At 50.2% G+C, this 267,616-nt stretch overlaps 11 protein-coding genes across 20 annotated transcripts; 7 read left to right on the plus strand and 4 right to left on the minus strand.

The window, feature by feature from the left end:
• Positions 1 to 13,727: 13,727 nt before the first annotated feature.
• DYRK3 (dual specificity tyrosine phosphorylation regulated kinase 3) lies at positions 13,728 to 20,828 on the minus strand. The gene is made up of 3 exons (XM_062509684.1): positions 20,674 to 20,828; positions 19,927 to 20,042; positions 13,728 to 16,247 (listed from the first exon to the last, which is right to left on the minus strand). Exons 1-3 carry the CDS (start codon positions 20,711 to 20,713, stop codon positions 14,682 to 14,684), a joined length of 1,722 nt encoding a protein of 573 aa, XP_062365668.1. The 5' UTR covers positions 20,714 to 20,828; the 3' UTR covers positions 13,728 to 14,681.
• A 1,845-nt stretch (positions 20,829 to 22,673) lies between these two features.
• Positions 22,674 to 30,428, plus strand: EIF2D (eukaryotic translation initiation factor 2D). Of its 5 annotated transcripts, XM_062509602.1 has the most exons (16): positions 22,700 to 22,769; positions 23,354 to 23,701; positions 23,809 to 23,999; positions 24,230 to 24,313; positions 26,267 to 26,357; positions 26,922 to 27,029; positions 27,337 to 27,626; positions 27,723 to 27,840; positions 28,298 to 28,343; positions 28,473 to 28,576; positions 28,699 to 28,857; positions 28,971 to 29,060; positions 29,167 to 29,262; positions 29,470 to 29,590; positions 29,903 to 30,077; positions 30,178 to 30,428. In XM_062509602.1, exons 3-16 carry the CDS (start codon positions 23,945 to 23,947, stop codon positions 30,246 to 30,248), a joined length of 1,608 nt encoding a protein of 535 aa, XP_062365586.1. In that variant the 5' UTR covers positions 22,700 to 22,769; positions 23,354 to 23,701; positions 23,809 to 23,944; the 3' UTR covers positions 30,249 to 30,428. The 5 variants fall into 5 exon arrangements, with proteins under 5 accessions (XP_062365585.1, XP_062365590.1, XP_062365586.1 ...); XM_062509601.1 differs by lacking the exon at positions 23,354 to 23,701 and having other exon boundaries at positions 22,674 to 22,769; XM_062509605.1 differs by lacking the exons at positions 22,700 to 22,769; positions 23,354 to 23,701 and adding an exon at positions 22,855 to 22,934.
• Positions 30,429 to 33,515: 3,087 nt separating this feature from the next.
• Positions 33,516 to 44,541, minus strand: RASSF5 (Ras association domain family member 5). Its single transcript, XM_062509440.1, has 5 exons — positions 44,422 to 44,541; positions 36,004 to 36,117; positions 34,898 to 35,195; positions 34,491 to 34,606; positions 33,516 to 33,880 (listed from the first exon to the last, which is right to left on the minus strand). The coding sequence occupies exons 1-5, from the start codon at positions 44,539 to 44,541 to the stop codon at positions 33,728 to 33,730; spliced, it is 801 nt and encodes a 266-aa protein (XP_062365424.1). The 3' UTR covers positions 33,516 to 33,727.
• Positions 44,542 to 60,827: 16,286 nt separating this feature from the next.
• On the minus strand, positions 60,828 to 72,693 carry IKBKE (inhibitor of nuclear factor kappa B kinase subunit epsilon). Its single transcript, XM_062509480.1, has 20 exons — positions 72,607 to 72,693; positions 71,774 to 71,914; positions 71,528 to 71,657; positions 70,976 to 71,157; positions 70,363 to 70,523; positions 69,767 to 69,877; positions 69,374 to 69,553; positions 68,841 to 69,043; positions 68,205 to 68,269; positions 68,016 to 68,107; positions 67,242 to 67,343; positions 66,002 to 66,071; positions 65,812 to 65,924; positions 65,509 to 65,585; positions 65,181 to 65,220; positions 64,293 to 64,394; positions 62,473 to 62,569; positions 61,909 to 62,012; positions 61,396 to 61,467; positions 60,828 to 60,873 (listed from the first exon to the last, which is right to left on the minus strand). The coding sequence occupies exons 1-20, from the start codon at positions 72,691 to 72,693 to the stop codon at positions 60,840 to 60,842; spliced, it is 2,163 nt and encodes a 720-aa protein (XP_062365464.1). The 3' UTR covers positions 60,828 to 60,839.
• An 8,581-nt stretch (positions 72,694 to 81,274) lies between these two features.
• Positions 81,275 to 171,169, minus strand: SRGAP2 (SLIT-ROBO Rho GTPase activating protein 2). Of its 4 annotated transcripts, XM_062509737.1 has the most exons (23): positions 171,034 to 171,169; positions 140,554 to 140,746; positions 133,294 to 133,456; positions 124,464 to 124,526; positions 121,333 to 121,548; positions 120,227 to 120,355; positions 113,296 to 113,517; positions 111,577 to 111,678; positions 110,536 to 110,733; positions 105,021 to 105,105; positions 102,457 to 102,484; positions 100,743 to 100,773; positions 100,032 to 100,092; positions 98,765 to 98,842; positions 96,751 to 96,885; positions 95,420 to 95,525; positions 94,613 to 94,837; positions 91,600 to 91,696; positions 90,842 to 90,863; positions 90,111 to 90,117; positions 86,505 to 86,651; positions 84,020 to 84,347; positions 81,275 to 81,658 (listed from the first exon to the last, which is right to left on the minus strand). In XM_062509737.1, exons 1-23 carry the CDS (start codon positions 171,098 to 171,100, stop codon positions 81,275 to 81,277), a joined length of 3,087 nt encoding a protein of 1,028 aa, XP_062365721.1. In that variant the 5' UTR covers positions 171,101 to 171,169. The 4 variants fall into 4 exon arrangements, with proteins under 4 accessions (XP_062365721.1, XP_062365720.1, XP_062365719.1 ...); XM_062509736.1 differs by lacking the exons at positions 90,111 to 90,117; positions 90,842 to 90,863 and adding an exon at positions 87,241 to 87,421 and having other exon boundaries at positions 91,617 to 91,696; positions 100,743 to 100,767; XM_062509735.1 differs by lacking the exons at positions 90,111 to 90,117; positions 90,842 to 90,863 and adding an exon at positions 87,241 to 87,421 and having other exon boundaries at positions 91,617 to 91,696; positions 100,743 to 100,767; positions 113,296 to 113,520.
• Positions 171,170 to 173,152: 1,983 nt separating this feature from the next.
• Positions 173,153 to 176,813, plus strand: FAM72A (family with sequence similarity 72 member A). The gene is made up of 4 exons (XM_062509600.1): positions 173,153 to 173,304; positions 174,177 to 174,254; positions 175,408 to 175,532; positions 176,326 to 176,813. The coding sequence occupies exons 1-4, from the start codon at positions 173,153 to 173,155 to the stop codon at positions 176,415 to 176,417; spliced, it is 447 nt and encodes a 148-aa protein (XP_062365584.1). The 3' UTR covers positions 176,418 to 176,813.
• A 19,650-nt stretch (positions 176,814 to 196,463) lies between these two features.
• Positions 196,464 to 198,329, plus strand: AVPR1B (arginine vasopressin receptor 1B). The gene is made up of 2 exons (XM_062509607.1): positions 196,464 to 197,409; positions 198,031 to 198,329. The coding sequence occupies exons 1-2, from the start codon at positions 196,464 to 196,466 to the stop codon at positions 198,327 to 198,329; spliced, it is 1,245 nt and encodes a 414-aa protein (XP_062365591.1).
• A 10,022-nt stretch (positions 198,330 to 208,351) lies between these two features.
• On the plus strand, positions 208,352 to 212,537 carry CTSE (cathepsin E). 2 transcript variants are annotated; one of them, XM_062509421.1, is made up of 10 exons: positions 208,352 to 208,410; positions 209,569 to 209,617; positions 209,654 to 209,758; positions 210,338 to 210,455; positions 210,998 to 211,116; positions 211,207 to 211,406; positions 211,631 to 211,753; positions 211,834 to 211,975; positions 212,078 to 212,176; positions 212,373 to 212,537. In XM_062509421.1, the coding sequence occupies exons 1-10, from the start codon at positions 208,352 to 208,354 to the stop codon at positions 212,535 to 212,537; spliced, it is 1,179 nt and encodes a 392-aa protein (XP_062365405.1). The 2 variants fall into 2 exon arrangements, with proteins under 2 accessions (XP_062365405.1, XP_062365406.1); XM_062509422.1 differs by lacking the exon at positions 208,352 to 208,410 and adding an exon at positions 209,431 to 209,490 and having other exon boundaries at positions 209,543 to 209,617.
• Positions 212,538 to 215,810: 3,273 nt separating this feature from the next.
• RAB7B (RAB7B, member RAS oncogene family) lies at positions 215,811 to 218,960 on the plus strand. 2 transcript variants are annotated; one of them, XM_062509611.1, is made up of 7 exons: positions 215,811 to 215,896; positions 215,978 to 216,047; positions 216,941 to 217,002; positions 217,117 to 217,243; positions 217,658 to 217,873; positions 218,337 to 218,462; positions 218,880 to 218,960. In XM_062509611.1, exons 1-7 carry the CDS (start codon positions 215,811 to 215,813, stop codon positions 218,958 to 218,960), a joined length of 768 nt encoding a protein of 255 aa, XP_062365595.1. The 2 variants fall into 2 exon arrangements, with proteins under 2 accessions (XP_062365595.1, XP_062365596.1); XM_062509612.1 differs by lacking the exons at positions 215,811 to 215,896; positions 215,978 to 216,047; positions 218,337 to 218,462 and having other exon boundaries at positions 216,950 to 217,002.
• A 16,308-nt stretch (positions 218,961 to 235,268) lies between these two features.
• SLC26A9 (solute carrier family 26 member 9) lies at positions 235,269 to 246,887 on the plus strand. Its single transcript, XM_062509525.1, has 20 exons — positions 235,269 to 235,393; positions 235,963 to 236,102; positions 236,276 to 236,386; positions 236,643 to 236,818; positions 237,132 to 237,296; positions 237,827 to 237,979; positions 238,321 to 238,403; positions 238,655 to 238,802; positions 239,468 to 239,581; positions 239,993 to 240,070; positions 240,532 to 240,627; positions 242,415 to 242,521; positions 243,045 to 243,114; positions 243,203 to 243,295; positions 243,715 to 243,831; positions 244,374 to 244,661; positions 244,872 to 244,926; positions 245,304 to 245,449; positions 246,204 to 246,281; positions 246,840 to 246,887. Exons 1-20 carry the CDS (start codon positions 235,269 to 235,271, stop codon positions 246,885 to 246,887), a joined length of 2,391 nt encoding a protein of 796 aa, XP_062365509.1.
• Positions 246,888 to 249,279: 2,392 nt separating this feature from the next.
• On the plus strand, positions 249,280 to 259,805 carry PM20D1 (peptidase M20 domain containing 1). Its single transcript, XM_062509599.1, has 13 exons — positions 249,280 to 249,475; positions 251,081 to 251,167; positions 251,735 to 251,967; positions 253,472 to 253,558; positions 254,287 to 254,420; positions 254,852 to 254,971; positions 255,733 to 255,808; positions 256,039 to 256,100; positions 256,342 to 256,420; positions 257,418 to 257,489; positions 258,004 to 258,172; positions 258,856 to 258,955; positions 259,676 to 259,805. The coding sequence occupies exons 1-13, from the start codon at positions 249,280 to 249,282 to the stop codon at positions 259,803 to 259,805; spliced, it is 1,545 nt and encodes a 514-aa protein (XP_062365583.1).
• Positions 259,806 to 267,616: the final 7,811 nt, after the last annotated feature.

The following is a 267,616-nucleotide window of genomic DNA, read 5'->3' on the forward strand; positions in this document are numbered from 1 at the left end:
CAGCTGTTCTGTGATTCAACGATTCAACCAGCAGCAGTGTCCCACCCGCGCCCGGTGTCTCCTTCCTGTCCCCAGAGCATCCTGAGGTGACAAAGGGCTGCTCCGAGCACCCACTGGTGGCTGCTGGTGCCCGACCCCTCATCCAGCAGCGCTCCATCCACAGCCGCTTCCCAGGAGGACAAGGGATGTAACCAACAGCACAGCACAGAGAGCATCAGGGGATGAGGAGCCAGTCCAAAAAGAGTAAAGCCTGTCCTGATGAGAACAAATTAACTCATATGGCCACGTCCATCCCAGAATCCAACAAAGACGAGGCTAAAAGAGAAAAGATCCACACTGAGGAGCAACCTGCCCTTGAGCTGCCTGACATCCAGTAAAATCCAGTGAGCACTCCTTCTGCTAGAGCGCCACAGGAAATCAAGATAATTCATTTATGGATGTAATAAGCACACCGATAATCCCTGTTTTCTAAGCAAAGAATGTGGTTTCTTGACATCCTTCCCTCTTACCCAGCTGTCCCACAGAAGGCAGGGAGTGTGCCCTGGGGGAGGGATGAAGGAACATCACGGTACACAAGACCTACATGGTCCTCCTCAAGCAGCTGCCACCACAAGAAAGAAGAATCCAGGTCCTAAAAAGGGACAGGACAGTGAAGGGCAGGACAGGGAAGGGCACGCTGTGGCCTCTGCGTGTCCCTACGCACAGGCAAGACCACCCTGGAGCAGGAGGAATCTGCTCCACCTCTGCCACCTCAGCATCTTCTGAGATCAATAAAATCCTCTTAGGTTTTTTAATCAAACCAATTAAACTGCTCCCAGTTTTGTGCAGGTAGTTCTTACCCCGTGGCTGATCAATAGCTGGGTGAAGCAGCGGATCCAGATAATCAAAGTACGTCATTAGCAGCAAGAGACTGAACGTCTGTCAGGAGGTGGCAGTGACAGTCACCAGATGGAAGAGTGAGTAAACCTACACCAGGCGCTGGCAGGTTTATAAATAAAACTCTTGTCGAGCTCCCCATGCCTCTCACTGAGTCCTGAGTTTCCCTGAGAAACCTGGAGAGCAGCAGAGGCTTTCTCCCACTCCTGGCTAAGTGTTGGCTACAGGAAGATTTCCCACTTGGAAAAGGGATTCATTCTGGGCTTTGCAGCATCTCCCAGAATGTGATCCTGCATCCTTCACCCCAGCTGATAAGGGGCTTCGGGGGGTGGGAGTTAAACCCACCCAGACCCTGTAACCACAGATCAAAGCTGCTCCAAAGCTGCTGCTCTGTGGGGTTTTCGCAGCTCTGGTGTCCCCTTGCTTGGGCTCGTCTCAGCACATCTGGGGAAAGGAGCCTTTTAAGCCAAGTTTTTCTCTACAGAGGAATCTGGTCAAAGGAAAATGATTGACCCCTTTTGTTGCTCCGTTTCCTTTAGTTTCATTCATATTTGCTTTGTAACCCGACCCTTCAGCTATTTCAAAGATAAACACCAGTCCAGAGGAGGCACAGTTTGGGAGCCTCGGGTCCTGGGTTTCCAATGGAATCCTCCTTGGTTGCTCACCCGAGGTGAGGGCTGTGCTGGCTCCTCTGTCACAGCCTGGGCCCCCTGGAGCTGGGACAGCAGAGCCCCACTTCCCTCTGCCCTCAGGATTGGGGGGTCAGGAAACCACATCAGTTAATCACAGAATCGTGGAATGGTTTGGGTTGGAGGGGACTTTAAATCCTGTCCAGTTCCACCCCTGCCGTGGGCAGGGACACCTTCCACTGTCCCGGGTGGCTCCAGCCTGGCCTTGGGCACTGCCAGGGCTGGGGCAGCCACAGCTGCTCTGGGCCACGGCCTCCCCACCCTCACATGGAAGAATTTCTTCCCAATGTCCAATTTAAAATTCTAATTTCAATTTAAAACCATTGCCCCTTTAGTACCTTTTAACTATTTCTAAAGTAACTCTGATGCTTGCAGGGAGTTCCTCCTTGCTCTATTTCAAGTCGTGCTTGTTGATAAACCTAAGCTTTCTCTTATAAAATTCATGCCATGGGGACAGATGTTTCTTTCCATCATGACACCTTTCACAAGGTAATTGCAATGATAGTCTTCTGCTGGAGTCAGCGGGAAGCAATGAGCCCTTCCGTGTGAATTTGTTAAGAAATAAAAGATTTATTAAAGAAATAACCATGGAGGGGCAGGCAATAGAAGCCCCAGCGTGACCATAAATATTTGATTTGCAGTTCTGCGTCCCTTGCAGCAAACCTGAGCGGTGAAAACTCACTGAGCAGTGGAACCTCAGCGAGGCAGAATTAGAGAGATTTCCCCAGAAGGATCCAATCTATCCTAGAGACGGGATGGAGCGGGGCCAGGTCCCTGTTCCGGGGTGTCGGGGACTCCGTGCCCGGCTCGGGGTTGCTCGCCACGAGCCGCCACGAGGTGGCCCCCGGGCCCCGCCGAGCTCCGCTGCGCCCGTGGCCGCGGGACGGGAGCGGCGCGGAGGGTCCGGGGGGCCCAGCCCTGCTCAGGTGGGACCCTGAGGTGTCACCTCTCCTCAAAGGGAACCGGCCCGGCCCGCCCCACAACCCCGGGGAGTTGTGCCACGGGAGGGTTAGGCTGGGTATCAGGAGAAGGTTCTTCCCCCAGAGGGTGGTGGGGGCTGGCGACCCCCCTGCCCTTCCCACACACCCCACAGCTTTACAGAGCAGAGCAACAGCCACGTGTGGGGTCCAGCATGGGAACGACCCACCAGACTTTGCTCCCTTTTTATCAAAAAACAAAATAACCCCTAACAAACCAACTCAAAAACCCTTTTATGAACACCAAACCCAGCAGGAGTGACCTCCGATCTTCAGCCAGGAGAAAAATCATCCAGATGAGAACGGAAACTGATTTTTCCCTCCTTGCACTCCCATTTCCACAAGCACTGGCTGGCAGCAGGCTCGGCCTTTACGTGACAGAAGTGGCTGATCCATGAACGTGCTTTCCATGGCAAGTAATAAACCAGATTGTTATTTGATTACAGCAGAGCTACCAGGAAAAAAACAGACCACGAAGATGAGGGTATTGTTCATTAAGGCTCTGTACACCCTGTTCTTCTCCCTGGGTGGATTTGTGGGACCACAAGGCTGGTGGAAACTATCCCGCCTAAAAAATGAAAATTCCTTTAAATAATCCCACGTGCTTTTAGGAGAAGGGTAATAGAGTTGAAAAGATGTTGTTAATCACCATTACAACTATCAGTGCCACTTGTAAAGCAACGGAAGGATTGAAATAAGCACAGGAGGTAGCACTGGAAGTTGCACCGAGGTTCTTTTCCACCGTTCCCGGAGCTCCAGCTCAGCTCCCAGCAGCTGCTCCGCTCTCCCAGGAAGCGGCTGCATCCCAGTGCCTGGTAGTGATCCTTGTGCATGGTTTGCAAATCTATTTATAAAGCACCGTGGGATCCTTCGGGATGAAAGGAGCTATTCTAACTCGGGTTTATTTCCCAAAAATGCAACCACAAACTTTCTCACACTGCTCCACTCAGGACGAGCCTGAGCAATCGCGTTTTTTGTGGAGATCTTCTCTGCCAGCCCTGCCGGAGCACGGGATGGGTCTGGCTGGCAGCACCAGCCCCTTGCCAGGGATATTTGCCACGGGCACCGCCCTTCTGCGGCAGCAGGAGATGGAGCGATGCCCCTTGGCAGGCGGTGGAAGAGGCAGCAGCTCCAGGGCCGGGATTCCCGTCGGGGATTATCACCCGCGGGCTCCGGCGTTGCTGACATTCCCGAGCGGGACAGATCCCCAGACCCTTCCCGCTGGACATTCCCGAGCTGACACACAGAGCCCATGATTGTGAGACATGTCAGGAAATGCTGCTCGGGATTAGAGCTGTCTGCCTGCTGGGGGTGAGGATTTTCCTGCCCCTTTCCCTGCCAGCCGGGTGCTGGGAACAGAGCACAAGGCAGGGGACACAGCACGGTCCCTAAGGGACAAACCAACGTGTCCTGGGTGCATCCTACAAGTGTCCGCCTCAAGCAGTGCCCCCCCAATCTAGGGAGGGTTTAGCACAAGGAAGGAGAACACTTGAAGCACCCAAAAATCCCCCAGCACTGACCCCTTACTCTGCTTTTCCCAACACAAGGATTTTCCCACCTGGAAACTGGATCATCACCCACCAGATGATGCCAAATGTACTTCCCTAAATCACAGTCATAAAAACCATCACTCAGAAATACAGAAATGTGCAGGCCCTGAAATAATTGGCTTTTAAAGGGATAGAGCCAGCTGACAGGTGAAACGACAGATCCCACACTGGGAAAAACCGAAGGCACTGGTTGGGGCAAAGGGATCTGGTTTTAAGGCAAGCACTGCTGTCCCTGGGTGTCAAGTCACCCCCTGCTGCAGAGGGGGGACAAGATAAGACCCTGCAGCAGGAGCAGGATCTTCCCACCAGCCCCATCTGAGCCCAACCTGGCACGGCCCCCACGAGCCCTGAACGTGCCACCTCTCTGTGCCACCTCCAGAGCGCTTCTGTCTGCTGGCATCCAGGTATAACCCGAATCCCGGCTGCTCTGCCAGCACAGAGGAGGCATTTGTGTGACAAGATTATGGAGATTAGCCCCATTAGCATAACCAGCTCCTGGGCTGGCCCTAATCCAGAGGGACAAATGCAGCCCAGGCTGTCCCGAAGGACCTGTGGCAGCTGGGGCACACGATTGTCACCATTGTCCCTGTGCCAGGGTGGACCCACAGGTTGGGGACAGTCCCAGGGGTGACAGTGACCCCACCTCATCATCACAGCCCTGGGTTAGAGGTTGGGGACAATCCCAGGGGTGACAGTGACCCCACCTCATCAGCACAGCCCTGGGTTAGAGGTTGGGGACAATCCCAGGGGTGACAGTGACCCCACCTCATCATCACAGCCCTGGGTTAGAGGTTGGGGACAATCCCAGGGGTGACAGTGACCCCACCTCATCATCACAGCCCTGGGTTAGAGGTTGGGGACAATCCCAGGGGTGACAGTGGCAGCGCTGCCCCCCCCGCCCCTCACTGCTGCTGCTGCTGCCGGGGGCTGGCAGGGCTTTATCGGGGTTTCTACGAACGGTGGAAAAACACTTGGGCCACCGAGCGAGAGGCTAAAAGTGGCCGGGGTCAGGGCGAGCAGCTGCCGGGGCCGTGCTGGAAGGGCCGAGCTCCGCAAGGGTCGGAGCCGCCCCGGCGTGCTCAGCCCGGGCCGGGATTGCATTGCACAGCCCCGGAGCTGGCATGAGGAGCAGCCAGAAATAAATCTGTTTGTGTAGCAACTGGAAACACAGCAACGGCAGCGAGGTGAGATGGGACTCTCTTTTTTGGGGGTGTTTGTTCGGTTTTTTTGTTGGTTGGTTTGTTTGTTTGTTTGTGGGTTGTTTTTGGTTGTTTTATACTTGTGTCTTTGGGGGGAAGAGATTTGTTGTAATGAGGTTTTTGCTTGGGATGTAAGCTCCCCGGAGCATCCACAGGCTGCAAGTGGCAGCAGGATGTCTCCATGGAGGTCTGGGACTCCCAGCAGCATCTTCACTGCCCTTTCATGTACCACAGGTTTTGGGATGCTGCATGCACAGAGAAATGCTGGATACAGCACAAAGCAGAACCAGCGGGACGCGGGACAGGCTGGAACCAGGTGTATCCCGATATTTGGGAGACACTGCTGTGTTCTAGTCCCCTTCCAGCTGTTATTGCACCTTGTGGACTGGGAAAGGGAGTCAGGAATGATTTGGGCTTCCTTGGATGGACTCCTCAGGACCCAGGATTATGCCCAAAATCCCCTGCAGAAGCAGGAGCCAGGAGGACAGAGCAAGCTCCAAGGCTGACAGACAGAAAACAGGGAAGACGGCCTGATTGAAGTGTCCAGATGAGTTATATCTCAAATAACCTTCCTGCAAGCACAGGGCAAAGCACAAGGTCACCCCGTGGCTGGGACAGAGCAGTGACAAAGCTCCCACCTCCCACACCTGCCAGCCCTGCTGCTGCTGGTACTTAATCCCCTGGCAGTGCCATGTGGGAAGAGCTCTGCAAATGGCATCAGGGAGCTTGGAGAAAGCTTGGGAAAAGCTGCATTTGTTGTAGCCCTGTGGGAAGGTAAAACATGGGAAGGTAAAACATCTTTCTGTAATGCTGCCACAAAGGGCCATGGATCGGGACCAGGACCTGAGAAAGCAGCTCATAAAGGCCAATTTCTGCATTGTGTGTAACTAAAGCCAGCAGTGTGGGTGATGCATGAAGCTCTGGGTTAGTTTAATAGAGGGGGAAAAATCATCAAAGAATATTTAGAAAGGTTTGTGTCACTCTGGTGCATTTCCCATCACATGGGGATGTGTCAAAGGACCACGTTTAGTCCTGCAAGTGCTGAAGAGGGGCCTGGAAATAGTTATAGCAAAGCATGTGATCCATTAGACAGGGGAAAAAAAGAAAATCCAGCTTGGAGATTCTGGCTCTCTCTTACCTCTCCTGTCACCTTATTGCTCCTCTGGAAAGCACAGCCAGTGCCCCCTGAGTGAGGAATGAGATGGTGAGGTGGGTAAAACGCTGTCGTGTCAGCTCAGCTCCACGCAACTGGCACTGCTGAAACCTCCTGAATCAGCACCAGCTGGCTGGAAAATGAAAGCTGCTCTGTTTGCTCCCCTCTTGCACCTCCCAAAATAACCAACAGCTTCCCTCTCCTCACCCCCTGTGACCACACACACCCCCAGTTCCCCCAGCAATCAGCGAGGGGCTGGCACTGCCAGCGTGTCCTGCTCCCTGTGCCCCACAGTGCCCATGTTAATTGGGAATTTTTGAAGATCACCAGGCTGCAAATGCCTGAAAAATGTTGGAGAGCACAGTTTCCCCCTCCCAGTGCCCAGGGTCCCGTGTGGAGGTTGTGAGGTGCTGTAGGGCACGTCCAGAAAGGAGGAAAATCATCTTAAACCACCCCCACTGTTTCCACTTGTATCTCATCTAAAGAAGAAACAGAGCATAAAAAGGTGGGCAGCACGTTTCTCCAGGCTCCTTCAGAAATCCCAGGAGCTGCAGGAGCTGCAGGAGCTGCCCAGCTCTGGCCTCTTTCTGTCCAGGGTCAGACAGGAGTCGACAGCATCCAGCCCTAACCATGCCAGAGGCTGAGCTCCAGACAGGAAAACAGCAATAAGGGAATTGTGCAGGGGATCTACAGGGGATCTACAGCTCCTGTCTCAGAGTCAGCCTCAGACAAAAATAATTATCCCTCTCTGCTTGCTTGCCTGCATTTATTCGTGCTCATGGCTTTGGGAGCAGAAGAGTTCTGGTGTAAATTACTTGCACGACCTTTCCTGTTTGATGACTTTACAGCTGGCTGCATAATTCCATTTATGCCATCCATCATTAGCACCTGCTGGAGAGCCTGGCAGCTCCTGTGGTTGGTGCTGCTGTCACCGGGGGCTGTGGCAGCAGCAGGACACAGGACGGGCACACAGGGAGGTGGCAGTGCCCTGCACAGCTCTGGGCACTGCAGGACACGGCCAAGGACCTTGGGCATTCTCGGTCTGACCCAGCATAGGATTGAGTAAAATCCTTATTTTGTCTTCTCCTCACTTTTCACCCACTTTGGACGAGCTCTGAGGCTCATGCTAAGCGTGGCAGGGTGGAAATCATTTCCTCAACTCTTTTCCCTTCCCTGCAAGATCATCCTCACGTGGGTGCCCACCACAAAGCCCTTGAAGGCCAGCTGAACTCCACACTCCCAGCAGCTTCTTGGGTGTGAATTCTTGCATTTCCACATCCTCAGCAGCGGCAGCAAAAAACCACCCAGGGCAAGACCTGGGCTCGTCATTTCCCATCTGGAGAGCTCCTTGCTCACATCCCCCTGCCCAGCACACTGCAGGTGAGGTGTTCTCACACTGCAATTACAGCTGGGAAGAAATTCCTATTAAATCCAGCCGGGTTGGTGTCACTGCTCCTTCAGTCCCTTCCGTGGGCTAATCAGGCATGTGTTTCATTGCTCTCAATCCCTTCTCGGTTATGCTTAATTACACTTAATTATTGTAATCACGGTCTCTGCCTTCCTACCTCCAGCCCACTGGCCCGGCACAACAATCCTGGGCGATACTGCTGTGCTTGTAAAGCCGAATTCCAGAGCTTCCGAGCCGGTGGCAGGAATGCAAACCCTTACATGGCTCCAGTGCTCTGCCAGCGGCTGGGGCTGCCTCTGCCTCGGCTTTAGAAAGCTCCTCTCAGCGTTGAAGAATGGACAGACTTAATTCGGGCAGCTATTCCATCCCCGCAGACAAAGGAAACGAGCCGGATCACACTTAAGGAGCAATTATTTAAATCCTTCTGTCTGCAAGAGGAGAGGGGAAAGCTGCTCGTGCCAGCAATGCCCCATCCCCGAGCTCCCCACAGCCACATCCCAAACTCTCCTTATAAGTTCAGATGTCTCTGTCTGCATCTCCACCCGGGAAATCACCTTCATCGTTCCCCTATAAACTCTGGGGAGAGAAGGATGGGACCACAGGAAAAAATCCGGTCAAGAATATGTGTTTATTTGCTGGGGTTTACACCCAAAATCCAAGTGAAGGGAGCAGGCTTCAGGGGAAAAGGTGTTTCTGAGCACCTGTCCCAAAAAGTGTTTGCAAAGCCCGTCAGGGTAATTTGACAAGAGGAAAGAAAACAAACCCCGAGCTGCCACCGCTCCCTCCTCCCCTGTGCCACAGGAGCTGAGTTTACAAAAACCATCAGATGAATCATCCCAGCACCAGCACTCCCAGCTCGCTGATGCTTAAAGGAAACAAAATTAGGGGCAAAATTCTCCTCTTTGGTTCACACAGCTCCTGCCGTGGCAGGGACACCGTCCACCATTCCAGGCTGCTCCAAGCTCATCCATCCTGGCCTTGGACACTTCAGGGATCCAGGGGCAGCCACAGCTGTGCCAGGGCCTCCCCACCCTCAGTGAAGAATTCTTCCCTAATATCCAATCTAACCCTTCCAGTTTGAAGCTCTTCTCCCCCATCCTGTCACTACAACAATTAATAATAATTGGAATACACCACAGGAATAATAAACTCCAGACTTCTGCTCCCCACCTTTGTGCAGATCCAGGTTTTTACCAACATCCCTCAGCATGATTTTTGCCAGGCAGAAAGACACAGGTTCAGTTTTGGTGTTGGATTCCTCAGCCCTTCTGCTGGCACCAAACATTATTTCCCCTCACAGCACCCAGTGCAGCTCAGACAGCAGAATTGTGGAGACAATCCCTTATCATGTTACATCAACAAGCATTAGAGCAGGGCAGATAAGCTTATTTTTTAAATCTGAGGTACTTTGCTTGAGGAAACGTCACTCAGAGAGTGTCCCATGGATTCATGGCAGAGCTATACTTGTTTTTATATATATATATTTACAGTTTACAGCTTGCAAACTTTTTAACAATTGGATATTTGCCATTCACCCACATTAAAACAAAGTAAAAATTCACTGTGTTGTCTGCACACTCTGTGTGTGTAACACACATGGTTTAATCACCCAGGTTGTAGCTGGAGACCTTTTACTGGAGCATGATTTCATCTTCAAACCATCCCAATATCCACTTGTGTACAGTAAGTTACCCATTTATAGGTTTCTAATAAAAGCAAATCTTCCCTAAGTGGCTATTACTGGATTTCTCCTTTCAGCCTGGGGATAAGCAGGATTCTGGGCTTTAAAAAGCTCTCTAGTGGGCTGAATAAGAAAGTGACAACTGAAGAATGTCATGGCAAAACTCCGGTGTGTTCTAATTACAGCACTGTTAACGAGAGGAACATTTGTCAGACCAGAGCTCCATCACGTTTAGCACAGACACAGAAACCTCCCACTCACACAGTGACAGTTTTCTCTCCTCTCTAGGCAGATGCCACAGGAGGTGGTGTCTGCTAGCACAAGGTAAGTTCCACCATCTGGAAATAATTACTACTTTTTCTTTTTAATCAAGGACTTTTAGGAATTTGCACACTCGATTGCTAAAGAAAATGATGTGTTTATTTTCTTTTAAAAATGACCCAAAGTACAACGTGAAGAAATCTGCTCCTTACATTTAGATACACAGTTTGAGACTGGCTGATTTCCAGAATGTTCCTCCACAGTTAACATCCACATGCACCTCTGATGTTTTCCACATTCCCCACCCTAGCACACCTCATCACAGTATTTATAATGAAAAGGCAAAGCTGCAGATTTTAGGGATGCTGACATTTCGTTGGAACATCTGCAATGTGTAAGAACCCCTGAGCTTGTGGTGAGGCAGATGGAGGCTGGTAAAACCCTGAGTGCTGTGGGTGTGGGCTCTGGGACAGCACAGGCTGCCTGATTTGGAATTAAAAATCCAGGATAACGTTCTGAGCCACGGATTTTACCTGGTACAGAGGGAGTTACAGAGCTGGAGGCATCCGTGGCGTTTCAGAACTTGAGGGCTCTCTAGTGGGATGTAGGAGGTGTATTTATTTCCACAAACTGCTGTTAAATGAATTTTCAAAAGTAAAAATCAAGTGGTGTCCGTGACTTTCTGGCTCTGCTTAGTTCCCTGACAGGAGGGAACAGCCCGGGGGGATTTGGGATCTCATCCCAAGGAACAGGGACAGGAAGAGAGGGAACGGCCTCGGGCTGGGCCAGGGGAGCTCAGGTTGGAATTTCCTCATGGAAAGAGGGTCAGGCCCTCTCCAGGAAGGTTTGGAGTCCCCATCCCTGGAGGTGTGCAAGGACTGGGCACCGGTCTGTGTGACGAGGTGGGGATCAGGCACAGGTTGGAATTGATGATCCTGGAGGGCTTTTCCAGCCTCAGCAATTCCAGGATTCAGTGAAGCACCAAATATAAAATCACGCTGTCCAACCCCCAAAGCTGCCAGGTACCCACAGCTCTGAGCACTCAGCACATGCAGAAACCCCAGGATTTTTCAGTAAAGTCTCTGAACACAGTTTGTTTTCATTCTCAGCTGGTGCTGCACACAAGTCCCACAGATCTTTCCATATTATTTTGGCTCTCCACTTCTACAACGGAATTAAACTTTGGCAGGCAGGGGATTTTTGTATCATTTCAGCAGAGATCTCTGGGTGCAGCATCAGCCTTTTGCTTGTGTGCCTGGGATTAGCAAGACATTGCTGAGATCATCATATATATGTTTCACAGCCAGGACAGCTTTTGGTATCAAACAAGAAAAAAACCCAGGAGAGCTGCAGCATGCAGCCAGCAGCCCTTTAAAAAAGACCCCCTGTTTGTTTGAGAGGTAGTTTTGATGATGATGATCATTGCAAAGAAGTTCTACAACTGCTTAAAAAGTTTTCAACTGCATGAAAACCCTAACAGGTAAAAAAGACTGTAAGCAATCACTCACTCTTCCACAAAAGTTGTATTAAATTTGTCCAATTAATCTGCTGTGAATTCTTAAGTCACTGGTCAACCAGGACTCCCATTCCAGCTGGCTAGGAGGATAAAAACCACCAATGAGGAGTGTCTGTGGTACCCAGAAAATCTCTAGATTTAGGTTTGGGTCTTTCAGATGTGCTGCTCATACACTGTCATTGTTTTATATAAAAATATTGCTGAGCCAAACAGCTGAAACTGCAGCCAATGAACACTTGTTACTTGCACCTCTCCCAGGGTACTACAACACTGTATGGAATATTTTGAAACAAGTCTGGGTGACTTTTAGAAATGCAGTGCCTGATTTGCTGTAAACACAAGTGATTTGCATGTGGTGACTTCTGAGAACATGACAGAGGTGCCAGTGCTGGCAGCTCAACAAAGCAAAGCCACCACAAAAATAAAAACTGCTCCGTGTCTATTCAAGACATTTCTCATTTCAAGCTACTTCCAGCATTCTCAGCAGTAGCACAGTTCGTGATGTGATGGCCTCTGGTGATTTCAGACCTCACCAGGGTTTGGCTTTCCCAAAAACAAGTGTGACTTGGAGGTTTGGCCGTATCTGGTGAGCACAGACACCGAGACCAGCCCTGATAAATGACAGTGACACAGCCCAGGGTCCCCACGTGTGGCTTGGGAACTCAACAACTCCAGGGTCTGCAGGGAAAATTCCTCAGAGAATATTTATTGGCTCACCTGGAAGCTATCCCAGTTTGGGAATTCTGCATCAAACAATTCACCAAAAGCAAATGCTTTATGAAGAAACTGGAGATTGGTATTGGAAACAAGACCCCAATATTCTCAGCTGTGTTTCCTGGGTTAGGAAGAAGTTTCCAACCCAGTAAATATCTGCTGAGGTTGCTTTTCCTTCTCACCCAAATTAGCAATTCACTTAACTATATATTTGATTTTCAAATATGGCAGTGCCAAGTAGGTAAGAGCCAGTCTTAAACAAACACCTCGTGCAGTCAGGACATGCTGAACACATTTTCTACATGAAAAGCCACAGTTTTGCCAGTTAATTGCTTTATCTGCAGCTTCACAGCCCCAGCCTGAAGCAGAATTACTGAGTGTGCACCAGAGGCTGCCACAGGAAGAGTTCCCTCACAGTCACTTCTTCCCACAAGTCACAGAATTATCATTATTGTTCTAGACTTTTTATAGACAAAATGCTTTTGAACCAGGAGCCTGCTGTGTGTTCCTGAGCCCTGTTTGTGCTGCTCCCAGCACACCAGCACTGCTCCTTCTGCCAGGCTCCAGCACCATCATCACCTTGTCTTCTCTATAAAATCCTTTTCCATGCATCTTTCCTAACAAGCTATTGCTCCTGAAAGGTTCCTTTCTCCTCTCTCACCTGGTGTATTTTGTTAAAAAGAAATGTAAAGGGCAGAAAAGGAAGAAATGGATTTCTGGCTTCTGAAAATGTGCCAGATCTGTTAGAGATTCTACTAAAATGGATGGCATCTTCTGCCACTTCCCTCCAGCATCCACTTCCCTGGCTCTTCATTCAAATAAAACTTCACTCAGCTAAGCAAAATAAAAAATACCAGCCATGTGTGGTTGTAAGTGACCCGTGACAGCCCATCCATGCTGCTTGCTGCACGGATAAGGGCCAGACTGTTATTTTAATATCATTTCTAAGCTCATTCAATCGACACTTGTGAAACAAAACAACTCGGAAAAGCTCCACACAGGAGAACCTCAGTTTAAAGTCCTTTGGAGCTTTGGCTGAGTCTTGTGGAAGTTTCCTGCAGGCCTCCACCCAGTGCTGCAATGACCCAGAGGGGCCAGAGCAGCCCCATCCCCTCAGGGGAAGGGTCTCCTACTGAACATTTGTTCACCTCATCTTAAAAATCACCCTGGCGACTCCTTTCTTTGCATACCGAGAGCCTCCTTCCTTTAGCATTCAAAACCTGCTGCAGAGAAAGTCATCACATTTAAAACCTTCTGCTCATAAAAGCTCTAAATTGCATTTGAAGTCCTGTTCAGGCACCTGGCAAGGGATCAGATGGTTCTGGAGATGGACCCGGGCCATGAGGCTGCAAGAAGGAACAACCCCAACAAGCTGTGCTGTGGTTGTGGCAGGTCACACCACCCTGGCATGTTCTGGAAAGATAAAGGAAGGGGAAATACAAGCTCATGGAGTTCAAGAATGAGAAAACGTAGGCACCCAAAGGCCTGAAGGAAGGCAATTAGACACAAAGCAGCTCTTCCCATAAAATATTTCCATTTGGATCCGCCAGTCCTTGCACCTTATCAGTCTTTCCTGGTTATGTTTCCAGAGATTTTGTTGAGATTTCAGAGCACACTCCCAATTATTAATGCGTGTTTCCCCCCCACCCTCTTTTTCCAGTCACAGCCCTGGGCCTGAAAAAGTTTTACTTGTCTGACAGAGGTGGCAGTTTGCATTTTTATTAAAAGAGCTTTATGTAATTCAATGGAATTCACTCTACACAAAGAGATAATTTTTTGCAATTACCAGAATCTCAAACATGGATATAAACCAGCTCTTGAAATTCAACATTTTTGTTTCAGAAACACAGGAAAAACAAAGACACACGTCTGGCAGAACTGATGATGGAAATCTGAGCTCCCAAGAAACAGATAATTCAACCATTACCTGAACAAAATGGCTCACACTTGTGATGGACCAGGCCTGATCCCAAATTCCCTTAGATTTTTAGGGGAGATATTAGATACAGAAATTAGTAGTTTCATTTAGATATATCCTGTGTTTCATGGCATTTCTATGCTGCTTTGAAATTTTATCATCTGAGTATTTTCTTTTCCAACAACAAATTCCTTTGGTGTCTACATCCCATCACATTTTTTTAAAATCCCAGGATAGATAAGGGAAAAGCAATGCAGAGAAATAAAACTCTTCAAACTTATGTAATTTGCAAGTAAGTTCCTAATGCATTACATTAATGCATTTGTGCTTTTGACAAGAAATTTAAAAACTTTTCCCTGGAACAGAAAGAGTTTGGCTGGAGATAACTGAAAACAAAGTTTAAATCAAGTTCCTTTCCTGCCTTAAGCAAAAGAACCTGTTGAACCATGATAAGAAATGGTTCTATTTCTAAGCCAGCACTTCTAAACAGCTCATCAGCCAAACTGTCCCTGTACTCCCCAGCTGAGTGAACCCTCAGCAGTGGAATATGCACCAGGTGTGAGTGAAGCAACTGGATAAAATCAGCCCTTTAATGTGCACATTTTGGACTGATCTTCCAATATTCCAGACCGAGCCCCTAACCAAAAGTAAACCCAACCCTCTGCATTTGATTTCCTCCCACAGCATGAACAGACAGTTAACACGCACGGGGTGTATCCTGGGAACCCACCCCTCCCCACTAGCTGACCAGTTTGGGGAGCACAGTACACAGAGGGATGTTGCCACTGGGCTCAGCAGCCAGACTGGCCCTCAGCTTGCTGGGGACTGCAGCCACGGGAGGCAACTTGTTAGCAATTCCTTGGAAGGAACCTGAATAGCTGGAAATCCGTCTGCCAGAGCTTTTCTCCAAGCTGGCTGCTTTGGGCACCCGTTTGCAGATCCAGGGGTGCCGCAGGGCCTGGCTGGGAATCATTCGTGCAGAAGGATCCCAGCTGAGGCAGTCCTTCAGGAAACCAGTGAACAAGGGGTCGTCACAGCCCTTCAGAGCTGTCACCCAGTCCTTGTTCCCTGGGGCACCCCGGACCTTGCCCCGGCGCGTGCGGCTCCCGCTCAGGGTCACCTTCCCGTCCGGCTGTGTCAGCACCGTGCAGTACCGGGGCTGACCCTTGGAGTTGATGAAGTTCTTGGCTCGCTTGGATTGATCCAAAAGCTTCTGAGGTGGCATTCCAAGAAGTTCCATGATACAGGCCAGCTGGTCTGCCTCGTCCTCTCCAGGAAAAAGAGGGTAGCCAGTCAAAAGCTCCACCAGAATACAGCCAAAACTCCACATGTCTATGGGCATCCCATAGCGGCTCCCCAGGATCACCTCTGGCGCCCGATAAAACCGGGACTGGATGTACGTGTAGACTCTTTGGTGCTCAAAACAGCTGGACCCAAAATCTATAACCTTGATTCCACTCCTCCCTTGCTGTTTCAGGAGGATATTTTCTGGCTTCAAGTCGCAGTGGATGATTTTGTTTCTATAAAGGGCATCCAAACACTGCAGGATGGAGTGAGCGAACTTCCGAACCAGCTGGAGGCTGAAGCCCTGAAACTTATTCCTTTTAATCAGCTCATACAGGTTCATACTCAAGAGTTCAAAGGTCATGCAGATGTGGTTCCGAAAGGTGAAGCTTTCCAGCATGTGGATCACATTCATGCTGCCTGTTTTATCCTGCTTCTTCAGGTGCTCCAGGATCCTGATCTCCTCAGCAGCTTGGCGATGGAACCTCTTCTCATTGCGAACCATCTTTAAGGCCAGGTGTTGGTGGAGTTTGTGATCATACACTTTAGCAACTTGTCCAAAACTGCCCTTGCCAATGATTTTGAGCACCTCATACCTGTAAGCCAGGTGGTCGTGGGGCACGTGGATGTAGCTGCCTTGGTCGTCGTCGTAGCCGCTGTTGTTGGGGCCGCCGATCACCCCCTGCCTCTTCTTGGCAGACGGCCCCACAAAGTAAATCTCAGAGAAACTAAAGATCTCCTGCTGCTCGTAAGCTGATAGCTGATGTTTGAACTGCCTGACAGCTTCCTCTGGAGCTTGGGAGATGGCTTTATGTGATTTCAAGGAGCTTCCATTGCCTCTAGCACCCAGGCTCTCTAGGGTTTTCTCTTTCGTCAGGGAAGGGAGAGATCTTTCTGGAGTGAGACCTGCAGACTGAAGAGCACTGCTCCTTCTGTTGCCAGAGTCCTCAAATAACTGCTCCACTTTGACCTGATTTCCAGTCAGACAGTGATCCTTCATCATGAGTTTGCTGATAGAAACCTACAAGGGAAAAAGATGTGTAGTTTATCTTTTAAAGCACAGATTAAAAATAAAATCACTACCAACAGAAAATCAGTAACACGGATGAGTTTGGCATCTATTAGGAACAAATATAAAATGCTGGACTAAATTAGGTTACAAACATAGTTATAGAAGGGTACACGAAGAGAAAGCAACTCCCTGAAACAGCACTTGTGCTTTTAAATCCAGAAAGGGAAACCCTAGCCAGCCAAAGACTCCAACAACCACAAAATACCTATCTCCAGTCTGCAAAGGGCCAGGGAACAGCTATGTTTAGCTTCAAACGTGGGTGCAGCAGCACAACCATCAACAGATGCAACTTGCACCTGTCTGGAGCACGGAACGGAACGTGGATGTGCAGAGAAGACTGCACAGCCAGGCTGCCAAAGGAAGACAAAGCAACAGCAGCAGGTGACATATGGCTGGTGTGAGGCAGCTGCACGAGGAGCAGGAGGACAGGGCAAGGCAAGGTAAACCATCCTTTAAAGAAAATTAATTGTGGGGTTTTAATTTCAAAGGGAAAACATCATCATATCCACACCTCCCTTTGAAATCATGGTGGAATTACAGAATATCCTGAGCTGGAAGGGACCCACAAAAATCATCAAATCTGACTCCTGGCCCTGCACAGGACACCCCAAAATCCATCCCAGACCCTGAAAGTGTTGTTCTGGAGCTCTGGCAGCCTTGGGGCCATGCCCATGCCCTGGGCAGCCTCCTCTGTGCCCCACCACCCTCTGGGGGAAGAACTTTTATCCAACCTAAACCTCCCTGACACAGCCCCAGCCATTCTCTTGGGTCCTGTCACTGTCACAGAGGAAGAGAGCAGCACAAGTCTCTGAACACACACTTGAATAACCAGGATCAACTCCCACTCAACTGAGAGCAGTCTGCAAGCACTCCCTCCTACCACCATATGCTAAAATATTTACATCTGAAACTAACCCATACAAGGTGGGAAAAACACTGTGAAATATTCCAGGCTTGCCAATTTTACTATTTAGTAAATGTTGAGCACCCCAGAGGTCAGGTCCCCACTAGCACAGCAGTTATTCCCTTTCCTGCTTGCTGGCACTCCTTGCTGAGAGGCAGCACAGAGGTGTTGTCCCATCCCAGGCAGAACTGAAGAAGCCCTGACTGAAGCAGCAACATCTGTTTTCCATTTTGTCCTTTAATCTAAAAATAAAGATCTCAGACACATGCCAAACCAAATCCCTGAAAACCAAAATAACTACACAGGAATCAAACAAAAAATATAAATAAACCTGCAGCCCCACAGCAATAAAACCGAATTCCTTTTTAGTTACATCCAGTCCAACATCTCAGCAGGGTCAGCAAATAAGGGAAGTGAATGTTCTCGCCAAAGCCAACTACACACAGCTCAAAAAAGACTCTCTTGGTGCTGCCCTGAAATGTTAGTTCTTGCTCACAAGCCCCAAAAAATGGGCATTTCCCTGCAGAAGTCAGTCCTTATCAACATGGAGAGATCCTAGCAAGCTCCACTCCTCCTATCAACCCCAAAATGCAGTGTACTGGGAGGGACACGCCTTGCCAGAGTCTGAAATAAAAACAACAGAGCCCAGCCCTGGGGACTCGGAATAAATGCCTTTTTCTTGGAGCCTGGCTGAACCTCCGAGATAAGAATGACATTTTTTCAGAGCTGGCTCAAAGACTCTTCAGTCCAGCAGACCCAAACAGAAAGTTTACAAATAAACAGAAGATATAAACACGCAACTAGGGTCACACTTGTTTAAATATTCCCTACCCAAGAGCAGTAGCAGCTCTGCTGGTGCTGCTGTTCATAGCAAACATTTTGTACCTTTGAATCCCTAAATAAACCAGGAATTCATGATTCCATTTATCCTGGAACGATTTCTTAATGAAGGAATTATGGCTTTGGATTTCAAACCTGACTCAACGGTAGTAAGGTCTCAATTTTCATTCTTAGAGGACTCCCAAAATCAGTTGCCACATGATGGTGAGACACAAATATAGTTCCATCTTCCCTTGAACTCAGAAGAGCTGCACTCAAAGTCAGATGACTCCTGGGTAACACCAACTTTCTTTCAACAGCTTTCTTTTACAAATCCCAGGCTCCACAGGATTTTGGTTTTATTGCTGAAGTGCAGGCAAGAAATGAGGCTGACAACACCAGTGGCACCCTGTTGAAAAGTCTCCCTGACAAAACTTCATTTTCACTGACAAGGAAACAGTTATCACAATTCCTACACAAACTGGTTTGCAGAGATGTTTTGAACACTGAATTAAACAGACAATGTATTCTCAAAGCAGACAGACTTTGTGTTCTGTTGCAGGCTCAGATGAAGGAATGAGCAGCTGCAGTCACCAGGACTTGTCAATTCTCATGTACCATTACATCATAATAAAACATCTTGCAAGAAGAAAATTAAAATTCCAGGTATTTTCCATTAAAACAGCATCAATTTCAGCCTCAGCTCCTGCTTGCCTGATACCACTAAGGCTGGATTTTATTGATACATCACCATGCAAACTGGGCATGCTATAAATCCTTAATCTTGCCCTAAGAAGTTAACAGGGAAAAAAACAGATGAAGACAAGTCAAATAAAATATTCACGGGTTTGTATTTGTATTTCACTGGATGGTTCCACTCTACTGACTCGTATTCAGTTATGAACAAATGAAGTCACACTACAGCTTAAAACACTGCAGCTGAAATGTTTCCATACCCCTGCAAACGAAAAACCCCAACCCACTACTCTTCAAACCCTACTGCTCAACAAAACACCAAATGCCTTCTGTTCCACCTCAACATTTGCAAAAAGGGGAAAAAAACCCACACTCATGCCCTTGATTTTGCACAGACTGAATTTGTTACAACAAAATCGCACAAGGTGATGATTTTCAAATGCATCTTGCTCAGGGCAATGTCTATTTTCACTTTTCAGAGAGTGAGAGGGTTTTTTTAAGCTTAAGCTGCCTCCCTTCTGCCAGAACTCAACAAGAGCCAGAACACATTTAAAACCCATCCAAAGGATAGATCGGTGTACAAAAGTACAGATGAACATGAGCACTACTGAACCAATTAAAGGGGGAAGAAAATGTCCCAACTCCACATCAGCTGAGGGAACAGTGCTCTGATGAAAAAAACCTGGCAACACCTTGAGTTCATAACAAGTATTTCAATAGCAAAAGAAGTGCCAGACAATGCCCAAGTTTTCAGAGCAGAAAGATACTTTTGTGAGATGTTTGGCAGCCACACGGGCTCACACTGCTCCTTCTGCTGCTCCTACATACTTACCCGTTGGAATTTTCATGAGGGAAACTAAAATGGAAACGTGCAGGAGGAGGCAGAGCAAAGCGTGCGTGGATTTACTTATCAGAGTACAAGGTGACAGGGCAGAACGCTTCAACCCTTTGGAAAGTAACTTTTTTTTTTAAATTAAAACATGATCTGAGGGTAGTAAAATGGGATTCCTGAGGCTGCCAGCAAGATCTGCAGTGAACACAGCACATCATTTTTATGCTCAGGAAAAACAATAATGTTAAGAAGGCACTACAAAGCTGCAAAATCCCACTTTTAGAGTTCATTCTCTGTAGGGAGGTATCAGATCCCCGGGTAGTTCTCACTCCCACACAGCATAATGTGAAGACACAGATGATTTTAAAAATACTCACATGAGGTCTTGAAAGGGAAGGAAGTCCTGAAGGGCTCCGTTCTTCATTTGTAGGCTCTGGGTATCTACACTCATCTATCCTCATATAGGAGTCGTATAATCCATCTCCAATCCTGGCTGGAAATGTCCCACACACAAACCAGTTATTGACAACAACTCACACTGATGGAGACAGAGCCAAATGTGGCTCCGTTTTGCACATTTTACTCTGTAAAATCATTGACTCTCCTTCATTCATTACATGATCTTTGGAATTTAACTACATTTTCATACCACAAGAGTGCGATGCTTGTGGAGAATCTTAATTCGAGATACTTTTAATTCAGAGGTTCTCTTTTGTTAATCAACTTCTGCACTGCAAAAAAATACATCCCTAAGAAACATTAACCATTCTCCCCGCTTCCTCTTAATCAGGATAATCCCAAACGAGCATAAAACGAGCAAACACTTAAACACTTGATAGCACTTTATATCCTTTAAAACAGGTTACCCCTTAAACATGAGATGTGGCAATTACAGCTGCAAAAACGTGGGGAAGAAAAAAAATCAAAACAAAAAAACACACAATTAAAAAAAAAAAAAGGCGGCGTCTCTCGCTGTCGGCTGCTATAGAACTTAAAATCGCGACGCCTATCACGACAGACCCGACGGACGGCTGGGACCACGCGGGGGTCTCCGACCCAAACCGCATTCCCCCCCCCCCCCCTTTTTCCTCTCAGCCCCGCGGGACCTCCGTCCTCCTCCTCACCCGCTGCGAGGGGCCCGTCCGGCTTCCTGCCGAGCAGCATCGTGTCGGGGGGGCCCCGGCGCGGGCCCCATGCCCGGCGGGTGCCGCTGCCCAGCGCGGCCGCTCGGCCCCGGCCCGGCCCGGCCCGGCCGTTGCCCCGGGAACGGCCCCCGCCCGCCGCCCGCCCGCGCCTGCGCAGCGCTGCCGGGGCGGGCTCGGCCCCGCGGCTGCGGAGCTGCAGCGCTCGGTTCGCTGCTCCCCTCAGCCAAACCCGCCCTGTGGGACAGAATCACACCCGGGGCTGCGGAGCTCCAGCGCTCGGTTCGGTGTTTCCTTCAGCCAAACCCGCCCTGTGGGACAGAATCACACCCGGGGCTGCGGAGCTCCAGCGCTCGGTTCGGTGTTTCCTTCAGCCAAACCCGCCCTGTGGGACAGAATCGCACCCGGGGCTGCGGAGCTCCAGCGCTCGGTTCGCTGCTCCCCTCAGCCAAACCCGCCCTGTGGGACAGAATCGCACCCGGGGCTGCGGAGCTCCAGCGCTCGGTTCGGTGTTTCCTTCAGCCAAACCCGCCCTGTGGGACAGAATCACACCCGGGGCTGCGGAGCTCCAGCGCTCGGTTCGCTGCTCCCCTCAGCCAAACCCGCCCTGTGGGACAGAATCACACCCGGGGCTGCGGAGCTCCAGCGCTCGGTTCGCTGCTCCCCTCAGCCAAACCCGCCCTGTGGGACAGAATCACACCCGCGGCTGCGGAGTTCCAGGGCTCGGTTCGCTGCTCCCCTCAGCCAAACCCGCACCCCGCGGAGCGCTCGGCCTGGAGCAGAGGCGGCTCCTCACAGCGAGGTGTGGAAGGAACGCTCTGTATAACGCGGTTGCGGACAGCAGAACGCGGTTTGTGAAGGCAAAAAGCTGAGTGCTGCATGTGGGGGGCTCTGGGACAGCACAGGCTGCCCGACCCTGGCAGCCCCTCTGCATGAATTGATTTGGAGTAAAAAGTCCAAGGCAACGTTCAGCTCTCCACGGATTTCACCTGGCTCTCGGGGAGTTACAGAGCTGGAGGCATGAGATCATCAGGGCGATCTATTGGGATGTAGGGAGTGTATTTATTCCCATCATGAAATTAATAAGAAAGTAAAAATCGAGTGGTGTTTGTGACTTTCTGGCTCTGCACAACTCCCTGACAGGAGGGGGCAGCTGGGATCTCATCCCAGGAGAGGGAACGACCTCAGGCTGTGCCAGGGGAGGCTCAGGTTGGACACCAGCAGGAATTTCCTAATGGAAAAAAGAGTGGTCAGGCCTTGGAAGTGCCCAGGGAGGTTTGGAGTGCCCATCCTTGGAGGTGTCCAAGGAAGGATGGATGTGGCACTCAGTGCTCTGGGCTGGGGACAAGGTGGCACAGATTGGAGTGGATGATCCTGGAGGGATTTTCCAATCTCAGTAACTGATCCTGGGAAGGCAGCAATTACTACGATACTGCTGTAGTGCTCCTACCCATTCCACACTCCTTAACCTCCAGCTAGAAATCGATCAGGAACACTCAAATGTATAAATCACAGCAGGAATGCCCAGCTGCCAGGGCACGTTAACCAGAAAACCACCCAGAAGTTTTAAGCACAAAATAAACCCCACATTTCTGAGAACCCCTCGTGTGGAGAAGCCCGAGGAGTGCCGTGGGGGGCGACCCCAGACCCGGGTACGGAGACCGGGACCCCCTCAAGGAATCGGGGCAGGGGGATCGAGACCCCCTTAAGGAGCTGGGGCGGGGGGACCGTGGCTCCTCGGAGAGCTGGGCCGGGGGTCGCGGGGGCTCGGCACGGGGAACCGGGAGCCCCGAGGGCGGCGGGCCGGGGGTCGCGGGGGCTCGGCACGGGGAACCGGGAGCCCCGAGGGCGGCGGGCCGGGGGTCGCGGGGGCTCGGCACGGGGAACCGGGAGCCCCGAGGGCGGCGGGCCGGGGGTCGCGGGGGCTCGGCACGGCCGGGCGCCGTTTCCAGCCGGACGATTTATGGGCGCGGACAGCGCCATGGCGGCCGCCGCGGGCTGAGGCGACAGCGCGGGCCCGCCATGTTCGCCAAGGCGTTCCGCGTGAGGGCCAACACCAACATCAAGGGCTCGGACCGGTGAGTGCAGCGCCGGGACCGCCGGGGGGCCGGGGGGACGCGCGGGGCTCGGTCCCGGGGTCGCGGTCGCGGTCGGGGGCGGCGATGCCCCCGCGAGCGGCTGCTTTCTCCCCCTGCCTGTGATGCACTCCAGGCCGGAGAACGGAGTGTGCGTTTAGCTGGAAGGTACTGCCGTAATTAAGCCAGGATTAATTGAAATGTTACGCCGAGGCCTGGATGAGCATTCTGTGCTTATTTTTAGCAGCGTTCGATGCCTAAGGGGGCCGTAAGTGAGCTGAAGAGGGGTTTTGGATAAGCACATGGAGTGACAGGACTAGGGGGAATGGCTTTAAACTGGAAGAGGGTAGGTTTATATTGGATATTAGGAAGAAATTGTTCCCCGTGCGGGTGGGCACAGAGTTCACAGAGCAGTTGTGGCTGCTCCATCCCTGGCAGTGCCCAAGGCCAGGCTGGACAGGGCTTGGAGCAGCCTGGGACAGTGGAAGGTATCCCTGCCCATGGCAGGGGTGGCACTGGATTGGATTTAAAGTCCCTTTTAAACTCGAACCGTATGTAATTCTCTAATTCTTTATGTTCCTGAGCAGCAATGCTGGGCTGACCTCCTGATTGTTCAGGCTCACTGGACACTGCTGTGAATGACCACAACCCCCCCGTGCTGGTCAGTGGGGCTTCAACTTCAGTTACAACTGGGGGACAGGGAAATCTGGCTGTCCCCTGCTCCCGCTCCAGCTGTGGGTGACAGGCTGGGCAGAGCCAGTGTGGCACTCCCAGGTTGAAATCACAGCACAAAACAGAGGCATTGGCAGCAAACAAGCTGAAAGCAGATGTTTACCGAAGATAGGAGCAGGACAAGTATATTTGGCCTTTTCCTGATATTCTTACATCATTTGTAAACCCGGGCAGAGATGCCTCAAATTACCTCTTGTGAAAAGGTGAGAATTTCAGGAATAGCCAACAAAACAGTAACAGCAGATGTAGGAATTAGTTTGAGGGAAGGCCCAGACAGCTTTTTAACACATTTGGGGTTTTATCATTGCAGAAGGAAGCTACGAAGTGAGGTGGCAGCAGCTTTTCCCACCCTGAGCACTGAACAACTGGCTGAGTTGGTTCCAAACAAGGAGGAGCTCAATGTCATCAAAATATACTCTCACAAAGGGGAGGCCATCACTGTTTACATGAACCACAGGAACCCAATACTGTTTGAAGTTGAGAAGGTTCTGTATCCAACAGGTAGGGGGAAGGGACTGGAGTAATCCTCCCTCCTTACTTACCTTCCCAATTAATTATTGTGGTACTATTTTGATTCCACATTTCTTTATTATCCAGTTAAGTGTTTTATTATAAATTAAGTTTAATCTCCATGATTATCCAAGGAAAGTTTAATCTTATAGATGAAAAGAAACAAGAGCTAGAAATGTTCTTAATGATGCATCTTAAAATTTACTTCTGTTTTGGGACAGTGTACACTCTGTGGGTCTACCCAGACCTTCTCCCTGCCTTTGCAACATGGCCCCCAGTGCTACAGAAGCTTGCAGGAGGAGCAGGTAAGAGAACTTTGTCCCTTTGCACTGCAAAAAGGAATTGCCTTCAGGGCTTTTTAAGTGTTTTCCTTCACAGTGACAAAAATGTGCCTGAAACAAGTAGAAGGAATGAGTACTCAAAAGTAATTAATGGTAGTGTCCTAAGAAGGAAATAAGTCAGCTGTAAAAAGAGTTTGTGAATGAAAGAAAGTTGGTGAAGCTGTTTAAATGCAGTAACTGCTCCATGTGGGAGGCTCAGATTTGGAAATCCTTTCTCAGGGTGATGAGCAGCCCTGAAGTGGGACAAAGAATTACCCATTCCATTACTCTGTCCCTTTTGAAAGTTCCTTTGCTGTCACCCTGTTTCCTGTCAGTGCCCAGGTGAGCAAGCTCATCCTGTGGATAAAAAGGGAATTTATTTTGAAAGCTACAGTGTAATCACTGTCTGCCAAACTTGTGGATTGCGCAGCTGAGGTTGGAGCTGAATTCCTGGGTTACTGGCTCTACCACCTCATTATGGATCAAGACTAACAGGAAAGGAGTCTTGTTTTCTGGAGCCTGCTTGGGATGCAGCTCAGACTCAGGAGAATCAGCTCATTATAAACTTTAAATTGCCGAACTGCTCAAGCAGAAAAAGATAAAATTGCAGCTGCTGCAGCCTTGGTCTCTACCTGGAAGTGTTCACAAAGGAAGGGATGTCTTTTTCAGGTGTAAAGTGGAACTTGGGTCTCCCTGCTTTGCTTTTGGGGAAAATAAAGTGCTGAGTGTGTAGCTGTGATAGACATCAGAGCTAGCCTTGCTGACTGGAAATGACCCAGTTTCTGGGGAAAAAGACTTGCTAATGGAGAAGGACATTGATGAAAGAGGCCTGCGGGTTATTCATCGCCCTTGGCAACCAGGCTACCTCTGTGCAGGATCCAAAGATAAGGAGATGGCCCGGAGACAATGGCTACAAAGGCAGGGGGAGAGGTAGAGCCACTTCTCAGAAGGGAAGGGCACGAGGCTCTCCAGTGCTGCAGACTGGACCGCTGGAGGAGATCCAGTTCCTAAAAAGCAGCATGTTTTGGGGTATCTCTTCCATGATTCAAATACCTGCTGTCTGCCCTGGTAATTGACATAATTAATGCTCATATTAAGGCCTTGATGGGATTTTTGTCCCCAGCCATGTGGAGCTCTGGTGGCAGTTGCAGAATTCATTCTAAACTTGATAAAAATAGTCGTGACGATGAATAGGAGGAAGAATCTTGGCTTGTTCAACCTCCACATTAAATCAGGGATGCTGAGAAGAGTGTGAGTGAGATGCCTGCACAAGCAAGGCATGGAACAGCTCAGTTCAGGAGACTGCACAGAGCTGTGAGGGAAGGCAGCTGCAGTTCCCAGCATTTGGGGATGACATCGTGCCACACCTGCAGCATGGAAAACTCTGCTTTGCTCACATCCCAGGCTGGTCATCCCAGGTGTGGGAAGCAAAAGGAAGCAGGGGCGTCGTTTCTGTCCCAAATAGCAAGGAGGCAGCTCCCTGAGCATTCCCAGCTGGCTGTAGCTGATGTGGCACATTTGGGAGGGGTGGAGCAGCAGTGGCAACTTTGAGGCAGTTCTCTCTCCAGGGAAAAAGCTGCTGGGATAGCCTTCCCTTGGGAAGGGGGAGAGTAAATGGTAATTTCTTATGGTTCTCCCTGTTCCTTTCCCTTTCCATGCCATGAATGAGGAGTGATGCTGGGAGCTCGTTATAAACAGTCCCTCAGGTCTGACAGGGCTGAGCAAGCTTCACTCCTCTGCAGTTTTTTGGGATGTGCCCAGCACCCTTAAGGATTGGATCCCGCACTCCACGGGGGGGAAAGCGCTGCCTTAGGAAGAGAAATAGAGACTCCTGTTGTCCTGGCGTGTGCTCAGCTCGTGGTTTTGCTGAGTAACGGGAGGGAGGAGGCGGTGCCTGAGCGTTTCATTGAGAAATGCATGCGCTTCATTCTTCCCCAGATCTGATGCTGCCAGGAGTTGTGGTGCCACCTTCTGGCCTCCCTCAAGTGCAACGGGGCACGCTCTGTGCTGTCACCCTCCTGGGAAACAGGTACAGGGGATTCTCCAATCCAGAACCTGTCCAGAAACTAAAAGTGAAGTGGAGGAAGTCACAGCAGAAGTGTTCTCTTGCATTTGATGCGCTGGGAACCTCGGCAGTAGAAAATACAGCAGGAAAAATATTGTAGTTTTCTGGGTTAGGATGACTTTGAGCTGAGGTGGGAAGCTTTATAAATTGGTTCTTTTGGACCAACGTTTTAAACAAAAGATTGTATTCCTCACAGTTGTCTTTGTGTCTGTGTGGAATTTTTGAGGGAGTGAGGGAGTGCTAAAGCCATTGGTTTTCTCTCTCTGCGGGTCTCTTCTGGCAGTGCACGTGCTTCTGGTAATTTATTAAAAGCAAGACTGTGTCACTGCACAACCTTCCCTTCATACAGGCTGCACTTACGTCGGGATTCTTTGGAAAACCTTACATACCAGAAAGATAGCCAGAAAATATGTAGGTGTTTGAAAAAACCCAATTTGTAAAAAAAAAGGACACTGTAAAATAAATTCAATCTAACAACAGCACAGCATGTTTGTGTTGTCCTGCTCCAACATTTCCTTCTTTTCCCAGAGCTCCTGTGGCAGTTGGAGTTGCCACCATGTCCACGGAGGAGATGCTGGCTGCTGGAATGAAAGGGAAGGGCTTTGCTGTGCTGCACACTCACCTGGATCACCTCTGGTGGGTAACTCTAGGCCTTGGGGAAAATGTGCAACAGGTCTCATGTGTTCATGAAATCCAAATCTGTGCCCCACTAAGATTGATCTGTCAGGCCAACTTACTGAATTACTTAGGTATAGCTTAGATAGGACCTTTACTTAGAATTTATGGAGGAAGATGAGTTCAAAGTAAATTTTACAGTTCAGAGATTGCAGAAAAAAACCCCATGCAGGTGCCAGTGCCTTTATTCAGGATGACATCTGTTCACTGTCCTGTGGTTCAAAGCAGCAAAAGGAAAGCTGTCTTCTGCTTTTTCTTCCTTTTGTAGGGAATATGGTGACAAATCTTCTCCTCCTACCTTAGCTCCCTTGGTAACAGATTCTGCTGCAAAGGAGAGTGATGGAGATGAGGAGGAGCTGCAGGGGAAGGAGCCTGGCAGCAGCTGCTGCCCTGAGCCAGAGCAGCATGTGGACATCAGGGATTTGAGCCTGAAGGACAGAGACACTTGTGCAGAACTGCTGGGGAAGGAGGAGCTCCCTGAGAACAGAGCTGCACAACCAGCTGAGGATGCCAGCATAGAGGATCAGCAGGAAGCTGAGGACAGCAGGACCCCACAAGGTATTTTGGGATCCCAGTAAAACCAAAACGTGCCCCTTTGGTTTGCTGAAGCCCGCAGACAACTCACTGCCTACCTGTCCTTTTCTCTCCCTGCAGAGCAGATGGATGCATTGTTTAATCAGTGCTTTTTCCATGCCTTAAAATGCAAAGTAAAGAAGTCAGATCTCCCTCTGCTCACCAGCACATTTCTAGGCAGCCACATGGTCTCCTGCTGGTACGTGGGAAGGAGATGGAATTGGGATTTGCATGCTGAGATTTTGTCTTTAAAACGTGGAGATGGTTTGAGTAAAAAATGAAATCCAGTTCTTATCTAAAGTTATACTCACTTCTGCCATTAAGTACTTTGATTAAATACAATCCTTATATTAAATACATACAAATCCTTATATTAAACTTGGATGTAAAGATTGTCCAGACTTGGATTTGGAGCCAGCTTGACTTGGCTGACATTGGTTTCACCATGGTTTAATCACCTGAGTGGCTGCTGCCTGCCCACAAGAATATCAGCACTAATTTCACTCATCACATTCAATTTATCAGCTTTGGAGTAATTCTTTGTCTGTGTGATTTGTATTCCCACTGTTAAGAAACTTTTAGCATTAAGTAGCAAGATTTAAGAAAAAATGAAGGGTGACTTATAACTAAAGAACTTCTAAAAAATCCATTTATAGCCCTGCTGGAAAACAACTGGACATAAAGAAATCAAGCTATAAGAAGGTGAGATTTTTCTGTTGGTTTGGGTGGTTTTGCTTGAATTAATTTTAATAAGAAACAGAAGACGAGAAAAAGTTGAAAACACAAAGCAGGAGTTTAAAGTGCTTGACTCCACATTTCTGCTTCCTTCAGTTCTCTAAATTCCTGCAATGCATGCAGCACCAGAGGATCTTGCAAGTGAAGGAGCTGAGCAAAGGTGTGGAGAGCATCGTGGACGTGGACTGGAAACACCCAGAGTATGTAGAATATCCCAGTCTTTAAAAGAGCTGGGAGTCTCTGAAAGAAGGGAGTGCAATCTGCTGCTGCTTCCAGCTCTGTTCCCATCCCTTTTACTCACACCAAACAATTTTTGTGGCAGCATTAAAGCATTTGCAGTGCCTGAAGGATTTTCCTCAGCCTCTGCTGCCCAAGACAGCAGAAGTGAAGACAGAGAGCAAGTGTACCGTGCTCCTGAAATCATTCCACTCTATGGGGTCTCCACAAAAATGATCCCACTCTTTCAGGAATCTGGACACAGGTAAGCGCAAAGAAAATCAAGAGAGAGACCAACAAAGCTTCAGTTGTTGTTTCTCTCTTAGTGCCAGAACCCAACACCCAAATACTTGAGTTAAAAATTCTGTTTGTCTTCAGAAAAGGCAGCATCCTCTCAAGCAGTGAGGTGAGAAATACCATAATTAACTATGTGAAGAGTAACGAGTTGGTTGATGAAATAAACAAAAAGTGAGTACAGGTGGAAGTTTTCCTCCTCTGCTTCCACAAGAGAGGCTGAAATTAGAGGGGAAAAAAGTGACTTGGTTTGTTCCTTCTGTGTGCTTTTGTTTTGTAGCTTTGTAAAGGTGAATGCCATTCTGTGTGACTGCCTGTTGGATAAATCAGAGCAGGATGAGATCTCACACCTTAAATGGGATGAACTCTTGAGCAGGTGATTGTTCTCTCAATATCCCTTCCCAGAACTGCACAGATTTATTGCCTGCAACTCAAACCCCTTGGTGGGAGCTGCCCGAGTTGTAATTTCCTGGAGATAAATGGGAGCAAGATGAGATCTCACACCTTAAATGGGACACTCTTTTGAGCAGATGTTTGTTCCAATATCCCTTGCCAGAATGACACAGATTCTTGCATTGTCCAGGTGCCTTGAACGACTGCGGCCCTTACACCAGGTGACGTTTCCTGGACAAGAACCTGTGGTGAGGAAAGGAAACATTGAGCCCATTGACATCAGCATAGCGCAGAGATCATCAAACAAGAAGGTGAAAAAAGACAATTAAATGAGGGGGGTTGAGCAGATGAGATCCCAGATCCTGAGGGCAGCTTTGGCAATCCTCATTAAACCCTCAGCAGTGACATTTCCAATATTCATTAACCCCTCAGCAGTGATGTTTCCAATCATTATTAACCCTTAGCAGTGATGCTTCCAGTAGTTAACCTCTTCAGCAGTGATGTTTCCAATCATTAAACCCTGAGCAGTTGTTTCCAGTCATGATTAACCCATTAAGCAGTGATGTTTCCAGTTACTATTAACCCCTTGGCAGTGATGTTTCCTATCATCATTAAACCCACAGGTGACAGTTATCAAGAACCTCGAGCTGTATGGTCTGGACCCACAGTGTGTGGCCAACACTCTCCAACAGAAGGTCCAAGCCAGTGCCACCATCAGCCCAGCACCAGGAGCAAAGGACAGAGTCCAGGTCCAGATCCAAGGCAACCAAATCCATCATCTGGCCAAGATGCTGCTCGGTAAGAAGATTCTTGGAAGTGGGCTGGTTGCAGCAAAAATGAGATTTTGATTCTTATTTAACCCTTCCTTCCTTGACGTGAGCTGTTGGTTGTGTTGCAGAAGAATATGAGCTACCTCGGAAATACATCCAGGGCCTGGAGAAGGCTCCAAAGCTCGGCCGCAAGAAGTAGGAGACAAATCTACTGCAAGGATTGCTCAGCTCTCAGTGTTCATACAAGTGTTTGCTGCCAGCACATCCAGGGTCATGTACAGGCCCTGCTCATTCCACAATGACTCCTGGATGTTTACAAGGTCTGGAATTCACCCAAATAATAATATTGCTCCAAGTGTTCATTTTTCATAAAAATAAAAAGCTGAACGAACCCCTTGGTGTTATCCTTTTGTGATTTTTTTATTCTTGTGGAAATTGATACTGAAGCACTGGATGCTACAGTGGCTTTTGGTTAGTTAATATTCTTGCTTTGCATGTTTGATCAAGGAGGTGGAATAAACCACCACTGAAATACAAGGAAAATACATTCCAACACAATCCTGGGACAGTGCAGTGTGTTCTGCCATTGAGTAAAACCCACTGTGGTTTAGATTTTATCCTTTTAAACATTTCCAGGTATTGGCATTTCAGCACTGAGAATTAACTATTAGCTGGTCTGCTGTAGTTTATATTCTTTTTATATATAAATACACACTTTGATGTATGACATGAGCTGTAATCTATCACAGGTACCAGTTCTGTCAGCCCCAGCTAAAAAAATTAAATTAATGGAACGCTTTGGTCAGGTCTTAAACGATGTTCTTTAGCTCTTTAACAGTAGGGTAGGAAATTTAAATTCACTTCTAGGAAGGATTCCTGTATCTCCCTTTAACCTTAATCTTCTGTAGGAAGGCACCCGAGAAAAAAGGCCAAGAAATTTCTTTAATTACTGACAGTTTAATTATCATTGTCTCTTACACTGTCTGCATATGAACAAATAGTTCCAGAACCTTCAAAAAAAGCCGAGAGTGAGACATTTTGTAAAAATGCCATAGAATCACTAGGGAGTAGTAAAAATAAATTACAGCATTGCAAAAATGCATTTCACTTTGCCATAGAAGCTCTACTATTCCATTCTATACACATTATTTTACAGGTTTTACAGTAGCCATGGAAAATAAACTCACACAACCTAGGCAAGACAACTGCTAACCAAAGGCACTGCCAACAGGATTTTGCGCTTAAAGACGGGGCAAATACTTCTAAAAACAACTCACCTGACCCATGAGAATTTGAGTTGCAGCACCCACCAACTCTTTAAATGCCCCTCAAATTAAAAAAAAAAAAAAAAAAACAAAACGAAGAGCGAGCCCTGCTGGTGGCAGGAGGTTTTCAGCGGCATCCACAGTGACTGCATACGAAGCCATGCCTTCTACAAAGTGTCAAAGACATGCTGGGGCCAGGAAGGGAGAGGGAACACTCACCAAAACTCACCGAAAATAAAAAAAGGAAACCTGCACAACTTCTAGCCAGAAAGAAAAGGGATTTCAAGCCAAGCATGTGGCTCTTCCCTCTGGGAGCCACTGGCAGTTTTTACAGCGTTCTTCCCCACGGTGGAACTGAAGTATTTATACGGTGCTGTCAAGGCTCAAAGCACCAGATAAACAGTATTGAAATGACTCCACAAGCGAATAGTGAAGTGCTAAGCCTGCTTGTAGCTGGACAGAGAGCCCCAGAGCGTGGCAAGTGCTGCTCTGTGGCTGCCAGCAGTTGTTAAAGGTCGTTGGGTGTAGAGTACAGTACAGCTGGAGGCTCCTCTGCACCACAGCCCTGCGAGCAAACCCTCACTGCTGACCTGAACAGGAGCTGCAACAGCCTGGCAGAAAGTGGCTTTCACACCAACCGAGGGCTCCAAGTGATGCAGTTACTCTCATAAGGTTTACAAACAAACATACTCAAAATCCGGAAAACAAAAATAAAATAATATCCCAAGCAGTCACCTTCCAGCAAGAAACAAACCAGTTCCTCATCCCTCCCTGGACACAAGGGGCTCGTCACACCCGTGCTGTGGGACAGGAGGGACAAGGCCAAGCACAGCTTCCTCCTTAGCCCAAATGCAAAATTTTCACACTCAAGGGAAAAAAAAGGCACTGAGGTAAATTTGAGAGTCCTCCCCGTTCCCCAGGAACCTGCTGCCTCCCCTCACCGTGGGTGCAGGTGGGCTCACAGCAGCCACAGTGCATTCCAGGGGCTGTTGATGAGCACAGACCCCTGGCCCTGCTCCATCCCACTCCAGCAGTGACATTCCCTGTTCCCTGTGAACAGAGGGAGGGCTGGCCCTGGGTGTGTGCAGCGTGCTTGGGACCAAGCACTGAGGGTAACCATGGGGCCCATCCTCTCCCCAGGGATCCCTGGAGCATTCCCAGCCTGGCAGCGATTCCTCAGCACCAGGGACCGAGCCTGCAGCTCCAGGACTCGGCTGAGGGATGCTGAGCCTGGTGGGAGCCCTGAGACAGGCAGAGAGAAACTTGCTGTCCTCTCCTGACTCCACGGAGACAGCAAATCCTGGGAACAGCACCAGTTGAGAGTGGGGAGGGAGAACAGGGCATGGGGAGGGTGTGACAGGGCTGGGACAGCACTGCAAGGGGCAGGAGCAGGAGGAAGCACAGGGGAGGTGAGCAGAAAGTATCCAAGGACAGTAATTCCCTTACTTGGTGCCACCTCCACACCCCAGCCCTGGATGGGGCTTCTCTCCCTCGGGGCCAGGTGCTTTCACAGCTCAAAATCTGATTTGTGAAGGGTTTTGAGCTTTCCTGGGTTCCTCTGGTGGACACGTATTGCTAAACCTCCAACCCTGAACCCTCAGCCTGTGCCCCAACCTTTACACTTTTCAAACAGAATTTCTGGAAACATAAGTCCCAATTCCTACAGAGTAGAGAACTGGTGAAACACCGGCTAACTTAGCTAAGCATCAGGGACAGTTACTGTAATTCAGCTCTTTTCAAAATCAGAAGTCAAATAGAATCAAAATGAATGTTTTTCCCGGGAATTACAATTACCAAGTTGCAGTAATATTTACTAACAGACTGTTGGGGTGTTGCAGCTGCCCTGGTGTCATAACCTGGCATTTCCCTGGCTGCCTTAGCCCTGAACAAGTCCAGGGCTTGATTAGAGCTGCAACACCCACACGGTTTGCTGCAACAACCTCCTCCCCTTTTCCTGCTGTTTCCCATGCTCTCCTTATGAAACCAGAACTGGGCCACGAGGGCACTGCGGGCCACAGCACCTCCAAACAGGAACAAGCAGCTCGCTGGGAGGAGCAGGAACAGCAAGAGCTGCCCTGCTCAAAACTTCAGCCAGCAGATGGGTCCTGTTGGGTGTCACACCGAGAATTTTCCACGCAGCCTCTCCAGCGGGTGGCATGGCTGGAAAGCCAACCAGCAGCTGTGTTTGCTTTGTTGAAGCTGTTTCAAAAACAGGCTTCCCGTTCTTGGACTGGGTCTGGTCCTGGGAGAAGAGGTTTCAGAAGAAGAAAATGCAATAGGATCACTTTAGGGGTGCTGGGAGCCAGTCCTTATGGAAGGTTGAAGAGGGAGAATGACAACTAAGGTGTCCTGAGAAGTCTTTTCATTTTAAAACAGTCTCTAGCTTAGTCTGATGCCCAGTGCCTCCTGAAGGTTATCCAGGTTTGCCTCTGGCTTCTTTCAGGGTCTGTTGCAGTCTCTGTTTGAACCTCTCGTACTTCCTGTGCACTTGCTGGATTTTCTCCTTCTCTTCTTTGTCCAGGATCATCAGGAAGTTCTGCAGCTCTGGGATGGAGAAGGCGTCCCACTGCAAAACCAGCACAGAGGCAAAGTGAGCACACACCTGGTGGGTTTTGTGGGTTCTTACCTCTGCATCTGTGAGGAGGAGCAATAAAATACATCTAAATGTGTCTGATCTCCAGGGATTTTGACCTCATGTTGTGAAAGAGATGGGATAAGGGGCTACAGCATGAAGGACTGTCCCAGTTCTCCCACCCCACAGCACGGGAAGCAGAATCCTGCAGGATGCAACAGCTCCCAGCATTTGCTTCACTGTGATGGGGAGAAAGGTTTTAACCAAAAACTGTGAATTTATTGCCTGAGTGTCCCTGGCTTTTACTTAAATTAGTGGATTACTTATAACAATGCTCAGCTAATCTAATTAGTGAGGATTAACCCTGGGGCTGCACTGCTGGGTTCTATAAACAGATTATGGAGTGGCCATCAAAAGCGGCCTCAGCATTTTCACAGCTCAAGTTTGAATTATTTTAAAAACCCAGATCACTTAGGAGCAGTAAAAGACTGACCCAGCCTTCTCAGAGGGAAACAGCCCTTTTTGTGCTGCTTCTCCACTCATGTCCCAGCTCTGCCACATGCTCCACATTTGTGTGAAAACCAAGGAAAAGTCACCAACGTACCTCAACTTCCCCCGTTTCGTTTTCCTTCAGCACAAAGCTCAGCACATTCGTGTCAGGGCCCGCCAGCAGCCGCAGGTACAGGGGGTACTCGGTGAGAGGGAGCTTCTGCAAGAGCACTGCAAGGACAGCAGACACCCCCAGTGAGATCAGGGCTGCCAGGGCAGAGGGAAGCTCAGCAGCTTGGCTGGAGCATGGAACAGCATGCTCAGGATCACAGGGCTCTAGCACAGATCCATAAGGATCCGTGTAAGGTCTCAGCTGCTTTCAGCCCCTTCTGAAAACAATTCCCTGCTAACCTAAGCAGCATCACCTCCTGCCTGACACCCCAGTGAGTCCTACAGCACACCAAAGAGAAGCCAAACTCACCACCCCAGGGAGAGCTGGCAGGTGCCAGACCCTGAACTCACCTTGCCCATCTTTCCGCATCTCCTTGAAAAGTGCAAACTTCTGGGGGTTATCCACCACCATGAACTTCTTCAGCAGCCCCTGGATCACCTCGCTCACCGTGGTCGTGCTGCTGATGTGCAGCTGTTTGATGGCATCCAGGGGCAGGTAGAAGGAGGTTCTCTTGTCTGTCATCTCTGCCAGGTTCACCTCCTTGAGGGCATCGTAGATGGACTGGGGCCGGATCCCGGCTGGCACCGTCACCGGGCGCCTCAGCTTCAGGTGCACCTTGATGAACCCCGTGTACGTCCCATTGTCGTTCTGGGGCAAAGCACACAGGGATCAGGCTCCAGGCAGCTTTTCCAGCCCCTTCTTTCCACCACAAGAGGCTGGGGTGACAGCAGGAGCTGCCCCCACTCTGGGAGAGCCAGTGTTTCTCATTAATCATGTCAAAAATACCCAGTAATTTCGGGACACTCACTACTGATTTTCTCTTGGTAATGACTCATCCCTTCCCCTCGACTGTGGGATCTTGTTTTATTTCAAACCAGCCCTGCTATGAGGCAGTTATGGAAATTCCATTACATGGACTTTGTAGTTGTAGTTAATATGGATTCAAAACCCCTGGTTAAGCAGGATCTCCCAAACTTATTCCTGATGTTTTATTCCCCATTTAAGGGATTCTCACATCTCTATGTAAAAGGTCATCCCTGTACATCAGTTGATCCCACCCTCAGCTCCACAAAAATGCAGGAACCAGGAGAAAAGCTTGGATCTGCACAGTCCACCCAGGAAGCCTGGCAGTGGTGAGGGCAGAGCATCTCTCTAGAAATGTTTTGTGTTCCTAAATCCACTTCCAACAGCTGCTGAACTGCTGCTGATCTCATCCCCACTGGTGCTCACCCATCTGGGACAAGGCTTTGTGGCAACTCCTTGCCAGAGATCAGTGCCAGCAGGAAGGGATGGAGGTAGGGAAGTGCCAGTGACACCGGAAAGCCAAGCAGGAGGAAAAGCAGCTTGACAGCCACCCTCATCCCAGTGATACCTTCCCCACAGGCTGGCCTTGTTCAGAGCCCACAGAAACCACCAGCAGTCTCTGTGTGTGAGGGGAAACCAGCCCAGTACGTACCAGTTTCATCAACAGGCAGTTGGTGACCTTTGCATTGTACTTTTCAATCTTCTGTTTGATCTCCTGGATGGTTGGAGGCTCAGGTTTTTCTTCTTCTACCGTTTGTGTCACATTCTGCAATCACAAGAGTGGGGCTTTAGCTGCTTTTTGTGTTGGGTAACACTCCATCTGTTCAGCTCCACGTTTTCCTGGGAAAGCAGGAACGAATCCTGCACAGTGATGACGCAGGTGGGGATGGTCCCTGAATGTGCAGGATGCCACATCCCAACTCCAAACCACCTCTGACACCAGTGACAGGCAGTGGAGGGCAGCACAAAATGCACCAGGTGGTGGCACGGAGCAGTAAAACATCCCAGTACAAACCAGGGCAAAAAAAATCCAGCCTTTAAAAACCACTTTCAAAGCAAAGCCACCTGCACCTGTGAGTATTTATTTCCTTCTTGCAATGCAAGAAGAAAAATCCCATCCTATTTCCAGTATTCGTGGCTCTGACTCCCCAAAACTCAAGCAGCTTTCAGTGGGTTCACTCAGGCAGAACCTGGAGTTTAAATCCTTCACTGCTCTTGTCCAAAGCTTGGGAAATTATAGCTCAGAGCAATAAAAGCACACGAGGAGCAGGCTGGCAGTGTGACTGATTATAAATCAGGCACTGCAGGGCCAGTCCAGGCACTCCAGCCCGTGTCAGAAACTGCTCAGTGTCCGTGTGGGCTCACCCAGAGGGGGACAGAGGCTGCTGCTCTCCCACATTTGGGGGAATTTCCTCCAAAACCAGCAGATCTGACCTGTAAGTGGGCACTACCCATGGAAATGTCACTAATGAACAATCACAGAATCATTAAGGTCGGAAAAGATCTCTGAGATCGAGTCCAGCTGTCAACACAGCACCATTAAACCATGTCCCCAAGCGTCACATCCACGGCCCTTTGAACACTTCCAGGGATGGTGACTCCACCACTTCCCTGGGCACACTGTTCCAACACCTGACCACCCTTCCATGAAGAAATTGTCACTATTATCCAGTCCAAACGTCCCTTGGCTCCCCTCCAGCCCGGGGGGCAGATCTCTACGCACTGCCTGCTTTATCTGCTCCATCTGCAGCAAGCAAGCCTCTGTGTGTCTTGGGCAATGCTCAGCGGGCTGGATCTCCCTGCTCAGAGCTCTGCTGCCTTCCCAGAACTCTCCACCTTCCCTGGCGACAGCCTGGGAATGCATTTTGCCCAGTTTTTATGTGGGCTTGCTCAGAAGTTGGCATTATCAGGGAGCAGAAAGCATGAAGGGATGTGCCATCAAGGCTAGGGAGGCTCAGAATGAAAACTGTAACCTCTGAGAAGGAAAAAAATAAAGGGAAAGAAAAGAAAAAATAGGCAGCTTGGGGAGCGAAACTTGTATCTTCCCAGATAGCCCCAGAGCACACAGGACAAGGATGCAGCAAGCTGTAAATCAGCCAATATTGCCCAAGGCTACCCACGGTATTTCTTTCAGGAGGAGAATCAAGCAGAGGACAAACTGAAGCCCTGGCTGCAATCTGGCAAGGCAGCTGCAGTGCTGGGACTGGGGAGCTCTGGATTCACTGAGGCCATTCCCCAGTGACACTTCATGATTTCCCAATTTCCACCCCAGAGCAGCAAACAGCTCGAGATCCCCGACACCCACGTGGAGCAGGAACCCAGGGGACACCAGTGACACCGAGTGCAGCCTCCTGGGTCACTGCAAGAGAGGGAGGGGGGCTTTAGACAAAGGCATGGAGTGACAGGATATGGGGTGATGGCTTTGAACTCAAAGAGGGGAGATTTACATGAGATATTGGGGAGAAATCCAACCCTGAGAGGGTGGGCAGGCCCTGGAAGTGTCCAAGGCCAGGCTGGACACTCTGGGACAGTGGAAGGTGTCCCTGGAAGTTGGGACTGGATGAGTTTTAAGGTCCCTTCCAACCCAAAGCATTCTATGGCAATAAAAGCAAAGCTTTCCTAGGTTATTTGAGAACTGCACATAAATATTCCTTTATCAGAGCTCCTCAGTCTGTCAGAGTCCTTTGGATCACAATGCACCAAGTCTTGGCCACGCACAGGTGCTGACCTGGCAGAGAAGTCCTTAAAAATCAACTTTAGAAATCATGGTGACGGTTGAGATTTTGAAAGTGGCATGATGGAAAAGAAAAAAAAAATAAGAAAGAAAAGATAAACAACAAAAACCCCCCACCCCTTCCCTATAAGTTAACAGAAGATGAACTCTCAGAAAGCCTGCACTTCCTCATGTCACAGCACTGAGACCGGCACAGCTGTGCTGCCTCTCACCAGGGCTGGCCCCACCCCAACCACACAGTGAGGGAGGGCAGGGCACCCCCAGGACTGTCCCTCCTGCACACAGAGAGGGGCAGCTGCAGAGCTGAGGGCACCACGACATCATCCATGGCACAAACAGAGCCCAGCATAGAGAACATCCATCCATCATCCATCCATCATCCATCCATCATCCATCCATCATCCATCCATCCATCATCCATCATCCATCATCCATCCATCATCCATCATCCATCCATCCATCCATCCATCATCCATCCATCATCCATCCATCCATCATCCATCCATCCATCATCCATCCATCCATCATCCATCCATCATCCATCCATCCATCATCCATCCATCATCCATCCATCCATCCATCATCCATCCATCCATCCATCATCCATCCATCATCCATCCATCCATCCATCATCCATCCATCATCCATCCATCATCCATCCATCCATCCATCCATCCATCCATCCATCATCCATCCATCCATCCATCCATCCATCCATCCATCCCTCATCCAGACATGCACAAAGTGTGTTTTGCTTTTAGCAAGAGCAAACCCAGCAGCTCTGCCTGTCCCTGTCCCTGTAGTTTGCTTCTCTCCAGGTCCCTCCCCTCGTGTGATGTTCCCAGCTGAGGGACACAGCTCGTGGCAGCAATTAAGAGCCTGGGAGCAGCTCAGTTTCCATGGAGGGACACGGCACAGCAGGGCAGCAGGAGCCTGGAGCGGTGCCCCAGGGCCTGGCAGCAGGCACGGGCAGATGAGGAGAGCTTTGGCTTCCGAGAAACCCAAACCACTCACAGGAGGGGCCCTGGCTCAGGAGCACATCACCGCTGTCACACGGTGTCACCTCACTGCACACTCTGTCACAAACCACTGCCCAGCTGTGGTGTCCTGCCTTCCCCACACCTGCCTTCCTCAGGGTACCTGCAGCCTGCTCAGCCCCCTGCCAGCTCCCCTCTCTCCCACACCCTCCCACTCCAGGGAAAAAAAAGTTTTGATAATTTCTTTCATGCATCCATCCCACCATGGGCACAGTGGCAGGACAGTGTCCTGATCAAGCCTGGGGACACACAGTGAAGTCATGGGAGAAAAATCAAGGCAAACTCCATCCAGCTCTCCCAGAGGATCCAGAGTGGGGCCACCCCTGCTCCAGGGGTTGTTTAGGGATGGGGGAAGGAGCCCCATAAGGGCACTGGGGATCCAAGGGCTCAACTCTTCACCTCATCTTGCCACTCAAGTGATGCTCAGGCCAGGCAACACCATGATTCCCCCAAGCAAGGACTACCCATCCATCCCAGTCCTGCACACCTAAATATTCAGCTTTTCTGCTTCCAGACCCAAACCAGCCCAGCAGCAGCAGCAGCCCCGTGGGGCAGGAGCCCTGGGAAGAGCAGTGCAGGACCAGATCAGCCACTCCTTGCTCCTCAGAAATCAACCCCAACCTCTGGTTGTGCAAAGTTTCTGGTGCAGTATCTGCAATTCTGGCTAAAGGAAGAAAAACAGAAGCTTTTAACCATAAACCGTTGCCACATTTCCTGTTGTACCGTGACAGGATGAAACGAGCTGGTAACAAAACCACATCTCTGATCTGCTCGAGTTGAGATCTCCTCAACCCTGCTGAGCCTGCAGCTTCCCTGTGTGAAAAACAAGGATGAGCCAGCTCAGCCATCCTTGGGGACCACCTGGCCAGTGGCCACAGGACATCCGTGTGGCAGCCAGAGGAACGGGCACATTCCCAGTGCCACCCTCCTGTGTGAGCAGCAGGAAAACCACGGGAAAAGCCTGGAGCTGCCAGGAGAGCTCCATGCGTGCTCCATGGAAAACCTGCTGCACAGCACTGCAGGGCCAGAGGTGAGACACGCTGCCATGGCCCAGACTCAGCAGCTGAGGGCTTTGCCAGCCCTGTGGCCGTGCCATAAACCAGTGCTGGCTGCAGTGACACACGGGCTGCCAGCACTGTCTGGACACGGGGATTTGGGACATCCGCAGCAGCACAGCACCCGCCCGTGCCCTCCCCCTGTCCTCCACAACCCACGTTATTGCTCAGCTGTAAGAAATCCTCATTGTGAGGAACGACTGGAGCCACAGCTGGCACTAGGGCTAATGCTCCACACGGACAAAAGCTGCCCAGGAAGAGCTGTGGGAAGGGGCAGGACCGTGGTACACAAAGCCCATGGCCCGGGGCTGGGCAGGGTTCACCACCAGGCTTCACTCAGTGCTAGCCAGCACTCAGCTAATGAGCTGTAAACTCCTGCCAGGCTTTTATGGACAGCCCAGCGGCCATCGAGGTGATGGTGACAGCTCTTAAAAGAGTTCTAAGCCAAGAGAGGCAACAAGGAAACCTCCTGTGATGGACATTTCCATTTACAAGGATGCCAGGAGAAACACACCCCACAGTCATAGAGCACCGTCCCTACAGCCTCTCACCTTCTCAAGCCAACTCCCAACTTAAAAACCTTTTAAAAGCAGCCAAGGCAGGAGCTCTGCATCACCCTGGGCCCCTGATCTGGGAAGAACAGCTCCAGGTGGGACCCAGGAGCTGTCCCACCACAGCCCCACTCCAGGAGCTGCTGTGTGGTCACAGGCTGGAGGACCAGGAGCTCTGGGACTGTGGCTTCACCAGCAAGCCAGGCATGGGAAAGCAGCAGAGGCAGAAAGTCTGAGTGTGCTGAACACTCCCTGGAGCCAGGGCCACCATCCCTGACCCTCGCTCCCTGCCAGTTCTCACCAGCTCTTTGGTTAATGAATTTGAAGAGCAGAGCACTGGGGATGGATCTGGCCCAGCATCACCACGTTCTTGGCAGTCTGACCTCGAGGCAGGAGTGGCCAAGTCCTCCCTGGAGTGCTCGGGCACAGCTCCATCACCCTTTCCACCAGCCAGGCTGTGACAGCTCTCGTTCTCAAACCCACGGCCCAAGCTCTCCCTTTGGCTCCTTGTTCAGACTGCAGGAGCATTTCAGAGATCTCCTCTGAAGGGATTTTATCAGCTGGGCCATCAATCCTTATTTTTTCTGCTAATTAAGGGAAGTTTTGTCTTAAAACACCAGAAAAGAAAGCCTGGAGAAGCACATGTGAGTGTCCCTGGCTGTGGAGCTGCAGTTCAGAGCAGCATCACCTGCGACCACAAACACAGCCCAGCACAAAGGACTGAAAATAAATGTGAATGCTTCAGATTTGAGTCCAAAACATGAGGACCAGCGGCTCAGATCTGTAAATCCAGCTGCAGCAGCAGGGAGTGGTGGCAGCTCAGGGACATTGGGGACAGGTCTGTCACCAGAGCTGGGACATCTCTGCTCTCACAGAGCTCTCCATCCCTGCACAACATCCAGCACTTGTCCTTCAACATCCACTCCCAGGGTTCACAGCACTAAAGTGGGAAAGGATCCACTGCTCCAGCACAGACAGCCAGGGGAGAGAATCACACAAGACGTATGGACCAGAAAAAACAAAAAAACCCCTTAAATACCCCAAACATTTCCCTCCCTCTGAGAAATTCAGCTGAGGTGCTGTGGTTTGCTTTGGGGTTCAGAGGAAAAGGCAGCAGACAGGAGAGCTGTGCTGCTTTGGAGCAGGGAGAGGGATGGCTGCTGCATTTCAGAGAGGTTAGAGCAAGTGAAGACAGGCTCAGTGTTTTGATTGCCATGGAGACTTCACTTAGAAACCGATTTTCCTGCCACATCTCAGCTCAGCACTGAGAGCTGACAAGGTCCTCACAAGGAGCTGCAGCTCAGGGGGGTCCAGGCTGGGGCTCCTCTGCATTGCACCACGCTGGCCATGCCCATGCTGCCCACCCAGCCCCAGCTGGGTCCCTGCACCCCAAAACCCTGCCCTGAGCACCAGCCAGCCCTGGGATTGTGGGGCAAGGCTGGGTGGGATCTTGGAGATCCCTTCATCCATCCCTTGCTTGGGTTCTGCCCCTCCTGTGCTTCCCATCCCTGGACATTCTCTTGCTCCCTCCCCTCTCGGAGCCAGCTCTCTCATCAGCCACTGGTGCAGGACTCCAAGAGCAATTTTGCAGAGTTTTAAGCAATCAGGCTTCAGGCAGAAGCCACTGAAGCCAGTCAGCTGGAGAGGCCTGAAAATGCAAAGCAATGGATCTCCAGGGGTGAGGTCACATCTGAGATCTGAACCAGCTCTTTGCTAATGAACAGTGATTTCACTGATGGTTCTGAAAATAAAAAGGAATTACAGCATTCCTAGAAAGTGGCTCTTCTACAGACTAATACAGTTGTTTCAATCAGAAAAATTGTTTCTGTAATCCTACAGACCAAATCCCACTCCATGCAGTGCCTGTGGGTCCCCTCCTACCCACCCACACCTCATTTCCTCCTCAGAGATGTTTCCTGTGTCTTTCAGGACATGAATCCCTAAATTATCCACATTTATCTTCCTCCTGCCCAGAGCAGGCCCTGCCACACTGCCAGCCCTGTCCTGGCTCAGGAATCACCCCTGGGCACCCCAGGATGGACAATAATCACCATTCCCAAACACATCCACCAGCTTAACTCACCCTGGGGTCTCAGCTCATGTTTTCACCCCGTGGCCAGGAGCAGGTGGTGAAAAAATAGAGTTGTAGTCACACACAGCTCTTGCAGGGGTAGAAATGTTCCACATTCAAAAATCATCACTTAAATAAGGTGTCAAGAGAGAGACAGGGAGTGAATCAAAACCCGAGAGAGATGTCCACCACCTCCTCAGGGTCCATCACCTCCTCTTCCTCCTGCAGGACCTGCACCACCACCAACCCCAAACCAGCCTTCCTCCACCAAGGCCTGAGCATGGTTTCTGTCTCTGTGAGAATCCACCTCCTCACACAGCCCCATTACACAACACCACTTGGGCTCAGCAGCCTGTTTAGTGCATGTGGGGTTTTTTTTGGTTTGGTTTTTCTTTTTAATTTTCATGTAAAGGAACAATTTCCTCCCCACAACACTAAACCCCTGATAGGCTCCATCTTCTCTGGCAGCTTGAGCTCTGCCACCCACGCTGGTCACATACAGGTGAAGAACTGGACAAAAAGAGGCTACAGCAACCCCTGACCCCTCTGAGAGGGAGGAATCCCAAACAGCAACAGCACCAGGGTGATTCCCAGAGGTCCCCCAGGATCTGCAGTGCCCTGGCTCAAACAGAGCAGCTCTGGCTGCACCAGCACCCAGATCTCCTCCATCTCCTACACAAATGAATCACCAAATGACATTTAAAAACCAGCAGTACGAGTTGGTTAATCATAGAGAGAGGGAGCTGCTGGCTAGCGGGGAATATCCCCTCTTAAACCACCTCTGCAGAGAAATTCAATAAAATTCCCAGCTGCTGGAAGCTCCCCCTGCCCAAGGAGAGCCCTTGGAGCTGCTGCAGGAAGCTGAACCCCAAAGCACCTGCTGAGGGGTGCAAATACAGCAGAGGCTGAACAGGAGCACATCGGTGCTGGTGGTTTACAGGAGGATTTTAAGTGAAAAAGCTGCTCCCTGGGCCAGATTTGATCTCTGGGTGCTGCAGGGTTCCCGTGTGAAACTCCCACTTCTGCAGCAGCACCTTCTCCTTTTATGTTCAGCTCTGGTTGGGGCCCCAAAGTTCATGACAGGGGTTTTTATTTAATGTATTTATTTTAAAAATAAACATTTAAAAATCTGTGAAGCAGCCTTGCCAGTGTTGCTGAGACACAAATCTCAAATCCTGGGTGAAACGCTGCCCAGCCAAGCCCTCTGTCCTTCTCCAAAGCAGGCACACACAGCCGCAGGCTCCCAGAAAAGGACCGCGTTCATCATCGTGTTAATCAGTTCACACATTAATCCTGCCCTGAACTTTCCCATCCACCGCACAGGTGCGATTTTCACCCAGATTCTGCAAGGCCAAACCACAGATCCCTGACCCGTGGCTGACATCTGCCTAAAGGCTGCTAAATTATTTCACCCCATGCTGAAAAAACCCACCGAGAGCCGGCGTGAATCCCCACGGAACGGGGAAACCCGGCGTGGAAAAGGCTGAGAAAACCCCGCGGCGGTGCAGACCCCGCACAGGAGAGGACAGAACCCCCTCGTCAGCTCTGCCCCGAGCCCCGCACCAGCTCATTTTTGGCAGCACCCGCATCCGAACGTGCGGCATCCCCCGGCCCTGCGTTACCTTGGCAGGGACCTTGCTCTGCGCGCTGCGGAAGAACGAGGTTTTGGCCGTGAAAAAGCAATCCTCGAGGTCTTCATCCAAGCTGCAGTAGCCGCTGCTCATGCTGCTGCCGATGGTCATGGGAGCCGGGCAGAGGCGAGGGGATGCGGGCGAGCCGGGGGCTCGGGGGGCCGGCGAGCATCGGGGTCCCCTCTGCGCTCACATCCCCGGCTCGCCGCTTATCTGCACCAGCTCCTTCTGCTCATCCTGCCGAGCTGCTCCTGCTTGACAGGCAGCCGTGCCGGGTAACCCTTCCCTTCCCGCACCCGCCTCCCTGCGCAGCGGCGCTGGGCCAGCATGGAAGGGGCAGAGCTCCCGGTTCTCTCCCGGTCCTCTCCCGGTTCGCTCCCGGTTCTCTCCCGGTTCGCTCCCGGTTCGCTTCCGATTCTCTCCCGGTCCTCTCCCGGTTCGCTCCCCGTTCTCTCCCGGTTCGCTCCCGGTTCGCTCCCCGTTCTCTCCCGGGGGTGCCCGCGCAGCAGCAGCGGCAGCAGCGGCATCACCTCCCCTTCCTGCCCTCGTCCCGTACTGCCGCAGCCCGGCCACTTCCTCTTGCAAAATTTCTCACCCCGCTCGCAGCCGAGGTGCCGGGCTCGGCCCTGGTCCTCGGGGACCCCTGGCAGCACCTTGGAGACCCAAAACGCGGTGCCACGGCGGGCCGGGAGCTGCTCCGCGCCTGCTGGAGCATCCCCGCGAGCTGCCGTGGCATCACCTGAGGGAACGGAGGTGGTGGGGAAGGGGGGAGGCAGGTGGGGATGCCGCTCAGACCCCAGTCGGGGTGCCAGGAGCTCCTGGCCATCACAAGTGGGTGCCCCTCTGCCCTGCTGCTGATTTCAGAGCAGCAGGAGCAATTCTGAGAACCCAGACTGTAGCCCAGGGAAAAGCTGCTCAGTTATTGACTCTTGCTTTTACAGCAGCCCTGACCTTCCTGCTTGGTGAAGATCACAGGGATTTGTGGGGCTGGGCAGGGGAAGGGCTCTGCTCCCCTCAGGATGCCACGGGCAGGGACCCCTCCCACTGTCCCAGGCTGCTCCAACCCCCATGTCCAGCCTGGCCTTGGGCACTGCCCGGGATCCAGGGGCAGCCACAGCTGCTCTGGGAATTCCAGCCCAACCCCTGCCCACCCTCCCAGGGAAGAATTTCTTCCCAATATCTCATCTCAACTTGCTCCTCCAGACCTTCCCACCAGCCAGCACCAAAACCTCTCCTCTTGACAGATTGCAGATGTTGCTCCAAACCCTTCCAGCTGTATCTGTTGAAGAACTTCAACTGCTACAAGGCTTTGAGAGCTCCGTGCCCACCACAGCAGCATCCCATGAATACAAACAGGGATGTGGATGGAAAGCCTGGCAACATCTGCAGCTCAGAAAGGGGAAGGCAAGAATCCAAGTGCCTTATTTACAGAGGGAATAAATAAGCCACGTTCTTATGGCAGCAGTGTGTTCCTGCAGCAGCACAACCCCCTCTGCTCCACAGGGATAAATTTAGAGGAGAAATTGGCTTAAATTGAGCATGTGCAACACCAGCAGAAAGTGAGGGTTGGGAGCATCAGCCTCAGGGTCTTCTGTGAAGCCTCAACCCAAAAGTTTCCCAGTGGAACCAAGGTGCAACCTCTGGATGCTCCATGGGATTCTCCAGGAATGCCTCATTTATTCCTTGCAGTCCACCTGCTTGGGACATCAGCTCCATAAAAAATACAACAAAGCCAAATAAATCCAATAACTTCGACCCCTTTGTTCAGCAGCAGCTCCATGTAATGGTTACCTGCACATCAGCCCCTCAAAACCCCACTGACCTCGGTACCCTGCACCAGTTCAGAGGTTCACAGCACAAAACCTGCCCTGCCAAATCCAGGGAGTGAATTCCTGGTGCTGCCGAGGCCAGAGGAGGCTTTTGGCAGCTTCAGCAGAGTCTGGATGTCACCCTGGGAGGCTGATCTGGGTCCCAAATGTAAAACACTCCTAAACACTTAACTGGATCAAAGCCCAAATTATCAATGCCTGGTATTACATGGCAACAGTCCTTAAATAGGTGATACTAAAATAGTTATTTCTCTGATGCTTTTACTTTGCTTAATTTTGATAATATGATTTAATGACTTCCAATTATGCCAGCTATTAATTCTTTTGTGTGTTTTCAGGCCTCTTCCCCTCCTGCCAGTATATTCAGGCATCCTGTTAGTCTCCTACTGGAATATTGACATTATTTTCCCTCCATCCTTCTCCTTCCCAGCAGCAGAACCTGCCTGAGCAACAGAAACCCTCCAGGAACGTGGCTGCCTGCTCAGATCAAGCAAACCTGGCAATGATTTGTCCCTGAATATCCATTATCCATAAGGAATAATGGAGCTTTGCTGCAGAGATTTACCCTCATTAACCCTCAAATCAACCCCCACACCCCCAGCACGGGCCACAGGAACCCAACCAGGACTTTGCTGTGCTGAGGATTCCAAGGTGCAATCCCCAGCGGGGCCCTTGGGATGGGCTGATGGATTTCTGTCTGCTGCTGGAATTGGAGAGACACTTTTATTTCACAGGATGCCTCCCCACTCCCCAGGGTGACAGCAGGGTGATGGATGGCCATGAAGCACAGGCTCCCTGTTTGTTATTAGGCCCATCAATAACCCTGGCTGGGGTGATCACCCTGATGATGAAACGAGACTTTCTCATTTTTCCAAGAGCCCAGCATTGCTGGGGGAAGTCCAGGGGCATCCTAAGGAGATGTAACCACACACAGATTTACAAACACCTGGAGTGGAGAACTCACTCTGAGCCCTTTCATAATGCAGAATTTAGGAAGATCGATCCCATCCCACTTCAGATTTCTCCTGATCATTTTATTCTGAGCAGCAGCTGCCCAGCAAAGGATGGATGAAAACCAAACCCCACACCACAAACAGAAACCCTATGTTTGCCCTTGGAAAAGTGCAAAATGTTTCCATCCCCAGTTCTGCACGAGCGCATCAAGGTCCTCCACAAAGAGGGGTAAAAACAGGGGCTTGTACTGAGGGAGAGAACCCAGAACCACAGAACCATCAAGGCTGGAAAAAACCTTTGACTGAATCCCACTACACCCACTAAGCCAGATCATCAAGTGCCACATCCACTCTTTTTTTTTTTTTTTTGAACATTTCGAGACGTGCTGACTCCACCACTTCCCTGAGGAGCTGTCCCAAACATTTCCAAAAAAGCACACAGAGCCTGAAAAGGCTCCATCCCAGCTAAATCCACTCCAGGCAGGTCTCCCAGCCATGCCTTAAGCTTGCAGCATGAAGCATCTCCCATCTCATCCGGAGTGGTGAGAGCCTCCCTGGCCCTGCAGCCTGTGCCACCCACGCAGGAGCCCCAGACACTGCAGGGCCCCGGGGGGATTAAAGCAAAGCTGAGCTTTCCGGAGTAAACCTGGGATTACTGCACATCCTAACACAGACTGCAGAGTCTCCATCCCCCGGGACCTCTGAAAGTCTCAAAACAAGGCTGGCAGCCAGCACTCCTTGGAAATCCCTGCTCGTGCCTTGGGAAATGCATCTCTGCTGCCGATTGCCAGGCACTGTGCACCCCGTGCTGGGACCATCCCATCCCATCCCATCCCATCCCATCCCATCCCATCCCATCCCATCCCATCCCATCCCATCCCATCCCATCCCATCCCATCCCATCCCATCCCATCCCATCCCAGTATCCCAGTCCTTGGCAGGAGTTGGGATTTGGGCCGTGCAGGGGTTTGATGTCCCCGCACGGCACCGCCCTGCCCCAGGTGACAGCAGCTCAGGTGACAGCGTTTTAAACACGGCAGAGCTCCTCACACACCGGTACGGGGAGGGAGGGCCATGCCCACATTCCCAACCTCCATCCCGGCAGGGCACCGAGGGCTGCGGGTGGCACATGGTGACACTCACAGGGACACTCACAGCTGAGCTCTGGCCAGCCCTCCCTCCTGGAAAACGCCCTGGGAGCAGGAAATCAGCTCTGTGCAGGACACTGAGCACGGGGCTGTGCCCCCCCAGGACCCCTCCCCACGTACCTGGCTGCAGGCTGGCAGCAGCGTGCCCTCCGGGGACAGCTGGCTCTGCCACTGGCCCGGCCGGCGACAATCCAGCTGGATGAGGCTGCGGCACTCCTGGTGACACGTGTACCTGCAGTCTGCAGGGACAGAAGGGACAGCGTGAGGCACCCCGGAGCTGCCACCGGGGCTGGGGGACAGCGGGGGCACCAGGGGAAGGGATGGATTGCAGCCAGAGGGATTCCAGCACGGCCAGAGCTGCAGCAGGCACGTGTTCACAGGGTCACACACGTGTCCCTGTGAACACACGTGTCCCTGTGAACACACATGGTCACACACGTGTCCCTGGGTCACACACGTGTCCCTGTGAACACACATGGTCACACACGTGTCCCTGTGTCACACACGTGTCCCTGTGAACACACGTGTCCCTGTGAACACACATGGTCACACACGTGTCCCTGTGTCACACACGTGTCCCTGTGAACACACGTGTCCCTGTGAACACACATGGTCACACACGTGTCCCTGGGTCACACACGTGTCCCTGTGAACACACATGGTCACACACGTGTCCATGTGTCACACACGTGTCCCTGTGAACACACGTGTCCCTGTGAACACACATGGTCACACACGTGTCCCTGTGTCACACACGTGTCCCTGTGAACACACGTGTCCCTGTGAACACACATGGTCACACACGTGTCCCTGGGTCACACACGTGTCCCTGTGAACACACATGGTCACACACGTGTCCCTGTGTCACACACGTGTCCCTGTGAACACACGTGTCCCTGTGAACACACATGGTCACACACGTGTCCCTGTGTCACACACGTGTCCCTGTGAACACACGTGTCTCTGTGAACACACATGGTCACACACGTGTCCCTGGGTCACACACGTGTCCCTGTGAACACACATGGTCACACACGTGTCCCTGTGTCACACACGTGTCCCTGTGAACACACGTGTCCCTGTGAACACACATGGTCACACACGTGTCCCTGGGTCACACACGTGTCCCTGTGAACACACATGTTCACACACATGTCCCTGTGTCACACATGTCACTGTGAACACACATTCCTGCTCACACACACACCCCTGTGTCACAGACATGTCCCTGCTCACACACATGTCCCCGTTAAAAGCGCACTCCTGCAGGTGAGGAGAGGCACCACAATGCCTCATCCAGAGCAAAAATCTGCTCCCACACCCTCTCCCCAGGGAATCCTCTGCTCCTGGATGAGATAGAGCAGCACAAGTTACGTTCCTGCCACACATCCTGCTGCCTCACTGATACATAAAGGATGGAAAAATCCCCAAATCCCACCAAAGCACGGGGTAGCCCATGCCAGCTCTGCTCCTGGGAGGTGTCACCTGCAGCAAAAGCTTGGCCAGTGCACAGGGAAAGGATCCTTCACCTCCCACCACTGGGAAATCTCTTTGTGCTGGACTACATCAAACTATTTAAGGTCACTAAACATCACGGCAGGGTTTGGGTTGGAAGGTACATTAAAGATCATGCAAGTTCCACCATCCCAGGATGCCCCAAGCCCTGTCCAACCTGGCCTTGGACACTTCCAGGGATGAGGCAGCCAGGGCTGCTCTAAACGTGAACTCTCCAAGGGCCAGCTCTGGTGACAGGGGCTGGATCTGCCACCAGCAGCCCCAAATCCACCCTGGAGGGGGCAGGGACGCATCCCAGCCCCAGCACAGCCTGTGACCCCCTGTCCCCAGGTGCAGCAAGGAATTTCTGTAGCTGTTTTCTTTGGATGCTGCCCCAATGTCAGACATTAACCCGTTCATGCCCAGCTGACTCTGCACAGACCAGCTTTAACCCCTTCAAGCACAGGGTCCTGCTCACCCCCAGCTGCAGAGGGGCACGTTGGGCACAGCCAGCTCCAGTTATCCCATCGTCACGGCCATCACTTCTGCAACACCCTTCCTCAAAGTCCCAGCTCCTCCAAACCCTCCTGACTGCAGTGAACAACCTCCTTCCACTTTAACAGCCCATCTGAGCCTTTTAATTTTTAACTGCCAGATAAACAGCCTTAAATTTACTTTTTACACTGCCCAGAATTCCTGAGCGGTCACCAACCTGGAAAAAAATAATTATACCCTAAAAGCAAGGCAAGAGAGTTCACTCCACAGAGGATGTGAGTGCCTGTCCCTGCACCAGCCCCAAGACCTCGCTAAGAGCCACTGAACTTGTATTTTAAATACATGTCTTCTTTATTTTTCCTTTTTCTTCCTTCCCCCCCTTTTTTTCTTTTTTCTCTTTAGCATTTGGATCATTGGTTTTGAATGTCTGGGGCTTGCAGGAAAGCAAAAGAATATCCCATGTTTGGTTTGCAAACTGATTTCTGCTCAGCTCTGGTGACTTCTCCAGTGCCTGAGAATGAATGAGAGGAGCTGAACCACTGCTGGGAGCTGGTGCCTGAGGGGGGAAGCATCAATCTCCAGGGGGAGCAGGGAAATCATTTATCATTTAACATTCATCTGGCTTGAGCTGTCTGTCATTCTCCTATTCCAAGTCAGTTGTCTCAAGTAAGCCTGGGGGAAAAGCGGGGAGATTTTTTTTTTTTGGTGTTTTTTTTTTTAATTAGATATAAGCTGCAGTTACACAGTAATTTAATGCATGACCTTTCCAGCAACTGGAAAAGCCTTTTAATAGGGGACACTGGCCAAGTCTTTGCTGGAGCTGCCAGCTGGAGAATGCTCCAGCTGTGGGTTCACCTGAGCATCTGCCACCTCCACTACATCCCCTCTGCCCATGTGGGCTCAGATTTTCACACCTGGGAAGCTCCAGCGTGCAGGGAAAAGGCAGCCAAAGGTCTGACACAGGTAATTTGGGCCACAGAAATGCCAATTCCCAAGCACTTCCTCCGGATCAGGCCCATTGTGGGATTTCTTTGTGGGATTAAAGTGTGACATCTCCTTAGTCACCATCACCTATTAACAGACCTAATCACTGGGGATCCGGTGGGGAACACTAATTTTAGAAACCCTGCACAGCTTTAGGAAGCAGCCACGTGACCAGTTTGCCAAGAGGAGCAGGATGCCTCCACTTAGGTTTGAAGATAATTTCCATTCCAGTCAAACAATGGAACACTTGGAAATGGAGTTTCTTGTTAAAAAAAAAAAAAAAAAAAAAAAGAGAGAGAAAAGTCATGATGCTGTGAAAAACTTTGGTGGCTGAAGGGAATTTCCCTTTCTCCCCAGATAAAAGTCTCTCAGGGGGATAAAATGGGTAAACCAGTCCTATATAAACTCCCATCATTGCCTAAACACAGAACTGCAGTCACAGAATGGTTTGGGTCAGAAGGAACTTTAAAGCCACTCTGCCACAGGCAGGGACAGCTTCACCTATCCCAGGTGGCTCCAACCTGGCCTGGGACACTTCCAGGGATGGGGCAGCCACAGCTGCTCTGTGCCAGGGCCTCCCCACCCTCCCAGGGAAGAGTTTCTCCAGTCATTCTGCCCATCCCAACCTCCCATTCCCACCCCCAGGGTACCACAGAGCCCACGGGGCATCTTCAACTGGAGCTGGAAATGGGGACAAAAGGAGGAGGAGGCTGCACAGGTGTCTGAGAGCTGGCACAACGTGGCAGAACGATTTCCTCCTTACAAACTCTGCAGTCCTCCAGGGGCTCACAGCTCCAAGGCTGCATTTTGCAAGCTGTGCTGCTTGAGGTGCTGCTGCTGTGCCTGATGTCACCGGGGTGACCTCAGGGGTGGCAGCAGGATGTGGCACCTGTGGCACCAGGACAGTGGGAAGGGACAGGGCAGGACCTGTGGCAGCAGCACCCACAGAGCAAGCCCAGGGAAGGGTCTCAGCCCTCCTGCAACCCCCCCAGGGCACTGACCCAGCCCCAGCCCTGCAGCTCCATCACTGCAGTCCCGTCTTGGCGGTTTTAGGTCGAAACCAGATGGTTTGGGTTCATTTCTTGCAAACGCTGGCAAGCCCCACGGGCTGTTTCTGTTTGTCCAGAGCAGGCAAGGCCCCCTCAGTGACAGCCACCCCTCTGCCAGGTCCCTGTGTCACTGCAGTGTCTGCAGCACAGCCCCAGCTGCTGGCAGATGCTCTGGAGCTGTTCTTTAACAAAACCCACGTTTTCCTTGGCAGAGGCAGGTGGGACAGCACGGATGCCCCGCGCTCCTGCCAGAGCAGGCAGCAGAGGAGCCAGAGGAGGAGGTGATGCCACCTGGTGCCACAGGTGTGGTGCCAGCCCCGTGGCCACCCCAGTACGTGCCAGGCAGGATCCCTGCGGCCAGGCTGTGCCAAGGCAAACCCTGCACCCCAAAGAGCAGCAGAAAATCTGCAAACCCAGCCCCAAACCCCAGCACCACCTACCTCTAACCAGCAACACTTCCCTGCTGGGCCTCCTCGGCAGGCGCAGTCCCATGGACCAGGGCTTGGATTTGGGGAAATGCCTGAAGATTTTACGGATTCTCTTCGTTACAAGCCCGAAGCAAGTGGCTGCTCCTGCCTTCCCATCCGTCATCCTCGGGAGAGGAGGCCAGGAGCTCTCCAGGCACGTTCCAACCCCAAATGCTCTGGGATACAGCAAGCACCAGAGCAAGTTGTGTCTGCTCCCACGAGAGGCCTTTCCCCCCACGGAGATAAAGCACTGACATTGTCCATTTACAACCTGCTGCCATCTGACGGGGTTATTTATTTATTTTTCTGAGCAGGGAGCGCAGCTCAGGGCTCGTGCATCTCCTGTAAGCCATGGAAAACTTTCTATTTCTGGGGCTTTTTGCTTGATAAGATAAAACAACCCAACGGAAGAGATTAGAGAGAGAAAGCGCAGGACTCGGCCGTGTGCTGGGAGGTCTCTTCCCGGCATCCTCTCTTCCCCCTTTGCTGCTTTTCCTTGCAGTCTTTTAAAGTTTGAGGGATAAAAAAGTCCCCAGTGTTTAATCAGAGGTTAAAGGTATACACTGAGATTAACTATATTTATAAAATTGATTTAAACTCTGCGCGGAGTTAAGAGAGGCTCAAAGAGCCTTTCACAGCATCCCTGAAAATCAGAGCATTTTTAAGAAGAGGGTGATAGGACAAGGGGGATGGTTTTAAACTAAAAGAGGAGAGATTTAGATGGGATATTAGGAATACATCCTTCCCTTGGAGGGTGGCAGCCTTGGCACAGGGTGCCCAGAGCAGCTGTGGCTGCCCCTGGACCCCTGGAAGTGCCCAAGGTTGGACACTGGGGCTGGAGCAGCCTGGGACAGTGGGAGGTGTCCCTGCCATGGCAGGGTGGGATGAGATGAGTTTTGAGGTCCTTCCCACCCAAACCATTCCATGGTGGAGCAGTTACAGCTGTACCAGGTGTCAAGTGATGGGGTGGGACACGAACACCAGTTTAACAAGGCCCCTGAAATCTGCCACTGTCCCCCGTGCCCTCTCTGCTCAGGACCCCTCTCACAGTGTCCAGCACCCTGCACAACACAGGGAGTGACAAAGGTGGAATTTAACCAGGCCAAAACCCACCCCGAGCAGTCAAAGCAATGATTTATCTCAGAGAATTCCTGAGAGAGCCCCTGTGCACCTCCAACCTTCCCACAAACTCCACTGAGCTTCACTGGGATGAAGCAGAGGGACAAGCCCAAAAACCAACCTGCAAAGTGAGATCTGGAGCCTCGGCTGATGTCTCTCTCCATAAACCCTTCCCAAGGCACCGGAGGGGAATGCAGCAGGAAACATGACCCTGGGAGACCTGAGCCACGCCAGGAGCCTGTCCCACGGCTCTGGGCAGGTCCCTGTCCCTCCCCACAGCTCCATCTCCTCCCAGGGAGGAGCACACCCTGCCTGGGGCACCCCCGGACCCCACCCCGGCAAACGCCATCCCCACCTGCCCGAGTCACCTGGCAGCAGGAAAAGCCTCAGGAATCTGCCTGGATCAGCTAAATGGGGCAGAAATGCAAAGCGCTGCGGGTCCTGTGAACTGTTATTATCTTTTACAGTGGCGAGACGGAGTGTGGGAGGATGTGGTGGAAGCACAGACACAAAAACCTCCGTGTCCCAAAAAGCAGCAGAGGTGTGAGCAGAGCCTCGTCCAGGTGGAGTTGGGCTTCTTAAAACACTCAGTAAAGAACTCCTTATCTTAAGCAAACTGCTCCTTGAGAACCAGCAGCATTAGAACTGAAGCTTGCTGTACAAACGAGAAAGAGAAATAGTGTTTGACCAACTCCCTCCTTAAGGAAATAGGGGCTGGTTCGGGGCAGAGCCTGAACACAGAGCGAGCTGCTCGGGGAGATCAGGGCGGCTCCAGACCAGAGGCACAAAACCCATTCTGTGATGCTGAGCTGGATCTGTGTGGCAAGACCTGCAGATCAAAAGCTGGCTCCAGGTGTGACTGCGTTTGCAGAGGTGCTGGGCACGCTCTGAGGTTTCCCTCCAGGGCTGCCCACGGGGAAGCACGGGCAGCTGGGGTGGTTTGCTTGCAAAGAAACCCTTCAGCTAATAATGTGCTATTTTATCAAGACAGATATCAAAATATTTGATTTTTGGTTATCAGAGACACCAAGAGTCAAGGAAGCACCTGAGCCATTCCCAGCTGGTGTCTGCCCAACCCTTCCCACCAGGAAGCTGCCCCAGCTCCGAGCCCAGCCTGGTTTCTGAGCTGTCCCAAAGAACACACAGAGGGCTTTGAAGCTACATTAGTCACCAGGACTCCCCAAGAACTGGACCCAAACACCCCAGAGCATCTCTGCACCCTGCCCATCCAGCCCCCTGCTCCTCCCTGCCGGGAAAAGCTGGCAGGAAAAGTTGTCCCCCAGTAGCAGGACAGACATTTACACCCTGACACGAGATGATTTACTTTACTGCAGACTCAGCTCTGAGAGGTGCCAGCAGCACAAAGCCGCACACATCAGCCAGGAGATATTCAAAGCACAGCCACTCCTGCCCAAATGCATTCCCTCCGCTGCTGGAAACGAAGATTTTCAGGGAATGCCAGCAGGATTCTCAGCTCCCAGCTCCCCATCCTTTCATGCTGACACCAGTGGGGGCAGGATGCTGGATGTCTGTCCCGCACAGAGCCTGGAACGCTCCAAATAAAAACACAGAAAAAAGGTTCCCATGTCCCAGGCAATATCTGCATCAGCCCCAGCTGCAGCAGCTACAGGCAGGACTTGGGTCAAAATCAGAGAAGGTCCCTCTGAGCCTCCTTTTCTGTAGACTGAACAGTCAATAATTATAATAAATAAATAAATAAATAAATAAATAAATAAATAAATAAATAAATGCCACGTTCCCATTTTACTAAATACAACCAGATCTGACATAAATAAAAATAGACCAGAACTGCACAAACAAAGACCTGGGCATCCTCAGGCTGCAAGTCAAAAGCAAACAAGCATCAACTCTGCATCAGAAAGAAAAAAATAAATGTTCACCAAGCAGGGAGAGCACGCCTTGTCTGCAGCTCTCAGGCATTTTAATGGGAATCACTATTGGGATGACAGGGAATGCAGATATGAGTGTCCCTTCCCCCCCATTCCAGCTGTTTGGGGACTTTTCGAGGCAGAACTACTCCCACAGTCTGCATAATTCTCTGAAATGAAAAGGGAAATAGTTATTTAAAATCTGTTTCAATATAAGTATGGAAAACATCCTGTCAGAGGAGAAGTCCCTCAAAACAGCTATTTATACAGCATTTCACAACACCACAAAATTCTGTGAATTTGTACTTAAAGTCAGGATTTCAAAGCACACAAGCCGGGATCTCACCTCGCACCCGACCCCAGCTTCCAGGGTTTGGTAAAAGAGCCTCGACAGAGTTTTTTCCTCCTCAAATAAACCTTCTTTCTCCTAAACTCGACATTTCTTTAAGCACGCTCACTCACACATTCCCTGCAGCGTGCCAGGAGCTGCCAGCCCCGGGGAATCACTTGGCCCTCAGCAGCTTTTGAGGGAATTCATCAGGAACACCAGGCAGAAGGCAAAGGTGCACCCTAGAAATCAGGTTTACATCCCCCTCCGAGGGGTTCCGCCGAGGTCCCAGCCCCGGCGTGTCGCGCTGTGGTGGCGGCCGGGTTACATTTAATTAACAGCAGGCAGGGCTAAAGCCTTAAAGAGCTGCGGCAGAGCCATCTGGTGCTGCTGTCTCTGCCGAGCTCTTCTTCATCCCAAACCGCACCGGCGAGAGCCCCGCACCTCGCAAACCCCCACCACAAACATGGAACTGGCTCGCAGTCTAGGGAAAACCCAGCGTTAGGACCAGACCTGGCTGAGCCGGGCACTAATTGCCCCGGTGAGAGGATGGTGCTGAGCTCCCAAACAACCCCAAAAATGAGCAGCGACGCCTCCCTCACCCCCAGCCCGCGGTGGGAACCGGCTCAGCCCCAAATGAGCACGGGCATCACCTCCCTGCCCTCCACACCCTCACAGGTACAGGTGATTTTGTGGGCACAAACCTGCAGGGAATGGTATCAGCATTGGCACCTTCTGCCAAAATTCGAGAGGCTCAGCTGAACCCCGACCAGCAAATTTTCAAGCCCCTCAAGCCCCAGCAGCTGCATCCAAAAAGAGTTTCCCCCCAGCCTGAGGGACTGAGCTGGACAGCAGCGGTTTCACAGCCAGAAGGGCACAAATCCCCAAATTATCGGTGACACGGGTGTGCTGAAACCTCTTCGCTTCCCCTCCCGCAGTGCCTAACACGGGTCACACCTCGCCAGGGAGCGGGAGCAGCACCCGGGACAAGGGACACGGCTCGGGTGTCACCGCACGGCCCCAGCTGGGTCACCTCGGGCCCCTCCTGCCCCTTCCCACACACGGGAAGGATGAATCTCCCCTGCAGAGCACGAACAGCACCGGAGCAGCACGGATGCGACAGGAGAACGCCTCGGTGCATCTCACCGGCACAAGCTCCCTCACCCCGGGAGTTTCAGGCGAACTTTCAAATTCTGGAGGACTTTACCCCTTGCCAAGCACGAACCCTCCCTGCTCACCGCGAGCTGCCGGTGCCAACCCCGCCCATGAGCCGATCATCTCCTCGTTCCTGGAACAGCTTCATTTTCCAAACCCGCCCGGCAGCACCGCACCCGCTCCCGGAGACCCCGGCCCGGTCCCTCCCGGTGCGGAGCCCCCCGGGACTCCCCCAGGGGGACCCGGCAGGCACCAAAGCCGGACCTGAGGAGTGCAGAGCTGGGGCGAAGGCGAGGGAGAGGGTCCGGGGAGGGGCAGAACGCGGGCAGGGTAAGAGATGCGGGACGGCAGCAGCGGGCGGGGATGCGGGCAGGACAGGGGTGCGGGACAGCGAGGGACAGGCAGGGGACAGGCAGGGGACAGGCAGGGGACAGGCAGGGGACAGCAGGACGCGGACAGCACTCACAGTCGCAGCGCAGGGCGCGCTCCCGCACCGCCTCCCCGCACAGGTCGCACCATCCTCGGCGCGGCAGCCGCGGGGCGAAGCGGTGCCCGCGGCCGCGTTCGGGGGGATCCCTCGGCGCCCCGAAGATGCTCCTCACGTCCGGCAGCATCCGCGGGGCTCCCCCGCGCCGCCGCAGCCTCCTCGCAGCCCGGGCCCCGCCGGGGCTCACCGGAGAGCGGCCGCCCGAGGGCGCGGGGGTCGCGGCGGGGCCCGGCGGCCACCGGGGCATGGAGCCGGGCTCGGGGGGCGGCAGCGGGCGGGGGCACGGCCCCACGGCCGGCGATGCCATGGGCTCGGAGCGGCGGGCTCGGGGCAGCGCAGGCGCCTTGGACCGGCCGGGAGGGAGGAGACACAGACGGGGGTGGCACCGGGACCGGCCCCGCGGGGCGCCCCTCCCGTGGGGGACCCCGTCCCTCCCCCCCGAGGATCGGGACGCATCTCACCCGCATCCCCCCGAGCGACGTTTTCCCCGCGGACTCCTCCTCGCCCTGGGATTCCCCGGGCGCGCCCTGGGAATGTCCCCGCAGCAGCCTCGCCCCGGGGATCTCCGCTGGACAGTCACCCCCGCGGGTCTGGGCTGCCCCGGGTGGGGTCCGTGCGTCCCCCGGGGGGGTCCCACGAAGCACAGCCAGCGGTTTTTTGCCCAGTTTCTTCTGCGGGAGCGCAGCCGCATCCCACGCGCTTTTGTCGCGGCTGCGTCCCCGCGGGAGCGGCAGGACCCTGCCCTGGAACGGGGAGCTGGGGAAAAGCCCCTGTCCCCTCTGCGGGGACAGCCGTGCTCCGAGGGCTGCGACACGCAGGAATTATCTCCCCCTAGCTGAGACTCCCGTGCTTGTGGAAAACGTGAAAGGGAAAGGTACCGTGGGCAAACCTCGAAGTGCAGCTCGGGGGACAGCGGTGCTGCTGCCGCACCTTCCCCCGGGCACGGAGCTGCTGCTGCGTGTCCCCTGCCACTGCGGGTGACCGCGTCCTGTCAGCGCCGGGGATGCCACAGAGGATGTCACAGAGGATGGGGAGGTCCCTGTCACCCCCTCCCCGCTGGCCGGGAGGGCGATTTCTCCTTCGGTGTGCGTGGCTGGAGAGGTGAGACAGCCCCGAGTCGGGCAGGACAGCACCGGCCCTTCTCTGCTGGGCTCTCACTCGTTCTGGTTTGAAACATTCAGACAGAATTCTCCCCGGACTGCTGTGGGTTTTGGGAGAGAAGGGAAGTGGGAGCAGCTGCAGCCAGGCCAGAGCTGGGCTGGGTGAATCCGGGCTTATGAGAAGCTGAATTTGACGTCTCCCGTGTACTCCTGAGGACAGGATAAGCCAAGGATATCTAAATCCTTTTCAAGGATTCTAATTTGAAGGATGGATTAAAACACTGGCTCTGAATCTCAGCAGCCTAGTGCCATAAGCAGCCCCTAATAAGAGCTTCAAACTGAAGGAGGAAGGACACGCTTGGAAAAACTCGAGTTCTGTGCTAAGCAGCAAGATTAATTTTTGGAAGGTCTTTTCCTTCCTGATTCAGGATCCTGATTCGCTCTCACATCTCCTCTGCTTCTGCTTGAAAGCAGCAGCAGATTTGTTCCTCAGTAAATTGTTCCACAAACATTTGGTGTTTTTTTCCTATGTCCTCCACCAACTGTTAATTGTACCAGGAATCACCTACAATAAAGGAAATTTCTGAGGGTGAAGGTCTACCTGGCAGCTGGCTGGAAACCTCCTAAAACCATTCTGGACTTACATTTTGCCAATACCATCCCAGGAGACATCTCCAGTCTCTGTTGTGCAGCCTCAGGGCATAAAAATGCTAAATAAATGTAATATTTTCTGTCCCTACAGCAAGCTCTGGCTCACCTGCACAAGAGGCTCATGACAGTCATTGTCCTTCCCAGCTGTCCCTTCAGGTATTCAGAGCTGACAGCACAGTGAGCTCTTTTAGGCCACAGGTTTAAATATTTTGGGGGAAAAAGAAAACTCCAAGTAATTAACATTGGCAGGAAAATTCTTGTTTCATTTGGATTCCAGAAGTCCCTTCTGCAGCTGCTGTGCTACAGCAGTTAAAGCATGACAAGGGCTATTAGCAAAAACTCTTTTTTCTGTTTGCCAAGAAATAAATCCCTTTTTTGTTGAAGCCAAACGTGTTCCAGGTCAAATGTTCAGCTGGTGCGAGTCAGTGCAGCTCCACTGAATGCCAGGAGGTGCAGCAGGGACCCTGCCTGGGCTCCCTGCCCTGCTCCTACAGGAATATCACTGAATTCTGCCTGCATTCAAAAGAACGTCCATTAGAAAACTCGGCAAATCCCAGAAAACGACTCGTAGGAGAAAAGCTTTTAAGCGATGGATTAGTTCCACCTCTCCACAGCAAACAGTTGGGTTTGACATTCAGGATGTTGGTTTTTATGATTAAAATGAACGGGGAGCTCCGGTGCCAAATTCCACCGGGGAAAGGTTTCCTGGGCGGGGGAGGCTCCTGGGCACCCTTGGCGTGTTCCTACAAGAAAGTCAGGCTGGGCACAGCCCTGCAGCTGCTGCTGCTCCTCCTTCCCTTTGCAGGGAGGGATGTGTTGCCCCTCCATCCTGTTTCTCTGGAGCATTAACAGCAGGGAAGGGTTGGGAATATCTTCCCAAGGCAGCTCCAAGCACTCACAGCCACCAGCATTCCCCCTGCCCTACTCCAGCACGTTAAAAGTGGGAATAATTCCTAAATAAATAAGAGGACAAAAGGTGAAGCCTCTTCTTCTTCCTCATCTGACACAGTGATTCAGAGAAACCATAAAAACACCAAGTCCTTCAAGCATTTTTTAAAAAGAAAAAGATAAAACCCCACTCAGTTTTCTGGCCAAACTTCCAGAGGCCCAGGGCTCTCGGGGCTGATGGGGCTGAACGTGCAAAGTGCTGGAGCACAGAGGTAGGAGGACACAGAGAGCTCCCAGGGCACGGAAATCTGCCGGCTCCGTTGCTCCAGGCGCTGTGAATTCCCTGTGGTGGGAAGTGGTTTTACCATGTCCCTCAAACTGGGGGAGTGGGAGCAGCCCCGCCCAACCTGCAGGGACAAAACCAAAGGATTTAGGTCAGATGTGGTCCTAAAAACAGGGCTGAATTCTCAGCTCCTTGGGTTTTGTCTTTTAAAACTCCTGGACATCCTGCTGTATGTATTCCCATTGGCCATTTGCATTCAGAGCCCCAAGAAAAGGATGCAGGGGAGGAAAATCACGGGGGGTGTTCAACAGTGGGTGCTGGGTTTTGCAGAGATTTTCATACAGAAAGAGAGAGCATCTTCTTCCCCATGGCAGTGAGGAGCAGTGAGGGCAGACAGCACAGGGAAAAGGCTGGAAAGGAGGTAAAGAAATGACAAAAGTTCATGGCTAAAACAAGAAAGAGAAACTCTGCTGCTGCCTGACCATGATGCAAACTTGGGGCAGTCAAAAACCCCACGTGAACCACCCCAGGAGTGACTGTGGCTGTGCTTGGTGGTTCCCAAGGAGCCCACCCAGACCTTCCACCACATTCCTGGTGGGAGGAGCAGGGATCCCTGCTCGGAGCAGCTCTGGGTGCTCTCACTCACCGCTCGATGATGCTGTTGTTGAACTGGAGATCACAGGTGACCGACCTCATCTGCTCCAGCAGCTCCTGCATCCTGCAGGGACACACCAGCCCTAAATCCTGCATCCTGCAGGGACACACCAGCCCCAAATCCTGCATCCTGCAGGGACACACCAGCCCCAATTCCTGCATCCTGCAGGGACACACCAGCCCCAAATCCTGCATCCTGCAGGGACACACCAGCCCCAAATCCTGCATCCTGCAGGGACACACCAGCCCCAATTCCTGCATCCTGCAGGGACACACCAGCCCCAATTCCTGCACTGCTCAGTCCCTGCTTCCCATGGGAGCAGCTCCTGCTGAAGGGCTGGGATGTCCCACAGGACACCGAGCACTGATGACACCCAGCAGGGTCAGAGTTTTCCAGCCCTGCAGACACAGAAGCCTCACCCCATTCCTGAGGATGAGCAGCAGGAGGTTCTGCTCCTCCCGGAGGTGCTGGGCTGTCCCCAGATCCCTCTTCCCAAGGACTCACCTCAGAGCCATCCCCTGGCGTGCCTGGCTCAGGGGAACGGGGGGAGGCACAGGAGGAACTGGGGCCAAATTCCATTTCTCCATCTGGAGAAGCCTGTCCAGAGCCTGTGGAGGTGGAGAGTCCTGGCAGTGCCAGGGGCTGTGTGTGGGGCTGACCCTGGGGCCAAACACCCAGTGGCACCCGCAGGGTCACACCCAGCACTGCTCCAGGACACAATAAATAAAGTAACCCAAGGCCCAGCACATCTACCAGGAGCTTGTGCCCCAGCTCAGCAGCCTTGCTGTGGCAGCTGGAGGTGAAGCAGCATTTTCCTCCTGCTGTAATTCCCATTTATTGGGCACAGATCCCCCGTGCCAGGCAATCCTTGGGACCAGCAGTGCCTTTGCCAAAGTTTTCCCCATTCCCTGCCCGCACAGAAAAACACCTCCGGCTCGGATCACCCACAAAAAACTTCAGCAAGGATGCTTAAAAATACTCCAAGGTTGTCCTGATTAACCCAGGTGCCCCTGGAGCCTGGAGAGGGAGCAGGGGGAGGCTGTGGGGCTTGCAGCCCTGGACACGTACACCCTGCAGGCAGTCCTGGCACTCCATCATCTCCACACTGCAGGTGCTGATGCGGTTGCTGAGACTCTTCAGGTGCTTCTTTATCTCACAAACTTTCCTGGAAGGAGAATGTGACAAAACTCCCAGTCAGTGCTTGGCATCGTTATTTATTTATTTTTTTAATGTGTTTTAATTGCACGCTGCTTTCTGCAGACCTGTCTGGACTCAAAATCCTGAAAGAAAGCAAATGAGTCACAGCAGTGTTGTAATTGCAGCTGCAGCTCCAATAGCCACCATAGGCCTGGTTATCCAAACAGCACTGAGAGCTAATTAATTAGGGAAAATTGCTTGTAAATGAGGCAGCTCAGGTCCATCACTTCACCCAGCACGGGCTAGGCCTCCTACCCCTTGGAGGACTGAGCATCTATCCAAAAAAGGCTCCTCACACCCAGCAGGTACATCAGGGGTTGTATAAAAAAATAAAAATGTTTGTTTTGGCTTTAAAAAAAAAAAAAAAAAAAAAAAAAACAAAGGAAAGACTATTTCAGGTGAATGATCCACCTCAAGTCCCCAGAAAAACAACCACCACCCCACAAACCCCAGCAGGAAACTAAACAGAACAATTAAAACTGAAGTAACAAGAAATTAAAAATATCCAGCTGTGACTCACGGTGCTTTCTCCATAAGGGCAGGAAAACAGGTACAAAAATACCCCAGGAAAACATGGAGAAGGTTTTTTCCTCCCTGTGAGCAGAGGTAAAATCCTGCTTTAGTGCAGACTCCTGCACTGCATGGATTTTGTGGGGCTTCACATCCAGGAGGGAATCCCAATCAAAGACAAAATTCCCACTGAAACGGAGGGAGATTTCATTGCCTGTGGTGGGGAGGGCACTGTGGGACACAGCTCCTGTCGTCAGAATGAAACCTGCCTTGGGGTGAGGGTTGGCAGCATGGAAACCCCTGGTGGGACAAGCTGGGGCTGGGAATGGGAGAAGGAGGGGAAAAAAACTGGGAAAAATCTGGGACAGGGCAGGGAAAAGGCAAGGAAGAGGCAGGGAGTGCATAGGGACAGGGCAGAGCCTGCCCTCAGCTCCCAGAAAAACCCTGAGCATCCAAATCAAACTTCCAGCCTAAAAACCCCCTCCGCTTGTAAATCCAACCCAGGGCTACTCCCCACCAAAAACGGGACCTGATTAAAAACGGGTTTAATTGTAATGTATTCCAGAAACTCCTCCTCCCTCCACCCACACCGGCAGCCCAGGGGAGGCTGCTTCTCTCCAAAAGCAACCTTGCCATGAAAATCCAATTTTTGCAACATCCTCTCCCCACCTGCCTCCCCTGCCTGCCACAGGCACTGCACTGCCCTCGATCACCTCGGGCTAATTTGCTCTTTGCATTATTCCCCAAGCTCCGTTTAACAGAAGACCATTCCCAGCAAGCAGATCTCTCTGTTTCAACAGCAATTCTGCCCTGATAAAACAACTTCTCCCCCCACACCAGAGCAAGCAAACAGCTGCTTGAACTCCAGCTGCAAGTTTAGGGGTTTTTTTAAAATAAAAATTTAAAATAGCAGGGCAGGAGTATGGGATAGGAGCCAGCCCACCCAGTGGGATGATCTCCAGTGGGATGATCTCCAGTGGGATGATCTCCAGTGGGATGATCTCCAGTGGGCTCACAGAGCTGTCTGAGGGCTTGTCACCCCTTTGCAGTCCCTCAGCATTTCCCAAAATCCCCATTTCCATCTCCACCCCCATCTCCACGCTCCATCCGCAGCAGAAGCCCTGATCCCTGGTGGGTTACTACAAAATCCCCTCTCCCAAATCCCTGGGGAGGGCTGGTACCTCATCCTGCTGCTGTGCAGAGCCAGGGCCTCCTGGTACTGCTGGACACAGTCGTTCTGGAAAATGGACAGAACCCTCCTGGCCAGGTTCCCCAAATTCAGCCTAAACCCGGGAATAAGAGAGAGAACACCATCATTTCCTTAAATGTGTGAAAAGGAACATCACAGGAGACCTAAAGCTGCCTCCTGGATGGAGAAAGAGATGCTCAGAAATGAGTTACAGGGAAAACAAACCCTGATGGGATGGAGAGGGAGGTTTGGGGGGGTTTGCCCCTTTCACCCCCCCAGGGCACTGCTGAGAAGTCTCTGCCTTGGAATTTAAGGCAAATGTTCAAGGTTAGACTGAGCATTAAGTGAGACAAAGGAGCTGTGAAATTTCACCCTCCCTGCTGCATGTTGAAGTGGGAATTTTATTTTTTGCCTGTGATAAATTCCCCTGGTTTAGGTGGAAACTGAAAGGAGGATTCTCAAAAGCTACAAAACCCATCAGGCACTTCACTGCCACTGGAAGTTAAGCAGATTGGGAAGCACCTCCTAAATCAGCATCTCAGTAAATAAATGGCTTCAGACCAAGTCCTGTGCGAGCAACAGCCTGGAATGAGTTTATCCTCTCATCCAGCACAGGGATGTGGCTCAAGAGCAGCTCCCTGGCCCCAGCTCTGCAGAGCTACTCCCACAGCTTCATCTGAAAGAGTTCATGGCTTGAAACCTTCACTGTGAGAGGTCCTGCAAAGAGGAACCAGCACAGGAACCAGCAGCAGCTGCCTCTGACAGCACCAGGGACAATTTATATCCCTTTGGATATAAATCAAATCCCTTTGGGATCCAACCAGAACCACCAAACACAGCAGGGGCAGCTCCTGGGGAGGGGGAGAGGGGTGGGACTCACTTATCCAGCTTGTGGATTTGCTCCTCGTTGTAGCCCAGCCCTGGGGAGGAAAGACAGGGTCACCAGACATTTCCTGCTCACAGCCCAGTAAAAGGGCAATTTCACAACACACAGAGGTGGCTGAAGGGGATTTTCCTGGCTCAGCCCCTGGGGCCACTGTCAGGACACAGAAATAGATGCTCCACAAGGTCCCTCCCAGCCCAAACCATTCTGTGGTTTGAGGATTCCATGAAATAACTGCTAATCCCAGCAAACCAAAGTCATGCATTTTTCCACTGGGACAGTGCAGGGACATTCCTGCCTCGTGTCCCCCAGCCCCAGCACTCACTCAGACACGTCCTGGCCTTCTTGAACTGCTTGTAGATCATCTGCATCTTCTCCAGGCACCACTCCATCTGCTGGATGCTGCAACGGGACAGGGCAGGAGGTGTGAGGCTGGGGTGAAATGATCATTTTGGGGTGCAGTCATCACTTTGGGGTGGAATGTGAACCTGCAGTGAGTCAGGGGCACTGCTCCCCATGTCTGTGTGCACCCAGCACCCCCCGTGTGTGGGGCTGGCACCAGGAGCTGCGCCTGCCAGGGGAACTGCTCCATCCAGCCACGGGGCACACCAGGGATTCCACCACAAACCTTTTGTCTTCATGCAATTGCCGCCTGTCCTTCACCAGCTCGGCCAAAATCCCATCCAGTGCCCCCTGGAAGTCAAAGATGCTGTGGGAGCACTGGGAGAGCTCCTCATCCACCTGCAGAAGAGAGGGAGAGGTTGGGACCGGCTGCTCCAAGAGCCGTGGGGGCTCCTCGGGCTGGGGATGCTCCTCACCCTCTGCAGCCTTGTCTTCACCACATCCACCCCAGCTTGGCCCCTGCTGCCTGCAGGAACAGCCTCATACCTGAGCAAAGACAGAAAAGGAATATTCCTGAAGGAGGAAACAATCCAGAGGCAGCTGTCACTGGGGGAAAGGAATCCAGCTTGTGCTGGGGCCCTGGGGGGCTGCAAAGTGATTTCCTCGGGCAACAACTCAGATTTGAGAGCACCACATGGGAGCCCAGAGGTGCAAAGCTGCTGATCTGGCAAAATCTCGCCCTGTTGTGTCCAATTTGTTCCAAAATTGTTGTTTTTACACCCGCTGGCTTCGGGCCAGCTCGGATGCTGTCTGTGCCCCTGCAGCTGGCACGGGAGTGCTGGGCTGAGCGTGGCACACTGGCTAAGTCAGCAGAAATATTCCTGAGGCAGAGTGTTGGAAGGGCTGCAAGAGCCAGAGCATCCAGCTGCAGCATTGCTGCTCTTGGCACTCCAGCCCTGAGTGCTGCTCTCAATGGGAGCCATGTGTCCCTATTTTTATTTTTTTTTTTTTTCAGATGAAATGGAAATTAAGAGACTTTGCTAAATGGCAAAGAATGAAAGAACAGCAACCCAGCGGCAAAGAATTTTCCACTACAACAACAACAAAAAGCAGCAGAAAAGCAAAATATCCGTGGGTTGCTTGAGATAAAATGGGTCCAGCTTGGCCCAGGGCAGCTGGGTGGGAAGGGGGGTGTGGGGAAGGGGAAGTTTGAGGGCAGCTTGGGGTTTCTCCATAGTTCAGTGGAGACTCTTGCAGGGAATGGGACTTCTCCCCATGGATGGTGGATCCCTGGGAATGCAGCCCAGCTCTCCAGGGCTGTTTGCAGGGAATGGGGTTGGTAATAGGGGCTAGACCCCCATGGGGTCCCGGAGCTGGTGCCACCCTGCTCTTTGTTTTATCCCAGCTCAATTTTCCTTTCCCTGGAGCTGGCAGCAGCCCTGGCTCTTTCCTGCTCAAGGGCTGTAACAGAAAGAAAACCCCAGAGCAGCAGCCAGAGTCAGGACTAGCTCTGGGCTCCTGGGAAACCAAGGACTGATCATTAAAAACTGAAGCAAAGAGGGAGAAACAGCCAGAGTGGCTCATTTCCCACTCAGTGAAAAAGCCTCCTACCTCCCAGAGATCAGCTTATTCCTGGCATTTTCCGTACTCCTGATTATCCAGGCACCTTTGGGAGCCCCATATCTCATCAGGTACAGCCCTGCAAAGCTCACTTACAGCACGTGTGTCTTGCCCTCGGTGAGCTGCAGGCAGGTGAGCACGGAGTGAGCCCCCCTCCTCTGCTCCAAAATCCTGGAGCACTCCGTCCTCAGGTTCCCACTGCCAAGAGAGAAAACAGCCCCTCCAACACGAGCTCCCTGGAGTCCCAGATCCATCCAGCTGCGTGGGCAGGGGGTGGGGATGGAGCTGGTGGCTTCTCTCAGGCTCCTCCTGAGACTGTGGGGGATGGATGAACCTAAAAATCAGGTGTGGCTGCTGGTTTTAGGGTTTTCTCTCACCCTCTGCTCACTGTCCTGCCCCAAAAGGAGTGGGTAGGGCAGCGAAATTCATCATGGAATCATGGAATGGTTTGGGTTGGAAGGGATCTTAAAGCTCATCTCATTCCAAGCCCCCTGTCCTGGGCAGGAACACTTCCAATCAATGCACACAGTGATGATGATACGATGATAATGATGATGATAATAATAATAACAATAATTCTGCTCCTTTTCTCAGCCTCTCCTAAATTGAAAGAAGTGACCCAAAAGTAACAAAAGAGGACAGGAGCATCCTCACAACTCAGAGGAGTTTTTCCTCCAGGTGCAGCCCCATGGGGACACGCTGCCCCTCCTGCCCTGCTCGCTCCAAGTCCCCCAGGACCCAACCCCACAGTGCCCAGTGATCCTGCACTAGCTGGGAGAGTCTGAAAAACCCTAAACTCAACAGCCCAAACCCCCTGAGCTCCGGGCAGGGCCGTGTCCCCCCTGTCCCTGCCCCAGCAGTGGCACTCACATCACCCAGTGCAGGCCCCTGGCCAGCAGCTCCCGGCCCCTCCGCAGCTTCTGCCCCACACGCAGGGTCTGGTGAGCAGCACCCACGGCACTCTGCAAGGCAAAGGGCACTGCCAGAGCCTGTGCCAGGCACAGGGCACTGCCAGCACCGTGCCAGGGGCTGCCCTGGTCCCCTGGCATGCACACCCACCTTGGCTGCACTGCAGTCGGCCACCACATCCACCCTGGGCACGAATTTTGGGAACTCCAGCGCCGCTGGAAAGACAGGCAGGTTCGGGGTGTTTTTGTCCCCGGCTGGTGGCTGTGGGCAGCTCCCACCCACCCAAAAATCCCTGTGGCCACGCAGGATTTCAGCCTCAGTGTTAGAGGCTCAGTGTAGCCCTCCCAGATATTTTGGGAGCACGGATGAAGGCAGGAATTCCCTGCAAAGCCCAGTGTGGCACGCGGCCGTGGAGCAGCAGCACATGGCAGGGGAAAACTGACCCTGAAATCCCCTAATCCTGCTCCACCTCCTGCCCTGCTCCAGGGACCAGAAACAGGACTGGGAACTGGCACTGGGAACCAGTACTCCTGCTGCTGGAACTGGGATCACTACTGGGAATGGGGATTGGCACAACCTGGCAGTGGGAAAAGCGACCAGTCTGGTGAACTGGGAACTCTGCTGGGAACTGGGATCCAGGTGAAACACCAGGACCTGGGATCACGCAGGAAATGGGCCTGTCGCGCCACTGGGAAATGGGAAATGTCTCAGGATAAGAACTGGAACAAATCCCCCTTCCAACAGCCACTGTCCCACCGTGACACATCTCCAAGCACCCACACTCACGGTCTCTGTACCGGACCCCCACCACATCCTCGGGCTGCTCTGAGGTGCTCAGCAAAGTCAGGGGGCTTCTCTCTGTGGTTTTGCAGAAATTATGAGCTTGTAGATTGGGATCCAGCTCATAGAGGTGTCCTTCAAAAAAGTATTCTTGATGGTGAGGGACTATATTTGTCTGTTTGAAGACGGCATCTAAAAACTTGGTGGTACTGAAATGGAGAAAGAAGCGAAAGGGTGGGGATAAGCAATGAGGTGAGCACACACATTTCCATACCTTTAGCAGCCTGTTGCCCTCAAAATACCAAAATGTTGATTTTTTTTCTCTTAGAAAACATCAGACAAGGTCAGCAGGGCCCCCTGAGGCTCTGGGTGTGCCCACAGCTCTGTTAGTAGTGCACTCCCAGCAAAGGCTGATTTGAGCCTGCTGTATTTTAACGTGGTTTGGGAGCAGTGCAAAGGGAATGGTGCTGCCCCCAGTTAAAGTGAAGGGCTGAGACTTCTGAGTTCCACCCCCAAATTTACCTCGAACCCAGCCTTACGTGTTGTAGGAGTGGATGTAGATGCGGTGGGAGGACGCCTGCTGCAGGGAGAACACGTCCACCACGATCCTGTGCAAAATGTCGTTGGTTCCTGCAAAAAACTGGTCGAATCCCCAGCACTTCTCCTGATCCACTTCCAGGATATTGGCCAAGATGGGGATCAGCTGGTCCTTCAGCCCCCTGCAGCAGCAAGGGAACAAGAGAGGTTTGCATGGACTGGTGCAAGCCCCAGTCACAAACACTGCCCTGCCCTGCAGCCCCTTTTTCTGTCTGGAAAGCAAAGATCTGGCCTGAAAGCTGTGACACCTGAAGATGAAAAGTTTCTCTGCCTTGTTAACCCCCTCTGTGCTGCCTGAGGACACGGGGGCTGCAGCCCCAGCAAGGGACACTCACACAGAGAGGCGGCAGGTGATGGGCAGCTCGTAGCTCCACTCGATGTTCCCGTTCTCCTGCCTCTGGATCCCTGCAATGGCCCCAGGAGGCTTCTCCGTGGTGATTTTGTACCTGTGGGAAGGGAACTGTTGGCTGCTGACTCGAGCCAAGTGAGCTCTGTTTGGGCATTGTGTCCCTAGGGTGGAGGGAAAGGGCAGAGCGTGGATCTGCTGGGAAAGACATGATTCACTGAGGGGAAATACTGCAAGGGACAGTCAAGAGAGCATTAACCCTGCCTCCCCTTCCAGCTGTTTAGCCACGAGGTCGTGGGAATGCATTTCATAGAATCTTAGAATTATCTTGGTTGGAAGGGACCTTAAAGATCATCTGGTTCCAACCCCCTGCTATGGGCAGGGATGCCATCCACGCTCAGTGCCTCATCCAAGCATCCCATTTGGAGGGGAAATACGGCAAACAGGACACGGATTCTTCCCCACACTGCCCACACACCCACAGGCCCCTTGTCAGGGCTTTGAGAGCACATGGGGTTAAACCAGCAGTGAGCCAAGCAGCAGAGAGCCAGCACTGCCACAGTCCCAGCTCCCCATGGCACCTACATGGTCTCCTTGTTCCTGCGGGGCCCCCCGAAGGGCACGAAGGGGAGGCTGCCGGTGGCAGCGTGGTAGAAGGTGACACCGATGCTCCAGAGGTCCACGGTGACACCAAACGCCTTCTGCTGTGGCTTGCGCAGCACGGCTCGCTCGTACACATCGGGGTGCTGTGGGGGAGGCACAGAGAAATGGGTCCTCCCCAAAAACCATCACCTGGAATGGAGCTCTGGGTCCTCCCCAAAAACCATCACCTGGAATGGAGCTCTGGGTCCTCCCCAAAAACCATCACCTGGAATGGAGCTCTGGGTCCTCCCCAGAAATCATCACCTGGAATGGAGCTCTGGGTCCTCCCCAGAAATCATCACCTGGAATGGAGCTCTGGGTCCTCCCCAAAAACCATCACCTGGAATGGAGCTCTGGGTCCTCCCCTGTAACAGCACTGAGTCCTCCCCCAAACCATCACCTGCAACCCTGCCACAAAGCACCGAGCCCCTCCCCTTCCAAAACTGCGGGTCAGGCTCTCCACGTCTCTGCTGCTCCCAAGTCACCCAAGCCATCAGGTTGAGGGACAGGGACCAACCTCCCCCAGGGCCACCAGCCTGGGACATGCCCTACTCACGAGGTACTCCTCTGTCCCGTAGACAGACACAAACTTTTCATCATCCTCCAGCTCCCGGGCGGCTCCGAAATCTGTCAGTTTGTAGATGCTCTGCCCGTCCTCTCCCACCAGCCGCATGATGTTGCCGGGTTTGATATCTCTGTGGACCACGCCGTTCTCACGGAGGTGGTTCATCCCTGCCACTGGGGGAAGCACCATTCGTGTGTGGGGCTAGGGCACTGAGCTCCAGGGGGGTCAGTTTGAATTTAGGAATGAGAAAAAGGCTGGGAAGGGGATAAATCCCAAGGTGGTTGCACTTAGATGGGGCTGGGGGGATGGAGAGGATGAGGACACGGCAGGGCACGGCTCGTTGCCACAGCAGCTTCCCAGAGCAAAGAGAGACTCTTAAGACAGAGCTCAACCCCACCCTGTTCAGGGGTGCAGTTTCTGTCCACTCACTCCATTGCCCAGAGCTGGAGCCTGCAGGGTCCCACAGCCCCGTGGGGTCCCCAGCTGGAGGGTCTCAGTGCCTGATGGTGGCAGGGGCTGGTGGTCCCCGACCCCCACACTCACCCACACACTGCAGCACGATGAGGAACTCGGACTCAGCCAGGCCAAAAGCATTGGCTGGGTCTTCCAGCACGCTCAGCAGGCTGCCACTGGAGCAGTATTCCATCACCAGCACCTTCTGCTTGCTGCTGCCCTGCGGTGGGAGATGCCAGGAGGGTTCAGCCAGCCCCGTGTCCCCAGCCAGGCAGGACCAGGTCCCCCTCCCTTGGCTGGTGAGCCTGAGGCTTCCCCAGAGGTGTTCCCACTCACTGTCTCCTCCACGGCAAATAATTTGACGATGTTTTTGTGGTTCAGCTTCCGCAGCATCTCAAACTCTCTCATCTGGACCTCCTGGGGCCGCAGGTAGCTGGCATTGTTAAAGACCTTCACTGCAACCAGCTCCCCCGATTTCTGGGAAAAAGGGGAAAAAGAGAGAAAGAAAACACGAGGTGATGTCGTTCATGTGCAAAGCAGCTGCAGGAGCTCCGTGCCGGCTCCCACGCCCCACTCGGGATGTAAATGATGCCTCTGCACCCGCTCTGCTCCGCTGCACAAACAAACCACTGCCATTCACCTCCCTGCTCTTCCTGTCCCTGCACCCACGTGCTGAGTGTGGCTGTGTTTACTCGGCCCCACAAAATTCCCGTCCGGAGCCCAGGCTGGCAGCTCCCGCAGGGATGGGGATGGTCCCAGCCCGCTCCTGCAGTTTGCTCAATAACCTTCAAAGGCTGCTGAGGAGGAGGAGGAGGAGGGCCCGCTCCAAGCCTGGCAAGTGTTTGCATGAAGTATGCAAATGGCCAGGGATGGGGTTTTCAAAACCTCCGGGCATTCCCCGGAAAAACAGCTCCTTCCCCCTGCGCCGCTCCGAGCAGGAGCCGGCTGGGAGCGCCCCAAAAGCCGCCCTGGACCCGCAGACCAGGGGAAGGAGCCCCATGGAAAATGAAAATAAACCTCAAAGCAGCGCCTGAGCTGCTCCCCAAGGCAAGGACCTCCAAGGAGGGCGAGTGGAGCCGAGCTCGGGCATCCCGTGGGACGGGAGGGATGGGGGGCACCGCGGCTCCGCAGTTTTGGGGTTCCTGCCCCCCCCAGCTGCCCCCGCTCACCTTGTTGCGAGCTTTGTAGACGGAGGCCGTGGCCCCCTGGCCCAGGAGGTCCTCGGTGCTCCACAGGTAGTTGGGGGTGCTCTGCATGTCCAGCGGGAAGCGCGGGGCTCAGCCCGGGGTGCGCTGCCCGCAGAGCTCAGCCTTCACCGGGCAGCGCTCCGGGAAACGCCGGCCAAGGGGAGCGTCCCCGGCAGCACCGGGGCCAAGGATGAGCATGGACCGAGCCCTCAGCGCCGCCAGAACCCGCCCGGCCGGGACCTGCCGGGGCTGGCAACGAAACCCTGCCAAGATGCCAGAGCTCGGGAGCGAGAGGCACCTCCCCAGGCCGGGAACTGAAACCCCCGGATTGCAAAACCCGCCCGGCGAGCAGCGGCCACGCTGTAGGAGGAAATGCCTCAGCTTCCTGCTCGACAAAAAACTGCCCGTGCAGCCGTGCGGCCATCCCCGGGCCCGCACCGCTCCCCCGGCACCGGCTCCGGGGGCCGCAGAAGGCGCCGAGCTCCGGCAGCCACCGGGAGGGGATTCGGGAGGCAGAGCGGGAGCAGGATCCGTGTCCAGGGTCGGTGTCCGGCCCTTGTTACCTGTGCCAGCACAGGGTCAGTGCTCGGCCCCTGGCACGGACACAGCATCACCTGGAAAAGCTGGCAGCGAGCTGTTCGGGCTCCCTGGCGGGGATGTGGGACAGGGTGGGATGTGGGAGGTAGGGTGGGATGTGGGACAGGGTGGGATGTGGGAGGTAGGGTGGGATGTGGGACAGGGTGGGATGTGGGAGGTAGGGTGGGATGTGGGACAGGGTGGGATGTGGGACAGGGTGGGATGTGGGACAGGGTGGGATGTGGGATGTAGGGTGGGATGTGGGAGGTAGGGTGGGATGTGGGATGCAGAGCAGGATACGGGATGCAGGATGGGATGCAGGATGCAGAAGAGGGTGCAGGGTGGGATGTGGGATGCAGCATGCAGGGATGGAATATGTAATATGGGACAGGGTAGGATGCAGGATGTGGGATTCAGGGTAGGATGCAGGGCAGGATGTGGGATTCAGGGCACTCTGCTGCCTGCTCAGGGCAGGGCAGGTCTGCTCCTGTCTCTGTGACCAGCTCAGCATCAGGAATCACTGCCAGGAATTATTCCAGGCTGGCATGGATGTGTCTAAAGGCTCCATCCTCACCAATAAAGCCTCCAAAGGTCTGAGAGTTCATCAGAGTGTGGGGCATGCAAACATCTCCACCTCACCAGCCTGCACACAAACTCCACCCCTAATTAGTTCCTTAATTCCTGCTGAGCTTCATTTTCCCTGCCATGGGTGAGTGTGCCTGGAAAAGCCTCTGGAGAGCTGAGGGAGGGCACAGCCTGGCCCTTGCCCTGGGGTTATCCAGGGATGCCGGGGCTGGGGAGGGATGGCAGAGTCTCAGCGACGTCTGTTTAACCACACAAAACCTGACATCACTTTGATTGAAGCCATTTTGCTGCAGCTCAGCTGACAGGAAGAGAAAGGGCCGGGGTGACTTCTTGAAATTGTGTCTAGTTTTATTTTCCGTGCATGTGCTGGCTATGTCCTTAAAACAGGAACATCAGTCTGACCCCACAGTGCTGGCCATGCCTGTGGCTGGGAGTGCAGGGAGTTCACTCCCAGCTTCTTCCAGCCCCCTTAACCTTTCTTCCTCTATCCTTTTAAAATCCCCAGCTCATTTCCTCTCCCTGACTGCCCTACCAGCAGGTTTTCCCTCCCAGCTGACTCCCCAGTCCCATCCGATCCCCAGGACTGGATGTGCCCACAGGGGATAAACCCTGCTGTGGTGGGAGACAGCATCTGGGAGAGAAAAAAAAAACAAACAAAAAAAAAAACAAACCGGCCTTGAAAGCAATTTGTGACAAGAATTAATTGTTCCAGCTGGTGGCAGCAAAGCCCGAAGAATAAAGGACAAGCAGCGAGCTCTGGGTGCAGCAGGGACCTCGTCCTTGGGGTCAGAAAACTCGAGAATCCCACGAGCCCAGCGGTGTCCCCACGGTGTCACTGCGCCAAACCTGTGAGAGCTGAACCCTCCCGGCACTCACCATCTGTTCCTTTGTTCAAAACCACCGTGACGGGGTTTGTGAGGGAGGGTGGGACCCACCTGTGCTTTGGTGAGGGTTTAGGAGATGATCCCAGCATCTTCTGCTGGACAATCACCAAGGGAAAACCAAAAACCCCTCGTTATTTGTGCCACCCCGTTGCTCTCTGACTCCTATCTCATGTTTTAAAAACAAAAAGCCACCAGCAGCGTGCCCTAGGGTGGTACCAGAGAGGCTGCTGTGATTTTGGGAGTAAAAGCATCCCAGATTTCCAGCTGTTCCCTACAAGAGATGTGGGACAGGGAGTACAGGGATGCTCACCCCAGGGACAGGGGGGTCCAAAATGCCTCAGTTAAACATCAAACCTCACTGAAAGTAATTCCTTCAAATCTTAAGCCAAAATAACACAGCCCTGCCAGTTCCCTCTCCGTGCTCTGAAAATGGTCTGTGGGAAAACTGAGATGGGGGAAAGCTGGTAATGATAATAATAATAATAATGATCCAGTCCATAATCTCAATCTTAAATCCTCTTTCCTGAGACAGTTGGGGTCCATCCTCTGCAGGAAAATGATGAAGATTAAGCACTTTTAAATCAGGTCACTGCCAGGGAAGTGTTTGCCCCAGGGAATCTGCTGTGGTGGGTGCGTGCGAGCCCAGGGTGGGGGAACACGGGGCTGGCATCAGGAACCAGCGGGGTCACAGAAAGAATGGTTTGGGTTGGAAGAGACCTTTGAAGTTTTATTCCATGGCAGGGACACCTTCCACTATCTCAGGCTGCTCCAGCCTGGCCTGGGACACTGCCAGGGATCCAGGGGCAGCCACAGAGCTGCTGTGGGCACCCTGTGCCAGGGCCTCCCAACCCTCACAGGGAAGGATTCTTTTCCCAAAATCTCATCTAAACTTGCTCTCCTTTAGCTTCAGGCCATTCCCATCACCACATCCTTGGTGTCCCCCTTCTCATGGAGTGTCCCCGAGCCCAGGATGGCTCCGTGCCCTCCTGTGTCCTGCAGATCCTTCCTCACCCCCTCACCAGCCCCTCCAACAACACTCCTGAGCTTCCCAGAAGCTCCCCCAGGCCATGCTCTCCCTCTCAAACCCAGGACATCACACACCAGCACCCTCAGGTCAGTGTTTCCACCATACCCAAAACATTTATTTCTCCAAAACTATTGCTAATGACAATGGATACATTTTGTTACCCCAGTATGGATTTAACACTTCCAACACATCGACTCCTAATACTGTACAATACTGTACCAAAAGGGGGAGGGGGGGGAGAAACCAACAAAAAAAAAAAGGCTGTACCTCCATATTGTACAGAGTTCTATGTACAAAGTACAATTTTACACAGTTTTATATATACACCATATATATACTGGTGTAGAAGACATGAAACAGTGGAAACTTGTTTTAGCAAGAACATTCCATCCCACCATGAAACAACTGCTGCTGACAACCCCAGGTTCAGACAGAAAACCACAATTCCTACACTTTGCAATCTGATTTTCCTGCCCTGCAGCAGGACCACGACATCTCTGCCACCCTTGGAAATCAGAGATGGATTTCAGCAATTGCTCTGTTTTGAGCTACATCGAGCTGGGCTTTCAGAGAAGCTGCTGCTGCTCACAAGTATTGCTCCAGCAGTTTGGCACCCTCACAAATCCAACCCCTCGGGTTTGGGTTGTTGTCCACATCCCAGGGCTGTGCCTGGAGGAAAGGCTGGTGAAGTCCAGGAGTAAAGTTATATTACAGTGCCTCGAGAGATGGGCCCACCTACGATTCCCACTGCAAACTGCTGAATATTTACCCTGTGTGAAGCTTGGCAGATCAAGTATTGGCACAGCAGGAAGCTGCCTGCCCTCTCCACCTTCTCCTCTTTTTGGCCCATTGCTGAAAAAACACTTTCATCCCGAACTACCTTAGAGGAAGCACAAAATTTAACAGGGGGGAAAAAAAAAAAACAAAAAAAAACCAAACCAAACCAAAACCAACAACATTTTCCAGGCCTTGAACTGCTGTTTTGGCACCTTTAGAACCACCCCAAATTGATGGTTTGCTGTTAGAACCCAGCCTGGAACAGAATTCATCTGCTTTCTGCTTGTGCGTGACACAGCCGGGGCCATCCCGGCCCCACAGGCACCAGTCAGAGGGTCAAGTATTTCTGCTTTTATTTCTTATTTTCAAGTACCAGGTTGTCACACGGACACAGAGACACGCAGAGAGCCGACGTGGGAAGAACTCCAACCCCAAAGTTGAGTGCATGAAGTGCTTGGTGTTCCCCCAGAGCTGGCAGGGAGCATCCCTGGGGGAAGGATGTTCCCTCCTTTCCACCTCTTGTGCTACAACTCACTGAAGGAACAGCTTTATGTCCCCAGCTGTGTTTGTGGGGCATCAGCCAAGGCCAGAAATGCCCCCAAAAAAGGGCTAGTTATTTTTATGAAAGCTAAAAATCCTCAAAATAAATAAATCCCTGGGTTGTTAAACTCAATTTTCTGTTCTGGACAGGCCCTTAGGTGATGGAAGTGCCCCGGTGCTCCTGTTTTCCTGTGGTTTTGGAGCAGTTTTTGAAGCAGGTCCCTACCCTGTGGCTCACAGGTGAGTTCAGTGTGTCTGTAGTTTGGGGCACATCCCTCTACACCCAGGGCTTGGTCCTGCCAAGCACAGGTGCCCCTCACCTGGCCACACCTGGGGGCACAGGGGCACCTCCTTCCCTTCCCCTCCCACCTGTGCTCATGGATGTGCTGGGCAGGCTGAGCTCAGCCTCTCACAGAATCCATCCAGCTGTCTCCAGGGGGGGGATTTTTGGGGCATGTTTCCATCATTCCTGATCCCTCACTGAGAGCATCACCTCCTGGAAGTGTCCCCTCCACACGGATCCCACCAAGGCAACGTTCCAGTCTCCCCAGTCCACGTCCCCAGGAAGGATCTGAAGTGCTGAGAACTGGAGATGACGACTTTTTCCCAGAAGAACATCACCCAAAATCTCCATAAATCCCCAAACCTACACCATGCTCCGCTGAATTTGAGGCTTTTGACACAGAGAAGAAGAGAAATAAGGCAGCAAACTCCACCTGCAGTGAACTTCTCCTGTCCCAGTATTGCTGGAGCTCTTCCAAGTGTGCTGGGCCAGCCCCGTACCAAGTGCAAGGTGGGGAAATAGAACAGATGGGATTTCTTGCCAAGCTGAAGTGTTTTGATTCAGTAAATAAATTTATGAGAACTCGGTTATCTTAACCTACTTTTGTGCAAGAACAATCTTGCCTTAAAAAATAATAATAAAAAAAATTATAAAGAAAAAAAAATCAACAAAAACTCCCAAAACCCAACACATGAGGTATTCAGCACAGGAAACCCAATGACTCCTTTTGAACAGGTATCAAAATACAGACATATACAACAACATTTTTTTTTCTTTTTTTTTTTTTTTTTTGTTCTGCTGTCACAGTGCACTCTAATTATTTACTCATTTTCATTGCAATAAAATACCCAGTACAGATAAAGTGAGAGGGTTTGATCGTGTCCCACTGCTTGGACATGAAGGACAAATTTACAGTTCATAAACTTTGGATGACCTCAGAGAGGCAGAAATTAAGCAATGGTTAAAGCACACTGCTCCATTCCCAACTAGGGAAATAACCCAGAAAAGGTCTGAGCTTCAGAAACCATACAGATTGATCACCTAAAACCATGTTTCATTTTAAAAGTTTTTTTTTTTTTGTTCTGTTTTGTTTTGGATTATTTCAATCCAACACCTGATGAACAAGGTTCATACAAAGCACTATTGAACAAACAGACATAATTCCAGTTATCAAACACTTCTTTTGCCTTTATATTTGACACAGACATTATGGGAAAAGTCATGAAGAGAGGATTTCCGTGGAAGAGCCAAAATTTCTTCGGGATATGAAGATTTACTGGTACCTCCCCAAGCAAACCACTGTGTCCACTCCACGCTGGCCTCTCCTGGTTCTGCAGGGAGGGAACATTTCCAGTTCCCCCTTCCCACCTTTCCAGCAGTGACTGCTCATAAAACACTCGTGGCAAAATCATCCTCTCAGCCTTGTGTTCACAGAGTGAGGTGGACGAGCTGAAAATCTCCTTTTTATTTCCATTATTTGGTGTGTGATTTTCTTGTTTCATCCCCCCAGCGTGTGAGGAAGAGGAAGGATGAGCTTCATCCTGTCCTATTGCTTGTGTCAATCACAGTGCACACCAGAATTCCAGTTGAGTTGCTCCATATCCAGGTGATTCTGCCAAGCACCTTGCCCTTGGCAGCAGGATTGTCCCAGAGCTGTGGATGCTAGAGAAGCACAGTAATAATTCAGATACAGACAGTTGCTGTTACAGTAACCTGAAAGTTTTTTTTTTTTAATTTTTTTTTTTGTTTGTTTCCATGTAATTCCACACTTCAGACCTTGAAGCTGGAAAAGAGCAGCTCCTCCAACGTGCTGTGCGTGGCTGAACACTTATTCTTAGGAATACTGAATGCTAGGCATAAAAATATAGAAAGAAAATAAGGCATTAAAATGAGGCAAAGTCAATTTACAGAGATCCTGCTCTTGACACAGTTTAACTTCGGTCATTTGAGACCAACAAAAAAATTAAAAACAAATTTAAAAAAACCCAAAATTTCTTACTAAAAAGGAAACGCCAGAAAGTTCTGCCTGAGCAAAAAAAAAAAAAAAAAAAAAAAAATCACAAGTTTAACCATTCTATTTATTAATTTTTTTTTTTTTTTCCCAAAAAGAACAAGTGATTCCTTGGTGGTGGAAGTCCATCAGAACCTGAGAGCAAAGTCGCTGGTGGCATCTCCTGGAGGGGCAGGGACAGTCACACTCGTACCATGGGGCTCCCCCAGCTCCTGAAAGCTCAGCAGAAAAGGGAAACGAGGAACGTTCTCATCAAAACCTTGCCAGTGCTCCCCAGTTCTTGCATGTCCTTCATTCAGGGCCCAGAGGAAGCTTTTTGGAAAGTCATTAATTATGGATTGATTGCTTCTGTAGAGAGGGGGTTGTGCGTGTGGGCATGGACAGGGCTGCAGGAAGAGCCTGATCCATTTTTCCAAGTAACATCCCAAATGCACCAGAAAAGGACATTTCAGCAACTCTTCCTTTCTTCTTTCTTAAGTGCCAATTAAACTGACTTTGCAGTCACCAGGAACCCACGAACTGAAAGGAAACTCAGCTTAAAAACGGGTGAGAAAAATGACTTTTCTTATCTCGTCCTGAATTCATGATTTGATGGAAGCCTAAGATTGTGCAGCTTGTTTGAAATGCTGGGAAAAGCTGAGCAACGAGCCGAGGGTCAGCCAGTCTCCACTCCTAAGTGGCACATGCCTTTTAATTATGAAATTAAGTAATTGTGGGCACTGCAGAGAATTCCCAGGGGAGTACAAAAGAGTCTGTGGACGCTGCTGGCTACGGATAAATACAAATAATAGCAAAGAATTCATTCACAGGTCAGTCCTGCAGGGAAGCCACTCCAGAGGCCACTGTGCTGTCACATCCCTGTCCCCAGCAGCGCTCCCTGCACTGCTCTATAAGAGCAGAGATCCCCAGGGCAGCTCCCAGGGGAGCAGAGAGGGACAAGGCAGGGAGCTTGAGAACTCCTGAGAAGTTTTTGAGAAGGTTTTACAGTGCTTGGTGCTGGGATTGGGGTCAGGATCTGTCCTGAGCAATGGGCAAACCAGCAGAGTGTGTGTTGGGGAAGGGCTCCCAGCACAGGATGTTCGTTTTCAAAATTATCTTGTTTTTTTTGTTTTTTTTTTTTTTTACATTCAGTCTCCCGAGAGCAAACACCACATCAGAGCCCACGGGCTGAAAATGACACTGGAAACAATAAAGCTGCTTTTAAATATGGGACAGCAAAGGGGGAAACCAGTGAAGATTGTCCATAAGCAACAACTGGGCTCTTTCTTGTGCTCCCAGACCTCAGGAACGTGTTTGTTTATATTTGCACAGACACATCTTACGTAGAACTCCACAAAATCTACCAGTGTTCCAGAGTAAACTATTTTTTTCCATGACAACTAAAGCATGAGGCTGGATGGCCAAAGGCTTTGGCCCTGAGGGGGGAGGAATGAGGAGCAAACAAACAAAACCAGAGGATGTGATGGAAGTCGAGACAGACCCTTAAACCACCGTGGCACCAACGGAATAATAATAATAATTATTATAATTATAATAACGCACAAGAAATAGGCATGTCCAAGCTCCACGTAACCAGTGGCACCAAAACATGCAACAGACTAAAATCTATCCTATTGTTTCCCTGTGGTAAATGAAACACAGAATACAGAAGTCACTACACCAGTATCCCAAAACAGGACGCCACCAAATGTTCCTTCCAGCGAACGAGGCGTGGAAACCCAAGTCCAACTCATCCCTTGGGGTCTTCCTGCTCAGCTTCACAGTGGATCGTGGACTGTGGATGTCCCAAGCGTGGCAGGAGCTGTCCTGGGGGACGTGGGACGAGGCTGTCACCGCTCAGGAGCTCCCAGCAGCTCCCACCCCACCTTTCAGTCCAAGGGTTCGTTAAATTAGGAATTCCAGCGTCGTTGGCGGAGTCTCTCCGTGTGGAAGAGCAGGAGTTGTACCTGGAGAGCAGCGCTGGTGCATCACACAGTACAGGACTTGTCGGGGGGCTGCTGGGCTGCAGAGGTGGCCACGCCAGGGCTGCTGGAGCTGGTTTTGGGGAACACGGTCGGCTTGGGCCGCGTGGCCGGCGGCTTCACCTGCGGGGCCACCTTGACGGACTTGACCGGCCTGAAGGTGCAGGGAATGTCCCCAGCTGTGCTGGCACTGCGCTGGAACGGGGGCTCAGCGTCCTTCAGGAGCTGGGTGTGCAGGGGGCTGGAGGGCTCCGAGGTGGGGGCCACCACCGGGGACGTTTTTAGGGGTTCCAGGGTGTCCAGGACGACGTCAGGGGTGTGCTTGACGCTGCTCTGCCTCTCCAGCTCCCTCAGCTCGTTCAGGGCTGAGTTCATGGTGGCTTCAATGTCCTGAAAGCACAGCAGAGGAGCCCAGTGAAGGCACAGCCCACATTCACAAATAACCAGATAAAAGCTGTATTTTTGAGCACACCAACCTCGGGTCAAGCACCGAACTGTGCAGCACCACATCCTGCAGCCAATAATCACTAAAATTTTCCAGCAATGGGGAAGCAAAATAATTGCTAGCACTGCCTTGATGCTAATCTGGCCCTTCACTGCTCCTGATGCTGCTCAGACTTCAAAGTAAAGCTCCAAATTACAGCAATGAACAGAAACCAAAGCATTGGTGCCCATTCTTGCAGTTTATTTGGCATGTGAGATTCAGGAGAGTAAATTCCTGAAGGGAGCACTGATGGGCCACACACTGAATGCTGAAATCCTCGTGGGCTCTTGCTGCCTCATTGGTTTTCCTGCTGAGCTGTTCCCAGAAATGCATTTCACAGGACTCAGAATTTTAGAAAACACAGAAGGCGTCAGAAGCACATGCAGAAACCAAAACTGGCCCTTCTCCTTCCTCTTAAAAGGTATTACAGTTATTTAAAAATAAATTTAAAGAAAACTTTTGACCTAAAAGCACAGGGTTTTTGTCTCAGGACCTACACATTCTGCTGGAGTGTCCAGTGGTGCACAGAACTCCCTGGGGAGCAGGAGAGCTCAGCCTGGCTGTGACTCACAATTTTGGCTGCAGCTTTCCAGCTTCCTCAGAGCTTTTTCGGGGGTGGGGAAGGTAAATCAGTCAAGGAATGGTGGAAGAAAGCAGAGGCAGAAATCTGACACCTCCCACTCTATCTTGAGGCCAAGCAGATTTTTGTTATGAAGCTGGGGAAATATGTAAGATGGTTATTGGATGGTGTTTGAGCAGATACTACAGAGAAAAACACTGATTTAACACAGCTTGCATTTCCCTCCCTCCTCTATTTTATTTATTTTCCCCTCCTCTTTCCTTTCTGTCCCCAGACTCTTCTCCAGTGAAACAACGGAGTGAAGGCTTTGGCAGGGAGAGGAGACAGAACAACTTCAGTAAGAGCCTAATTGAAAAAACAAAGAATCTGATTTATATCAACCAAAGCCTCGGCAGGACAGGGAACCACAAAGACAACAGGAGCTGTACACTACATTTCCGTCGTATCAAATGGGCTCAAGGTACTCAAAAATGGCAAATTACAAATTCCCATCTGCATTAAACCCACTGGGTTTTAACCTGCCTCTATTTCTTATGTGGAGTCACTGTTCTGTCAATAAAAATGATGTTTAATTTTGATGTGTTTCCCCCCAGCTCCTTAGGAACCTGCAGAGCCCCGACCCAGGCAGAGCAGTCAGGTCTCCCAGGGCTGGCTTTGTAATCAGAGCCTGGAGAATTCCTTGGCTTCAGCCTGACCCATCCATCCCATCCTGCAAACAGAAAAATGCAGGCACATCCACCTGGGACGAGCCCTTTGGAAGAGGGAAACCTCTAACTTCACATCTTCACATCTGACTTCAAGGCCCTTGTGTAAACAACACTCCTGAAAACTGAAAGCCAGCAGGGTTTCACTCAGAGGTGCTTTCTGATCACCCTCTGAGCCCTGCAGGAAGGTGAGGGTGCCACTGGAGCACTGCACAATAAAAGCAGCCTGCTTTTATTTGGGCTGTGCTGCTCCATGTGCTTCCCATGGCACACCAGGGGCGTGTTAAATCCGCAACAGATACTTCATTTCTCTCCTGTCTTGAAGTTATGATTGTTTAATTCTCTGCTGACAGCTTTGGAATCTGTGTCACCTTCTGAAATGGGTGTTTTTAGTGTTGAGATTAAATTCTGGGTAACAAACAGGGCCAAGTTTTTACAGAGGAAGGACCTGACTGTTCATCTTCCCTTGCACACAGAGAGGATGAAAGGCCAGGCTGGGGCTGTGTCCAAAGTTAATCTTGCACTGAGATATTCACAGAATGCCTGAGGCTGGAAGGGACCTCTGGAGTCCAACCCACTGCTCAGGCAGGGTCACCTGGAGGTGACACAGGGACACGTCCAGGTGGGTTTGGGGTGTCTGAAGAGAGGGAGACTCCAGGAGCTCCCTGGGCAGCAGTTCAGGGCTCTGCCACCCTCGTGGAGGAGGTTGAACTTTTTGTTTTAATCTGCGGCTCCCCGTCCTGTGGCTGAACAGAGCCCGGCAGCATCCTGACAGTCCCTGGGGAGATCTGTACGGACCAGTGGGATCCTCCTCTCCAGACTGACCCAGCCCAGCTCCCAGAGTCTCTCCTCACACAGAGCTGCCCTCCCCTCCTGGGGAACGGCCACGAGATGAAATCAAACCCTGCCCTCCGCCCCCTCTTGCACCCCACACCCTGCAAGCTGGGTGAAAGGAAAGCTGTCCAGCAGGAGCTGCTGCTCACCTGTGCAATGACCTCGGGGTCCACGGGCCGGTGGTTGTTGAAGCTCTTGGACCTGCCGGCCGTGACAGCCTTGCGGATCTGGGGGCTCTCCATCCTGCTCTTGAGCGACGAGTGCCGGCTGATGGAGTTGAGGCTGCCGTGGCCACTGATGGAGCATTTGTCTGGAACCTCCTTGGGAAGACTTTGGCTCATAATGGGCTGAGATGAGGGCCTGGAACCGGCTATGGCTCCGGGGGAGGCTGGTTCTGCCAGGGAACTACCTAGGCCGTGGCTGTCACTTTGACGGAACGCTCTTCTGATGCTGCCTGACTCTGGTTTCTTTCTTTGCCTTCAGTCACAAAAGCAAAACAAGTCAATACAAGCAGGAACAGGGCTGTCATTTGAAGATATCCCCCCAAAAACAACACACAGGACATTGGGAAGAGACACAGAGGTACCCAGATTACAAACAGACCCAGGGGTTGAGGAGTGGTTGAGGTACAGTGAAATAATTACACGTTATAAATCATTCCAGTTCCACGCTTCTAACAAGAAGACCGAGTCCTGGCAGCTGTGCACATTCATAGCAAAACCAGAAAACTTGGGTGGAACATGATTAACTTGGTCAAGAGGAGAAGAATTTATACTGGAACAAAAAAAAAAAAAAACCAAAAAAACCAAAAAAACCCTCTGTGCCATCGACAGGTTTTGATGATGAGTTTTTATTACATTCCAAGAGCAGAGCTACAATCTTTGACTGGAGGACACAGTATAAGTCTACTAAGCTCCTGGCCCAAGGCATCAAGTTATTATTTTCAGAGATCAGCAAGCAAAGACCCCCAGTTTGGGGTTCAGTGATAATTTCCAATGTTTGCTGGTGGTAAGAGATGGTTCTTTTTCATGGCTTTGGCAGGACCACAAGGCATTATCTATGCAGGGCTACAGATACACCAAAGGGATGATGTCAAATGGATGAACTGGTCCAAAGAATTTAGTTTCTACCCCAGCACCATCAGGTCTGACAGCACGATTCCACTCAAATCATGGGAAGGCCAATGCAGCAGAATACTTTATGCCATAGGTCTGAAGCTTGGCATCCATTATACAGGGAAGGATCCATTTATATATAGCACCAGCCCCATGAATAACTGCAAGAAAGTGTTAACTCCAGTAGGATTTTGGCATCCAAATAATAATTCAGTGGGTGGCACAACTGTCATTGCGAAACCATCTGATTTAATTTTGCTCAAGTCTGTTCACACATAGGTCAGAAGATTCATTCCTAAAGAAAAAACAACAAAATGAGTCTTATGCTACTTATTTGCTAAATATCAGGTTCTTTAGTAAAGGGGGAAAAACCCCCAAGAACTGGAGTGGACATTCCCCAGGCTTCCAAAATCCACAACACACAACTCTAGCAAGGCCAGCAGATGGTGAAGCTCCAGCACAGGTCTGTTATTACACAGATCTCTCCATAACTGGCAGAATGGCCACTCCAGTGGCTCAGACAGCAAATATCATGAAAGAAAGCCCAGAGCCCAAGCTGATGCAGATTAACTCGGCTTCCCAGATATCACTGGAGCTCTGCTGAATCCCATAAGGAAGGCCCAGGCTCTCTAGGCCACGAGCAGGGTCCAAACCTTTTAAAAAGGATGGTTTTGTGCTAATGCCTTTACAGACTACATTGTGTGAAATTAACTGAAGGTTTAGAACATCCCCTCCCATCAAACTGTAATTATCACATAATACCTTCACTGCACACTGGAGAGAGGCGGGGGTTTTTAACATGAAGGAAATAATCAGAAATACACGGGGGATAAGCCTGTCTAGAAAAATTATTTAACAGATCATGGAATTTAGTCTGCTACTAGCTTGATTTTCCAGCTTTTTATTATGTTGAGTGTTGGCTAAAGCATCAATTTCTGGTGGATGAGGCAAGGTTAGAGCAACAGGGGGTTGTGCTGTTCCACTGCAAGCATACGGTTAGTAACCCGAGGTGAGCAGTGCTGCAGAAACAAAGGCAGTGCCAGATGGTGGGACTGCAGGTATGGCATTTATCACAAACTGGGACACAGCTTCCTGCAGGAATTTTCCCCCCAGCCCATCAAACAGGACGTGGTAAATGTGGGGGAGACGTGACAGATCACAGAACACGACAAGGGATGGGGACAACGACACGAGATCTCATCCCACCACTCCCCTCCCTTCCTCTGCCTGCTCAGCACAAAAAACAGGGCTTGGGGGAAAAAAAAAAAAACTAAATTTGGGAAACAGGACCAGATGGCACCCTGGAGACAGGGAAGAGAAGCCAGTGGGGTTTCAAATGAGCGATGGCCACACTGGTGACAGAGAGGGGACAGCAAAATGTGAGAGAGTTAAAAGAGGGGGAAGCAGAGAAGAATGGTGGCAGTGCTTGTTAATGAACCCTTCTCAGGGAAGGAAGCATTTCACTGCACTCATCACCAAGCTTTGACAGGCAGGGAAAACAATGCAAGGCTGCTCTTACTTGTTGATGTTTGCAAGGTAAATATCTGCGACGTGGCCCCCGCTCGGGCAGCTGGCACCAGCTCTGGCTGTCACTTTTTCCTCCGGTGGCTCAGAATTTATTTCTATTTCTGACTTCGGACTGGACCTTTCCGACATCCCATCCTCACTAGAAAGGAGGAGGGGAGGGTATCACAACACAGCAGGAGCAGCAGTGCTCCATTTCCAGCACAGCACTGTGTAGAAGTACACCCGGGATGGCAGCACGGAGTGAGGGTCTGGGCAATCACCATCACCTTCAAATCACTGAATGATTTGTCTGGAAGTGATCTAAATCATCTTGTTCCAACCCCCCTGTCATGGGCAGGGACATCTTCTGCTGTCCCAGGCTGCTCCAAGCCCTGTCCAGTGTCCTTGGACATTCCCAGGGATGGAGCAGCCACAGCTGCTCTGGGCACTCTGTGCCAGCACCTCCCCACCCCACAGGGAACAATTCCTACTCATACACCCAGTCTAATCCTGCCCTCCTGCATCCTAAGGCCATTCCCCCTTGTCCTATCACTCCTTGTGGAAAATCCCCCTCCACCTGAGAGATCCCAGCTGCGCACCCTCACCAAGACACCACAACAATTCTTTCCCCACCCTCCACCTCTCAGAGCTCCCCTGTGTGAACAGCTGAACTCTTCCCCAGGTGTGAGGCCACCCAGGCCCATCCCCAGGTGATTTTGGAGGCAGCCCAGGCTGCAGGGCTCACGTACGTGTCCTGCACCACGATGTACTGGTGGGGGATGAGGCCGTCGATGCCGTTGTGCCGTCCCTCCCACCAGTCATCCGAGGCTCGCTGGTAGAGCAGCAGAGAGGCTCCTTTCTTGAAGGACAGCTCCCGTGCAGTCCTTCCCAGGTAGTCAAACTTGGCTATGGCCTCTATGGGCTCACACTCTAGGAGACAGGAGGGAATAAACAACAGTTCACTGAACACCTGGGCTCAGGTGAGCGCTCAGCGGTTTAAATCCGCCATAAAGCAGAGCATGGAGAGGACAAAGTGCTCCTTCTTCAGGCAGCAGAGGGTTGGAAGCAGCAAGGTTCACGGGGGAATCCCTAAACTTAAAGGATGTTGCACTTTCATCCTTCCTCTCATCCCTACACAGAGGGCACATTTGTATTTCCAAGCCCTAAACCCCTCACAGCAATTCAAGCCAACAATGATGGAAGTGGCAAGGGCAGAATTAGGGTTTCATTAAAATCAAAAGGGTTTCATTAAAATCAAAAGGCTCACACTCTAAGAGATAGAAGGGAATAACCAACAGTTCACTGAACATCTGGGCTCAGGTGAGCAGCCAGCAATTTAAATCTACCACAAACCAGTGTATGAAGAGGATGAAGTGTTCCTTCCCTCTTAAGGCAGCAGAATTCAGAGGGGAATCCTTAAACTTAAGGATGTTGCACTTTTATCCTTTACCTCATGGAGGGCACATTTGTATTTTCCAAGCCCTAAACCTCCTCACAGCAATTCAAGCCAACAGTGATGGAAGTGGCAAAGGCAGAATTAGTGTTTCATTGAAATCAGAAGGGTTTCAGAGGTGGGAAGCAATCAGGTATGCTCCAGACAAAAATCTGCCTGTGGTTCTCTTCCTTAAAAGCTGCTGAAGTGAACCCCCTGGGCAGGCAGGGGAGGGAAACATTCTCTCATTCCACGCTGCTCCAGAAATAAAGCATCTATTCAGAAGGAAATTTCTGCTGCCTGTGAGGCTCACCTGACCCAGGGGAGCAGAATTCTGGCACGGTGGGAGGCTCTGCTATTCATGCACGTGTCATGGAAGCAAAGGAAAACATCCTCCAGAGCTGGGCATGGTGCAGGGGATTGGTGCTCCCTGGGATGCTCTGTGCCCACTCCTGCAAAGCTCACACAGGAGCTCCAGCCATGCCCTGCCACTAATCCAGGTCCCTGCAGGACTCTGGGATTATACACAGGCACAATAAGGGCATTTAAGACACTCAGGAAAATCAATGTGGAATTCCTGTGGATTATTTTTAAGGCTCTGAAAAGGATCTGCCACCGTTTGAGTGTAAATGTGTATTAAGGCAGCTTCTGGTTCTGGGCAGGGATCAGGGGAATGGAGATGAGCTCAACCATACAGCCCCAGTGGGCTCCCTCTAATTACTTTAAAGGAGCTTTAATGCAGCCAAGCAATCCATGGAAATTGAGTTCTTTCCTGCAGAAAGAGATTTGTGGTTCCTTTCCCCTGATCAAAGAGAGATCTACTTCTCCACACAGAGATCTCTGCACCACAGGAAGCTTCCACAGTGCAAGAGAAAACTAAAATGGGCTGAAAGGCCAAACATGAGGCACAGCTTTTCCAGTTATTCCTTAGGACAGGATGTGCTCCAGAACTGGGTCTGGAGCTGCCTGTAGGCTGCAAGGTGGTCACAGGGCTTGAGAAAATAATGGTGTAAATGCACCTGAGGCAGCTGGAGCTCCTCAGCCAGGCTGAGGGGGCAGAGCAGAAGCATCTCCCCCCAGAAAGCCCCACCAGCACCTGAAATCACCCAGCACCAAGGGACTGAGCAACAGGGTCTGAGATCCACCCCCCATAACCTCCACTAGCAAACCTGACAGCTCACAATTCTCCCAGAACACCCATTCCAGGTGAGCCTGTGGTCAGGCTCACACAAATCCCATTTACCAGTGCTCTGCAAGCAGCCAGGATTTGGAAGGTTGGGAAAAGCCTGGCCCGTGCTGGCAGCTCGTGGCAGGCTCCCCAAAGCACGTGGTTATCTGGGTTTGGCTCCTTCCTCCCTCCTGCCTGCTCTGCCAGCTTGTCCTAGCAGTTCAAAACCCCAACAGTGCTGTTTCTTGGTGTCCCCCTCCATTTAGGAAGGGGGTGGGAGTGTGCTTTGGTGAATTCCATCTGCTTCATTAACAAGTGTTTATTGTTCCAGATGAGCGTGGCACTCAGGTTTCTTATGTTTCCAATTTGCTTCTTAGGACTCTGGCTTTTCTCCAGAGGACTGATTTTAGACTTCAATTTCCAGTAGCTTTTTCCTACTTACACTTATGCTCAGAGCAGAAAACTGTGTGAATGAAGAGCAATAAGGCTAAACCAAACAATTCCCCCTGCCAGTCTGACAGCTTGGGCAGACAAGCAGCAAATTAAAACATTTCCACTGGTATTTATAATTTAACAAACACACAGTCTGCTTGTCTTTCAGCAGTTCTGACCTCTCATACCTGTCCCAAATCAGCTCAGGGAGGCTGATGAACTGCACAGATGCTCTGCCAACCACGACCTCTTCTCTCACCCCAAAATTCCTTCCTGCAATGGAGGTGGCTGGGATGACAGCTTTACTTTGGGAATATTAACCCCAGCCTCCCCAAAGAGCTCTAGGAGGTTTGGTCCCATCTGAAGAGTGGAGGAGGGAAAAGCCCCAGGAAGATCCAGGGTGGAGCTGTACCTGCACTGCTGAGAGGTGTGACCAAGGTGTGACACTGCTCAGCCCAATTAGCATGAGACTCATTAATTAACCACACAAAACAGACCCAGCCCCAGCTGCCTCCTCTGCCTCAGTGCCAAGTGCTTCCTCCCAAAAAGAAATATTCCACAGAGGTGCAGGACTCCATCCAAAACACCTCCCAGCTTCACCTTGCTCAGGGGCCCCACACACCCCATCTCCAGAGGCTGCAGAGCAGTGTCCCTCTCTCATCTCTGCTCCTTGCTCACCCTTGTGCCCTCCCAGTCACCAAAAAGATCTAAAAAAAATCCCAACCATGAACAGCACAAGCTCACAGCAGGCTGCAGCTCTACCCCAGGATTCACTTACAGCTCTGGGATGAAGTGGCCTGTCCTTCCTTACAGCTATTAATCAGAGATCCAAGCTCCAGGACACATTTTTCAGAGTTCCCACTTGTCAAACAGAACACTCTGTTCAAGGCAGGGAAGTGATCCTGTGTTTCCTTCCCCGAGGCTTTGTGCTTCCTCCCCTCAACCCTGCAGAGGAGTGCCAGTGCCTGGCCTTGCTGAAGGGAAAGAGACCTTTCCTTTCCTTTCCCTTTCCCTTTCCTTTTCCTTTCTTTTCCTTTTCCTTTCCTTCTCCTTTCCTTTTCCTTTCCTTTTCCTTTCCTTTCCCTTTTTCCTTCCCCCTTTCCCTTTCTTTCCCTTTTCCCTTTCCTTTCCTTTTCCCTTTCCTTTCCTTTCCCACTGGTGTGTGAACACCAGAGGGTCACAGAGAATGGCTCAGGTTGGGACAGAGCTGTAAGATCAGTGAGCTGTGAAGCCAAGTGGGAGCCAGGGATGCCAGGGGAGGGTTTGTTAAGCAGCTGCTGGAGCAGAGAGGCAACACAGGAGCACCTGGCAGGGCCACTGAGCAAATTCCTGAAGGCCAGCTCATAAAGGAGGATGCCTAATTTTAAGGGAATGCTGCTTCCCACCTCTGCAACTGAGGCCAGCCAAGTAAAACCACCCCAGAACTTCCAGAGCTGCAAAGGGTCTGAACACAAGAACAAAGCCACGTCCTGCCCTGGTGCTCAGCATGTCAGGGATCATCGTTTCACATCAGTCACTTTGTCCTGCCTCTCCTCACAGGATGTTCCCCATCCCAGGAGGAGGCTTTGGAAGTATCAAGGACACTCGTAACTGCAGTGTCACCTTTTTCTTAGGAAATATCCTGGAATTCTCAGCCTTGGCACCTCTTTTCACTGATCAGACAAGAAATGGAACTGAGCTTCCTTAACGAAATCCAAAAATTATCTCTGAGAGAGGTCCTCAGGACTCTCTGCTCTAAAAGCCAGCTCTCAGTGGAGGACAAGCAGGTTTGGGGTTTGTTTTGTTTGCTCCCTTAAAGGGCTGAGGCTTTGAGCATGGAAATGCCTGGCACAGGCAGAGGGCAGTGGGAGAGGACACTGAAACACAGCCAGCCTCCTGCTGAGACCCCAGGAGAAGAAGGGGCACGTTCAAAACTCTCAGGTAGTTCTAAAGATTCCCACTGATCCCACACCCTTGTACTTCATGCCATCAAATGCTGCCCTGTGATACTTCAACTGCTCTGATTTAAACTCCACTCTGGTATTTTAAACAAGCACAGCCTCCCCTGCCTCCCCCAAGGCAGGCTGCACCAGTTACCCCAGTAAACACCGTACCATCATCACTGGTGTGGTGCTCAGCTGTGACATCCTGCACCGAATCTTCTGCCAGGGCTCTCTCTCCATGAGGGCTTTCACTGCAACAGAAAGAAACAGCTTCAGCTGCTGGGAATTTGGGAATTGAGATCCCTCGTGGCCAACAAGCAGACAGAACTGGGAACATCCTGGAAAACAATCAGCTCTAACTGGGAATCCCCATCAGGAGTCAGTATTTAGGTTTTGCTGCTACAGACACTTCGTGGATGCATCTGCACGTGCTGAAGTCACTGTGGGTAAAAATCAAATTCTTACTTGATCAGCCAAACCAAACATCTTGGTGACCCCCTTCTGAGTGCTGTCAGCCAAGTCCAACTTCACATCTTACAGCCTGGACCTCTGCAGATGCTCAGCACTCAGGCAGCAGTGCCAGGCTGGGTCCAGCTCCTCCCTGCCATGCCAGGATTATTCCCTTGGCTGCACTCTCCATTGCTCTAATTAGCTCATTAGATGGCTGATGAGAAAGCTGCAGCTTCCTGGGGGAAATCCTTCCTCAATTTATAATGGTATTTCCAGGTCTGTGTTTGTCATCTCCCTCCATCCCTTTTTATCACCATCTTAAATGTCCCATTCATTTCCCTGAACAACTCCCACAGCCCAATTAGTTGCCTGTAAATAAAGATTCTAGAGCACCTCAACTACCAAGAGGACTCATTTATGTTTGGCATGAAGAAAAGCTTTGAAAGGATCAACAGACAACAAGTGGCAACCAAAGGTTATGTTTTCCTAAGAAGCTCCACGAGCAGCTCCCTCTGGACAGGAGCAGAAGGGAAACTGGAAGAGGATCCATTGCTTCTCCCAAGCAGTTCCACAGAGCTGCTGCCAGCTGGCAGCCCTGCCTGCCTGCCCTGCCTGCTCCTCCCAGGAGGAAAAAAAGGGATAAAACCCAGTGCTTGCTCTTCATCTTCCACCAGAAACTCCTTTGCTGCCTTCTCACACTGCGACTCCTTCAAGGTGATTTTTAATCCTCTTCACACAGGGGTAATTTCATCCCTCATTTTGGCCCTGCAATGGTTAAAGTAAGTGATGATGGTTGGACAGTGCTCTTCCCCTGGCAATCTACCTCCTGTGCTCTTTTAAATATGAGGAAAACAGAAAAAGGAGGAGGGGTGAAATGTCTGAATAACTCTGGTGTCTCGTTCTGTTTAATCCTCAGGACACCAGGCTGCCCAACATCCCCGAGCCAGTACCTCAGCAGTGAACCTTTCCCATCCTCTGCAAAGCCTTTGAGCTCCTTAATAAAGTTTACAGAAGCCTCTGAAGCCAGCTGGAGGCCCCAGGAGGAAGCAGCACTGAGGGCTAGAGTTTCACCCAGACTGTGAAGTCATGTCGAGCACAGCCAAAGCCTGCACAGAGCCCACGTGCCTCTCCCCAGCCATGCCTCCTAAAAACCAGCATTTTCCACCTACAAACCTGTCCTTGCTGCTGGCTGAGCCCTGGATGCTGCTTCTGGTGTCACCCTGGGAGCCCTGAAGGTGACAGCAATAAATCCTGCCAGAGGAATGGAGCTGAGGAATTCCCAGCAGGGAACTGAGGGGCAGCTCTGATCTCTGTGACAGGGACAGGAGCTGAGGGAAGGGCTGGAGCTGGGCCAGGGGAGGTTTGGGACAGATATTTGGGAAAGGTTTTTTTCCCCCCAGAGGGGTCTGGGGCACTGCTCAGGTTCCCTGGGGAATGGGCACAGCCCTGAGGCTGCCAGAGCTCTGGGAGCATTCCCAGGGATGCCCAGGGTGGGATTTTGGGGTGTCTGTGCAGGGCCAGGGCTTGGACTGGATGATCTTTGTGGGTTTTTCCAGCTCCTGCTGCATCCATCCCTTATCTCATTCCCTGATATCACCCCCAGGACATTCTGCCCCCACACCCCCCTGTGCACTGACACCCACACTGAAGGAACTCAGCACACTTCTATTCCCTTCATCTCATGGGACAAAACCTCTTGTTCAAATTTATGTGTTTCCTGAAGGCAATAAATATTATTAAGCTCACTTTTTTTTTCCCCCTGAAATTCCTTCATACATAACATCAGCTAAAAACATCAGAGAGAGGGGTGAAATTAAGAGAATTTCCAAATGGTTTTGGCAAGTCCTCTGCACACAGCAGTGAGTTTGGAGGAGCCTCTAAACGAGGAATGATCCCACAGCTCTGAGACAAGCCAGGGAAACAAGGCTTGCTCTGTCACCACAGTGACTTCATATAAAAAAACCCCAATTTATTTTAGTGCATCACTGACATTGCTGTGACGCTGAAGGAGAGCAGGAGCAAGAAGTGGGACACAAGTGAACACTGCTGATCCTCAGAGGGAGGAATCAGCTCTGCCAAGAGGAAAGCAAACCCCTCCTTTCTTTTCCTTTCCTTCCCCCCCTGGCCAAGCTTCCACCCCAGATGACAGGAGCTGCTCTGCCTGAATTGCTTCCAGATGTGCTCTCAGACTGAGCACGTGGCCGGGCCTCTGGAGCTCCAGGCTGCATGGAAATGGTGATTTTGCATTCCTGCCTCTTCCCTCCCCGTCCAGAGGGGCTGCCCTGGAAATTAAACTGTGCCACAGCCTTGGAGGTTCAGCTGTGAGTGACCCCTGTGTCTGCAGCACAGGCACTCCAGACAGGCAGAGAGAAAAGGCAAAAGCAGGAGAGGAAGAAAATAAAAAAAAACAAAACCAAAACAACAAAAAGAGATTGATTTTGGCAGTTACTAAACCAGAACATCCAAGAAAATCCCTGCACAACCTTGCCCTTCAAGATAAGTGAGCGAGGTTTGACAACTGAATAGCTACTTTATACCAGCTTATTTCTTTTAAGATGATGACTCTCCAGAGAGACCAGAGCCATCTTTGCTGCTATAAAACAGATTTTTGAAAGGCTGGGCCAGAGGCTGCCATCCCAAATTAGCCAACACAACTGCAGCATCCTAATCCATGGATAAACACCCACCCATGGCTCTCCTCAGAGCATCCCTCTCACCAGTAATCCTCCGTGTTTCCACCTCTGCTGTAGACTGGGCCCTCCAGCTCCCTGGGTCCTGGGAAGATGTTCTCATGTTGGATGATGATGGTTTTGATCAGTTCATTGACGTGAGCCTGGCAAGAGACCTGGTCGTGACCCTCGGGCACAGACATCAGCGTGGGCCCAAAGCAGATGGCCAGGTTGTAGGGATCCATCATGTTTTCTTCACTGAACTGAGATAAACTGCAAAAAAAAAACAAACCCAGAGGTGGGAAGGAGGGTGAACAGCAGAAATCATCCTCATCATCACCACCCTCTGCTCAGAACACACAGCTGAGCTCAGGTTTGCTTTGGGCTTCCTGGGACACAAATGTTCTCTGGATCCAGGTAAAAAATGAGACACTGATGGTATTTACTGAGAAATGAAATAGAAACTGCAAAGGGAGTTTGAAAGCCCTGGGTGCTGACTTCAATATTTGACTTTATTTCTTCTCTGTTATTGCTGTTCAGAGCCCACCTGCAGCCCAGCTCAAGATCAGGGGTACAGCAGGGCCCCCCTGCCATGGATTTAAACTGAAAGAGAGGAGGTTAAATGAGGTATTAGGAAGAAATCCTTCCTGGGAGGGTGTGAGGCCCTGGCAGAGGGTGCCCAGAGCAGCTCTGGCTACCCCTGGATCCCTGGCAGTGCCCAAGGCCAGGCTGGACATTGGGGCTGAGAGCAGCCTGGGATGGAGGAAGATCCTGTCCCTGCCATGTCCTTCCTCAATAATTCCACGTTTATCCCAGGCCCTGCAGCAGAGCCCCGGTGCTCCCAGGGGTACTCACTGGTTGAGGAATGCAAAGAGGTATCTCATGACAATCAGGGTGGTCTTGGGCAGGTTCAGCAGCACCTTCCGGACGTGCAGCGCTCGCTCCTGCAAATTATCCATGGCTGGAAGGGAGAGAGAGCACCAGAGTCACCCCCACAGCCCAGTGCCACCAGTGCCCCCTGCTCTGCAAACTGGGCAGCCAGCAGAGCACCAGCAGCACGGCATCTGGCTGCAGAAGCTGCTGGCAAAGGCTCTGCCAGAAAAGGTCCCCAAACACCTGGGACCCTCCCTGCGAGCGTGGGAGCTCTGGATGTCACCTGGCTCTGGCACAAGGGATCCTTCAGGGCACCTGGGAAGGTGGGTGCTGGAAAAACTGGGAGAAACTGGGTAACACTCAAATTTAGAGAGTTAAAGGGTGAGGCAAAGGGCTCTGTGTGCAGCCCCCACTGAGAAAGAAGTGGGCAGCAAAAACCAGCTCGGAAGGGAGAGCTCACTTCGGGGAAAGAGGATTTTGCTTCTCCACATAACACAAATCTGAGTCTGGAAATGCATTTATCAGCAGCAGAAAAGCACAGGCCATTTCTGAGGCTGTCTCCTCAGTGATCTTCTGCCTCTCTTCAGAGGCTGCCCCTGCAAAGGCCATTTCTCTGCTTGGACAATGGAATCATTCTTCAGTTCTGGGGGATGTAGCAAGAGCCAGGCCACTTAAAAACGAGGTTGCTCACATACAGAAGCCACAAACAACCCTCTGCCTGGCAGAAGCACCTTTAGAAAGAATGAAAAATGTTAACAGCTCAGCTGTGAGTGCCCTGATGATTGATATGCTGGAGCAGGAGGCAGTGGATGGTCCCTTGTGAGTATGAAGCTAAAAGGAGTAAGAATAAAAACTACCTTGTCAGCTGAGCACACAGCACACAGGAGCATGGCAGCAAATATCCAGGGAAAGCACACAGGGCAGGGAACCCTGCTGGTGATCCCTGCCTTGGAGAGAGCATTTCTGACATCCTCTGATGACAGCTCTTCAAGATTATCTTACACAAGTGAGGGTTTTTTGCTTCATTCTCTTTTAAAAGAATCCTGTCACCAAGCACTATCTCACAAAAACCCATCACACAGCCTTTAAAATCTCTGAATTTCTATCTCCTTGTTCATTCATGTCAGAGCAAGGATGGCTGTGAGAAGGTGACTGCCCAGACTGGATAACAGAGTCCAGCCCAGCAGCACAACCCAGCCAAAGAAACCCCAAAAAACTCACCCAGGAGTCAGGAAAAATGGGGAAAGGGAGGAAAGAGAAGTAGGAGATGAGAAAAATTAATCCTGTTTCCTTCCAGTTCTTCATGTACTTACTGACACAGGCAATCAGGTCATGGAAGATGTCCTTGGGGAAGAGGGGGTGCTCCAAGCCTCGGAAATAGAGCTTGAGGACTCCTGCTATGGAATCCATGTCGTGGTCGTTCTGGTCCCCAGCCAAGGGATCTTCCCCTTCAGAGCAAGGAGAGGAGAGCAGGAGAGAAAAATCAGAACACTGGAGAAAATAAAACACTGGAAGAGAAGGATTTGTGTTAACCCCACCTACCCCAGCTGCACTGCAAGGGTGAGGCAGAGAGCAATCCCTGGGTGGGAAGCCCTGCCAGGAATCCCAGGACACTGGGACAGGTCCTGGCAGCTAAATGTCACCCTGACAGCAGAGATGATACCTGAGGGGGTGTTCTGGGCAGGTGTGAACATCACAGCTCCACCACCTGACAGCAGGCTTTAGGCAGACCCAAAACTGCAGCTCAGGTGACACAGAGGATACCCAGAGGGGCACTGAGCATCACACACCTGGCCCAGGTAATGCAGGGACACACAGACATCACACACCTGGCCTAGTGATGCAAGGGACACACAGACATCACACACCTGGCCCAGGGGATGCAGGGACACACAGACATCACACACCTGGCCCAGTGATGCAAGGGACAAACAGACATCACACACCTGGCCCAGGGGATGCAGACACAGGGAATGGGGTGGGAGAAGTGTTTCTGGGACAATTTGTTGCTGCAGATCTGCCACGGTTTGTCTGCATTACCAAAGGGAAGATGCACACTCAAGGAGTTGTTCCCCAAGGAAAACTCCCTATCAGACATAATTAGATTTAATGATGGGGCAATCCTCAAATTGAAGCTATATATATCCATTATGTGACTGAAATTACCAAAGCTTGCCTATTATCTTAATAACACATGGGATAATAAATGGGCCACTCCAAACCTGAGCATTATCCCTGATATTAACTGCCACCAAGGGCTCTGGATGAAGTAATAAACTGCAGGGACCTTATTGTTAACTTTGGCAGTCCTCTATATCACAGGTTTTACAGAGACAAGTGAGACGAAGGGGGGGGGAAAAAAAATCCTCTTTTTTATTTCTGCTTGGAACAACTGAGTACTTCCCCAAGCTGGTATTTCTTTATATAAAAAGCTGATTTTATACTTTTCCTGACTATGACACACACTCCTGCTTCCTCTGCTCCTGAGGGTTTTCATTCTCAGGTAGATGGAGCTGAGGACAGGTGAAACCACCCACCACACGTTGCTCATTAAACTTCTTTCTCCCCCAAAAGCAAAATAAACTCGCTGTGCCTAATTAATGACTGCCCGTCTCCTGCAGCAGCAAGCAGAGAAAAACACTGATCCTATTCTTTGGGAACAACAGATTCCAGGGATTAACACAAGCCCTGTTGTTCCCAGTGACCCAGGGACTGCCTGAGGAGCAGCTCCTCTGAACCTGCTCTGCCAGGGAGAACAGCCCAGCAAGGAGCTGATGAGTCAGGAGGCTCCCAACTGCCCCCTGCCTTTGTATGGAATGGCTCTTCCCAGAGAAAAATCCAATCTATTAAAAGCTACCTCAAATTAACACTCTCTTGAAATCTCCCTCTTTCCCTCGCTGGTATTTGGAATAAATGTAGCCAAGCTGTGCCTCAACAACATGGAAGAAAAAAAAAAAAAACATGGAAATTTATCCTGCAGCACACAAAGAGCTGGGGGAGAGGAGAGGAAACTGCAGTTACACCTAATAATGAAATCCTCAACGTCCTTTAGTGTTGCAAACAATCAATAAGCTATCAGACATGAGAGGAGATTGAATTCAGAATATTTATTATAGAGACACTCCACAGGGTACAAAGCACAACAGCAAACAACTGAGAATTCAAGGTTAATGAGCACCAGGGAGGTGTTTGGGAGAGCCTCACTCAGGAATCACAAAAATCAAAGGAACAAAAAGGAGCAAGCTGCATTCAGGCCAGTTCTGAGTATTCACACAAATCCACACACTTGGCAGTAATTCCTGGGATATTGGAAGAGCTCTTCCTTACCTCTCTCAAATGCATTTTTGATGTCGTTCACTTCAACTTGTGACCCAGACACTCTGAATATTCCTTCGTGCTGCAAACCTGGAGGAAGAACAAGAGATGCTGGTAATAAGATAAAATAGATCAGACAGAAGAAGGTGGCACCTTCAGCAGCTACTGCTCCTGCAATAAAGGAAAAATAAAAAAAACAGGCAGAAGGATGCTGGTTGAAAAGCCACCTTTCCCTGAGATATCCAGAATGTGAAAAAACAGAATCAGCACAGGCAGAAAAATTATCAACCCTTCTAAAGTGCTAGAGCAACAGGGCTCTGACAGCCATTCATGTTCTCTCTCACCCTGGAGGATCCCCAGAGGATTTTACAACCCAGAGGAAGTCATAAACCAGTGGTGGAGCAGCCAGGAGTAAAATATGACCAGTGCCAGGAGGAAAACATTTAAAGCATTTACAAAGAACTCAGCTGAGTCTGTTGGAAAATCGAAGCCAATTCTGGAATCTGAGTGAAATCAGCATCTCCTGATGGCCTCGATTTATCCCTCATCCACTCCCATTTCAAAGTGGTCTCAAGGATTTTTCCAGCAAATATCCAAGTAAGGCCTTAAAGAAGGATTACAGAACTTGGTTATTGCAAGTGATGATGAGAATGGGACTCCAGGTTAGGGTTTCTAAAATAGTAATGGAACAAGGGACACAAACAGGACCTGGCCCTGCATCTTGGTTAATGAAGACAGATTCCACCTCTTTCCACGTGTTAATTAACAGCTGTTTCACACGCTACTAACAAATGATATCAATTAAAAATGAAAACAAACTGCAATAAATGTATAGCATTCAAGGCTGGCAGAGGTCAACCTTCCAAACAGGCATAAATCATCTCTCTGTGGCAGCAAGTGAACAATTAATTCACTGCCTGACCTCCTACATTCAAACACTGCGGGTGCTCCTCCTCCTCCTCATGAAGAGGATGATTGTTCTGGTGAAGGCCACATTTCAGGGCTCAAAGGAAGGTGAGTGGAGGGGAGGCACGAGTGCTGTGTATGGATGGGAAGCTTATTTTGCAAGGAATAAAGGGATATTGTTGGCAAAACAACATTTGCAAGGTCAGCTGTTTGGAGCAGTCGTCGCACACACAACACCAGCAATGCAGGCAAAAAAATCAGAGCCACTCTCTGTGGCAGCTTGTGCTGAGCCAAAAAATCCTGAGCCACTCTGAACACCCTCTCTGAGGTGGATTTTACAGGGATGTCCCAGCACAGCCTCAGCCCAACTCACCGTGCCTGCTGATGAATCTGATGCAGCTCTCCACCACCAGGGGAATGGCTTGGGAGGAATCCTGCCCAGAGAGGAATGACAGCAGAATGTGAAGAGAAAAAAAAAAATATATATATATTAAAAAAAAATAAAAAATGTGAGAGGTTTGACTGCGCACCAAGATCACAACTTGCTCTCTTTATTCCAAAACCCCAAAGCAGCAGTTCAAGACTGTGTGAACTGGAATTCCCAAACTTTAACCTTACAGGATCAACAGAAATACTCAGGGTCCTCCCCATCTCTAAGAAACAGGTTTCAGCCCACTTGGGTACCAAAGAGCAACAGATTATCCCCAAGGCCAGGGACACAAAGCCTGGCTGTGTAAGTCTTTATTACAGGAAGGCAGACCAGGTTTAACAGGGGGATTCCAGGGAAAACAAAGGGAATGGACACAAAGAAACAACAGCACGGATCCCATAAACCTCAACTGTCCAAGCAGCTCAAGGCTGTCTGGGATTTTTGATTCCAGGCCTGTCAAAACACAGAGCAGAAGCAATTTTAAATTTTGCCAAGGAAAATGAGTGAGATTTTGAATCCAGGTTTGAGGGATTTCTCAGAGGAGACTGAAAAGGTCCATGGAAGACAGGAAGGGATAGGGAAAAATTTCCACCACTCCTCCTCTTTCCACATCACATCCCTACCTCGTTAGCGAGCGAAATGTTAATTAATTACCTGCTTCCTCACGGTGGAGCTGCGCCTGCCACTGGTCCAGGGGTGCAGGAGGGAAAAGCAGAACAGAACAGTCAGGACAATCCTCCACTATCACCAGCTCATTCCTCCAGTGCTCCCCAGCACGTTTTGGAGCAGGGAAGGAGCCAGGGATGGATCACAATCACAATGCCAGAGCCTCGTTGGATTCATGGAACTCCAGGAAGATCTGAAGTGACTTTAAATCACTCAAGAGCTGCACCAGGCAGCCCCGACCAAAGATCACCCCTGACATTTCAATTCCCACCAGGTGGAATTCTGTGATCCAGGGCTGCTGGCTGGAGATGAAGTTTGATATGAACTGCACAGGGAAGAGCAGGTGAGAGCAGGCTGGTTCCCCCTGTGCTGTTAACAGCTGCCACTGAGGAGTCCTTATTACAGTTTTGTTAAGATTTCAAACAAATAAATAACACCAACGCCCCTGGAACACCAACCAGGCTAAGCCTTCTCTGTCTGCTCTCATTTGCTGATGTTGGTAGAGATTAATGGCAGAAAAATAGGAAAAAAGCCCTGCTCTGCCAGGGTTTTCCCCTCAAAATTTATTGCTGGGGTTTAAAATTCCTTTAGTTTCTTGTAAAAATGAAGCAAGGGAGATAATAGCAGAGAGGCCCTAATGTATCATTCCAGCCAATTCCCTGCCAGGGCAGATGGCTGCTGAATTATAAATAAGGGGATTAGAAGTGTTGATTTTTAAAAAACCTGTACAATGTGTTAATTTGGGGGAAATTCCTTTTGTAAAAAAATCAGAAACACTGAATGAAAAATTTAAAAAATCCGATTCCACGGGCTGTCACAGACAATGAGGTGGGTTTTAAACTGTTAGCGGGCATGATTCTTTGATATTTAAAATTGTCTCATGATGAATAATATTTTATTATTACAGATGTCAGGGTCTAATTAGGACCTGTCAGTTTTGCTTTGCAGTGAGGAGTGGGAAGAGCAGTAAGGAGTCCACGCTGGTGGTAATCACCTTCCTTTTGTTAATGAGGCAGGATGATGCACAGCCCCTCATGCCCAGCAGAGCCCCCTGAATCCATCAAGGTGAAAATGGGGATTTGTTGTGTTTTGCTAAAGCCCCACCAGAAGCTTAGTGCTGGTTTTTTTGGATGGGTTCTAATTAAATTAAAAGTTTTCTTCTTCGTGCTCTCCGTCCTGCTGGAATCCAGGCACAGCAGAGCAGCACTGGGATCAAGAGTTTCCCAAGTTATGGTCCTCAATCCTGTGGGTAAGCCCTGCACAGTCCCTGGCCCCATCTCTCTCCCAGGGATTTGGTTATAAAAACCTAAATCTGGAGAAAATTCTCCAGGTGACAGCACCAGATTAAAGGAATTTCCCTCACTTTCCCATCCTGCTCCTGATCTGCACTAAGTACACCACGGCAAGAAATGGAATTTGTTTCTATTAATTAAATCTATCATAAATTTAATTACATTTATCAAACCCCTGTCCCACCCCTGGAAGTGTCCCAGGCCAGGTTGGAGGTGTCCCTGCCATGGCAGGGGTGGCACTGGAGGAGCTCTAATGTCCCTTCCCTCCCAAACCACTCCATGATTCCATCCTGTGACTCTGAATCTGTGTATTTTTCAGACAGACACACATCCTGGGATGGTAACTGATGTGGAATGACCAATTTGCATCAGATTTTCCTTGAAAACACAATTCCCTGAGCCACACCTACCTGGCCAGGGCGCAGTCTGTCCGCTGACCTGTGGAGGAGACAAAGAAATCCAGCATCAGGAGAGAGGAATGGGAAAATGCTTTTAATATTTCTATACAGAGAGAGAGGAGAGGACCCATCCCTGCCAGCTCAGCTTCACCAAATCCAACCAGGAACCAGCTCAGGCTGTCCAATGACTTCTATCTGTGTGAATTCTTGTTTTTTAAATAGAAATTACCTCCCTGAGCATTCTAATTGTTGACTTCTGCCAAAAAAACCCTGGGTTTGTCCCTCCCTCCCTCTTCCCAGGGGAACTGGTGGGGTGAGAGATTCTCCTTCCCCAGGCCCCTCAGGAAGAGTGCAAACATTCCCAGATTTGTCAGCCCACAGCCTGAACGTGCTGGCACCAAAGTTATTTTGACAGACAGACGTTCAGGGGTGTTTTCCACAAACATTTATAAAAACACTCCGTTCACTCGAGCTGAGTTTTCCAGGAAGCAGCAGCCAAGATCAGGACTTGCTAATGCAGCCATCACCTAAAACATCACAACAAAAGAGGCAGGAAAAAAGGAGGATGTGCTGCTGGGAGTGGGACAGGCCCATTTTTTGGTGGAAAAAAATCAGTGAAACCACACTGATTCCCACCAGCTGAAAATTCACCTTCCCTCCTGTTGTCTTCCTGCTCCTGGGGAGATGGAAGGAGGAGTGAGGGAAGCAGCTAATTGCTGATAGCTGACAATTAGTCGAGCACATCTTGATAGCCACTTTTGCTCTCCCCACGTAAAGCCAAAACAGTGCATAATTTACATGAAAATGTTATTCTGCAGCAGAATTTGCAGCCATCTGTCCCGTTTTCATCATGGAATATTCATACAGAGAAATTACACGGCTGTGGCAGCATCAAGGGGCTCCTGCATTAGGGTGACAAATGGGGACAGGAGGCAGGGACATAATTACTTGCAGAGAGGAGGACTTGCTGCTCCTTTTATTACTGGGGCTTGTCATCTTCAGATTAAGGCAATTTGCACCACGACTAAAAAAATGTCACCTGAGGATGGGGCAGGGAGGAGAATAAAAAATAACAACCCCCTGAACCTGCCAGGCACTGAAGACACACAGCTGGAGGCACATTTTCCTGTAAAGCTCCTAACCATGCTCTGGGGACGTGTGAAGGGAATTTTATTTGCCCATTTCCCAATTAAGTGACACTTTATGGATAAATCTAAGCACTGTCCCCAGCTTGTCCCATTAATCTGCTCCTGTGGGTTGGGCAATGGGATGTTCCTCCCTTTCCCAGCATCTTTTGATCTCATCGATGACAGGAGGAGATTTTTTGGGGGGGCTCACCCTGACACTCAGTGGGTTCCCTCACAGGGCCACTAAGAAAGCTGTGGTTTGCAAAAAGCAAATGAAGAAAAGAGAAGCAGCCTTTAAATCCAGAAATCACATTTAATTTCCTCTCCTAGCACAGCTTGAGTTCAGGGGGCAGGCAGGTTAAGAGGAAACAGGGCTTGGAATGCAGAGGTCAGCTCTGACCCAGGAATGTGATCAGTCACAGGGGCAGCACTGCTGTCACTCCCAGATATTTAGAGGCACAAGAAAAATGCCCTGAGGACACAAAACTTTGGCTTCAGCCAGGCTTTCTTACAGGAGAGCTGAAGAGATGAGCAAGTTTAACCAATCCAACCCAAACTGAGGCACATCCTCCCCTCGTCTCCCAGCGGTCAGGGTCCCATAAACACAGAACTCTTAATTACTGCAGCAAGAAGTATTTTAGTTTGACAGTGCATTTTCAAACTGAAAGCAAAGCACTTCAAAGCCCACATGCTGGCTGAGTTCTCATGCAGCAGATTTGCACACCAGGAGCTGTGGGGAGTCCAGCTCAGCCACACAGCTCTGCTCCAGACAAAACCCAGGGCTGAGCTGAGCCACTTTTTGACCTGACATTTAGACTGCTCAAACCTTCTCCTCTGCAAATACAAGGCAGGCAGGTTTCTATGGAAACTTGGATGCATAGCTGAAGTGGTTTTGGCCAACAGGATTTGCCCATACCATGAAGGGAAAGAAATCTGCCTTTGTTCTGACTCTAACACCAAATGAATATTCAGTTCTGGCTGCTGCCCCCTGACTGATGCCCTCTACACAGACAACATATTTCACATGTTCTGAAATTTGTTTGTGCTTTTCCTAATAGAAGCCTGGGCTCCCATACATTGGTTTGGTGGGGGTTGAACCCACAGAGGGTCAACCACAAATGAAAGCTCAGCCCATCAATAATTCTGAATTAATCTGCAAATCACCAGCCCTGGCCCAGCAGAGATCATCAAGAGAAAACCAGGGTGGGTGTGAAGGAGAGGAGGGTGAAGGAAGGGGCAGCACACCATCAGTGATGCACATTAGTGCCTCATTAAGCACTTTGCTGTTCACCATTCATCAAGTTGGTCTCTCCCTCCTGCAGATCAGAGCAAAGAACTCATAAAAACCACCAGCACTGCATCCCTTCCCCAGGGCTGCCAGCCTCAGCTGAGCCATTCAATAAATGCAGCAGAGAGCTGCTGAGAGCTGGGCTGGGGACACACACTCACTTTCTCCCAGGGTCTTCTGCAGGAGGTCATGCTTGGCCTGGAGCTTCGTGATCAGGTTCCTGCCTTCCAGGTATTCCTTCATTTTCTGTGGAAAAAGCAGGGTGGTGAGTGGACAGGTGATTTCCTTTGATCGAGTCTTTGGGTTGCTGGGTTGGGAACACAAGGGCAGAGTGACACTGAATTTACAGTGACACTGAATTTAATGACAAATTTAGTGACACTGAATTCAGCGACACTGAATTTACAGAGTGACACTGAATTTACAGTGAGACTAAATTTACAGTGACACTGAATTTAGAGAATGACACTGAATTTACAGTGACACTGAATTTAATGACAAATTTAGTGACACTGAATTCAGTGACACTGAATTTACAGTGAGACTAAATTTACAGTGACACTGAATTTACAGAGTGACACTGAATTTACACAGTGACACTGAATTGACAATGACACTGAATTTACAGTGAGACTAAATTTACAGTGACACTGAATTTACAGAATGACACTGAATTTAGTGATACTGAATTGACAGTGACACTGAATTGACAGTTACAGTGACACTGAATTTACAGAATGACACTGAATTTACAGTTATAGAATTACACTGAATTGACAGAATGACACTGAATTTATACAGTGACACTGAATTTAGTGATACTGAATTGACAGTGACACTGAATTTACAGAATAATACTGAATTTACAGTTATAGAATTACACTGAATTGACAGAATGACACTGAATTTATACAGTGACACTGAACTTAGTGATACTGAATTGACAGTGACACTGAATTTACAGAATACTGAATTTACAGTTATAGAATTACACTGAATTGACAGAATGACACTGAATTTATACAGTGACACTGAACTTAGTGATACTGAATTGACAGTGACACTGAATTTACAGAATACTGACTTTACAGTTACAGAATTACACTGAATTGACAGAATGACACTGAATTTACAGTTGCTGACTGACACTGAAATTCAGTGACAGAATAACTCTGAAATTCATGGTTAAAGCATGAACTAAGTCCTGGCAAGTCTGAACCTCAGGCCACCCATATTTTGAGCCCAACCAAGCTTGCATCAATGATCTCAGAGGCCTTTTCCAACCTTAACAATTCTGAAATTCTGGGAATTCTCCATGTGCAGGGCAATTTCCATTGCTGCACTGTGGGATCAGCTGAATGTTTGGCATCTTTGGAGCCATCAGAGGAGCTGTCATCCACCCATCCCCTGGCAGGCAGGGTGGGATGCACTGAATGAACAATCTGTTTTAACCAGCTCAAAGGCTGCTACTGTGCTTATTGTCTCACTTAACCTCTCTCACCCCACTTTACTTGTCAAATCCTCCACGCTGGATGATCCACAGGGCTGCACAGGGGGCACAGGACAAAACAAATAAAGATATTATTGAAGTTCAGATTTACTCTGGCAGTGGAATATTGTACAGCCACGCAGGCATTTTTCCCACTGCTCCCTGATTTTCCACAGCTCTGAAAATGCTGTTTGGTTTTTTGTTTTTTTTTTTTTTTTTTTTTTGCAGCTCTTTCATCTCCTATCTTGCAGCTCAGAGCAGTTTTATTTATCTTCACTGAGCTGCAATCATGTGAAATACTCTGCTGCACAGGGGCTGCCCACATTATAAATGGGACATGTTTGCACCTCAAAAACACAAACTCTGCAAATATCACAGAGCACTCTTTGGAATCACGAGAGATCTTCAACACTCAGCCAGCAGAATGAGCACAGAGAGAAGATTCTCATCTAATGTTGTTGTTATAATCAAATATATATCAAATATATAAATGCATAATCAAATGTATATATCAAAATCAGATGTATATATCATATCCTCCAATGGTTTAGGTGGGAAAGGGCCCCAAAGCTCATCCAGTTCCATGGGCAGGGAAACTTTTCACCATCCCAGCCTGGCCTTGGACACTCCCAGCTCTCCCCAGTTCAATCCACTTCCTTCCAGGTATGATCTGAACCAGAAGACTGCAAATCCTTGAGGTAAAAATCAATATTTTTAACAACAGGAGAGCCTGGAGCCTGCTTGGTCTTTGCAGGAGCAGCCTCTGTGCAGGATGGAAAGAGTCAAGTAGAAATACACACATAAATAAAGAAAGAAAGAAATATATACACACACTGAGGCTGTAGTGAGGGAAAACCTTCCAGGAACTAAGGAAGCTTCCCCTGAGGGTTCCCCAGCCCTGGTGTGCACTGACACAACAAACAAAAATGGCTTTAATTAACTGCCAAAAGCCTGTGTTTTATGTCCCCTCCCTTGACAATATTGAAAGAAACACTTCACAAGAATTAAGTCCCTTTGGAAAGTCTCAGCATTTCCTGCTTCCTTTATTAATATTTCAATTTTTTTTGTTGTTTTGGAAAACAACAGGAAGCGCCCTTACCACTACAAAAAAATTAATTGCATTTTTGGGGGGAATTTCCCTGTAGAATCTGTTTGCCAAGCCCTAACTATATTTTGCTCAGTCGATTAAATTTTTGCAGAAGAAAATACGATGAGACAAAAACTGCAAAAATAACCAGTGTGAAGTGGGGGAGTTGAGGATAAATCTGGTTCTGGGGGGGTGTCAGAGTCACAGGTGACAGGACAGGAGGGTTGGAAGGCTCAGCTGCAAAAAGAAGCTTAAAGAGCAGCAAATCAATTCCTCTTGGCAGAGTTTTAAGCTCCCTTTTGAAGCAGATCTAAACACTTAAGCCCAGCCTAAGGTGGGTCAGGCAGGGCAGGGCAGAGGCACTGCTGGGACTTGCAGGGCTCTGGCTTTGAGGTCATTAAAAATATCAGCAGGTACCAGGGGTTGCTTTAAAGGAGAAAAAGGTGTTCCCATCCCCTGCAGAATCCCTATTTTTTTGTTTGTTTGTTTTGCCATTTCCTCATGCCTAACATTCTGTTCCCTGCCTGTTGCAAGGATGCTGATGAAAAAAAAACAAAAAAACAACCAATTAATTTCAAAATAAAGCTTCAGGCTTTTCTCAGTGAATTACAATGATCCATTAGCCCTGGATTTTCTGATGTAATAAACACAGTCAAAGGAAAAGAAACTATATAATCAAACCACAGGAGAACTCCTGAGGATTTCAGCTGGGGCAGAGCACAGCTGGAGCTGGGCTAAGTGCACCCAGAACAGAGCAGCAGAAACCTCTCTGAGTCCCCCCATTTGTGCACAATTCAGAGGTGAGGATCAGCTGGGAGTCAGAGCCAGGAGCACTCTGCAAAAGAAACAAATCCCAGCGAGTTGGGCACCTGTGAGCCCAAAGGATGGGACGTTCCCAGTCAGAACCAGCTGCACCAAGCAGAACCCCATCCATGCCTTCCTCCCTGCTTAGCACAGAAAGGAAAACCAACTCTGCTGCTCCACATCCTCATCCATCCCAGTGCTTCTCCTCTCTCTCACCCATCCAAGAATAATTCCAAACCAGACTGAAGGAAGGGAGAACTGGATCCCCTTCCCACAGGATCAGCACCACCAGGACCCCCCCCAGGGGCAGGACTCAGGAGCAGGAAGATTTTACCCCACATTTCCCCATGCCTTAAAGCACTGACAAAACTAAACCTCCCTTAATCCTAAAGCACTTCACACAACCAGCGCTGCTCTGGCTCCTCCTCTTCCCAGAGGTAAAAAAATCCCCAACATTTTACCTAAGAACTCAAACTATGCTGCTTTGGAGGTGGAAGAATGAAATCACAGCCCCCCTTTCCCAGTGCCCGGGTGGGCAGCAGTGCCAGGATCCCTGCCTGGGGAAGCAGGGCTGTGCCCATGGCAGCAGCAGCAGCACATCCCTGCATTTTGGCTCCCTGAAATTGCTGCTGCTTCCCTGCCTCAGCCACCTGCAGCAGCTCAGGGCTGAGTCCACCCTGCCCTGCACACTGGCAAGTTGGAATTTCTCTGATTATAAATCTCCCTTCAATTCCCAGCAAGAGATCCATCAGCACTGGCGTGCCAGTGTGTGCTTCCAGTGGAAATGCAGATTATTCCAGTCTGGAGATCCTCCAGTGAGTATCCTTCCACTAAATTCCCATCATTGTATTTACCCAAGAGCTGTGCCCAGGAATGCAGCACATGGCATTTCCTCCTTGAGTCACATTAATCAGGAATACTCTTTTAAATCAGCGTTTTTCTCACAGCTCCTGTCCCCCAGTACTCAGCACATCACGAGGTAAAAAGGAATTAAATCTCAATTCTGTGCTGCACTTTGTTTTTTTTTTATCCCCTACACAAAGCTCTGCCCTCAAGCCTCATTAATACCCATCTGAGGGGGTTGTGAGACACTGAAAAAGGAGATCCAGAGCTGGAAATCCTTACCAAGGCCATTTATAAGCCTGGACAATGACAGATCAATGCAGCATCTGATCAGGCTGCTTAGAGAGGGTCTCTCCCTAACACCAACAACATGAAACAGAAATATCCCATCCACACTGAGCCCTGGATTCCTCCTGCTGCTCTCTGAACTCAGAGTAGCTCTCTCTAGAGAGGAAATGCTCCGAGTTCAATTAAAAATCACTTTTCCAGTTCCATAACCCTGGGCAGGGTGGTCACTCCTGTCTTAATTGAAGCAGCTTCTCCACCCACTTCTCTCAATAACCAGCTTCACCTTCAGTGAAGGATTTTGGATTTTTCTAAGTCAAGGCCTAATGATCCATCCTGCCAAGTTACTCTCCATTTTCACTGAAAATTCAGATTTTTAACACCATTCTGGGAGGACAAAAGTGAAGGATGCCCAAAGGAAATAAAAATTAACCGGGGTTAAGAGCCATGATTTTCATCTGCTGCTCTGAAGTATTTTGAAACTGGAAACAAATCCAACAGTATGACATAAATCTGATGTAGGAAAAGGACACACAGTCTGGCATGAAATTCAGTATCAAAAAGCTCTTAGCATCTTGTAAAAAAACACTGACTCAGTGAAAAGCTTATGCAGGCTGAAATTGTAAGATGATAACAAAAAATGGAAGAGCTAAACACTCTTTTAGTTTGCACTAGTTTTGAAATTTTGTGTTTACAAGCTATTAAGTTCTTTCTCAGAAAATCCCTTTTCAGATGCAGAAGAAATCGAATTTGACACAATTTACCCACAGACTACATTTGAAGCAACAGAGATATCCCAAAATATTTCCAGAGAATTGAGAGCACACATTTTTAATCCCCAACACGCTTCCTCTGCTTGCCCAAAATCAGCGAGAGAAGCGTTTTTAGTTAGACAAGAGCATCACTTTGCCCTCTGTTCTGGGGATAATTATGAATAGAGCACATTGAAAATTACAGAAGCATGGAATGGCTGGGGTGGGAAGGACCCTAAAGATCATCCAGGGGATGGGCAGGGACACTTTCCATTATCCCAGGCTGCTCCAAACCTCTGCTGGCCTTGGCCACTTGCAGGGATAGGGCAGCCACAGCTCTCCCCACTCTCACAGGGGAGAATTTCCCAAAAGAGATTTCAAAAAAGTCCCTAAATTCCTGTGAATCAGCCCCTTACTGTGAAGTAGAACTGCTCAGTCTCCTGCTGGTTTGCCCTTCTCTTGGCAATGCTGGGTTTGCTCATGAACGTTTCGGACACCGTGGATTTCACAGACTCCATGGAGTTGCTGTACTGGAAGCAGTCAGAGACATCAAAGTCCTCTATGGTGACAATGTCCTGGATTGTCTGCAGCGTGGCCTCCATTGTCTTCTTCACCTGCCCAGCAAGGAGGGGAGAACTCAAAAACCTCAAGGTTTTATGTTGGAAGTAAACAACACAGGTAGTGAAGTCCCCTGGAGCACTTTGCTAATAAACAGATATTACTGGTTTCACACCCTGTGTGCTGTAATTAATTCTGGCTCATTAACAGCACAGTCCATGCAAGCACAGAGCTGGCAGCACCCTGAACCTGCCAGGACTCCGTGCCAGGATCACAGCTGTGATCTCACGGGCTGGGATCAGGAAGAGATGGGAAGAAATTTAACCTCAAAGCAAAGAAAGCTGGAACAAAGATTCTCTAATTGTCTTCTGCATCTACTGGGCATCAAATGTTAATTACAAACAGGACTCTGCTGCACTGTGCATCTCTACTGAAGGTCAGAATCAACTTTCTAAACATAAAAGGGGTTGCAAATTTTACCCCAAAGTTCCTGAACACAGAGGTGCAGAGATTAGATCCCCATTCCTGTCATCTTCTTCTCATCTTGGGTAGCCAATTAAACAAAAATCACTTCAACTCAGGTTATGCAAAATCACTTCAAAACATTAAATTCCTCCTTTTCCCTTTGCTATCCAAATTCAATTTTGGCAACACAGCCTATCTTATCAAGTTAAGGATGGCAACAGAGATAGGGCGAGGTATTTTAAAGGATTCTCTTCTCTCCATACACCCAACTCTCCTGTGAGATCAACACAACAATTAAAACAGAAGATGCTTTGGCCTTGAATTTTACCACAGGTGTTAATAAAAAAAGGATCACAACACCCAGATTCTTCCATAATCAGTGCTCAATAACCACTGGAAGTGGCTAAGAGGGGTTGCTCTGGTTATTGACTGACCTCTTCATTTTCAATCTTCAGCGTGGACAGCCGGGACTGCAGCTGCTGACACCTCTGCACCAGCTCACTCTGGACTGGCTGCTGGGCACAGAGCTGAGACTCCTGCAAGAGAAACAGCCCAGCAGAGCATGGCAATTACTCATTTATTGATCAGGCACAAACGTTCTGTGAAGGGTGAACTTTAAAACTTGGTAAACCTGGATTTCTACCAGAGGAGAAGGTTGTGCCAAACTGCAATTCCCTCCCTGAGAGGACTGAACAGCGAGCAGGAGATGATGGCAACATCAAACAAGAGCTGGGAAACATCAGCTGCTTTCAGTGATGTCAGCTCATCGTGTGTTTTGGGAAGTCTGGAGGTGCTTTCTCCTGTGTACTCAGATAAACCACACCAAAAATGAGGAATCTGGTTCAGTGCTCCAGCCTGGCATCCTGGGGTAGGGGCACAAGGGGCTGGGATTGCTCAGCTGAACCCCCTGCACAGGCACAGGTCACTCTTGAATGAATCCAGGGCAGCTGAAATAAAAAAGCACAGGCTGGGGACATGTCAGAGACACCAGAACTCAGGTTCCCTGAGCTGCTCAGCAAGACTCATCCCACAGCATGAGCCAGCTTGTCCCTTTAGTTTTGTTCTGGGTTCTGTGTGTTTTTTTTTTCAAAAGAAAACACTGACCTCACTGCCTGAGGCTGTTTGTTCAGAGACTGAAATTGAAACTGGGGAGTTTTATCCCACCCGTGCACACACAGGATCACATATTTTGATTTCATCTGCTGCGTGAGCACCATTGCAACAAGACCATCAACTGCATTTCTAAGCACTCCTCTGGCCTTGAGAAGCAGCAAGATAAATGGTTCAGTGAATGGCAGCTGCTCCTGAATGAGACTCTGTAGGTAATTCCTTTTCTTCCCATGATCTTACAGCATCAGAAGCACAGAAAAATCCAGGAAAGGTCATTTGCAGTCTGAAGGTTTCACTTAAAACAGGAGAGACAAAAGAAGAGCCTGGAGCAGTGGCTGTAATTCCCAGCCCAAAAGAAGAGGCTGCCTGCAAGAGACCATTCTGTGCACGGGGGATAATCTGGAAATCCAACCCCCTGACCTAAATTGTCACACACTGCACTGCTGCCATTCAGAACTCTGTGTGTGTGTGACTTTCAACAGCTCCCAGCTGAGCAACCACACCTTGATAAACCCATAAAAGAGAGGGGTTTGTCCTGCCAAAAACGCAGAGTCCTCTGACAGCCCCTGCTCACAAGGAGGATGCAAAAAGCATCACTGCAAAGCATTTGTGCTCTCAGGTTGCACACTCAAGATGCTGCAAAAAAAAAACAGCATTCAGGTTTCTTATATTTTTATATTTCCTTCCAATCTCAAAATTCAGTGGCTGTCTTGGGGACTAGGCTGCAGGTTGAAGGAAAGTGCTCCCTACTCACATTTAATATTAAACCTCATTAAGCATTTTCACCTCCAGTGAAGGATCAGGATCAGCTCAGATTTAACAGCAGCACTCACTCCTTTTTGGGGTTGCAAGGGACCCCTGGAGATCATCCAGCTCTGACAGCCAAAACAGAAAAATTCAGCCATGCCTGACATGATTCTCTGCTTAATCTTCACATCATCTCCCACCTCTCAGGCTCCCAAAAGAGGCAGCCCTGGAGGGGATCAATTTATCAAAAACAAGGGTGATAAGCAGGCAGAGCTGCAGGAGGGACCCACACTGACCATGTCCCCCATGTGTGGCTGGAACTCGAACTTCATGGGGGGACAGAAGACGTTGTTGTACATCTCCATCAGCCTCTGCTTGTCACTGTTGGCATCCAGGTTCTCCACAGCGTTCTCAATGGCATCCAGCCCCTCGTGCTTGGACTGCTCCAGGTTCAGCTCGGCCGACAGGAACGTCCTCAGGGCTCTGTTGAGGCTGGCGTGGTAGCCCAGGTCACAGCACTGCTGGAAAAACACACAGCTCCAGATGAATAGAGGGAATGGAACTCCACAATGGCAACCTGAACGTTTCCAAAGGCAGCAGCTGGATAAATGGGGAGTGGGTTGTGGGGTTTCTGTATCTGAACGTTTCCAAAGGCAGCAGCTGGATAAATGGGGAATGGGTTGTGGGGTTTTTGTATCTGAACTCTCCCAAAGGCAGCAGCTGGATAAATGGGGAATGGGTTGTGGGGTTTTTGTATCTGATAAATGGGGAATGGGCTGTGGGGTTTTTGTATCTGAACAGTTCCAAAGGAAGAACTTGGATAAATGGAGAATGGGCTGTGGGGTTTTTGTATCTGATAAATGGGGAATGGCTTGTGGGGTTTTTGTATCTGAACTCTCCCAAAGGAAGAACTTGGATAAATGGGGAATGGCTTGTGGGGTTTTTGTATCTGATAAATGGGGAATGGGCTGTGGGGTTTTTGTATCTGATAAATGGGGAATGGCTTGTGGGGTTTTTGTATCTGAACTCTCCCAAAGGAAGAACTTGGATAAATGGGGAATGGCTTGTGGGGTTTTTGTATCTGAATGTTTCCAAAGGAAGAACTTGGATAAATGGGGAATGGGCTGTGGGGTTTTTGTATCTGAACTCTCCCAAAGGAAGAACTTGGATAAATGGGGAATAGGTTGTGGGACTTTTGTCATCTTCTGGAAGGCAGGGAGGTCTCACATCTCTCACTCATTGCACAGAGCACCTCAGCCTGTAACCCCGTGCAAATTTTATCACTGTATTATAATTATATAGCTTAAATTATATATACTACATAATATATATTATAATGTAAGATTAAATTGTTATAACAGGCTGTGAAGTTTTAGAGACTCATTTTTCATGGAGAACTAGACACTCATTTCATCCAAAAATGAAGTGGTGAAGTTCAACAGCAGTGAAGTGGATTTCCCTAAATTCTAACCTGACTTTTAGGGGTCTTGTTCCTATGAATATACTCCAAAATCCTTAAATACCATAATTCAAAGCAAGGCACTGAAGTGCTACTGGAGAGACAAGACACAAGATTTGGATCATCTATAAAAGCCAATTTGCACACAAATAATCCCATAATTCCAACAAACTGCTACACTCTGTGTACTTCAGGAAGGAGGAGCATGACCTGGACATGAAAACAGAGCCATCCAAAACCCAGCAGCCACCAGCTGGGATGATTTCATTGCTGGGGTGAAACAGAAGAGCAAAAAACTTTGAAGCAAGAAGTGGTTATGGTCAAGGATTTCCTGGCTATGCTGACACTGGGAGACAATCAAGCAGCTTCATTTCCACCATGGCTGCAGAGCCAAGTTTTCATGTTTCAGAAGGGGGAAAAAAGGAGCTTTTCATCAGCATGAGATCAGAACCAGGCTGGATTTTTCAACCATGAGCAAGAAGGAGCCCACCTTCTTGGAATGACAAGCAAGATTACATCCACTAGGAGAATATCCAAAAAGGAAAGAAAGAGACCATCTGCTTGATTGCTGTGCTGCTCTGTAAGCAAAATTCACACGAGAACTCCTCCTCGCCCATCATTTGCGTCTCATCACTGTCATTGTTTGCAAAGGCAGAAGAAAAAAAGGGGGGAAAAAGGAGAAGAGGGGTGGGGGGAGAGGGAAGACAAACTGCTGGACCATTCCCTGCTCCCACAGAATTCCTGCCACCGAGTGCTGGAAGCCTGGCTCTGGTGCCAAACAAGCTGTGGCAGGTGTGAAGCCTTGGAAAAAAAGCTGCAGTTGCTGCTTGGGCTGCAGGCAGAGAATTAAGGGACTTTACATTCAATCAGAAAAGAACAAAACCAGCCAAGGAAAAAAAAAAAAAAACAAAACAAAACAAAAAGCAAAACAAAAGAGGCTTGATTGAGAATCTGCACGTGTGGAGGCAGCCTTGGATCAAGAGGGTTGGGCTGATCCTGCAGTGGGGGAAAGATGGGATTGGGCCAAGGACTGGGATCAGGATCAGCTCAGGTCTAACAGCAGCACTCACTCCTCTTCACAGAATTTTTGGGGCTGCAAGGGATGTGTGGAGATCACCCAGGCCAAGGCAGGGGCACCTGGAGGTGACACAGGGACACGTCCAGGTGGGTTTGGGGTGGCTGCAGAAAGTCCAGGAGCTCCCTGGGCGGCAGTTCAGGCTCTGCCACCCTCGTGGACAGAAACTCTTCCTCATGTGAAGGTGGAATTTGTTGTGGTGTCGTTTATTACTCCTTGTCCTGTGGCTGGACAGAGCCTGGCAGCATCCTGACACTCCCTGGGGAGATTTGTATGGATCTATGGGATATCTGTATGGATCTATGGGATATCTGTATGGATAGATGGGATATCTGTATGGATAGATGGGATATCTGTATGGATGGATGGGATATCTGTATGGATAGATGGGATATCTGTATGGATCTATGGGATATCTGTATGGATCTATGGGATATCTGTATGGATAGATGGGATATCTGTATGGATCTATGGGATATCTGTATGGATGGATGGGATATCTGTATGGATGGATGGGATATCTGTATGGATAGATGGGATATCTGTATGGATGGATGGGATATCTGTATGGATCTATGGGATATCTGTATGGATAGATGGGATATCTGTATGGATCTATGGGATATCTGTATGGATCTATGGGATATCTGTATGGATAGATGGGATATCTGTATGGATGGATGGGATATCTGTATGGATAGATGGGATATCTGTATGGATAGATGGGATATCTGTATGGATGGATGGGATATCTGTATGGATAGATGGGATATCTGTATGGATCTATGGGATATCTGTATGGATCTATGGGATATCTGGATGGATAGATGGGATATCTGTATGGATCTATGGGATATCTGTATGGATGGATGGGATATCTGTATGGATGGATGGGATATCTGTATGGATAGATGGGATATCTGTATGGATGGATGGGATATCTGTATGGATCTATGGGATATCTGTATGGATAGATGGGATATCTGTATGGATCTATGGGATATCTGTATGGATAGATGGGATATCTGTATGGATGGATGGGATATCTGTATGGATAGATGGGATATCTGTATGGATAGATGGGATATCTGTATGGATCTATGGGATATCTGTATGGATGGATGGGGTATCTGTATGGATCTATGGGATATCTGTATGGATAGATGGGATATCTGTATGGATAGATGGGATATCTGTATGGATGGATGGGATATCTGTATGGATAGATGGGATATCTGTATGGATAGATGGGATATCTGTATGGATCTATGGGATATCTGTATGGATAGATGGGATATCTGTATGGATGGATGGGATATCTGTATGGATAGATGGGATATCTGTATGGATAGATGGGATATCTGTATGGATCTATGGGATATCTGTATGGATGGATGGGGTATCTGTATGGATCTATGGGATATCTGTATGGATAGATGGGATATCTGTATGGATAGATGGGATATCTGTATGGATGGATGGGATATCTGTATGGATCTATGGGATATCTGTATGGATGGATGGGATATCTGGATGGATAGATGGGATATCTGTATGGATGGATGGGATATCTGTATGGATAGATGGGATATCTGTATGGATCTATGGGATATCTGTATGGATAGATGGGATATCTGTATGGATGGATGGGATATCTGTATGGATCTATGGGATATCTGTATGGATAGATGGGATATTGATTGATGGGATAATGACTGATGGGATACTGACTGATGGGACCCCCTCCAAGCCTTCCCTTCTCCAGCCTGACCACCCCCAGCCCCTCCTCACCAGGGAGGTGCTCCAGACCCCAAAATCATCTTTGTGGGTTCTGCTGGACCCACTCCCATGTCATTCCACAACTGCAGAGCCAGAACTGAACACGATTCCTGCTGTGGGACAGGTGCCTTTGCACCCTCCCATTGTGACCAGTCTGAGCTCCCAGAACTGCACTGGGAGGACTGGGAATGCACAGGGCAGTTCATGTGGACCCCCCTCCTGGCTCAGCAGGATGTGTTGGCTCTTTGCTCCTGAAGCCACTGTAAGAAAACATTTCCCAGACCACTCCCCCACTTTAAAGGGTATTTTTTGTTTTGTTTCGTGTATTTTCTTTTTAAGTCCAGTGTTCCATGCTTATAAATCCACCAGTCCTGCCATCCCTTTTCTGGGTTATATAAATGTTTGATGGAATCAGTCTCGAAGGAAATCAATTTTTTATAAGAATTTAATGATAACTCATTCAAATTCACTTCCCAACATGACAGCTGATTAACCCTTTGCCAGTCAGCTTTGAAACAGGCCTCAAAAATTGAAGATTTAAGGGGGAAAAGCCCTTTGTTTTAAAATGTAATTCACATTTGGAAGGGGAAGGATGAGATCCTGGACTGAGCATCCATGGAATACCTATTCCTAGAAGAGCAAAGCAAGCTCTGGGACTCTCACACATATTTTTATCTTTTTTTTTTTCAATCCTGTCCTAGTGACCCTTTTATAAATATGAGTTAATGCAAACTTCCCCATTACTGTAATATTTCATTAGCATCAAAGAGCTGCCTCAGTCCCCAAAGTCAGGAAATTCAAAACTACTGGGCTATGGCAGAAAAAAATTATTGCTCTTAACTCTCGACAAAGAATTAACTCCCTGCTATCCTTCCCTGCACACTGCAGAAGGAACAATGTGCTGCATAAATATGACATTAAACATCAAATTTAATGCTGTTTGGCCTAACACAATCTCCTTGTAAGTAACTTTGAAGATTACTTTTATATTATATTTCAAAATTCAATATCACCACATGATTAGATCGAGGGAAGGCATTACAGCCTGGCTTAAAAATCACATTTTTATTCAAGTCAGATGGCTCAGATAACCATCAGTGGTTATAACTGTTAATTTTCAGTCCTTCAGGATCAAAGGCATTAATAAATCTATTTTCCCTGTGTCTTAAGAATGAGAGAACTGAACTCCATCTTCTGTGCTCCCAGACAGGTCCCACATTTTTTCCATGCCTGAACACAGAGCAGGTAACACTTTTATTGTGAAGGAGGTGGGAACTTGTAGAGTTAAACTGAATGCTCCAAGAGCAGGGGCTCACCCAGAGCCACGAGGGCTCCTCTCTAGGAACAGCCACATCCCTTGAATTCAGGAGTTTGGATTCTTGTTCTGCCATGCCCCAGACACTGCAGCTCTTCATTCCGAGCTGGACAGCCCAGATTTGTCCTGTCCTGCTGAAAACACCTCAGCTCTGTGCTCAGAAATTATTCTGGGCTTGTGAAACCCCAATGGATTCTTTGCTACCTGAGATTCATGAAAATACACCAGGACCAGACAACTGAACCAGGCAGTATTTGGGAAAAGACTTGAGAAACAGGGCTTTAGATGAAAAAAATTAAAGCAATTAAATCAGGCTGATGCTGGTGAAATTAATCCAAATCTTGCAGCTTTGATATAAATATATACAGCAAGTTCTAATTTATTAAAAACCCAGGGCCATGCAATTAAGGCTGAGCAAATGTTAACCAAAACAGGGCTCCTAAAAAGGCAGCAGGAATAAACAAACCTGGCCTGCCAGTGCAGCAGTCCTGCAAACCACAACATTTGGAAATAACAGCATTTTTCAAGCCCCCTCTCAGTGACAGCCCTGACCTCCAAAGGACAGGTTTAAATCAACACCTGGCACAAGAGCACTCCAGGCAAGTTTATCATCAGCTGAATGAATGGGTCCTACAGACTGCTGGTTATTCTAATAGCTGAGTAATTAATAGAGATCTGAGTGCTCTTTATTGCCTGTGTCTAGAGACTCTTGTGCTCATCACTCCCTGCTCCTCCACAGCAGCTCCCTCCAGGCTCTGCAGCTTCCAGCAGGGATGGCCTTCAAGTGGCCACCAAGAGCCACTGCCCCACACTCAGCATGTCCTTGGCAAGAACCTCAGGGGTCCTGACTGGCTTTGCTGAGGTTTTAAAAATCAGATTTTTTTTTTTTTTTTTTGAGGTGCGTTTTACCAAAAGCAGAACTGCTGCCCCCCTGAGTGGTGGGGAGACTGAAGTGTATTCTGTGGGCAGGAAAAGGATCTGAGGGAATGGCTGGAGCTGGGAGGGAGGTTTGGGATGGAGATCAGGGAAAGGTTCTTCCCCCAGAGGGTGCTGGGGCACTAAGGGTTCCCAGGGATGGGCACTGCTCCAAACCCTCCAGAGCTCCAGGAGTGCTTGGACAGCACTCTCAGGCACAGGGTGGGATTTTGGGGTGTCTGTGCAGGGCCAGGAGCTGGAATTCAAGATCCCTGTGGGTCCCTTCCAACTCAGAATGTTCCATAATTCAGCGACTTTTCCAAAAGCAGTAAAAAGCAGCTTTAGGAAATGCCTCTGAACACCCTTTTCTTCAGCCAAATTTCTTCTACAATTAAAAATCTTTTTCTCAAACGTGCTTCTGAGTAAAATCTCGGGGGTTTGCTTAAAACAGTCAAATGAAAATGCCAGGCAGCAGTGTGACACTGGAGCTGGGTCTCCCTTTAAGACTCACTCCTTTTCTCTCTTGTCTGTGTAACAGAGGTGGCCACCTGAGAAAAGCTCTTGTCACACCTCAATGACCAATTTCTGGGCCCCTGCCACCCCCAAGCTGCCCAGCCCAGCTGTGCAGAGGTTTGCAGCTGTGCAGGGACATGGGAGGCTCCTGGCCCCAGCAGCAGCACTTACATCAATGAGATCAGACAGGTCATGGATGTAGTACTTGAACACCGAGGCATTGGTGGCTTCCAGGGCCAGCAGATATTCATTCCTTGCCTTAATTGCCTTCAGTCTGTTTTCTGTGTACTTTGCTTGGCGCTGAAAGACAAAAAAAAAACCAGAACAGAGCACTGAAAGAGGTGAGCAGCACTCTGAGTGACACCAGAGAACCCTGAACAAATCCTGCTCTGCTCACACAGGCTTTGCCCATTTGAATTCCAGTTTTGACAAGACTCCAAGACTTGAAATGCAGATTAATTATTTAGATGTGTTCAAGCATTGCTACACTGGATCCAAAGCCTTGAGACTGTGGGATGGGGAAGGTTAAAGGAGGAATGAAGGGACAAGGAGGGTTTAGGAGCTTATGGCCCAGCTCCAGCACCACCAGAGAAGCCCATGAGGGTCTGAGGGCTGCTACAGGTACCCCAGCTCTTCCAAGGCCTCAACTTGGTCCTTCCAGAGCCTAAATCCACCCCAAAATGACTCCTTCCCTACTGCTGGATTGAATCTTGGAGCTGAACTGCTGGAAGGACCAACTGCTGAGGCCACTGGTTCTGTCCCCAGATTTGCCTGAATATTTGGCTTTGAGGCTCTAATTGTAACTAACTGTAATTAAACAATTCCCTCTACACATTTTACTGATACAGGAAATTTCGGGGAAGCCCACGAAACTCTGTGACACTGATTTTTACCCCCAATTTTACCACAGGGTCAATACACCACAGCCAGAAAAACAACCCTGGGTCACCTTTGGGAAGGAGGAAGGCCAGAACATAACTCTCAGTGTCATGAAGCCAGTTTGGGATTGCTGGGCTCCCTGGAGCACAGACCTTGTGCTCTGGATAACAAAAATAACCACACTGACCAGGAATTCCAAGCAGGCAACTGCTGCTTCCCCACTCTAACCCGGCCTCAGCTTTCTGTGCTGGGACAACACAAACTGCACCTGGCTGTCCCAAAGGAAACCTGCTGCTGGCTTTGCCTTTTCCTTCAGCCAGGTGTGCAGCAAAAGCTGCACAAAAACGAGGTTTGGATGTGAGGAGGGAATCAGTGGCTCCTGTGCACCCTGCCAGTACCTTCTCCTTCATTTTCTCGATTTTTTTCACGGAGCTCCTCCGGACGTGTTTCTCCTCAAACTTGACACTGGAGGTGGAGTCGGGGGAACGTGGGGTCTGCTTGTCCTCCTGCTTCACTGACTTCCCAATCTGCTTCTCCTCCTGCTTCTCTGCCTCCTTCAGCTTGCTCTGGGCACTGATGCTGTCAGCGTTGTACATGTGGTAGGTTTTCATCACCTGCAGACAACAAAATCCAACACTCAGGGCCTGGCGAGGCAGGGCTGGCTGTTGGTCTGAAATACCTGAACCAGAAAAAAACAAAAAACCCACTCAGGGAAACTTCCCATGTCAGGAAAGCAGGGCAGGAGGTGCCTGAGCCCCAGAATAAATCTGAAATCCAAGTGGGTGATTCTGCAGCTGCTGCTTTGTTTGGCTTTGGCGTGTGCCTTCTTGCACAAGGCAATAAAGGAGGCATGAAAACAAAAAAAAAAAAATTAAAAAAAAAAAAAAAATAATAAAAATAGGGCTGCAGACTAAATCCAGCCTCGAGTGTTCAAAGGAAATGATATGGCAGGAAAATGAGAGCTTTTCATCAGCAGGTAAGGTTACTGAAGGGAGCCCTATCAGCCTTTCATCTGGGTGAGTCAGAGCTTTAAACATCACAGGATGCAAATCCAGTCTCAGTGCCATGAGCCACTCAGGTGCCATTTGTTCAAATCCAATTTGGGACACAAAAGTATTTCTGGGTACCTTATGTAATAAAAAAAATAATAAACAAGCGTGGTTCTTGCACTTAGGGAGACCTGGACCCTGTGCTGCATGGACAACTTCTATTATAGCACATTTTTGTAAGTAAATACAGATCAATATCCCCCCACAGTCACAAAAATCCCATTTGTTTCATGTGGCATTAATGTCTAGATTTGTGTTAAGCAAACAGAACCAAAGGACATGAGATATAAATCAGTTTTTTATCCATAAATGCAAAGCAATTTGAATCCCACACTAAACCAAACACGATACAACACTCACAGGGGGCAAAAAAAAAAAAGCACAATTGCATAAAGTCACCCATTCCGGCAGCAACAAAGGCTCCACTTGTGAATAATTTGATTTATCTCAGCTGAAAACCCATTTACAGCTATTTTGCACCAGAAGATAACACAATTTTACCTAAGTGGGCCGTGTGCTCCCCCTCTGCAGTGATCAGCAGAGGTCCCAGATCCAAAGAGACTCTGGATTTCAACATGAGAGGGAATGTGACTGCAGCCAGTGCTGAAGAACATCCTGAATAATTCACACACCCGCACTCCCAGCCCCTGCAGATGCTCAGACTATAAAGCAGGCATTTATAATTATAATAATAGATGCAAAGGAGTTGCTTTTCCTCTCTTGCTCAGAGTGGAGCTGGCAGAGAGCAAAAGCAGAGGGAGAAATCCCAGATTAAATGGGTTTTTAATGGTTTTGTGCCACGTTGGCAGCCACAGGCTCTGGTGTGGGGACACTGGTGACTCACTGGGGTCTGCTGAGGGCAAGATGGCACAGGACTAAAAAAATACAGAAAAAACACAACCCTCTGCCTTTGATTTGTGTAGAGAAATTCAAGATTTCACCCAGACCCGTTCTGCCTAAAAGCAGGGATTCTGCCAATCCTTTGGATATGGAATTAGGGAATCACTGAGGTTGGGAAAGATCTCCAGGAACATCCAACCTTTGGTTGATCCCCACTTTGTCACCCAGCCCAGAGCCCTGAGTGCCACATCCAGCAGAAAAAGAGGAGGAATTCTTTCTAAAAGTATCACTACATTTAATCACTGGTGGGGTGGCTTTAATTCCAGCAAAAAGCAGCTTTTAGCACGATCAGAAGTGGCTTTTTTGCAAATGAAAAGGTTTTCTGGTGAAGGGACAACTTAAAGAGTTCTGCAGCAGGAGGAACTGAGAAATAGATTTCAGATTTCCAGCAGTGCCATTGAAAATATCAATACCTTACATCACTTTGTTTAGCAAAGGCTGAATTCTGGAAGTTCTTCCTTCCAGGGGTAGAGAAATGAGCAGAATTCACTGTTTAGCTCAAAAATTGGCCTGTGAGAGCCTGGAACCCAAAAATGATCCCCTGTCCATCACACTCCACTCAGCAGCCACTCCAGAGCCAGCTGAACTTGGATCAGAAACTGAACTCAGTTCCTAAAAATCTATTTTTAGAGGCAGATCCACGTCCTTCCTTAGGATCCCATCCATGACAGGACTCAAAAGTTGAGCCAATTATGCCCTCAAATAGAAAATTTCTGGAGAGCTGATTTGCCTGAATATTTGGCTTTGAGGGTGTAATTGTAACTAACTGTAATTAAGTAATTCCCTCTATACATTTTACTGATGCAGGAAAATTCAGGGAAGCCCACGAAACTCTTTGACACTGATTTTTACCCCTAATTTCACCACAGGGTCAATACACCATGACCAGAGAAACAACCCTGGGTCACCTTTAGGAAGGAGGAAGGAGGAAGAACATAAATCTCAGTGTCATGACCCAATCAATCACTAAGGACAAAATAAAAAAGCCATTTTTGAGCCACTGAACAACAAGTTCTGCTTTTAAAGAGGAGAACTTGCTCAGTAACAACTGCAGAAAGCAAAATTATCATCAAGCAAGAGGCTTTTTCCATTCATCTGTGTGAGAGGAGAAGAAAAATCCCCACGCAGCACATGAGCACTTGGGGACACATCACATCCTTCCTCTTCCTCCTCCTCCTCCTCCTCCTCCTCCTCACTGCTTCCAGTGGATTTAGTGAGCAGCAAAAAGCACAGATGGGAATCTCTTCCTCTAAAAGGAGCTGCTCTGCTGTCAAACCAGCTCAGCTAAAGGCTCTCACCACACCAACCCCACGATTTTTGGCTTATTTGGAAATAATTCTCCTATCTCTGGCTCTTTTTTAAACCATCACTGCAGCAAAGTAACAAACGGGTGCGAAGGTGAGATCTTGGGAGAGCCAACACTTATAGAGCTGCACCAACACAATGACAAGAGGAGGGAGGGAGGGAAAAAAAAAAGGGATTTCTGGAGTTTTACAACAGCCTTTTCTCAGCCTTGGTGAGAGAAGTCAACCACTGCTCCCTTCTGCCTGAGGAGATGCCAAGAAATGAGTTTGATTTACCGTGTAGAGCTCATTCAAGACCTTCATCAAGTCCTCCTGGAGCTGCAGCCCCACTTCCTTGCTCTGCAACAGAACAGAGAAATGAAAGTTAATTGAGGAAGATGCTGCAGAGGAAGTGAGCACGGGGTATCCACAAATAATTTAGGCCCAATTAAGCATCACTGTTTGTGCTGGCAAATCCAATCAGTGCCCAGCCCAGAGGCACTCGGGGTCACGCTGCACCAGTATTAATAAACTGAAATCAAATGGGAACAGGCAGAAAAGCTCTGTGCAGCAAAGATGGAAATTTACAGAGAATTTTTCAATTTTCAAGCCTGAAAATAAAGAATTTTCCCATTTTCGCAGGGTTAAGAAAGACTTGGATACAGGACAGCTTGATATCCTGAAGAAAAGCAGGATAAGGAAAACACCACATAACAAGAATAATTTAATTCAGTTTCTAGATTTTATTCGTTCATTGCCCACTAAGGCAGCATTTGCATGCTTCAACCCTCACGTTACAAATGTTTAATATCTACTGGGGCAAGCAAATTTGATAAATTCAAGATTTATTTATGCCTACAACATTCAGGAAAAGAAACAGATAAAGTGGCAATGCAGTCAAACCCATGCTTAAACCAACATTTCTGCCCAGGAAGTCAAGACAGTGCTAAGCCATGAGGAAAAAAATCCAACAACACACTGATAAATTGATAAAGTCAGAAAAAAAAATATTATCTGATTTGAATTTAAATTATTCTTTTCCCCATACTGTCCAGTTCAGCAGTGCTAACAGCGTGTTTCTGGGATGAGAAAATTGCTTTATTAGAGACTTTTTTTTTATTATTATTTTGGGGTGTTGAGGCTCAGACCAGCCTGGAATTGCTCCGTTGGCAGCACAGCAGGATTCACAAGTACCCAATGCCCAGTCCTTTGGATTTTCCACATGTTCCAATCCCATATCCCTCACCCAGGTGCTACAGGAAAAAAAGAGCATCCAACACAAACCGAGAGAGGAAAGCTTTTCCTGAGGAGTGCCTAATTCAGAGAAAATCCCAGAGCTGGTGATTCCCAGCGTCCAGGGGGGTTTGCAGGAACAAACCTGTGGGATTTGCACCTCTGGGAGCAGGAGGAGCTGAAGCTGCTGCTCACCTGCAGGGATTTGGGTCCCCAGGTGTTCCTGGCTGCCTTTTCCTCCACGTGCAGGTGATGAATGGAGGTGACTGCCTGGCCCTGCCTGCAGCACCCTGAGCACGGAACTTTTCACACAGAAAAGCAATTTTCCAGTGCTGCCCCATCATCTGCCTCTCAACCCTGCTCTTTCCAGCCCGTTTTGCTCATTTCTTGTAGTAAAAATTTGCACGTTTGCTGCACAAACTGCTGAAGCATCAATGAGACAGCAGAGATTAAAATGTTTAAACGAAGATTCAGGTTGAGAGGGTAAAAGAAGATGTCAAATCGCCAAAACATAAAATTCTCTGTCCTTCCAAAATGAGCTCTCAAGAAAGGAGCTGCTGGATTGCAGGACTGGAAAAATCCTTTCCATTAATATGAAGGTAGAACACAGGGGACATCAGAACAAGAGCGGTGCAATGAGCACTGTGAATGTAAAACTGGTCCCTGCACTGATTCCACCAAAAAAAAAAAATGTCTAGGAGAAAAAAAAAATAAATAAAAAGCTGAGCTGGCTGACCCTGATAAATGAAAATACATTGGAGGAAGCAGAAGGGTTTGCTTGGGAAGGTCAGAGGAAAATGGACTGGATGTGAGGAAAAAGTTTCTCAAGTGCAGTGGAGGGAGGTGGAAGTGATGCACAAAGAATTTCCCTGAATTCCCAGGGAATTCAAAGTGCACATTAAAGGCTCCTGATCCCACTGCCACACAGGCACCAGAGATTCCAGCATCATGCCAGAAAGTGCCACGGAATTATGAACAAAATCCATGCCAAGGAAAGACAACAGCAGTCCTGGCAGCTGTGAATGTCTTGATTTGCTACTGCAGAAGCAAATTCTGGGTTGCTCTGTATTTTCTCTATTATTCTGTGTGTTTTGCAAAGGCAGAACAATTCATTTTGTAAACAGGCAAGAAATAAAAGATATTCTGATCAGCTTTACTGTGATCTACTCTTGGCTTTACCTGCAACCCAGCCTATCTGTGCCTCCCTTAACATGAGGAAGGGCTTGAGCAACAAAATCTTAATTAATTGGCTCCACTAATAAATAAGCTGGGTGTGCATGTGGGGTGGGGGTGTCCCCACAAACTGTGTGTCCTCCTTATCAGATCAGGTTAAACCCTCCTGCTGTAGAGCTGGGAGATGATCTGGTTGGAAAAGCATCCCTGGGACACGGCCCAGGAGCTCCCTGCACACCTGAGGATGGAGGGAGTGGAGCAGCTCCTCACCTGTGCTGGGCAGGGACTGGTCACAAACTCACACCTTCCATACAACCACAGGGAGGGAAGAAACCTTTAAATCATCGAGTCCAACCCAGCCCAGCACCTGAACTAACCCATGGCACTGAGTGCCACATCCAGTCTCTTTTTAACAATCCCAGACAATTCTAGCACTTCATCACTCTTCCAGGTAAAAGCTTTTTCTTACTTCTAGCCTAAATTCCCCTTGGTGCAGCTTAAGGCTGTGTCCTCTGGTTCTGTCAGAGCTGCCTGGAGGAGACCAACCCCACCTGAGCACAGCACCTGTCAGGGAGCTGTACAGAGTGATAAGGTCACCCTTAAATCTCCTTTTCTCCAGGATAAACGACCCCAGCTCCCTCAGTCATTCCTCACAGGGTTTGTGTTCCAAATCCACCACCAGCCTCGTTGCCTCCTCTGGAGGAGGAGGAAGAATTCCCTTCCTGTACACCCCATGGAGGTGATGAACACACCTTCCCTTCCTGTACACCCCATGGAGGTGATGAACACACCTTCCCTTCCTGTACACACCATGGAGGTGATGAACACACCTTCCCTTCTCTACACATCAAGGAGGTGATGAACACACCTTCCCTTCCTGTACACACCATGGAGGTGATGAACACACCTTCCCTTCCTGTACACCCCATGGAGGTGATGAACACACCTTCCCTTCCTGTACACACCATGGAGGTGATGAACACACCTTCCCTTCCTGTACACCCCATGGAGGTGATGAACACACCTTCCCTTCCCTACACCCCAAGGAATCACCAGCAGCACCCATGAAGTCCCAGCAGGATGTGTCAGGAATGCCAGGCTGGGGATGCAGCTCTTGCCCAGCCCAGGGGGCTGCTGTGAGCACACACTCTCTCCTTTGTTACTCCGGGGTGGATCTACACCAGGGCAGGGCTGGAGGTTCTGCCACCCCTGGCTGGAACATAAATTCCCAGCACGGGCCGTGCCAGCTCCTCAACAGCCTCTTTGTTCCAGCCCTCCTCCCCTCCACCTCCCCTCTAATTTAATCAAGATGTTTTTGGGATCTACTGCGGGGCTGTTCCGCATTCCACCCAACATTAACGACTTCAGCTTCCAAATATTTGGGGAGGGGGGGAAACGACAATAACGAGGAAAGCTCAGGAATGCTGTCAACATTTTCTGCCCCGCATCTCCAGCCCCAGCAAAGTCCTCCCAAGCCTGACAGAAAGATGGGATGTCTTCAAAAACCAACCTTGCCTGGAGTTCCTGAGTGGAGTTCCCCCATAAACCCAACAACAGCCAGCAAGGGCTCAAAGCCACAGGAAGGTGAATGTGCAACACGCCAAGATAAGACATTTTTATTTAATTTGTTGCCTCAAATTGTGTCAGAGGGTGACAGCTGGAGCCCGAATCTGCTGATTCTGGAACTGCTCTGGAACAGTATCAGGTCTCTGCATCTTTGTAAAAGTAGTAATTAAATATGCCTAGGTGGAGAATAAATGTTAAATATTCCCATGTTTCTTGAATCACAGGTGGAGTGAGGGTAAGGATGCCAGGAGGAGAGCAGGGATGTAGCACCGAGGTACCAGCTCTGCACCTCTCTGAGAGTTTTACTCATGGCATTTGCACATTGACAAATTTACACCGTGACAGAAAAAATATTTTTACAAATGCCCAGCATTTCAACCATTACACTTCTGTCATGTGCTGGCTTTTCCATGAGTGGGGTGCTTTAGGATTTCTCATATTCTGGTACCAGAGCTGCAAGAGCCACAGTGCAGCTGTAAAGTAGGTCATGGCAGACCCCTTCAGAGAATTATTAATTCCTCTTCCTTGATTACTGCAAGGCTTTTAACCAACTCATTGTGGATTTTCCATCTCACATCAAACAGCCTGCAGTGTACCAGGAGATAAACCATCAAAGGTGCTAAACAGGAGGAGAATTTCAAATCCTCAGGTTGGTTTTCTTGATTCCAAATGGGTTTTTTTTCCCCATAAATATCCTCAATTAAGTGGATAAAGCAGGGAAAGGTCCCTGCTCCAGCCCAAGGAACCTCCCAGCTAAAGGCAGAGCAGGAAATGTGTTTTAAACCCAGCAGGGCAGGCAGATGTTGAGCTGGTACCTGGCTCAGCTCAGAGGCACAGCCTGTCCTGAGGCCCCTCTCCCCACAGAATAAATCTGCTTTTCTGCCCAAAAACATTTGCCAGGCACTTCACAATACCCATATGTAAAAATCTGTCTGAAAATAATCAGTTTGTTCAGATACTGCTCTAAGTGAGGCTTCCACAGTCCGTTCATTTAAAAAAGGTAATTTTCTTTTTTTTTTCCCCTTCAATTTGAACAAGATTATCAGGCTGCTTCTAGGAAAATTTCAAACAGATGACACAGAAAGAGTGATTAAAGAGACCAAATTAAAGAGACTTCTGCTCAAAGGTCTGTACATGTATAAATAATCCCAAGGGATCCCACTCAAAAGATACATCTGGAGGCAAGAAAACCTAATAACCATGCAAGAAACAGGAAGGTTGTTCCATGCACAGAAATGAAGGGTCATGTTAAATAGAGAGGGTGACAGGGGGATAGAGGGAGAAGGGGAAATCAAAGCAGGAATCAGCTCAAATAGAAGAATGTTTTTTTGGGGAAAAATACATATATAAATATAAAAACAGAGAGGGTGACAGGGGATAGAGGGAAAAGGGGAAATCAAAGCAGGAATCAGCTGAAACAGAAGAATGTTTAGGGGGAAAATACATATATAAATATAAAAACATACCTAGATATAGAAATGTAGAAAGAAATAAATAAAGGGGCCGTGCTGAAGGAGGACAAGCAGGAGAAATCAAAGGGAGATGAAGGAATGAAAAGGAGCAGATATCAAAGCAGGATGATATTCCAGGAGAGGGAGAGGTGACCAGAACAGCAACGCTGGTGGCACCAGGGCTGGGAACTCCAACCCTGTGCCAAAGCCAGCCCTAAATCATTAACTCTGCCCAAACAAGAAAACATCACCTCCTCCCCAAGGCAGAACCATTTGTTACTAGGACAATTCCCCTTCACACACAGTTTTATTTGCTGGAAACGTGGTTATTTCACCATTTATCTCCCACAGAATTGCACTGACACCATCCCTGGGGGCAGACAAACCCCAGATTCCCACTGACAGCTCCAGAATTCATCTTCATGCAGCCAGTCCAACCCAGCCCAGCTCCTGAACTAACCCATGGCACCCAGTGCCACATCCAGTCTGTTTTGAACACACCCAGGGATGTGACTCCACCACCTCCCTGGGCAGACACTAACCCTCTTCCAGTAAAAAACTTCTTCTTACATCCAACCTAAATTTCCCTTGGTACAGCTGTGTCCTCTGGTTCTGTGGAAACAGAGACCAGCCCCCACCTGAGTACAGCTTCCTTTCCTTTCCTTTCCTTTCCTTTCCTTTCCTTTCCTTTCCTTTCCTTTCCTTTCCTTTCCTTTCCTTTCCTTTCCTTTCCTTTCCTTTCCTTTCCTTTCCTTTCCTTTCCTTTCCTTTCCTTTCCTTTCCTTTCCTTTCCTTTCCTTTCCTTTCCTTTTTCCTTTCCTTTCCTTTCCTTTCCTCTTCCCCCTTTCCCTTTCTTTCCCTTTTTCCTTTCCCCTTTCCTTTTATTTCCCTTTTTCCTTTCCCCTTTCCCTTCTTCCTTTCCCCTTTCCTTTTTCCTTCCCACTTTCCTTTCTCCTTCCCCCTTTCCTTTCTCCTTCCCCCTTTCCTTTCTCCTTCCCCCTTTCCCTTTCCTTTTCCCTTTCCCCTTCCCCCTTTCCTTTTTTTTCCCCCTTTTTCCTTCCCCCTTTCCCTTTTATTTCCCTTTTTCCTTTCCCCTTTCCTTTTTCCTTCCCCCTTTCCTTTCTCCTTCCCCCTTTCCCTTTCCTTTTCCCTTCCCCTTTTCCCTTTCCTTTTCCTTTTCCCTTTCCCCTTCCCCCTTTCCTTTTTTTTCCCTTTTTCCTTCCCCCTTTTCCTTTTATTTCCCTTTTTCCTTTCCCCTTTCCGTTTTCCTTCCCCCTTTCCTTTCTCCTTCCCCCTTTCCCTTTCCTTTTCCTTTTCCCCTTCCCCCTTTCCTTTTTTTTTCCCTTTTTCCTTCCCCCTTTCCCTCTTATTTCCCTTTTTCCTTTCCCCTTTCCTTTTTCCTTTCCCCTTCCCTTTTCCCAGCACATCCCTCATCACACCCAGCAGCCCCACCACAGCTTCTCTCCATCCTCAGAAAAGCCCTCCACACCCTGAGATGCAGCAGCTCAAGAGCTCAGTGACAAAAGGGACCTCAAGCACCTCCTTCTGTCCCTGCCTGTCCCCCCAGCTCCCAGCTCATGACACAGAACACTGACTGGAGGAAGAACAGCCCAAGGAAAGGATTTGATGCCTCAGGGTCTGCTCTGGACTGCCCTCAGTGGCTGAGGATCTCTGTGTCACCATCCTCTCCACATTTCATGGTATTATTTGCATGAATATGTCCCAAGTTTAAGTTGGTAAATTCCCCATCAACACCTACAGAAGGCAGCCTGGCTTTGCCAGCAATTTGTCCCTGTTTTGAACTCAGGAAAAGGTAAAAAAGGTGGAAAAGGTCCCATTTGCTTAAAATTCAGAGATACTCTGACATCTCCTGTGGTGCTTTGGGGATATTTTAGAAACGTGCCACTGAGGGGGGGTTATAAATGGGTGACATTTCTTTAAATCCACGGATGCAAAGCTGATTTGCAATACTTTAATCACACACCTCATGTGTTTTCTAGCCTGCAGTACCTTTTGTACCAACTCAGGCTGCTTCTTGCAGCTCAGGAGGGGAAGAGACTCAAGTGAAAAAGCACAAGTAGCTCCACGTCAGCCAAATTTCTCTTATTTATCTGCTGCTACCAGACAACAGAGGACGCAATTTTTTGGTTTTCACCAGCCAGCACAAGTGGAATTGTAATCAAACACCTGATCTGGCCTTCAGCCAAGCTGGTATTCCTGGCCAACAGCCAAACAAGTATTTGGGATTTAGCAACAAGTGCCTTTTGTTTGCACAAATTAATGTGGAGTTTGCTCTTGGCCTGTGAGAAACAAACCAGGGATGGAATTTTGCTGTTGATTGCTTATTTGTTTCTTTTTATTCTGCCACCCAAAATCAAGTATAAACACGGGTTTGCCCTGTTTTATAAGTGGCTGAAGATAAAGTTGCCACTTCCAGCCAAACTGGGATAATATCAATTTCCAAGCAATGCTTTGCCAAGGCATTTTCCAGGCCACCTTGCTCCAGCACAGCCCTTGTTGAAATTCAGCAGAGAGATTACTCCTCCTTTGGAGGGATTAGAGGAATTGAAGAGTAACTGCCATTCAATAATCCCGTGTAAGTATCTAATCAACCATAATGTAATTACCAGAAAGTTTTAAAAGGTCAAAAAGGCCTCAGTGTGACTTTACTTGGAAAGGAGAAGATTCCTCCTCTGCTCGGGCAATGACTTTTAAAAGGGAAGTAAGAGAAACAGAATGTAAAAGTGGAATATGTTTTTCATCATCCGTTAAAAACTCAAGAAACAGGCAGGAGAGAGGGAACAGCACAAATTTTGTTCTCCCAGAGAATTCACACCCACAAAGCTCTGCTGGAGCAGGGCTCAGGCACCCAGCTCTCCAGGTAACACACATCCAGGTGCTGCTCCTTCAAGTGCATCTTGACATGAGACTTCACAAATTATCGAGCACTGCTCATTTTCAAACTGCTTTTCGTAGGGGATTTTTTACACTTACAGCAACAGACAGAAAATAAGAAATATCTGAACAACCCCTCCCTTCTCCAGGCATTGCAAGAACAGAAATAACTCAGGACAGGTTGCAGGGGGTGGGAGAGGGGGCAGAGAAGTAAATGGCTTTTCAAAGTGAAGATCTGCAATGATTCCACCACGTGAAGCATCACCCCTGAGCAGCTTTTTCAAAGCCTCCAGATCACATTTCTTTAACTGGAAGAACAGATTCCCAATAGGAAAACCCTCCCACACTGCCCCACCTTCCTTCCCAGGTGGAAATCAAGGGGACAGGGCAAATGAAAAGAGAGCTCAGCTGCGTTTTCTCCTTTTCCCAGATAAGGACAATACATCCTTTTATTAGCTAGCATAGCAAGAATTCTCCCTAATTTTTCTTTGAACAGCAAATATGGCAGATAAAATTCTGTCTTTAAAGAGTTGTTCTTGACTAATGTTCAGAGTTGAACTGGAAGGCTGCTGCTTATTTAATTAAATTTTCAATATCCATACAAAACTGTGGAGCAGGCTAAGAGGAGAAAAACACAGCCTTAATTTAGACCAACAAATCTCAACCAGCCACACTGGGGAAAATGCCTGAAAAGAATCAAAGGCAAGCCAAGCCCAAAAAGGAAAAAAATCTCCCAATGAACGGATCCAGCACAAGTAAATGATATTTTAGAAGAACCAAAGTGGATTCTGTGCTGGAGCATTCATTACCTTCTTGAAGAGGCGTCCTGAGTCCTCGCTGACCTGGACAAAGCGTGGGATGATGTTGTTGAGATAAATGTCACTGAGGGTGGTGTGGTCCCTGCTCTCCCTCTTCACCTGGTTGAGCAGCAGGTTCCAGCAGTTCACTGGTGACAGCACGTTCTGATCCTTCCTGCAAGGACACAAAACAGGAACAACTGGACAGGATTCTACCACCATTCTGGATCTGTAAATGCAGCTGTGGGGTGGCTGGGATGCTGAGGAGAATACAGAAAATACACCCTCAGTGCCATTTCCCTACATTCCCATGAGCTTTTGTCCCCCAACAAACAGATCCTGCAAATGCGAGCTGCATTGTGCCAAACGCAGGCTTTAATTTTCCCCTTTGAATCCAGGATTTTGTGCATAAATCAGAGCCTGAGGGAGGGAGATGGCTCCAGTGTCTGACAGGAGGTTTCACAGTCCTGTCTCAAGCATTTGGGTCTTAACCACAACAAAAAAGATTTCAAGCACCCAGTGAGCCAAACAGCATCTGCATAGGAAAGAAAATGCTGTGTCTCCTGAGCAAAGCTCATTATGGGAAGGATTCTCTATCTGTCCCCAGCCACTCCTAAAAGCAGCTTCATTTTCTCATCTTCGAGCTATCCCCACCTTACCTTCTTCCAGCTGAAGCACCCAGCAAAGGGCAGCAGAGCAGAGGACCCATGGTTTATTTGGGTCAATATTTCATGTATTGGAAGGAAGAATTTCTCAGGGCAGCATTTCACCCCAGATGGAAGCTGGGGTCTCACAGGTAAAGCCTTAAGGACAGAGTTTATTTTTTCTTTAATTTTCATTTTATCTCTGCATTTCTCAGCTCTGTTTACCATTTATTTACAGCACAATAGTAATTATCTAGAAAAGAGTAAAACCTCTGGTGCAAAGCCAGAGCTCTCCCTGATTATTGTACGAGACTCTATCAGATTTCTTTCCTCCTAAAAGAAATGCAGTTTAATTACCAGTGAAAAGGGAATATTCTGAACTTGAAAGGACAGCAATCTCTGCTCCAAGAAACATTGGGAAAATGGGAAAACTAAGCCAGGACAGAGTTTCATTACCCTTCTCATGACACCAGCAGTTGGATATATGCTGCAATACGGATAATTTTAGATAAAGAATTTCAGAACAGCTGACCTTGATTTTTTTTTTTTCCTTTCTTAAAAAAAAAATTAAAAAATTAAAAATTGGAAAGCTCAGGACTGACTGCAGCTTGTGATCCCGACTGCTTCACCCACTGACTGCCCTCTAAAGCTGGCAGAGCTACAACAGAAAATTACCCAGCTACCATGACGAGTCTGGGAATGAAACATAGGAAGGAAAAAAAACAAAACAAAACAAAACAAAACAAACAACAACCTCTGACCAAAAATCCTGCCTTGAAACCCCTCAGAGCCCCCATTCCTGCTCCAGCAGCACCAGGAACAGCCTGAGCAGAGCTGGGAGCCACCAGCACCAGCTCTGGCCACAGGAACCCACGGGGAGCAGCAGGATTCCCTAAGGAAAGGGAGAGCAGGAATCAACTGCACCGAGCCCAGCTGTGCCAGCCACAGCAGCCCCAAAGAGCAGCAACAGCAGGAGCCCAGGGCAAAGCTGCTGAGGGGAATGGTGCTGGCTGCTGCTGCCACGTGGGCTGTTGACACTGCTCCTGTGGTTACTCATGAAAGGCCATCCTGCAGGAAAAAATCACCCCGAACCTCACACGCCGCTGGGATTGGCACCTTTGGGATGCTCAAACCACACACGGCCAGATTCTCGTTTTAAATTCCTTTAATTTCTTGCTGTCTCTTGGTTTCAGTAACTCTTTCAGTGCCTTGCTGGAATGGGTTCTTGATTTTGTACAGATCCAGGGTTTGGTTTTCACAGCAAGGAAGGGAGGCAAAACCTCTCCTTCATTATTTGCTAACGACAACGTTCCCAGCAAGAAGCAGAAATTAAAGAGAAAAGCGAAGAGTTGCTTCAAGCCTCCCAAGCATCCTTTCAAAGTCCACACCTATTAACTTTTAAAGCACCTCTGGAACTGCAGCTTCTCCTGGGGTGGGACACGGGCACAGTTTTCCCAATAGGGAGCAGGATTTCCACAACTGCTCTCAGCAGAACCTCTTCAATCCTCACCACAAGCAGATGGCAGGGAGCAAAGTGTGATCCCCATCAACCATTTCAACCCTCCAAGGAGCTGGCAAAGGCACTCTGCTCCCAGTGCCATGGCACCACAGAGCAGGGATGGAAAAGGGAAGGGAAATATCAAGTATCAACAGGGACTGGTGGGTACAAGCATCCCCACACATTCTGCAGAGTGACAGAGCCCCCCTTCACCCTGGAGAGGTAAAACTGATGAGATCAACCCAAGAACTTTAGGATGTGAATATCAGCTCTCCCAGAGTGTTGGTGCCTTCACACTTACAAGAACTTTTTGACTCAAACTTCCCCCATGAGCAGGAGGAGAAGGAAGAAGATGCCAAGATCCAGGTTTATTTCAAGCCCTGTTTCTCCTGGTGTAAAGATGGTGTGGTGATAGTGAGCGTGGAGGGTTTATTTAGGTTAGCCTAAATTACAGCAGATCACAGCAAGGGGAGCAGGAAGAGGAAGCTGTGCACAGATTTTTAGGGAACCACAAATGATGAAGCCCTGTGGTTACTCGGGTCTTATCTTGATTGGGTCCTGCACAACTTCCACTTCAAAGGCTTCAGCTGGGTCTCAAAAAGATCATAAGGGAAGATTGAGTCTCAAGTATCTTAATTAAATTATTCATTCATACAAGGGACTTGCAGACAATCCAAGATTGATCTGCTTCAAGGCAAGCAGGGAAGAGCGACAGACGCCGAGTTGGGCATTGCAAGGAAATAGGAGAAAAGTCATCTTACAAAATAGATTCAAATAAAAATAAGCAATAACAAAATAAATAGCAATTTTTTAAAAAACTGAAAACCACACCCACAAACCAGGAATAGGAACCCTGTGCTCCCATAAGGAGCACAAGATGAAGGAATTCATCAGATGAGAATGAAAATATTACTGAGGAGAAAGGTCCTGTCCAACCTGGTCTTGGACACTTCCAGGAATCCAGGGGCAGCCACAGCTCCTGTGCCAGGTCCTCCCCACCCTCACAGGGAGAATTCCTTCCCAATATCTCACCTAAATGCCCCTCTCAGTTTGAACCCATCACTCCTTGTCCTGTCCTGATGAAGGGTCCTTCTCCAAGGGATGTCCCACTGCCCACGACAACAGAAAACTTCCCTGGCCACCCTTGCTGTGAATGAAGTGTTTAAAACACCTGAAGTCTCCTGTTCCGCCTCCCAATCCCCCCAAAATATTCAGATTTTCCCTAGATCTGTCCAACAGGCTTTACTAAAGCTGGTGCATCCCAGGACAGTCAATTCTGCAAACCCTCGGAGCTGGAGCTGGGCCAAGTGTGAGAGCAGAGATTTAATTGTTCCTCTAAATACTCCTGCAACACTCTCTGAATTTTGTCCTCTGCAGTGTGCTGTGGCAAGAGAGGCCACAATCACAGCAGTGTGGTGTGAGACAGCATCACTGAGATGATGGAAAACAGCACAAAAACCCTCCCTGAGGTTTTACATCCATTTCTGCTGCTCGTGTATCCCTGGCTCTCTGCAGCCACGGAGGTCATTGAATCAATGAATGTTTAATGCTTACAAAAACCTTCCAAATGGGGTTATTTCACAGGCTCAGAGTAAAATGTGCAGGACTCTTATTTCAGCAAAAAGAACCACAAATAGCCTATGACAACATTTATTATTATCATTCATAATAACGTAAGTGAAGCCCAAGTGACCCAAATGCTTTTGTCAATTCCTCCCTCACAACCTGTATCATGCCTGCTTCACAGAAATCATTTTGATTTTAGGAAAATTAAAGCTGAACTTCCCTGTAAGCTGCTCATTCAAACCCACATTTGATTTTCCCTGACACAGCTCAGTGTTAACTGCAAATTTTGGGAATTACAAGCATGGACATCCATGCTGCTCCCTGCTCTTCTCTTCCAAAAGATTCCAGTTATGAACATCTGTTGTTTACAAGTGCTCAGCCTGAAGGTTGCCAGACTTATTCTGCATCTTCTACTTCAAGGCAAAAGCTGCCAGAAAGCCATCTGAATTTCATGCTGGGATATCCTGGACATTCATCTCTCCAGCTGACAATTGCTACCCAGGATCCTGCTTCCAAAGATTATCCTGATTTAAAATATGGCCTTAAAATAGCATTGTCTTTTTTTTTTTTCCCTTTTTTCTTTATCCATTTTCTCCCTCAAAAGCAATCACTCAAGATTTGCTATGGCTTTCATATTGTTGATTGATGATTTGAATAGGCAAAAATGCCTCCAGGACAAAAATCACATAGAAATAGGAGAACTGAAGGCTGAGAGAACTGGGTTTGTAGAGGCTGGAGAACTGGGGCTGTACAGGACCAGAGAACTGGGGTTGTACAGGATGGAGAAGAGAAAGTTTGGGGTGACCCAACTGTGCCCTTCCAGTACCTGAAGGAGCTGGTGAAAGATGGAGAGAGATGATTCACAAGGGGCTGAAGGGACAGGACAAGAAGAATGGCTTCAAACTGACAGAAGGCAGGTGTAGAAAGGATATTTATTGGGAATAAATTCTTTCCTGTGAGAAACTGGCACAGGTTTCCCAGAGAAGCTGTGGCTGCCCCATCCATGGAAGTGCCCAAGGCTGGGCTGGAGCAGCCTGGGATAGTGGAAGGTGTCCCAGACGAGCTTTAAGGTCCCTTCTACTCAAACCATCCTGTGATTCAGTGCAAACCTAATCAGCTCTGAGACAGCCACATCTTAGAAAAACAAACCTCACTAGGCTTTGGGGAAGGCTGCACCTCCCACACTGCTCTCTTCCTTGAAGCCTTCCCAGCGTGGAGGAATCCACACACTCCAGTTCCAGGGGTCAGCCTGGAGAGCATTCCCCTGAAGGAACGGAGTCGGAGCAAGTGGCAATTCCACAACAGCTGCAGAGCAGGAAGGCACATACAAATTGCAGGGTGGCTACTGAGAGCTTTCCTCCCAGCCCCTGTGTCAGGAGATCTAAACTCGGGATGTGCCACGGGGAGCAGGCAGGGAATGATACGGTGCCTTCCGACATAATTACCAGCTTCTGGGGAGAGCAGCCTATTATGGGGTATTTATAGGGTCAGAGCCAGGCAATTACAGAGCAGGCTCCTCTCCCAGACGTGTAATCCCAAGGAGCAGGGAGCTGATGGCTGGCTTTGATCAAATGGGGGGCTCCCAATGGGATTCCAGCTCCAGCATCTCCACAAGAGATGCCATCCACGATAGTCCCTGTGATTCAGGCACAGCAGCACTGGGGACAGGTGGTGACAACAGGAATTGCTGGATCCCTGTGGCATTCTGGCACAGCCAGCACACAAATGACCAAACAAGTGCTGCACGGCCAGCCTGACCTGTGCCACTGCTGACCAACACTGCCCACACACCCAGCAGCCTCAGATTTCCTGTTGTTTTTCTCTCAGTCCAACTCTTGACCAAATTAATTTGTGTATTTAGGACTCGGACCTTGCAGGGATACCATATTCCAAGAGCAAGGCATTTTTCTGGCAGGAGCAGTCTGTTGCTAAAGTAAGTGAAATCAGCAGCCCAGGCAGCACCAGCCCTCTCCCTGCAAATCCAGCAGGATTCTGTTCAACTCTCTCAGTTATAAATTCATTCACATTCATTCATCCCCAAGCAGAAGCTAAGTTCCACGCAACTTTCTCAAGCTGACTACAGAGGTGTTTCTGATGTGTTGTTTCACACCACGTAATAAAGAAAATCACCTCGATTTTCACCAGAAATGAAATCAACTGAAAACACCGATCATACCACAGAGGAAAATTGTAATTCAGGACATCATGTCTTTAGTGCCACCTTAAAGGCACCTGCAGGATGTGCAGAGTTTATAGTTGTAACAACACTTTCACTCTAAAGGAAAAGAAAAAACCCTTAGGATTCTGACAGGTCCGTGGACATGCAGAATAACTCTTCCCCAGCCCATCAAACTGCTCTGCTCTGGAGCCAGGCCTTCCTGAGAGCACAGCACAGCGTGCGCTCTACACCAGAACTGAAGGGAACCACATCAAAGCTGTGCAGACAGGAAACTAAAATGGTGCCTCCTTAATGGCTTCCACAAAGAGAGCTGCTGCTGGAAACGGGAAGCTGCAGTGTCCCCACATCCCTGCAAACACAGCAACAACACAACACAAACACGGGGAGAACGCCGCGGAAAGCGACGCTGCGCTCTGGGCGGGGGCAGGCAGCCCCAGATGGATCCTCTCAGCCCGAAACGGCCAAAGCAGAAATGATTCAGGTCCCAAGGCTGCTGCTGCTGCTCCGTGTTTTCCCCAGCTGCTGCCCTGACAACACAACCCAACAAGGCTGAGCTCTGCCCGGATGGGAACGCCGTGCCACGCAGCCCCTTCCTCACCCCCAAACCCCCTCCTGCAGCCCCTTCTCCTGGGAAAAGGGCCTCAGGAGCATCAGGAGGATGGGAACCCATGAAACCAAGTTCCATCTGCATCAGCCATCCCAACTCAGAGAAGCGGGGAAGAACCAGCATCCAGCAACAAGCCCAGCAGCATGGCCAGACCTGCTTGTAGATGATGCTTCAAACAAGAAGAGAGTCAAGAGATTGTCAGTAAGGACACGTTCAGGTTTTAATTGAGTCCCACCAGCTCGGTACCCAGGGATTCCCCCACCCACAGAGGCACAGCTCTCTTTGGAAATGCTACTGGCCTTATTTCCCTGCTGTTTGAAGTGATAGTAGCAGAGCTGCAACACAACTCCCACACAGAGCGTTTGTGGGATCCCAGAAACTGAGAACTGACAGCAGGGAACAGACTGGGAACAGCTTCCCTTCAGAAAACCAAAGCCACAGACACTGAAGGAAGTCCTGGCTTTGTCCATCAAATCTGGCACACAGCTTTGCCCACCCTTCCTGAGAAAATGACTCCTTCTGCACATCCCAGCTCTTACATCCCATTCACTCTTAGCAACACATGACCTACCAGGAATTACTGACATGAACGAGCACCTAGAAACAGGGAATGGCTTCTGTGGCCAACACAAACCTGGGGAATGTTTGGCTCTGGAATTCAGAGCAGTGCCTACATTCACTCTAACAACTCTCTTTGCCATTCCTGTCCTTGCACTCAAATCCACAGCAGGGGGAGAAAAAAAAAGGGGCAGAAACAAAAGGCAAATAAATACTCTACTTGAATTGTTGGTCTTTGGTGCTCCTAGTTTTAGCCAGGAATCTCTCAGCCAACTTCTCCAAATTCCTGGAGTAATCCATCTCAATCTCTGCCTTCTTGCGGAAGAAATCCTGCAAGTCCTGCAGTAACTGGACCCGAAGCTCACACTGCTGGTCAAGGCATTTCAGCTGCTCTACCAACTGGGCACGGATCTCTGCAACAAATAAAAGCACTGCAGATTAAACACAATCCCATCACACAAAACACCATCACAGTCCTCCAGCAAAACATGGTTTAAAAAATGTGCTCCCTCCTTAGTGCCAGCCAGGCTCCCTTGCGCCGATTAACTCTATCTGCAGGCACAAAAGGACTGGGCTTGCATCTTGGGCATACCAATTGCAGGAAATCCATCCCAAACCCTGCAGTCTGGTGCATAGCAAAGCTTTGTTGTTGAGAAGTGCATCAGTTACAAGTGTCAAGTGCATTTTTGGCACGGGGAAAGAGTGGTCACTGCCTAAAAATGTACTGAATCTCAGCCTGGAAAAAAGGACCGAATGCTGCAATCCCCCACGTCAGCTCAGCAAATCACTTCAGGGAATTTCTATCAAATTCCTCTGCAAACTACTCCTGATGCAGAAACAAGACATTGCACATTCTGGGGCACTCCCCAAAGGCACCAAATTCAGATTATTCAGTTTGTTCCTGAGTCTCCAGCTGTGCAGCTCATTATAAACCAAGCCATGAAAGAGATGAAGAAACCCCTCTGGAGAGCCAGCACCAGAGCACTTCCCATTAGGGAATCATCTCCAGGAAGGCACCTTTTCCTTTTAAAATATCTGCAAGTAACATGTCTCCATCTAAGGACCCTACAAAGCACACAGATATAGGTGTTAATATTAGAATTAATTATTAATACACATTCATAACAATCACAGCCTAATTATTATTAATGTCTCTATGTCAACACAATATTTTACAAACAGTTTTCAAGCATTTTACAAACATGAAAGGCTCTCCCATCGTCCTTGTCCCACTGATCCTGGATTTGAGGGACAGAATAGCAAAATTACTCACTCACGGTCAAACAGGGCAAGAAAACACAGCAGAAGTGTGTCAGTCCCAGCCTAAAAATGCAGCAATATTCAGTGATGCAGCCAGCAAAGCCTATTTGCCTTTTACACAGGCAATAAACTCAACATGAAATCAATAAAATATGCCCTTTCATCTAAAGGTCTTCGTGCAGCGAAACTGTAGAGATTTGCCATGGTTTGACTGCTGCTCCCTCCAAAGGTTTTCCAAGATGTGTTGGTCCAGGCTGAACCCAGAACCAGCAATAAAATTCCAGGTTTCACAGCTTTCCTCACACCTCCACACTGCGACTGCAGGCGCCCACGACTCCATCACCACAAGGGAAGGCAGGGAGGGAGCATTTCCCAAATCCTGGGGTTTTTTTTTAAGGAATCGACGATTTCACCGTTTATTCCTAAAATACAGAAAATCACGGAGAGAAGCTTGGCTCCTCTGTGAGCTTGTCCCTTTGCCCAGGAACAAAAAAAAAAAAACCAACAAAAAACATCTGGACCTTCATGGTTTCATTCCTGCCATGCACTCCCAGGATCAGTTGCCTCAGATCGTGCTCACATCTGCGGGAACAGTTTTAGGGAATCTGGGATTTGCCGTGAACAAAACCCCATGTCTTTATTTTAGGGACTCCAAAACCCAAACCACATGTATGAAAACACGGCTCCCAGTCAGGTTTGCCAAAAAAAAAAAAAAAAAAAAAAAAAAATAAAAAAAAAAAGCTGCACAAACGTGGGGCTTTCAAACTTGAAGATGACCTTGATTAGCACTGAATTTGGTCGTTCCAAATTTCTCAGCCTGTGGTACCCAGGGGCTTTTGCTGCCAGCAAGGTTGCTGAAAGGAAGGAGTCAACACTGTAATGTGGGGGAAAAGCTGGTCAGGCTTATTTTTCCCCCCAGGAGAGAATCTTAAAAACCAGAAAACCTGTGTTTCTTCATCAGGAAATACAGCCACAGGCAAATACATCAACCTGAGCTGCCTGTGCACTTCTTTAACCTGAACCACTCCAGCTCCACCATTTCCCCAGGCTCAGGAATGCCCCAGCCCAGGTGGGAAGAGCGTGGGGTCACCCCAGGAAATCCCAGCACCTCTAAGGGTGCTGAGGAGACACATCCACAGGGATCTCAGCCCTGGATGTGCAGGGAAGCACGAGCCACACCAGGTGAAACCTGCACGCTGCATTTACTGCAACGCTGGAGATGCCTTTGCTTTGGAGCTGCCTCTGCTGTTTGCCCCATCCCAGGTGCTGTTTTAGGACTGGCAGGGTCACAGGGAAAGCTGGGATGCTCACACACATCAGACCTGCCAGCACTCATGTAAAACTTTGCTGCTGATGCTCAACACGTGCTGCACAGGCTCAGCCACAAACCCGCTCAAGGGTTTGCAAGGCTCTGCACCAGTGGTGGGTTTAACCAGGGAAATGCAAACCAGATGCCCCCATCCCACCTGAGGCTTTGCCATTCAGACTTTTTAAAGCAAAGGAGGTGATAACAGCACCAAAACTGCCAGGGAGGTGGCATTCCCTTGCTGCAATCACTCGGCTCTCCCCATCCTTCACCTGAGGCTCACCTGCAGGTCTGCCATCCAAAAAGGAACAGCCTTCAACACATGAAGCATTAGAAAGCTCTTCCTCCCTTTGTGTTTTCTCCTCCACCCTTTCCTCACCAAAGGGATGTTCCCAACACAGAAACAACTCCGTGATCTTTCCAGAAGCTACTGGACAAAAGATATTAATTTTAGTAAGTTGGAGTCTCATTGAAAGGGATCCCACAAAGAAAACACCTGAGCAGATCTGGTGTTTTCTGTAAACACATTAAGAGAGTCAGGATTCAAATGCAGCAAATTCTGCCTGTGATGTTTCTATCTGTGCATTTAGGGATTGCTCATCTGCAATTTTCCAGAAGTCAGCAACCCTCTTAGCATGGATGAGCAGCAGACACCTTGTTAAGAGAAGAGGACTGGGGTAGGGATGGCAAATACCAGATTCATGGTATGACCACCCACCCTCCTCCGTGCCTCAACTGATGGAATTTTTTTGTAAGGGCAACAACCCAGCAAAACTGGACATTCTCCATGATGTTCTCAATTGGAAAACCACCTTCTGGAGCAGAAACAGAATTCCAAAGGACCACTTGCAAAAAACCAGCAGCTCTTAAAGACAAGAAGACCAGCAGAGCATGAGTGTTTTAACCAGAAAATCCCAACGCAGCTCGAGCTCTTGGCTCTCGAGGTGGGACACTTCACACACAGCTCTCACTGAACAGCACCGAGAACCAGCAACTTCTCCTTCAGTGTGAAATGCGATATCAGCACTTTTCTTTATAAATAAAGGCAGTGTTTTGGAGGGGAGCAGTGACAGCTGATCGTGCTCCCGCAGCGAACAATGAACCATTCAGCCCCGGCTTATCGAGGCAACCTTGCTCATCTTTCAAACGCACACCCCGCAGTCCTCTGCCACAAAATAAAATCAAGAATGCAGGAATTTCCTGAGGCTTACTGGGCTTTCCAGAGTATAAAGTGTCTGCTTGTTTTCCCACTGCTTACACAAGCAGAAGGTATTTTTTTCGGCCCTGCTCCGAGCACATCCCCCGGCGGAGTTGGGGCCGTGCGTGCTCTAACCCGGGGGTCACCGAATTACACGGGACCTTTTCATGTCTTCAGTCACAACAACCACTCCAGCCCTGAACCCACTGCTTCTGTATCTTTTCATTCACACAGGTTATTAGGTTAACAGCCTCTCTGAACACCAAAAAAGCCTTTCCTCCTCCTTTCCTTTAGAGCTTGGTGATCCCACCCGCTGTGATCACTAAAGGCAAGGATCAGCCTCCTGAAGACTCTGCTCCAGTGCTTCAAGGGCCTGAAGGTGAATAAACACACGTTGAATTCAAGGTTAAGGTGCCAGTGGCAAAATTAGGATTGAACATCAGGTGTTCTTACTGTGAGCCTTGGCCTGTATTGCTGAATTCTGTCTCTTGTATTCCAAGCTCACGTGGCTGACAACTACATCATGCAAACATCCTCAGTGGCCACAGAAAGTTTTCCATCCACTTCAAACAATCCATTTACTCCTTTCCATCACCAGGTCATAAAGTCACCTGGGTCACTGAGGGACAGACCATTGTATCATCATGGACATCTGCATGACTTGACTTTTATCCATCCTGCAACCACCTTTTCAACATTCCATGTAGCACACAGGAGGCAGATCCAGTTTATAATGAATTCCGAAGCAAGGAAGGATCTTCTGTCTTCTGTATTTTAGTCTTATTTTCCACCCAGAGCAGCTGTGGCTGCCCCATCCCTGGAAGTGTTCCTGGCCAGGTTGGATGGAGCCTGGAGCCCCCTGGAAGGTGCCCTTGCACACGGCAGGGCCTGGAGGGAGATGAGCTTTAAGGTCCCTTCCATCCCAAAGCATTCCATGATCCTCAGCATCCTCAAACTCCAACAAACACGGCAGACTCCTGCAGAGCTCCTGGCAGGAATTTGTGTTTTCATCAAACAATTCTACCTGGAGCAGGGGGATATCCACAGTGCCTAGGACTGCACCTTGCTCAGGTACAGCACCCAGCATTCACTTTCTGGAAAATGAATTTCCCAAACTCCAGTTTTTAAGGCTTAAGCACATCCTATAAAGTCAGAATATGGAACCAAATCTTCGGTACCCATGTGTCCATTCCCCCACAGTCACTCAGGTAGTAACCTCAAAACCCTCCTTCATGGGCTCTAAACAACATTCCTGCTCTGAGCAGGATCATGTCCCTCGCTAGGAAGGGTTTCAGCTCTCCCCAGGGATAAGCTGGAACTGCTCGAGCTGGATGGCAGCAGGGTGAATCACAGGCTGCCAGCACAGGGCACCTGGAGGAGGCACGAGCAGCCCCAGCTCAGTATCTGCCCCATCTCCTGCATCCACAGCGTGGCTTTCCCAAGGATTCCCCGCCCCAGCCCGAGTGCCACGCTGGATAAAAAGATGACAAGCTTGGGAAAGGAGTGGGATGGCAGCAAAACAGAACCACCAAGCCCCAGCTCCCGCCCAGATAAACAGCCGGGCTCTCACCCACACAGAGCAGAGCCCAGCTGCAAATCCAGCTGTGCCTGGGGGTCCAGCACCCATCCCCGTCCCACGGCACTGCCACGGGACCTCAACACGGGCAGGGGGAATTGTTTGATGAAAACACAAATTCCTGCCAGGAGCTCTGCAGGAGTCTGCTGTGTTTGTTGGAGTTTGAGGATGCTGAGGATCATGGAATGCTTTGGGATGGAAGGGACCTTAAAGCTCATCTCCCTCCAGGCCCTGCTGTGTGCAAGGGCACCTTCCAGGGGGCTCCAGGCTCCATCCAACCTGGCCAGGAACACTTCCAGGGATGGGGCAGCTCTGGAATGGCAAATGGGACAGGGAGGCACTGCGGGATCCAGCCAGGAATGGGAAGGTGGCAGCCAGCACAGGGTGTGTGGCTCAGTTAGCCCTGACACTGAACTGCACACCCAGCCCAGCACAAGATTATCTTCCAGGCTCCCCGCAGCATAGGAAAGGCAAGAAAAGCCAAAATGAATTAAATCTCCACTCCAGACAAAGCTGGAGCAGTGATTTTTAGATCCTGTGCTTCATCCTCTTTCAAGCCCCATCTCCTGGAAGCTGCCAACACTCAGGTGCTGAACACCAGAACGAGATGTGTGGGCATCCACCTCTGGACACTCCAGGAAAATCAAATTAAAGATTACAGCTGAGTTGAAAGCCAACACTCCGTTCAGTTCGCTAAAGTTAAAACCATCCAACACTACAACTTGTGAGTAAAAGCAATAACTGTTTAAATATACAAGAAACTTGCAGAGAATGCACTGAATCACCTATTTTGACATGTTCTTACCACATCACTAAATAATTCACATTTCTCCTGCCATCACATACAAAAGGCTGTACTCCAAGAGTGAAGGACTTGGTACTTCTGACTATTTTTATTGGTACATGATTACAAACAGGGCTGTGACTAATGACAGGCCCAGCCCAGCAACCCCAACGTGGCTTTATGAGGTTTAATGATTCAGATGAGCCTTTATATATTAACAGCCAGAATTTCAGGGAATGAGTTGTGTCACCAGCCAAAAGTTGCTGATCATCCCAGCCTTAAAAATCTCCCTGGTAATCTAAAAGCTCGGCTTTGAAGTGAAAATGATACAAGAGGAGGAAATACAGCCCTTTGTTTAAGACCAGAGCCAGGAGGGAGATTCAGGTTCACAAGCACTGTAAGCCCTGGAAAAGGTAAATATTCTTTCTCCAGCCAGATATTCCATTTGAGAAATAATAGCAGCGGGTAACACAAACTGACAAGAATCCCTTTGTAGTTATAAATATATAAACAGAGCTGGAGGTGTTGGGAGCTGAAATTCTTTCCAACAGAGATTGATGAAATTGTTTTGAGGTGCGAGGCGAGTGCTCGGAGATTTGCATTAATGAAGTGAAAGGAGAGGACGCCAGACGTGCTTAAAAGCAAAAATTAAGGCTGGTCTCGGTCTCAGGGAAGAACTGAGGACATTCAGCTTTAATTCCCTCACCTACACCCTAATTTATGTGCATCACTAATTACCTGGGGCTCCCAGCTTTTGCAGGCACCACACAAGTGCCACTTGCAGGAGCGTGGCAGCCTCTGCATCTGCCCTGGGTGCTGCCTCCACTGGAAAAGTTATAACATGAGAGAATCCCCCTGACCACAGCCAGCCTGGACATTGCTTTTCCATATCCACACAAAAAACCCCAAACACACCACCCAGCTGATATTCCCAGACTGCAAACTGATGAGAGGCTTCAGACCCGCAAAGCTTTCAAGGAGATGCTCAAAATCCTGCAATTAACCACGCTGACAAAGTTGCCAAGGTATTTAATCCATCCAGTATTCAAATTAAATATTTAAATATATTTTTTTTTTCTGTCTACTAAAGGTCCTCTTTGCTATCATCAAAACACAGCCCATGCTGTTGACTTTTGGGGAGGATGTTTAAAACCAGAACCCAGATTAAATTCCCCTGGGCAGGGATTCATGGCCCTAATTCCAACAGCAGAACGTGAGCAACTCCTCAAAACAAGCTTGATAAGGGCAACACGTTCGAGTACACCAGGTAATAATAACCTATTTTTAGCTTCCACAACTGTTTACTCAAAAGAAATAGAAGTTTATCAATACATTTCAAATACCCACGTGCAAACAGCAGGAGCATTGCAGCTCCTCCTCTCCAGGAAGTTTCACAGCTATTTTAGGATTGTCTGTACTCAGTTAAAGGTTTTCCCCCAACTGACACCAAGCCAAAAATAAAAAAGCCTCAGGCAAAGTTATGCTTGCTTTCCCAATTTCTGAACGCTGGAAAAAACCACCATGAGCAAGTAGTAAAACTAGGTTTTATCAATGTTTTGCAGCATGGAATTACAGAATAAACAATTTTAAAGTCGTTTTGACACACGGACTATTATTGCAATCAAAGACAACATACACACACACATCCCCCAGTTCATATTTTTAAGATTCAGAGAATTTGAACTAAAAAAAAAAAAAAACTCTTTGCAGCCTCCTGCAATGAGCACACTGAGCGTTGTGTGGCCCTGAGAGGCGGGAATTGCTTTGGGCTCACTAAACAACCTGGAATAATATGTTCTTAAGCAATTTTTTTCAGAGTTATTTCAATGGTTTCCTCTCCTGCAGGGTGACAAAGCCAACACTGCAGAGATGGCCAAAAATTGGGTGAATACTTTTAACATAAAGGGGTTTTTTCCTGCTTTAGGTTCCCTTTCTTCTTCTGACCTAGGGCAAAGCAATTCCCCCTGAAGTACCAAACTCAGATATTTTCCATCACGTTCTCCTACTGCTCACCCAAACCTTTCCCTCAGAAAGAAAAGATTCTTCCCTCAAACCCTGCTGTGTTAATCACAAAAAAAAAAAAAAAAAAAAAAAAAAAAAAAAAAAAAAAAAATTAAAAAAAAAACCAAAGGTGCTACCAGTGCAAGGAGCTGGAGATTTGCTCCCAGTTATTCACAACAGGGAGTAAATGCTGCAAGGAGTGATGCTAAGCATGTGCTGGACACATTTAAATCAAATTCCTTTTGATTTCTCACAAAACCAAGGCTGGTTATGACTAAAATGGAAAAATGCAAAATGTTTCTGGATCCTCTCTGGGAAGGAGGGCAGGAGTGGGGATTTCCAGTGGGTGTTGCACAAGGCTCACACTCCAAGGAAGCAAAGTTCAACTTCTGCTCCTCCAGCAGCCCCTGGACCACCCCAACGCCATCACCCTCCACTTACAACACCACTCTTTAACACCTTGAACACCACTAAATAATAATTTTTTTTAAAGTTATGAAGGAATAATTAAAAGTCCTCCGGTCTGCAGAAGGTTCCTGGGCAGTGATCCATCCTGAGCCCCATCATGGAGCATCAGAGTGCAAGAGTGAATCCAACTGCCCCAAAAGTGTGGGAAATGCACAGAAACAGCCTGCAGGAACCAGGATAATAATTCATTTGCAAGCCATGAGCTGCCTGGGTGTGGGGAGGGAAGGAAGGAGGGAGCCAGGGCTCTTCCCTTCAGAACTGGAGGAGATTTGAATGAAGAATGTGGTGCTGCCATGCTCACAAAGCACCAAAGTTCCTTTGGACAGGGAGAGGCTGCACTTGCTCTCGACAGAAATATCTATTTATTTATTCTAGGATAAATCCAGCAGGAAGAGGCAGCAGAACAGGTCCAGAAGACAAAAGCTGAGTTCAGATGCTGCTGAGTCTGTGCAGCTCCAGCTCCTCTGCTTGAGAGCATCCCAGGGGACAGCTCTGGGCAGGAATCCTGCATCCAGCTCTGGATCCAGCTCTGGGCAGGAATCCTGCATCCAGCTCTGGATCCAGCTCTGGGCAGGAATCCTGCATCCAGCTCTGGATCCAGCTCTGGGCAGGAATCCTGCATCCAGCTCTGGATCCAGCCCTGGGCAGGAATCCTGCATCCAGCTCTGGATCCAGCTCTGGGCAGGAATCCTGCATCCAGCCCTGGGCAGGAATCCTGCATCCAGCTCTGGAACCAGCCCTGGGCAGGAATCCTGCATCCAGCTCTGGATCCAGCCCTGGGCAGGAATCCTGCATCCAGCTCTGGATCCAGCTCTGGGCAGGAATCCTGCATCCAGCCCTGGGCAGGAATCCTGCATCCAGCTCTGGAACCAGCCCTGGGCAGGAATCCTGCATCCAGCTCTGGATCCAGCTGTGCCAGGGGGGTTTGGATGGGCAGCAGGACAAAGTTCTTCCCCCACAAGCTGGTCAGGAACTTCCCTCTCCCCAAAACACAGCCCTGGAGCCACGGGAGCCAGAACTCTTTGCAAAACAGCACAGAAATATCTGGTTGTAGTTTTCTTTCCGCATCAAATCTCTGATGTAGAAAGGTGGATTTTAGGGTTAAGAGAAAAGGGGGAAGAAAACAGTCCTTCCTTATTTTAAAAACAATTCTGGCACATTTTTCCCAACTCCTGTCTCTAGCAGTTTCTGCTGTGCTTTCCTGGCTTATTTCAGAGAGTTTCTCTTTGCAGTCCTTCACCTCACCATCCTTCCCCCTGTGGCTGTTTAATAGCCACAACTCCATCCTAAAACCTTACACACTTCTTCCTCCCAAGCGTTAAGATTTCCTCTGCTGCTGCTGATTAAAACAGAAATTAAACAAGGGCTCCTTTTGCCTTCCAAAACTTCTCCTCCAAGTGTCTCAGCTGTGCTGTGTCAAATACTGTGAGGGGTTTATTTGAACGGTGAAACAAGCCCTAAACTGAAGTGAATTATTCATCAGAAATGTGTAATGTGATCATTATTTCTGGCATTTCCCATATGCTCTCAGTGCCTCAGTTCACTTCAGGAATCCCAGTTCCAGCTCCCTGCACATCCCCAGAGTGCCACATTCCAGTGCAGACACATCCAGAGGTGAGAGCAGCATCCCCCCCCCCACACACACACACAGGCACACCAAATCCTCCACAGTCCCAATTATTTCTTCAGCACAACAGTCCAGGGATGGATCAAATTCCCCAGACCCAATTCCCAGCTGCCTGTGCAAAAACTTAGTTAATTTGCGAGGATAATTTTTTATTTATCTGTCAAGGGTGCTCGAAGTTTGGAAGTGCTGAAGAATCTGGGATGCAAGAACCCAGAAACAGCATTAATATGAAAAAAATCACTATTTCTGCCCAATTCACAAGACCTGAGAGTTACTTGTCTTACACACGATTATTTCATGCAAAGTAACATCAAGTGCATTTGTCAAATGAATAAAATTGCTGGAACAAAAGTGGCAATTTACAACTTACATGCCTTAATCTCTTCAATTAAAGGAAACTCCTTTGGTGAATTATGTCAGATATTTAGAGATACAAACAGAATGATTAATGCTGGTGTCTAATTGAATTTCACCTCAGGATTTCTTTGCCTCCCTCTCCTCTCTGGTACCTAACACGTTAACATGAATAAATGATTGAGAAAGAAATGAAGAGAGGAACAAAAGGGGATGTGTAAACACTCCTCAAGCACTGCACAGCAAACCCAATTTCAAAAATCACTTCCAGCAGGCTGCCAAATTCCAGGCAATGAGGGGAAAGTCAGAAACACGTGGGGTTGGTTTTTTAATCACATGGACAATTTCCATTCTTGCTTTGTGCTAAAAAGAACTAACACCAATTCACCTAAAGGTTAAAAAAAAAATAAAGAAAGAAAAAAGAAAAAGGAGAATAGAACGAGGCATCATTTTAAAATCCAGTAGTTATATAAGAGTGAAAGACAACCTTGGGTTAGTCCCACCATTCCAGAGGCATCCTGCAATGCAACCCTGGGGATGAAGACCCCTCCTGGGCACCTCCCTGGCAGTTCCAGTCCCGCTCAGGTGAACCCACCTGGTCTGTCCCGAGCAGCCCAGCCCGGGGCTGGCCAGCAGCCCGGGGACCTGGCCAGCTGGACCATGAAGGATCTCCTCCTTCCCTTCCTTCCTTCCTTTCTTCCTTCCCTGGGAACAGCAGGACAAGCTCCCAGTGCATGGACAGGAGGACAGGGACTGTCCCCAGGAGTCAACAAGGTGAGTCAAATATACAGGAGCTGGCAGTGCCTCCCTGCCAGCCCCGTGTGTGCCTTCCTGGGAGCTTTTCAGGGCTACTAATTAACCCTGAGCATTCCAGGGCAGGTGAATAATGAGCATCATTGCAGACACTTCACAGCTGACTTGAACAACATCAAAAAGGGCCAGGTTGTTTGCCCAGGGTCCCACTGGACAATGATGACAGAGTTCCTTTCCTCCAGAGCAGCCTCTCATTTTCCCCACCAACACTTACCATTAGAACTCCCCATAAAAAACAAAGTAATGCCTCTTTCAGCTGGCAGGAGAGTTCATGAGAAATCAGTCTTAACTGTTTGCATAAGAAATCAGATTGGAGCATTGTTTTAATTCATATATAACACACCTAAAAGCCAGACAGGAGCCTGACTGAAAACCACAAAACACATTTATGTTAAAAAAAAAAATAAATAAAAAGTGCTCCAGTCTCCCTGTTGCTCTCTGGCTCAGTCAGTTCACATTCAAAAGCAGTTTACAGCAGGAATACTCAATGAAAGCAAAGCTATCCCAAGCAGGATTTTCCTATGTAATCCACAGCACTAACTCCTTCAGGTATAAATATTCAGCTGGGTAAGTGCAGCACTGCTGTCTCAAAAGGAACTCACATTTTACTCCACTCCACCTCTTGTAAAGGAAGAAATGAATATTTGACAGAGCCTGCAAAGCTCGAATTATGTGAATCATCATTTTTCTATCAGTTCATTGTCAGCTACAGCAACACCCATTAATCAGCACAGCTTAGACCAGAGCGAGAACAAGGAGATGCTTATTTTTCATAAGCCTTTGTCAGAGAACTGACATTAAAATTCAGGTCCTCCTTTTTACACACAGACACACACACGTGTGCTTTATCATTTAGAAACCATTTCTATTGCTCCAGCATTTACAATAAATGACTCAAGGTTCAATAAAAGACTTTACTGCATACACTGTTTGGAAGATACACAGGGCTCTGCCCAATCTTTGTACAGTATTAACTTCTACAATATAATTAAGGTCATCAGCTGAATTTTTTTCTTCTCTGATCCCATCCTATTTCCCTTGGGGGAAAAAAAATCACCTAGTTTCCAAAAAAAAACTTTTTCCAAAGAAACTCAGATGCAGCCCACCACACAAATTGCAGCCATGCACTAGGTGTCAAAGGGGAAAAAATTCCTCATATTCTAAATTTGTATAAATAAAACTTAGAATAATTCAAAGCCAAAGTATGAGACACAGATCCAGGCATTAATCTGGATTCCCAGCATCAGCTGGATAACAGAGTCAACACAGCATTCCCTGAAATTAAACACCATGTCCTGCATTTTCCATGCAGGCTGAGACCTGAGGTTTGGGTCTGCTCTGCACAGCTCAAGCTCGATCTGAGACTTTGTTTTCCATTTGCTTGGTGCCACTACACCAGCACAGTTCAGTCCCTAGAAAACACCACTAAAAAAAAAAAAAAAATAAAAATAAAAAAAAATCCAAATTTCATCGAGTCACAGAACCGCAGGCTGGTTTGGGTTGGACCTTAAAGCCCACCTTGATGGGCAGGGACATCATCCAGGAGCTGCTCAGGTTTAAACTGAGATTTCTCAAAGCCACTGGGGCAGGAGGAAACACAGGCACAGGTAACTGCAATGGGTGATTTACCCAGAATATTGAAATATTTGAAGCCCCAGCCATGTGGCAGAGGAGTCCCTGGGGACAACCCCAGCCAAAACCAACAGGGAACAGCAGCACAGGCTCCTCCACAGGCACCAGGAATGTTTGTGTGGGTTCACTGAGCAGGGACTGAAAACAACACACCCAAACCAAGCAACCAGCCCAACAACCCAGCACAGAAATACCAAAAATCACCAGGAGGCTTCGGAGAGCCCAGGGGTTCCTGCATAACCAGCACAGCTCTGGTGCAAAGTCAGGGTCAGTAGTCCTCCATCCTCCTTGTGAAAAAAAGGTAAAAAAAAGTTTTCTCCACTGAGGTAGAGAAAGGAAATCTCCTCCAGAGCCAGCTCATCCAGAGATCCAACCAACCCTGGAATATCCGTGTTTCTGCATCTCATTAATACACCAAAAATAATGGAGCCTTTTGTTTGGGTTTAGGGGTTTTGGTGGAAATATCTATGCTTAGCAAAAGCCTGTGTCAGGAAGGTCTACAAATGTCATAACAATACTGAACACACAAATAAATGGTGTAGTAAAACCTCCATTGATAAAGTTACACGTGTAACTTTCAATAAAACTTAGTTAAATTTGATTTATATGCTGACAACATCTCAGATAACTCAGGAAATCCAGTTATTGGCATGGCTGAATTATGGATTATCAATACACGACATTTCATTAGCTGTTACTGCTCGTTAGGTGTATCAATCACTGATGCCATTAAGCTGTGACTGACATTTGTAAATTCTCATGGTGGTGGACCTTGCCTGTGGAGAGACATTCCTGTGAAGAGCCAGGACAGATGGATTTGTTATCACCATTTAAAATCCAACACTTTCACAGGAACATCAGAATAACTTGCAGAGGGAAATGAGCAGTGAAAGCTTCAGCTGCTCTGGTTCCTATTTTTGTTTTTTAAAAGCCTGCATGGTAATTTCCCATTAACATGAGAGATCTGTTTTTTCACTCCTATAAAGGCATCAACTCTCCAAACAGAGCGAGTAACCTTATCAAAGCAAGCCACTGCACCTTCCAGTCTGACTCACACTGAGACCATCTGGACAAAACATTCAGACGAGAGCTTTTTTTTTTAAAAAAAAAAAAAACAAAAAAACCCAACATCTTGAAACAAATTGCCAGACAGGATTACACAAAATGATCTGTCGAACGTGTTAGAGACAGCCAGAAAAATCTTTAAAAGCAGACAGAGGGGAGGAAATGTGCATCCTTCTGGGATCCACTTATGGCTTATCTTTTCACCTTCCAGCTTTTTCAGCCGTAAAACCCAAGAGCAGACCATGCACTGGGGGCTGCAGGCAGCCTGCAGTTCCTGCAGTGTCTCCAGAGATGTCAGAGGACACTGCTGGCTCTGAGAGCTGCTCCCATCCCCTTCAGCCAGCCCTGGACCTGCCTGTCCAACTCACCAGCTGCTTTTCCCAGTTACACCAGCAATCCCCAGCACCAACATCGTGCCACTGCTCCCTTCCATCAACCAGAAAGGGAAAAAAAACCAAAAACTCAGATCTGGGTATGCTTGGTCATTTCTACCTCAATTTGCCCCGATAGCAATCAGCAATGGCTCCAGCTATTAAAAAAAAAAAAAAAAAAACAACAAAACAACTTGGATTTGATTATCCAGGGTAGTTTCTATCCTTTATCTGCCAAAGCAGACACACTGATCCAGCCAAGGCACTGGATCCAGCTCATTGCACATTTGCCTTTCCCATTAACGAGCCCAGAGGTCACTTGCCAAAGGACACACAGATAAAGCAGACGAACTTTCCACTACTCCCCGACAGCTTAATTACTACCCAGAATCTGGAGCAAGCCATGACAACTCTGCATTTGTTTCCACATTTCATTTTTATGACACTCCAACATCTGCAGAGGATGCTGTAATTAAAAAGGAATAAAATTATGGTTAAAAAAAACCAACCACCAACAAACCCTGGACACAGTCATTTGCCTGAAGAACAAGGATTACACTGCAGGCACAGGATGGTCTGCAGCAACAAAGAGTCAGTGTGCAAGCTTTAAAGTCCTGAATTACACACACTGCAGGAGCTAAAATGAGTTTGAAGTCCCACAGTGTGGCTGGAAGTGTGCTCTGTGCTGGACTGGGAAGGAACCAGATAAGCATAAGGCATCCATCCTTGCAGCTTTCCTGCATCCAAGTAACCCAGACAGAAAGCCAGAGGGGTAAAACCTTCCTAGAACACCATGTCCAGCTTTTAACCTCCTCAAGCGTAGCTAAGAAACCACGGCACGGGAAGGAAGTTGAGCCAATCAATCTGAAGACAGCCTGATCCTCTCCAGTTCCCCACCTCAGCCCAATTTAAAAATCTTCATTTTTAGGGGCAGCCTTGCAGATGATGGACACGAGGACCGGGCTCACACAAACAGCTCCACACTTGCAGTTTCCATCAGCCCCACCACTCAGCAATGGGAATTTATGTTCCTCAAACTCAGAGGCTGCAGGGGAAGGAGTCGAGGTGCCTGGTGACAGCAGCTGCTTCCCCCGTGGCAGCTTCCTCGCAGAAAGCTCTGCCCTTCAAAGTCAAGTTGGAAGAGAAGCTACTTCTCCCACCTGTCCTTTGAGGAGAGGATTTCAGATCTCGTCCTGCGAGAGCAGAGCTCCAACCCAAACTGCCCCATGGACACGCTGCCCACACCACCACAGGCTTCAAGCAGCGACTCCTGCAGCATCCAGAATCACCTCCATTCACATTTAGTACCAGCTTGTACTTTCCTTGATTTCACAACATGCTCAGAACAGAACGAACAGAAAATTCTTTCCTCTAGAGGTTTCGGTTCCCTCTTTCCAAAATTGAGTCAGCGACAGAGACAAGGCTGCTCCTCATAGGGCACGCTGGGGTCTCCTCTTGAGAACCATTTCCCTTCAGAACCTCCACCCTCCCCAGCAAAGACAAACAGTGAGAGGTCTCCAATAAGAGGAGAAGATCCTGAAGGACCCGTGGCTCTCAGAATTAAAAACACCACAGCGCACAGCGGCTTTTCATTCCGGCCATTGTCCTCTAAGAATAGCCCAGAGCCCCACATTGTGTGCTCCTGTCCACCTCCCTGCCAGAGCTATTTAAAGCCTCAAACAGCTTCTCCTTGGATGTCAGCTCCGGCTGGGAAGTCAGAGCCAGGGCAGTCTTAAGATTGTGGATTTTAAAGCGCTGCCCGCTCGGTGCAGGGTGGAGTTTGTGATTCAAAACAACGGGAGAGGAAAAGGAGCAAAGAGCAAATAGCAGTGCAGGTGTGCAGAGCTGCACATCCGTGAGCCAGCTCCCTCACAGCATCACTCAACATTCAGCTTGGAAAAGGCCTCCAGGATCATCAAGTGCAGGCTCTGAGCGATGCCCAGACTGCGAAGTGCCACCTTCCAACAGGAGCTGGTTGATGTTACCTCCAGGCCACCTCCATTTCCAGCCTGGGTTAAGGTTTTAAAGATAATCCCTGACAGGCAAAGGCACAGAGATTTACAGGACAGAGAGGCACAGTGAGCTTATCCTCTCACGATAAATATATCCCAGTTACACTGCTCCAAGTGTGCCTGCACTGAGCCACAGCCCAGGGATCTTCCACTGAATTACCTGAATTTTCCATTGAATTACCTGGCCGGGGGCTGTACAGAGCTCATTCAGGTACCCAGCTCCTCTGGCACGTTGCTGGGGTTTGAAATAGTGAGGGTCAATTTTCCATTGAATTTCCTGAATTACCTTGAATTACTAAAATCTCAGTGATCCAGTTATCACTCCTACACTGATACAAACAGGTACTGCATGAATCACAAAACCACAGGGCAAGGCAGCCACAGAAGCTGACATCAGCAGCCACTCTGCTTTCCAAGAACAAAACAACACCAGCTAACCTCCATCACTTGCAAGGAAATCCAAATATATCAAAACCAGTAGGCACATGCTGGGAATAAATGCCAATGCTCAGGGATGCTGCTCATCTCAGCACGACTTAATTCTTTGTGAATGATACCCCATTGACAAAAATAAAGCCATGGAGTCAGGCAATGTCTATAAACATTAATTGTTGTGATTTGTAATTGTCACAGAAATATCAGCCTTTTAAAAAAAAAAAAACATGTTACTCAAGCCCCAGGAGCCCCATCAGCACCTCGGTGCTCGTAAGACATCTGCAAATCCAAGGCAGGATTTCTCCTTCCTTCTATCTGCAGCTGTGCAAAAGGCTCCTCCCAGCTCCAGTTTGGGTCCAAAAGGAGCAGAAAAGTGATTCATCCTCCCACTCTGCATCCAGGCTCCCATTTCTCTGCCAGAGCTGCCAGGAGGATCCGGAACCCACCACCTTTGGCAGCTTGGAGCACTCCAGCACCGAGGCAGGAACCTCTCCCAGCCCTGCCAACAGTGGGAACATTTGGTGACATTTCCACTGCTGCAAACAGGGAATGCATTCCAATCAGGACCTATAAAAGATGAAGGTTGAGTCATCCACGCCGACTTCTCGTGCGCCAAACTGGGTTTTGCTTCTTCCCCGTTTGCTGCATGTGAACAGTTTATCAAAGAAAATATAACCAAGGAACCTCTCAGCAAGCAAAGGGGGGGGAAAACAGCCTCAAAAATGAACTCACTGATGAATTCTCTTCTACTTGCTGCATTCACTGGACTTCTGACTTCATCTACAACAGCCCTGCCAACAGGAGAAAACTGAAAACAACCTCTACCCAAATCAAAATGACAGCAATTAAGCCATTAACAAGCAGCAGGGCGAGTTCAAGCCATGAGCCTGGAGCATTAAATGGCATTTTAAGCCTTTCTAGGGAAGAACCCTCCTTGCTGTTACAACTCTCCAAAGGCTTGACTGGATGGTTACAGAACTGATGCTCAAAAAAGCTGCATTGGGCTGAACAAGAGACCTAAAACTAACCCAAAAAAATAAAATCCTCACACCAGCAAGTTAATAGTAGGTGTAGAAAAAAAATTAAGCCACCCGGTATGCAGCATTAGTTTATTTAGAGTAACCACATTATTAACCAATTTGCCACCAGTAATAGAAGCCATCCCCAGTGTCACCACTAGCCCAGAACTCCCAGTCTGCAGAAAAGGCTGGGAATGAACATCCTGACCTCAAACCAAGCCCTGGCACGTAGGAAATGAAATCACCACGGAACCAGGCATTGCCTGAAATGCCAAGTCCAGCCTAATTACTGCCAGGGCAAAGAGGATTTCTCTTTGCTCCTGACACACTTTTCCCTTTCCTCCAACACATCCCATTGCTCTGCAGCGTTTTCCTTGTGTGTGCCACTCCTGGATGGCAACAAAAGCCAGGCACGAACACGTTCAGCTGGGTTGACAGCACTGAGAAAGGAGCAGAGCAGCTCAGAAAGCAGGAGGGAATTCCCAGCATCAGGCATTAAAACTAAGGAGGTCTCTGCAGCACAGGGAATCTTCTGTTTCCTCTGGCACCAACCCCTCTTCCCCACACACACCCCAAAAATCCATCCCCCAGGAATGGGGGAGCACACTCCAAGGAAACAGAGCTTGTTCTGGACAAGGAATCAGCCCCACAAATAGTTTGCTGTGCTTGCTCTGCCCCTAAAAATACATTTAATATTCACAAACCTCCTCCTGTTCAAATTAAAACTCTTCCCAAGTCTCAGCCTCAGTGAAGGTTGGCTTCAACACTAAGGGCTCCTCACAGATGTAGCAAAAAAATCCCAGTACAGGAGGTGGCAAAATGAGCATCCTTCATATTCTCACCTGGCCTCTCTTCTTGGCAGCTTGAAAGATTTCAAGATTTTAAAATACAAATTCGACATCCTGGACTGGCAAACCAGTATCTCTTGCCAGCACTGAAGTTCACACAAACCTTCCACTCCTAAAAATAAAACTTAAAGAAAACAGCCATTCAAACTCAATCCCAGTGGAGCAAAAAGAACTTTGGGAGAATCACAAAAAAACGGCTCTTAAAAATAGCAAACCTGAATGTTAGTGTTGGGAGATTTCAGGGGAGTGTTTATTTCCTTCTTAATCCCCAAACCAGCAGGAATCAGAGAGAGGAAAAGAGCGAAGGGAGAAAGAAATCAAAGGAAGGGATAACTGCAGACACATCTCAGCTTCCTGACAATCTGATTCCAGGCTGCACAAAGTTCTGACTCATTCCTGGAGCTGCTTTTGATTTTTCCTTGCAGTGAAGTTTTATTTGAGGGGTGAGCTGCATTCCCCTCTCCGTTTCCAGCTGATGCAGGGAGCACCCCTGGCAGGACAGACACCTCATCCAGCATCACCCTGGGATTTGTCCCCTCTAAAAGATCCAAGAGGAATAAAAAAAAAAATTTAAAAAAAAAAACAATCACAAAGTAAAAGCACTGTGCAGTTATCTCCTCTGTCCAAGTAATTTTCTTGAAAAGAAGAGGCACATCCTGTCCAGCCACGCAGGCTGCACTGCCAGACAAAAAAAAAAAAAAAGAAAAAAAAAAAAAAAAGAAATAAAAAAGTTCAGTGTTCTCTCAGCATGTTTTGAGATGTGTAACTGAATCCCATAAATCTCACCAGAGACCTTGATTTAGTTCATTCGGAGTAATTCACTACCATTTGATCTCCTCACCTACTTTCAGGCTGCTTGGAACACAATGGCTGAGCAAGATGTGCTGAAAGCCCCAATTGAGGGACCCAGAGAACACAGACTCCCAAAAAAAGATCTGGATCAAGGGCAGGAGGATCCCTGTCCTCAGCCAAGGCGAAAAAAACAGCTCCCACAAAGTTCTGACACACCACACCAGCCTGGTTTTAGCTGGATGCTCTTTCAGTGATCATAAATAATCTTTTCAAAATGAAAATGGATATCATTTTAAAGGAAGAAAGCAAATTTTTACTGCATGAATGCTATAATACACATGCAGTTAGACCCACAAATAATTTGATTATTTAGCTTTAAGGCAGCTGAGAAATAACATTTATAATGTTTAAAATGCGCTGCAGGAAGTCTCAGAATCAGAATTCTCCAAAAGACAACCCTGGCTTTTGGGTTTCTTGGGTTTTTCAGGGATCAAAATGCAAGAGTTCTCAACTATAATTATTATATATTATGTATAAACTCCCTTATTTACACTAAGAGGTAAGGGAGACCAAAACCTAAGCAGAGAGATAAGATGTTAAGTGAAATTTAGAAAGTGATGCAGTAATTAAAATAAAATAAAATCAAACTTCCAGAAATCTGTGATACAGCTGCAGAGCTCTTTAGTGTATTGAAAAGAACATCGTGTTTGGGCTACTTTAAACAAACCCAGATAAATAAATACTTCATACACTGATGGAAAAAAACACAAAACCAAAAGTGCTTTCCTATCATCTGATCAAACCCACTCTCTGTAAGAGAAATCAGAACTTGTGCTCTAAAAAATTGAATGGTCAAGAGGTTTCGATGTTATTGCCATAAGCAGGAGCAGTGAGACTTCAGGGGGACCTTTGCTTCATTAACAAAATCAGCTTTTAGAGAGGCACACGAGAAGAAGAAATGAAAAAACCAGGAGGTGGGAAGGAAAAGGAACCTGTTTTTCCTTGTACTCCTCAGAGCTGGGTTTGTTCTTCCTATCACTGTCAAAGACCCAAAGTTATTCTGCAAACACAGCACAACCTCCCCACAAGACAGCCCAGGCAGGGCTGGCTGGATGCTGATGGCTTTCATTAAAAATAAATAAATAAATAAATAAAAAATCTACTTACTCTTCCCATCCCCTGCATACACCTTTCCATGCAGGATCCCAAAGTAACCTCGTCCTCGCAAGGAGAGGCATCGATTTTTGGGGCTGATAAATGTGTTTAAACAGTCAACATATAAATAACTCCTTACAGCAAGGACCACAGGCAGCCTTCCCCAAGATGCAGAATCCTTAAATTAAAGGTAACAGCAAATTAGCAGCACTTTTATCCCAACCATAGCAGCTGGTGGAGCTGCTCTCTGGGTTTGGGACAGGGTGGGGTGCAATGGGAACTATTTGCATGAAGCCTAATCCTAAAACCACTGCAAACGATGAGAGGGAGCTGGAAAAGGCAACAGGGCTGGGAGAAAATTATAGCTGCTCCTCCAGCTCCCAGCCAGTGTTTATTGTGGAATTTAGAGCTGCAAATGCTGAGCTCTGGAGGAACCTCCAGCAGCACAAAAACAAGGTCAGCTCTCCTCCCTAATACAGGATATTGTGGAATTTCCCAAACCTCCACGTGGGTTTGTCTTGTTCCTCCCCAAAATTCTGATGGAGCCTTGAATCTTGGGTCCAGTTCTGAGCCTCTCACTTCAGGAAGGACAAGAAAAAAAAAATCAAAAAAAAAAAAAAATCAAAGAGTCAGGAGCAGCCAAGCAGCAAATGGATAAATGACAGCAAAGAATGCCCAAGTGTTCCAGGGGGTTCACCAGAAAACAGCTTGGGGTTCCAGAACAGAATAAAACAAAAAGCCCCAACAAAACCAAACCAAAACACTTCCTTCACTGCCAAAATCCGTCACTGCTTTCAAGGCATAAAACAAAGTTCTACCTGTGGGGATTTTTCAGAGGGGCCAGTGCCAGAATTTTTTTTCCAATTTAAATCTGAAACCAAACTACTACCTGAATTTCCACAGACAGGTTTGGTGGGGAGCATTTTTAGCCAAGTTTTTCAGGGAGAAAGTGTGAAAAGTAGAAATTAATGGATGCAAGGAGCCCTTCTCAGCTATATTCTACAAAGTTCACTGTGATGGAGGAAATAATTTGACATAAAGCCTAAATTAAGATTAAGGAATTAAGTATGAAGACAATGGTTATAAATGTGTTTGGCATTAGAGAACCAGCCTAAATAAAAGGACTTCTCTTAAACTTTTATGCAAATTAATTTATCATTACAGTCAGAAATTAATCATGTAATGGAAGGTAACACCAGCATATGGACTGATAAAAGTTCAAACCAACCTCAGAGCAAACACAGGCAATCTGGATGGCATAAGGAGGGAGAAAAGGCAATTTAGCAACCAGCAAGGAGCCTTCACACACAGGAAATAAAAATCAACACTTGAGGGGTCCAAAAGTTGGTTCCAAGGGGTGCTCAGCCCAAGTTCTGGGTTTAACCAACAGCCCTGGTCACCACAGCAGAAATCTTTGCCAGCACAAGTTCCCTGCTAAGGAACTTCACACCCTCAGTACAGACAAAATTTTGCCTTGCAAATAACCAGAAACCAATAATGTCACAGCTCTGATGAACCTGCCAGAGCTCAGACTATTTAAGCCTTTCCCAGCCTGTCTGTGGGTGATGTCTATCCTCCTTTTTTCTTTTTTTCATTTCTAAAGCACAACTCACAAGTGCAAAAAAAAAAAAAAAAAAAAAAAAAAAGGGCAAAAATCCCTACCAGAACAGGGAGTATCCAGAGTTTTTAGACATTGAGCTCCAGGGGGAAAACACTAGAGCACAATTTCATTTCATTCATAGCAAGTTGAGTTTCCATCCAAACATCATCAGTGTATCCTGTGACCTTTGTAGTGCTGCATTTCTCCCTCCTTGCCCCCTCCCTTTTCCAGCTGCACACTTTAAAGTCCTTTACTGGCAAAGCCTTTTGTTCCTATTTCAGCATCCTTCTGCAGCACTGGGTTCCTCCCCATGGAGCTGGGACACACACGGGCACAGCAGCCCAAAGCCTGGTGGGTTACTGGATTCTTTAACTGGGATGAAGCCTCTTCCTCCTTCACCAGATGGAGAGAAAACAGAAAAATTCGGAAGGGTTCCATTCATTAAAGAGACCAAAGCAAAAGCAGGCTCCTTTCCAAAACCACTTCACAGGGATGTTCATTTATTAAATTTCTGAGTGACTGCTTATCAAAAACTGGGTGAAAACCTCCCTGGGCTTGCTCAGGGATCTGCACCTCCACACTCTGCCTTGTCACAGTCACTCATTCACTCAGTCATCCCCTGCACAGATTAAGGAAAATTGAGACTTTTCTTTTTTTTCCCCTCCCAGAAACAATGGCTGTTTATTGCTTATTGTCGTCAGATTTTGACACATTTCAGGCTCATCATCAAAACACGCCCGTGATAATTTGCTCCATGGGTCACAGGTCTGAATTCACATTTGCCAATAACCAAAATAACATATAGGCAAAAAAATTAATAGATAAATATGTAGCTAAAGATAACTTCGACATTGGATTTGCACAATGCTCCATACAGGAAAGCAGCCCTGCCAGAGGGAAGGGATCTCAGCATCTTGGCACATCCAAACAATTCCCTGATTGTGCTTTACAGGCACCTGATACAGCTCTGGCTTCCCAGGAAGGTGGAAGAGCATCAGCTCTGCAGCAAATTTCATTTCCACTCACGGATGGTTATTCACATTGCCACTCATTGCCTCGGGAGGAGTCCACTGTGATTTCCCAGGAAAACACTTGGGACAGCCTCCTCCAGCCCTTCCCAGAGGAACTGGGATGGAAGAAGGAGAATTGTCACATGCCAGGGAGTCCCCAGCAGCCACCAGCTGGCCCTGGTTGCCACAGCCCTGCCCACGCTGAGGAATTACACCTGGTGGATGAGTGGAAGTTTCTTGGCTACATAATCCTAACCCCCCAAAAAAATCCCCGTATTTTAACACGAACAGTGCTAATGCAATGGTGAATAACAGTTTTATTTTCTCCTAGAAGCAGCAGAATCACATAAAATGCATTTTGGTACCAGACACTCAGAGCAGAACAACAAGAGCCTTGCTCCAGGTGAGAGCTTGCATAAGGAAAAGGATGATGTGGAATTTCCCAATTTTCCCCTCCAAAATTCACAAATTTAGAGCATGCCCTACAGTGGGACTGGACTGCTGGCCCAAGACACACTCAGGGATTCATTCCCAGGCAACAACTGCTGTTATTTTAAGTAGGTTCAATCTGCAAGCACTGCCCATCTATAAATTGCATCGTTCCATCCTTCCCTCCCTGCAGGAAAACCATCCAACGACAGCAGTAAAAAAAACAAACCAAAAATCCTTCCCTGCTTGCAAGAAGCCAAGGAGCTCTTCCTGGAAAGTCCTATGATTTAAGGAAAACCAAGAAAAAAACAACCCCAAACCAACATCAGATGTAGCAGGACCAACCAACTCGCCCTGCTGCAGCAGTTCAGGGCTGGAGATTGAAATCCACGCTGGCTCTGGAGTTAATCTGGATATTTGGCTCCTTCTCAAGAGTCAAAAAGCCAGGAGCTGCTCATGTGCCACAGGATAAGGCAGCTCCCCTGGCCTAATTCAGCCCATTTCACAAAAATCAAACACTTACAGACCTAAGAATTTCTGTACCACACTAAGCAGCACCTTCAGAGAAGCTGTGATTAAACTCAAAACAAAACAACTGGGTCAGGAGATTTGGAGTTTTAACAACAGCAAATAGTTACTTTGCTGGTAAAAAAATTACAATATTTTAAATGATTCCAATCCATTTACAGCATCTTCTTGGAAAAACACCAGTTGAGCTTCCTCACTTGCCATCCATACGGTTTCTGACTTCAAACACATGGAGAGTTTCAGTGACCATTATCCAGGGATTTCACAGAAAGAAGGCTCTGTTTTGTCTCCTGGAAAATTGCAATTTGGGAAGAAAAGGGCAGAGAGAAAGCAGAAATGTAGACTTGCCTTTACTGACGAAGGCAAGACCCTTTCTCCCATTTTCTTCCACGCTTTTATCCCACAGTAAATCCCATAACTGTATTTGCTTCCATCGTCTACAAAGCACTGACAGCATTCTAAGAGCACAACACCCGTGATGTTGTAGGAATTCTCAGAGAGAAACCATGAAATCTGTGAAAGTCATACCAAAAAATGAACTAAATAAAGTCGTGAGTAATGAATATCAACTGTGCATGGCACAGAGGAAGCCATTCAAGGGAACATGTGTTTGAACATACTTTCCATCTCAACAAAGGTTCACATTTTTCACTCTTCATAACGACAGCTGAAAAAAAAGTTGACCAGGCAAAGAGATTCTTCCAAGTAAATCCCCAAAATGGCAAAAAAAAAAAAAATAGCAAGGATTTAAAAAAAGAATAAAAGAGGAGTCGAGCTTTTTAACTGACAGGAAAAGGGCAAGATACTAATTTGTAACCTCACCACGAAAGGAAGTCATTTAGAGCTAAGGAAAAATGTCCTGTCCCTTAGCTGGGAGTCAGGGAAAACTGGCTATTACCAGTAAACTTTTTATAGAACCCTACTGGAGTTACACTGGCAAGACCTCCTGCTTTTGGAGGCAAATGCAGCACTTAAGAGGATGGAGTGGTTTGGTCAGCTTTGGTCTCCAGCCTTCCAACACCTGATGAAACTGAAAAAAATAAAAAAAGTGGATTTTGGAGCTGGAGAGGAAAGAAGGCAGACTCTGCATTCCTTCACCTCCTTCCATCCTCATTAATAATCCATTAGCAGGAGTTGGACACAAAAACACAAACTATTGCTGGAACATCAAGGCAGTCTCCCAATGCCCCCTTCCCCCTTTCTGGCACCAAGGCTGCTTGGCTGGTCCAATCCAGCTCCAAAACTCCAGGGATTAGCACTATCAGGAACTGCAGAAAACCAGATGATTCCACAGCAATTCCAGAGCCCTGAGTTTGGAGCAAGTCATTGTTGCAAACAAATGGAATCACTTACAGGCACAGAGCTGTGATTAACTGCAAAAACCCCTTAAAAGGTAGTTTTACATTTTAAATGGGAACGTTAGCAGAGGTCAAGATATCAGAATTCAGGATTATTTCACTCAACCACGCTGGGGTGGGTGGCTGGAAATTCTCTTTACAGGGTGTATTAAAAACTCTGGGAATCCCCACCCAAGTGGTGCAAGGACCAGTCAAGGTGTGCAGTGACCAACCTGGTGACCTGAACAGGTGATGAACACAAGAGAGAAATCAACATTTATGTGTAACATCAACACCACTGGAAAACCCCAAAGTGCACAGGTTCAGCAGTAAAATAAATGACAGTGATTTCAGCTCATTGATCTAAAAATCTAAAGACTATTCTGTAAATAAAACCCTGCAACCACTGAGAGAAATGGCAGTTTTTGGTTCAAATCATCACCAAAAGCATCACAATTCCCTCCCAGCCCCCAAATTACAGCTGCTGACCCCGTCACAGCTACTTCTGCAATCTTTCACATTCAGAAGGGCTGGACCAGTCAGGATTAAAAACTGCCCAGCATCCCTCAGGAAGATGGACCATACAAATGAGATTTCCACAAAGCATTTAAGGCCAAAAAAAATAAATAAAAAAATAAAAAAATCACAATCAGATCAAACACACTCTCAAGATGCTCAGCACAGAGAAGGAAAAGGGACTTATCCGAAATTTATCAGCCATTTTGGGGAGGTTTAAGAATATTTTAGACACTTCAGTAGCCTGAGTGTGATGGCAGCTGGGAGGTTGCCTGAAGTTGTTCTTATCAGGAATCTTCCCTTAGCAAAGACAAACTCAGCCCAGCAACCACGCAGCCACCTCTGGGCTCTGCTTGCTCCTGCTATAAATTACCTCATCCATTTGTCATATTTTTAGCACTTTTTGGGCTGGGCTGCAAGATCTGCAAGAGATGCATTTTAACCTTTGCTAGCGACGACTCAAGGGCAGAAGTGGTTTATGAGCCCTCGCTGTGTAAAAAAATGTCAGTATTAAATTTCTGCAGCTCAAACCATGGAGCTATTTACTGAAGCTTTATACAAACTAATTAAATATAAGGCTCTCGTGGGACACGAGGAGAAAGAAAAGGAGAATTAAGAGATAAATCACTGGATTTTCTTTCCTCAGCAAGTGTACACTCCAATTTAATATATTAAACCAAAAAACACCCTGACAGTGCTTACTTGGGCACAGAGAGGCAGCATCCCAATCTCACACGGAACACACCGCACAGCATAAATTAATTATCTCCGCCTCACCACAACGTGCACAAAGGAATTGGGAGAGACAATCCAGACAAGGGGATGAGCTTGAGATATCAAAGGCTCCATATGGAGCCCACGGAATCTCACTCTGCAGCTTCACAAGGCTGCCAGGCTTTGTGAGCACAAGGCACAGGGAGGCATCACAGCCGACCCCAGGTCGTCCTGGCAGGAGAATTCCGACTGCTCCACACGGATTCACGCTGGAGTTTCCTCAAAAGAGGCGTTCCAAGGAGTCCTGGGGACCCTTCTCCAAGGGCAGGGAGGACAAACCATCAGGGAAAGGCTCGAGGTCAGTGCAGGCGTTGGGGAAAATCAGCGTGTCTGGGGCATTTCTGTGGGTTCATTCCCTCCTGCAGGAGACTGAGCGAACCTCCAGGTGCTGGAGACCATCACTGGGCAATCCAGCACATCCCCTGGTGGTCACTCGGAGGCTCAGAACAAGAACTCAAGGCTGTGTCCAGCCTGGTTCCAGCCACCTCCACCAGAGTGGACAGGTCACCAGGAAGGAGCCCCTTGTTCCCTCCAATGCTCCCTGATTGCTGCATGGTAACTTTGCTTTAAAAAAAAAAAAAAAAGCAAACTTCAATGGCAGAAATTAATTTCATTCAAATGTTTATCTCCCCACACGCGCAAGCCACGGGAAGAGCCAGCTCCAACCCAAAAGAGGCAGAGAAATTGGGAGATAACAAATACCTGAAGTTCATGGTTAGGGGGGAATAGAGAATGTCACTCATCCACAGCCCATCCCTGGAAGTTTCCAAGGCCAGGTTGGAGCAGCCTGGGGTAGTGGAAGGTGTCCCTGCCCATGGGATGAGCTTTAAGGTCCCTCCCAAACCAAACAATTCTGGGATCCTTTGACCTGCTGGCCCTTTTCCAATAAAAAAAAACACCGAGCTCATTCAGCAACAGAAAATCAAAAATTTTGCGTCGCGATGATCTATTAATCAAGCCGTTCTTTAAATGGTTTCTGATTAACCACTTAAGGCTATTAAATTTTTAAACAAAGCTCCATCATTCCATTAGCAATCATTTAAAGTGCTTAAGGAGGTGTTTGTGGATTAAGGGTTTTAAACGAAGCCTCCAAACAAGGCTCCCGGCACTGAGCAAAGCACAAAAAACACTCTAAGTTTCTAAATGCCAGCAAAAAATATCCGAGTTTTCTCATCAGAGGAGCAGATGCCACCTCACAATTCGTGTAGCACGCCAACACGTGATTCATCTCACCCCCACAGCCCCTGCTCCACTTCCCAGCTCAGGGAAAGGATTGCAAACAGACTTAACACCATTTCCATGCTGCTCCCACAACTGAGGGGACAATTTCACCAGGATACCAAAAACTTTCTGTAAGAACCTTGGCATGTTGGGTGATGAGGCAGCACCACCTCACTTGTGGATTCCAGTGGGTTTAGAACCATCTCATCTTGTGATGCACATCCCTGGAATCAGAGCTGAGAGATTCCCCAAGCAATCACATCAGCATCCAGCTCAGAACTGAGCTGGCTGTGGGATGTAAAGCAAGGTTTGTGGTGTTTTAAAATGAACAAAGTCTCCCCCAAAGCTGGCACCTAAAGGCAGGGGGACAACGATTCCCACTGGCAAAGCAGCTCCCAAAAGGTCAAATCTGGGTGGAAAAGGGAAGTTCTCCCTCTGAAATACTCCGGGTTGACAGGGTTGTTACAGGACTTTGGTTTGTTTGCCTGCAAATATAAATAATAATAACCATTTTTTATATATATATATATTTAGAAAATTATTGCTCGCAGCCCATATTTATGACAGGAAGCAAAGCTGCCCTGACACCCTGACATTGTAAATCATCCTTTGAGCAGGACTGTCCTGTGCATTCCTGAGCTGCCTGGTCCCTCTACACCTCCCTCCCAGGAGGGGCAGGAGATGGATCAGCACCTCCTTCCCCACTGGAGAGGGACGAGCATCCCGAGGTGAACTCATCCTGCCCTCTCCACCAATTCAGGAAGGAATTCCCCTTCTCCCAGCTCCTCCTGACCCCTTCACACGCTTCCGGCCTCCTTAACCTCCTGCATCTAACACAGAAATGCTTTATAAGGCCAAAAAAACAAAACAAAACAAAGCAAAAAAAAAAAAAAGTGCCACTACTGCAATCCACTTTTAATTTCCAGATGAATTCACAGCCCCAGAGATGAGCTGAGTTCTGGCAGCAGCAGGGAAGGCTCTTTCCCATTTTCCTGGTCTCTTGTCTGAAAAGGAAGGGAAGGATGGAAGGATTTTTAATTGATGCAGGAGCTGAGAGGTTGAGAGGATGCGCTTTGCTAATTCTAAAGCCTCGCTTCCGTGTTATTCCCAAATATTGTGACTGCCAGCCCGGATCCATCACACGGATTTTGATGGGGTAAATAATGAAAGAACCTACAAGCCTCTAATTTCACACTGACTGCAATTCCCAGTTCCAAAGACAGCTCGAAAACAGGAATAGAAACTTAACCAGTAAAAGAGAAACACGCCCTTCTCCATTTCTAACTTTAAGAACCTCAGTATTAAAAAAAAAAAAAAAATCAAAATAAACTCTTAGCACAGCTTCATATTTGCTCAAATAGGTATTTTTAACATAAGTACCCAAACTGCTTCTGGATGCAGGGAAGGATGTCTTGTAGGAAAACATGTTTTAATGATTTGCAACCAACAAGCAGAACCCCCCTCCCCAGCAGGAGAAATAAATGAGCACCTAATTGCAAAACAGTATCTTAATTGTCAATTTACATGTAGGTTTCCTACTCAGATTTAAATCTGGCTTTTTTTTTTTTTTCAAATCGCATTGATTTAAGTCAATCAACCCTGCCCAAAGGCCATCTTTCCTGCATGCTCTGAGCATACCAAGCAAGTTTTAAGCAATTAGATAAATCACTGAATCTCAGAACTTCCTAGCAGCAATGTAACAAGCCATGCACAAGCCCTAATTATTCTTTTAAATACGTCTTATCCCAAAAACTTCGTAAAAATAAGCAGCTCAGGGGGGCATTTCACTACATTTTATTATTTTTTTTTTTTTTAACCTAGGGCACATGATGGCCTGAAACCCAGCCAGCTGAATTCTGCAGGAGACTTGCATGGTCATTGCAAACCCCAGTGTTTAAATGTGTTTATTATTCCCTTTGATGATGGGAATAACACTGCTTGCACGAGTTTTATTCATCTGTAAGTGTGTTCATTTCTGTGTGTGTACACCCACACCCACACTGCAGCCTCGAGGTGTTACACTCCAGCACAGCAAGGAGAAGAAGCAGGGAATTATTATGGACTCACCCCGAGCAAAATCCTGAATAATGGAAGTTTCTAGCACAAACAGCTTCACAGGGACCCTCGAGCACAGTCCCCCATCAGCAGCAGTGGAAATATGCTCCTCTGACACTGCACAGATTGTTCAAAGATTCCCATGACAGGCAGAGGATTAAAAAGCAGTTCCCTGCCTCTCATATTTCACATGCAAAGCCTTCTCGCCCGAACGGCAAGCAGGAAAAGATGGATCTCCCCGAAACTCAAAAAATGTGGTTATTCCATAATTTTAAAAAAACAACAAAGCCCTAGCTGTGGTATACCTTTAAAAAGGCAACACCAAAGCAGGAACTACCCCGTGGGGACAGACAGCACTGCAAACCCGACCCAGCTTTGTATTCCCAAAAAAGCCCTGCAAATTCCAGGCAATCTGCAAATGATTTCCCTCTTCCCCACCCAAACATGCACTGCAAACTCCTACAATCGCCAGGCAGGCTTGCAGGGAAGGGATGGAAATAAAACCATTCCTTACCTTTAACTTGAGTGTCATATTCAGCTATGATCTCCTTATCCTTTTTGAATTTTGCTGGCGACGTCATGATTTCTTTTCCAAAAAGCTGAATAACCTCGAAAGAGATCCACCAGGACACGAGATATATAAAGGCGATTTTTGCTCCTCTCAGCACGATGCCTTGGCTTGCTGCTCGTCCTTCCCTCCCCCCCCACCCCCCGCCCCGCAAAAAAAAAAAAAAAAAAAGGGGGGGAAAAAAAATTAAAAAAAAAATCAGTCCATGGAGAGAGGGTGTGAGACGGAGCACAGCAGCAGGGAAATGCAGATGTTGAGATCAGCGGATGGAAGAGGCAGCAGTTTTGTCTCCCTGCACCAAATCCTTGAGCAGCAGCATCAGCCTAGCGAGATCCTGCAGCCCCCAAAGGCTCTTCCAGATCCTCAATAGCACAGCCAGGCAGTGCAAGTCCTTCCGCACATGTTTTGTGTGGGTTTGGTTTGCCCTTTTCTTTTTTTCCCCCCCCCTCTCTTCTTTTTTTTATTTATTTATTTAAATGGGCTCAGAGATGATGCAAATCAAATCCCAAACGACAGCAGCAGCAGCAGAGGAGAAGCAGCTTTGGTTTGTTTGCCTGCAAATACAAATAATAATACATATATTTAGAAAATGACCGCTCGCAACCCAAATTTATGACGGGAATTAAAGCTGCCCCGACACCCTGACACTGCGAATCGTGCTTTGAGCAGCAGCAGAGCGAGGTTCCAGCTGCAGCCCGGGCAGGTGACCGAGGGGAGGGAGCACGGCGACAGCGGGGACCGGGACATGGCCTGGGGACAGCGGCTCCTCCGGGAGAACCGGGGGTGCTCCGGGGAGCGAGTCCGGGCAAACGGGGCACGGGCTGGGGAGCAGCGGCTCCTTTGGGATGCGGCTCCCGTGGCAGCTGGGGTTCATTTGGGGTGCAAGCCCCGGGGGAGAACTTGGGGTGAAGGTCCCGGGGGATTCGGGGGCTGTTCGGGGTGCGGCTCCCGGGGGTGCGGGGCTCCTTTGGGGAGCGGCTCCCCGGCCCCGCAGCATCCCCCGCCGGCTGCGGGCTCGGTCCTGCCGAGCCCCGGGCACACCGGGCGCGCCCCCGCCGGGCGGCTCCGCCCGCAGCTTCTCCCTTTTCGTTTTATTTTTTTTTTTTTTTTTCCTTGGAGGGTGATTTAGGGTTTCTTCTAGAGCCCGCTTCGCTGTGCAGGGCGGGACACAACTTTTCCCCCGTCTTTTCTTTTTAATTTGTATTTCAACCCCCCCCCCCCCCCCGGTTTTTTGGGGTTTTTTTGGGGGGTTTTTTGGTTTTTTTTTTTTTTGGGAGGGGGTTCGCGCGGCCGCAGCCCTCCGCGGAAGATGCGCGTAAGGGAGGAAGAAATAAATAAACACGGCACCCGCCGGATCCGCATCCCGCCCGGGAAGAACAATGCGGGCGGCGGGGAGAGGAAGCGGGGGGGGGTCCCGGGGAGGGGGCCGGACTGGGGGGACGCGGCTTGGGGCGCCGGGGAGGCGGCGGAGCCGGCGGCGGAGGGCTGCCCGCGGCCCAGCAGAGGGATGAGCACGGGAGAGCCGGGGGTCGGGCGGCCGGGCGGGGCGATTACCTGGGCGCTGCGGAGCCGCCTCCCGCAGCCGGGCGTCCTCCGGCCGCTGGCGCCCGCCGCCCGGTCTCCCGCACCGGCCCGCCGCCGCCCCGCCCCGCCCAGCGCCTCGACCAATGAGCGCGGAGCTCTGGGAATGAGCGACTGGCGTAGCAACCAATCAGAAGGCGCCGGTCCCAAGATGAGCCCGCCCCCTCTTCCCGCCTCTCGGCGCCCGTGGCACCGCCCCGCCGGACGGAAGCGTGAGTGACAGCAGCTGTGACCAATAGCAGCGAGGAAGCGCGCTCCTTTCCACCAATAGCCGGGCTGCAGGGGCGGTGCCGTTGGTTTTATTCAATGAGGTTGGGCGTGACTTGAGGCGCCCAATGGGAGGGCGCGGCCGGGAATTCAAACTGACAGGTGGGAGCGTGGCCGTTGTCGCCAGATCGGGACCGGGACCGGGATCGGGATCGGGATCGGGATCGGGACCAGGATCGGGATCGGGATCGGGATCGGGATCGGGGTCCCACCCGCCATGTCCTCCAGCGGCTGCACCTTCGAGGACCGGTGCGTGAGCGTGCTGTGCTGCCGGTTCTGCCGGCAGGTGCTGAGCTGGCGGGGCATGCAGGCTGTGCTGCTGGCCGACACCGACACCGATCTCTACTCCACCGACATGCCGCCCTCGGGGTAAGCGCCGGGAATGGGGAAAAGGGTGGGTCCCACCGGGAGAATGGGGTCCTGTCAGCCCCGGGGGACACGGCTGGAGGGTTCTCAGCATCAGCCCAAAACCCGCTGTCACCGGGAGAACACGGTGACATACATCCCGCTGACATTTCACCCCGTCCATACATCTCCAACCCCGGGCAATCCACGGCAGGACAGCAAAAATCGAGGATGTCCCGTGCAGGGCAAATCCAAACTCCGCTTGAAGCCATCCGTAGGGATGGCACAGGCTCGGCAGCCACGGGCAGCTCCTCCCGCTCCTTTCCGAAGGGAAGATTGAAGTTTGAAATAAAGATCCGCAAACAGAACAAACCTGATCTGTCACTGCTGCCGGGACTCTCCCTCAGTTCGGCTCGGTGCTGCTTTCCCATAGCCAGATTTGAATAGTAAGGAAATCAGGTTATGAAATGACATGGTAATGAGAACGAATGGGTTGGAGGGGAGATAAGGAATCAAAGGTTTGGGTTTAAACAGCCCAGCCTCTGAGGTACTGCTCTGTTCCAGAGCTGGGGCTTGGCAGCAGCTGGGGCCATGTCCCCAAGCAAGGTTCTGAAAGTGCCACAATGAGCCCGAGAGCCTCTGAGCACCAAGGCAAGCTCTGCTTTTTTTGGGGCTATTTTGAGAGGATTTTTGATACTCGTGCAGCGTCACGTGTCTTGTTCGAGTTTCCGTATGAGTAGGGCTGAGAGTCAAAAGGAAAACAGAACTGTGGGGAGGTTTAAAGCACCCAGCACCAATGGCAGCATCACGTTGTTGTGACCCGAGCCCGGTGTTGTTGTAACACTGGGGCTGTGGTCACCACAGCTCTAAAACTTCTGCCCGTTTCCTTCCTCCAGAACCGTGGATTTCATCGGAAGCTGCTATTTCACTGAGATCTGCAAGTGCAAACTGAAGAACATCGCCTGTTTGAAGTGGTGAGCGCACAACCGGTGGCACTGACGTGTCCCAGCCCTGTGTCCCCTCCTCGCTGTCACCTCCTGCATGGATGGAGGAGCAGATTGTGTTCCCTGGTGCAAATTTAAGGCTGCTGGGGAAAAACTCAGCCCGCTGCTCCTCGGGCAAGGCTGCCGGGGTATTTCTGTGCGAGTCCCCAGTGGAAATGTTGACAGCGTTGTCAGGAGGCTGAGTCTCCTGAAAGCTTGTGTGCCACCTGCCCCACGAAATGTCTGCCTCAACACTGAGTGGGGCCCCAGCTAGGAGCAGTTCCTCATATTCTAATTAATAGAACATCCTCTTGGCACATCGGGTTGTTGGGAGCAGATGGAACATGCTGTCGTTAAAGTTCTCGGAGTTCTTTTATCCTCCTTCTTAATGCCTGATATTTAAGGGTGAAAACAACAATTCTCTCAATCTGAGAGAATTCTTCCAGCTCCCTAATCAAGAATTTTACCTTTCTCATCTTTGAACACTGGGGTGTTGTGATAGGGACACAATATTTTGGGTTTAGACACAAGTGGAGAAACAGAAATATCAGAGCACATGCAAATGGATTAGTGGTTATTATGGTTTGTATCTAGGAGAGTTGATAAGGGTCAATAATCTGGCCCAGAGAAGCTGTGGCTGCCCCATCTCCATCCCTGAAGTGCCCAAAGCCAGGTTGGAGCACCCTGGGACAGTGGAAGATGTCCCTGCCCCTGGCAGGGGGTGGAATTGGATGAGGTTTAAGGTCCTTTCCCACCCAAACCATTCCATAATTCTCAGTTTCATCACTCCTGCTGCTGGTACCCTCCCCTGCACGGTGCTTGTGTACAGGTGGATTTTGGGTGTGAGGAATTTCTCTGCTGGTTGGAATCACTGGCCTTCCAAAAGAAAACAAATAAAGAAATCCACCAGCATTTGTTGGTATGTAAACTAATCTGGGTTACACAATTTAGGTTACTAAACCCTTCTCTGTGTGCCAAAGATCTAAAACTCAGATATTCTGTAACTCCCAACAGATGTTCCCTAAATATTTAAGATACTCGTTAAAACCCCGTTCCTTTAAGTCTGTCAAAACACAAGCATTACATAATGGCTATTTAATTGGAGCTGGAAAAAGCCACCAAGATCCACCTTTTGCCTTTCCAGTGGGAATGTTGTTGGCTACCATGTGATTTGTCCCTGCAAGCCCTGCCTGCTGTCCTGCAACAACGGCCACCTCTGGATGTTCCACAGCCAGGCAGTGTTTGGCATCAACAGGCTCGACCCTTCTGGTGAGGGACACCTTTGTTTCCTTCCCTTTCCCAAAAATCCTGATTCCCCCATGCTGTGGAGGCATCCCAGTAGCAGAGCGTGTGGAGGGAGGCTGGCACGTGGAGGCACGAGGAAATCTGGAAAACCACTCGAGGGGAGGCAGCTGTGAATGAAGATTTTGGTGTAAATCTCTTTTTACCTCCCCCTCTGTGGACGTAAGTCAGGATTTTCTGCAGCAAGGCCAGCTCCAGGATAAACCCAGGTTTATTTTTAGTTATGGGCTGTCAGGCAGCTGTCCAGGGGCATCTCTTTTTTCTTTTTTGGGTGAGTCACATTGTCACTTTGACCCTCCCTTGAGTCCTCCTGAGCTGGAATTGCAGCTCCTGCATCCTGGTGGGAGGGATGCCAAGTGTCTGGCAGGGTTGGATCCTCAGGAATGCAAAGCTCACTGATAAATCACCAGGGAAACTCCCTGCCCAAACCTTGCAGTGTCACCTGTGCCTCGGATCAATGCTGTTCACAAACAGGGTGTTCACCTATGGCTGCCTGAATTGCTTATTTAAATATTTCCGTGGGCAGGAATTTATCCTCTGAATTGGGCTGATGAAAAATAAACAACAACACTCCCAAGATCACTTTGGAGGAAGATAGAAAATAGGTTTATTTGTCATGAATGTGACTTCCTGGGTTTTGAAAGGATTATTTTCTCTCAAAATAGACAGTTGTGCAACTTAAAAATAAGGTCACAATCCAAAAATATATCTTTTTTCCCCCCCCCCCCCCCCCCCCATTTCTTCATCTCCTTCCCACCAGGTGTGAATGCATTGCTCTGGGGCAACCTGCCAGATCTGGAGGAGAGCACAGAAGACACGTCCTGCACCTCTGAGGAGGAGTACATCAGATAAATGCTACCTGCAGCATCTTCCCTCCACTTGAGGCCTGGCTTTTTGGTCTGCATTTATTTCATTTCACCTGCTGGCCCATCACAGCTGGAAAAACCAAGAAATCTGGAAAAAAAAAAATCCAAAAAAGGATAATTCTTCTTGCTCTTTCCCTGTACCTTCCCTGGACTCCTGAATCTGCCTGGTGTGCATCCCCTGAGCAGACACACCTTGGAAATGCAGACACAAAGTGCATTTACTGAGCTCTATTTTGCTTTTTATTCAAAAGCCTCTACAGCTGATAATACTTTTTTTCTTCTTCCCTGAAGCACTTTTCACAAGAGCAAAACCTCTCAGCTGCTTTCAGTTTTTTTAAAAAAAAACTTCAGGAATAATCAGGGGCAGTTCTGGAAGAGCTCAGACATGGCTCAAAGTTTTGCTGCTCTGGCTCTGATCTGCTCTTTGCAGCTTCTCTGCACCTGGGGCACCCCAGGATGCTCCTGAATGTGCCCTGGGAAGCCTCTTAGAGCCTTTCCATCTTTATTTTTCAATACTTTCAGGATTCTGTCTCCACAGAGATCAAGTTCATGTTCTTTCTCCCCGATAAAACCTAAATTCTGCAGTTTTTTAGTAGAACTTTGAGGCTACACTGGAGTTTTTTCTTCAGGGCAGCAATAAAACCCATCCACTCTCACATATACATATATATATATATATATATATATATATATTTCTCCTCTCCAAATTAAAAATCCGTTATGAAATTGTGACTTTTTAGAGAAAGATAAAAAAAAGAGAGATCGGGTTAAATATTTGGTGTTCAAGCCTAATTTTCCATCCTGAGGTGCACAGACAACCTGGTTCCTGTAAGTAATGAATTCAAAGCTCATTTTTTGAGTTGTTAACAAACCATGATGTTTAATTTCTGAAATAAGTACTGTCCCCTTCAGCTACTCACCTGAAGGCCACCCATAAAAAATTCCAGGTAAAATCACATCAGAGGACACTTTGAAATTTGGATTGGTGCTGAACAAATCACTCTGTAGCCTCTTGTGGTACTTGAAAGGGGTGCAATGAAGACAGATCTGAATTTGTCAGTATTTTTACTGCTCATTATGTATTTCTTAATTAATGGTACTACCTCTTCTGCACTGTTTAAATGTATATTGATGTATATTTGTATGTGTGTTCCTTGTTTTGAATTCCTGTCTTGTGTCTCCCCAGAAAGTAAAAGCTTTGGACTCCAGAGTCATCATAAATATGGATGTGTAATGGTATCAGATAATCAAAACAATGAAATTGCATCTTGCATTAAAAGAGTGGAATAATTATGGTTCTAGTATTAAGAATTTGTTTTAGCCAACCCAAAAATAAAATCACTTTGGGCTGGCAAACCTGACAGTTTCTCAGTCTCAGTTAACCCTTCTGTAACTCAATATCCCAATGTTTGCCAGGTTTCTGTGATCACTGCAGCAACAAGCTGCCAAGGTGACACCTCATTTTTTTTTTCCAGCAGAATTCATGAGCTAAAAATAAATCTGATTGTTTTTGCATAAGCACCACAATAGTTCAAACCTAATTGTGCCTGTTGCCACTCCAGCACTCTGTAACCTTCACCACTGTGAGTCAGCAGGGACAGAGCTCCTCTCCCACAGGGAAGCAGAGGATGAATTCCTCCCCATCAAGTCCATAATTCTGTTTTTCTTCCCCATCTGTACACACAGAACTGGAAGTTCTACCATGAACTCTCTCAAACAGGCCTGTGTAATTAAAGCACTTCACCTCATCAGCTGGAAATTAAGAATGGGGCAGCTTTTAAAGGAGTTCAGTCTTTTCTTGTTGACAATAAAGAGTCTGTAGGTATTATATACAAAGTATGCAAACATCCCCTATTGCCCCAGCTGTCATCAATGTCACCAAGGTAATCAATCTTGTCCAGGGTTGCTCCTTTCTGTCTGAAATTAAAAAATGAAATTAAAAAAAAAATAAAACAAAAAAAAAACTGAGCTGTTTGTGTTAAAGCCACAGCAGCTCATTCACAGAGCCCCAAAGTTTGGGGTTGTGTTTCCAAGGATCACCATGGTTATGGGCAGATTTAACCCCAAACTGGCACAAAACCAGATCAGTATTTCTAGAAACACTCCCAGGTCCTCTACCCTCCCCAAAGCTGTGTTTGAAACCAACAGCTCAGGTCTCTGCTTTGTTTTCTGTCTGGTTTTTGGCACATCAGAGGTGCTGTGGCACAGCCCTGGGATCTGCTGTGGATCACTTGGAAGGGGTGGCTGCAAACCTCTGGTATAAAAACCCAGCAGGACAGAGAGTGGAGACATCCAGGATGGACAGACCAGCAGGATTCCGTGAGGGATCCATGCTCCAGGAGGAGCTGGGCAGATTTCCTTTTCTTGGCAAGGGTTTCCCATGGAAGTTGGATGTGATCTTTGCTGTGCAGCCCCTGAATCACAAGGCTGAAAAACAAGAACCGTGTCCTGAGGCCTTTCCTTCTGCTCATCAAAGCACCCAAGGCACAGAGCAATTAAAGTGCCTCTAATCAGATGAGGGTTCGTTTAGGAGGGACTGAACACCAGGCAAAAGGTCCCAAATTTTAGACTCCAGAGTTTCCTGGCACCAAGAGCTCTGCTGGAGCCCATCCCTCCTGCCCATGGGCTGCATCTCCTGGGCCAGCCCAGACCTCAGCCCAGCAGTTTTTAACATCTTGTGCAACTCAGACTTGTAGGTTCAGGGTCGCAGACTTGTTTGGATGAAAACCCTTGGAGCTGGAATTCCAAAAGGCACTGATGGTCACTAACTTTGATTTTATTTTGGAGTCACAGGGAGCTGTTTGATCACTCTGTTATTGACAGCCAACCATTCTCCTCCCTGCAATGCACAAAGTCAGCTGGAGGGTCAGAGCAAGACAGTGACAAATTGATACCCTTCCATATTAAATAAGACATACTGGGAGAAAAAGCCCATTTAAATCTTCTTCCTTATCCCAGCACAGCCTAAAACCTCATCACAACCTCATATTTATGTGCCACCATTCATCCCAGAGTGCTTTACAATGACAAACAGCAAGGAATTCTGCCACTGAACTGCAGCCAAGTGCAGGCTGCAGAGCAGCTGCCAAGCAAGGCAGAGTGTGGCCAGGGCATCACCCAGGGATGGAGTTCAGAGGGTGGGCACAAAATGGTGCAGGGATAATCCTGGGATGGAGCTCAGAGGGTGATCATCTCCATCAGCACAAACTGCTCCATGATCACCCAGGAATGGAGCTCAGAGGGTGATCATCTCCATCAGCACAAACTGATCCATGATCACCCTGAGATGGAGCTCAGAGGGTGATCATCTCCATCAGCACAAACTGATCCATGATCACCCTGAGATGGAGCTCAGAGGGTGATCATCTCCCCCAGCACAAACTGATCCATGATCACCCAGGGATGGAGCTCAGAGGGTGGGCACAAAATGGTGCAGGGATAATCCTGGGATGGAGCTCAGAGGGTGATCATCTCCATCAGCACAAACTGATCCATGATCACCCAGGGATGGAGCTCAGAGGGTGATCATCTCCCCCAGCACAAACTGATCCATGATCACCCAGGGATGGAGCTCAGAGGGTGATCATCTCCATCAGCACAAACTGATCCATGATCACCCAGGGATGGAGCTCAGAGGGTGATCATCTCCATCAGCACAAACTGATCCATGATCACCCAGGGATGGAGCTCAGAGGGTGATCATCTCCCCCAGCACAAACTGATCCATGATCACCCAGGGATGGAGCTCAGAGGGTGATCATCTCCCTCAGCACAAACTGATCCATGATCACCCAGGGATGGAGCTCAGAGGGTGATCATCTCCCCCAGCACAAACTGATCCATGATCACCCAGGGATGGAGCTCAGAGGGTGATCTTCTCCCCCAGCACAAACTGATCCATGATCACCTGGCCAGGCTCAGCTTTAGACACTCTCCTCTCCCCCAGTCTGGAATGCAGCTCAGCCCCTTCCAGCAGGTGACAGATGAGTCCCCACCCCTGGGACAGAGCCTGCAGCCCAGGGCTTTGACTCTGAGGAAGAACCCAACAGTGAGAGACAGAAATCATTGAGCTATCTTCTATTTTCTGCTCCTGCCTCTGGCCTGCCACGCTTTGGACAGAGTAGTGAGAGGGTCATTTATTAAGGCACCCAATTAGTTTGTAATGGAGGTTGCTGCTGCACGTTTGGTTATGTTTGCAGTGTGTGGTTTCTGAAAGCAGACCCCAAGAAGCAGCCTGTGTGCCCAGTAAACAATCTCTGTGTGCTGTTATTTGGATTTAGGGAGTGTCCCCAGGCCAGCACAGCGCAGCCACCACGGTGCTGCTGCGTAAGGAACTGTGAACACAGGGACTGGGAGGCTCAGGGAGAGCTGCTGTGGGAACAAGGCAGCCAAGGGGGCAAGGAAAGGCACCAGGGACTGCCAGAGAACAGAGGTGAAGCCTCAAGAGGAGACTCCAGAGCTCCAACAGCACAAGAGACAGCGGAGCCGTGCCTGCTCCTGCAGCCGTGGGTCCCTTCTCCCTGTTCCAACAGGAATTTCTGTGAGAACTCAGCTCTTCCAGCACACAGCATCACACAAGGGACCTTGGAAGGGACCTTAAAGATCACCTTAAGCTTGAACCACCTCATACCTAAATCAAGGATCCTTCCATTTGCCAGCACTTTTGGATTTCCACTGCATTGTTAGCTCTTCCTCTTGCTCTAGCAAACACAAAGGATACAGCCTCTAGCAAAATATCTATTAAAAACCTATTTAAAAACCCAGTTTATTCCAAACCTGTGCAGATACATCATTGACAGAGCTGAGCTGTGATTTCAATTCATGTGAGACACAGGAGCAGCCAGAGAGCGAAGCCGCCCTGAGCATCTCTGCTGGAATTAACTCCAAGCTGTTGATGCACCACCCAAAATTCCCTCTTCTCAACAGAGGAAATCTCAACCACGCTGTTCTCCCAAGGAGCAGCAGCATTTCCAAGCAGTTGTTTGGTCAGAGGGACACTCCAGCTGTCTGCAGTGTCTCCTGTCACCTCGCCCGTGTGACACCAGCTCAGCCCACAGAGCTGCACCATTGATTTTCCATTAGAAAGCAGGACTCACATCTTGGACAGCAAAAAGGAGGGGGAGAAAAAACACCAGAAAAACCAAGAGGGAACAAAGCAGGTCGAATAAAACCAACCCAAATCTCTAGTGCCTCACTGCTGATGTCACCTGGGTGCTGCCAGCTCAGGGTGATGCCACATAGGGGAAATGAGCCCCAGAGCTCTCCCCAGCACTTCCATCTGCATGGGGACAGCTTTGTGCAGCCTCACGGAAAGCCAGGCTGAGGAAAAAAAAAAAAAAAAGTCCTGATCTCCTGCATTTCTCTGCCTGCACTTCTTTCCTGGAGGGAAGTGCTAATTAAAACTAAGCTGGGATCGCTGCTCCGTGAGCGCAGCCACGCTGGGATCCTTCCCTGCTGTGCCATGGCAGAAGCTGATTAGTTCATCCCTCTCCAGCATATGGCCTGCTTTGGAAGAGGAAATTTCCACTAAACAGGAGATAACACCACAAATGCAGGTGTGCTGGGGCTCTCACCCCGATTTCCCCAAAGAAAAATTGGTCCTGGTTCTGCTGTGCGTGTCCTGACACAGAGGTGAGTTAAGAAGAGTTAAATTTTAAAGAGATTCACCTGATTTTGCCTCATCATCTGTCTCGCTCTCAGAGCCAACACCAAGCTCCAGTGACAGACTGGCCAGGCAGCAGAGGGTTTTTTTTTGGTTTTTTTTTTTGGGGGGGGGGACATCAAACCACAAGGGGACAAAGCTCCCACCCCTTTTGTCTGCACCTTTTGGGGGGGTTTCACCAGAGCTGTTCCTTCACCACCGATTTGTTTCATTTTAAAAAGCACAGATTTGATCCAGGCTTTGACAGGAAGGAGTCTGCTCTGTGATTCCTGCTATGCTTGCAGAATGCACCCTGGAAGCTCCTTCAGCAAGGCTGGCAAGGGAAGAGAGAGGAGCTCGAGTGGCTCAGGTGAGAGCAGTGCCAGCCCTCCCTGGCCACGCTAAAAACACAGCACAAAAAACACCCAAAACCAGCTGGAGACAGCCCACATGGGATCTATTCCCAAAGCAGGGCTAAGGATGCACCTTCAAACCTCAAATATTCAATCAAAATGCGTGACTCTGCTAAACACATCACCCAGGCCCTTTCAGTTATTAAATTTTTTAATCTCTTTAGAGTTTCGAGCAATTCATTGATTCTCTTGCAGGTGGGCACAGAGCAGTGGATGGGTCCAAAGCTGCAATAATTTTTGCTCCCAGGGTGCTCCCCAAAGCCAACATGATCAGAGAATGATTTGGTTAAAAATGCAGATGGAATGGCACAGTCACAGCTCAGGGGAGGTTGTGAAAGCTCCTGCAGATTCAGTCTCGCATCCACTCATGTTTGATGAGAGCCTAAAATGTTGGGAAAAAATTAAGCAATCTGCTCTTGTGCAAAGCCCACCACAAGACTTCCCACAACGTTGCTCCATTCTTTCTTGGAGCCCAGGTTGGATGTGAATTTTGCTCTGTAAAGTGGGCTCTACCCTGCTTCAAATTTTACCCAGAGCCCGAATTGCTTTCTTTGTAACTAGGAATCTAAAATTCAGATGAATACATTTTTTTCCTCTCTCCTGCTACCATAAGGCAGCACTCCTAAGTGGCAGGAAGCCTTTATTCAGCAGAATATGTCCAATTTTTAATTCCAGTCCTTATGGGAAATCAAAATTTAAAAACTGCTTAAAAGCAGCTGGCACTGGCCTTGATAAGAACCCTTTTTACTTTATTAACTGGATCGAATTTTGCTTTGATACAAACATGCCAGTGATGCATGGGCCTGAATTGCTGCTTTCCTTTTGCACCCCCCCGACAGCACAAAACCCTTCTCAGCAAACTGAGCTGCAAGTCAGCCACAACCCCCCCAGGATTTCATATCCAGCAGCTTTTGGAGAGCATCAGGTGCTCTGACAACACCTCCTGCAGCACTGGAACCTCATCCTGCTCCTGCCACTGATGGTTTTGGCATTAATTGCAGTGGGCTCTGAGGGCTTAGGCACTGGAGGTGTCCCTGGCCATGGCAGGGATGGGGTGAGATGATTTTTGAGGTCTTTTCAAACCCAAAACCATCCTGGGATTCTCCAGCTCACCGTCTGAGCAGGACACCTGCACCTATCCAAGGTAGGAGGAGGGTGAAGCACCCAAAAAGGGGTTGGGGGAGCAGCAAACCCACACCTGTGCACATTCCATGGGGATCCTGGAGGGTCCTGGACATTCCAGCTCCAGCTCTCAGCACGGGAGCTGCCTCCAGGCCACGGAATCAGAGACAGCAGCATTGTGCTCAAGGAATCTGCGTCAGGAATGATAACGGGAAACCCAGCTGCATTCAGAACTTCAGCCAATTGTGAGGACAGCAAGGGTCCCCAGCAGAGCACAGGGGGCTTAATTCTCTGCTAGCAGTGAAATAAAGACAGCAGGGAAAGCAGGAGCTCGCTGTGGATGGGGACAGAGAAAGGGACACTGATATTTCAAGGCATTCACCTTTAGGTTGTAAGCAGCTTATCTCAGGCTCTTACATATGTGGTCTCCTTGGGAACGGAGTCAGACAATAAATCAGATGTGCCAGCGTTTATCAGAACTTTCAACCAGCCAAAAACATCAGCTCCCCTCTGAATGCCAAATGGGTTTTGCAGGAGGCAGGGCCAAGCCTGGAGTCACTCCTGAGGCACGCAGTGGGGTCAGACACACCAGATTAAACTCCACATGAGAAACTCCACTGGAAAGCTCCAAATAATGCTCACATTGCTGCTCCTCATCGCTCCGTCCTCCTGCAGCCACGGGCTCTGTCAGAACCTTCAGAAAAAGGCAAAAAAAAGAACAAAATCAAGCTGGCATTTTGTGGGCACGGTTGCTGCACACATCAGGGCAGCATCTGGATATCGTGCCCAGTCAGCCACAAAAATAAGGCAAGCCACTCTTCTCGTAGTCTGGGGTATGGAAGAGATTATTCTTGTCTTAGTCTGAACAGGGAGGGAGGGAAAAAAAGCAATGTATGGGTAGAGTGGTGGTGGGAATAAAAGCAGCTTGAGGAAAGTCAGCAAGATCAGTGCATGAATATTCTGAAAGCGCAGAAATCCTGCCAGACATGGAGGGGGGGAAATCCAGACATTTCACATGTCAGGAATGAAACCATCCCCACCAAACCTCATTTTTAAACTGGTGGAGATTTCCCAACCGGTTCCAAACTGTATTGCTGCTTTTGTGTGACCATAAGAAGTGATGGCAGGAATTGCGGGGACAAAGAGCTCAGGCTCACTCACAGGAAAAAGCAACAGCACAGACACCAGTGAGTCCCATTTATCGCAAAATCCCGGCCCTGGAGGCAGCAGACAGGGGTGGTGGAGTCGGGCTGGGAGCAGAGCCAAGGTCTGGGCACAGCTTCACTCGTGGTCCAGCAGAGGGAAATGTCACCTTTTCCCAAGAGGAAAAGTCACCCTTTCCCCTGAACGCTGTGTCCCTCCACTACTATTCCCATTCCCATTCCCTGTGTCCCCCTATTCCCATTCTTGTTCCCTTTCCCATTCTCTTTCCCCATTCCCCATTCCCTTTCCCCTTCCCTATTCCCATTCCCCGTTCCCATCCCCATTCCCCATTCCCGTTCCTCATTCCCGTTCCTCATTCCCGTTCCCATCCCCGTTTCTCATTCCCCATTCCCGTTTCCCATTCCCCATTCCCCGTTCCTCGTTCCTCATTCCCATTCCCATCCCCGTTTCTCATTCCCCATCCCCATTCCCGTTTCCCATTCCCCATTCCCCAATTCCCATTTCCCCATTCCCATTCCATTCCCCATTCTCCATTCCCCATTCTCCATTCCCCATTTCCCATTCCCACTTTTCCATTCCCATTTTTCCATTCCCCATTCCCATTTTCCCATCCCCCATTTCCCATTCCCCATTATTTCCCATTCCCCATTCCCATTTCCCCATTCCCCATTCCCATTCCCATTCCATTCCCCATTTCCCATTCCGATTTTCCCATTCCCCATTATTTCCCATTCCCATTTCCCATTCCCCATTCCCCATTTCCCCATTCCCATTTCCCCATTCCCATTTTCCCTTTCCCATTTTCCCTTTCCCCATTCCCCATTATTTCCCATTCCCATTTTCCCATTCCCCATTCCTATTCTCATTCCCATTCCCATTCCATTCCCCATTTCCCATTCCCATTTCCCCATTCCCCATTATTTCCCATTCCCATTTCCCCATTCCCATTTCCCCATTCCCATTTTCCCTTTCCCATTCCCATTTCCCCATTCCCCATTATTTCCCATTCCCCATTATTTCCCATTCCCCCATTCCCCATTCCCATTTCCCCATTCCCCATTCCCATTCCATTCCCCATTTCCCATTCCGATTTTCCCATTCCCCATTATTTCCCATTCCCGTTTCCCATTCCCCATTTCCCCATTCCCATTTCCCCATTCCCATTATTTCCCATTCCCATTTCCCCATTCCCTTTCCCATTCCCATTCCCAGCCGGACCCGCAGCGCCCCCTCCCGGCCCTGCGGGGCAGCGGCACAGCCTCATTAGAGCCGCCTTTAATTGCATTTTTTGCTTTGTTTCCCTTCATTTCCGCCGGGTTTTGTTTGGTTTGGGGGGCAGATGTTTTTTCCTACGAGGTGTGGTACAAACAGGGCCAGGTTCCACATTCCAGGTGGATTTCTGCACAAAGCACAGCCCCGGTCTCTGACATTCTCCTGCCAGGCAGTCAGGGCAGAGTTTGGGATTTCCATCTCCCCCTTTCTCGGTGAATTGCAGCTCAAACCCTTCTGAGGTTGCTCCCCCTTAGCGAACTAGAAAATCAGAAGGAAAATAATCGGCAGAGCACCAGAAATGGATCATTTAAAGCCTTTGCTGCAGCTCTCTGGTTGGTATTTTCACTGGGTTTATGAAGCTTTGTGGGGTTCCTTTTGAACTTTGTGGCTGTGGAAAATCCTTCACCAAAGCAGATTTTAAATGAAGTGCCATTATCTGTCCATCATTGGCCAAACTGGGACAAGCCCTGGAGAAACTAATCTCTAGAATTTGGCTTCCCATTGGCAAAGCTCTGCTCTTGGCATTTGTGCTGGAGCTCAGTGGATGCTCGCAGTCCTGTTTTCCTGCAGAAGTGGAGAATATGTCATGAAAGGCCATTGAAATGCAATTAAAGAACTCCTTTCTTACCTGGCTCTAGGGAAAAAGGAAGGAGCAGCCACTGAGGGGTCACCCAGGTAATTCAGCAGAGACAGTCGTGAGCACCAGGATCTCCAAACTCCCCAAAGCAGCGCTCAGAATTTAACAAGATTTAAATCTGCACCCACTCTGAGACCCCGGGACCCGCACTCGGGAGCTCTCCCTCCCCCCAACCAGCCCCACAGCAGCAGAATTGAGCTGATTACCTTGGATTCCCTCCCTTAACCACCAGCCTGCCTGAAGCCAGGCAAAACCAGGCAAATGAGGGCGAGGATGAGATTTTCAGAGACAGCAGAGTCAGCTCCTGTTCATTAACACTTAGGGAGCTTTAAACATTTCCCAGCAGTGTCATTGCTGTTCTCTCTCTCTCTGGTGACAGCCTCTGCTGCTGCTCCTCTCCTCTCCAAGCAGAAGTCCAAGACAAAACAACAATAAAATCCTACATGGAACCTAACACAGCCTCCCAGCAGTGCACACACTTTGCTGGGACTTATTAACCAGCTTGTTCCCTGCATAATCGGTTTGCACTTCAAAGCCTCTGCCAGCAGACAGAGCTAAACGATGGTGTTCAACTCAGTCATGCATAAAATTAATTAGTTTGGGGGCAGGACAGTGGATATTGGTTGTCAAAAGTTGGGATATTAACGCTGGATGGGGTTGCTCAGGTCCCTGGGGACCTTTAACTTCCCGAGCAAATCCTCGTGCTCTGAGATTCTGGATGTGGCTTTTGAAGTGGGGTGGATGGGAAGAGAAGTGGTGGCTTCCTGCAGGGGACAGTTCAGGAATGCCAGAATTGTCCCTGGAGGAGCAGAAGGCTGTGCTGGTTCCCCACAAAGGCAGAGGGATTGCTCTCACACTTGGATAAATGCACATTTGCAAAATTAGACACAGGTTAGGTCAAACATCAAGAGATGCTGCAGAAACCCCCCAGCATTATAAAATGATAGAATTCCAGAATGGTTTGGGTGGGAAGGGACCTTAAAGCCCAACCAGTCCTACCCCTGCCAAGGGCAGGGACACCTTCCACTGTCCCAGATTGTCCAGCCTGGCCTTGGACACTTCAGGGACTGGGGCAGCCACAGCTTTTCTGGGCAAGCTGATAATAATTCCTTTTAATTCCCCCCAGAGAGGTGCTCTGCACCTCCAGCTGTGGCTGAGACATCTGGCAAAGCTGTCTCCAGGCCAAGGTTACCAAGAGGTGGCCAGAGAAGCCCAGGGATTTCTGAGCCCCTGGCCTGGGTCCTGTTCCTCTCAAATCAGGAGAAGGGAAAACAGCATCTGGCTCATCCCCTGGTGCAGGTCACTCCAGGGAATGGCCTCTTGTCCCCAGCATCTCTGGTTCCCTCCTGGGGTAATCCTGTCCCAATTAGCTTTTGAGGATTTAAGAATTAATTTAATTATTTTTAAGTCTCCCCATCGAGGCCAACGATCCCAGCCCCTGGAGCTGGAGGACACTGGGGCCACTTGAGCCTCACTTGGCTCAACACCAGGGGTTTAGCAGCGATTCTCACCTCTCATCTCAATCCAACACTGAGCTGTAAATCTGCCCCAGGGCTGCCTCTCACCTTGGTGTGACAGCAAGGTGGCTTCATTAAACCCCAGGGTGGGGTTTGATGCCCTGGATTGATGGGAATCATTTGTGAGGAAAGGCAAAGCTCCCCAGACAGAGCCAGGCACAGAATATCCATAAAAACAGGGATCTGGATGGGCCCAGGAGAACCAAACACAGAATATCCATAAAAACAGGGATCTGGATGGGCCCAGGAGAACCACAGACAAAACCCCAGCCAGTTTGAAAACAGAGCTATGACCAGAACATGGACTCTCTGCATTTGGGGTGGTTTTTGGGGTTTATTTTGTTTGTTTCTTTGCCAATGAACCTAAGTAAAACCTCAAACACACATAAAACCTCAAGGCACAAGCCCCCCAAGCATCTCTCTCTCCCATCCCCACCTAAACCAGGCTCTGACTCCCGAAATTCCCCATTCCAGGGGGAACCCAGGCTGCAGAGATCCCACAGACAATCCCCACATCCTCGTGTCCATACAGAAACCCTGAGATAAATCACCCCTGGATGATGGTTTAAATCACCTGCGTGAATTTTTTTTTTTTTTTTTTTTCATTTTCCAGACACCAGTGGAGGAATCCACGGGCTGTCTCTGTGGCTGGGGTGAGGGAGGGATGATCCATCACAGCCAGAAATGCAGGTGGCCAGCCCAGCTGAGCTACAGGTGACAGAGCCGTGCACTCGACAGGCTCCAAAATGCCATTTTTGGGGGCAACAATTCCCATTTGCAGCAGGGTTAAACACATCCCCACGACCTCTCAGATGTGTTGGCCATGTTAAATTATATTTTTTTTTTTGGAGGCACAAACCGACTGCCACATCGTGATCCAGCCTACGGCTAAAAGAATTCTCTCCACCTATGGAAAAGAGGTGTTGCACTCCCTTGGGTTCAGCGTTATTAGGCACTTAGAGGCACCAAGGCAGGTTGTTAAAAATCAGATTTGGAGGAGGATTCACCTACTCCTATTCTCCTATTCCGTGCTGCTCGGATTTCTTGGCTGACAAGGAGGATGAGGTGAAAGGATTTCTTTTATCAGAGCTCTTGGCCATCGGCTTTGCCATCAAAGTCACCGTTCCTTCTTCTCCCCGCTGAGAAATCCTGGTCTGGAGAGGCTCCTCAGAGACTCTGCTTTGTTATTACAAATACCGGTCCTTCCCAAAAGAAATCAGACCTTCAACTTCACAAGGAAAAGTAAAAAACAGAGATGCAAAGGCAATTCAGCTGTTGGGAATTTTAAACCTAATTTCCCACAGAGCTGAGCTCCGGGAGCACTGGAGCACATCCCCGAGCTGGGCCAGGAGCATCCCTGCCTGTCACACCGACATGAGCAGGAATTATCCCAAATTCCCACTGCAGCAGAGCCCGTTCAGCCTCCCAGATGGTGGGAAAGGTGTCCAGGGGCACCTGGGACAGCCCAGGGCCAGCAGAGCTCACAGCCAGGAGCTCCCAGGGGCAGAATCCATCCCCAGGGCTGGCTCCACCAGTCCCTGGCCCCACATGTTCCTCACCCCTTCCCTTTCCCCAGAGCTGGTCCCACAGGTTCCTGCCCCTTCTCTTTCCCCAGAATTGACCCCAAATGTCCCTGTCCTGGTCCCACAGGTTCCTGCCCCTTCCCTTTCCCCAGAATTGACCCCAAATGTCCCTGTCCTGGTCCCACAGGTTCCTGCCCCTTCCCTTTCCCCAGAACTGACCCTAAACGTTCCTTCCCGTGGTCCCACAGGTTCCTGCCCCTTCTCTTTCCCCAGAACTGACCCTAAACGTTCCTTCCCGTGGTCCCACAGGTTCCTGCCCCTTCCCTTTCCCCTGCAGCACACTCTGTGTCCCCGCTGTGCTTTGTCACCTTCCCCGCAGACACCTCAGCCTGGCAGGGGATTAAGGAGCATTAGCTGCCTCCCGAAGGCTCCCATCCCCTCGCTGCCTGTGCCAGCGAGCCCAGATGGAGCAGATTGGGGATTAACTGCTCTCGTTCTCCCCAAAGGACAGGGAGGGGGTGGGTGGGAGCAGGGAAGGTCTCCCCAGCATCTGGGAGCTGGTGCCCATTTCCAAACAAAATCTTGGCACAGCAGGTTGGAGAGGATTTTTGGGGAGGTGTCACCTCTCACCATAAACCACTGGGGTTCTCCAGAGGGCTGCAGCTCCCTGTTCCCTCCAGGGAGAACGCACCTGGCGCAGCATTTTTGGGATGCAGAATCGCGGTGCTCCGCACCCGAAACCTCCAGCCCGGCAATCCCCACCAAGGCAACATCACCGGAGCACGGGAACGAAGCCCGGAGAGCCGGGAATGAGGAGCCAAATCCAGGGAAGCTCGCGGTGCCACATCTCCATCCCCTCTGCCCGAGGGCAGCAGCAGCGCTGGAGCTCCGCGTTCTGCTCCTCCTGCAGCAGCCAGACCCATCAGGGCTCTGTTTCCAAGGAGATTTTCACACACTCTGATGGGGAAAAAATAAAATAAAATAATAATACTACTAATAAAGAGTACCCAACACATTTCGTGCGAGCTGGAGGTTGCAATTCCTCTGGCGCTTCTTATATGTTGAGCAGGGCGAGCTAAACTAGGAGTGGAACTACAATAACGAGTGTTAATTTGGGAAGAAAAGAAAAGAAAAAATGTGGCAAAAAAAGCAAAGGAGTTGCTCAAATGCCTGAAGGGAAGCAGCACTTCAGGGACCAAGCCTTGGTTCCGTGAATTTGTCTCTCAGCACAAAAGTCCCTTGGCTCGGCACTCCGAAGGATTTCAGGGTTAAAATATCAGGTGTGGAATTCCCAGTGTTTTAATTATTTAACCCCCTCGCCAGGGAGCTGCACAACCTCTGCCGAGTTTCGCTGAGTTTTCTCTGACCCTCAAACAGGCGAACACAACCTCTCATCACCAAGCCTTGAACTCGGGGTTCAGATTCCTGCCGAGGTTTTCCCCACGATTCATCATTCCCCAACACATCGCCCCGAACCAGCTGCTCCTCTCCTCTCCTCTCCTCTCCCCTCCCAGCCCTGATTGATGCCTCTCCTACCTGGAGGGTGATGGGATCTGAATAACCACGGAATTTCCATCAGGGAAGGAGGGGAAGGGGAGCCAGAGCAGAGCCGAGGTCATGGCAAGGTTCTGATTCACTTCCCCCTATACTGGGATATTCAATTAATTCCTGTTTTAAATCCCTCCCGCCCCAGAGCCCTCCAGCATCCCAGCGGGATAATTCCAGCCCCAATTCCAGCTGCAGATCCCTGAAGTATCCCAAGCTCCCACCCTGCCCCGAGCTGCCCGTGGGGCTCAGCCCTGCCAAACTCATCCCCGCACTTCAGGACCAGGGAGTCCAGGATATTTATTTAAAATATCACAAACCAACCCATCTCTCCAGGCTGTACGGCCTGAAAATCTCCTGCACAAATCAGATTTTCACCGCATAAAGCAATTTACAGGACCTAAAGAGCTTTTTCCAGCCTGGCCACGTTGTCAGTGTACCTGGATGGGAATTCTGTCCCAGGTGAATCTTCCTTTCCCCATCTGTGCACACAATTTTCCCCCACAGTAGAAGACAGGGAAAAGCCATTTGTTTCCAGCCTTCAAATGTAATTTTGGTTGTTGCTTTCTCTCTTTTTTTTTTTTCTTTTTTCAGTATTGATTTTAAGGTTGTAAAGCTCTGGCCGTGTCTGGTTTTTAAATGCTAATGACGGTAACAGGGAAAGGAGATGAGGGAGCAGGGAAGGAAATGGAAGCATTTCACAGCTACCAAAGCCTTTAAACATCCCTGGCTACACAAGGAAACCAACAGGGAGAGCTTAAGGATGATAAACAAGTAATTTGCTATCCTGAACGCCTGTAGCTTCAATTTTACCTCTGGCAATTTTACCTCTCTTTAAGCAGGTTTCCACACATGTGGGTCAAAATGAAAAGACGCAGCAAAACAAGAAGGGAAAAGTGAACTCTAATGGAGTTATCAGCTGCAATAACAGCCGGGGCTGGATTTGTTTTATTCAACAGAAAGCTCCTGATACTCATTACCAGCCTGGGAGGCTTTTCTGGATCATCGCAGGCACAGGAGGCTCCAAACCCCACTGCTGTGGGGTCAGTGGCCTCTGTGGGGTTTCACTCTGATTCTGGGGATGATTTGGGGAGGTTTGGGGTGTTCGAGTGGCCAGGGCTGTCCCAAACCCCAGGAACACCAGGCAGGATGAGAGGAAGGATGTTTTAAATTCCCAGTTTGGGCACAGCCCCTCCATCAGCAGCATTTGGGGCCCGGATCCTTTAAAAAGCAAATCTTTGGCACAACCCCCTCAGCTTTTGTTGCTCTGCTTGCCAATTTTCACAGCTTCCCATGGATTTTCCATGAAAATTCTCCTTCTGCCCAACGAAGTCCCCACTCTGGGGCACTCCCCATGTGCTCAGCATATTTATTTATGCTCTTTAATATTAATAAGGAGCAGAGGTTTTAATTAAGTGCAAAAAACCCAAATCTGAATGAGGGAATGGGGGGAGGAAAAGGTGAGGCTGGAAAAGGTTTCACTTCTGGCATTAAATGCTGGAAGCTCCTCTTCAGCCCCAGGTGAACATTTAAAGGCAGTTTAACATTTTTGGGGCATTTCCTGAGATTTTAGAATGGACCAAGACTGGTTTGAGTCCTTTTAGACTCCCAAGCAGAGCTGCACTCCCATTCCCTGGTCCACAACCACCCTACAGGGAAATTTATTTCCCCCAGAAAGACACCACAAAGTGGTTTTGATGGGAGCGCTTCACAAACATTGCAAGCCACAAACAAAAATTAAAATAACAACAAGTTTGCAATAAATTTGGGAGGAAAAAAAAAGACGAAAGACAGGTCAGCAGCAAGAGCAAGCTGGGCTTGGGAGTCTCACTTATGTATTTTTATATAACTGAGTTTATATTTTCAGGAGGTGCAGGGGGAGCCCATTCATGGCTTCATTTTGACAGAGAGTTGGCATTTAATACAACAGGAGATACCAGGAATTCCCAGCCCTCATTACTGCCCTCAGCCTTTCCAAGGAGACAACCCCAGGATGCGCCGGAGCAGTTGCAACATCATTAATTTTATGGCATCTGAACCAGCACAAAATGACCAAATCTGGCTTTTCCTGACCCGAACCACAGAAAACATTTCAGTGATTAAATGCTAAAGACAGCCCAAGCCCGCTCCATGCTGTCAGCAATAAAATTTAACAGCATCACATACCACAGATGAAATATTTCTGTTGAGAAGGCTGCCAGAGCAGCGCACAAACCCGAGCCAGCACATTTTATTTATTTAACCAGCAAGCTACCCACAAAACAAAGTCACCAGGTGCTGTGCCAAATGATTGAGCAATCACAAAACCTCTGCCTGTGCTGCCCAGAGCCAGCACGAGGTGCCAGCTGTGACAGGAACAGCCTTTGCTGCGATCTAGAGCTGCCAAAAACCAGAATGTAATGCAGCATTACCCTGATAAACCGAATTTAGCAGCTTAGAAATGCAGTGATGTGGTCCCTGAGCCTTTCCCAGGGGGAAGGGAAAGGTCCTGGGAGTTTTCACCCCAATTCAGGGCTCACCTGCAGCAGGAAGATCGGGGAGCACAAGGCTGAAAATCACCCTGGTGCCTCTCCCTGGACACAAAAAATGCATTGCCCAAAACCTGGAGGGTTTTCCTCATCCTGCAGCTCCTGCAGCCTCTGCTTCCCAGGCCTGGTTTAGGGAGAACAGCCTCAACTGGGACCAGACTGGGCTGCCCAGGCAGTGCTGGGCTATTTCTCACCTGGGCACTGAACAACCCAGAGCCTTTCCCAGGCAGGAATTCCATGCTGGAAATCCCAGCCCTGAAACCCAGGAGCTGCTGCTGGTGCCTCAAAAAGTTCAGCAAACCCACAAATGAAAATGAGTTTATTTTCCATTCCCTCTGCTCAAAAATAATAAAAAAAATCCTTTTTGTGGTGCTATCTCTACCCCTAAAGAAAATTGAATTTCCAGGTTCCAAGGGTGGTTTAATTGTGAATTAGCTCCATTTTCCTCTAAGCACCTTTAGAAAAGAATTCTCTTTGTAACTAAACTCGAGAAAATCTGGAGTAAAAGCACTGACTGCAAGGAAATTGCACCCAAATCAAAATGTTGCCAGGAAAAAAAAATAAAAAGACTTTGCCCTCAAAACCCACTCAGTGTTTCTTTCTCTCTGCACACTCTGCCTTTCCATCTCTGCTTTTCATTGCTTTGTAAGTTGCTTTTCTTTTTTTTTTGTGCACTGCCCTCTATTAATCTTCCTGAAAAATCAGACAGCTGATCACAAACACAGAAAATTACATTATCCACCAAAACACTTCCCATCCACAGCACCTCCACCAGGCACTCTCTGATGGGTACTTTATATCCACAGGGCCTCATAAGGATGAATGTCTTTTAATTAGACACAAACTGAGCTCATTTAGGGTTATTAGAGGTAATCTGCAAATTTATTCAGCAAATAACAGCTTTTTTTAACATGGAATTTCCATGGAATATCAGTAGCCAGGGAGCCAGAGAAGCAGAGCCACGTCCAGCACGCACCAGGTGAGACAAAGCCCACGCCAGGTAATTTTTTTGAATTACTTCTGGCTTCTTTTCCCCCAGAGAAAAAGAAAAAAAAAAAAGGTTGAAAATAGATTAATTTCACTTCTTCTCGTCATAATTTAGCAGGCCAGCAGGGAAAACAAAGCCTGGATGTTGCCAAACAGAAGTGGAATTTTGTGGGAAGAGACAATCTAGGTCCAGAAAAAGGTTGGAAGGGAAGATGAGGAGGTGCCCAAACTCTCAGGGAGGTGAGATCCAAGAGCCTTTCAGCTCCAGACTCACCTGGATTTTCCCCACTGGAAAAAAAAAAAAAAAAAAGCCCCATTTCCCTATCAGGAAAAAAAAAAAATCCAATTTTTTAATGCCATTTGCTGTGCCCTCATGCCACTGCCCAGTCCCTTTCCCTCAGCTCTCACCCAGCCTTGCACAGAGTCTGGGGCATCTTCCCTCCAGCATTGCCCTTCCCATGGATTTTTCCCAGCTTTTTGGAGAAAAAAAAAAATGGGGTGAATGCTGGCGACTGTGCAGAACCTCACTCCCCATTTTCGGGCTGGTTTTGTGCCAGATGGAGGAAAACAAGAGAATTTTGTCTTGTGCAGTGTCTCAGGGACGATTCCCCATCCCCTTCCCGCAGAGCAGGGATCAAAGGAGGCAGCCCCGGGCTGTGGTGACAATAAATGAGATTTCCAGAGACTCCCCTGCGGGGCTGAGGCTCAGCTGCACAAAGCAGGGGATGTCTGGTTCCTGCTGTGGGGGACCCCAATCCCCTCGTCCCAGAGCAGTGAGAACCCAGCAGGAGAAGCCCAGGGCAGAAACTGGGGAGGTCTGAGGCTGCAGACCAAGGGCAGGTTGTCCCCAGCAGAAGAGGGGACACAGGGGACAAGCACAGCAGGATTTCCATCTTTGAGAACCCCGTTTGGTAAAATCCTCCTGGGAGAGCTCCGGAGGGGATCAGCACTCACCTGGTCAGGGCAGCGCTCAGCAGCAGAGCCGGGGAGGGACCTGCGGGAATGTAAAACCCAGCCCGGGGTGTAAAACCCAGCCCGGGGTGTAAAACCCAGCCCGGGGTGTAAAACCCAGCCTAGAGACGGAGCCCACACTCGAGGACACCGGGGAGGGACCTGCCGGGGTATAAAACCCTGCCCTGGGGACATCGAGAGCCGCCAGCGCTCCCCGTGGAGACGGGGCTGGGACACGCTCACCTGGCTGCTCTCCTTGGGATGGAAAAGCCAAAGGGATGCAGCCCCTGCAGCGTTTTCTGCTGCTTTTAAGGAGAATTTCTCTTTCCTCTCGGATTTACCTGCACAGGGGATGGACGAGGCAAGCAGCGCAGGGAGAAACAGGGATTTGAGAAGGTTCTGTGGAAATGAGAGAAATATCAAGGACCGAACCAGGGATTTGGGAATGTTCAGTGCAGAGAAGCATCAAGGGCTGAAGCAGGGGCTCTTGCACATCTCTGCTCCACAGGAACATTTTCAGCCCAGGCAGAGAAGGAATTGCAGCTGCCTAACGCAGGGTTAGTGTGAAGGGGACAGGGGACAGACCTGTCCTGGTGTTGGGGACTGCTGGAGAAGGCACATCCAGCCAGGGCACAGGAGCTCAGGGGCAGCACTGGGGACACAGGGGAGGGGACAACAGGACATCAGAGAGGAGCCTTGGAGCTGTGTGCTCCAGCAAAGCCTCCCGGAGGGATGGAGCCAGGCTGGGGCTGGAACAGCTCCCACCAGAGCCCACCTGGGCACGGCCAGGGGCTGCAGAGCCTGGCAGGGGACCCCAACCTGACAGTGCTGCACACCCGGGACGAGGAGCTGGCCAAGGCTGAGGTCGGGGTGCTGGGCACCATCCTGGCCGTGGCCACCGTGGGCAACCTGGGCGTGCTGCTGGCCACGTACCGGCTGAGGAGGAAGATGAGCCGCATGCACCTCTTCATCCTGCACCTGGGGCTCACCGACCTGGGCGTGGCCCTGTTCCAGGTGCTGCCCCAGCTGCTCTGGAAGGTCACCTACCGCTTCCTGGGGCCCGACCCGCTCTGCAGGGCCATCAAATACCTGCAGGTGCTCAGCATGTTCTCCTCCACCTACATGCTGATGGTGATGACCCTGGACCGCTACCTGGCCGTGTGCCACCCGCTGCAGTCGCTGCGGCAGCCCAGCCGCCAGGCCTACGCCATGATCGGGGCCACCTGGCTGCTCAGCTGCCTGCTCAGCCTGCCCCAGGTGTTCATCTTCTCCCTACGGGAGGTGCGCCCGGGCTCGGGGGTGCTGGACTGCTGGGCGGATTTCGGCTCCCCGTGGGGAGCGCGCGCCTACGTCACCTGGACCACGCTGTGCATCTTCGTGCTGCCCGTGGGCGTCCTCAGCGTCTGCTACAGCCTCATCTGCCACGAGATCTGCAAGAACCTTAAGGGCAAGACCCAGAGCGGGGCCCCTGGCACGGGGGGAGCCGGAGCTGCCGCCCCCAGCCCCGCGGGGAAGGGCGGGCAGCCCTCGCGGGTCAGCAGCGTGCGCACCATCTCCCGCGCCAAAATCCGCACGGTGAAGATGACCTTTGTCATCGTGGCTGCCTACGTCACCTGCTGGGCGCCCTTCTTCAGCGTGCAGATGTGGTCAGTGTGGGACGAGGACGCTCCCGATGATGGTGAGTGGTGGGGGGGACTGGGGCACGGAGCGCTGGGAAGGCCAGGAATGCAGTTGGGTTTTTAATAAATATGAGCTGTCCTGTCATCTCGTCATTTGAAATAAGAAATCGTGGGGAAGGCTACAGATTTCCTCACAGTAATGCTTATAAAATGTAATTTTCAGGGTTAAATCATTCCTTTCAGCAGAAAAAAAACCCTGAGAAGTGACAATTTCTGGCCATCGTCCGTAGGGATGTGCCAAGACAGCTTTGCCATGTGTGTCTTTCCTCTCCTCTGGGAATTTTCAGAGGTTTCAGAAGTGGATTTCTGAGTTCGTATGTTGAATTTGTTTCCCTGTAAATCTTCAGTAGCTTTCCTAACAGTGGAAGGGGTTTCACCCAAGGTTGAAAGTCCTCTGGGAGATGCTCTGGACAACAGAGAGGCTGAAGGAAATCCCAGAAGCTGCTGGGTCTCACCTCTCAGAGGTGCAGAGCCTGAAGGGTAGAGCCGGCTCTGTGAACATTCCAGCTGCCAGGAATGCCAGGGGGCCGGGAATGCGAGCCAGGAGAATCCCCAGGTCCTGCCCACCGCCCACCGCCCAGCCCCCGGGCATGTTTCATCTCTCCCTCTTGCCTTGCCAGACTCCACCAACGTGGCTTTCAGCATCACCATGCTGCTGGCCAGCCTCAGCAGCTGCTGCAACCCCTGGATCTACCTGTTCTTCAGCGGGCACCTCCTGCAGAACTCCGGGTGCTGCCGGGGCTGCTGGGGCAGCCCCCGGGCCGGGCTGCGCAGACCCAACTCCACCGGGAGCCTGTGCAGCAGGAAAACCACGATCCTGAGCCACAGCCACCAGGCAGGGCTGCCCCTGCATGGGGACAGCGCCAGGGAGCTGTACCCGCCCTGCGACGAGGGAGCGACAGAGTCGGGCACGCTCTAGGCTGCGGCACCGCCAGGTGTGGCACCGCCAGGTGTGACACCTCCAGCTGCGGCACCGCCAGGTGTGGCACCGCCAGGTGTGACACCTCCAGCTGTGGCACCGCCAGGTGTGGCACCGCCAGGTGTGACACCTCCAGCTGCGGCACCGCCAGGTGTGGCACCGCCAGGTGTGACACCTCCAGCTGTGGCACCGCCAGGTGCGGCACCGCTCGCTCTGTCGCTGCAGAGCGCCGCTCTCCCCACCTGGTGGCACCGCGTTTTGCAGAAATCCGACTGTTTCACCCCCAAAAGCGTGGCCGTCCGCCTTGTCCTGGCTGTCGCACACGCCGTGTGCGCTGTGACCGCCCGGGGATGGACAGAGCCCCTCCGGCCGCTGCCTGACCACAGCATTCCCCCCCCCTCGTGCTTAGGGAAACTTCTGGCTGCTCTCCTCCGGGAAGGGACCCTGAATCCTCCGGGAAGAGGGGACCCTGCATCCTTTGGGAACAGGGGACCCCAAATCCTTCAGGAACAGGGGATCCCGAATCCTCTGGGAACAGAGGACCCTGAATCCTCTGGGAAGGGGCCCTTCATCCTCCAGGAACAGGGGACCCTGAATCCTTTGGGAACAGGGGACCCCAAATCCTTCAGGAGCAGGGGGCCCTGAATCCTCCAGAAAGGGACCCTGCATCCTTCGGGAGCAGGGGATGCTGCATCCGCAAAATCCTCCTGGAGGGACTGGAGCTCTGTGCTCGCAGCTGCCAGCAAAGCAGCCGGAGCACGGCAGGCGGCAACGCGGCTCCATCTGCTCCAGAGCTCACCGCCGCTTCCTCCTCTCACGCTGCCCCCGCGGGGCTGCGGAGCTCCCCTGGCCTGGCAGTGCCCCCCTGCCCCCTCCGGGTGACCCCGGTGCTGGGCACAGCTGTCCTGCGCCGCTCTGTGCCCGCTGGAGCGCCCCAAATGCGGCTCTGGCACCCCCGAGGAGCTGCCGGGAGCAGCCCTGGCCCTGCTCCAGCTCAGCCGGGCACGTCCTGACTCCTCCTGTGTCCTTTTCCCATCAATTCTCCCCCGGCCCCAGCCCGTGTCCAGCATCCTCTGCAGCCTGGCAGAGCTGCTCTCACGCTGCTGCTGCTGCTGCTTTTGGCCGATTTTGCGGGGATCAGGGATCCAAAACCACCCGGGGCTCGGGGAGCAGGGAACTCCTGCTTCCCTGCATGCCAGCCCGGCCCCTGCCCTGCTCCCAGGACTGTTCTGTGCAGGAATAAATCCTGGAGGAGGCAGGAAAGAGCATCCATTAGCTCTGGCAGTCGAGCTCAAAAGCTGCTGAAGGTGTTCCAGCAAAGGTTCCAAATTCCCTGTGAGCCATGGGCATTATTCCTTCCACTACCACAGGCTAAAGCTGTGAAAATAAGACATTAAGAGTAAAATATTTTGAAATCTTCAATATTTTCACTTTTTATTTGCCAGGCATTTGAATCAGATTTCTCAGAAGCTTCCACTCACTGGTTTTGGCCTCAGCTCCAGTTCCATAATCACACCTCTCCCGGGTTTTCCAGCGTTGCCCAGGAATTATTGGGGTTTTTGAAATGTTTTCCTTCACGTGCCCTTTGAGTTGGGCCAGATCTGCACCACAAGGTCATGAAACCAGGAGTGCCTGGCTCACCCTGCCACTGATTGATCCCAAATCAAATGTCTCCCAACCTTCCATTGAATCACAGCATTGCTGAGCCCATTTAAAACACACTTGGGGCAGATCCAGCACTGAGGAAGGGGGGCTGTGCTGGGAGGCAGCAGCTCCATCCCCCTCACACAGCTCCCACTGGGGCACCATTCCCATTCCCAGGCACTTTGGAAGTTTATTTCTGGAAAATTCTGAAGTAACAAAATGCAGAGTGAGGAGCAGGGACGTGGCCCAGGTGGGGAGAGACCAACCCCAGGACCTGGAGCAGGGACAAAGCAAAAGGTGGGAGACAGGGTGAGGGAAATGCCAGTGGAAAATCTGCATTTAAAAGGATTTTATGAGGCTGATGAGCAAAGAACCATCATTGAGAGGTGCTGCCAGCCAGCTCAGTGGGGATTTTGAGGATCACTGCATCTCCCTCCCTGAACTGCCCACTTTGAGGGTGGGATGTTTCTTTGGCTTTCACCAAATGAGGGAAAAGAGCCAGGACACAGAAGGGGAGAGCTGGTTGCAGCCGGGCTGGGGGGAACCCTGGGGAACAGTGCTGCCTTTAAGGAAAATGCCAAGGAAACCGTGCCTGTGGGTCAGGGTGGTACAAGTGGTGCTGCCCGTGCCAGGCAGTGCCCCAGGGGAAGGGGACAGTGCCAGCTGTGCAGCTGTGGGGGCTCTGAGCAGCAGCACCCTGGTTTGACAGCTTCACCCTGGTGTCACAGCCTCACATCGGTGTCACAGCTTCACCTCGGTGTACTCCACACCCTTGGATGCCCTGGTGCTGGAGAAAGGCCAGAAATTCATTTTCTTCCTCTTTGGGTCCACGTTGACATAATCCATCCCAGTCCTGATGTTCTCGTAGTCCTGGGCAGAGCCTGGCTCGTGGCCTTTCCCTGGGAACACCAGGGATGTGTAATGGATGTTTTCCCCTGAGCCAGGGCCCTGCAGGAGCAAAATGAACCCCAGGTCAGGCTCCAGCACCCACCCAGGAGCCTTTGCCCTCAAACCCATGCACCAATTCAGGCAGGTGTGCAATGGGTTCGGTTGGAAGGGATTTTAAAGCCCATCCCACTCCCCCTGCCATGGGGATTTACCCTTCCACTGTCCCAGGTCCTGTCCAGCCTGGTCTTGGACATTCCCAGGGATCCAGGACCAGCCTCAGCTTCTCTGGGCACACTGTGCCAGGGCCTCCCCACCCTCAGAGACAAGATTTTGTCTCCTAATCTTCCTAAATTTTCCAGGGATGCTTCCCTCTGAATGGGGGACACTGGAATGCTGTGTGTGACAGGGGACAACAACCACCCCAGCCATAATTCCACAGTTATTTATGGAATTTCGATGTGGTTTGATGGATTTGCCCCTCCTGATGCTGCTCTGGGGTTCTGGAGCTGGACACAGCCCCAGGTGGGCTGGGGATGTTTTTGCCCGTGGTACCTGAGGGCAGGAAGGGTTGTCCGAGTCCTCCGAGGTTTCTGAAGATGTGTCACTGCTCCCTTAAAAACAGGAAACATTTACCACCCCAGCACTTCCCAGCGGCTTAAAGGGCAAAAAGAATCACGGGAGAAAAAGCAAACATGCTCAGGAGTGAAAATTCTGATCCACAGAGCATCAATTTGATCCTTCCCAGCCTCACTTCCCCGGGAGAAACAAACGGGGCAAGGAGAGCCCAGCTGGGCAGGAGCGATGGGAAGAGCAGGCAGCTCCTGCTTGGCCCTTCACCCACCCCCTGCTCCCACCCCCGGGGCGTTCACAGCTCCTCAGGAAGAGACATCACTCAAATGCCACCCAAAAATTCCCACCCCTGTGCCAGGACAATGTCCTGTTGCTGCAGGAGCCCCTTACCTGCATAGGCTGGTGGTGGAGGTTGTGCCCCAGGTTTTTGAGCCCCGGGTTTTTGTGCCGTGTCCCCTCCTGGTGCCGAGGCTGGAGCTGGGGTTGGGTGAGGGCTGGGATGCTCCCCGGGGCTGTTCCTCACCTGCATCCCGCAGCAATGCTGGGCTGTGACCAAGAGGAGAGTGAGCCCTGGCCCTGCTGTGCCCAGCACACCCCAGCCCTGCTCCCCCAAATCATTACTGCTGTGCATTGCAGCAGGCTCATATCCATAAATCCAATTACTGAGGCGATCCAGGGCCCTTTTCTTCCACCAGGAGAGGCTCCAGTGACAAATCACGGTGGCAGGGCCTCTTCATGCAAGTTTGGAATGATTTTGACCCAAAGCAGAGCTGGGCTTTGTGCAAATGTGAGCAGCAGTTGGTATGAAAGAATTCCGAAATTGCAGCTTCAGCTGAATTTATACTCTGCGAGCTGGTTCTTGGTATTTTCCCAGCACTTCAATTAAAGAGCAATGAAAGAAAATGGTTTTGAAGCAACACAAGGTCGTACAGCCCTCGCTGATGTGTCCAACCATGTCGGCCACAGCTCGAAGCCAGCCTGGAGCAGCAGCTCTACAGCTCAGCCCTGCCCCTTTCCCATCCCACACCCGGCCCCAAACCAGGGAATCACCAGAGAAAGCCGGTTTTTAATTACCAATTTTCCTGCTGAGCATGATGTAAAGGGCCAGCAAGAGGAGAGCGTAGAGCACCAAGGTGACAAGTGAGGCGGCAGCAGGAATCCAGCTGAACAAGAGAAAAGCATCCAGTGCCACTGAAATCACCACATTCTTGTCAACCCCCCCCTCCCGCCCCCCTCCGTTGCTTCAAGGCACATTTTAGACTCAGATTTGCTGGGAGCTTTTGGTTTTACTTTTTTGGTTTTGGAGTGATGTGCCCCAAAATGCGGTGCTTGGTTTTTCAAGAATTATTTGAGTTCCTTTCCCCTCGTTTTTGGGGGCCTGTCTCCAGAAGGGTTTGCAAAAAACTTGTTGCCGGGGGGGATGTGGTGCTGGAGGGGAGACAGACATTACAGGCATGATGGAATTATACAATCATGGAATTATGGGGTGGGTTGGGTGGGAAGGGACCTCTGAAGGTCACTCCCTGCCACGAGCAGGGACATTTTTAGCCAGACCAGGCTGCTCAGAGCCAGGCTGGGCTGGTCCCAGGGGTGTTTGGAGGGCTCTGTGCCCCGGGGTGCTGCACTCACCACGGACAAGAGCTCATCCTCCTGCTGAGGTGTCTCCAGGGTCTGGGGGGGCACACAGAGGCAGCAGGATCTGGTGGCAACCCAAAAAAAAAATGCTCCCATTGAGCCTCACGCTGCTCCACACGAGCTGGAGACCAGGCTCAGCGCTTGGAAGCAGTGGTTGGATGTTGCAGATGTGAAATAAAGGCTTTTTATTTTATCCCAGCCCTCCCCCTGTGAGAATTCCTCTGGTTCACACCCTCACAGAGCTCTGTTATCACTGAATTAATGCCTTTATACACGGTTGTATCTGAGACTCGTCTGGACTTCCTGGGCTCCACTGCAACAGAATTGAAATTTATTCTTCTTGCTTTAATCCTCTCTCACAGTTGTTTTTTTGGTTTTTTTTTTCTTTTTTCTCTTTTTAATCCACAGGAAAAAAAAAAAAAAAAGATAACTTCAAGATGAAGAAAAAAAAAAGCATGGAAAAAGTAACCAAAGGAAGGTCGTGGATTGGTGTGAGTCATGGTCCAGACAGAAATATCAGAGGCCCTCCAACACCTCAGTGTCTGAAACACCTCCGGTTTAATACTGGGAGAGCTTCAGTCCCAGTGAGGTTGAGAGGGTTTAAGGCAGAAAATCAGAAAACATCAATTTCTGGGCTGGACCCCTTGTCTTAGGAATTCTGGCCATAACACTCAAGAGATTGATAAAAAAAATAGGAGTGCTAATTTTGTGAAAATAGCAATGGGGTATTCCTTTTGTGAGCTTTCACTAGCAAAAAAGCACTTTAAATCTTCCCTCAGTGTTATCCACTCACTATTTATAAATGGCTGATAGGGAGAGATCTTCAGCTGAGGCTTTGATACCGTGATTAAAGCAGCCGTGATAATTTGATTGATAGACTGATGGATAAATTGATAGAGCAAAGGCATTATTCATCCTGTGAAGCAAATTCTATCATTTCCTCTATGACACATTTCTGAGCCTAATTCATCAAAAGCTTTCCTGATAACCACCAATCTCCTGTGAACCCACTCATGCAAACAGTTTGATGCCTGCCAAGCTGAAAGTTCATTTTTTTGCAGGAACTTTCCCCCTCCCTTGCTGAACAAATCTGTCCCCAAATATCCTTCTCAAAGGGCTGTCACTCTTGAAAGGTTCATTTCCTACTGAGGGGCAGGAGATGCTGCAGCAGCAGCAGATAAGGATCTGAAAAATTATCTGTTCAAAAGGAAATTGCAAAATAAGCCCCAAATCCAACTATCAGCAGCAGCTCCTGTGCTGAGATGGGTATGGTGAGATGGATATCTGGTGGGTATCAAAAAATCTGATTTGAGACAGCAGCCAGTGAGAACCTGCACCAAAAGTGCTTTTTTTTGGGTGTCTCAGGGAACTTCTGTGAGCCTGCAGCCCTCAGCACTTCAACCCTTCCTCAAGAAAATGCTGAAATCAAAGCTCACAAGGAGCTGCTCCTCAGCTGGGCAGCGAGGGGTCAACCTGAGGCATCTGCTAAAGGTGCCTGAAAGCTCCAGAATGCCCCAAATTATTTTAATCCCACTTAAGCCAGGCTCAGCTGGCCCACTGGAGCTCGGGATGGCCCAACACGTGCCCAGGGGGATCCCCAGCCCAGCTTTTCTCCCGCTGTTCCACCCCCTGTTCCCGTGCCAGCGCGGATTTACCTGGGGCTCAGAGCTTTCCACACCTTCCCTTCCCTTCCCCACGGCTCTGGGGCAGCTGGGGCCGTGCAGGCAGCAGGATTTGGGGTTGGGGCCGTGCAGGCAGCAGGATTTAGGGTTAGGGCTGTTCCAGCAGTAGGATTTAGGGTTGTGCAGCAGCAGGATTTGGGTTTGGGGCTGTGTAGGCAGTAGGATTTAGGGTTGGGGTCGTGCAGCAGCAGGATTTGGGGTCGGGGTCATGCAGCAGCAGGATTTAGGGTTGGGGTCATGCAGCAGCAGGATTTAGGGCTGTTCTAGCAGCAGGACTTAGGGCTGTTCCAGCAGTAGGATTTAGGGCTGTGCAGCAGCAGGATTTGGGGTTGGGGTCATGCAGCAGCAGGATTTAGGGTTGGGGTCATGCAGCAGCAGGATTTAGGGCTGTTCCAGCAGCAGGACTTAGGGCTGTTCCAGCAGCAGGGTTTAGGGCTGCTCCAGCAGCATTTTGGGCTCTGAGCGGGTCCGGCGGCGCGGCGGTGCCGGATGCGGTCACGCTCTGCGCCCGGGTCAGAGGCACCGAGCACACGAGGTTTCACGACACCTCCCCTCTGTCAGAGACCTCATTTAAATAGATTGGGATGTCTCTCTGCTGCTCTGCAGCTGTTCAGCTCCTGCACCCCTCCACCAATTCTCCATCTTCCATTTTGTCCCAAAATTCAGCTGAGCTTCCTTGGGCCGAGCGGTGTTGAGGGAGCTCAGCCCAGCTCAGCTCAGCTGCCACCCAAAAAAGAGCTCTGGGTGCTTCCAAGCAAACATTTTCCACAGGGATGAAACATTTTGCACCACCTGGCTCCGTGCCTGTAGAGGGTGGATGGGAAACTCTGGAAAATGTTCTGCAAGCTCTGGGTGGAAGCAGATCCCATCCTGAGAGTTCCCAGGAGGTTTGGGGGGTGCTGGGCTGCTGCTTCATAGGAACTGTGGGGTCTGGAGCTCTGGAGGTGCCCTGAAGCAGCCCAGCCTTGTTCCTGGCAGAAAGGAACAAGAAATTCCCTTTTTTTTCCAAGGTCCTTGACTCATGGTGCCTGCTCGCCTTTGAACACCTCCACAGCAATCCTGTGCCAGGGATAAAACATCCCAAAGAATCCCCCTGGATTATCTAAAAGCAAAGAGAAGATCTCAAAAAGCATCACCTACCCTTGGAGCTGCATCACAATTTCCCAAATTCCCCTTCGTCCCTGGGACTGTTCTCACCATCCATCAGCTCCATCATCAGATGTTGGTCCTGCTCTCCTCACATCTGCTGAGTCTCCCAGGTAAATATTTTGGGGTTTATTTAACCGAAACTTGCTTTTTTTGTTGATTTTTTTCAGGTGAAAGCTTGCTGCTTCAGCCCTTTCAAGTGCTCAGTGGTGGATAAACAGATTAACAGGTGGGAGAAGTGTCTGATAAAGGGAGGAAAAAAGGTTTTTTCAGAAAACCCTGCTAGGGCACGACATGAAACAGTCAGGGCAGTGGCTCCACTAAAGGAAATGTGTAAAAAGCAACACAGATAACACATTTTTAGCCTGAGAACAGTTTTTTTTAAAGGAGGAAAATGCTTCACACAGAGCTGGTGAAAAGTACTTCTACCACCCAAGGGTCAAAAGCTATTTCTGATGCAGCTGAGGGCAGGTGTGTGGCCCTGGAGGGGTGGGACACAGCTGGGGACAGAGGCCATTCCTTTCTTACTAAACTGGAACATTCCAGGAGCTGGGGTCACCTTTCCTCAATTTCTCCCCAGCAGCTCTTCTGAGGTACAGCTGGAATATGTATCAAACAGAGCCTTTTGGACCCAATTTTCTGGGCAAATCCAGTCCAGTTGCTCCCAAAACATAGAGGGGGGGAAAAAAACCCACTCTGTGCTACTTGAAATAAAAATTTTGAAGTGCCCCTAAGTGGTGAGCTTTTAAAATTGCTTCTGAAATAACTCAAAAGTCAAAATAGATTTGCTTAGCTGCAAAAATTTCTAAATGAAAGGTCTGGCTTCATTATGACTTTCATCTTCCTATTTTAATGCTGAATCCGCTGCCAGGAGTTTGCAGATTATGATGATCCAATTGGGGAATCTTTTCCACAGAATAAAATATTTCACTTAAAGTGTTTGGTGTGTCTGTGCTGTAGCTCACCCTCATGTTTATCTCCAAAGCCCAGTGACCCTTCAGGCTGGGTTTTCTGATAGGATTTTTGGGTTATAAACCATGTCTGGAACAATCCATTTGCTGTTTTCAGCTGATCTGGCACTTGCTGCAGCTGCTTTTGTTTTAGGAAGTTTCTTTCTAATCCATGAATATGTGATTAGGACAAGGAGGGAGGCTGTTACATTAAACTGCATCTCAAAAGGGGAAATAAAGGATAAATTTGTATAAAAGCCACTCGGTTAAAAAAAAAAAAAAAGTATTTCAGCATGGGGGAATGCAGGGAATTTTCATTTGTTTTGGAGAAGCAGCTGCATTTGCCATCGGCATCAACTGTGCTGTGCCCAATGTTTTCCTGCTCACATGGAGAAATATTTCATGGATTTTTTTTTTTTTAAGCTTAATCTGCCCTCAAAGCTGGGGAGAAGAGGGGCCTGGCAGCATCTCCAGGGATGGGGACACAAGATCCTGGTGACAGCAGGATGTGACTCAGCTGTCCCCAGCCACCCTTGGTACCTGTGCCTCACAGATGAGGATTTTAATTTCCTGGGCGAGGGCTTTAATTAGATAAAATTTAATTAGATAAAACAGGCTTGCTGGGACAAACAAAAAATTGAATAGCATGGTGCTAAACCCTGTTAATTGTGTGAGTGAGGCTCGCTGAGCAAAACACCCCCTTTAGCATCCACCATCAGTTATTTTAGTGCCAAAACCACGGAAAATAAGGACAGCACAGCATCATCCCGGGCCTGGGAGATGGTGGCAGCAGGAAAACCCTCACCTCCCCCCCGTGTCTGAAGGCTTTATTTGTTCATCAGCATTTTCTATTTGCACTGGCAGAGGTTTTCATGGCAGCGTCCTGGGTTACACAAAACTCAAAGGGGATGAGCCCATCAGTGCCTGCAAAGCACCAGGGGACTGGCTCCCATGGGAAGCTGCTCCTTGCCGGCCTTTGGAAGGGAAAGCTGGGGACTCCCAGCCGTTCATCACGGCTAATTAGTCTTTGCCTTTTAAAATCAGGTCGGTGGATGATGGTACAAGAACATCTCTTTCCTGCACCTCCCTGCAGCTGCCGGGTTTGGGGCACCTGGGGTGGGGCTGTGGGGTGAAGGAGAAGGGAAACGTTCCCCCTAAAGAATCTGGGGGGTTTTCTACCAGTGGATAAGGAACTGGTGCTGGGATTGGGACTGGTGCTGGGATGGGGACCTCGTTCTGCTTCCTCTCTCTGAGACCTCCACTGCCCCAAAATCAGCCAAACCCACCCCTGCTCAGCTCCCACAGGTCCCCCAGCACCGTCCTCACCCTGAAAAGCAAACGTGACCCCGGAGCTCCCTCTCAGCCTCACCTGGGCCGTGGCCAGTGATTCATTGTGGGTGCCCGAGGCCGGTGTTGACTCTGGCAGGGCAGATATCGAGGCTGGCACCGTGGTTATAAGAGCGGCACCGCGGCGCTGCCGGAGCGGGCACAGCCACCGAGCCACGCCATGAGGCACCTGCTGCTCCTTGCCACGCTCTGCCTGGCCCTGGCCAGCACCCTCAGAAGGTAAGGGGGGTCCCCAGGGTGCAGCCCAGCTCCCCAGGGACTCGGGGGTTCACTGCCAGGGCTGGGATGGATGGATGGATGGATGGATGGATGGATGGATGGATGGATGGATGGATGGATGGCAGAGCTCAGCCTGGCACCCTGCGTGGGGCTCTGCCACAGTGGTGGCACCACTCTGGCATTTCTGGGTTCTCCATTCCTGGCAGCAGCAGGACAGGTCTGCAAAGGGGTCTGTGCAAGCAGGGAGGGCAGGAAAAATCCAGCCTGGATTTCCCTTGGCGCTGCTCACCCTGCCCAGCCCCAAGGTCCCTTCCCTCAGCGACACTGAGCTGCCTGTCCTGTCACTGCCAGGGCCAGCTCTGTCCCCTAAAACACATCAAGTGCCCCTCTTTTGCTGTGCCTCGGCTGGAAATTGCTGCTGGGAGTGGGGGGGATGTGGGCTCTGAACCCTCATCCTGGTAGTGCTGGGACCCTCAGGGTGGGCACAGGGAATGCAGGACCTGGGCAGAACCTCCATGAGTGACCAGGACCCTCAGGGTGGGCACAGGACATTGGGCAGCACCCACAGGAGTGACCAGGACCCTCAGGATGGGCACAGGACATTGGGCAGCACCCACGGGAGTGACCAGGACCCTCAGGATGGGCACAGGACATTGGGCAGCACCCACGGGAGTGACCAGGACCCTCAGAGTGGGCACAGGACATTGGGCAGCACCCACGGGAGTGACCAGGACCCTCAGGATGGGCACAGGACATTGGGCAGCACCCACGGGAGTGACCAGGACCCTCAGGGTGGGCACAGGACATTGGGCAGCACCCACGGGAGTGACCAGGACCCTCAGAGTGGGCACAGGACATTGGGCAGCACCCACGGGAGTGACCAGGACCCTCAGGGTGGGCACAGGACATTGGGCAGCACCCACGGGAGTGACCAGGACCCTCAGGGTGGGCACAGGACATTGGGCAGCACCCACGGAAGTGACCAGGACCCTCAGGGTGGGCACAGGACATTGGGCAGCACCCACGGGAGTGACCAGGACCCTCAGAGTGGGCACAGGACATTGGGCAGCACCCACGGGAGTGACCAGGACCCTCAGGGTGGGCACAGGACATTGGGCAGCACCCACAGGAGTGACCAGGACCTTTCTCCCTCTGCAGGGTGCCCCTGACCCGGCGCCGCTCCCTGCGGAAGCTGCTGCGGGATCGGGTCCGGGATGAGGATCGGGATCAGGATCGGGATCAGGGGCAGCTCTCGCACCTCTGGAGAGCCCAGGCAGGGCTGGACATGAGCAGCGAGGCCTGCGCCGCCTTTTTGGAGACCAACGAGCCCCTCATCAACTACCTGGATGTGAGCAGGGAGGCTCACAGGGAGGGGAGCACCCTCACTTTGCCCGGGCAGATCCCAAACGCTTCCCACAAATCCCACAGCTCCAGGCAGTGCCAGGGCTCGCTGCCTGCCCGGCCCTTTGTCCCCAGGAATGTGAGGATGAGGACAAGGGCAGGCACATTCATGGCAGGCACTGCCTTCCCCTCCCTCCCTGCTGCGCTCTGCCCACCCTCCCGGAGACAGATTTACCCCAAAATTCGAGTTACACGCTTTTCAGAGCTCCGGGAGGTGGAGGGAGCTGCCCAGGAGAATCCCATTCCCCAAAGCCCTGCCTGGTGATGAGGGTCCCCTCAGGACCCAGCCTTGCCAGGAGGAGGCAGAGCCCTGTACCCACCATGCTGCCTTTTGTCCTCTTTGCCCTCAGTTCCTGCTGCTGTTCCTTAAATATTTGTCTCCTTTATTCCACCTGGCACGGCCTGGTTGTGGCAGATCAAACACTGAGCCCCACCCCTGCCCTGCAGACCCCCCCAGACTGCGTTTTGCTGAAATTTTTGGGTGTGCTGGTGGCTCACGGTGCTCCCTACCCCTCCTCTTTGGCAGATGGAGTATTTTGGGCAGATCTCCATTGGGACCCCCCCTCAGAATTTCACCGTGGTGTTTGACACGGGCTCCTCCAACCTCTGGGTGCCTTCTGTCTACTGTGTCAGCAAAGCCTGTGGTGAGTGAGGATCCTCTGACCCCAAACTGGCCACAGGCCACCAGCCCCAACGCCTTGGGGACCCTCCTAACAGAGGTGACAGAAATCCAGGGGTGAAAACAGGAGGTGACAGCTCAGCAAGGCACAAACGTGGCTTTTTGGGGCTGTCAGTGATCAGCCAGCCCCAGAGAGCCCAGGCTGCTGCTGTGGGACCAGAGCATCCCTGAGCAGCCCCAGTGGGAATTGGGGAACGGGGCTGGATCCTGCCTGAGGGGCTGCTGCTGGCTGCAGCCAGGGACAGCAGTGCTCATCTTGGGATTCATTAAATGCTGCTCATCCTTCTCCCCCTAGCAACCCTTGCAGCCTTCATCAGATTGAAATGGGAGAACTTTTCTGCCCCCCCTCAAAAATCCTCAGCAGAGCCCCCATAACCTGGAGTTTTGCTGGCACCATGGCTCACCATCAATTTTGCCTCACTGGGGGCTCCTGGCAACTGTGGTCATGCAAAAAAAAAAAAAATTTAATAAAGTATTTCTGGTGACAGATCCCATCTCCTTCCCCAGCTAAGCACACCAGGTTCCAACCAACGCAGTCCAGCACCTACCAGGTGATAGGAACTCCCTTCTCCATCCAGTACGGCACCGGGAGCCTGACAGGGATCATCGGATCTGACCAAGTAGCCGTGAGTGACCTTTGTGTTCCCCTGCTCTGGATGATGTACCTGTACCTGCCCACAGACCCAGCACCCCCCAGAACCCCCTCCTCCCTGCAGGTCGAGGGTCTGACCGTGAGCAACCAGCAGTTTGCAGAGAGCATCAGTGAGCCGGGAAAAGCCTTCCTGGATGCTGAGTTCGATGGGATCCTGGGGTTGGCTTATCCCTCCCTGGCCGTGGATGGGGTCACCCCTTTCTTCGACAACCTGATGGCCCAAAATCTGGTGGAGCTGCCCATTTTCTCTGTCTACATGAGCTCGTACGTACATGGCTTTGCTCTGGGGTGTTGCTCTGAGTCTGGCATCGCTATAGGGAGCAGGAGGGGCTGCTAAAACACAGATATTTTACTGAGATAGTGAGGGGGTCTTTGGTACCAGATTGAGCATTGCAGACCTCTAACCTTACAGCATTTGTGGGGAGAAAGGAGGGGTAAATCTATGCCAAATGGACACAAAAATCCCTCATGTGTCCTCCTCCCTGCAGGAACCCCGAGTCCCCCCAGGGAGGAGAGCTGCTTTTTGGGGGCTTTGACAGCTCCCGCTTCACAGGGACCCTGAACTGGGTGCCAGTCACCCAGCAGGGGTACTGGCAGATCCAGCTGGACAAGTGAGTGATGCTGGGCAGGCAGGGAGGGCAGGGCTGGGCTGGCAGAGCAGGACAAATCCCTCCTGCTCCTTCTCTTCCAGCATCCAGCTGGGTGGGACAGTGACTTTCTGTGCCAACGGCTGCCAGGCCATCGTGGACACGGGGACATCGCTCATCGCCGGCCCCACCAAGGAGGTCAAAGAATTGCAAAACCTTATTGGGGCTGTGTCTGTGGATGGAGAGGTGAGAGCCAGGGTGGGGACAGGAGGGGACAAAGCCTTGGGGACCCTCCCCTGCTGGAAGGGACCCCCCTGGGCATCCCCTGAGCCCCCGGCTGTGTTCCAGTACGCCGTGGAGTGCAGCAACCTCAGCGTGATGCCCGACCTGACCTTCACCATCAACGGGCTGCCCTACACGCTCAGCGCCCAGGCTTACATCCTCGTGGTATGGCTGTGGCTTCCTCAACCCCAAATCCCAGCTGCTCCAGTGGCAAAGGGGGCCCAGCCCTGTGCCAGGAGCTGGCAGCGTGTCCCCAAGGGTGACAAACCCCGCTGGCTTCTGCTTTGCCACCGTTCCCGGGTGTTTCCATGTGCACGAGGCTCTCGGCTTCATCCTCAGCTTTCCATTTCTCCTTCCTCAGGAGTATGGTGATGACATGGCCTTCTGCACCAGTGGCTTCCAGGGGAACGACATCCCCCCTCCCACAGGACCCCTCTGGATTTTGGGTGATGTTTTCATCCGTCAGTTCTACTCCGTCTTCGACCGTGGCAATAACAGGGTGGGGCTGGCCCCTGCCGTCCCTTAGGGCTGTGACATCCACGGGGCAGGAGAGGAGTGGACCTTGGCAGAGCAGTGGATGTCACCATGTCCCCCTTGGTGTCCCCAGGGGGATGAAGGCACTCAGGGATGCAGCTGAAGAGCCCAGCCGAAGTTCAGTCCATGCCAGGACACTGTGATATAAAAATGTCTCGAGCAGCTCCGTGATCTGCTCTGCACATTCTCTGTTTTTGAATCCTGAGCCAATAAAACCTTTAATAAACCCGAATTTCTCATGCTTCTGTCAGCAGCAGCCCAGTAGAAATCCTGCACATCTCAAAGGGTTACTCTGGGGGTTAAATCCTCCTTGTCCGTGTCCTGCCCTCCTCGTTGGGTGATCCGTGGCACTGCCAGGTCTGCACTCCCAGTGTGGCCGGAGCTTCCCTGGGATTCCCACAGGGACAGAAGGAAGAGGATGTTTTGCCCAGGTAGAGCAGAAATCCCTGGAGGTGGCTGTGGCCACCCCTGAGCATCCCTGTGGGCAGGGCAGGGCCTGAGGGAGCACTGGGAATGCACCTTTCCTCAGGTAATAGCTGCTGCTGGTAAACAAGAAGGTAACAAGGAGACTGGAAAGACCCAGGGACTCTTTCTGTGCCACAAAACTCCCGGGGAAACCGGTGATTTCCAATGAATTTCACGTTGATTCCCTTGGGGGAATTTACAACAACAACAACAACTGTGCTTGGTTGGTCCTTGAAGCAAAAAGGGCAAAGCAGCTGCTGAGCCCTGGGCTGTGCTGGCTCAAAGCGTGGGGGGCCTGGGGGGCTGTGGGGGGCTGCAGAGGGGCTACTGGCCATGGGGGTCCCCAGGAGTCACCGTGGCACACATGACTTGCTGATGGGAGTGTGACAGTGCAGGAGCAGCCGTGGCTCACGAGTGATGCACGCCGAGGCAGCGAGAAAGGGAAGCATTAAAAAGTTATTTTTATCCAAGCCTATGCTGTTTTCCCCACTGACCCTGAAGAGAAGCCAGCAGAGCCAAGGCTGGCGTGTTGGAGTGTCCGTGTCCCAGCCCAGCTTGGTGGCTGCTCCATCCTTCCCAGAGCACAGCAGCCTTCAGGGCTGGGTCCGGGAGCTCTGGAATATTCAGATCTGGTTGTAAACTTTGTGGCTGAGCCTTGTGGTTTGCAATAAAGGGAGATATCTGCCTTACCCAGAGGCACTGATTGTGCCGCTGACCAGTGTGGGCTCGCTGACGTTTCCCGTGTTGACTTCACCCCTGCTGCAGTCCCAGATAAGGTGCTGGGGCAGCTGGACAAAGGTCTCCTGTCCCTCTTCCACCTTAACCCTTAGCAGGCCAAGCTGCTGCTGAGCAAGAGCCCAGGGGCTGGGGGGGAACATCCAGCTCCCCTAGCATGGCAGGGGCCACCCAGTGTCCCCAAACAGCAGCTGGCAGTGAGAGGTGGCCTGGCCTGGAATTGCCCAGCACTGCTCTGGTGCTGTGTTTTTGGGATCTCAGAGCATTCTGTGCCCTCTTGACAGGTTTTGGTGGGGGGGAAGTTGCTCAAACAAATGTGAGCATCCCGATAAAGAGTGACCCTGCTGTCCCCCAGGGAGGCTGAACAGCACTGACAACACTTGGATTCCCTTTGCTTCCTTCCCTTTCCCTCATTCCCCCAGCCCTGCAGGGCACAGCCCGTTCTCTCCTCTTCCCCACGAGCCTTTCCCCCAGCTGTGTCAGCCCCAGCCAGGGTTTTGTCACCTTCCTCACAGTCACAGGCCACAAAACCCACGCCTTTTCCTCAGAATTGCTGATGTGGGGCAGCAGCCAGGACGGGACTGATCTGCGGCTGCTGGAGCTGCTGAGTGATGCCTTGGTCATCACCTCCTCCCCACCACTGCTCCCACTGCCTTCATCCGGGCAGAATCTCAGCCCAGGGGGGATTAGGAGAGCAGGACCTTTGGGAAAACCCCTTTTCCCAGGAAATCGAACAAAAGCCAGAGCTGAGGCTGATGTACCCTGGTGGGTACAGCCCCCCTGGCCAAAAGCAGAAGTGGCCGTGGGCACCGGCTGCACTTTGGTATTGACCACACACCCCAGAGCCAGCAGTGTGGAGAGGCTTGGATCATCTGATAGGGTGAGCAATCCCCCAACCCAGCAGGGACACGCGGGAGGAACCAGGGCAGAAGTTGCTGCAGGGAGAGCTTGAACAATAAATTCTCTCTGCAAGAGCAAAGGTGAAGCAGGATGGTGAAAAAGGGCTGAAAACAGGGATTAGGAGAGAGCTGCTCCAGGGAAATGTCAGCCTTTCACCCACCACTGAGGCAGGTTCTCCTTCCAGCGCCTGCCCTCTGGGGTAAAAAGCAGATTTTTCTGGCCAGACAAGTCCCAAAATTACACCTGGAGAAGAGGGGGAGGAGAGCTTGTTCTCCTAAGTGAAGCGATCCTCCCTGAGATCCCATCGGGGTTTGTAAAGGGAGGAGAAAAATCTACAAACACGGTGGAAGTGGAAAAGCAAAAGGCAGCGGTCTTGGAGGCATCCCAAAACCTGGGCACGGGGACCACCAGCAACAGATGGAGGACACCCCGCTCCCACTGCAAAGCCCAAATCCTACAGAATTCTTGGCAAAGGCACAGGACCTGCCCTTGCACGTTGGGAAGCAGAGCTCTGCCTTTGCAGCCGTGGCCAAGCAGGTTTTCCCACTCCAAAGAACCCTGGGCACCCCCCTGGTGCTGGGATTGCTCCATGGGGGCAGCTGAGATCCCCAAAAATCCCATTTGCTGATCGAACACATCCTCCTGCAGATGTCACCAGCCCTGTTCCCTCTTTATTGGGTGTTTCTGGGGTGCCCGCGCTGCCTGGGGGTGCTGGGTGGGACCCCTGAGGGCTGGGGGCTGCAGGGAAGTGGCACCGAGGGGCTGGAAATGCTCCCGATTCCCACCCTGCCCCTCTCCTGCCTGGAAAATGAGACGAAGCCACACAGAGCTCCTCAGAGGGATCCCCGCCGTCCCCAGCTCTCAAATCCATTTATCCCGTCCCACGATATCAGGGCAAAGTCCGGGATAGCTCCAGGGATGCTGCCCACAGCCCCGCCCGGCTTTTGTCCTCATCCCACAATAATTCCCCAGCGGGGACGCAGACACAGGGAGGTGGCAGAAAGGAACCGAGCGGATACTGAGCCAGAGGAGAGGCCAAAAGTCAATCCCAAATTCCAGCAGTGGAGGAGAACCTTGTTCCGAGCCGGGAACAAAAATCCATGGATATCCCAGCGCCCGCCCGCGGCTCGGGCATCCCCGGTGGGATCTCGGCCCCTTCCTGCTGATGTCACGGAGCGGGGCCCGCAGCCGCCTTCTCCGGCAGGGCAGGGACCGGCCGCCCTTCCCCGGATCCTCCTCCCTCTCCTCCCTCTCCTCCCTCTCCTCCCTCTCCTCCCTCTCCTCCCTCTCCTCCCTCTCCTCCCTCTCCTCCCTCTCCTCCCTCTCCTCTCCCCTCCCCGGGCCGGCTGCAGCGGAGCCGGAGCCGGAGCCGCGGCCGCCCCGGCAGGTGAGTGCTCTGCAGGTGAGGGTTCTGCAGGTGACTGCTCTGCAAGTGAGTGGCCCAGACCCACGGAGCAACAGCGAGGGGAAACTCCATTTTTGAGCTTCAAAACATCTGGCCTCCCAAACAAACAAACAAAAAAAGCTGGCGAAAGGACTGGGAAGTTTGCGTGTGCTCCAGCGCGATGCTCTGCCTGTGCCGAGGATGCTGCCCGCGGCTGGGCACGGGTGGCAGAGCGGGGCAGGGGGGCCTGGACCCCGCAGCTGGGAGCTCTCCGGTGTTCCAAGAGGGAAGGAATGGCGCAGCGCTGGCCAGCGCATCAGGGAAAAATGCAAGGATGAAGCTGCCAGCGTTTCCATCCGTGCCTGGGCCAGCGGTGTCGGATGCTGCCGCGGGGATGGGGCTGCTGGAGATGCTGGAGGATGCTGGTGCTACGTGGGGAGGGGGTTTCAGGGGTCCTGATCAGGCTCAGAGCATGTGGGGACACTGGGACATAATGGGGACACATCCTGGGCGGGGATGCTCCCTGGGCTGTGCTTGAGGCGCCAAGGAACTCCACCTGTCTGGGGTCTTCTTTAATAAATTTAATTTTCATCAGGACCCCAGGCGCGTGTGCCAGGCCTAGGGGAAGGGACTGGGCTGGAGAGGGGGTGGCAGAAGCAGGGAAGTGGCTCCCAGCAGCTTTGAATGGTGATGAACCGGCGAGTCTGGGCGTGCTCCGGCTCCTCGGGAGCTCGGAGCGGGCGGGGACCTGGGCCGGGCTTGGCATGAGGAGGATTTTTGGCACGGAGGGATTTTCTGTCCCCACATGCCCTGGCACGGGCATGGTGCTGGCACGGTGGGTGGGAGCAGGGACAGGGCTCGCCGGGAGCCAGTGCCATCCCCACATCCCACTGAGCCCCTCGGTCCCGCAGGGCCCGTCCATGGATGCCAGCAAGAAGGTGGATCTGAAGATCATCATCATCGGAGCTCTGGGGTAAGGAGCTGGCGAGGGAGGGAAGTCCCCTGAGTGTGCTGGGTGTCCCCTGCCCCTGCTGTGAGCGACCAGAGCGGTGCAAAGCCTCACCAGTGCCCCTTTCCTCATCACCAGCGTGGGCAAGACCTCTCTGCTGCACCAGTACGTGCACAAGACGTTCTACGAGGATTACCGCACCACGCTGGGCGCCAGCATCCTCACCAAGGTCCTGGCCGTGGACAGCACCCCCCTGAAGCTGCAGGTGAGATGGCACTGCCCAGGGTGCCCACCCTGACCCCAGGGCTGTGTGTGTTTGTGTCCCACCATGGCCTGCTGTGCCCAAATGCCCACCAGGGTCATGACGTGCAGAGCCCAGTTTTCAGAGCTGAACTTGGGACCCCGATTTTCAGAGCCTGATTTTTCGGAGCCCCATTTTCGTAGCTGATTTTCAGAGCCCCTTTTTAAGAGCCTCATTTTCCGAGGCTGATTTTGATACCCTGATTTTCAGAGCCTGATTTTGAGACCCTGGTTTTCAGATCCTGATTTTCAGCATCCATAAACTACGCTGGAATCCCACAGGAATTCTAGGGGCTCAGCACCCCTGTAGCTGCTCCTCTGGGCTGCAGCACCCACCCTGCTCGTGTCATGTGTCCATCTGTGCCCTCCTCTGCCTTAGATCTGGGACACAGGAGGACAGGAGCGATTCCGGTCCATGGTGTCAACCTTCTACAAAGGCTCAGATGGCTGCATGCTGGCCTTCGACGTGACAGACAAGGAGTCCTTTGAGGCCCTGGACAACTGGAGAGATGATTTCCTGGAGAAGGTCATTCCCAGGGAGCAAGATTTCCCCATGGTCGTGCTGGGGAACAAGATAGACCTCAGTGACCGGCAGGTAAGGGTGGAGGAGGGAGAGCAGGGTGAGCAGTGCTGGAGTCACCATTCCAGGAGGGATTTAAAAGTTGTAAAGGTGTGGCACTTGGGGACATGGTTTAGTGCTGGGTTAATGGCTGGACTTGATGATCTTGAAGGTTTTTTCCAACCTAAACAATTCCATGATTGTATGATTGGGATGCTGTAGGGTCCAAAGGGCTCTTGAGGGCTGACCCTTCACCTCAGAACCAACTTTTTCCTATCCTCACGTAAAAAACAGAGCTCCAGGCAAAGAGCTGCCACCTCCCCCAGGGCCGGGAGGGGATGAGCAACATCCTCCTGCTGCTCTTTGTGGCGAAGACTGTCCCCTGCAGAGGCAGCAGGAATGCCAGCCTCAGACACTGCCAGTGCCAGCGGTGCCTGGATGGGTGAGGAGGGTCCCCTGTCCCATCCCTGAGCTGTGGCTCCTTCCTCTCATCCCACAGGTGCCCAAGGAAACGGCCTCAGCCTGGTGCAAGGAAAAGGACATCCCATACTTCGAGGTCAGCGCCAAGAACAACATCAACGTGGCCGAGGCTTTCGAGACCCTCGCCAAGCAGGCGCTGACCACGGTGAGCATCCTCCAGCTCCGGGCTGTGCTGGGGAGGATTCGGGAGGGCACCGCGCTCAGCTGGGGCTGGTCTGACAGATCCTCCCATATGGGAGAGCAACGGAGAGCCCCGGCGATGAGAAACGCAGCAGGGTTCGATCCTAAATCGATAGGGGCAGGAATTGCGGTTTCCTTTTTGCCCGGCGATGGGAACGCGGCGTGTGGCACCCACAGCGCGCCAGCACTGTCCTCTAGCGGCCGTGCCACGGGGACATTCGTGTCCCCAAACCCAGCGCTAGGTGGCTTTTCCCTGGATGTTGCCTTTAATCACAAGCCAGGGCTGAACCCCAGCGCTCCGCAGTCCGCGGGGCCGCTCAGGCTGGCTCTGAGCTGGGCTCACACATCCTTCCCCTTCTCCGTTTGTTGCTTTTTTTTTCAGTATAAAGGGATTTTTGAGAGTTATTTAACCGACTCCATCAAGCTCACTCCCAACGACAAGCCCAAGCAGAGCTGCTGCTGACCCTGGGGCCGCTGGACCCCGCGATGCCCACGATGCCCGGGGGTCCGTGCCCACTGCCCACCCCAGCCTGGCCACTGGGACTGGCCATGCCAGGGCACAGGACGGCCACCACTGGACACACCAGGGCCTGCTGCCTGCACATCCCAGCATCTGCTGCTTCCCACGGCTCTGGAGCTGCTCTCCCGAGCCTCCCAATCAGCTCAGTGTCACAGTGGCCCTGTCCCCTCCATCTGCTGCTGCCTGGCACCCGAGCGGGCGATGTCCCTGCGGTGACGGTGCCAGGCAGGCGGGCAGCGCTCCCGGTGTCACCACGGGTGACCCTTCCCAGTGCACAGCCAGGTGGCCCCGTGGCTCTCAGGGTGGCTAGGGGCTGGCCTGGGGGTACAATGGGGGCTGGTGGCCTCAGCACAGGGCTCTCCTGGCACCAGCCACTGTGGAGGCAACTATTGCGTGCCTCAGTTTCCCCTCCTCTCGCACATATCCCCCATCAAACACCTTCCCCCTCTCACCTCACTGTGGAGGATTCTCAAAAAAGCACTTTGTCAGGGGTACTTTTTTTTTAAAAGGAAAATAAATATTTCGTTTTTATTTATATTTATATTTATGTGTTGCAAGATGCTCCCCAGGTCCTGCAGTGGGAAGGTGGGGTAGGGGCTCCAGACTTTCCTCCCGGAGCCTGTTCAGCTTCTCAGGCCTGGGGGATGCATTTTGGGTCTGGCTTTCTTTTTTTATATATATATGTATTTTTTTTTCCCCAGTGCAAATTTTGGGTCAGAGGAGAGAGGAGGTGTGAAGTGGGTGTGCAGAGGGGGTGGCCGGGTGCGGCTGTCGACAGAGGGAGCCCGCTGGGAGCAGAGCTCGGCTCCCGCTTCCCTTCCTGCATCCATCCCGTGCGCTCTGGGCACCTCCCAGCAGCTCGGAGCCACCTGGAGCTGCAGCTTCCCCTTAGTCTGGGTGGGCTCAGATTCCCAGGGAGGTCACAGCGCATTCCTGCGCTCTCGCCATCCCCCTCCAGACCGACTGCAGCGGTCCCGCAGAGCTGCCCGTGGGGACAGCGGCAGTGGGTGGCAGTGGCAGTGGCAGTGGCAGGTCAGGGGCTGGCAGGTGAGCTCAGGAAGGGTGAAACCTGAGCGAGGGCTGGGCACGGGGGGCGTGGGGGCTGCAGAGCCGGAGCTGGAGCTGGACAGCCCGTCCGGAGAGGAACGGAGAGCTCCCACCCTCGTCCTTACGCAACCTCCGCCTGTTTATTTGGGCACCGGGCCGGGGAGAGGATTTGTCGCTTCCTACTGGGAGGAGAGGGGCATTAACTATTTCCTCCCCACCTTCTCCACGCACTTTCCTCCCCCTGTGCCCGCCCGGAGCCCCCTCACACTCAGCATCCCCCAGCCCCATCCTGGCTCCCACCGGGGCTGTTCGGACCCGGGGCTGAACACTGTCCGTGCCAGCAGCGATGTTGTTTGTGGTCACACCCTTCCCCCAGCAACTCCCAGCGCTGGCAAACAAAAATCTGATCTGTTTTAGCCCAGAAAGCAGCAGTTTGGACACCCGGGGCTGAGCAGGTCACACAAATGCACTCAGTGGAGGGGTGCTCCCTGAGCTGAGGCTGGGCAGCCTCTGGCACAAGCCCAGGGCTGCTGCGGCTGCTGGAGCCTGTGAGTGGCTGGAGCTGGAGCCAGGTGGGAGCTCAGACTTGGCTCAGGGTCCACCTGCAGCCCTGGATGCTCTGGACAGGGACAGGAAGGACAGGCTGGGGTCACACCTTGAGCTGCAGGCACAGCTCTCTCAGAGCCCTGGGCTCTCAAACTGAGCAGGGCCTCAGCACTTTGTGCATGCACAGGGCATCATTCCAAACACGGGAATTGACTGTGAAGGATGCTGCAGCCTTGGGAGCTGGCAGCATCTCCACCCTGTGGAAATCCTGGCTAACACACCTCGCAGATGTGCAGCGCCGTGCTGGAGCCAGCTACAGCCCCGCAGCTTTTCCTCTCCCTCCATCCGTCCCGGGCAGGGTGTCCTGCTGGCCAGGGACAGCCAGGAAGGCCAGGAGACCGGGCAGGATGGCACGGTGCCAGGCAGGATGCTGGCAGGAGCAGCCAGAGGTGCTAAGCTGGTAACATTATCCTGCGGCCGAAACCCGATAAAGGACAGGGGGAGGTTTGCAACACGTGGGATTAACAAGGTCAGCTCAAGATTTTTCTCAGGGTGAAAATCAAAGGGGAAAATATTTGCCTTGTGTGACTCAGTGAGTTCCTGAGCAGCCACCTGAGTTCCTGAGCTCACCCTGGTGGCTCACCCGCTCCTGTGGCCACTGCTGAGGAACCAAACCTGAGCCCTCCTGCCCACAGGGCCCTGTTTAATAACCACAGACTTCCCAGCTGCTCCGCTGTCCCTACAGGTTTTCATTCACCCATTGAAACGACAGAAATCAGTAAAATCCCACCTCGATGCTGGTCACCACACAGGGACCACCTCAACCCTCTCGCAGAAGATTTGACCTCAGTATTTGAGGAATTAGCAGCCCACATTCACCCTAAATCCCTGATTCCCAGTTTGCTTCAGTGTTCTGAGGTTCAGTTACCCCTGAGAGCTCTTCACCACTGCTCATCCCCCAGCGTGTGCTCCGTGTTACCTGGTGGAACCAGCCCTGCTGAGCCCCAGCTGGTCCCAGGGGTGGCAGCTGGGTGGGAAAGGCTGGATTTGCATCCCAAATGCCCCGTGCAGGGCTGGCACAGAGCTGCTTCTTCCTGAGACACATCCCAGGCACAGGCAGCAGTACCCAAGAATCATAAAATTGATAATTTAGGTTGGAAAAGCCCTCTGAGATCATCAAGCCCACCATGAAATCATGGCCCTGAATGTCCACCTACCCCAGGTTGTGGCATCTGGAGCTGGGTGGGATTAAATTCTCTTATTGAAATGTGAGAATTTAAATAAAGACACTGGAAAACACCTTAAAAATCTGCAAAAAGCATTAAAAAACCCCTAAGTTTTCCTGTTTGGAATCAGAAGCCCCATTCACCTGGAGCTGGGACTGAGAGTAACGCAGTGGCTTCAGCCACTTCAAAGGGGACCTGATAAACCCCAGAGGTTCAAAGTTCCAGGTAACCTTTCAAAGGCGTCTGACGTGAAAAACAAAGCCCCGGCATCACGCAAATCCTTATCTCTGTCCCGTGGTGCCACCGGGCCACAGGGCAGTAAACACCTCTGGAGGTGTCAGCACAGGGCTCTGCCACCAGGGCCACTCCTGGTCCCTGTCACTGGGTTAAGGAGGGCTCGGGGTGCTGGCCTGGCCCGTGGCACACGGGGATTTCTTCCCAAGAGCACTCCTGGTGCTGTGAATGACCCGAATGACTGCTCTGCCTCTCCTCAGTGGCTGCCCCATTGTTCCAGCCCCACTCAGGGGGTGACCCTGATGGCGTTGGTGTGACTGTCCCCCACAAGGTGTGGCTGTCCCCAAAAGGGACACACCATCAGCCCAGGTTTGAGGCACAGCCATCCCCTCACCCCGAGCTTCACTGCCCACCCAGCCACAGCAAATGTTGGTGCTTCTGCTTTTCAGCCACCTGTGGGCTTGTGTGGGGCCACGGGGCTCTGCCTGGCCCTGGGGCTGGGGACAGAAGGGTCTGGGGACATGGCAGGGCTGAGAGCCAGCACGTAGAGAGGATTAGGGGCTGTGGCCAGCCCGGCAGTCAGCTCTGGGACATGCTGAAGTCAGCAGCTGGGGACAGCAGCAGCTGGGGACAGCAGCAGAATCAGCCCGCTGGGATTTTGGGGTGGCCTTAGCCAGCCTGGCACAGCACTGCCCCACTGTCCCACCCCTCACTGCAGTCCTTTTGTGTTTGCAAAGTCCCACAGAGGTGCTGAGTGCTGTGGAGAGGATCCCAGCGTGGGACAGAGCCCAGAGCAGGAATATTTCACGGAGAAATCCGTGAAGCACTGGTTTTATCAGGATGGGATGGTCCCTGTGCCAAGGGCTGGGCATCAGCTCCGTGGTGGCCCAGGCAGGACCGAGCCACCCCAGGGCTCACACGGGAGAGGTGTGACCCTTGGCACAGGGATGAACATCACCTTCCCTAGGGAATTCCAGTGGTTTGCACCTGGAGAACAGCCTGGGCCTCCAGCTGGTGGATCCCTGCTGCTTGAGGAGGAGCTCGCTATCCCAAATTCTCCAGATTTAGCTTTGAGAAAGGCTGGACTCTGTCCTGGATGAATAAGCAGCTCCTCAGAGTGTGGACAGACACAAACAATGGTGATCTGCAGCTCCGCTCGTGCTGACCAAAGGGAAAATGTGGATTTTTCTCCTCTCATTGCTCTGGCTGAGCTCCCTCAGGTCTGCATGAAGCCATCAGTGATAAACAATACAGAAAATAGATATTTTCAGTTTTTCTCAAGTTGCTGAATGGAGTTTAAAGATTAGACATTTCAAATTGTGTTAGAAGGTTTATTCTGGCCCATTTTGGTATCACCAGCATCCCTGGGGATGGGGCTGAAGCCAGAGCACCAAGAGAGCCTCACTGAAGCCCTGGGTGAAGAATCTCTCCCACCAGATTTCACCTGGACACTGCATCCCTCTGGCCCCAAATGCTTTATTTCACTTTAATGCCCTTTAACCACTGACTCTTTCAGGGCAGGCTGGCACCTGAGCTGCCTCATGCCACGGCTGCAGCACTAAAATTCCTAAAACTCCTAAAAAAGGCAGAGCAGGCAGCGCTTTCATCTAAAATCTGTCTGCTGATCTCTCTGAGCAGGGGCAACAGGACCTGCTCCTGCTCCAGGTCCTCACGTCCAACACCTGAGCTCCTCTGACCTCAGAGCCCCAACAATGAGCAGGTTCATTTCAGGCCTTATCTCCCTCCCATCCAAGCGTTTGGACCTTAATGAGTTGCCCAAGGCCACATAGCAGCAGTGATGGGACCACGCTCACTTTTTGGTTTTTTTTGCTCACTTTCCCCTCCTTGCTCCGCCTTGGGCAGAGCTGGGGGAAGCAAGGAGAAGCCACACGTTCTCCTCCCCACACACCTTCCCAGAAGTTTTTTTGTTTTGAGGGAAAATTCCTCTTTTCTTTTTCGGATTGGAAAACCTCCCTTCTCAGGAATTCAATGTTTTAAGGGAAAAAAAAAAAAGCCTCGTTTGGGTTTGACTCTGCTGGGTCAGAGTGGGCAGAAAGCCTTGAGGGGTGGGGGAGGCAGTGCCTGGAGCCAGCCCCCAGCCTGAATTCCAGGAGAATGGGATGCTGCACGTGGCACCCCTGAGCCTGGAGGCCCCCAACACTTCAAGGCTGCTCCAAGGGCAGGAATTTTTGATGCTGGGGCTGCTCCCACCCAGCCCCAGGAGCTGCTTGCGTCCCTAAGCCTTGGGCAGACCTTGCTGAGCACATTTGGAGTTCCCCTGAAGAAGGCAGATATCTTACACCTATTTTACAAATAAGATAACAGCCCTTGCTCAAGGTGACCTGAGGGTTGTCCAGGGAGCACTGACCAGTCCCAGGTGAGGACACACAACCCAGTGCCAGGGGCTCTCTGCGGGCTGGGCAGCTCTTTTGGGGGGTGACAATTCCTCTGGAGGTCCCTGTGGTGCTCCGGACAGAAATTTGGGTCGGTGGCTTTGGCTCTGACCAGCAGAACATGCTCTGCTCCCCAAGCCAGGGTGGTCTTACCCCACAAATCCTTCAATTTGGGGATGTGCCCGTGCCAGCCCTGCTGCTGCAGCCCCGGGAGCAGCTCCCTGTGAAGAAAAGGGGCTGTGACAGCGCTGACCCCACAGACACACGCAGGTGACACGGGCTCAGCAGGAGGGTGGCCCTTCCCTTGGCCCTGGCGATGTCCCCAGGGGGCTAAGGCAGGTTGGAAAGGCTCCGAGCAGCTGTGACCCAGCAAATCCCTGAGCAGACAAACCCCAAAGCCCCAGAGCCTCTCCCAGCCCCGAGTGGCCTCAAACACCCACGCTCTGCTGCCGAGCCACTGGGGCAGCTCTGAGCCTTCCTGCATTCCAGCCTTCGTTTTGGGGCTGTAAATAATCCTGCTTCCTCCCCCTGGGACACGGAGTTCCTCATTCCTGGTGACACCGAGCCGTGGCAGTGCCAGCGGTTCCCTTTCAGGTGGCAGTTGTGGCTCCAGCCCTGGCACCACGGAGCCAACGGCCAGGCCACCTCTGCCAGAGGGATGGTGGCATCCAGCCCAGGCTTGGGATCTGCATTCCTAGGCCAGCAGGAAATGGTGATAATCTGGGAATCTCAGAGCTCCAGCCGGGCTCTGTGCGGTGCCACACGGTCCCTGTGGTGACACCGGCAGTGCCAACCCCTGCCCACCCTCCCGGCAGCACTGGGCACGTCCATCACCTGCTCCAGGAATGGCCACCTCAGTTCCTGTAGGAATTTGGCAGCCTAGATCTCTGCTTTCCCACCTGGCTGAGGGATTTTAAACACTTCTGAAGGGACAGACAGACAGACAGAGAGGGAAGCAGGATTCCCCATCTGGCTTCAGCTGCCCCTGTGCAGGTGTCACAGCCTGGGAAGCACATCAGCCATGAGGAACAACCTCCCAGCATCTCCCAACCTGTTCAGCACTTCCATGGAAGCCCCAGAGTCCCTCCCCCGGGGCTGCCCCACTCCCCCTGCAGCACCTCATCCCAAACCCTGCCTCATCCCCACTCCTGTGCCTGCACAAGCCCTGTTTCCTCGGCCAAACCACCCAAAAGCGAGGAGCAGCTCTGGCTGCAGGTCTGGGGATGGCAGAGGGAGGGAAGGATGGAGGGAGGAAGGCTCCCTGCAGGTCCCATCATCTCCAGGAATCATCCCTGTCCTCCCCAGGGCATGCGCTGCCTCGCCCTGCTGCCCCCACTGAATTACTACCGCTGAATTATTGCCCCCATTAAGTGACACGTATCTGCTAAAATTAATCATCTGCAAACACATCCACACATTCCAGCACACGGAATGCTGCTATCGGCCCAGGAAATAACCAGCTCAGCAATCCGTGCACCCCAGGCTGACCTGGGGAGTCCCAGGAGTGTCTTTCCATGTCCTGGTGCTCTCCAGCTTCCTGGTGCTTCCCAGGCACCCATCCATGCCTTGCACACCACCCTGGATGCTCTGTTGGTGGCCACATCCTCGGGCCACCTGTGGGGATTTTGGCCACAGCAGAAAGAGGCAGAATAAGTGGTATTTATAATTACTGAAAATGGAATTTGACCAGGACTGCGCCTCCCACGCCAGAAATGCCCCAGGACCATCGGTGGCTGCACTGGGCTGGGTTCTTTGCAGGGCAAGACCTCATTTTATCCTGATCACACCCAGCAGGACTTTGGAATAGCAGTTCCTGCCACAGACAGCAAGAAACAAAAGGGAATCCATCAGTGCAGGAGGGACACCGGGGCTGGGAAGGGACAGGGACATTCTCTGTGGAAAAGTTACCTTGCACACGGTTGAGAACTTCACTGGGTTTTGCCAGTGCTGGGGGGACAAAAATCCAACCAGCTGGACTCCAGGCCTGCCAGGACCCCGACGAGTCACTTTGGGGTGGTTTTGTGTCCCAGTGTGCCCGGACAGCGCTGTCCTGCCTGTGCCAGGGGTCAATGGTGTTCCCATGGACCTGGCATCCAGCTGCTGATCTTGCTGGGCCCTCCTCTGATGCACAGAGCAGGTCAGAGGAGGAGCAGCACCAGCCCCTCCTGTTGCCCTCACGCCAGGAGCCGGATTTGGAATTTTACCTTTCGAGTTTCTTCAGTGGAGTTTCTCTAGGAAAAATGCCCTTTACTGATGGCAAAAATCCCTTTTGGCATGAACATCCCAGCTAATTAACCCTGCACATTAGCCCTGGATGTTAATTAGCATCCTCCAGGATGCTGTTCCCCCTCTTTCCGCGGTGCAGGATCCCTGCGGATGCCGGAGCTCCGTGTTCCCGGGATCTGCCCTGTGACAGGAGCCTCTGGGAACACTCGTGGGCTGCTCCCGCTGCCGTGCCACGCGTTCCTGTCCCGCAGGGCTCCGCGTGTATCAGGCTGCCCTCTACAAAACCCCTCGCTATGAGTTATTAATGATATTTACAGGATAACTGCTCGGCAATGATTATCCCCGTCGGTCAGATGGCAATGAATCAGCCCCCTTCCCTCCGGCACCCTCCGGCAGGGTGTTCCTCCGGCGTGCTCCAGACACAATGATTGATTTGAATGCGATGAGGTTTCTTGGCAGTAGCTGCTGATGCCTCGAGCGCGCACAAGGTACCAGGAATTTTTACTCCACACCGCTGCCTTCCCCCTTTTCCTCACCCCAGACCTTCTGCTTCTCTCCCTGCTGCCTTTTCCCAGCGTTTTCCAGAGCTCGGGGGTGGCAGCACATCTCGGTGACACCTGGAGGAGGAAGGGCAGCAGAGCCACCCCCGTGAACACGCCTTGCCAAGCTGCCCGTGGGGACAACGGGAACATGAGAGATCAATTCCTCCACAACAAATAAACCCCTGCAGCTTCCTTCTGGTGCCAGTTCCTATGGGGACATGTCCCTGTGCCATTCCTCCTCCCATTCTGTGCTGATGTCCGTGTCCATCTCATCACCTGCAGCATCCTGGCTGGTACGTGGTTCCTGCACCCTCAAATTCCTCTGGGAGGAGAGGAGAGCAGTCCAGGAGCCTGGAGAAGAAAGAGAGGAGATCAGGATTCTAAAGAAGAGAGGAGACCAAGATCCTGGAAAGGGGTCCAGGAGTCTGGAGAGGAGATGGAGGTCAGGATCCTAGAGAAGAGAGGAGTCTGGGAGCCTGGATAGGAGAGGAGATCAGGATCCTAAAGAAGAGAGGAGTAGAGGAGCCTGGAGGGGAGAGCAGTCCAGGATCCTGGGGAGGAGTCCAGGATCCTGGAAAAGAGAGGAGATCAGGATCCTGGACACGAGAGGAGATCAGGATCCTGGAGAAGAGCATCAGAAGAGCATCAGGATCGTGGCCCCAGCTTGGCACAGTGGTGCTGCCATGGGTTGAACACGATGGCAGCACGGCATGAGCCCCGTCCCTACTCTGAGCTGGCTGCTCCCTGACCTGTCACAGGAGCTTTTCCAGTTCCCAACGCTGCCTCTCCCAGAACCCCGGCAGCTCCCGCGCCAGGAGATGGAGCAGCACCTCAGGGATGGCTCCCAGGCTGCAGCTCCCGGCCGGCCCCTCCCGGCCCCTCCCCGCTCATCGCTGTGCCCTGCCAGGGGCGTCAGAAGAACCTGCCAAACCCTCCGCGGAGGAGCGCCTGGCCAGGTGTGGCTGCTGCCCGGGGACCGTGCCCGCGAGGCTGATTGCAGATAGCTCATCCCGATCCTCCCGCACATCCCAGCGCATCCCCGCGCCGGGGGACGCAGCCCGAGCCTCTCTCCCGGGCAGGCAGCGGGGCTTCCCCTCTCTTCCCCGCTCCCCTCATCCCTTTGAACCTGGAAATGACAGACACTCTGCTTTCCGCTGCCAATCCCTTCTCCCCGGCCGGCGCGCCGGGGTCGGGCGCTGGCACAAAGCGCCCCATTGTCCATCCCGGGGGCGGAGAGTCAAAGGCCGGGCAGGCGCTGCCCACCGCGGCCAACGAAAGCATCTCCTGCTGCCCCCGGCCCGTGGCAGGGGAGGGAGGGGGCCCGGGCCACCTGAATATGGCTTATTGTCACCCGGGGCACGGAGGGACCCGCAGAGGGGATCAAACGGGCCAGGCCGGAGCGGGGAGGGGTGGGGTGAGGGGGGGACATCCAAAAAAGCTCTTCTCCCTCTTCAGATCTCCCCTTATCTGCCCTGGCTATCTCCTGGGCTTAGCCCGGGTGTACCTGCTCGCAATTACCTCCTCAAGCCAATCAGGCGCCGAGCACAGCCCTCGGTCCCCTTGAGTGAGGTGATTTATAAATGACTCAGTGCAGGTTTGAGCGCAGACCTCGCACGGCTCCTCGGCTGCGCCTCTCCTGCCACATCTGCGCCCCCCGCACATCGGCCGCGCTCCCCAGGCGCAGGTAACTCCAACAATCGGGCTCTTTGTCTGGGTGGGCGTGGGGGATTTACACTCCGGTTGCACAGCCGCTGGGTGTGAGGTGCAGTATTTGGAGAACTGGCACTTCTTTTTTTCTTTCTTTTTTTTTTTTCCCCCCCCTTCCTTTTCCCCCTTTCTCTTTTCCTCCCTCCTTGCGCCAAGGGGGATTTACGGCGGCAGATTTACTCAGGAATTAGCAACACCAACGATCCAGCAGCTTGATTTATTATGAAGAGAGAGGCTGGAAGAGCCAAATATGTGAATTAATTATTGCTAGTATAAATCCTGCCGTCTTATCCTGCCTGGTTCCTGCTGAGACGTGTGGAGGGATTTGCCTGATACAGGACAGGCAACGCTGATGAGAAACACTCAATTTCTGGGCCCTTGCTATGACCAGAACTTTCTGTGTGTGCGTCTGTGGAAAGTGAGGATGTTGCAGCCCAAATTGGGTGTTGCACATCCCGGGATAGAGGGAAGGGATGTAGAGCCCAGTGCCTGCAGGCAGGGCTTGGGAAGCGCTGGCTGTGCACAGGAATCCAGCCCAGGAAAGGGGATTTGGCTGTTCAGGGCATCCTGGTGCTCCCAGTCGGGTTAGGAGGGAATTTTAAAGCTGGGAATGAGGAGTGCTCCCAGACTGAGATGTGTCACACCGGGTGCAGGGTCTCCAGCTCCTCCCAGTGCTATTTCAAGGGATGTTTAGGTCCAGTTTGGGCAGGGTCCTCCGTACAAGGCAAGAGGAAATATCCCTCAGTTTTGCTCCATGGTGGAAAACCACAGTTTCCACAGCTGGGATGCTTTCTGCTCTACCCTGATAAAAGTTGTCCACACCTTATTTGTAAGCAGGCTAAACCTGGAGCTGGGGACCTGTCCTTCTTTCCCTCACAGACAACTCCCTGCAGTGACATTTGTCCTGGTCACGCCGTGTTTCTGCCCCAGGTCAGAGATTCCCAGTACAGAAATGCTGTCCCATCCTCCACCTCCAGGACAGCATGGACAGGGTGACCTCAGAGGTGTTTTTCCTTCTCTGTGAGCAGATCCACAGGGGTGGGATCATGTGGAGAAGCGAGTTCTCAGAAGGCATCCCCGAGCAGTGAGGCAGGCACTGCAGGAACGCTGCAAACTTTTTAATTCCTTCAGATTTGTGTTGCCCACCCGCTCTTCAAAGTTCTGTGTCAGTGGCACGTGGAGAGCAGAGACTGTGGCACTGAGGGACAGCAAAATCTCACTTCTCCTTCCTTTAAATGCCCTTTCCACTTCACTCCTGCTTATCCCAGCTGCGTTTTCCATGGGAAGGGGATGGAGACAGCACTTCCAGGGACTGAGCTGAGATGCTGCTGGGGTCAGGCACTGCTCTGCCACACTCAGCAAGGGCAGACAGCAGGGCAGGGAAGCTTTTGGAGGACCACGATGGGGTGTGTGGACATCCCAAAGCACAGCACCCCGGGCCATGGGCCTGATGCCTCGCCCCAGCCCAGCCCTTCCTCACAGAACTACAGCACTCACGAGGCTCTGACAGCAACAGAGAGCTGGGGCGGGGTTGGGAACAAGTGGGTAAATCAAACAAATCCCAGGGAAAGTGGATCCAACCCGGGCTTTGCTGTCCTGGTGCCAGTGCAGGGCAGGTCCCCTGTGCCCACAGCGTTTGCTCCCTCACAGCAAAGCACAGGAGCCGAGCTGCTGGATATAAACATTTCACTTAATAAACACCCTGTGAGCCAAACACTTTGGCTTCGCACTCAGTAGCTGGCAGATGCCTGCAGATTCTATTATCCTGGTTACCAGGCACAGAGCTAGTTCGGTTAGAAACTCGTGTGAAGTGGTACATCAAACATTGGCACCGGCCCAGAGCTCTGCCCGCTGCCTGTGCTGGGCTGGGTCACTCACAGCGAGAAAAGAGACATCTCCCTGATGGAAATCACCCGCTTAAAACTCCAAATATTGCATCTGAACAGAAGGGAAATGCTGATTTAATGCCTGCTGTTCCGTGGTGAGGGTGCAGGAGTGGGGGAATGGGAGGGCAGGTCCTGGGGGACGAGGGGCAGCTCGGGCCAGTGGGATGGGAGGTGGGAGCTGGAGGGAAGCAGAGATGTCTCCTCCCAGCCCTGCACTGTGGGACCCATTCTATGCCTGCCCAAGATCCATCAGAGCCCATTTCCACCTCCTCTCACCCCCTCCTCCCTCTGGCTTTTATTCCACCAGCCATCACGAAGGTGGTTCCGTGGAAAACAGACTGGAACAGCAAAGTTTTGACTGAATTTTATGGATTCTGGCATTTTGCCTTTTCTGACGCATGGATATTTTTCATATCTGATTTATATGCTCTTCTGGTGTCTTCTTATTCTATTTCTAATGGATAAAGAAAAGGTGAAATAAACCCCAGGGACAAATGTGTGTGCTCAGTGTATGGCATCAGCCCACTGAATATAACCTCTGCTTCCCTGCCTTTGCTTCTTCCCCCTCCCCAATACTGGGAATTATTTTTTTCCACAAAATACTTGTGCCAGAAATGTGGGACTGTAGATGTGTCTTTATCACTGCCAGCTTTTTTTCCTGAAACTGTTTGTAGGTGAAGCCTACAGAGCCAAAGGTAAAACAAAATCAACCAAATTTTAAGCGTGAAAAATAATTTGTGCCCAAATGGCCCAGCTGAAGCTTCTGGGGTCCCTCAGTGGTGAGTTCCTGGTGTGGTCCATCAGCTGGACTCGCTCCTGGCACATTCCCAAAAGCCACGAGGTTGTAGGAGTGACGGGGAGTGCGGGTGCCCGATGGCAGAGGTGAATTATTCAACACCTTCTGAAATACCTGAGTGAGTGAGTGAGTGAGTGAGTGAGTGAGTGAGTGAGTGAGTGACAGCAGGAACCTCCTCCTCCTCCTCTTGCCTGGGAACTCAGAGAGGTGTGAAAGGCAGAGGGGAGCGGGTGTGTGGCAGGAGGGTGAGGAGGAGCTCAGTCCAGGGAGCAGCTGGTGCTGCAGAGCCTGGCACCACCACATCTGGAACGGCCACACCTGGCACTGCCACACCTGGAACCGCCACATCTGGCACCAAGAGCACAGCATCTGTGCCACACAGGTCTTAAGGAGCAATTGGTGACTTCTCCTGCTGACCTTGCAGGACCTGGGCCCCTTCACTGTGCTGCCCCAGGGCTCCTGTGGCACCTGCAGCCGCAGCCAGGTGGATGCAGCGCTGAAGGAGTCAAGACCTTGTCCCGGTGTTGCAACTAAACCCTTGCACCTGTGCCTGTGTTCTCCCGGCAGGCCTGGTTTGGGGGATAGGGGGGAGCTGCTTTTATGGCCCCTTCTTGGGCAATGGGGCCGGGAGGGGGTGCTTCGGATGGAGATTCACACGGGATTGGGAAGAGGTTGGACCTCTGAACCCAGTCCTGAAGCAAACAGCACACAGGGCTGGGTGTACCTTGCACAAGGAGAAGGGGGATGGAGAGGGGGCAGGCAAAGGAGGAAGCTTTATTTCAAGAGCTCTGATTTTTAATCCCTAAAATTAAGAAGCAGCCAGTTGAATGGGACATTCATTCCTTGAATGTCCATCTCCAGCACTGGGATCAGTTTGGGCCCTTGTATCACGCCTAAGGCAGGGATCAGATGGCTCTCCCACCAAATTTTGACTCATTCCTTGGACCGGAGCTCCTCTTCTGTGCCTACGTCAGCACAAGAAAGTGGCTTTGTGCCAATGGCTCCTATCAACACCAGCCAATGTGACTTTCCTCTTCCCAAGCACGGCTATCACCAGCACGGGGACAGCAGATAAGAGCTCAGGGAATGTGTTTGCAGGACGGACTCTGGGAGAGTGCCTGGCATGCACAGCCTGGTTTGGGACTGCCAGGGCTGGGATCAGTCAGGTCTGGGCTGAGGGGACACTCGTGACCTGCTGGGACAGTGCTGCTCACCCACATCACCTTGCTGGAGCTCAGCAGTTCTGCTCTCATGTGCTGTTTGCTCCGAGTACCACATCCCATTGGTGTATTCAGTGAGGTCAAATTTTACATTTCTGAGCATCGCTCGCTGCAGGGACGGGCTGCCTGAAAACCTGTGAGCACTTGGAGCTCTTCTCCCAGACCTTGTCCTTTATTTCCATGCTCACACTGAAAGCGAGATCTTGAAAAACCTGGTCCCTGCAATGCAGCAGCTGAGTGGCACTCTGCTCTCCCCTCCACACTCATGGAATTGCTCCAGGGTCCTGCCCCAGCTGCAGGGTTTAAACCAGCTCTGCAGCTTGCCGTGGGCTCATCCCACCAGCACCAAGCCAGCTGGCTTTGCCTTTTGTTCAAGGAGCAGCCACGCAGCTCCTCGTGCTCTTTAACTCCCAAATCTCACAGGTTTAAGCTCATGTTTGATCTAGGGCAAGGCCGTGATAAGCCAAGTCAAGAACTTGACTCCGTCCGAGACTCTGACATCACGAGCCTGTTTGTTCAAGATGGAATTTAATCATGGGAATAATTTCTCCTCTATACCTGTTCTGTTTATTATTTTCTTCCTGATTGCCAGCACTTTCTCTCAGTGGAGGAAATTCATTAAAGAGCTGGGATTTAATTGGCTTCTTGGGTCTGCCTGGTGGCAGAAGGGATGGAGAGACCACCAGGAACTCGGTTTATCAGCCCTCAGAAGCTGTTGCTGAGTCTGGACCGACAAAATATTCACCAAGGAGAATTGGAAATTCCGAGCAGAGCTGTGGGGCTGGGAGCAAGGCTGGGAACAGCCACAGGATCTCGGGAAATGTGGGAAAAACCACGGCTGTGTGTCAGACAGGCTTTTGGCATGAGGCACTGGGAAGAGCCCAGGACAGTGATTAGTGCTGTTATCCAAAGCAAAGCTCATCCTTGCTCTTGGAGGGGACTCTCCAGTGGCAAAGGAGCAGCAGGGATGCCCTGCAGAGAGCAGTGGATCAGGCACCTGGCACTGCAGGAGAGGCACGGGTCTCCTCTTTGCTCCAAAGCCGTGGGCTGGGGTCCCTCCCGAGCCCCCCGTGGGTGCAGACCAGAGCTGGAATCGCAAACACTGTAAATCACAAATCACTGGAATCACAGGTTTTACAGCAGAGTGCTCTTGATGGCCCCTGTGATTTCTGAAGGAGTGGGGTTGATGACCTCCCTTTCTAGATCCATTAGCTTCTATTTGCATAATGATCCTGTTGACCTAAATTCTCCCCAAAGTTTCAGCTCCCTGCATCATCCTTTCCTTCCTACCCTGCTCTGCTGCAATCTCCTCCTGTCCTCCACTCCAAGGCACCAGCCAGGGCTCTCACCAGTCCTGTGGTGACATTTTGCTCATCCCGGTGTCCCCAGACTCGATGTCAAGGTGTGCCCAGACTTTCAGCAGCGCCCGGAGAAGGGAGGGGAGGCTCTGGCACATTCAGATCACTCCTTAAACTCTCAGCAACCTGGATGTTGTTTCTTGATACATTCTCCTGCCTGAATCACCAGCTTTTTCCACCCCCTCTTCTCCTCCTCTGTTGGGCAATGACCCACTTAGATACACGCCAAAACACAAATAATTACCGAGATCCTCGTTTTATATCTGACCACTTCCTCCCTCCCCTCCCAGCCCGGCCAGTTCGGGGTGATTCTCCCCCTCTCCCCAGGCATCTCTGGGCACGGTAAAACAAGGGATGTCTGAGGTTCATCATCCCTTGGTGAGACCCAGATACCGGGCAGGACTGGTCTGCCGGGATGTTTTGGCATCTTCATCACTGACATGAGTTAGCAACAGTTATCTCCCCGAGCATCACTTCCTAGAGGAACCCGGGCACGCACCCACGGCCGGAGGACTGGGAAGGCTGTGGGATGCCGGCCAGGGTGGCAGGAACACCTCGGATGGGATCCAGCCCTCCATCCCCGTGCCAGTATCAACCACCAAGGCGAACCAGCCCGGCAAAGCCTTGCCAACCCCACCGATGGTGAAACCGAGCCATGGGAAAGGTCAAGTGGCTCGCCCGAGGCAAAAAGGCACTCCTGGAGCCGGGATTAACACCCCTGCCCTCCTGCCAGGCAATCCAGGTCCCTCCGCACCGCACCGCTCATTAGCAGCGCTCATTAGCATCACCTCCGAGGAGCTGGGAAAGCTCCCGGGGCCGGGGAGCTGCAGCAGCCCCTGGAGCTGGGAGAAGCCACTCCCAGGACCTGCCTCTCTGCCACGGGGAAACTATTTAGGGTGGAGAAGCTCGGGGAGGGCTCCAGACGCTGGAGGTGTCCGCTCTGTTATACCGCAGGTGGGGCCAACTCCACATTCTTGGCTTTGCTATTTCTATTTGTGTGTGTATATATATGTATATATATATATATATATGGTTTTGTTTTGTTTTTTTCTAATCCAAATGATCCAGAGATGAGCCAGGCCAGGCCTCGCTATGCCATCGAGCGTCCTGCCTACTCTGTCAACCTCTTCGACGAGGAGTTTGAGAAGAAAACCAGAACTTACCCTGTCGGGGAGAAACTGAGAAACCTTTTCAGGTAACAGGGAAAGCTGGAGAATGTAACCCAGATTTAGTCAGGAGCAGGGGGAGTTGATTAAGACCTGGGAATACCGATCCCATTCTTATCCTAGGGAACCATGGGGTTCGATGGATGAAAGGCATGGGAGAAATGCAAATTGGGCTGAAGGAAATGAAACTGGTGGCTCTTTTCTCAGCAGAACAGTTTGTACTGAGGGCATTTTGGGTTTTGAGTCCTGTTTACCAAGGTTTTTTTTTTTTTTTTTTAATAGTGGAAAAAGCACAATTGGTGATGTAGGGATTGTTTTTTTAAACTTTCCAGCTGGGATTTCCTTTTCTCAGCTTTCTGATTGAAACCAATACCACCTTAAAGTTATGCAAACTAAGGTAATAACCCTGCTGATCACTTTCTTGGAAATCTATCTCCAGTCCTCAGAAAAAGGAAAGCAATAATACAGGACGGAGAGGGCTCCAAATCTGGTGAGGGAGAAAGGCTCAGACATTCCTAGGAAGATCTTTCCTTACTTCCAGCTCATTTTGTTCCTCCCTCCTGTGCTCATTTGCTCTTATATTTTATCTCCCTTCTAGATGTTCAGCTTCCAGGTTCAAGCTCAGCCTCTTCCGCCTGTTCCCAATCCTGGCGTGGCTTCCCAAGTACAGAATCAAGGATTACATCCTGCCCGATGTGCTGGGTGGGCTCAGTGCGGGGACAATCCAAGTGCCACAAGGTGAGCAGCGTCACTCTCTGGCTGTCCAAGAGGGAATAGCACTCTGCCAGCTCGAGTAAAGCTCTGCAGGTGATGCTGATGCCCAGCTGGGAGAGGTTTTGTATTTTACTGACAACCCCAAGCTCTATCTCCAGCCTGCTGGTCCCTGTATTTATTTCCCTCGTGTTTTGCAGGGATGGCCTTTGCTCTCCTGGCCAATCTGCCTCCTGTCAACGGGCTCTACTCCTCCTTCTTCCCCCTGCTCACCTACTTCTTCCTCGGGGGCATCCATCAGATGGTGCCAGGTGAGGAATTGTCTGCACAGGACAGTTCAGTGCTGGCTGGGAATGCTGGTGTGTGATGTTTGCTCTGCCAGGGGTCTGTGGAGTCACTGATTCTGGCTGCCCTGCAGGATGTCACCCCAGTGACCCTGTGCCACCTCCTGCCATGGGGCTGGGGATGGGCTGAGTGACTCCTTGTGCACAGCCCCACCTGCCCAGGAGCCTTCCAGGACAGGGCTCTCCCCAGAGGGAGCTCCTGACCTCCCCGTGCTGTCTGCAGGGACGTTTGCTGTCATCAGCATTATTGTTGGCAACATCTGCAATGAGCTGGCTCCAGAGTCGGACTTCCAGTACTTCAACCACACCACCAACGAGACCAGTGTGAACACCACAGCCCTGGAGGCAGCCAGGCTGGAGATCTCTGCCACCCTGGCCTGCCTGACAGCCATCATACAGGTGAGGGCTCTGCTGTGTCCCTGACCCACTGAGAGCCTGGAGCAGAAGTGGTGATGGCAGATTTTCAGAGGCCCCACTTCTTGGTGGATGATGCCTCAAAATAGAGATTTTTGGGGATTTTTGGTCTTGGGGTGGAATTCTCTTTGTGGACAATGCAAGAATGGCACCCTCAGCCCTCCCGTCCCCATCCCTGCTCCGGGACACCGCTGCCTTGTGCGGGAGAGCTGTGTGTGCTCTGCTACAGGATCAGCCTGCCCCACACCTCCCTTGGGGCTGTCACTGCTCTGACCACACCTCTTCTCTCCCACCCTAGCTGTGCCTGGGCTTTCTGCAGTTTGGCTTCGTGGCCATCTACCTGTCCGAGTCCTTCATCAGGGGTTTCATGACGGCAGCAGGGCTGCAGATCCTCATCTCCGTGCTCAAGTACGTCTTCGGCTTGACAGTCCCGTCTTACACCGGGCCCTTAGCTATCGTCTACGTAAGTGGGGGCTCTGCACAGCGACCTTCCCCCCCACCACGGCAGCACTGCCACCCCTGACAGGGAAACGGGGTCCAGGAGAGCGGGAAAGGGTGGAGGGAAGGGGAGTCCCTGCCCCAGCACAGCCAGGCTGCTGTGTTCCCTGTCCAGAGTTCTCTGAGCCCTGTCGGCGTGGTTTTAATGAGGAATAATGAAATGGGGCTGGAGGCTGGAGGGGGGGAGGGATGTGAGCTGTGTTACTTTGCAGCAGGAATCTTGCAGAGTTGTTTGCAACAGGGACGTTTCCTCTGAGCAGGTTTGGCCATTCCTGGGATTTCCTGTGTCTTCCATGGGTGAATCCTGTGCTGATGCAGCCAGAACTGCATTAAATCACCAGCACGGGCCCAGGGCTGGGGGCTGATCCCTCAGCAGAGGGTTTTTAGCACTGCTCAGGGTGCTGATGGTGGTAACAAGTGCTGTCCATAGTTCTGTCCACGTTGTCCAGAGTGTCTGGCTCCTCGTGACCCCTTCTCCTCTTCTCTCCCCTTCAGACATTCATTGACATTTGTAAAGGTCTGCCCCAAACCAACCTGGCCTCCCTGGTCTATGCCTTGGTCAGTGCTGTGCTCCTGATCATTGTCAAGGAGCTCAACCTCAAGTACATGAAGAAGATCCGGATGCCCATCCCGATGGAGATCATCATCGTGAGTGACACCTGGACTGTCCCTGGGACCCTGCTCTGACCTCACAGCCCCAGGACACTGCTGCTCTCAGCAGGGACACCCTGTAGAGCACCTGCGCAGTGAATATGACACGGCCCCCATGGTTTGGGATCAGAAACGGGGCCATCCCCATGCTCATCCCTGCACTGCATCCTGGGGATGCTGAGGGTGAAGAATATAACCCCTGCTTGGGCTGTTCTCACCTCCCCCAGCCCAAACTCGGTGCTGGTTTTATTCTGTCAGCTGTGGGAGTACAGCAGGGTTAATGCTCCGAGCCAGCTCAGCTCTTCCTGCTCACAGCTCTTCATTCCCTGTCCTTTCAGGTGATCGTGGCCACTGCAATCTCAGGCAGCTTCAGCATGCCCGACAAGTACGGAATGCCAATAGTGGGGAAGATCAGCATGGGGTAAGTGCTTGTGCAGGTCTGATTCACCTTCCCGAGAGTTTTCCTTCCTCCTCCTCCTCTTCCTGCAGCCTGGAAAACACCTCACACTTCCCTGCTGTACCAGAGTCCCCTTCCAGGAGTGTCACCGTGCCCTGTGACACAACCACCCCAATCCTCTGGATTATGCCATTCCTGAACCCTGCAGCTCCTCACCTGCCCCCCCAGCCCCTGGACAGCGCTGTCACAACTTCTCACCTGTGCTCTGAGTGCAGGTTCCCAGAGCCCACCCTGCCCCTGGTGAGCAAGTGGAAGGACATGGTGGGCACGGCTTTCTCGCTTGCCATCGTGGGCTACGTGATCAACCTGGCCATGGGGAGGACCTTGGCAGCCAAGCATGGCTACGATGTGGACCCCAACCAGGTATTGCTGGGGCTGGGGCAGCCAGGGACTGCTCCCTTGGCTCTCAGGCGTGCAGGGAAGAGCTCAGGGCGTGCAGGGGAAGAGTTCAGACGTGCTCGGCTCAAAGCAGACGTGCTGCTCCCCTGGAGGCTCCGTGGCTTTGTGCCATGTTGGGGGCGAAAGGACGCGGCAGAACTCTGTCCTGTGGGCTGGAGAGAGGCTGAAAAAGGGAAAGGAGCTTTAGGCTGGGCTCTGTGCCTCGCTCCCCCTCCAGACTCTGTGTTTTGGCAGCTTGCTGGAGCACGGTGAGGTGCATGCACTTCTCAGGGAGCAGAGCAAGACCTGGATTCCTGGTGTGTCACCTAGATACTGTGAGAGGCAGGACATTAAATAATCCTCTTTTGTCATCCCTGGTACAGTGGCAGCTTTCAACAACAGCCACACATACCACATGGAGCCCTGCCCTGAGTGTGTCAACAGATGACAACATGTTTATGTGGAATTGTGCTTCCAGGTTTCCCTGCTGCACCAGAGCCTATCCCAGATTTTACTGGAAGGAAAGAGTCTGGGATGCACTGCAGGGAACCCAGAGCCACATAAACCAGACTCAGGCCCCTGCTCTCCTGCCATGTGTCAGCAGGAAAGGCAGCTGTCCTTTCTGATGGACATTCTCCACATCTCCACAGGAAATGCTGGCCTTGGGATGCAGCAACTTCTTTGGATCCTTCTTCAAAATCCACGTGATCTGCTGTGCTCTCTCTGTCACCCTCGCCGTGGATGGGGCAGGAGCGAAATCCCAAGTTAGTTCCTCCTCCTCCTCTCCTCTCCTCTCTCCATTCCCTCCAGAGTACAAAATGCTGCAGCTCAAATGTGACCCTGCAGCTCTGCAGAAGTGTCACACGCAAGTGCTCCAGGCTGCTGCTGTTAAAGCAGAATTTCCTCCCTCCCCAAGCCCATTTTGGTCCCTGATTTGGTTCTCTGGGTTGGGCACAGAAGCAGAGCTGTCAATCTGCAATCCCACTTTGGCTCCCTGGACTGAGCAGTGAGGAAGTTCGGGGTTATCTGTGAGATCTGCAAACCCCTGCCTGTTTTCAGAGGCAAACATCCTCTCACATTAAATGCTGCAGTGCCCAGTTGTGCCCCTGACTACACCCAGGGGAGGTTTGGGAAGCCCTGATGTTTGCAGAAGTGATTTTCTTTCCTCTTTGCAGGTGGCAAGTTTCTTTGTGGCTCTGGTGGTCATGGTGACCATGCTGTCCCTGGGAGTCTACCTCGAGCCTCTTCCAAAGGTAACACAAACATCTGTGCAGGCAGAGCCATTGCAACACCTGCTCTCCACACCCAAACCAGGCACAGCCTCTCTCCAAAAAACCCTGATGCAAACGGGACGGTTTGTTCCTGGCCTGGGGACCTGTCTGCACGGGGTGTCTGCAATCACACAATCACACAATTCCAGCCTGGTTTGGATTGGGAAGGACCTTAAACCTCATCCCTGCCATGGGCAGTGCCACCTTTCACTATTCCAGGTTGCTCCAAGCCCTGTCCAAGCTCACCTTGGGCAGGGATGGGGCAGCCACGATTTCTCTGAGTGAATGTAAGTGTAAATTATAGTGAGAGAATCATCCAAATTGAGAGTGAGACCTTTGTGAGCATCACCTTTGTGATGGGACTGGCCCAAGGCCAGAAGAGCATCCACTGCCAAACGTGGCACATCCAGGTCCTGGCTGATACCATTCCTCGTTCTCCACAGTCTGTGCTGGGAGCCCTCATCGCTGTGAACCTGAAAAACTCCCTCAAGCAGCTGGCTGACCCCTTCTACCTGTGGAAGAAGAGCAAGCTGGACTGTGTGAGTGCCTGGGGTGGTGGGAGACATCACCTGGCCAGGGCAGGATGAGCAGGACAGACCCCAAAAAGTCTTTGGTGGGGCTTTTGGGTTATGAGTGCCTTGCGGGAGGCGGGTTTGGCTCTCTTGGTGACATTGTGCTCCCTGTCCTGCCCAGCTGAGCACGCTGCTGCTCACAGCACATATCAGAGAGGCCTGAACTCTTACCTGCTGTGTTTAAATGCCAATCAAGTGCGGAGCCTGTTTGCCCAGAACTAGCCAAACCGGCCCTGCTCAATATCTGGGAGTCATGACTTAAAAACTCACACAATGGCCCTCCAGGGTGAGGAGAGCCCTTCAGTGTGATAAGGACTCCAGGCACTGGTTGATGTATAAACCCAGGCAGGGGCGGCGGGGGAGTGAGAACGGAATTTGGAAATGTCTGACATAAAAAGACAGTGTTTGAACAGGACTCCCACGGCCGAGTGCCGTGTGTGGACACCGAGCCAATATCCTGTCAGGATAAACCAAACCCCCTTATCGGGGCAATCAGGAGTCCAGAGGGGCTGGCCTGAGCCATGAAGAGCTCTCCCAGAATCCTGCTCAAACAGGTGCTGGAGAAGAGCTGGGTTATCAATTTGGGCACATCTCTCCATGGGTTCTGCTGCTGTAGGGTGAGAGGGGAGCTCCGTGGGCTCTGGCAGTTCAGCTGAGGGCAGGGGAAGCTGCTGCCCCTTTACCAAAACACAGATGGACCCCAGAGAGACCCCAAAAGTCTGGGCAGACACCTGAGTGTGGACTGAGTGCAGATGGATGAGGAGCATCCTGGCAGATGCCAATGGAGTGAAGGGGAGTCCCCTGACCTTAATCTCCTTGGAATTTGAACTAGATTCAGTGTCCTGTCCCAAAATGGGGAGCACCATTCCTGGGTGATGTCAGACCATTGGAGTTCATCACCTTAATGCTGGTTGTGTTTCAGGACAGCTAATTCCAGCTAATTCTAACCAAGCCTGGATGGATGGATGGATGGATGGATGGATGGATGGATGGATGGATGGATGGATGGATGGAAGTTCTTCCTTGCCATTTATACACAAAATTAATATAAATTCAGATACTGAAGTAATCAAAGTTACCCTTATTCATCCAAGGTCTAAGTTAGCTTTTATTAATTTTAAGGATGGGATTAAAACAAGCTGGTAATGATTTTCAGAGGGGATGTTTAAATGCAGGGCAGGACTGATCTCATATGGAGCAAGGTGCTTGAGTGCTAACACATCAAACTGACCAAAGGCAGAGCTCTGAGCTGGAGTGGGGCAGGTTTTGGTCCCCTCTATCACACTTGGCCATCGAATCCTCTCTGTGTTCAGGCCATTTCTAGCAGGTGCTCAGGCAGTTTTCAGAGATGATTCCTGGTATTTTCTGAGCTGCTCTGACTGACAGCAGGAGCTGCTCAGGGCTGGAGCAGGCAGCAGCAGATGGTGACCTCTGCAGGATCCTGACGAGCCAGGCTGATCCTTTTCGGATGGAATGAGCAGAGAGGAGAAACACCCCGGCTGCTTTTATGGCTGAAAAGAAACTGGGACTCCTGGCAAACATCCCAGCAAGGATGGTTCACTCTAAAACACGCAGCAAACTGCAGCATTAGAACAGCTGAAGAATTCAGGGTTTGACTTATTCGTGTTGAGCTGGGAGGGTTTGAGAATCCGGGATAGCAGCACAGAACCATTGTCCCCATCCATTGTCCCCATCTAGCCCACGGTTCAGCCAAATTCCCTGCCATGTTCTTCTCTTCCCCTCTCTCCCTGCAGCTGGTCTGGCTCGTGAGCTTCCTCTCCGCTTTCTTCCTGAGCCTCCCCTATGGAGTGGCGGTGGGCGTGGGATTCTCCGTGCTCGTTGTGGTTTTCCACACTCAGTTGTAAGTACCTTATGGCCACAAAAACCACGGGACATCTCCCAGGGGCAGAAGGAGGGGGACAGGTGATTTTTTAGGAGCGACCTCTGGCCTGCGGAACGCGCGGCAGGAGCCCCGGGGAGTGCAGGTGTCCTGTCCGGAATGTGCAAACAGGAATGGCAATTTACTGCCTGCATTCCCGCTCCCGTGCACATCCCAGGGCAAGGGGAAGCCTCAAGGTATTTGTTTCACCCCTCACAGTTCCCAGCACAAAGTCCTGCTCACAAAAAGAGCGAAGCCCTGTTTGTGTGCAGGGCCCTACTGTGAGGTCTTCACACCACTTTGAATCCATCAAAGCCTTTTATTAATATTTCCCAGTCTGGCATGTCAAAATATTGAGGGGTTTTTTGTTGTTTTTTTTTTGCCCCGTAGATTCTGCAGGGATGAAATGTAAGAGTTTTCACAAAGCAAATGCTCAAATCCTGGGGTGGAATATGAAGCAGAAGCAGTTTTCTTTCCCCTAATGCTGATCCCTTCTTTTCTGCAGCCGCAACGGCTCTGCCCTGGGCCAGGTGATTTCCACGGACATCTACAAGAACCCCAAAACCTACAACAAGGTGAGCTGAAGATAAATCATCCTCAGAGAAAATGCTGTTCTTTGCCACTGGTACCCAGGCTTGCCCTGAGCTCCTATCTCTGGTGCAGGTCCATGAAATTAATGGGATTAAAATCATCACCTACTGCTCGCCGCTGTATTTCGCCAACTCAGAGATATTCCGGGAGAAAATCATAGCCAAGGTGAGCAATTCCTTAACAAATCCCTGCCTGAAGCCAATCCCAAACCTTGCTGTCTCCTGTGTTGCTACATGGGGGTAATTAAGCTGTGGGTGATAATGAATGATGGTCACATCCATCCTCTACTCCTCAATCCTCCTCTCCCTGATCCTCAGGGCTCTTTGCAGAGCTCATTTTAGAGGTTGTGCCCAAATCCTGGCAGGTTCCTCTTCCAAGCTCTGCCAAAACAGGGGCATCCTGCTATCCCAAGTCTCTCCCTGCATGTGCAGGTTCCCTGAGTTCCAGGAGATGTTTGGATGCCATCAGGATCACCCCACTCCAGTGCACAGCTGGTGACCCAGGCTGGGAAATGCCAGGGAAGGAACAGCAGCTCCTGAATCCTGGGACAGATTTTTAAAGAAAAAAATCTCTCTTTCCCACAGACAGGGGTGGATCCTGGCAAGGTGTACTTGGCCAGGAGGAAATTTGTGAAACGGCAGACAAAGGGCACAGCAGAACCACCAGCAAAGCTTCCAAAATTCCTGCTGAAGGAGAGCAAGGTAACTCAGCTCTTGAGTTCCCAAAAGAGGTCCCTGTGTCTGTGAATACGGATCCCAAGCGCCCATCAAACAGATCCTCCTGACATTGGATTTTCTGTGCTGTTTTCCTGGCCACATTTCCCACCTCTCATCCCTTTTCCTCCCCACCTACATCTCCATTCCTCCCCAAACCTTAAGGTGCAGGAGAGCTGGGAATGGCTGGGAGCAGGGAAGCTGGAGAGGAGGCTGGAATGGGAACAGTAGTGAACAACCTGCAGAAACCAGGCAACTTTGGCCTCTTTCTCTGGGGATGTGTCAGCAGCTCAGCCCCAAGGTGCCCTTCCAAAGCCCATTTCTCAGTCACCCCAGCCCCGCTTGCTTTGCTGTGCTGGGCAGTTTTGAAACAAATGGATCATGTAAATGATCCTAAATCCAGCCCCAAGGGACAGCCAGGCTGGAGTTAGTCCAGATTAAAACCCTCCATATCAGTGGAGAGAGGTGCAGTCACCTGCCAGGACCCCACCTGTGCCCTGCCCTGACTCTGCATCTCTGCTCTGCTGCAGACCTTGTCTTTGCAAGAGCTCCAGAAGGACTTTGAGAGCGCCTCTCCCACAGACACCAACAACAACCAGACCACTGCAAACGGTGCCAGCATCTCCTACATCACATTCCACCCTCCTGCCCACGGGGCTGGGCCAGGGCAGAGCCCCGGGGAGCTGGGCAGCACCACCCTGCAGGACAGCACCGACCCTGTGCTGGCAGCACCGCCCTTCATCAGCTTCCACACCATCATCCTGGACATGAGTGGGGTGTGTTTTGTGGACCTGATGGGCACAAAAGCGCTCAGCAAGGTTAGTTCTGGGCTGCCAACACAGCCAGGCAGCAGGAACTTCCTACTCTCTCACATAAATGTGTTTATGTGCCTCAGTTGTGTGGATTTTCTCCTTGTGCATCCCTGATTTTCTCCTTCAGCCCCAGCCCTGATGAAAGACTTCATGCATAAACACAAAGCTGGAGCAGCAGTGTTCTTAATCCTCTCTCTCCCATCTCATCCCTTCCAGTTGTGTTCCAGTTACCAGAAGATTGGGATTAAAGTGTTCTTGGCAAACGTGCATGGTAAGAATCCCCAAAAAACACATTTCCATGGGATATTCCCCCATTTCTGAGCTCCTGACAAACAGTACTTCTTTTTCTGTTCTTTATTCAAACTGTGAGATGTCAGTCCTTTGCTGGACCAGGCCAGAACAGATTAAAGGAGAAAACAGAAGAAAGAGAATCACAGTTCTCTGTATGAGAAATGAGCACTTTCATTTGGGAAATAAGGCTGGAACATCTCCACACTCAACATGCAGGAAAACAGATCCCCACACTAATTTCTGCTGCAAATCTGTTTCTTCTGAGCCTTGTCTTAGCTCAGAGAACCCCAGCAGCCACACACACCTCCAGAATTCCTCCTCTGCTTTCCTCCTCGTTCAGCTCTCTCCTTTCTCCAGCCCAGGTCTACAATGACATCAGCACAGGGGGAGTCTTTGAGGAAGGAGGCCTGGACCGAAGTCACATCTTCCTGACCATCCACGATGCTGTTTTGTTTGCACTGGCCAGTATCAGAGAATTTGTCCACCCACCCATCTTGGAAGAGGTAAATTCTCTCCCCAGCCCACAGGATTCTCCTGTTTGGCTTCAAGGCTGCGTCAGCACAATGGAAGAATAACAAATTGCTACTGCACCTAAAGAAGCTTCTTGTTTATCTCAGGTGGTAAAGGTCTAAATCCAGCAAAATATTGAATATTCTAGTTGTCATGTATGGGCTGAGCACCTTGGATGGAATGGATTTCCATGGGAATTCAGAAGTGTCCATGTTTTGTACAAACCCTTAGCTGAGAGATGGGTGTTGTCCCAGCCTGGAGGAGCCAGAAGAGCTGTTCCAGCACTGTGCCCTCAGTTTGGTGCTGGTTGGAACAGGAAAAGGCAGAATATGGCCCTCAGTGATGAAGAAATGAAGGCAAAGCTTGGAACAGTCCTGGCATCCATGAATGCTCCACTGGTGTGGAGAGAACAGGAGGAATTCTGAGGCAGGAATGTGGCCAGTGCTGGTGGCACAGTGACAGACAGGCTTTGTCCCCAAACAGGGGCTGGTTTATTGTGTGCCAGCTGGAGTTGGCACCAGTAGCACCAGTTACCTCCCCAGCATGAGTTAAGGTATCTCCTGTCACTCCAGAGCGATAGGCAAACGCCAGCCCAGTCCCAGCAGATAAACACCAGGAGCAGGGCTGCTCCTGTGCCCCTTCTCCTGGGCATTTCCCTCAGAGCACTGTCACCTTTCAGGCCTGGCTTAGTCATTGTTTTCATTCCTTTTTGACCCTGCACTCTGCTAATTTCTCTTCCCTGCACAGAGGCCGACCCAGACAGAGCTCTCCATCTATGATGAGTCTGTGGATGAGAGCAGTGCAGAGTACAAGAACCTGGAGGAGGTGAGTTGTAGTGCCAGGGGTCACTGCAGCCATGGGTATGAGGCAGAAATCAGAACTTCTAATTGGGATTGATTAGATGGGAAATCATCTGAAAGTAACTCCAGTGCTTCAGAAAGTTCATTGAAAATATAATTTTAAATCCCTGTCTTGAGGAGCTCTGGAAGGCAGCTGGATGAGGAGCATGTAGGTCACCCCCCAGAGGAATCCTTCAACCATTCTGGGCCACACAGCTCAGGTTCAGTCAGATCTGTGGTCTCCACACGCCGGGGGGGAAATTACAGAACCAGGTTTGGTTCATGCCACCAAAAAAAAAAAGAGTCATCAGTGAAGATTTTCAGCACAGGTTTTGTAACTGCTGCAGAGATTTGCACCCACGTGTGGCCTTGGGAGGAGATCCCTCCAGGGCTGCCCTTCCCCGTGCTGTCCATGCCCAGATGGAAGTGTGGATGAAGGGCTGGAGCTCCTGGGGGTGTTTGTGTGACAATGACACCGAGCTGTGTCACCGGGGCTGTGCCCTGCCACCAGCCCTGACCCTGCCCCATCTTCTGTGTCCTTTAGGAGATGTTTGGAAGCATGTTCCACTCAGAGACCCAGACAGCTCTGTGAGCACAGCGAGCACCAGGCAGACCCTCCAGAGGAGACTCCTCTCTCCCACCCCTCTCTGGAGAGCTGCGCTTCTACCTGGGGATACAGTGGCTTTGCAAAGAGGCCACCACCCTCCAGAACTGCCACATCCCTCCCTCCTCCCTGCTCTGCTCGTGGCACTCAGGGCACAGGACTCTGGAGCAGGCAGCAGCCCCTGGGGAAGCTCAGGAGATGCCAAGTGAGGGATTGCAGAAGTGCAGCTCGGCTGGAGGGGGGACGCTCAGCCATCCCTTTGTCCCTCCTGATCCTTTTGGAATTGCATCATCTGGGCATCCTGCTCCTTCCCTTTCCCTCGTCCCTCTGTCCCCGATGAAGTAGAATAGAAGCAAACATTAGAAGCCTTTCAGGGCTTGGTTTCACGGGCAGCAGTGGCTCTGGTGTGGCAGTGCAGCTCTGCCAGGCGCTGCTGCTCTCTGATGTGCACTGACCTCGGGGGTGCCTGTGGCTGCAGCCCCCCGAATTTCCCTGCAGCCTCTGCCTCCCCTCTTCTGTGTCCCAGCATCCCAAAAAACATTGCCTCCAGCCAGTGCTGTATTTCTGACACCCCAAAGACCTCAGGACTCTCTCAGCAGGGCTAAATTCTGAAATGCGTATTTTTTTTTTCCTTACTAATAGGACCGGCTTGTACTCAGAAATAAGAATTCCTTGTTCTGTGCACATTGTCCCACCTGCACAGTGCGTTGAGTACATGAAAATAGATCACATTTTAAAATGCTATTTCTATTTTAATAATCTATAATACAAATATAAGCAAGCTTTAGTGTACAGTTTAAGTATACAGCTGTTATTGAGCTGATTGCTGAAGGCTTCCTGGGGAAGAGAATGTGGGGCTCTCCTGCAGCTCCCAAATGTCTCATTTTTAAGGGAAACCATCCTTGCTAGACAGCCACTAAAGGGAACAACAGCAGCACCCTGCCAGTTTGGTTTTATGTAATATCTCAATAACCAAGTCACCATTTCTCTACCTCAATTTCTGATTATGTGGTGTGGGAGAGAGTAATAAAACCAAAGGAGGGCAGAAAATCCTAGAAACCCACTAGCTGATGGTTACTACTTATTTTAATCTTAAAAAACAGCGGTTTCTCCAGAAATCTCTGTGTATAGCTTATTTTACAAGGTAAAAATCAAGAGATTAAGTCTCTTAACTTATCCTTGAGGGTGATTCTTCATGACCTTTTGTACTGCCAGAGTGCTTCTTTTAAAAAGCACTAAATTTGAAAGAAAGGCAACAGATTAATGGATGCAGACCACCAAGAAACTGTCCTGATCAATAGTTTTGGGTCTCTGAGGTGACATCAAGTTCTAAGAGGGAAGTTCCAGTTCCCAGCTCTTCATTCAGGATTCTTTACACTGGGGGCACAGTGTGGCCAAAGTAATAATTCCCAAGTGCCTGAGCAGGGAATTAGGGGAGCTCAAAGTCACACTGGTGAAATATTTTCACTTCCAGTAAAATATCCCCTTTATTGCTCTTAAGTAATAGGTGAGGTTCATGTATTTTGGCTCTGAAGCCTTACTTGGTAAATGCATGATGTATAACCAGCTCAGAAATGTTTGTAATTTATTTAATTTAATGTTGGTTTCGTTCTTTTTTTTTTTTGATAATAAAGAATGTGAGAACAATCACTGTCCTCTTCTGCTGGCTCACGGGCAGGATTTCCATGGCTGTTCCCATCCTGGGATAGTTTATGCCATGGGAAGCTGGGATAAATCTTCACATTCGGTTCAGAACAGCTGTAAAGAAGGGGAATAAGAACTGTTTTGTCATGCTGGCTGATGGAAGCAGGGAAAGAAGTGACATATTTTGAAAAGCAGGTAGATTTAAAGTCTCTCAGGAGTGGGGCAGCACAACCCAGAGATTCCCTGAGGTGTCCTGTGGTCAGCCCTGGCACCTTCTACCTCACATGTGGTGAACCTAGGGATGGTTATCCCCCACAGGAACGCCTTTTATCCCCATCCTTTTGGGAGCAGCATCTCAAGATACCAGCAAGGAATTCTTCCCTGGGACAGTGGTGAGGCCTAGCACAGGTTGCCCGGGGGAGCTGTGGCTGCCCCACTTCTGGAATTGTCCAAGGCCAGGCTGGATGGGGCACCCTGGGACAGCGGAAGGTGTCCCTGCCCACGGCGGGGGTGGCACGGATGGGATTTAACAACCTTTCCAACGCAAACCATTCCCTAACTCCGCGCTTCCCATGGCCGCCGCCATATCCGCTGCAAACTACAACTCCCAGCAGCACCCGCGGGAGAGGCGGGTTCCGCCCGCCGCTGCTCCAATCCCATTGGTCACTCTCCCGACGGGGCGGGCGGTGATTGGCTCCGGGCCACGCCCGTCAGGTGCGGCGTGCGGCGGTCAGTGATGGCGGCTGGGCGGCGGGTCGTGGCGGTGACTGTGCTGGCGCTGGGCTCGGTAGTGCTGGTGCTGGCGGCCGCCGTCCTGCTCCGCACCTTCGTCCTGCGAGCCCCGGCCGGGGTCCCGCGGCTCTGGGCACGGAGCGCCGGCACCGCCGCCCTCAGCGCCGGCGAGCGGCGGGAGCTGAAGGAGGCGCTGCGAGGTGAGGGGGCCCGAGCGCTGTGAGCCCCCCTCGCCCCGGGACTGGCCCCTCCTGAGGGGCGATCCAGGGCACGGGGGGACGGGGCTGGAGGCGGCCGCTCCCCCGGCGCTTTCCCTGAAGGAAGAAGGTGTTGGCTTCCAGCAGGACTAAGGAAGTGATTGGAAATCTGTGCTAGGCACTGCTGAGGACGCGCCTGGAGCGCTGTGTCCAGTTCTGGGCTCTGCAGTTCAGGCAGGGTTTGTAGAATCCTGAGGGAGCTGGGGAAGGGTCTGGAGAATCCTGAGGGGAAGGGGCTCAGCCTGGAGAAAAGGAGGCTCAGGGGGAATTTCTGGCTCTGCACAACTCCCTGACAGGAGGGGACAGCCGGGGGGGATTTGGGATCTCATCCCAGGGAACAGGGACGGGAGGAGAGGGAACGGCCTCGGGCTGGGCCAGGGGAGGCTCAGGCTGGAATTTCCTCCTGGAAAGGGCTGGAAGGGGCTGCCCAGGGAGGTTTGGAGTGCCCATCCCTGGAGGTGGCACCTGGAGGTGGCACTGAGTGCTCAGGGTGGGGATTGAGCACAACTTGGACTCCACGATCCCAGAGGGATTTGCCAACCTCAGCGATCCTGTGGTTCTCCTGAGCCAACTTTTGCCCTGTGTTGATTTTCCTCCACCATTTCCTGCTCGTACACACAGAATTTTGCCAGACACCCGTGACGGCGTTTCCAGACATCCCTTTGTCCACTGGATAAGTCACTGTCGGGATTTTCTCCCTTTCTTGTTGTTGCTCACCAGTGCTGTGACCAGTCCTGGGTTGTTTGTGCTGTCTGACGTAGAAGATTTGAGGGGTTTAGCTCTCAGGAGGGTTGGCACTGTGCAGGAAACCACAATTTGGCACCAAGTGATAAAACCCTGTGTGTAAACCTCATACCTTGCTGGTTTGTAGGATTTATTGCCTAGCAAATCATGTTTGCATTCTTATTTTTAATGGGAAAATGAAGGTTCGCAATAGATTTTTGTGTTAATTTGTGGAAACACAAAACCCTAAAAGAATCCATAACCTCTCCTGGCAGCTGCTGTTTGGAAAGGCAGCCAGCACGGAGTTACTCCCATGTTCTGCAGGACAGGGACTGGATGTTGGAGAGCCTGTTTAAATGACAGGGCAGACCAAAAGTGCCAACAAAAGCCCTGTCTGTTTATATAGGTTAAAAAGCAATATGGAAGTGTAATAACCTGTCTTACTCTTGAGAAAGAACCTTGGGCTGCCAGTTCAGCTGCCAGAGGATCCTATGGCTCTGGGGAATCAGATCACCCATGCAAATTGCAGCTGCTCCTGGACAGTAGCATTTCTAAGGATATCATTCAACACTTCAGCATGAAAAGTGGAGTCAAATTATCTGGAGAGATACCTTGGCTGAGCTGTCAGGAAATGCTGCGTATGCAGGGCCCAGCTGAAGCACATCAGTCTTTTTTTGATTGTGGCAGCTTGTGCTGTGCTGTGAAATGATGTTTAAAGCCTGGAAAAAGCACTGAGGAACATAAATGTACTTCCTTTTTTGAAGTGCAGTTCGAGCTTTGTTTGATTTCGGTGCTGAGGGATTTCTGTTCTGTGTTTCTTTGAAGGGGCCATTAAAATCCCAACTGTGTCCAGGTCTCCAGAGGATTTGAATACAACTGCCATGGCAGAATTTGGGAGTTACATTCAGAAAGGTACTGAACTCTCAGTCTTGGCAATCTCTGCTGCTCTGTTTCATTTTCATAAATAAATCGAAGAGAGCACGTATCATTCCTGAATAGAAGGGAACAGATTTTTATATTTTTCCTCAAGAAAGGCCTGTCAGAAATGTCATGTGTGTGTCCCCTCTGCAACAGTGGTTTGAGGGTATCAGTGGCCCCAAAAAGTTCAAATGACTTTTTGTAATGATGGTTTTTAGTCCTTGAGATGCTTAAATGCCATAAAAAAATAAAAAGAGGATGGCTGCTGCTGTTTCAACCTCATTTTTGGCAGTTCCATCACTGCTCCCTGCAAAAAGCTGCAGCACTTCTGAACAAGAATTCTGCTTTTATTTAGGAGAGTTTCAAATCCCAAGCGAGGGGGATTGGTAAAAGGGTGAGAACTTCTATCCTCTGCTGTGGCCAGTCTTATTTACAGTTCCTCCCTGAGGCTACCTAGGCAGCAACTCCCTGGAATAATGCTGACATTGGCCATTATTGTTAATTTTTTTCTTTTCCACGTGTCTTTAATTTTTATTTTTATTTTTTTTTTTTCCTTAACAGTCTTCCCGGCTGTATTTTCTTCCAAGTTCATCCAGCATGAAATTGTTGGGGAATACAGCCACCTGTTTACAGTGCAGGGCTCTGCCCCTAACCTGCTGCCCTACATGCTGCTGGCACACATGGATGTGGTGCCTGCTCCCCCCCAGGGCTGGGATTTCCCTCCTTTCTCAGCTGCAGAGCATGAAGGTTTCATCTACGGACGAGGAACCCTGGATAACAAAAACTCTGCCATTGTACGTGTGCTTGGTAATGTCCTTCCACAGGGATAGAGCCTGGGAAAGGCACAGGGGAGCAATCCATCCTGGAATTCACTGTATGGTCTCTCTCCCCACCTCTTGCTCTTAGGGAGGAATTCCTAGTTTGGATAAATTCCAAGTCCTGCAGTTTTCTCCCAACATTTTCCTAAAAATGGAGTGATCACTGTTACTGAAGGAAAGAGGGTTAAAACTCGTGAGGAGTCAGGAGAATGATGTTCACAGATGCAGATGTATTTGGTTAAATGCCAGTTTAAAGTTTTATGGCTCAGGTGCCCAGAGAATCTGTGGTTGCCCCATCTCTGGGATTGTCCAAAGCCAGGTGGGAGCAGCCTGGGATAGTGGAAGTTTCCCTGCCTGTGGCACTGGATGAGCTTTAAGGTCTCTTCCAACCCAAACCATTCCATAATTCTCTGTCAAATGCTCTGTTTGAAACCCGGGATAGACATTTTCCTTTTTTCCCAGGTGTCACAGAGGCACTCGAAGCCAAAATCAGCCCTTTGAAAAGGCTTGAGTTTCAAATTAAAACATTGTTTATTTAATAGGATAGACAAACAACCCTGCATCTTTTATCCAGTCTGTGGCAGAACAAAGAGCTGCTGTACTAAACACGTTTGGGAGGAATGGATTCAGAAAAGATTGATCTGGGAAAGATTTCTCATTGGGAAAAGGTTGATGGAAGACTTAATAAGGAAAATGTCCCTTTGTGACTTTGATGATGAGTTCCATGGCAGCCTTGTATTGAAATTTGAACAGATGTTTAGTGTCACGCAGGCCATGCTCCTAGAAAGTTTCAGGATGTTTAATCATCAATTTCAAAGCCTTGGAACTTGAAAGTTTAGGTTGTTGCTTCATTCTGCTGTGAACTGCGCAAGCAACTCCACAAATGGCCAAAAAAAAAAAAATTCAGCAATTTCAGTGAACATGGGTGCTGACAATATAGAGGTGATGAAAAATTAAGTAATTTAAAATTGAGAGTGATGCAATAATAGAGGAAATGGTTTTTTATATATATTGCCACAGCAAATGGTAGATTTGATTTCTCATTCTTCAGATTCAGTTTCTTGTTCTGTTTCTGACATCTTGGCTCTTCTTGTACCAAAGATGCTGCTCCCTAAACTCCCTGGGTTTGGTGGCTCCAGTGAGAGGCAGTCTGGGTGTGTGACAGGCACTGTCAGGGAGCAGTGAATTCCTTGGAGAATTCTGACTCTGGAGTCAGTGTGTCCCCAAACCAGCTGCTCTGTATTTCATGTCCCCACAGTGCCACTGTCACCTGTCAGAGCACTATGGATCAAAACCACTGCAGGGTCTTTTCCAAGGAATGGGAATATCCTCAGTGGGAGCTGTAGGAATCACAGCTTAGCTTTGAGCAGCACCAAGGGCTGTGAAATCATCACAGCTCTCTCCCATCACTGCATTCTGGTGCATTTATTCTCCTTATTAGCACACAGGGATGGTTGAGCACGTTGTGCTTTTCCTGCAGGGCATCCTGCAAGCTCTGGAATTTCTGCTGAGGAGGAATTACAGACCCCACCGCTCGTTCTATGTTGGCATTGGCCACGATGAGGAGGTATTTTCTTCCCTTGTCCTTGGAACAACAACCTGTTTGCATTGTTCCTGTAGGTAACAAGGCTTACTTTTGAAACATTGTTTAGCTGGAAGGTCTTTCCTGTTTTTCTTGGTTCTGTGGGGAAATACTGTGTCAGGCCCCAGGTCACAGTTCTGGATTGATTGTTTGGCTTGGAGTGACATTCACAAAGGGTTTGGTGTGATGAGCAAAGAGAGGAGAACACCAGAGGGTGTCACTTCAAATTCTTTTCTGCAAAGAAAGTGCAGCAGGAATCCTATTTTGGAGACAGGAAAAGCTGGGTTGAGATTCACATGGTTGTGCCAAATGTTCAGGAAGAGCTGCAGAAAATGTTCAGTGGTACAGAGAGACAGGGGAGGTGGGCTTTGTTGTGCACTGTCAAAATAGAAAGACAAAGAATTATTAATAGTTAAAATGAACAGGTCTGCAATTGCCAATCTATGGAGTTTATAGCTCTGAGACACCAAAATGAAAGCAGCAGTCAGTGACTCATCAATGAGCGCACTCCTCATGGATATAAATTCATCTGCTATTAGGCCATTAACAATCTCCAGTTAATTTTCCTGGAAGAATCTTTTACGGTTGCTCCAGAGCTGTTCCCCAGGGGTTTTCGTGCGTTCTTTGTGCTGTAGCCAACAGCAAGGTGTTCTCCACTTTTCCTCCCGATGTTCTGGCTGGATGTGGTCAGTTCCTCTGCCTGGATTCCACAGGTGTCTGGTCTGAAGGGGGCAAGGAAAATTGCAGCTCTGCTGGAAGCCAGAGGAGTGAAACTCTCCTTCCTGCTGGATGAGGGGAGCGCGGTGCTGGATGGGATCATTGCCGGCGTGAAGAAGCCAGTGGCTATGTAAGAGCGACCCCCATGATTCATTTTCAGTCATTAATTAGTGATAAATAGCATTGATGATGACACTACAGAGTGTTTTCAAGACGTGTGGCAGTGTTGGTGCTGCTGGAGCTGCAGCAGTGGCACAAAGTGCAAGGTAGGGACCTTCAGCCTCTGCCTGCTCCTCATCACAGCTGTGCTGATAGAGACACAATGTTCCACTGAGCATTTGAATTCTGTTTGTTGAGCTCTGCTCACTGGAGGAGCAGCCCAGACACCAGTCCTGCAGAGATCTGAACACTGTGTTAATGATTTGTTGTTGCTGCTTGAGTGGTTTTTACCACACTAAAACTATGCAGAGTAGTTATTTTTATCTACAGTCTGTGTGTGTGTGTTTGGAATTGCATTAGTCATTTATTTGTTAATTAATTGATTAATTTATCATTGTCCAGGATTGCTGTCACAGAAAAAGGTTCAATGACACTGAACTTCACTGTGGAAAAAGAGCCAGGGCATTCATCCTTCCCTCCTAAGGAGACAAGTATTGGTATTCTGGCAGCAGCCATGTCCAGGTGAGAGCTTCCTTGTCAGCCAGTGCCAAAAACAGTCAGAAAAACTCCTGAATCACTGATATATGACTTTTTAAATGTTTGTGTTTAAGGTCATTTTCAATATGCTGTTCTATATTTGAAATTGAAGTTTTTAGCTCACTTTGAAGGGCAGGAATGCAACTCCCAGCCAAGGAGCAATTGCCAGGTGTCTGCAGAGTCCTTGCACTTCAGCTGTTCCAAGTGACAGCCAATTCTTCAAAAGCAAGACAAGTACTGTCTGCCCTGATTTGCTCTGTAGCAACAGAGATTCCTTTGTTTGGGTGGCAGGATTTCTCTGGAACTTGTTCCTGCACATCCCTGCTACCTCAGCTGGGAATTCTCCAAGCCAATGAACCTGGAGTAGAGTCATAATGTGACTGCAGAAATCATCTCTTTACATCTCTGTGTAGATATCAAATTGGCTAAGAAATGCATATTTTAGAAAAACTGAGTATGTCCAGACATGATGGGATGTGTGCTGTTTTTTCTGGATATCCTTGTATTTATAGGAGCCAGGCTTCAGGATTTTTTCAGCTGTTCCTCAAAGAAATCTTCGCACGTGACTGGAATGCCCAGAAATCCGTGGAGCTGTGCTTGCACATTTACTCACCAGGAGAGCAGAGTGTGATTTCATCTCCAGGAGCAGGGATACAAATCAAATTCCTGACAACCTTTGGAGCAATAACAACCAGAAAGTTGTTTTTTTTTTTTTTTTAATTTTTCAATGTTGATTTATTTTGTAGGCTGGAGCAGAATCCCTTGCGCAACCTTTTTGGCCATGGACCAGAGCTCATGACTATGGAGCACCTTGCAGCAGAGGTGAGAAGCAGGATTTCACTCCCAAATTTCCATAAGAGTAATCACTCAGTGAAGAATTTAGAGCACAGTTGTGTAGAAAGGATTTTAAAAAAAAAAAAAAAAAAAAAACAACTAGTTTTTCTCCCAGATTATTGTTTCTGCTGGAATTGTTTCATCCATGTTCAAGTGACTCCACCGTGCTCTTGACAAATGAAAATTTTCTGATTCGTGGTTTTGTTTCTTCCCCTTAGTTCAAGTTTCCTCTCAACATCATCATGAGCAATTTGTGGCTGTTCTCACCTATTGTCAGCAGGTAAGAAAAGAGATCCTTGATAAACATCCCCAGCTTCTCACCCTTAAAAGATGAAGCCATTTCTAATCTTCCTAGGGAATCAGTTATTTTATAGTTTAGATAATTCAGTGGTTTCCTGTTAATCACTTTGTTAATTGAATAAGTCATCATTCATCTTATTGCCTGTGAAATTATGGTGCTTATTTTTTAGCAATATCCAACTTACTTGAAAATTTTCATTGGTCTGTTTCTATTTTTGTAGAGTCCTTGCCTTGAAACCTTCCACCAATGCCTTGATCCGAACAACCACTGCAGTCACCCTGTTTAATGCAGGAATCAAGGTACTTTCATTCATTTGGGTTTTTCTCCATGTAACTGTGATGAGGCAATTAGGGCATTTAATTTCCACCTCCTTATATGCAGTTATAAGATCAGTGTGGGCCCTGTGTGGTGCCACAGTCTCATTCTTACCTTAGATATGGATTTGGCTACAGCTGAAAATCACTTCCTTTCAAAAGTATCTGATCTCTGTCCACCACTGTTAAAAATGTTAATATTTTAGGATAGATAAGAAAATGTGGTTTCTGCGTAATCCTGCAAAGTACCAAAGGCAATATTTGAAACTGTCACAGTCACAAACATTTCCCTAGCCCAGACATTTGTAGCACAGGTCTGGGGTTTGGCTGCACCTTGGACTGAGAGATAACAGTCAGATCCTGCCCTGATAAGGAAGTGGAGCTGTCCAAAAATACTGGAGCCCTGGAAAACAAATAGGCTGTGCTTGAAAATATCTGTGACTGAAAAGCATCACTGGACAGGAGAAGATGCAGTGGCTGAACAGTGACACGGAGTGGCCAGGGGAGAAGTGACACCCTGGTTCCTTGTTTTTTTTTCTGAAGATTAAATTTTTTTTTAACAAATTTACAAATATTCAGTCTGTAGAGAAGAAGAGTTATGTGTTCAATAAAATCACTTGTTAAGTGACTTATATTTACCCAAATATGAACCATGTAATGTGACAACGAGGTAAAAATATCACTTTAAAAAAAATCCAGAGTTTCCGAATTTTTCAGTATAAATTCTCTGAAGGGAGAGGGCTTAGCTTGAGATAAAAACTTCTATATAAGTAACAGCTAGCTTCATTTTTGAGGAATGTTTCTTGGTGTATTTATCTGCATTTTAGATAAGATTTGCAATGTTTTAACACAGAAAGAGGCATCACACTTGGTGCAAACAGTGGAGCATCTGAGGCCTGCAGTTGTTTGAGCAGTTCTGAGTTTGCAGCTGGTATTTTATTCTGATTTTCCTTTTCAACATTGACCTTTCCTTTTTTTCCAGGTGAATGTCATCCCTTCCTCTGCCAAAGCCACGGTGAACCTGAGGATCCACTCAGCTGAGACAGCTGCTGAGGTGCCCTGATGAGAGCTCATCTTCTGTGCCAAAGAGCAGAAAGTGCTCTGGAGTGCCTCATCCATGCTATAGGATGGGACCCTTAGGGTTTGTCACCTGGGAGATTTGGGAATCCTGCACGCTTCAGGAGGTCTGACAGGCCTGTCCAGCCCAGGGCAGCTGGGAAATGTCAGTCCAAAACATCTTCCCTCCCCAAGCCTTTGCTGGAAGTTTCTCTATCTGGAAGCTTTTTCTGGATTACTTGGATGGCAGAATTTCCAAGAGCAGCAGGTTGAGCAGCTGCTTTTCAGGGCTGGAGCAGTTCAGGAGTACCTTGAGACAGTGATGTGCACCTGATTAAAAAATTCAGCTGAAGTATCAGCCATGCAGTCAGCAGAGGAAGAGAGGCTGGCACACTCAGCCTGTGTGTGCAGCCACAACTGACAGATGTTTCCTGGAAAGCTGAACATCTGCTGATGTCTCTGAGGGCTGTTTCTCATTTCTTGTGTTCCTTTTGTCTGTGTTTCACCCACAGGTGCTGGAGGCAGTTAGGAACACCATTGCTGATGACAGAGTGAAGATTGATGTGGTGGAGGCCTTTGACCCCCTGCCCATCAGCCCTTGGGATGAGCACACATTTGCAATCCATATTTTTCAAAAAACCATCCTGGACACTTTCCCAGATGTTGACAGTGTAGTCCCAGGTGACAGCAGGCACATGATGGTTATTGTTTCCCTTCTGCTTTTCCCTCCCCCTGCACTGCCTTGTTTCCATTTGCTGTGTACTCTTCCACCCCAGCTGTTAACTTCTGGAAACAGCTGTTTTTTCCTCTTTTTATTCCGTTCCCTCTTTATGCTCTAAAAGTTTTCATGTTGTTTTTTAGTCGTGGAAGTAAAAAAGCAAGCAGGAAGCTGAGAGAAACAATGAGCCTTGAACTGGGCTCTCTGCACATACAAAGGAATCTCTTCAGGGAAGAAAAGAATTATGAGGGAGGGGAGGAGGTCTTCTTGCTTTAGTTCTTTTGTTGTTTTCATAGCTGGAAAAGCATTCCTGCTTTTCTGTATTGTTCCTTGTGATTCCATCCCCTTCCCTTTCTTGCAGCTCCTTCCTAGCTCTATAGTTGGGGGATTGAAGTTTGAAGCTTAAATTTTTGGGGAGGCTGAGTGTCCAGGCTGTTCTTAGGTTGAGCTGTGTGTTCAGCTCCTGCTCCTGAAGGAGAGACTGTTCTCCAGGATGTAGCATTCAATGTTTCCAGTGATGCTTTTGGTGCAGGCACTGCAGGGCTGTTATCATTTGCTTTTCCTCTCTCCTGGGGGGAAAGGTGGGTCACTTTTTAAAGTTCAGTTTTTCCTCTCCTGCAGGACAAACTTGAGCTTTGTTTTCCAGGCACGTGCATTGGAAACACGGACAGCAGACACTTCACCAATGTCACCAAGGCCATTTACAGGTTCAACCCCCTGCTCCTGAGCCAGGATGATCTCCCCAGGTACTGAGCTCTGCACGTGGGCAGCTCTTGGGCTCTCAGGGAAAGAGGAGATCCATGAACAGTGGGCAGAAGAAACCCCAGCCTTGTGCACCTCAGCCTCACACGCTGTCAGGCCACCCATTCCTGCAGATTTGGGTGCTGGGGATGGAAATTACCCTGGGACAGTGTCAGCCCTGGCTTTTTGTTCCTTGCAGTGCAGGCAGGACCCACGGAGGTGTTTGATTCAGTGGTGCTGAGTGGATCTTCGTGTGCTGCAGCAGTGGGAGAGGTGGTGTGCTGGTAGTTAGCCTTGTCCTGCAGATTTATCCACGTATTTGGACACTTGCCACTCTAAATTGATTTGAAATTTTCTAAAGTTACGTGATAACAAGATCGTCATGCAAGGGATTATTTGCTTGTTTAGATTTCTCATTTTATTGAGGTGCAGATGATGCAGGAGTTGAGTGTTCTGGCTGTACAGGACAGTGACAGAAATAGCCAACAAATGGGCCGTTAGGATTTTTTCCAAATAAGATTTTTAGATTTTTTTCCAGATTTTGTTGTTGGGCTGTGGGCCTTGAATCAGTCCATTTGGGTTGGTTACAGTGCAGTTTTTGGTCTATATTACTGTGGTTTTCTGTTGTGCACTGCTTTATAAAGTCAACAGCCAAGCAGGGTGCTGGGTGTGTACAGCTAGATCAGAAATTCCCCCTGGACTGAAAAACGTCCTTTTTTTGTCAGGATCCATGGGTTGAATGAAAGAATCTCCATTGAGAACTACGAGAAACAGGTGGAGTTCCTGTTCCAGCTGATCAAGAACTGTGACATCGAGACACTCCCAGAGCCCCACGCCAGCTCCCACGAGCTCTGAGAGACTTCTGGGCAGAGCTGCAGTGGACTCTGGGACAGAGGGGGCTGAAGATGCACTTGTGTCTTGTGTATGGAGCTACAGCTGGAATTTGGGTTTATTTTTATATTGTGGTTTACATACAGATGGTAGAAGTGCTGCCTGTGTGACAGGAACCTGGCAAAACCCAACAAATAACTCTGATTTCTGCTCTCAGTGGTCTCACATGCAGCCATTAATCTGACATTATTTTTTTTTTTTAGCACTTTAAGACTCTGAAATTAGTAAACACTAAATCACTAAAAATCTAAGTTATAATCAGCAGCCACTCACCACTAGAAGGTGAATCACCCTGTGTGCTTCTGACATACTGAATCTTGCTCAGGTGAGGTGTCTGCCAGAAGCTGCCAGGGAGGTTTGTGACGTGGTGAAAGGGTTCCTGTCACTGGCACAGCCACACTGAGAGCTCCTTGCACTGCTGCTGGGCATGGGCTGCTTCCCAGGGGATTTTCCATGGGAATTCTCTCCTGGGATCTCTCTCACCAGCATCCATGGTACTCTGAGCCAGTGTCAGTGTTCACTCCCGTGGCTGCACTGATTTCTGACTATTTTCAGCTACTCCAGAATTTCTATGCTGTTGTAACAGAGGAGGTGCTGGAAACTTTCCTTCCCATCATTTAGTGATTTTTTTTTCCCTCACTGACTCATGGTGTGGCTCAAGGTGTGTTGTGCAACTGGGTGTCAGAATAAGGGATTGCAGCTTTAAATAAGGAATTAAATCCCTGGCGTCTGCTTGTCCCTTCTCTCACTGAGTCAGTTTTTGCTTCTCCTTTGCTCTTCTGAGAACTTGATTGTGAAAAATGTGCAGGCCTTCAGTTTCTTCCAGTTCAGAGGGATCAGAGGTTTGTTCCTTCACTGCCAGTGTGAGCCATTTCCACTTTCCTGCTCAGATTTTTTGGGAATGCTGGGGTAGGCAGGCCATGGATGTTGACTCTGCTTCATCTTGCACTTCTTGCCTACACCTATGATAGCACTAAAGGGTTCAGCATTCTCTTGGCCTTGACAGTTGGGGTTACCAGTATTAATTAGACAAATAATTTATTTAATCAGTTAATTAAATTAATTTTCTCAATAAATACTTAACAAAGTGATGTTAACCAAAGAAAAGCCTGAAAGGTGCTGTATGACAGTGTCTGTGCTGCAGGGACCAGTGCAGCTCCTCCTGCTGCACAGATGTTTTTCAGAACTTAAATTATGCACTGGAATGGGTGGATATTCTGCTCTAAATTCATACTGTGAAATGTGCTGGAATGTACAGGAAATACTCTGAAATGTATCCTGAAAAACACTGATGGAACTGTGATTCCAGTTCTTTCCATTCACCTCTCTTATTTATTTGTAGTCTGATCTTATCACTGTGGCCAGAGGGCTCCAACTGTATCACCTACTGAATAATTGAAACAAAATTGAGAGTTTCATCTAATAAAATGAGGAATATGAATTCTTTTCTGATGATTATTTAGTCTTTTTATGTAGCTCTGTAATTGCAGTGAAGTCATTTCCACACCTGAGCAATCCATAAAGTTTCCATCAAAACAAACCCACCTATTTTCCAGCCAGCTTTAATCTTTGCTCCCTTTTCTACACAAAATCAGCTCACCCTGGCCAGGCATTGTTGGGCAGTAAATAGTTTGCATCTTTTCTGCTTTGCTGCACTTTGTGATTTGTTCAGCCACGTGCCTGTGGCTCTTTTGTGGAGGTGTCACTGCTCCTGTGAGCTCCTGTGTGCAGGCACAGCAAAAGTGATGTGTCAGGGCACAGCACTGAATGGAGCACAGCCCTGGCAGTGGGAGGTGCAGAGAAGGGTTTGTTGTTGTTTTTTCTCTGGCAAATCTCTGTAAAATTGAGTTTAAAGCCTTTGCTTTGGCCGTGGCTGTGTGGGGTCAATATTGTTTGACAGCTGATGGTTGTGCTGCCAGTCAGAGGGGAAAACGGGGAGAAAATGGGGAAAAAAAGTCTCATGAGAGAACGCAGGTTGTGAAAATCCTCACCCTGTTGTGGTGTGGAAGGAGGGAGCAAATATGTCCTAAAAACACGAAGCATCGTTTATATTCTGTAATCTTCCCTCAGCCAAAAACCCCTCACCTCTGTTCTGGCAAGGATTGTTTCATTAAAGGAAGATTCATTTTGCTGCTGAAGGAAAAGTGCTGGGGAGGCAGGGCTGGGTTTGGCAGCTCCTGTGTGGATGTGTGCCTTGACATTTGGCTGGGGCAGCTCCTTGCAGCTCTCATTAAGTGCTGCTCATCAGCCAGGGCTGGGACCTTGCAGTGCCTCTGCACTGGGGACGTGCTCAGCAGAGCTTTGCTGCAGCCTCAGAGAACACTGGAGTGCTTTAAACAGCCCCTGTCCTGCAGGATCCACGGGGAAACAGCACATTCCCATTTTCCCAGTCACTTCTGATGATTAGCTGTGCTTTTCTCATGGGGCAGCTTTGCCTTTGTGTTCTCAAACCTTTTTATTTTATCTCATTTGCTGCCAGGCTGTGGTTGTGTGGCAGCTCCAGGAGTCACTCAGTGTTTGGTGTCTGCACACACCTCCTGACAGAACAGGTCTCTTCCCACCCCATTTCACTGTCCCGGGAGATGTTTCTGGAAATGTCACTTTTCCTAAGTGGAGTGTGAAATTCACATAAATAAGAAGAATAATATAAATGACACTTTTTCTGTTAAGATCACCTCCAGACTTGCATGGTGTGAGCAGTTGTTGGAGAGTGCCAAGCACATGATGAAAACAGATTAATGACTCCAGGAGCTATTCTTTCTGTGTTGTAGTGAGTCACTGTGCCTGGAGCAGGGAGAGCAATTACCTCTGACTCAGAGAAGGAAGGAAGAGCCTGATTTTCTGCTCCAAATTCAGGTAACTCAGTCATACTGACAGATACGTTTTGAGCACTGTGTTAGCCCAGTTCCAGTGTGTGCTACATGCAGAGCAGCTTCCTTTCCCCCTGCTTTTCCTCAAGTCTACAACGTTGTTGTGCCAGCGCTGACTCAAAGTGAGATGTGTGCAGTTGTGCTGCTGTGGGCCAGCTGAGCTGGGCCCGCTACACCCTGGAGAAAAGGTCACATCCCACACCTGCATTTTCTAAAGAAAGCTCTGTTGCTGGGCTCTCTTTGACAGAACTTGGTTTATTTTCAGCCCCAAGTGGCTGTGGGGAGTTCAGGCTCAGAGCTGGAGGAATAAGGTGTTTACAGGGTCATTTCCTGACACTTGGATTCTTGGCTCCTCTTTTGCTGTTTCATTTGATATTCTGTGGAGCTGCTGAAGTCCATTTTCTCCATCAGGTGCTGTGAAAATTTGCCTGTATCAGTGCTGTGGAGTGAGACATCCACTGAGAACCTGGAGGCTGCTCAGCCACAGCCTGTGTTGCTTTTGCTGTTGGAGAGAGGAATTAGTCACCTGCACCTCAGGTGAACCTGAACTGACCCTGAACTCTCTGGTTTTCAGGGCTCTCCACGCTGCTGCTTGAACCCTGCACAAATTCTTGCCAATCTCTTCAGTCCTTGCTGGTACTCCGAAACTTTTACAGAATTTTTGTGCCTTCAGTCCCAAATTCAGGCTCTTTGAATCAACCATCTAGAGATGTGCTGCAGCGAGGTTCTCTGCAGGATTGGCAGCTCAGGGTGGTGCAGAAGTGCTGCCCAGGGAAGGGTCTTCCTGGCTGAGCAGTTCAGGGAGGGCTGTGAGACGCTGGAGCAGGGGCTTGGCTCAGCTTTCCGCTCCCACAGCTTCCCGGGGCAGAGATAAAGGGCTCAGCTGGTGGGGAAGGGAGGGTCCTGCTCCCTGCAGATCCCTCTGCTGATTGCAGAGCTGAGCTCAGAGCTGTGGTGGGGGGCCCAGAGGAAGCTGCCTCACTTCTCAGCAGGAAGGAAAATGACCACATGGCAGGGTGGTTAGAGCAGGGGGCAGGGGACAAAGGGAAAATGCTCTTTGGCACTCGGGGATTGCTGTGGGGTTGGTCACAGGGCAGATCTGGGGGGTCTTACAAGCGACATTAAAATCACGCAGCTTTTCCCAGGGTGCTTTTCATGCCTCTTTTAATTCATATTTTTAACCCAGCACAATGCTGTGGGTTATTGCAGCCCTGTAAATACTCAGATCACTTGGAACACTGTGCCTGGCCTTGCACTACAGAGATGATCCCATGGAGGGGCCTGGGTGAGATTCTCTGGATCTGATATCCTTCCACTTGGATTTTTAAATGTTGGTACTGCAGGACTGCCTTGTCGTACGTACACTTGTTAATCCAAAATCCTCTTTGGGATTTTGGGAAGTGAGAGGGTCTTCATGGAGCAGGAAATAGGGGGGATTTAAGAGATTACTGTGTATTTTTATCATCAGTCTCTGGTCTGGCCAGCCTTGTGGTATCAGTGTTTTCCTCAGCCTAATTCTTACTAGAAATGAATTCCCTCATAGCCTATAACTGGAACAAAGCTGACACATGAGGCACATCCCCAGTGGCTCCATGACAGGTGTCCCTGTCCCTGCTGTCCCACCGGATCTGCTGACCTTGTGGAACACAGGAAAAGCAGCCCCAGGTGCTCTCATGTGGCCACGAGCACAGGGAGGGACCTGCCAGGGGCTGCCCTGTGTTTGTCACAGCACGTGGGGGACACGGGAACGCAGCTGGGACCTTGGAAAAAAGGATGGAGATGGGTTTGTTTGCTTCCAGGCTGGCAAAACAGAACTTCCTGGATCTGCATCTCTCCCCCAGCTGTTGCCTGCCCTCGTGAGCTGCTCGTGCCCTGCAGTGACAGCTGAAGGGGCAAGTCCTGCTCCATAACCTGCTCAGGTTTGTTTTCCTGCTGACATTCCTGCTTGAAAGGAATTAAGAACCCAGCAGCTCCTTCAGGATCCCTGCTCAGAGCAGCTGGGGCTCCATTCAGAGCTGTGACAGGCAGTGGTGGGGCCAGGACAGGGAGCAAAGGCACCTCTCAGGGCACTCACACTTTATATCAGGATTTTTTGAGTGACTTTGGCCAATCCCTTTTATTCTGCTGGACTCTCCTGTGAAAGGGGCCCTGAGGCCACTCCTGAGCACTGGCCCAGAGCTGGGCAGCTCAGTCCTGCCAGAACCACGTGGCTGCTGTAAAACACATGGGCACGACATTCCATGAGACATTCCATGATCCAGCGCAGCTCAGTGCTCAACTCCTTCCTTTCCAAACATTTTTGTTGCCTTTGCTACCTGCTCCCTGTAATTGGAAACCCAATTTCCTGCCCTTTCATCCTCTGCTTTTTTGATCTCGGCCTCGCTGGTGGGGGTTTTATCTATTTCTGTTTGCTTGTCTCAGGCAGCTTTTGTCCCCTCACTTCCACTTCCTGAGCCTGCAGCTGGGGAGCGGTGAGGTCACATTTGGGTGCACGTGGTTTTTGGGGAGGTGGAGGAAGAACGGAGGCTCCATCTCAGGGGAGGGATGGATTTTCTGAGTCAGGAAGGAAAGATGAAGGTGGAAGCAGAGCTTTGCAGCCAGGTTTGTTTGGATAAAGGAGAATGGAGGCTGGCCTGGAGGCAGGGTTTGGAACTCCTGTCCTAGCTGGAGCATGGAATTCGGGCTGTGGCTGGAGTTGAGATGTGTCTCTGGATGTCTCAAGTTTTCCATGAGGTTTCTTTGCTGGTGGAGGTCCTGAGAATGAGGGAAATGACCCCAAAGGCTCCTCATCCCTTGAAATCCCAGAATCCCAGGAGTGTTTGGGGCAGAAGGGACTTTCAACTCATCTGTTCTGCCATGGGCACAGACACCTTCCTCCATCCCAGGTGGCTCCAAGCCCCATCCAGGCTGGCCTTGGGCACTGCCAGGGATTCAGGGGCAGCCACAGCTGCTCTGGGCACCCTGTGCCAGGGCCTGCCCACCCTGCCAGGGAGGAATTTCTTCCCAAAATCCCATCCAACCCTGCCCTCTGGCAGTTTAAAGCCAGTGCCCATCTACCTGACACTCTCTGCCCATATAAAAAGTCTTTTATCAGTCCTGCTTTCTCCCATCAGCTGTCCTGTTCTGCTCCACACGTTCCTGCCATCCTCTTCTCCCAAAAGCACCAAATATTCCAGCAAAACACCTCGCTGTGCCCAATTCTTGATGGGAGCAGACAGAACTGAAGCAGCAGAGCCCCCAGCTTGGGGTCACAATGGATCCCTGCCCACACTGCTTCTGTTTCCTTAGGGAATGAAGTCCGCATCTCCAGGCACGCCCGAGTCCCTGTATCCATGTGGGAATGGGGCTCCCGAGTGCCCTCCCCTTCCCCCCACACACATCCCCTGTCCCAGCCACCCTTATTGGCCCAGAACGTGTCTCCAAGGCCTGGAGCTGGGGTCACATCATCACTCTGAGCAATAAACTCGCTGCTGAGTGTTTCCTGGGAGGAAAGGAAAGGCAGGAAGGAAAAACAACTGTTCAAAATTTCCACTGATGACAAAAAAAAAAAAAAAGGTAATAAAAGGAAAGCATGAATCAGAGGAGCTGGTTCATTCAGGAACACTGATTTCTACAGAGCAATGGGGACCTGACCTCTGTAGCAGGAGTTTTAATACTCTTTATTTATTTGTTGTGGGACAGTTTGGCATAAACAGAGGCAGAGTACGTGACAATATTCCTGACGTTTTGTTCTGAGCTGCATCAGCCTGGCAGAAGCCTGAAATTCAGTGGGCACCACTAAGCACGTTGGTGCTCCTTGGCCTGGATCCAGCCTGGATGGGGGGGTCTGTGGAAGCAGCCCTGGGGGTGGTGGCACCAAGGGACACCTCTGGCCACCTGTGAACTCCCTGTCCCCAGGGGAGCACAACAAGGCTTCCCCAGCAAGAGATCCCTGGACAGCCCAGGTGAGAGCAGGTAAAACCAAGGGGGGATGGATGGATAGATGGATGGATGGATGAACGGATGGATGATGGATGGATGGATGATGGATGGATGGATGGATGGATGATGGATGGACGGATGGTGGATGGATGGATGGATGGATGGACGGATGATGGATGGATGGATGATGGATGGACGGATGGTGGATGGATGGATGGACGGATGGACGGATGGATGGACGGACGGATGATGGATGGACGGATGATGGATGGATGGATGATGGATGGACGGATGATGGATGGATGGATGGATGGATGGATGGATGGATGGATGGATGGATGGATGGATGGAAAGACGGACAGCAGGACACATGGACAGAGTGCTGGACAGACAGACACACGGACCGCTCCCGCCCGGTGCGGGCTCATCCGCACGTGACCTCAGGCCCCGCCCCCCGCTCCGCCAAAGGGGCGTGGCCTTCCCTCTCCGGGGGCGCGCTCCGCATCGGGGGCGGGGCCAGACGTGACGCCACGCGTGCCGGACCAATGGGAGCGCGGCACGGCGGGGCGGGCGCGGCCACCATTGGTCAGCGGTGATGTCAGGGCGGCGCTGGGCGGGGCCCGGCGGGGCTGAGCGTGGGGCGGCGGAGGAGCCGCGGGTGCGCAGGGGGAGCGGAGCGAGCGGCACCGGGCGGCACCGGCACCGGCACCGGCACCGCGGGGACACGGGCGGTGCTACGGTGGGGATACGGCAGCGGTACCGGCACCCCGCGGACACGGCAGCGGCACCGGCACCGCGGGGATACGGGCGGTGCTACGGTGGGGACACGGGCAGTAGCGGCACCAGGCGGTACCGGCGCCGGTACCGTGGGGACACAGGGCTTGGCAGGGGCTCTGCGGGCGCTGCGGCAGCTCCGGCGCTGCGGCAGCGGGAGGAGCTCCGGAGGAGCCCCGGCCGCAGGGATCGTTCTGCCGGTTCCTCCCG

This window comes from Cinclus cinclus, chromosome 27 (assembly GCF_963662255.1).
Source record: "Cinclus cinclus chromosome 27, bCinCin1.1, whole genome shotgun sequence".
NCBI classification, from domain to species: domain Eukaryota; kingdom Metazoa; phylum Chordata; class Aves; order Passeriformes; family Cinclidae; genus Cinclus; species Cinclus cinclus.

Excerpts from the sequence above, each read along its gene's own strand:
- DYRK3 (XM_062509684.1), bottom strand. The coding sequence starts at position 20,713 with ATGCTGCTCGGCAGGAAGCCGGACGGGCCCCTCGCAGCGG. Across the intron at positions 20,043-20,673 it reads GGACGGGCCCCTCGCAGCGG|CCAGGATTGGAGATGGATTA; the intron begins GTGAGGAGGAGG and ends GGACATTTCCAG. Across the intron at positions 16,248-19,926 it reads CTTCCCTTTCAAGACCTCAT|GTTTCTATCAGCAAACTCAT; the intron begins GTGAGTATTTTT and ends TTTCCCTTGTAG.
- EIF2D (XM_062509601.1), top strand. The coding sequence starts at position 22,714 with ATGTTCGCCAAGGCGTTCCGCGTGAGGGCCAACACCAACATCAAGGGC. Across the intron at positions 27,627-27,722 it reads GGACAGCAGGACCCCACAAG|AGCAGATGGATGCATTGTTT; the intron begins GTATTTTGGGAT and ends CTCTCCCTGCAG. Across the intron at positions 27,841-28,297 it reads AGCCACATGGTCTCCTGCTG|CCCTGCTGGAAAACAACTGG; the intron begins GTACGTGGGAAG and ends ATCCATTTATAG.
- RASSF5 (XM_062509440.1), bottom strand. The coding sequence starts at position 44,541 with ATGACCATCGGCAGCAGCATGAGCAGCGGCTACTGCAGCTTGGATGAA. Across the intron at positions 36,118-44,421 it reads AGAGCAAGGTCCCTGCCAAG|AATGTGACACAAACGGTAGA; the intron begins GTAACGCAGGGC and ends TTGTGATTGCAG. Across the intron at positions 34,607-34,897 it reads GATGCGGAAAGATGGGCAAG|TGCTCTTGCAGAAGCTCCCT; the intron begins GTGAGTTCAGGG and ends CTGTCCTTGCAG.
- IKBKE (XM_062509480.1), bottom strand. The coding sequence starts at position 72,693 with ATGCAGAGCACCCCCAACTACCTGTGGAGCACCGAGGACCTCCTGGGC. Across the intron at positions 71,915-72,606 it reads TCTACAAAGCTCGCAACAAG|AAATCGGGGGAGCTGGTTGC; the intron begins GTGAGCGGGGGC and ends CCTTTTTCCCAG. Across the intron at positions 65,925-66,001 it reads TGAAGACAAGGCTGCAGAGG|GTGGATGAGGAGCTCTCCCA; the intron begins GTGAGGAGCATC and ends TCTCTTCTGCAG.
- SRGAP2 (XM_062509734.1), bottom strand. The coding sequence starts at position 171,100 with ATGACGTCGCCAGCAAAATTCAAAAAGGATAAGGAGATCATAGCTGAA. Across the intron at positions 87,422-91,616 it reads GCACCACACCAGTGATGATG|AGTGTGAGCCCATAGAGGCC; the intron begins GTACGGTGTTTA and ends CCTGTCTCCTAG. Across the intron at positions 84,348-86,504 it reads TACCTTGCAAACATCAACAA|GCAAAGAAAGAAACCAGAGT; the intron begins GTAAGAGCAGCC and ends TTGTGACTGAAG.
- FAM72A (XM_062509600.1), top strand. The coding sequence starts at position 173,153 with ATGTCCTCCAGCGGCTGCACCTTCGAGGACCGGTGCGTGAGCGTGCTG. Across the intron at positions 174,255-175,407 it reads AACATCGCCTGTTTGAAGTG|TGGGAATGTTGTTGGCTACC; the intron begins GTGAGCGCACAA and ends TTGCCTTTCCAG. Across the intron at positions 175,533-176,325 it reads CAACAGGCTCGACCCTTCTG|GTGTGAATGCATTGCTCTGG; the intron begins GTGAGGGACACC and ends CCTTCCCACCAG.
- AVPR1B (XM_062509607.1), top strand. The coding sequence starts at position 196,464 with ATGGAGCCAGGCTGGGGCTGGAACAGCTCCCACCAGAGCCCACCTGGG. Across the intron at positions 197,410-198,030 it reads CGAGGACGCTCCCGATGATG|ACTCCACCAACGTGGCTTTC; the intron begins GTGAGTGGTGGG and ends TTGCCTTGCCAG.
- CTSE (XM_062509421.1), top strand. The coding sequence starts at position 208,352 with ATGAGGCACCTGCTGCTCCTTGCCACGCTCTGCCTGGCCCTGGCCAGC. Across the intron at positions 210,456-210,997 it reads CTGTGTCAGCAAAGCCTGTG|CTAAGCACACCAGGTTCCAA; the intron begins GTGAGTGAGGAT and ends CTCCTTCCCCAG. Across the intron at positions 211,976-212,077 it reads CTGTGTCTGTGGATGGAGAG|TACGCCGTGGAGTGCAGCAA; the intron begins GTGAGAGCCAGG and ends GCTGTGTTCCAG.
- RAB7B (XM_062509611.1), top strand. The coding sequence starts at position 215,811 with ATGTCACGGAGCGGGGCCCGCAGCCGCCTTCTCCGGCAGGGCAGGGAC. Across the intron at positions 215,897-215,977 it reads TCCTCCTCCCTCTCCTCCCT|CCTCCCCGGGCCGGCTGCAG; the intron begins CTCCTCCCTCTC and ends CCTCTCCTCTCC. Across the intron at positions 217,003-217,116 it reads ATCATCATCGGAGCTCTGGG|CGTGGGCAAGACCTCTCTGC; the intron begins GTAAGGAGCTGG and ends CCTCATCACCAG.
- SLC26A9 (XM_062509525.1), top strand. The coding sequence starts at position 235,269 with ATGAGCCAGGCCAGGCCTCGCTATGCCATCGAGCGTCCTGCCTACTCT. Across the intron at positions 244,662-244,871 it reads GCACAAAAGCGCTCAGCAAG|TTGTGTTCCAGTTACCAGAA; the intron begins GTTAGTTCTGGG and ends CATCCCTTCCAG. Across the intron at positions 244,927-245,303 it reads GTTCTTGGCAAACGTGCATG|CCCAGGTCTACAATGACATC; the intron begins GTAAGAATCCCC and ends TCCTTTCTCCAG.
- PM20D1 (XM_062509599.1), top strand. The coding sequence starts at position 249,280 with ATGGCGGCTGGGCGGCGGGTCGTGGCGGTGACTGTGCTGGCGCTGGGC. Across the intron at positions 251,968-253,471 it reads ATAACAAAAACTCTGCCATT|GGCATCCTGCAAGCTCTGGA; the intron begins GTACGTGTGCTT and ends CTTTTCCTGCAG. Across the intron at positions 257,490-258,003 it reads CAGCTGAGACAGCTGCTGAG|GTGCTGGAGGCAGTTAGGAA; the intron begins GTGCCCTGATGA and ends TTTCACCCACAG.